We start from the raw sequence: 284184 nt of genomic DNA, 5'->3' as shown, positions 1-284184 counted from the left end.
CCAGTGAGAATGGCTAAGATCAAAAACTCAGGTGACAGCAAATGCTGGCGAGGATGTGGAGAAAGGGGAACACTCCTCCATTGTTGGTGGGATTGCAGACTGGTACAACCATTCTGGAAAACAGTCTGGAGGTTCCTCAGAAAATTGGACATTGAACTGCCTGAGGATCCAGCTATACCTCTCCTGGGCATATACCCAAAAGATGCCCCAACATATAAAAAGACACGTGCTCCACTATGTTCATCGTAGCCTTATTTATAATAGCCAGAAGCTGGAAAGAACCCAGATGCCCTTCAACAGAGGAATGGATACAGAAAATGTGGTACATCTACACAATGGAATATTACTCAGCTATCAAAAAAACAATGACTTTATGAAATTCAGTAGGCAAATGGTGGGAACTGGAAAATATCATCCTGAGTGAGCTAACCCAATCACAGAAAAACACACATGGTATGTACTCATTGATAAGTGGCTATTAGCCCAAATGCTTGAGTTACCCTAGATGCCTAGAACAAATGAAACTCAAGACGGATGATCAAAATGTGAGTGCAGATCGCTCATGAGAGACACAGCCAGAATACAGCAAATACAGAGGCGTATGCCAGCAGGAAACCACTGAACTGAGAACGGGACCCCTGTTGAAGGAATCAGAGAAAGAACTGGAAGAGCTTGAAGGAGCTCGTGACCCCATATGTACAGCAATGCCAACCAACCAGAGCTTCCAGGGACTAAGCCACTACCCAAAGACTATACATGGACTGACCCTGGACTCTGACCTCGTAGGGTGCAATGAATATCCTAGTAAGAGCACCAGTGGAAGGGGAAGCCCTGGGTCCTGCTAAGACTGAACCCCTAGTGAACTAGACTGTTGGGGAGAGGGCAGCAAGGGGGAGGGTTGGGAGGGAACACCCATAAGGAAGGGAGGGGGAGGGGATGTTTGTCCCGAAACCGAAAAGGGAATAACACTAGAAATGTAAATAAGAAATACTCAAGTTAAATGCTGGCTTCTCAGGGGAGGAGACACTGCCATTGCTGGAGCTCCCTATGCCTCTGTAGCACCAAACACCGAGGTGGGCACATGGTAAACTAACAACAGGTTTAATGCGTGAATAGGAGAATAGAAGTGAATTAATGAATTATGTTGGCGTCCTAAACACACATATAAATGTCTATGTTGAATACATTTGACTCTCCCTCTCCCCTTAGCATCCCACATCCCCCATCGCATTTCTCTTGCCCAGTTAGACGCATAAGCTTGTCTTGGCTTTCTAAATTTCCTTGTAAGTTCAGAGCCTTTTGTTACCCAAGAGTGTTTGGTTCTTGTTAAGTATTTCTATATTTCTACTCGGAGCAATTTTTGGAGGGCGAGTGGATGATGACGGTAATGCATGGGCTGTTCATGTGAAAATAAAATTGAAGACATTTCCAAAGTGCAGTTGTATGTGGCAAGACAGGAGAGGGGTAATGAGGCTGTGGCCTGTGTTCCATTATTTGTGACTTAGTAAAATCACACTGTCATTTTCTTCAGGGCAATGTTGCTGTGTCTTCTCTTATAGGAATTTTCTCATTTATTCTTTTATGCTTCATCACATGCTAAATCAATTTCGGGATCTAAAGTGCTATAATTTTTAGAAAGCTCTTTCTATATAGAAGCAATTTGCTCCTTATTTCACCCTTTATCTCTTTCTAATTGGCATGATTAAGTCGAACACCTGAAATCCTCTTTCCTCTTGTGTAACCAACCAATAAAGTAATTCCACCTGATAACAGACATGGGGAGTTTTATAAATATTTAAGTCTAAATGGTCTCATTCTCCGTTAGCGTAGAGTGTGTGCTTTAACAGATTTCCAGCTGCTTTGGCCTCTCAGGAACACAGTTCTAAATCACACTGGGGTTTTGTTAACCAGCCTCATGTCTACCCCTGGGGTGGCGCCCTGTTAATCTTGATCTCCCTCCCTCCGAGCAGCCAAATGATGAATTCGCTCAGGCTTTCCTTTCCAGCCCAGTTCTCTCAACCCACCTAAGCATCTTTCAGCAAATAGTCTGAGTATCTTAATCAGTTTTTCTCCTCTCTCATCACCTCTGCTCTCAGGGCCCTTGGCATTCTGCCCAGTGAAGTAAAAACCCAACATATTTCCACCAAAGCTCATCAGTGGGATTTCCATTATGTTTCTAGGTGCCACCATTGAGAGTTGCAAGAGCTCCCATTGCAGGAGCTGAACAAACTAGGTGTTTGGGGCATTCCTGGCTCACTGGAATGGAAACCATTACTCATTCCTTTATTCCATTTCTCCATTTTTCAGATTGTCTCCCTAGGTTCCAAAGATAGCCTCCTCCATTTTTATTGATTCATCTCTCTCTCTCTCTCTCTCTCTCTCTCTCTCTCTCTCTCTCTCTCTCTCTTTGACCAGTGATCCTCTAAATTAGAATCTCTCTGATCTTCTCCCTTGCATTATTACCCAATCCAGACCATTACCTCCTAAATGTCCTGGGTGCATGCACCCTCCAACCCTGTGATACAAGGGTTAAGGCCTGACCTGTATGCCTGAGTAATTCTCTCCACTGTACAGTACAGTTCTGGATACATTGGAAGAGAAACAGAAAGTGAAAATCATTTCTTCTGAGGGCAAAGAATCACATGACATCACATATTAGCCACAGCAAATGCTTCTTAATTTGCTTCTCTACGACATCAGTTATTCACCTCATCATAGTTTCATAAAAATAAAAATGAATAAAAAATTATTCATTACTTAGACAGTATGCTTCAAATTGTCCTCAAACACAGAGCTATGAAAAGAAATGACAAGGGGAGAGAGGGATGTCAAGGGACATTTTCCAAGCCTTTCTGAAGGCAGTTTAAATCCCAGCCTTATGTTTATAGGCTTTAGATCAGCCCATGTGCTGGGACAGCAGATGGTCCCCCAAGCAACAGGTTGGGTGGGAAGAACAGTGCCTGCCACGTTCGTGTTCCTACAAGCTTTTCCTTGGAAGAGAAATAAAAAGGAAAAGAATTGCATATGGATCAAGTTCACTTAGCTCTGTGTGAGCCTACTGTGAAGATCATGTGATAGAGATCACACAGGATAGTTGTATCTAGCTGTAGAATTTATAAAAGAGGAAGTGAAATACTGATCATGTAAATTAATGTTCTCAGTGGATAGTCTTCCTTCTCACTAGTTCATGACCTTGAAAAGCTTGGTTTGACTCTATTTCTTTCTTTAAACATTAAAAAAAATCTGTGCATTTAATAATCTGTACAAAGGGCCTCAGATACCCTGAATCTGGATGTGCAGGAAACTGTGAGTCACCCAGTATGGGTGCTTGGTAACACTATCACTGTCAGGGTAGGGACAGGTGGCTCTTCAGAGTTCCTTGGCCAGCCAGTGAACCAGGTTCCAGATTCAGTGAGAAGTGAAGGTAGGATTTGTGTAGCCCAAATTCTGCCTTGAGAGAGACTGGAAGCAATGTGCAACCTGGCTCTAACCCTTTCAAGAGTAAGACACAGGATGAAATAAAAATAAATTTAAATGAATAATGGATAAAAAACATTTTACAGAAATTCTACAGGCTTACTGCAATATACTGAAGGGTATATTTTAAATTTTTCTTGTCATTTCTGATGAACACAATTGTACACATCTATGGGATATAATGAGATATTATGAATTCATATCCATCCTAATCATGTATTGATTGAATCAGAGTAATTAGCATATATATTATGAAAAATTTTGTCATTTCTTCCTGAGGCTACAATTCTCAAAATTCTGTCACTTATCTGTCTCAAAATATACATTTATGTACATGAATATATACATATACATTCAAGCAATACATCCTTAATTGTACCAGTCCTGGACATAAACCAGAATAACTTTTGCAACTAAAGGAACAATATGCTCACAGACCAGCATCCCCCAAATCTCACCTCTGTTAACTGCCATTCTTCTCTCTGCTTCTAGAAAATCAACCTTTTAAAAGCCCATATATGTGATAATTGCTCTTTGAAGTTTTAAGATCATAGCAAATCAGAGCTATTAGGAATCTTCTTGATTGTGTAACCTATGGTTTGTTTTATAGACAAAGAACATCACGGCCAAGAAATGACAGATGGAAATTTTCCAAAAATCTCACAGTTGAATCAAAACATGAAATTCTAACCATATGCTTTCATTTGCATGCATAGACCCATTAAAATTAAGCTACAATGGGATGTAGACCTGGAGGAGACCCTTCTGAGCCATGGATAGCTACTAGAAAAAGGAAAGTTTTCTTGAAGTCAACCATATTCCAGTGGAGGGCCACACATTCAAGAATGTATGAACAGAGAAAATTGGACATGATTGGCAGAAAACCAGGGGGACGTGGGGGGAGAGGTCCACAAAACTGGGTCGGGGGAAATCTGGGAGGAGATTTGGGACAAAGGTAAATATGAGTAAAATACATTGTATTTTTCATTTTCAAAGAAATAACTTCTAAAAATGTTAAGTTAGGCTGCAAATGAATAAAAAGGATGTTAATGATATAGAATTATAATTTTATTACTAATTAATGAAATACTCTTGGTATTCACATTAGCTAATTTTTCAGTTTTAATGCTTAGTCTTGCCCTCCTCTTTCTATTCTCCTCTCTTCCTCTCTCTCTCTCTCTCTCTCTCTCTCTCTCTCTCTCTCTCTCTCTCTCTGTCCCATATATATATATATATATATATATATATATATATATATATATATATGAAAGGGGCATATATATGTGTATATGTGTGTACAGAGAGAGAGAGAATTTTTCTTTTAACTTTCTGTGTTATTTCTTTACTGTCTTAAAACTATGTGGCTAAGAAATACCTTAAAATAAGCCACTGATCATGGTATTTTTGCCTTCCCCCAGAGTTTAAATGTAAAACATTTCTTTCTACATCCAGTTGGCTGCTTAGAACAAATTTTCATAGATGTCCTTTGATACACTGAAACAAGATTTCTTTATACTTACAGAACTGTCTCTGTCTTTGAGTATTTCATGATAGATTGTTGTTTAATTTATTTAAATGATGAGCTGTAGACCTCATGAGATACCAACATCTGTTAAACAGCCAATATATTGGATTCCATTGGCACACTTTTTAGCATCAAACAGATCTGAACCTTTTAAATCAATCCAATATGGTTATCACACATTATTGCCCTTTTAGTCTTTGTAGATTTGGTATCAGAATTACTAAATATGGACTAAACAGAGCTGTGAAGTACATCTTAATATCACAACACATTTTCAGAAGTTGTTAACATGGGACTGTTCTTGTTTTATCCTACCCACAGTTTGTGTTTCAGGGTGAGATATTTAAAATACAATCTCAAGTATTAGCCAAATCATTTTACAAGGAAGTATTTGCCGTATGCACCAGTGACACTGACATTTTTAAGATATGCAACAATCTTCCCATTATTATATAAAATGAATTCATGGACATACTTGGATATAAGCGTAATGGTTATTTCATAGTCTTATTTTGAAGAGTATCTCAGATATGTCACTTCACGTTGTTCCGTTCCCTCCAAACCATTCACTAATGAGAACGATACCTTGAATGTGACATTGTCATGGCTTGTCGTAGGGCTGCTTTAACCCTTAGTGAGCGATTCTTTCCTGACTTTCTTTTCTTCATTACAATCGACACATGAGAAACTGAGTCGATGGTTCTTAAATGTCCATTCTGGATTGTGTGAGTTGCTTTCTCATGATGTTAACTCTTTCTAATTGTTGCTTTTCTCAACAATAGAAATTCAGACCTAAAAACACTGAGTTTAAACTGAGCTTTTTAGAGGCTGGAGTGACTGCTCAGCGTTAGGTGCTCTTGGCTCTTGCAGAGGACCCTGAATTCAGTTCCCACTGCCCACAGCTTATAACTCTCTGTAACTGTTTCTGGGGAGACTTGATGTCCTCCTTAGCTCTCCCAGGGCAACAGGCATGCACAGGCTACATGTACACCATGCAGGCAAACACTCATATACATAAAGTATAAATACACAATTCTTAAACTCAGCTTTTCAGACAAGATTTCTCCACATGTGATGCTGTGTGAAGTTCTGATTCTGTTTCACCCCCACTGTAGGTATAAAGTATCTAATTGTGCTAAAAAAAAATCTTAAAACGAATCAATAAACTCAAGTGGTGGTGAAGTATTCCCTCTGTCATGAAGTTCTCCTTTATTGTCTGGTTTTAGCATCCATCCATATTATACGTATTAATCATTTCATTAGGAATTGTAAAACAATGCTTTTCTTTATTCTTTATGATTTTGTTTCTCTCTTTATTATATTTTTTACATCTCAACCACAGTTTTCCCTCCCTCCCTCCCCGAACCCCATCCCATCCCATCACTCCTCCTACATTTCACTTCATTAAAGAGCAGGCCTCACAGCAATATCAACAAAACATGGCACAAAAAATTGAAGTAAGACTTGGCACGTCCCCTCATATTATGGTTGGGTGAGGCAACCCGGTATGAGGAAAAGAGACCCCGAAGCAACTGTGCTCCCACTGTTAGGAGTCCCACAAGAAGTCCACACTACATAATTGTAACACATGCAGAGGACCGAGGGCAGGGTCCCTGGTTGACAGTTCAGTCTCTGTGAGCCCCTATGGACTCCGATTAGTTGATTCTGTGGGTTTTCTTGTGGTACCCTTGACTGCTACAACCCTTCCTCCCCCTCTTTAGTTGGATTGCCCAACTCTTCCTAATGTTTGGTTGTGGGTCTCTGTATCTGTTTCCATCAATTTTTCAATGAAGCCTCTCTGATGACAATTGGGCTAGGCACCTATTCTAGCATATATTGTTAAGCAAGCGCAAATTGTAGATCAAAGGTTTCTGGGTGGGGCTGGAGGTAGGGGCGTGGGGGACAGGATGGGAACAAGAGGGATCATGTCAGAGAGAATGGAGGAAGAGAGTACTGAAAAAAAAACTGGAATTGGGGACACATCACGAACAAGCTAGAAGCCCTGTGCAATGCAAACTTCCAAAAATCTATTATGGTGACCCTACCTAAGGCTCCAAGCAACGATGGATACAGAGCCCGAACTGGCCAAGCCCTGAAACCAGGCAAGACTTCTAGTGGAGAGATTAGGACACCAACTCAACCACAGAACAATGGTTTTCTCATTTTATAATTAAATTTGCATTTATTGCCTAATTTCTTTTTCATAGACCTTTTCCCCACCAACCTGTTAGGTATAGTGTTCATGCAGGAAACAGGATAACTATTTTTCCTTGTTTCTCAATTTTCAAATGTGTGTGTGTGTGTGTGTGTGTGTGTGTGTGTGTGTGTGTGTATTAACTACCAATGACAGTTAATGAGGCCATGTAGGTTTTATTATTCTATTTCCAGCATAACTGAGGACTTGTGCACTGTAATGTGCTTCAGTCACTTTGAATTACTCGTTTTGTCTTTATGTGTCTCAACAAGACCAAAAAAAAAAAAAACAAAAGACAAAAAACAAAAAAAAAACTCCTCTTCATCAAGAGGGTACATTGCTCTCAGAGTTCTTCTATTCATCCTCAGATTACCCTACATCCAATTAATGGCAACTCCTTCATGATTCATGATCCATCCTGTTTGCTTTCTTTTTGTTTGACATTGTTCTCTTCCTCCTCAAAAGCCTCCTCAGATTGGGCTGAGAATGTGGCGTGATGACGAAGTGCTTCCCAGCAGGCAGGTGGACTTGGATTTATCTTCAACACACTTAATAGTTTAAGAATGAAAATGTATTTGTTTTCTAGCACAAGATGTCTTAAGGCAATGGAAACTCTGACTCTATTTCTGGAGTATAAACTGATATTTTGCATGAGATTTTTGCATTTAGGCTCAAAAGTGAGATTGAAGATGTATGTGGAAGAAAAGAAATTCTCTCTCTCTCTCTCTCTCTCTCTCTCTCTCTCTCTCTCTTGGATGGGGGTGGGGGTGTGGTGTCTTCTCATCAAGATTTTACTAACATCACAGAAAATTAAGGAGTCATTCCCCTATTTCTGTCCTCTAAAGTCACATTTACTGAGTGAGATTGCCTTGTCTGTAACTCTTTGCTTACTTGTTATCCTCCTTAGCGTGAGGGTGTCTTGGTCAAAGCATGTATAAACACAGATCCCATGTCTGTAATTATTATTTTACCACCTTCTCAGTAATGATTTAAACAAAGGAAATAATTTTTAATATTTTCCATTGCATTTAAGGTGTTTTCTATTGGGATCGTTGTCTCAGCACATCTGGTACGATATATTGATGTGTGTGTGTGTGTGTGTGTGTGTGTGTGTGTGTGTGTGTGTGTGTGTGTGTGTTTAAGTGGGGAAGAGATATAAGAAAAAGTTCCAGTTACCCTAGAGCCTAACTCTTCATTCCCTTTTATTGCTGACTTGCTGTGGCTTCAAAGTCTGGGTTGTAAAGTCTTTTTCCTCACACAACTTCCCGTGCCATTTCTCTTGCTTTCCATCATGATAGAATTATTTAAGACATGTTTATGGGCTTTCCAACAGAGCTTTAAAATAAAAGATTGGCCACAGTGTGATATCCTGGCTAAATTTTCTCCTTCTCAAAGAAGAGCAGAAATGTATATTTAAAAAACTAAATCTTTTGGAAAATTGCAAAATCTGCATTGTTGGAACACCGCAGTGAGCAACTGCCATTTGATCCAGGGCACGGAGATGGCAGGCTCGTGGTTGCTATTATTTTTTAAGTAGGGTTAAGAAACTTCTCCTGGTAGTTGACTATTCAAATGCGAGTATCACATGCATTCTAAAGCTCTATCACATCAATTTTAAATTGTGACTCTTCAAAGAAACCAAGTCTTCAATACCACATAAAATATGCTGATTAATAAAAATATGAACATTCAAAGTATACAGAATATTCCCTCTATTATTTTATTCTAAAGTGTTAACTGCAAGGGATATATAACCTGTTATTTTTTTTATAATTTTAATTTTAATTCAACATAGATTTCTTTTCAAAAGTATATATTTTAATCATAGTTTCACGATCAATAAAACATCCCTTCAGAAACAATATTATTTATTTTCAATATAAATATCTCTATTATATTTTTAAAGTAATAAAGACCCTAGCATAGGAGTACATAGTCACAATCCCAGCACTTGGAAGGCTCAAGGGCAGCCTGAGCTATAGGAAGAGACCTATTTTAGACCTATTTTAGAGAGAGAGAGAGAGAGAGAAAGAGAGAGAGACAGAGAGAGACAGAGAGAGACAGAGAGAGAGACAGAGAGAGAGACAGAGACAGAGAGAGACAGAGAGACAGAGAGACAGAGAGATAGAGAGAGAAGAAAAGGTAGATGGCAAAGGGTTGCATTTCTGGCCAAGATGAAGTAACAGAGACCAATTTACTCTCATGCTTGAACCTAATGAAAAACAGACAGGCTATGCAAAAGTTTTCACCACACTGGGATACAGCGAGGCTGCCGGACAGATTAGGCAAACCCTAAGATTGCTCTGGCTTACCTCCATGCGTGAAAATACTCGTGGAGTATATAACATGGTTGTTGGGTACAGAAACTGGGCAGAGTCAGCAGGTTCTGTGAACTGTGAAAATGAGCTGTGAACTGGGAAGACCAGTACAAAGTTCACATTTAACACTCACATAGAGAAAACTGGACAAGGAGAGACAAGGCCACCAATGACCCACTTCCGGGAACAAACTATGCATGTAAAAAGGGGGAAAAACAAACAGAAAATCAAACAAAAAACACTCAATGCCAAGAGGATTAGAGAGCAGAAAGCCTGAAACACAGAGCTCAAGGGCCGATGGCTATCTCAACAAGCCAAGCTAACGCTGCAGATCTTCACAGTTTATGGGTCCTTGAGGGTGCTAGGAAAGTGTTCCTCCGTAATGGGGAATCATTAGCTTCCCCCTAAACGTGACGTTGCTCCTGCTTAATAAATCCCCAAACCAATACACAGAAAGATAGAACAGTTTCCAAGTAATTAGAAGTAATCCAGAGCAAGCTTCAGAATGTTTTATATGAATACAAAAGCACCAGTTCTGAACGAGGGAAAACAGACAATGTTTGGCATCCACTCAAAATTTAGCAACATGCAAAGGTGAAACTAGAGACTATTAAAAAGGAAAAATTCAATCAGAACCAGTGGAGAACTGTCATATGTACGAGTCAGCAAACAAGGGTGTTAATTTACATTATTGTATTCTTTCATGAGTTAAAAAGATGAAGCACAAAAATAATTGGTACAAAGAAAAATAATCACATGAAACATCTAAAGATAAATACTGTAACACTGATGATAAGCTTCCTGGGTAGGATAGGATTAGCCACTGCAGAGGAAATATTTTCCAACAAGAAGATATAGAAATGGAAAGGCCCAAAATTAAATATGGAGTGGCAGAATTAAAATGTTTTAAAACAGCGTCTGTTAACTCTGATACAACATCGTAAGACCTAGTAACCATGAGAATTGAGTTCCTGAAGAGGCAAGAAAGGGCAAAGTGCATAAATAAGTAAAGCCAAGAAGTTTTCTAAGTCTGACTAAAACAAAAGGACAGAAACCTTAGTCCACGAATCCCAATAATTTCCAAGTTGCAAGAAACACAAAGGAACCTAAAACAATCCCATCACAATCAGTTTCAAGCTAGTTGGAAAAGATCTTAAGAGCTAGAAAGAATAGCATGTTGTAGATAGAAAAATGAAGTTATATATGAACTCTTACTGAAATCAGCATGTGCAAGAACACAATGGAACAGCACTTTGAAATTTTTCATATGTTCATTACACTAATAATGATATTTTCATTATAACATTTTCATACAGGAAAGCATTACTTTTTCATACTAACCTGCTGTGACTGACTCTTGCTACTTCTGCAGATATCCTTCCTCTTCCCAACTAGAAAGGTCCCCTTTCATGGAGTTTTTATTTGTTTGTGTTTTACTTTTTTTCTGTTTGTGATTCATTAGGGTTCCTTGCAGGATTCTCCGTGAGAGATTATTTACAAGAGCACAGACTTAAACCTTAACCCTAACATACACACTCACATGCAGGCACACATTTACATGCGCGTGCTCACACGCACACACACACACACACACACACACACACACAAGTGCACACACACACACAACACAATACACAACACACACAGACAGACACTAACGTCCCATCCTCTACTTTCAAATCTCATGTTCTTTACAACCTATCCCCTAGCCTCTTTCTTCCACCTTCATGAGTCTCTTTATTTCCTATATACACTCACTCTTACACATACAAAGTACACACATACAAAAATTAGAAGCCATGATCTCCAAGGAAACATATGGCATTTATCATTCTGGTCCTTCTACTCAATATTATATAATATACTATTTCTAGTTGTATCCATTTTTCTGTATATTTTGTAATTTCATTTTTGTTTAATCCCAGGTATGGGCATATGGTGTTACTTTGCAGAAGCTGACTAAGATTAGCCTCATGCTCTAGCAGAAGGGTGATTTTGCCATCTGCCGACAGTTTCTGCTATTATGTGATTTTTGGATTTCTGGGGAGTTTTCAGAGAGTATATAAAAGCAGAGTGTGTCGTTGTTTGCCCTTGGCTGCTTTTGGTCGTGATTTGTTAAGAAGTCACACCTCAAGAAGAAATAACAAGAAGAAATTAGATATCCTGATGGTGTAAATCAAGCTTGTCCCAAGAAACTTGACACCCCTAATGAACAGGAAGTAGTCTAACAATAATGTTGCCCTTTTCTGACCCTTGACTTTATTTGGGGATATCTTCCCTTTCTTCTCTATCCTTTCTTTTCTCTCCTATCTAGTGTGAGAGGGTTAAAAAGATGGAAGAAAAAATGGAGAATGGTAGAAGAAAGAAGAACCCACAAAGCAGCAAAGACCAGCTACAGCTTCCCACAGTGGCTGTGCCAATAAGCTTCTTCCGGCATTGGTGAATGAGAGGTCATTCTTTCCCCAGGCCCACACCAGCCTTTGTTGTCATCATTTTCTTGTAGACAGGCATTCTGAATGGGACCATGGGTAGTCTTGCATTGCATTTCTTGATGTGTAAAGATGGTGACTGCTTGTAAAAATACTTGCTAGACATTTATTTTTGTTCTTTCAAGAACTCCCTACTCAGTTCCTTAGCCCATTCGTATTGGGCTTTTGTTTTTTTGATATTTGTATATTCCAGATCTTTACCTTCTGTCATAGGTATAATTGGCAAAGGTTTTCTCCCTTCCTTTAGGTTGTCTCTTCGCTTGATGAACAGTTTCCTTTGTTGTACAAAAGCTTTGTAATTTTGTGAGGTCCCATTTGTCAATTGTTGGTCTTATTTCCTGAACTACTGGAGACTGATTCAGAGAGCAATTACCTATGCCTACATCTTGAAGTGTAGTCCCTGTGGAACACTAAATTTTAAAGTACCAGGAGAAAAAAAATGTCAGACGAAGTGCCATACCCAGAAGATTATCTTTAATACATGTAGATTGTATAAAACACTTTTCAGATATATTGAAGCTGAAAGAATTAAATAGTAGCACATTCCTACTATAACAAATGTTAAGATAAAATTTTCAAGTGGATTGAAAGTGATACCAGGTAGAGCTATGACACTGTACAATGAAGTATACAGCACTATGAAGTGGGAAATGCATGTATCAATGTAGCATATTTTTATTATGAAATTGTTTGTAAGACAGTCAGTTAAACAAAAATAGTGTAGTGCCTTTACAGCATATGTAAAAAGAATCCTATGAGGTTTCGCATGCTGTCTTCTGAGGCTAGATTGTGATCAATGAAACGTGCTTGCCACAAACACAAATATAGCTTAAAACAACTAAATTACAACAAACCAACAAGACAGGTCGATGAGTTATGAAAAATATGCAGGTGACAGGAAGCATGAAAAGAGAGAAGGATAGCTAAGCAAAATATAAACAAAACAAATAGTGAGATTACAGATTTAACTCTAACCACAATTATATTAAATATAAAGTGTCTACCTGGTGAAGAGACAAAAACTATCAAATTGGGTCAAGAAAGCATGGCTGTTTATAGGAAATACATGCTGAGGGCTGGAGAGCTGCCGCAGGAAGGAAGTTCTTCCAAATGGGAGGACCTGAGGTCACACATCCAAGACCTACACATGCATTGCAGCACATGCACATGTGATTCCTTCCTCACACATGGAAATGCAAGGAGCCCAATGGACTAGCTGGCCCAAAACAGACAAAGTAAAACTAAAGAGAGACACAGTCACAAGGTGAGATGGAAGGGCTAAGGCAGACACCCAAGATTGTTCTCTCATCTCCACAAGCATTCATGCCATGACGCCCTTGCTGTTCTCCCTCATGATACCCACAATCATGCATAGAGAAGTGTTCATCCACAAATGAAGACATAAATACAAGAACAGATTTTAAAAGTATACCAAACCAACATTAATGTTAAGAAAAAGTAGGTCTATAAATATTAGGCAAGATATTAACATGTTTCACTGTGAGGAATATAATCGACAGTAAAAAATGACTGTTTTAGTGATTAAGAAATCAGTTTATTAAAAGGGCATAACGATCTTCTTAAAAGAGCTTCAAAATACCTGACGCAAAGGCAAGCATAGATAAATCCCAGGGTCAGACATGGAAACCCATCTTTGGTCACTGATAGAGTAGCTAGTCAGAAATCCAACAAGGTGTATAAGGCATGAAAAACACAGCCAACTAACTTGACTTAGTCAATACTATACAAAGACAACCACATTCTAGGCCATAAAGCAAGTCTTCATAAATGTAAAAAGATCCAAGTCATACAATGTACATTTTATCATTAGAACAAACTTATTTGAAATGAATTACCAAAAAAGTTCTGCAAAATTCCCAAAAAATATTTAGAAACAAAGTAAGCATTTCTAAGAAGCCGTGGCTCAAACACGAAATAAGAACTCTAAAGTATTCTCATTTAGAGATGTTTACATCCTCCTAGTGGACGGGATGCAAATGAAAAACAGCATCTTAAAAATGCAAGATTCCCCACTCAGAAAAGGCATTCATGGTGCGGAGAGAAGAGGAAAAGTCACAAAGCAATGACCTCATCATCTACTCTTACTTCAGAACTAGAGAGAGCAGATGAGGTCTGCAGCAAGATGAAAGGACAAGTGGTGGGCAGGGCAGGAATTAGGTTCAAGTTAAAAGGAAAAAGAAGAGCAGTAGAAGCCATCAATAAAAGTGAAAGGTAGTTGTTTGGTGGGAAACACAATAAGGTGGAACGTCATCTAACAGGGCCAACAAAGAAAAAGAGAGCAGAGAACAAGTGAAGGACCCTAAGACGACAAGCATCTCTCCATTTAAACTCATCAGCACAACGGAGGTGCACTAAGTCCCAGAAAACCACGACCCGTGAGCACTCAGTCAGGAGGAGGCGGATGACCGGAGCACCACTCTAATGATTAGAGAAAATGAGTTTGTAGTAATTCTGCCAGAAAAGCAATCTCTAGACCCAGATGGTCTCACTGGAATTCTCTACATTTACTGAAAGAATAATAGTGATCGGATGTAGTGTCATCCAGGAGTTAGAGAAGGAGAGAAAATCCCCAAACCCATTTTATGAGGCCAGAGTGAACCTGATATAAAAACCAAAGAGAGTAAGGAAAAAATGCTACAGAACACAACAAATCTTGGCAAAATCTTATTAAAACTGACTGAACACTGTAGAAAAGGGATAAGGCAACCAAGCTCAGTTTATTCTGAAAATGCTGGGATTAATTATTTTTTTACGAAATCTCAGTCAATCTACCGTCTTAACAGTTTAAAGAGAAAAGCCACCCATTGATGTATAAAAGGCATTTAGTAGGATTCAACATTCACAATAAAGTGTCTCAGAAAATTAGGTATAAATGGAACCTTTTTCTGTGAAAGGGAACATACAGAAATTCCATACGGGCAGCAATGCGCTTGGTGTGAAAGACAGAATGCCGCACCCTAACCATGAAAAGGTGAGTATGATTCAGTCTCAGTACTAATTTAAAACTACTATTGAAAGTCCTAGCCAATGCAATAAAGAAGAGAAAAGCAAGTCAACTGGAAAAGAGGAATAAAAGCCATCCCTGTGTGTAGGGTTACAATTAGTAATATTCCTATAGATATCCAAAGAATTTACCAAAAAATTAATGTAAAAATGTGCTGGGAGCTGAAGGGATGGGTGCAGTGGTGAAGGGCACTCGATGGTCTTCCAGAGGATTTGGGTTCGGTTCCCAGTACCCACATCAGGTGGCTCACAACTATCTGTAACTCCAACTCCAGGGGATCCCATACCCTCAGCAGGCACATGCATGCACATGGTACACATACAAGCACACAGACACAGACATCCACATGAACTTTTAAAAATGAATAATCTTTTAAAAGTATAGTTTAAAGCCTCTTAAAAGTTAAAGCCCACTTAATAAGGTTTCAGGACAAAAGCCCTATACACACACACACACACACACACACACACACACACACACACACACACACACACAAAAAAAACAAAAAAACAGTAGATTTGTCCACACTGTGTTAAAACTGAATAAAATTTAAAATTGCTTTAAGAACTACTGTTTCAGAAATAGGGATAGAATGGAGGAAACCAACATAGGGCGAAATCTAGTAAAACTTCTGTATAACGCACATTCTATAAACTATATAAATTGTTGATAAATTGTATCAAGGCAGTTCTTAAATGATTGAGAAAGCATGTCCCATGCATATGCCGGCATACTTAACAGGCAAAGAAAATATCATTTTTCAAATCGATATCTAGATCTTCTGCCATTCCAATCGCAATCCTGGAACATAGGACAAATTCAAAAGTCGAGAACATTAGAACAGTTAGAACAAATATTTGAAGTAAAGTTTACATTACTCCGTATTAAAATTGTATAAAGCTGTAGTCATCACAACACTGTAGTAGTGGAGAGGGACAGAGAGTCCACAAATAGATCCATACAAATATGGCCAAAGTGTCATTCAATAGAAACAAAGTTGTCTTTTCAATAAACACTTAAAAAGAACCTATATATGTCAGAAAACAAAACCACAACATAAAACCTCAGAGCTTATACAAAAATCAAATTGAAATAGGTTATCTATTTATAGGTATAAGACTATTAAATTTTTAATGGAAAACAGAGTGGAAAAATCCTTTTGACCTAGGATTGGGCAGAGTTCTTCAATGTATCAGCGAAAACAGAAGTCATAAAACAAGAGATTAAGGAGTGGTGTTCATCTTAGGAAGAAAGATGAAAATATATTCACTATATAATCAAGAATTCTCCCAGCTGGACAATTAGGCTGTAGAAATAAATACTTAGCTTTGGACAAAAGCATGTACAGAATACCCATAACACCTCTCTTTATAATCATCCCCCCAATTCTCCAAGATGAAAATCACCAACAGAATGAAATGGGCTGGCCCATGTGTACCAAGAGACAAATTACTAACTCGTGCAGTAACTGGCTATCTCAGAGCCATTGTACTAAGTGAAAGGGGGCAGCTCTCAGAGGGCTACCTTTAGCATCAGATAACTCACTCATTTGCATTCTTTGAGAACAAAACTCTAGTATTTCAGAACAGATCTGTGTTTCCAAGAGTTGGGGAAGCAGCCAAAACTCACTATAAAGTCAGAGCATGAGAGAATTTTGGGCGGGATAAAAGAATTCTTCGGTATCCTCAATGTGGAGGTAGCTAAGTGTGTCATATGACCTATATCTGTTAAATGTGCAATAAAATTGGCAACTTATAACCACATCCAGCTCATCTTCCCAAGTCTCCTATCAAATCTCCCTGGTGACTTTCTTTATTCAGTTACAAGTGTACCGTGGCCAGCCTACTGAATAATGCCTTTCTCTTTTCCTTGAAAGGGGAAAGTATACTTTGTGTGCTTGCTGCTCTCTGAATTTTGCTGAGGTTCCTGGAGTTGGTAGGCACATCCCAGGAGACCCATTCTCTCCATCTGATTCCTCAGTGTCTCCTGTTAGCACTTCATCTATCTTACAGCATCCACTTCATTTAGATCAGGAAAGGCACATGGTCTCCTCTCTGAATAACTTAATCGGCCCTTCGGGGACACTCCGACAGCTTCCCTTTTTGTCATTGTTATCCGTTTGTTACGAGTCCATTTTGTGATCTGCCTCCCACCTCCTGCACTTCTTACCTACATTGAATGTCCTGTTTTCTATCCAACTCTTTCCTCATTGTGGCCCCTTATTGCGTGGGACCATAGTGCATCATATTCCTAGCACCCGGAACGTCATGGCTGGTTCTTAAGTACTCACCCTTCAAGCTCTCTGCAGGTACCCTCAGAGGTGGCAGGTCTCTCGTCACTGTACCTACAGTATGTGATGTGGCTGCTGTTTGAGCCACTCTCACGCTGCTCAGTAACTTGCTGCTATTTTTCCCTTCATCCCATACCAAAAGAAAAAAAAAAACAAACCTTGTGGAAAGATTCTTGTCTTCCTCCTTTCTATGGTCTTAGTTCCTATGTCTTAGTCATACACGGAACAGAACAGAACTAATGGCTGTTGAGTGACCATACAGCATCTCACCATCTGCTGTCCTTCTTGTGGTTGGCAACAGCACCGAGTTGTTGAGCAGTGCTAATCATGGCGGCTTCTGGAGGATCCCACTTGTTTTCTAGACTTCAGCGTGTTCTGTGTGTGAGTCCTTTGTATAGGATATGGAATAGGGACAATTTCTTTAATTCCCTTCTCCTTCCTGGAAATCTCTTTAATTAAATTTTCCAAAGCCGTTTGCTATTGACCTACAGGTCCCAGGGGATTATTCCATGTGTAGGAACTAGCCTGGCTTTCAGCCTAAAAATGGTTTATTGCTTCAGAGAGCAAAATTACTTTCTAGACAATTTAAACTGGATTTTCTTTCTGCGTATACTTTAGAAAATAATGGGAAAATAAACATAAATTATGCGGACCCTAAAAAAGAGGGCTTTAAGTGGTTATAGGTCACCTGGCTAGGCATGATCCTTGTAAGAGATTCCAGTAAGAGACCGACTGCCTTCAGCCCTTAGGCTAATTGCTCAGACCTTAAAGAGCTAAGAATTGAACTTGAGATCTGTATTTTCATACTCATTAATAATGAAATAGGTAAATACATGTTGTCTTTTCATTGTCCTATATTGTTTGTCTACTTGCTGACCTAGTCATCTGTCTGTCTGTCTCTCTCTCTCTCTCTCTCTCTCTCTCTCTCTCTCTCTCTCTCTTCTCTCTCTCTCTCTCTCTGGGACTTACATGAATATATTGCTCACTTACCCAGTTACAGGCAGATACCCAGTTAGAGACAAGAACTCTATACTAAGCATTTGGATGGCTGCAGTTTCTTGAAGAGCACACAGGTCAAATGGCTGGGTACACATCAAAGCAAAAGTGACATCCACCTTAAAATAAGTACAGGGATGTGCTTTTAGAGGTCAGAGTAAGAGAAGATCTCGTTTGCCTGAATTTCATTATAAGTAGATGTCAAAGCCAAAATAGTCCTATAAACTGTGGACGAAATCTGCATCTTGTTTTCAATGCAGGCGCAAATATGGTGGTTTCCACGACCTTTTAAAAGAATCCGAACCTTTTAACTGTGTACATATCTTCAGTCCTAAATTTCACATCTTCAGGTTTCCAAAATGAGATTAAGATAAATATATCCTTTAATGGCATTTGTCCTTCGTGTCTTTATCCCACAGGCTAATGGGTAGGGTTTTGGTATTTAATAGTGCTTCTGAGTAAAGAAAAAAAATGTAACTCAACATGAGAACATTTGAGTTACTTATTCAAAGATATGCTAAATTTAACCTCAAAGAAATTATTACTTCACTGGTATCTCTGAATGTCTTCTAAAATAAGATCAATTTCCCTGTGTCTGGGATATTTTAGATATGGTCTGGCCTAATGGTGAGGGAGTGAGCAAGAAGCTGGGCTATTAATGTCCCTTCCATTTCTATAGTCCCTCTGATGGCCTTCTCAGCCAATCAAAGCCCAGACAAGTAGGGCCGTAGAACAGCTGCCCTGTTGAACTCTTGCTGTGAAAAGATCCATACACTGCCCAGTGACACACAGGGAGTGCTCTGGACTAAACTGTGTAGTCAGCAGAGAGACGGGAAAGGCGAGACTCACACAGTCCCCGTGAGAGCAAGCACAGCTTAGCTGAGCAGCAGTGAGCATGTATTACCATAAATCAAGACACAATTTAATAAGTGCCTAATTAAGGTGAAACAACTACCCACGGATAGGTAATTATCCAGAAACGCTCCCCCAGTACTGGTGGCAGTGAAAGTATTCAATAGTGAGCCCCAAAGTCGGGAAAAAAAATCAAAACCCAGGGTGTACATGAGGGGAGGAAACCCTAACTACATTGTCCAGTTTATTATACAGAACTAAAATGATTCATCCCATCACAGCAGACACAAGGGTGCTTTGTACTATTTTTCTGGTGGTGGTTCTTGTTGAATATTATGGTTTGAATCTGAAGTTTTAGGAGGTGGGGCCTCACTAGCAGAACTAGGCCAACAGGGGTGAGCTTTTGAGGGTTATGGCTTTCTCCTCAGTGTTTAGTCACCTACTGTTTCCTGGTCCAGTGTGGAGGCTAAGAAGCAATCAGGGCACACTCCTGCCACAGTGAACTGGGCAGGTCTGCCAGTCTTCACACAGAGAGACTGAAACCCTACCAAATGGTGCAATGAAATCAATTTTTGTTTCATGGGTCTACCTTTCTCAGCAGGGTGACCATGCTGAGGCTGTTTTCTTTCGACTGTAATAGTCCAACATCCACAGCAGGAAACGGGTTGTTTGTTTACAGCTCTATGCAGGTCCTTTAAGGAAGAAAGCATCGATTCTCACTTCGCAGTTGGCTTCTGATCATGGTTCCCAGAAGCCCATCCTAGCAAGCTGAGAGCCTCTTTTGAGACAATCTCACTCAGGCTAGCCCAGAGCTCACAGGATTCCTGCCTCAGCATAAGACATGCCAAGACTGCAGGCATGAGGCACCACCTCCGCTCTCAAAGCTTAAATAACCAGGGAGGCTGGCTTCTCAAAAGCTGGGATGGAGGCTGCCCCAAACACCCATGAATAAGGAGCTCCAAGGTGTCTACTCAGAGAAACAACTCAAGGAATCCTCCCTATGCATCTGGCAAATAGCATTGGAAGGCCACAGTGATCACTATCCTACTTGTGCAAACACATGCATCGCCAATAAGTTTAGTTTCAAAAGGAATGGATGAAAGTGGCAAGGCGCTGAGAAGAATGGAAGAGAAGGTGCATGTGTAAACTGTACAGAAGATAGACGATGCCTTGTACAAGACACAATAAAGATTCAAAATGAGGTAATCCCTTAATGAGGCTTCCCTCTGCTATTTGCAATTTAGGCTGCAGCTCTAATTGGGTGAACCACTGGGTGTTTGTTTTCAACCAGATTTGGGGGTAAAAAAGGTCACCTGAACCAAATGAGGTAGATGAAGTGTTTGGCTTCCTGTGTGACCTAACTGCCTAAGTGTCTCCCCATGCTGCAGTGGTAAGTGTGGCTATACATCTCACCTATGCTATAGTCCCCCAGTGCTCAAGTAGCATATGCCACTGAATCCTGTTGCAGACTTTCAGACACGTCTGTGAATTTGATCACTACCTTCTGGCTATACATGGCTTCTGTAGAACAAGCACTGGCAGATTGCTTTTGTCTCTTAGGGCAGACACTATTTTGACTTGAGCCAGCAAAGAGATGCCACCATTATCTAAGCCATAACATATCTCAGTCAGATCACTGAGGTTTTGTGGGGACATATTCTAGGGCCACCCATTTCTGAACTCCCATGCAATCTCAATGTCATGATTCTCGAAATTACATCTTTAAAGTTTATGTCCTGGGGTCTTAAAGCTGTGGGGTATTTAAGTGAATTTTTATTCAAATGATCTAAACAATTTCAGATGAGTACCTATGGTTTAAATATTGGCAGTTGACTATAAATTATGTTACTAAAGGAGATAGTAAAATAATTTTAAAAAATACTATTTAAGGTGATTCAAGGAAGACTGAGGATAACATTTAGAACTGATCATCTCCTTTTCATTTTTGTTACTAAGTTTGTCTATACTTTACTTATTTCCCTAAGTTATAGCCAGGCATGGTGGCACATGCTTTAATTCCAGCAGTCAGAAACAAAGGCAGGTACAATTCTATGAATTCCAGAGCAATCAGGGCTACATTGTGATACCCAGTCTAAAAAAAGCAAAAGAAAAGAAAAGAAAAGAAAAGGAAAGGAAAGGAAAGGAAGGAAGGAAGGAAGGAAGGAAGGAAGGAAGGAAGGAAGGAAGGAAGGAGAAAGAAGGAAGGACTGACATGTTTGGAGTTGTAACATAGGAATCCCCATAGAATTAGAGTACAACTGAACGAAATGAGTTTAAATGCCGTGCATAGGATTCTTAATGACTTAAGACTAGACTTAGTAATTACCAACAGAGATTACACAGATTCCCTACTTAGATTTGTATTAAGTGGCTGAATCACTAAATATGGACATAGCCAGAATAGTAGGATATACTTCCATTCTTTACCAGTATTTTTTTGTATGTTTGACTCAATGTTTGATTTTTACAACAAGGTGTCACTCTATAGCCCTCTATTACCTGAAACTGGAGGAGATCTGCTCACTTCTGCCTCCCAAGTGCAGGGATTAAAGGTATGCACCAACACACTCAGTTCAAATACACTTTGAGTGGGTGCCTCCATGTATCATTCTAGAGGTAATTCCTGTAGTTTTTGCTGAAAGCAATCTAATGGATTAAGAAAACTGGTAATTTGGCTATTTCATAGTTAACAAAAATATTATAAAATGTGGCTTTTATATGAAAACGAATTATAGAAGTTGCCTTACATATATGCTTTTGAGTTGTACACAGTAAATCAAGTACTGTTCAGAAGAGCAATTGAATTTTTAAAAACTTCAATAATTTGGCACCTCTTGACTAACAACATTTAAGCACAATCCGGCTTGCACTAGAATAACTAACTAGCACTGCCCACATTTTTCTCTTGCCCTCTTAAAATCTCAAGAGATGTTCATGTTCTGACAGGACCCCAGGGCCTACCTTCAAGCTTCAAGGGGTAAGCACAAAGTCTTCTAGATTATAGTTTGCTAAACCTTTTCCGTTAGCTAGAACATTTTATTTATGCTCTTGGCTCTATTGGCTCTCTGCCCTAAAGCAGGGGCGGAGCCTGCTATGCCATTCAAGATGAATAGAGAGATGATGAAATCCACTCAGCGCCCCCTCCCTTCCCATTACTATGTTCCAAAGGTATGGTTTGTGCTTAGTAGCATGCCTCTTCCTTCCCTGTGCTTAGCTGAGGTCTTTGATATCTAATATTTCAAAGTTCTGCTTCACCAGAACTGTCAGGCAATTGGCCACCTTCCTTTGCATCTACCTCGCACCCCCACACACACCAATTGGGGTGATTACGTGAGGGTTACCTTTTGTTTTATACATCTTCCAATCATTCAAGCATGGCAAAGCAATTTTAGATCATTATACAATTTTTCCACAAAATTCAATAGGCTTTTGTAAAATCCGTCATATACCTGGCATTGTACTTGGCATTAAAGACAATATAAAGGTATGTTACATGGTCCCTGAAGCTTACAAGGATTCTCCTGTTTTGCCAAGAAAAAGAGAAAGGGAGAGAGGGGGAGGGAGAGGGAGAAAGAGAAAGGGGGAGAAGGAGAGAGAGGAAGAGAGACAGAAAGGGAGAGGCAGAGAGAGAAAGAGAGAAAGGACAGAGAGAAGGGAGAAAAAGAGATAGGGAAATGGGAGGGAGAGAAAGAAACAGAGGGAGAGAGAAATTAGATAATGAAAAATAGAACACATCATATATCAAAGTTAAACATATTCAAACAGTAGTATCTAAATTAGAAGAGATATATTGTTCAATGTATAAAATGAGTCAATATACTTGATTTGAGGCCTTTTGACTGTATATTTCTTTAATGAGCATAAATAAAAAGCCTCAGTTCTTTTGAATGCCTTCTTTCTTACTCATTCTGATCTTTTGTATGTAATCCGTAAAAGGCCATTGCTCCCTTCATAAATCTTCCTTAATTCAAAGCATAACTCCATAGTTCTGAAACTGAGCAGATTAGCTAGTGCTGCCCCTCACCGAAATGGTCGGGGATAAACATCTCCCTGGAGTCACAACTATAGTCAACGCAAAAGTAAATCAAAAGTCAGTTATGAGTTCCAATGATTTATCAATGAAATTGTTAATGGTGTGTGTCTGAATTATAGCATTATTACAAACCCTACCACCAATTGCTACCCCCATTACTTCATAGCATTTTGAAGCATGTAGTATTTTATGTACATGTATACATATTTATGCGTGCACATACATATATTTGCATCTATAAACTTGGCATTTCATGATGACATATTTTTTGCCACTAGATCAGCTGTATTATTTTTGGAACATTATTCTCTTTGCTTGGAAATCATAACCTCTCAGTCAGTCTGGTTATGACTTCATAACTTTTATAGCTTTCACTCTGTATTTTTGCAAAATCCTTATTGTGATTATAATACAGTTTTCTCAGGTTACAGGGAGAAGGAATAACTTCACACGATTCATCTTTGAAGATGCTAGGGTTCTTTGTTGGTGTATGATGTGTTTGTATGAGCAAAAAGTCTAACAGGGAGACTCTTAAACCAAACTGACTGTTTTGAATCTCGGCTTACTAATTAAATTACAGTTGAATCTCCAAGAACAATGCTTTCAAGGTTCTATGGACCCTGGAAAGAAGATTAAGAGTAATTTAAAATGCAGAACACCATTAATTTTATTCATTAGGCCTAAGTAATTCTCTTACTAATTTATCACTCTCCTTTTGGGGAAAGGAGTTTCTCCATTTCATTTCCATTTTAAAAGACTGACATCTTTTTTCATGTAAAAAAAATCATGTCATTCAAAGTCTCTACTGATTTGATGCTATGTTTTAAAACAATGGCTTCTGTACAGTTTTAGATGCATGGAAATGACCTGAGTGTCTTCTTGACATGTGTATCGTAATCCAGAGCATCTGGGGTGGGACTGAGCATCTGCATTCTTAAGCACCAGTTGATATGTCACAGATCTATCAACAACACTGTGAATGGCATGGCCAAGGCACCAGAACCTATTTTATAACCCTGCTCCAATAGCATTAGTTTTCTGTGGATCACGTCAGCTTCCTGACCTTTATATTTCTGCGTTACATTTTCCTGCCATGTTTAGCATATTTGCCCATTACATTGTTTATATTAAAGGCTAACAATTCAGAGTAATATCACCAAATGATAAGAAACCTTCAGTGAGGACTTTGGAAAAAGTTCTTATATAGAAAACTAACGTATGTTTTGGACACAATGCTTACTCATATCTAAGTGGGTTTCATGGACTCATCCCAAGGTTTCATCCCATCCTGACCACCTGTATAATTCCCATCACAGCATTAAAAGAAACTCTGTACCCTACTATACATTAATAATAAGAATAACCTATCCCATTGTCTTTCAACTGCCCTGGTTATGGGAAACTTCTTCATATTGGCAGACTCCCCTCAAGATGGAATGAAAGTTGTACTAGTCAAAGGGTCAAACGAACTCTTCTGAATGGAGCTTGAAAGAAGCAGGAAGTAAATTCCATCTGTACTGCCAACCCGTACTCCTCAGTACTTCTAACTGGGGCCGGAAATGACTGGGAATACTGAACCTATAGGATTTATGACTTATCTATGTAGATATGAAACAGGATTCTGGATGGGTTTTATGACATTTGCATATATTGAGTCCCCACAGAGATGGTGAGGAAATGTTGCCAAACTGTCCAGATGTATTCACTAGTGGACAAGTGCCAAATAGACTATGTAGCTAGATGTGCAGAATGCTTATAACATGTTCTTTGAGTAAACACCACTCATGCACCAAACCTGTCCTGCCACCTTCTGCTCTCCTACTACACAGGATCAAAATGGACTTCACTAAACACAAATTAGGGAATATATAGGGGCTGGACCATGGCTCTTGGGTGCTCTTATTTGTTGATATATTGAAGTTATAATTCCAGATATAAACACAAACAAGTCCTGCTTGGATGGCTTTAGAGTATTTGGCCCTGTTAGAGGCAAATCTCATAAAACATCCTGTTACTGGAAGAAGCAAAGCGTATGTCCCTCTGGCTCACTATTCCCAAGTCTGTCTTTGCACAGTCATTCAGAGAAAATCGTGGACATCCTCTGAGGTTGTTAAAGACCCCATTCCTTAAGATTTGGAAGAAGTTACAATGGGAATGAGAATCTGTATGTAGGACACTATTTGAGAAACTCCAAAACTTAGAGTTGGAAGCAACACTAGAGGTCTTTAGTCCAAACTGCTATGCAAAACTGGAATCCTATGTCTCATGGCTTGGCTGATGGTCACCAGCTTGTACTTCAACACTTCCAGGAGTGAGAAACGGAGCACTTATTAAGATGATCGATGCTTCAGTGACTGTCCCAAATGTTGAAACACTCTCTCTGTTCCAGAGCCCAAATGCACCTTCCCTAAACTGTTGGTTCTGTGTTCTAGCTCAGCACCTTTGCACTATAAAGTCTTCCTCTATCTCGGCTCCCCTCACGTTTTGTGTGCATCACACCATTGCCCCCATTTCTTACAGCTTTATTTCCAGATCCAACACTATTCATCCACTCAAGTAGGTGGGGAGCAGATTTTCATGTTCCCCAGACCCAAGTGTGGCACTAATACATGACCTAACTGTGGTGAAAGGACAACTATTGTCTGCAGGATATGCAGTGGTTTTACTCATGTGATATATAATTGACATTTTTTTCCACCAGCCAATAAAACCTCTGACTTTTAAGGCATTGTTAGGAAACCAAAAATCTGCAACATTTCCATAGGAACAGTCTTCCCCCTTGCACATTAGGTGATAGTATACTCTTTTCAGACCATGTATAAAGTCAGTAGAATCCCTTTTTAAAAATGATGGACGAATAGACCTTGTATGTCATTGTCATTGGTCAGTTGTTTTGAATCTACTCATCTCAGTTAGGTATCAACTGCAGATGATGTTTTTAACTAAACAAAAGTGCAGACAAGATCAAGTATGGAGTCTCTCATATGCTCCTTTATACTGGCTCTGGTTTACTGACAGAGAGGCCAGCCGATCGGAAATGGTCCTGTAAATGTTGAGTTGGGTAGGTTTTCCTTTGTGTTCCATAGCAGACCACCAAGAATTACCAAAAACTTTTCTCAAAGCAAACGTAATAATCATGGTATCAAAAAGTAGTGCGAGGTAGAGATATCTAGAGCTCAGATTCCAAGATTTTATTCTCATTTTATTTTTAAATTCCAATAGATTTCTGCTACTCACACGATTGTTGTTACAAGGAACCAATGTGAGGTATGGAAAGAAGGCCTGTATCCACTTGAGGGTTAGGGATCATCTTCCTGTTCTGTATCCACTTGAGGGTTAGGGATCATCTTCCTGTTATCTGTGATTCACTATTGCACAAGAAAAATGACTCAAATTGGTTTAATAGAATCTGTCCTTACCAAAGTCATGGCTGATGCTGGTAATCTCAGTTTCTGAATCTTTATAAAAGATACTCCAAACTAATAAGTCTCTATCTAGAGCTATCCGTTCTTTTACCCTGAAGTCTAATTTTAAGGCATTTCTTCATTGAGCTTACTTCTTTCATTCCTTTAAGAAGAAAAAGAAAACCAGATGGTGAGGCTGACAGTTACTATGTATATGAAATTCCTTAAGCAGTGTGGAGGAGAGTGCTTTATTTCACAATGCTGATGGAGTTCATCCTTTGCAGGATTTTTAGTATCTTTGTTCTCCGCTGTGTTGAAATGAATGCTAATCACTTTAGTTATGGAGTAGGCTATCTTCAGATAGCAACAGATGTCTCTCACTCTCTTGTTTCCAATTTGGGGTGTACTTTAGAAACTTTATGCTAAAAAAAATTAAAACTTAGGAAAGAGTAGGATTTTCCTTGTGCTCCCTCTAAACATGCAACATCTCCCACTAGATAGCAGTGTCATAATGAAAATGATGATGGCATTCTATCTGAAGTAGGCACACGGGCCATGTTAAAGATGTAAAGTAACCTAGTTAGACTTTTCAAACTGGCTAGCTTCCTCCTTATTTTGTGTTTAAAGATAGGGCTGCCAATAGTCAGGGATGTTAAGAAGGGGCTGCCTATCAGCTTCCACCATTCTGATCACAATGAAAAACACACAATGAAAATACTCCATTTGTATAGCTTCAGGACTCAAACCTCACGACCAATTTCAATGGCCATGAATTGATTTGCAATACATATTCCCTAATAATCAAGTGCCAACTGTGCATGTGTTTATTTCCACTAAAAAGGACAAATCCCTTCATAAAGGAGACTGTTTCTGCTTCCCTCTGGTGAATTATTGGACTCTGTAAATGCTAATATAAATTATTGGCCTTTCCTAAGGAGTACAATGCATTCACTGCTTACAATGATTACCCTTTCGAACAAGCAGTGTTGTGTTGAACTTCTCTGATGAGATGGAACTGGGGAACCCAAATTGCTTTTAAGAGGCCTAATCAGGATATGCTTAAAGTAGTGATACCCCTCAGACCTGACTGGCAGCTGTTCAGAAAGGTCAAATTAAAGGCACAATTTGAAAAGGAAGCCATGATTTTATAACCAGGTTTATATTAATCCCAGGGATCTAAGCAGAAAACTCAGTTTATTCAAACTACCCCAATTAAGCCCAAAACACTGGCTAGATTCTAAACTTTTCAGTTAACAGTAAAGCAGGAGAGAATTTTCAAATAGTTCTACAAGTTTCAACCAAGTGGCTCATAAAAATTCTAACAGACATGGTCTACAATGCATATGTCCTGGCATAAAGAACAGAGAATTTCTATGGATTCTACAGTGCGCCTGTAGAGGGCCTTGCTGTTTGGGGGGAATGTTAATTGCTGTGCTCCTATCTTTCCACCAACCCAAGAAACTGTTAAAGACTATAAAGTTGAGTGTTTGAGGCAGGTAGGTTATGATAAGTTGTCTAGTGAGGCAATTCTGAAACTTTGTGATGGCTTCGACTTAGAAAGGCATTTGGAGGGGACAATCACAGGGAAAAACACACATTCAGACAGGACAAGACAATTCCCAAGAGACTGAATGTCCAAATCCTCTCTTTTAAGACAGTCTTGTGTTCTATGTGTTTGGGACATGAGCCTATAAGCCCATTTTCATGGGAAAAAAATCAGGCAACTGAGGCAAGTTAGTTATGAGCATCTATTATTTCCAGAAGCCCCAACATACGACTTCTGTTTACTTCTCAACTATGGAAATAAAAATTTAGTTTGGGCAAGCTTGTATTGCTATCCACCATGTGCCAGGAACTATTCTATGCCTATAGCAAAGAACTAGAAAACCTGGTTCCTGGTCTGCTTGAGTAAGAAGACAGGGGAAATGAGAACAGCAAATGTTTGTTACTGATAAAGGTCTAGAAGAACACAAAGTAGGTTCTACATGTAGTGGCACATAGCTGTAATCCCGATCACTTGGAGATTGAAGCACAAGGACTAGAAGTTCAAAACCAGCCTTGTCTAGATAGTAAGTTCAAGACTAGATGAGGCCTTGTCTCAGAACATAAACAAACAGTGATGTGATGTGATGTGATGTGATGTGATGTGATGTGATGTGATGTGATGTGATGTGGCGTGGCGTGGCGTGGCGTGGCGTGGCGTGGCGTGGCGTGACGTGACGTGACGTGACATGATGGTGTACACCCTGGAGACTTTTGTAGATTGGGAAATACCTCAGAAAATTATATGAGATTCTAATCTCCAAATCATTCCTATCTTGAAGAGCGTAGTGTCTGAGGAGTGTGCTTCATTACTGGAATGCTCACTTGAGTAGACTGTGGCCATCAGTGTGACTCACTGTACCTTTACCATCTCCACTAATCTTGTCCTGCATCCTTCCAGTCTGCGGTCATCTCTTCCAGTTCATGACAAGGGCGGAAGTTTCTCGTGCGCATGGTTCTTTTCCATTTGAGTTCACTTCTGGACTCTACAAAGATAAGGAGGGACCTTGCTGTCATTACATGAGAATTAAAATCTAGGGAACTATGGACATGGTAGTCCTAGGTAAAATGGAAGTGAGTTGAAATTTGCAGAAGTCTTTGAGGCCAGAACAGAGAGCAGAGAAGAATATATTTAGATAGCCTGTGATCTTTTACTCATAAATAATTGGGAGAAAATTTGAAGTATTAATAAACCTGGGTAGAGCGAGAATGGGAAGCTCCAAGATCCAACAGAAACAGAATGGGAGCACCATAGGGGATCTGGATTGGTTGAGGACTACTTAAAAGAGATTAGTAGAAAATAAAATCAGGAATGGAGGTTGGTGAAAACTACATAGTAAGTGTAAGTGACTGTAAGTGTTCAGTGGGGGCTTGGGGCCGAACTTGAGAAGTGTGGTTGAGCATCTTACCACTTTAGAACTCCTTCTCACCCATCTGCAGACAGTGTTGCTTCCTCCCTTCCCCAGTGGCATCAACATTTACTGCTGTAACGTTTGGCTTGCCTTCAGCTCTGCATTCTTGTAGCACCCTTGATCCTAAGTTCTTGAGCGTGTGCCACCTTTTTTCTTTCTTACCATCTGTAGATAGACTTCTAACGGTAGTCTACCCTGATTCTCCACTTCCAAGTCTCTGTCCACTGCTCATTTCTTCTCCCCACTGATCTTTTATACTGCCTTTGTCAATCTCCCTTATTTTTTAAAAAATATATTTATTTATTTATTTTATGTGAGTATACTGTCACTGTCTTCAGGCACACCAGAAGAGAGATTTGGATCCATTACAGATGGTTGTAAGCCACCATGTGGTTGCTGGGAATTGAACTCAGGACCTCTGGAAGAGCAGTCAGTGCTCTTAACCACTGAGCCATCCCTCCAGCCCAATCTTCCTTATTTTTGTTCAGCAGATGTTTCAACCTATTTTCCTTTACCTGTTATTTGGTATAATGAGCTTCCCTTTCCTCTTGAAAAAACCCATATTTATTTCCAAGTCTTACCTATTTTTGATTTTATCATTCCTCAGTGAAATTTCTTAGAGACTCTTTTGTAATGGAAAGATGCCTGCTAAAACTACTGGGGAATTGCCATGGTAGATAATACCTGTTATGGCATTAGGAACACAAGAATAATACAGAGAAGCTGATCCACTGTGAGATTGAAACCAGTTCTAAGAGAGATTGCTCATGCTAGAATAACCTCATAGTTGCCCTATAGATTGAAGCCAACAGCTGGGTATTGGATCTGGGCAACTGCCAGTCACTAGCTATAGGCGACCCTCTAGAAGAATTGTAATTCTGGAAAGGGAATAGGCAGTGCTTTCAAGGGATTCCCACTGAGGGGGCACTGTCCATTACAGGGACCTTGCACTATGCATTTCCAAGCTGGACTCTACTTGTACCAGGGTCTTCTGGAAAACCTGCAGCTTAAGTTGCCAACTTCAGTGGCAGCAGTGGCATCTGCTCCTCTGGTCTGGGGGAGCTATAGTCCATCCTCTACTTCATCTACCTCTTTGTGTATACTATATTCAAGTATGTCACATCCTATAAATGTTGTGTCATTAATATCTAGCACATCTATCCATTCTTTCCACTTCCAATGCTAGTCTTTTCATTTGGCTTCTCTGTCACCCAACCCCAGGATCTACCAATGAGACTAACCTTAGTCACTACACTAGCATACTGTATTGCACAACATTTACAATTCTTAACTGCTGTCTCACTGAGTATGGCCAGTTCTAAACTCCTTAGGAGATCACAGAAGTTCTTTGCTGACCTACTTTATGCCACTGCCCTCTCCCTCTCTCCCTAAATTCTCCTTGGATACTTTTCCTTCAGCTAACTGGCTCTGTAGTGTCTGACTTACAGACCACACTCTTCAGAGTACAGAGTGTGACCCCAACACTAAATCACATTCTATATAGAAGTCATTTCTTCTCATCCATAGGCAAAGCCCTTGATCCAGAGCAGTGATAAGGCAGGCATTTTTCTAAATACCAGGATTAATCCCAGGAGATCATATGCCCTTTTGGGCTTCCCAGCTTTGGCAAGAAGACAGCTCGACCCTGTTTGCTAGGCTAATCCCAGACTGAATGTTGCCCCTAAATCCTTACCGAGCAGGACTTATGCACGAGCTGTTAACACTGATACACACTCAGTGCCAAGACCAGGCACCATTCCCCAGGCACTGATACATCCCTGCCTGCTAATCCCCTTGCCTGCTGGAGTGACAAGGAAAGGAGCCAGGTCACCCTGAGTCAGCGGAGTGCAGGCCCAGGCTCTGCCACTGTGAGTGTGCCTGATGGTGGTATGCTGTGCCATGTTTATTCTCACATCAAAGGTGATAACATTAAGTTGTTTTCGCTGGCCTTCTGTTATAGGTAAGCACTCGTTGGTCATTTCTGGACTTGATCATGAAAGGAACAAAGAGGGAGAAGAATGGAGAAAGAAACAGAGAAGGAACAGAAGATAAAAGAAGAGAGGTGTCAGAATTGTTAGTCTTAAATTTTAACTTCTAATGAAAACAGAGTCTTCCCTGAAGAGAACAGCTAGCATTTTGTCTTCAGACCCACAGCGTTGTTGGATCTCTCAGGGGGAACCCAACACCACCAGGACAGCCACCCACAGTCACTGAACTCTGCTTCCTGGTCCCTTGGGTGGTGATGGGGGCATATGCTTTGGTGTTAGCAGGGCTTGAAGGCAGAATGTTAGAACCCCCCTTCCTAGGGTTTCAAGCTTGTCCCTTCCCACCACCCTCTTGGGCTGAGTTCTTCTTGGGCTTGAGAATGTTACCCTAGAGGGGGCTACAGCCCCATAGGCTTCCTCCTGGCCTCCACCATTTGCTGTTGTTGGCTGCAAGTTCCATGCCGGGAGCCAGAGGCTCAGCGAGTGAGGACCCCGTGCTCAGCTTACCCAAACAGCAGGCTGCAGGCAGCCAGCACACGCTGGGCAGCTGTCTTCTGCCCCACTGGTGATGACGCCAGCTCCTGCATCAGATGTGCAGTCGCTTAGAGTGCCAAAGTCCCATCCCCCACCTGCATCTATACAGAGTCGCCTGGTGCAGGTCATGAGTGATTGGCAGTCTCTCTCTCTCCCCGTTTTCCAGTGGATCCATACTGTTTTACAGACAAACATCTTTGAAAGTTCTTTGGTCGTGCATTCCTGAAGTGTCCAATAAAACAGTGCTGTCCTCACAAGCTCCTGATTGCAGTTCCAGCGTCTTTCTTGTTCTGCATTATCAACTGCCACATCCCAGGAGCAGTATAGTCTAAAGAGAAATTATCCCAGGCTTTTATCTTCATTTTGATTTTGTTTTGTTTTGTTTTTTACTGTGGTCACAGAGCAAGGAAGAACAGATTATTTCCTAACAGTCACTTTCCTTGTAAAGCCTTGCTAAGGATGTCCAGTTAGGGAAACATATGGGACAGATAAACACAAGTGGAAAGTGCTATCACAATGCTAATCAATTATCACAGAAACAAGGACTTGTTTCTTTCTCACCAGTCTTGCCACTTTGCGCCCCCAACCTGTGCCTGTCATTTGGAACCTTCTCAAACCGTGTTAGTTTGCATGTTTGTCCCTCATCAAAGAACAGATCATGAGCATTTACATGTTACTTTTATATCATGACATAGTAGGAGGCATGCTTCACCACATGAGTTATATATCCATATCTGATACCTATGCGGTCCATGTTCCAGAAGTCATAATGTGTTATCAATAGTGTCTTCTTGTACATCCTTGAATATTGTGTACATATTTTGAGTGGAATGTAATCTAAATGTTTTGAACCACGACAGGATGGATGTATTCCGTATCAGCACTGTGGCTTCCTAGGTGTTGACAAAGTGACCTGCCCTGTTGTTTGAATCATTATCCATTTGCCCATTCTTCCTTCCACTCATCCAACAGCATCAAGTAGAGTCCTCATCTTGGCAAGCTTATGTCACCAAAACTATCCTAGTAAATTACTGTGGAAATAAAACCAATACTCCATCCCAATGAGCAGTGGATATTATTAAATGTGTGTTTCCCTAATTTGATCTTCACTTTGTTTTTGTTTTGTTTTGTTTTGTTTTTAGTGGAGAGTAGATTACATCCTAGTTTCTCAAAATTGAGCTTTGCTAAATGTGTGTTACATGTAAAAGTATGCAGAACACCTTGATGAGAGACTTAACACATTTACTGTTTCTAGTGATTTCTATTGAGAAACAGTAAAAGAATGAAAGGGTTTTTTACATGTAGAAAATACAAGAAATCTCTTGACTTGATGTCTTTGATTGAGCTACTAATATGCAGCATCCAGTTTAATGTTCCCTTTAAGATCATTCACAGGCTGATATGGTCTACTCGATTAAGTAAAAATTTATGGTAAGCAATTAAAAAAGACATTTTTAGAATATTGGTCAGCCATAAAAAATGTGCTGATTATGATACAACATAGATGGACCCCCAAAACATGCTAAATAAAAGATGAAAGACACTAAGGGCTATGAATGGCTCTATTTATATATTTGATGCCCTGAACAGATAAACCTATGGAAGTATAAGGAATAGGAAGCAGTGGGAATGAGTGAGTGATGGGAATATTCTAGAACTATATGTTGTTGATGATAATTGAGGGTGCACCAACTTATAGTCAAAAATCATCATAAAAACTTATAGTTTTTATAAAAGGAGAAAAGTATCTACTCTCTTCAACCTTCTAACAACTGAATTTCTATGGGGAAATTCAAACCTGTGTGAAGTTCATGAGAGTTGGTAAATATTAGCTTTCAATCACAAGGCAGCTTTAAAACAAGACAGGATCCTTCCCTCTATGGGGATAGAAAGGAAGATCTTTGAAATTCACCATGGACTGGCATGGGAAGGGAAAGAATTCACTCTAGAGAATACAAACAAAGCCGCAGCCTTATGTGTAATGTCGTAAGATGAAGAATGACAGGAGGGCCCTTCAAAGGCTTCCCGAGTTTGGAAAAGGAATCCACTTTTTTTTTCTATAACAGGAGATGCTAAGAAGACAAAAACTTTAAATATGCATGTCCCTGGAGGCCACACATGGAATGGCCTCATCCTCTGGGGGAGCAGCATTGAAAATACAGTTTCTCCACACGGCTGAGCACAAAGTTTGAGCTATGTCACCTGAACAAAGGGGCTGTACTTCAGTTTTTAACTAAGTGCTTGGTGCTGCATGAGTGTGCAGATATCTAAAAGGTGGAAAGATAATAATGCTAACAAATGTTAAGGTGAGATAAAAATTGGAGTGTTGCAGACCCCTGCTTTGGTATGGCTGGAAGATGATGCATGCCATGCTGACACACACCTCCATGGTGAGGAACAGTGAGCTGTAGAAGAGTGGCTGACTTTCACTGTGGTCTGGTTAATAAAAACTTTTCTTCCCTTAATACCTTTGATAGATGCAACTCAAAATATCACGACGTATGTGCGTGTGCATTTGTGTACATACATGGCCACATGTGTGTGGCGGTTAGAGGGTGACATCAAGCATTTTCCTCAATCATTTTACGTGTTAGTTCCTTGACACAGGCTCACTCAATGAACCTGAAGTTCAATTTGACTAGGACAGCTGCCAACATGTTCCAGTGATCTGTCCATCTCCCTGTTGCCAGCCTGGGATTACAGATGGGCCTACCATGCCTCCCTTTTACATGTAACATTTTACACCGGTGCTAGGCATAAAACTCAGGTCCTCGTGCCCACCAGCACTTACTAGCTGAGCTGTAACCCCACCCCCATAAGATACCTTTTGAAGACATAGCTAAAGTCTTATGCTAAAGAACCAATCTATTAGTTTGCTTCACACTTTAAATGAAATGTTCAAAGTAAGTTAGGATGCATAATGAAAGGGTATTCCAGGTTTCTGTCCCCCTATTTCCAAAATGTAAGGAAAGTATGAAAGGGAGAGAGAGCTTGAGAGAAAAGGAGAAGGGAAGGACGGGGAAGAGAGAGAATATATAATTTCCTGTTCTATAAAAATTCAGTTTATTAAGGTCATCAGTATCTCAAGTCCCATCTATACATCATGCAGACTTTCAAAGGAAGAGCCACTGTCTTTTCTAAAGACGAGATACTGGCATTTCAGTCACATGGGTTTGTTTCCCCTCACTACTAAAGAAGGAGGAGGAGAAAGAAGAGGAAGAAGAAGAAGAAGAGGATAGGGGAAGAAAAGGAGAAAGAAAGAAAGAAAGAAAGAAAGAAAGAAAGAAGGAGAAAGAGAGAGAGAAAGTTTAGTTAGTCAAAATCCTGAATCCTCTGTTATCTATGTCATAAACATCTATTCTATGTCTTAGGTATTCTAGAAATTTGTTTCTACAATCTTGTGGTAGAGTTTAACTTCAGTATTTCAAAATGAGTCTAATGACATACTGCAGCTTCTGTGGACCTGACACCTTCTTTTCTCTTTTTCCCTCCCTGTTTCTTCCTTTCTTCCTCCCTTCTTTCCTTTTTTCTTCCTGTCTTTGCTTTTTTTTTTTTTTTTTTTTTTTAGAAAAATGGAGTTAGGGACAGTAATAAAAAGAGCGCCACCTAGTGGCAAGCAGGTCCCCAGGCTGATAGGTGCTGCCCTCCAGGGGAGAATGGGGCTGAGGAAAAAGGCTCCTAGGAACTTAAGTTTCAACTCAGCCTTTGCTACCTCAAGTCACCTCTGTACTGGTTTTAAGAAACAGAAGCAAGGGTTCATCTCCCTCTATGCCACCCCATCCCGAGTTAGGACGGGTGTTAAACTGTGGCTTTACAAGCCTGTGCTCGAAGTTTCTAGCCTTACCAACGCCACTACCATCTGCTTAAGATGAAGCCTCTGGGGCCTGGATATACGTCTTTCCAAATGGCCGGTCGTGCAAGGCTTTGAAGTTCTGGCCTTTGATGTTTTTTATAGGGATAAGGAAACATATATTAAAGTCAGAGCTGCTCTGCACACTAGGCCAAGTAAGTGGGTCAATACTAAAGTTGTAATTTCATCTTCAGTGTGGAGCTTAACTCTTCTAGCTCTCCTGCTGATGACATCATAGGAAGTCACTGATGAGCTGACAGTCTTTTATGATCTAGCTAAGGATACATTACTTTAGTCTCTCTCCTTCAGTGTGTAATGAATACCAGGGCTTATATAAATGTTAAAGAATTATCTGTGAGAGAAAACCGAACCCTCTCAGTGAGCCAGAAGTAGATTAAAAGGCAAAGGCATTGCTGGTCCCAGGGCTTTATCTTTTGTTCTGTGATAAGCCATGGAGGTCAGAGGCCTAGAACTCAGTCAGAATTGGAAGGTAACACAGAGAGAACATTTGAGGAAGATGGAGGATGGAGATTATAGAAGAGAAAATGACTTCATAAATCAGAGCAGGGTGAATCAACGGGATAAATTGTTAATTTGCAGTTCTTTTCAGCATAGATGTGCACTGTTTTTCAACTTCTCTATAAGAAAATGCTGGCAGGTTCTTGGGGCTCAAATCAAGAATTTGGCATGCATGGCTTATACCTCTAACTTGTCAGGGGGAGAAACTACCAACTTGGAGGAGGAAAGCTAGAACATTGTTCTTACCTCTTTCATAAAACAGTACGAGTATGTTTTTGAATATATGACCTATATGCTCCATTAAAAAATGGACTTGGGGCTGGAGAGATGGCCGAGTAGTTAAGCACACTTGTTGCTCTAAGCAGAGGACCTGGGTTCAGTGCCCAGCACACACAAGGTGGTTTAACTAAAGGTCCAAGGCATCCAGAGCCTTTTTCTGGCCTCTACAAGAGACAGTTATGCATGGAGTGCCCTTATATACAGACAGGCAAAACACATTAAACAATGAGTAGATTTTTAAAAAATTATTTGAAATAAATTCTTTTCATTAATGAATGAAATTGTGTAGTGCGAATAAGTAGCTATGAAAGGGAGGTCATTTTGTTTTCTAATGGCAGAGCTGCAGATCATTTTCATATTTAGGCAAGGACAATTGTACCATCCACATCTACACTAGACATGATTTTGTTCCTGTGGAAGTATGTCTAGAAGACATTTTACTTGTGATGTAAAGAGATTAAAGAGAGCTTGCGTGATGATGGGGTGCATTATCATGGTGTGACATAGCCATGAAAATGCCTCCTGGTTTTAGGGACTTCTCAGAAGTTTTAGATTCTTGCTTTGTTTCGTGAGTGAAGAACGGAAAATCACTGAGGACTTTCTAGAGGCCGAGCTCTGTGTGAAGTGCTTCCTAAGCGCCACTTTGAAATTCTCACATTGATCTTGTGAGCTACTTGGAATGGTTCCCTTCTGTAGATGAGGAAAGGAGAGCTCAGAGAGATTTAAAAACTCCTTCAGGTTTGCATACTCGCTAAACAGTGGGGGTGGGGTCTGAAATTACTCTTTCCTGGTTCAAAAATGCATGTCCCGTCAACACTGACTTAGCTGTGAATGAAAGAAAAAGTATGTGTATTGTTCACGTGCAACATTCTATCAGTTTTTATTGTTCTGGATTTTTGCATTAAAGAATAAAAATACCCATCTTGAAGATTTGCCTCAAACAGCTTTGCTGTATTTCACCAGTGTGCCTTCCTCTGTTGTAAAAATGGCTGTCCCTTGAGGACAGACTCATATTGCTTGTCTTACCTTAAATAATTTTCAAGGGAAGAACAGATGCAAGTCATCTGTTTAATAAGTAAACACCAAATAGACAGGACATGGACATTAAGGTAGGAAACTCCTTAGAACTTTTGTACCAGTGCAAAATGGCCATATTCACCCCTGACCTCCTAGCAGTTAAAAAAAAGGATAGAGCCGTCTAGTCAGCAGGAGCTAAGGCTATGAGCACTCACATTGAGCCATGCCCTTCTCTCCATCCCTTACAGGCTGTATTTAATTTGCCTACCATAATCCAGAGAACAGGTACTATGAGTAACATCATCTCCCACATAAAAAGACTAAGTTAGGAAGTTAATGTGGGTTTCCAAAGTCAACTAGAAAGATATCAATCCAGGAATCAACCCAGAGCAGTTCAGCTTTTCAATAGAAGTTCATAAACACCAAGATCCCACATAACAAATGCTGTCTGTGCTATCTGTGCTAGGAGCCAGTCTTTCTTCAGAAGACGAAGGTTGTACTCTGGGCTTGTTCTGACAGGGATGATCAGATTCTTTCCCCACTAACTTAGTGTGGTGGTTTCTAAAATTGTAGTCTTCGCTCCAAAACTGACTGATCTATCATTCCCATGGAAAGGTGTATGTGTGTGTGTGTGTGTGTGTGTTAAATGAATTCCTGGATCAACCTGCAAGTTGTCCTTCAAGATCTCCACATACATGGTGGCACACACATGCTCCCACGTACACATTCATACACACAAATAAAATATGAATAAAAAGTCTGAATTCTTTGGCTTTGCTAATCGAATGCATCAAGACAAATTGGACATTGGCCTTGAAAAGATGAAATCTTAACAGTTCAGTTAAATATAAAATTGTTTGCACTGTGGTGTGTCTTTTTTCCTTACATAGCCAATTGTATTTTATTTGTGTATTTTATTTGTGTATGCATTTGTATGCATGCATATGGGAACCAGAGGTCAATACGGGGTATCTAACTCAATTCCTTTCCATCTCACATTACTATACAATCTCTCTTAATGAGTCTGTAGTTCACCAATTATCTGGACTGGCTAGCCCACCAGCCCCCATGGCTCCTCTGTCTTTGCCTTCCCAGAGTTAGATTTCACACTCAGATCTTCAAGTTTTCACAGCAAGTACTTCACAGACTGAGGCATCTCTCCCACCACACCTTATTATATAAAAATGGCCAAGTAGTAATAAACACCAGCATTTGCTTATTCTATGATTTCAATGTTGTGACATTCCATTTTCTTGAGGAAGAAATAGAGTAAATAAAGCTATTTTACTGTAAATATGAAGTAAGCAGATGATTGACAAAGAAGTATTATTCACGATTCCCGTCTAAACATTTCTAGACATAGGTTGGGGGATGGCTCTCTTGGCATAGTACCAGCTGCAGACGCAGGACAATGTGAAGTCAGATCCCCAGAACCCACACACAGAGGTCATACCTGTAAGTAATCCGAGACTTAGGGTGAGACAGAAACTTGTGGATCCATGAAGCTCATTGGCCACCCCGTCTAGCTGGAGGTTCAGTGACTCTAAAAATCAAGGTAAACAGTGACTAAGAAAATATATCAGACCTTGGGCCTCCAGCTGTGTGTGAACACATATAAGCACACCCACATACGCTAGTGAGTAGATACACATTCCATACACATACATTACACTCAGGACTCACACATAAACACACACACACACACACACACACACACACACACACACACACACAAAGATTTCAACTGTTGCTAGTATTTGATTCTCTGGTGGCATCTGGAATTTTTCTATCGTTTGATTTGAATTTTTTTATTAAATAATCATTAGTTGATTTTTTTTTGCTTGTATTTGTATAGAAAATCCAATATGTTAAAATACATGAATTTCTTGTAAAACAGGAAAAAATTATACCTAATAAATTCAGATTGGGGGCTGGAGAGATGGCTCAGTGGTTAAGAGCACTGACTGCTCACCCAGAGGTCCTGAGTTCAATTCCCAGCAACCACATGGTGGCTCACAGCCATCTGTAATGGGATTCAATGCCCTCTTCTGGTGTGGCTAAGAGAGTGACAGTATAGTCATATGCATTAAGTAGGTAAGTAAGTAAATAAATAAATAAATAAATAAATAAATAAATATTCAGAAAAGTGTACATAGAACAAAAAGAAGCTAATACTAACTATGTATATTTCTATACCAAATATTTACCTAATCCTTACCATAATCATGTAATGTTGACCTATTGCTTCCCACACATTTTTTTTTAAGATGAGGCCTTTTTGTGGTCCAAGCTGACTTTGAACCCACCAATCTTCTGCCTCCACCTCCCCAGTGTTACAATCGCAGACATGTTTGCCGTGACAGGCTGTTCCTTGTTTTATAGAAGGAGCTGGCAGCAGGAAGTTTGGTAGCTGGCTTTCGACCATGTAACCAGGAAGTGACAGAGCCAGGCTTTGATTCCAGAACCGAAGACGTCTTTCCCTACTGCACAGCACATTACCTCAGTTGTTGATCACCTCCTGCGAGAAGGCAGACGTTTAATAAATGCCCAATGGGATAGGGAAGAGAAAAAGCAACGGAGCAATGATCTTTTAGGATTAAAGTTCCAGAAACACTATATGTGGGCTTAAGTCTAAGACGGAAAGTAAATCTCACTTCCAAATTCTCAGTGGGAAGGTATACCCAAGGGGGGTGTTGACATCAATATTAGTCTGGATTTGTGCTGGCACGCATATGTGGTTTGCTCAAAGCATTTTAAAAAGATGAACTAAAATCGCTGTGCTACTCTGGATTTATTTTTCTTTCTTTAAAATGCAAAAATAATCAGGTATGGGTTTTATGGGCAGGATTTAACATCAGTCAAAAGTCTATCAAATTATTAAGAGTATCCATCACAGAGAGTCAACAAGGGAGGGTGCTGAACAGGCAGTTTGGGCTGACATGTTTATTGTACTGTGAATATGCAGGAACCGGACCATATGGAAAGCCAGGTGGGTCCATTCCAAGCCTGGACAGTCTTTGCAAGCCACAGGAGGTACACAGGGCACGTTGGTTCCTGAAGAATGTCCAGTCAGAAAAGCCCGTGGCACATATGTTACGAGAAACAGCTACATCCATGTGTAAACATGCGTTCCCCCACACTGGTTCTTCCCTCTGTCCTTCTAAACCAGAGAAGACTTCCACACTTTGTCTCATAGCAAAATGAAACCTGCCTTTGGACCCTATCCAAAGAAAAAGTTTCACTAAAAGACCTTAAAAAGATGTCCTTGTGAGGTGACATCCTGAATAAGGCAGTCTTGAGTATGAACAGGAAGACAGTTCTGATGAGTGAGGGTTGCTTTCAAGTTTCAAATTGATATGAGCTTTTTTTTTTTTTTAAGCAAAGCTTTCCTTTAGCTGGAGGGGAGGTGAGGCAATCCCAAGAACTGGGCCACACAATGGCTGTGCTGACTGTTTACATATCTTTTTGACTAGTTTGGAACAATGGTAGTAGAGAGTGTTTTGAGCTCTGTTTACCACAAGGAACAAAAAATCAAAATAAATATCCAATTGGCTTCATAATGAAGCAAATATTTTCTGCATTATGTAGTAATGAAAGTCCGTGTACACTGTAAATAAAGTTTGCTCAAGGGCTCTGTGAAAAAAAGCCAAGTGTGAAATGACAGCCAGCATTCTACTACAGAGCAAAGAGAGCTTGGAAATTAGTCACAATCCCCGAGGCTGAGGGTTGGAGAGTGTTTGCTTTGGTGCCTTTTCACTCTGTAGAAAGTGTAAAGTGCTGGTAGGATTGGCTTCGTGCCCTCTGTGTCATTATTCATTGAGATAATGGGGAAAATGAATGTCATACCTATGGGGAGGTTGGGAAGGGGAGACACCACAGACCTCTGTGGGAGAAAAGAGAACCATCAAAAGAAAGAAAAGCAACAACATCCTAGTGTTCCTTAAGAAGTTAACTTGAACGGGGAAGGACTTGACCTCAGACAGGCCTATACAAATCCCTATCAAATGCCCAGGGTTGTTCATTCCTTCTTGAAATGAGACGCCTGACTCTACCCACTGCTCCTCACCTCCCTCTGTATGAATGTTCCCAAGGAGGCCAATGGTGGGAGCTCTGTAGAGAAAGGTGCCTGGACTCAGATGTATAAAAACTTCGGAGGTGCTGAGTGTTTATGCATGGACATGAGAAGTCCTGTTTGGTTTGTCCGTAAGCTTTCAGTCGAAAGCTATGATAGTCCTGGAAACATTTTTAGAACTCCATAAAAACAAAAAATATGTGCCCCCCACCCTTTCTGACCAGCAAACAAGAGAGAACGTAAAATAATTAATAAACAAAAGCCTAGGCCTCAATAAGGAGTCCTTTTGTTAACGTCTGAATCCCCAGTTAGGAATCCCTCCAGGGGTTTGCTCTTTTGTGTTGCTTTTGCTGAGCTACTCAGGGAAAAATGTCAAGGAGCCTTGGAGAGAGAAGTTTGGCACAGAGAAGCAAGGGTCTGCTGCCAGCGGGCCAACGTGGGAAGGACACAGGCCGCTGGATGAGCTAGTCATCCACTTGGTGTCAAGGGAAAATGACTGCTATCGTAATCACAAACTAAGAAGCTTGAAAACTATGATGATATCGGGGCCAAGTGTCACAGCTGCCAGGAACAGAGAGGAAAGTAGAATAAAGGTCATGACCTACCTTTCAAATGTTTCACTTTCAAGCCCCTAAACATTAAGTTAGAAAAATCACCTACCAAAAGCACATTTTGAACGTTGACCTTAAAATTCATCATTGTTGAAATAATGGCAAGAAATAAAGGTTCTGAAGAGTTATAAATATTAACATAATTCTAGATGATTTCTCCCTGACTCTAAATACCACAGCAAGTAAATAATCTTATGGTCCATTTATGCGTATACTAGACATTTGCTCTATCCTAGTCTCTGTGGCCTCCACAGTGCAACCACTTCTCTGACGTGCTGCCCTCTACAAAGCATCGTGTGCCCAAACTGTGACCACTCTATCATATGTCTCTGCAAGAAGGAAATGTGTACATAAAATATATGTCTTCTTACAAGTTCCTGTGCCTATAATCTCTCAGTAGTGAGATTACTTCGATTATTAGTAGTATTAAGCAATATAAATTTTGATTGTTAATATCCTTTCTTGAAAATGTTTCTATGAATATAATATACAGGAACTTTCTTTGTTCTCAAGTACTATGCCCATTTATGGAGAAATACTATTCATTGCCAGAAGGAGAAGCAGTTACTGAAAAATCATATATACATATTTGTATGTGTATATATTTGAAATTTTTATGCTATATATTTTGATTATATTCTTTCCCTTCCTCTAACTATTTCCAGATCTTCTCCACCTCCCTATCCATACAACCTTGTGTGCTTTTAACTTTCATATTTACTCCTATAGATGTTAAGGAATGCTGACTATATAAGAGGGATGAATTGAGGGCTTTCAAGGAGGAATTTTGTGAGAATATAACTCAACTCTTTGAATTCCATTGGAAATGGAAAACAGAAACCACTTATGGATTCAGTATCAAAAATTATCCTGAAAATGCTGTCAATGGCTCAATTATTTAATTTGAATAAAAGATTATGAATAACTTCTCTTATAGAATGATTTGTCCCCATCATAAGGGCCAGTTATCTTTCAGTGTCTGGGATATAGACTATATGCTTTTCCAGTGACTCACAGTGCTGCTTTTCTCTTTGAGACAATGTGTTTGATTTAGTCATAAATAATTAGAAAAAATCAAAGTATAATCAATATTTCTTTGCTGATACAATCCACTTTGATAGATGGTATTACTAACTCTCATGTTGTCAAACTTTGCAAAGGCTTGTGTCCAGAATATGTAAAAGTCTCCTATATCAGTCATATAAAAATTAACAACTCAGCATAAACTGGACAAAACATCAACAGTCAGAAAATAGACATATCTAAAAAACTTGCATGAGAGGATGTTCATATGCACTTTCCAAAATGCATGCTGAGATCACAGTGATATACTACTGCTACATACCTAGTGATGGGACTGGCACTTTAACGTCTAACAGTCCCAACTGCTGGCACGGATGCAAGGAAGCTGGTGCCCTAACACTGTGGTAAGAATGTAAAATGAGAAAGGCACTTTGGAAAACAGCTTAGCAGTTGCTTATGTTAAACATACACTTACCATATAACCCAGAAATCCATTCTGAGATATTTATACAGGGGGATGAAAATGTATCTCCATGCAAATATATGTATAGGAATGTTTATGGCGGCTCTGTTCATAACCACCCCAAACTGGAAGCGTCCCAAATATCCACTAACCATTAAATGAATAAACAAATGTGCTCTGTCCACAGTGGATGGATATTTAGTCACTGAAGTGGGGAGGTTAACAAACGGATACAAAAGCACGGAGTGATGGAGCGATCCTGTATCACGGCTGCTTGGGGAGGTCATGACGGCAACTGTTTGTCAGAGCACATAGACTTATAAGTGGCAGTGGCAGCTTTTAGCTATCTAAATGATACCTCAGTAAACCAGCTACTTAAAAAATACTTTGGAGGTGCAACATGACAGCACTATTGTTTAATTACTATAATATTTGCTATGATTTAGTTTCCATCAGTCAACAAAAAGGCCAGTTTTATTTCTAATTGATATGGGTGAGTAATGAGCTCAAAGAAAATTATCTTTCTTAATGCTAAATAAACTCAACTGTTTTCATACATACATCGATGCATGTGTGCGTGTGTGTGTGTGTGTGTGTGTGTGTGAGAGAGAGAGAGAGAGAGAGAGAGAGAGTCAAAATATTCTATGTCAAAATAATCGAAGAGGAGCAAAAGTTTATTTTGGGCACAGCTTAAGAGTTTTAGTCCACGGTTGATTGGTCCCAATGTTTGGGCTTATGATAACGGAGTGCATCACAACTGTGTCTGTGCCAACCAGTTTCAGAGCTCTGCCCTGTTGACCTAAACTTCTTTACCTCCTAAGGGTTCCACTTGCCACTAGAGGGCTACAAATAACATTTTCATTACAAGGAACTTGGGGGAACACCAAACTTACCAAACTCTTTATTCTCACTTAATGTCCTCAAAAGTGATTTACTTAAAAAAAAAAATCAAGTTGGGAGATTAGAAGAAACAATATGGTTGAATGAAAATAGCTATCAAGGATGATGTCTCTCTTTCTCAGTGGGCTAAACTCAGAATATCCTTATGTAGATCAAAATATCCTCTTTCCAAAGATGAACAGAAGGCTCATGGGTTAAGATCATTCCCTACTCTTCCAGAGGGCCCAAATTGAGATCTTAGCACTTACATTGGTTCTCAGCAGCCATAGAAGAGGGCTCAGAACCATCTCTAATTCCAGCCCTAGGAGACATACACAACACATACACATAACGTAAAAAAATAATAAAAACCAAATCTTTAAAAATAATATATTCTATTTCCAAAGCCATGCTTTTTGTTTTTATTTTCTATGCATAAAACTATATAAAACTAGAGTATAGCAGAATAAAACGTGAGGAATTTCATTCACTCTTAAGACAAGCACTGTCATGTGAGTTCATGGGGTTTTAATCTAAGGAGCCTTCTTTGAAGCTGGTATTTGGAATTGTTCTTTTATTTGGTAACCTGACGTTTTTTTCCGCCCTAGATTTTTCACTTAGGCAAAGTTCAGGTACTTTTGGAAATTCCAAGAAATGTGATTTAGAAATGATTCTGAAGCAGTTGGTTAAACGGTTGCTACTCAAGCATGAGGACTTAAGTTTAATGCCTCAAAGTTCCTATAAAAGTGAGGTCTAGCAACAAAAGCCTGGATTTCCATCTTTGAAAGGCAGAGATAGGAGGATTCCCAGAACCTGCTGGTCAGTATGGCTGGCATGGTAATTCCAGCTTCACTGAGTGACTCTGTATCAGAAAATAGAGAATGATTGAGGAAGGCACTGATTTGACTTGTGGCCTTTACTCATTCATGCATATATAAACACACAAACATACAAACGCATGCATATACATGTGAACACACACACACATACACACACACATGAACACACAAACACACACACAACTGAGACTGGAGGCCATCAGAACATACAAATGTATCCAAATTCTCCTGAAGTTTAGATTTAGGAGAAAGTCCTGAAAATCACCATGTTTGCATGAATGCACGAAAAGCAGAATGCACCCTCATGCACATCTCCCTGTGAGAACTCACTGGAGTGCTGATTTTCATGGTAGGACAACCATACACACTGGTCTTCTGTTGCCATCATCATCATCGTCATCATCACCATCACTGAGCTCATCACCAGTTTAGAGTTCACTTAACATCCACAACACCACCACTTTGTATGTTCCACGGCATAGAAAGCCTTCTATATCGACCTCAGGTCATTTATCTGCACCCTTATTCTGGTCATGTAATAGGATAAAAATCAGGTTTCATTCAAAATACTGCTTGGCATGTTTTCAGAGAAACTATCGCCACTTTCTTCATATTCACGTAATATTGTGTGATTCAAAGGCTCTTGTGGGCAGATATTTATCTGGCTGCTCCAGAAATGAAACTTAACATGCTCAGTTTCACGTGTTTCTAATTAGTGCTATCGAAGCTTGTTGGTTCATTTTGAATCTTCTTGAAGTCTAGAAAGGATGGAGACCAAAGCCTTAATGCAAATGTCTCAAGCATGCCCCAGGAGTGCTCAACGACCTCTGTCACCTACTATCCTGACAACGTGGGCTTGCATTCAATACCTTCAGGGCAGAATTCTAGAGAGCAGAGTTTGGATCTTGCCTTACCTCACTTTTCTTCTGGTTCTCAATTCTCTTAGTAGTTGGTGCTACTCCCTTCCTTTTTGATAATGGAACCAGGAGTAATGAAAATTTGAAGTTTCATTGTACCTTATAAAATAATTCTAGAAGATGAGATTAATGATAAGCAAATAAAAATGACCTCGAGCATGTGTCGAACCAGCCACCATTACTGCATGCGCCATTGAGGGCCATCTTAGGCCTCATAAACAGTGTGTTCTGTTACTGCTTCAAATATCGAGGGGAAACAAAGTGGAATTTTGTGTTTCACCTGTTTCATTAATATAGCACTTTTCTTCCTCCACCCAATTCATGGGGTTGAGTGGGTGTGAATATTATCTACATGCCTAATTAATCATGAGTTTTATTACATCACTTCCTGTGGATCTCCTAAATTTATATTTATTGAAAACTGCTTAATCCATCAAGCTAAATTTACTATTCATTGCAAAGTGAGCTTCAGGTATGGGAGGCTTAATATGGAACCTGATAGCCTCCTACTTATTAACATTATGATTTCTCTCAGTGCTTTACGGCTCACTTATAAATACATTTTTTGTTCAAACAGAATAGTGCATTCATAGTCACGATTGTATACAGGTACAAGTTGTTCGCTTTTCTCAAACATTTGGAAGAAATACAAACAAAACCCATATGTTTTAAATATTCCACAGAATACCTTTTTCCCATGTGCTCATATGCTACAAATGTTTTTAAGCTGGTACCATTCCAAAGGAGTACCACTTACACCCTCATTTTATGACACATATTCCTAAATATATTCATAAATGCATTTCACTTATGTGTATTTTAAAAAACTAGCATTAAAGTCCTAATATACCCTCCTCACTCTCCCCCTCCATCTCTCTCTCCCTCTCTCCCCCTTCCCCCTCTCCCCTCTATCTCCCCTCTCTCCCTCTCTCTCTCCTCCTCCCCCTCTCTCCCCATCTCCCTCTCTCCCCCTCCCCCCTCTTTCTCCTCTCCCTCTCTCCCCCTTCCCCCTCTCCCCTCTCTTCTCCTCTCCCTCTCTCTCCCTTCTCCCTCATCCTCTCTTCCCCTCTCTCCATCTCTCCCTCTTCACCCCTTCCCCTTTCTCTCCCCCTCTCTCTGTCTTTTCATGTCTCCCTCTCTTCCTCTCCCCCTCTCTCCCCTTTCCCTCTCCCCTACCCCTCTCTTCCTCTCCTTCTCTCCCTCCTTCCTCCTTCCCCCCTCTCTCCTCTCTTCTTTGCTATCTCGTTCTCACAAGTCTATGTTTCTAAAACATTTTATAAGAATCTAGAATGACTTGAAATGCTATCTTGTCCCTCTGGTACCTTGTACCAGAAGAAGGTACACTTTGGTTGATCTAAACTGATGAGACTATAAACAAAAAATTGAAGCAATGAATTTTTAAAGGCATGTGTAGCATAGACCTCATATAACAAAAGTTGCCAATTACCTTCCAGGAAAACAAATGCGTATGTATATACACATACATACAAAGACATTTCAGCTGACTTACTAAGAATTGCCAACTCCAGCAGTGTGAAATGGCTCAAAGATCTAAGGTTCATTTCCCCCTGATTAAAAGTTAAAGAAGAAAACTCAAAATGTGTGCTTGGTAAATTCATTGTGTCTTGGATACCTCATAATCCAAAATCCTTATCTCTAACTAAAAGCCCTCCTATTTCAACTTGTTCTCTTCATTGAGGTCATAAAGAACAGTTAGTCACCATTACCTTTCATATTCTCGAAGACCACATTAAGCCCCACCTTGGATGTGTCCTCACCAAGATAAATAATCCAGGCTAAGTAACTCCAGTTTGGCTATACCTTTTCTCAGAGGTCCCATTATTCAATTCTTAATCATCTTGGTTGACTTCCTCTGAACAGCCTTCAAGTTTTCCGTACTCCTCTGAGGTTAGAGATGCTGTAATTATTCCTTGGACTCCAGGAAAGGTCTACAGAAGTACTGTTGATGCTTAATAAGACTTGTTAGCCCCATAGCCTGGGCTCAGCCCTCACTTACATTCTCTCTTTCTGTGCTGTGGTAGACAGCTCCACATTTCATCAGCGGGCTCTCATAGCTCAGCCTACTGGACTTCCCATTTTCCTACACAAAATCTCTTACCCAGGGCACCAAGATTTTGAACAGCGCTACCCAAGGGAAAATTGCAAGGACACTGCTTGCGTGCTGAGCAAGGGTCATTGGACGTAACACCTAATGTATTCAGTTCAGATAAACTTGTACAAATATCTGCAGATGTCTGGACTTCCTTTTTCTTTGCTTAGTAAATGTATTTTTATTTCATTTTCTTTTCAAGTTAGAAAGATGTAAAATAAAGGTTCATTTAATTCTAGTTTTCAAATATACATCCCTTTATCTCTCTGGAAACTGAGGCTACTTTTATTTTTCCATTGAGATCTCCTCCAAATGATTATGGGCCTCAAAGTACACTACAGTGTCCTCTGCACCCTTACACCACCTTGAGACTATGTCAGCTGTCTCTACACCATGTCATTTACAACAATTTGAAATTATCTGTTCCTTTTAATAGTTTTGTTTGTTCCATATCTTTTCCAGAGTACAGTGTAACCACCACAAAACCGGGCATGATATCTCACTGTCCCACTCCTGTAAAATCTAAAACAGTTCTTGGAAATATGCTTGTTCTTTTCATTTGGAAAGAGACTCTTCCTTCTCCTCCTCCACCGATTACAATCTTGTCACCCTACACTTCAAAATCTTTAAATGATGTGTCCTTAGGGAAGCCCTTCAGTATCTATGTACTTTGTGTATATTGTCATTTATCGTACGTTAGAATGCTGTGGACATTTAAATGACTGCTCTTACTGAGTTGAGCTACAAACGTGGGAAATGATTTTGATAAATAAGAGGGAATACTGATATATCAGTTAGTATAAAATGAAAATACAAAAAAAATAGGTATATTAAGTATATACCAAAAATGATCAATTACACACAAAGAAGAGAAGAATTCTACGTGGAGTATTTTCACCTCTGGAGCATCGCTCTGTCCTCAAGAAGTCAGAATGGATTCTGAGAAGCTCTTTAGACAAAAGCACAGGAAGCGAGAGAACAAAGAGGACTAGGAAAAAGCTACTGGGCCTTCCTTTCCCCTCAGGATATAGAAAGAATTCCTCCTCGTAATTTTCTTTGTGCGCATTATGTTTCAATAAAGAAAAAAAGTTTTTTTACGTCGAGAATTCTTCAGCCTGCTTACGTTCTGTCTTAGCTCACGCACAATCACAAGTAGGCATAGTTGACATCCATTCTCCTCCAGGGACACAAGAGAGGATGTGCCTGTGTCTCAACAATCGAATCTACTCCATGCACAGGCTGGGGTCAGGGAGCTGGGCTCCTGGAGTTCTAAGTCACTAGGTGCATGCAGTGCTGCCTCTCACGCCCGTGTAGAAAGAAACCTGTCTGCTCAGATCTTACCCATTTTCTGCTGTCGTGAAAGAAACCCATCAGATCACAGGGTTTTAAAGAAGAAAGATAGGATTTTAAAGCACTTTGGAAAACTCTTTTTTTTAATTGAAATCAATAGTTTGAAAAATACTTTTTGTGTGTATTCACAGGAATAAATAATACAACCTAATGGTGATTTAGTGTATGTATTCTAACAATAAAATACACACACACACACACACACACACACACACACACACACACGCACGCACGCACACATACACGCAGCATTTTACCTGGTAATTACATCATTACTATGTGGGATACACCTGTGTTTCATTAGACATTTTTCTCTTGTTTTTGATACTTGTTATAAAACATGGATTCTCTATTATTGGATTAATTCATGGTTAAACGGCAACTTACTCTCCCTATAGAGGTATGAATACAAGATGTGAGTACTTGAATGTAAAACTTGCAGATTCAATTGTGGAACAGGCTAGCTTCTCTTTGACTTAGTTCATAAGATTTCCAGAACATTCCTTAGAGACAACAGCTTAATCGAGGTTTAATATATGCTGAGTAGGGTTGGGCCAGAAGATGCTGACTGAAGAGGCATTCTGTCCGATGGTAATGGGAAATCTGAGTGACTTGCAAAAGTATGCTTTCCTCATGGGTGAGTTTTTAAGGCCAGGGCAATAAAATCTTGGATCTAGAAAGGACTGGAGCAATTCTTTGATTTTTATGACAAAAATATTTTCCTGCATGTTCTGAGTGCAAAGTCTTGTTCCTGTATCAACAGTATTTCAATAAACAATATTTGCTACTTTGAGAAGATACGTTTTAAACAAAAAGAACCTTTAAAAGTAAAAGTTGTACGCTTTTCTAAAAGTTATCATAATTTCTGAGTTGTAGAGGTCACCCTATTATTTTATAATTCACATATCTGTTTGAGACACTAGTTCTACATCTTCAAGCCATGCATTATTTAAACCTTCACCAAGTAACAACTTAAGAACTTAATATCTACAGCTGACCATGTCATATTTGAATGAGATATACATGTTTTCTATGTCAAAATGATATTATCCAGGAAATAATATATCGTAAACAAAATGTCCTTTGTATCTCCTGTTCCTTGCTGGTATTTTATTGGGTATACTAGATATGCCACTTTGACCCCTGGTTCAATACTAAGGATGTTGGTATTTATATTTCAAGCACACTGCTCTTCTGGGAACCTCATCTCACTTGTTATTTTAAGCATAAGCATTGACTGGGTTCCTTAGAACAGTACTGTGTGGAGTGTTTGGGTTCCAGTGGTGACCGGAAGAAGCTAAGTTTCTACATTTAGAAAATTTATGTGCAAAAGTCTAGAAATCAGCACAATTGCTAATCCAGTTAGTTAGCTAAATCTATCAGGCTTAATCAGATTCTATGGGAAATTATTAAAGTATGTAATTTTATTTTAAAATAAAATCGATCCCTCATTTTCTTAACAGGAAAGGCCAGCAACCTGCAATGTGCACTTAGAACATTATTTTAAAATGAGCGCTCACTAGCCCCTATTGTTAGGAGATTGGGACAGCAATCACAAAGCCAGGTTCCTCTGGTTCAGATTTAACTAAGAGCTGAAAAAAACAGGGAGGGAAGAAAGGGATAAAGGAAGTATGGTGGACATTTGTCTGCAAAGGATGATGCCCTCAGAATGAAGTAAGCAGGTAAAGCGAGTAGACTCCAGAGTCCCGGGCAGATTGCCTGGGCCATGGGTAAGCCTGCTAGAGAGGAAGGCATCTTCCACCGGGGTGCGGTGGGATCCCGCAGAGGCATGGGAGGTGCTGGCATTGCCGTCCAGAGCTGCATTGTTTTGATGCTCTGACTCAAGTCTGAAGCATGACAATTCAGGATCAGCTAAGCCGCTGAGCAACCACACCCTACTCTTGGCAAAAATATAGATCATATTATATTACGAAAGCGAGCACAATGGAAAGTTCTCTTCAAATAATAAATAAACACTGTATCTTATTTATAAATCTTGTCAAGATTCTTCAAGGACTTGCCCAGCTCCCTGACGAAAGCCCTGTTTGTTCGCTGTGAAGGATGCTGCAGGCAGAGGAGCTGTCTGAACAACCTACCCCGCTTCAGGTTCAGCTTCCTCAGCCTTAATACACGGGCTGGCCTTTTAGCGGTAAAAGTAAATGCAGGTTTACAGTTGGAGAGAGGCCAGGGCACTCCAAAGTGAAGCAGACAGTTGTGAAGAATTATTTATGGCAGGTTGTGTGATGCCGGTGTTGTAGTCTGATTTAATAGGGAGAAAATGAAATCTGAGGCAGAGTGAATTCAATTTCCAAATTTTACTGGGTGTACATGCAGGCTTTACCTTGGGGTGCTGTGGCGCTCCCCACCGACCCCCCGACCCAGGCTTCTTCTCATAGCTTTCATATGTTGCAGAAGTAATTTCTTCCTTGAACAGACCCTTGAAGAGTTTGCATGACAACATTCTTTGATATCCACAGAGCAGAAAATTCTCCCATAAACAAAATCCCATTCCAGTGATGAGAAATGTATTACTAAGTATGTATACTTCAGCATCAAATTTTATTATATATTATATTTTCAGTATTTTTTAAATTATGGAGTTGCTGGTAATATTCCATGGATGAATTTTTCTCTTTGGTGAGAAAACTCAATGACTCAACCATAATAGTTGCTTTGGATTTATTGATTATTGGCTTATGGTATAATTTGAATATTTTTAGACATATGTTTTTATTTTCATTAACAAATAAAATGTGCACATCTCGATCATATACAGCATATTTTAAAAATATGTATGACCTTCTGAATGGCTACATCGAGCCAATCAGCACATAGTTAACCTCACATATTACCCCTGCCCTTATGACATTACTAGCAGACAAACACATTATTCTTGTCTACATGTAAGGTAAATTTAGATGAATCGATTTTACCTTTTAATTTAATCTGCCCAACTCTTTCATTAGAAACCCTGTAACCCAGAACAAAAATGTAAAAGAATAGCACCACATTCATTTACAAAGTAGTGCCTTACTTTGACCTGTAGATTGGAAACCTCAGGTATGAAAATATTGAAGTAGAACATGGCAGGAAGTCACAAGAGCGGTCCTTGAGAAGCAGGAAACAGGGAGCAGGCATTTGGCTTCATTGATGAATGGACGAAGACCTTTATAAACATCTATGGATGCTCATACCTGAAGACATATGTGTGCATTTATATGAAGGCTGCATGTTAAAGTGAGCCTAACACGAGTATACCCAATATATGTACATGTTTGCTAAGCCTCTGCTAGATACCGGAAAACCACACTGAAATGATTCCCTCAATCACACAAATAGATACAAATGCAAGTAGACAGACACTTGAAACCATGAGCAGCGTAAGTCCTCTGCAGGAAAGCAATGGCTTTCATGTCCAGGGAGCCCTCCTGGGAGAGTGAGTGGAGATGCCCTGACAGCAGATTGAAACACAGCCTTGGAGACGATACGCTGGGACGTCAGGACCTAGATTCTCTGTGTTCCTCATCTGTCCCCGTGTCGCCTGTTGCAGGAGGTGGAGGAAAAACTTACTCCCCCTAAGTCAGAGATTGGATTGGTGAAAACTGGGCTGTCAGGGTGCGTCAGTTATCTCCGTTCCACTAAGGGGCTGAACTGGATGATGGGGCAATGAAGCCTTTCCATTTGATATCGTTCCCATGAAGTAACTCACAGGGAACAATTGGCTTGTCTAAGGAAACATGTGAGGCTTTGAAAGTTAGTCGCCGTAGGCGACAAAACTCAGATCAGTCACTGCAAGAACAGTGTCTTGGCACCAAGAAATCACTGTGGAGTTTAGCGGTCCCATTAAGTGGGCATCAAGAATCTGCTTCACATCAGAATTTTGTTGTTGTTGTTGTTGTTGTTGTTGTTGTTGTTGTTGTTGTTGTTGCAGTGATGACTATGGCGGCTGCTGCTGCTGCTGCTGCTGCTGCTGCTGCTGCTGCTGCTGCTGCTGCTGCTGCTGCTGGTGGAGGTGGTGGTTATAAAGCACCTTTTCCCAAACAAACTGAACGGTTGTTTGGAGTATACTTGCAATGCAAAACTAAACAAAATGCAAAAACTAAACAACCTACATGGGATATCAAACTGTGCCACTCAGGAGACAAAAGGTGAGAAGAGTTTTTAAACCTAGGAGCTGCGGAAAGTGGGACAGCTGAGCACAGCCACTGTTCTGGGCTTCCTAGTAGTGAAGGAGAGAGAGAAGCCTAGGGACTTCCACAATTCTCGTTTCCCCCCTCCCCTCAAAAATGAAACATACTAACCTGGCAAAGACACAGTCCACATTTGACCATTACCTTCTAAGAATTTGTTCTAAGGGATTTTCATATTATTGAGGAGGACGAACAACATTATCCTAGATACTTTAAGGTCTTGGGACTACTTGGTTTAGGTGTGTCTAAGACAAACATTAGCCACACCGTTCATTCATGGGTCAGCTGAGGTAATTGTGCAAAAGGCCAGTATGAAACGGTCTGGGACTCACTTAGCTCTGCCTGCCTATTTAATTGCTTTCGCATATTCTGCCACTGCTGTTTTAAGCCTGCCTGTATCAGACACTCCTCTTCCTCTCATTGAGGGCTGCAGGAGGGAATCGTACTCCTGGAGAGTGTCCCCGGAATGGAAAGCACCTTAGGATGTAAGGAGGCTGCTCCAGTCTTCACACCATCATTTAAGCCACAAGATCAGGCAGGACAAAGCGGGGAATGGCTCTCTCTCCCTGTGGGCACATTATTTAGAGCTACACTCCATTCCCTCCCTCTATTTCCACTATCTTGGTGAGCATTTGGTCTCATGGGCATGCACAGTCCTCCACACAGTCTGCGTGGCTATGCACACAGACTTTATTACCAAAAAGAAAAGCTATTGGGAGACAGTTAAAATTTTTGTCACAGATATCTTATTTAAAGTAAAATTCCCCCGAAAATGCCCGCTGTGGTTTAAAAATCAAACTGTTGCAAGAGCAACTATGTGGCATTGGTGACAGAAAATATTCTCTCTCACAAGGCCACTCTGAGACAGTCAAGTTTATTTCTTTCTTGGTCCATGTAGTAGAAAATGGCAACAGAGGGAGAGGTGGGACCATACAGGGAAACACTATGACCAACCACTAGGCTATAGAACTGTTTGGTATAGGTATTCATGCTTCTCTCTGTGTGTCTCTCTGTCTCTCTGTCTCTGTTACTGTCTCTCTCTCTTTTAAAAATTATTTATGAGTACACTGTAGCTGTCTTCAGACACACCAGAAGAGGGCATCAGATCCCATTACAGATGGTTGTAAGCCACCATACAGTTGCTGGGATTTGAACTCAGGACCTCTGGAAGAGCAGTCAGTGCTCTTAACCTCTGAGCCATCTCTCCAGCCCTTGCTTCTCTCTTTAAGGAAGAGTTTGAGAAAGCAGTCGCTGGCACTAAGTGGACTTGCACACATTAATTAGCTTGCACCGAGATAATGCACATGCTAATTAGCTTGATTTATCTATTTTACAGTGTATAGTTAATGTTGAACCATTCTGTTGTACATCATAACTCTATATAATTCCTGTCAAATTTAAAAAGCAAATAACTTAGGAAATAAACTACTCGTTTTAGTTAAAATTAAGAAATTTATTGTATCATTCCATTATTTAATAGGTTCTGCTAACTCCTTATTTTGCATAGCCATGTCTCCACCAAGGACCCTCAGACAATGACCTTGTGTCACAGGGCAAGCTTGCTGGCTGCTTCTCTTAAACACAAGAATCCCCAAGGTTGGCACCTGTGTCCTGGCCAGCTGTTTCCAAAAGCTCCTGTGGCTAGCTACCACCCTACAGGGTAAAGGGAATAACTGACTCCTCCCACACTCAAGGTTTCCCAGCACTGCTCAGTCCTCTGCTGGGAAAACAGATTTGGATTCTAATGGGGCGGAAATGGACGTGTAAAAAAGACAAATCTCTGGCTTCCTTTACCTGAGTTTCTCTACCACACCCCATCTTTCCCCCGCACGACACCTGCATCCATGGTGAACGTTTTGTTGTCCTTGGCTTTTATCCAGTTCTCCGAGTTGTAGCCTTAGTTTGCTTTCCCTTTTTATCATACATACAAGTTCCAAATTCCTTCACGAAAGTCTTTGCTAAGAAGGACCACCATAATTTCAAGAAGGAAACAGATTCTAAGTCCTTTCTGGGAAAAAAAAATATATATATATAAAATATATATATGTATATATATATTCAGCACAAAATTAATCCTAAGTATAGAGATGATGCTCATGTTAATTTGCCCGATTTATCTATTTTACAGAATATATTTGTTTTAAAGCATTCTGTTACACATCATAAGCGTATATAATTTCTGTCAAATTTAAAAAGCATTAACTAAAAGACGAAAAGAAAACAAACTAACTCATGTTAGTTTAAATTAAGAATTTTCTTTTGTCCTTTCATTATTGAATAGGTCCTGCTAACTCTTCATCAACGTATTTTATAACTGTCACATGAGATTATCTTAATTTTGCATAGAGACCATTAATATATTTATTAATTTGGAGATACAACTGAATTAGCAAGAAAAAAAGATGAATATATGTTCTGTTTTGGAGGGAAAGTATTCAGTTTTACATGCAATCTATATTTCACATTCAATCTATATTTGTTTCTGAGTCTCAGAGACCATCTTTTCATTTGCAGTGTTCCTGGCTGCTTTTGCTCTGATTCTTTTTTTTTTTTTTTTTTTCTGACTTGCTTTTCTTTGTCCCTCCTATACTCTGTGGACATATGCTAATTTACTCCCAAAAAAGAAGTTTGACAAAATACCTGTCCACATGGGGGAGCAGTGTTGCAGAGGTTCCAGAGAAACACAGTTTGCTACTGAAGCTGGATACACTATTAAAGCTAAAATTGCAATTTAGAAAATAGAAAGATACCACTGCTGGGGAAAGATAACCTTTGAAGCCATATAGTGTCAAAGAATTCAGAAATAATCATAACCAGACTTCTAAAATGTCTACCCTACCAAAAAAAATGGTGAAATAGATCAATAGTGAAAACATTTTCTATCAGAAGAATGTCTCATAGCGGTGATGGCTAAAGAATGTCTACAGACATCTAAAAGCAGTATTCAGCAAGCAAAGGGCCTAAAGCAGAGTCTCAAAGAACAAATGCCTTAGAGCAGTGGCTCTCAACCTACAGGTCACGACCCCCTTAAGGGGCCAAATATCAGACATCTGCACATCAGGTATTTACATTGCGATTGTAGCAAAACTACAGTTATGAAATAGCAACAAGATAATTTTATGGTTGGGGGCCAGAAGAGCATAAGGAACTTGCATTAAAGGGTCGCAGACTTAGGGCAGCATTAGGAAGGTTGAGAACCACTGGCTTAGAGGAAGCCTTCCTGGAGGAGGTGATACCAAACTACACCTTGACCAGCCAGACGGAGCTAGCATGGACGTTGTCTGCATCAGGGACACGGTGAGTAGATACACAGGAGCATAACAGGTCCAGCATAACCAGAGGTCTCCAGCAGGGCTGGAGGATGACTTCCTTTCTTCTTAGACGGACAACAGATCATGGAGGTCCTGGAATGCCGCACAGAGGAATTCAGCTTTTTCATTTTCATCCCGTTCGCTCTGTATTGTCTATAAATGTGTTAACAGTCCTTCACCTTATTGTCTGGCTCTGGAATAATTGTTTTATCTGTGAAGGATGATGTCATGGAAATAGTATCAAACTAAGAATCAGGACCCTTGGATTTATATATTATACTAGGGCTTAATACAAGGATATTACAACCATAATTCAAACCTCAGCAATTACATTGATAAGTCACTCTGTGTCAAAAGGAGCCCAATCAAGGGCTGGAGAGATGGCTCAGTGGTTAAGAGCACTGACTGCTCTTCCAGAGGTCATGAGTTCAATTCCCAGCAACCACATGGTGGCTCACAACCATCTGTAATGAGATCTAGTGCCCTCTTCTGGCCTGCAGCCACATATGCAGGCAGAATGCCTGTACATAAAATAAATAAGTCTTTAAAAAAAAAAAAAAAAAAAAAAAAAAAAGGAGCCCAATCAATCAATCAACAAAACAAAAACTGTTTCACTCTTTCCAGAATCCTTGAGTGTACACACAGTAGGTATGCACTGAGCATTCAGTGACTATCACTCAGTGATAAACCTCTGAGATCCATTACCTAGCTCTGTCCATAGAGAATAATGAAGAGCCCTGGCCTCGAGCTTACAGGTCGGAGACAATTCTGTCTTCTCAGCCCACTCAAGTATTTGCTTCAAAGTTTTGTGGTTTGTAGGGGAGGAGTGGTAAGAGTCTACATTATGACAATTCTTCTACAGAAGTTCGTTAAAACTTTCATACACAGAGAAAACATTAGAGCAGGGAAACAAAGAGAAGGAGCTCATGTATATGTAGATTTTTAATGCCTCCTTGATCTCTTTGTATCAGACTCGGAGCAAGAAATAGTAAACCCTCACCTCACTGCTGTCTATAGCCTTGTGCATGTCTCTCCCAGAACACTCACTCTCTCTCTCTCTCTCTCTCTCTCTCTCTCTCTCTCTCTCTCTCTCTCTCTCTCACACACACACACACACACACACACACACACACACACACACACACACACACACACACACACACACACGCCACCATCCATTTATTTCCTAAAACAAACCTGCTAAGAATAAGGGTAACAACTAGGATTTGAACTCTTTGTCCCCAAATCAGCTATTCTTTTCCCAGAAGTCCCCAGAATTCACTTTTGTTGCTGGCTGGTGTCAGGGATTTTAGCCATGGGTCTACAATATACAGAGCCCAGACATTGGTTTTGTAGACTTGAGGGGAGGTATAAGCTGATGCCCTTGGTCCCTCAAATTAAGAGGCAGAGCAAATTAGATCTTAGTTCCTCTAGAAGTAAGAGGAATTAGAAGGATATTGTGGAACAAGAACTTGAAAGCATGCCCACTAAGTAACCTGGTATGGGTGTGGCAGGGGATTCAAAACATGTTCTCGCCCTCTGCTGTCCTTTTGTTGCTACTTGGATTGCTTTTATTTGATAACAACAAGACTCTGTATACTCTGTATTCACTACCAATCTGGGCTCTCCTTACTAGGCCCTCAGACAAGCTATGACCCTCAGACTCTGAACTTCTATACCCCACATAGATACCTCATAGCTCAGTGGTTGTAAATACAGATTTCAGGGTTCAGAAGGTAGCCTTTCCTCCTTTCTAGGTGTGTGAGCTCACCTGTGCTTTAGGGTGTATGAGCTCACCTTCTGCATAAGGGGATGTGTTGGTTAGCATTCTAATGGAGAACAGAATTTGCTCTTGTCAATTTAAATGAAATGTGATGTTGTAAGGTATTCAATAACATAAAGTTTGAATTTCCAAGGGAAAAGATTGCAATATAAGCTCTCTGAGGGGTCCTAGTCTACTTTGCAGAAACATGTCACCATGGGAACTGCCATGTAAGTTAGCTGGTGACTGCAAAAGCTGTGGAAATGAAAGGGTGACGAGGACTGTGCCCAGTGTCTCTGATGCAGTGGATCAAATGAATGTCCCTTACTTGTCTCTTGATGTGGAAAGTTACTGACTAGTCTGCAACCATATTGCTCCGTGGCCATCTTTATAAACAATGAAAGCAAATCATGATCTCTGCCTCCTAGATATGATAGCAGAGCTTCACAAGGACAAGTCTAGATTGGATACAGCATCATAGCTGCAAAGGAGTCTGGGGAATGGAATTTTGAACTTTGAGGCCTCTGCTGAACAGAAAGGCACTGGCTGGGATGAAGGACGGTTGTTATTTACTCATAAGTGGTATCTATACAGAGCTAATCAATGTGCCTGTCTTTAGGATTGACAAAAGAACTGCAGTAACTAATACACATGAAGTACATGTGGCTGTGCCTGGGGCCTCACTGAAGACTCAGCAAATGTAGCTATTCTTCGCCAGTGGTCTTTGGGAATTACACAACTTTAGAATGCCTATTGATTGCATGAGAGTAGCAGGTCTTCCTCATATTCTATCTCAGGACTTTCTCCAAAGGACGCCTTGAAACTTGCAGTGAGTGTGCTTCAGTGTTAAATGGATCCTGGGTAAACTGGAATCTGTACTCAGATTCCAGTTCTGCTCTCAGGAATGCAGTCTACCTCTGTCTATGTCTTCTGCCATCCCCCTGCCCTCTTTGAATGTCCAGATTATCCACTAATACTAAAGACCTTTCCTATAGATCCATGGGAAAAACAAGGCTGGCTTGCTCTGATACTATGCAGAGATGGCCACCTCTGCCTCCTCAAAGGACAGAATACAGGCCTTACTCAACTCCACAAAGCCCTTCTTCCTGAGACTCTAAAAACTACCCATATCTGTGCCCTACCGTTTCTGCTACTGCATGAGAGCAGAGAGGCCCAACCTCAAGGACCAGACAGGTGGCTCTGGAGTAAAAGCTGTGAGGCGTTTTCCTCAGGGAGTGAAATTCCGAAAGTTTAGCTCACTCTTTCCTGCCATAAAGCACCCTGACTGTTAACAGCTCGCTGCTGTCCAAGCCGGTGTTTTTTAAATTAAGTATTGTTAAATCCATACCATTTGGAATGATGCTTCAGACAGCCCTGACACTGGCTCTCACTGCTGCTTTCATTTCACCTAATATATTGTGCATGGAACCGAGAACCAAGCTGACGGCTGCCACAGCTTCTGGGGGCTGCTGTGCACCGACACTTGCAGACGGCTTTAATTTAGATACCTGAAGAGGAAAAAAGGAACGCGGCCAACGCCCTGCTCAGTGCCATAAGTGGTCTTTCCCCAGCTGCCGTAACTAGGATCCACATTACCTAGGGTTTATGTTATTTTTCCCTTGGCCCTTAAAAGCTCTTCGAAGTGACAAAGTTGGGAGACAGAAGCTGTAGACTAGAACAAGATACTTTCCATTGCCAGGTAAGCTATACGCACAAGAAACCCTGGTCGTCTCCATTTCTCGGCTCCCACAAGCATCCCTGTCCATCACAGCCCCCTCTACCCAATGCCAACGTCTGGATCTGTGTGTGTAAATAAGTAGATACAAATGTGTTTATAATGGAATGAGATGAGTGGATTTGAAGTCAGAAGACCCTGCTTCCAGGGCCGGCTCCAGCTTGTGAGCCCTTTATCAGGTTGCCTCTTTAAACCTCAATTTCACAAGTACTGGGCAGTAGGAGAACTTAAGCAGCTCCACAAAGTACCCCAAAGTATCCAAAGTCACAGAAACTATAGAAATTCTGTTAGCTCATCTTAAAAACTTTCCCCAATGACTCAAACCCATGTTGATTTTGTAGGTTTTTTTTTTTTTAGTGATGCTAGTATGCCACCTCCTTTATACCACATGAACCATCGGCGAGCAATTGCTTTTTCTTGTTTCTCTTGGTACTCGGCATAGAAAAGAAAACGCTGTCAGTCTAGTGACCACACATGAGACACTGACATGGGCACCCTCCACAGGTCTGACTCTCAGTTGAGGTCTTGACTAAACTGCTGCGTTACTCCAGGGCTTCATTGTAGGGACCATCGTGCTGTATGCTGGCATGATGCCAAAACTCTGAAGAGTATTTCCAAAGAGAAGACTCCAGACAAGAACAGGAGCGCTATTTTCTGATCGCGCCAATGTTCTTTCCCTATAAATAGCATCTTGCTGTTCGCAATGCCACACAGTATTCCCTTAATCTCAATAAGTCACAGTACTCCTTCTCCCATACCTGTTCTTCCTTCTAGTTTGACACTGTCTAGTGAGTGAGTGTTTCATGGGGAGAAAAGGGAAGTGGTACCAAGTGAGATGCTCCATTTGGTTGAAGCAGCTACAAGTCTATCTAATGACGCGGGAGTTTGGGAAAACTGTTTAGCAGAAATGTTCCTGTGTGTGTGTTTGTGTGTGTGTGTGTGTGTGTGTGTGTGAGAGAGAGAGAGAGAGAGAGAGAGACAGAGACAGACAGAGAGATGGAGATAGACACACAGAGAGTGAGAGAGCGAGAGAGAGAGCGAGAGCGAGCAAGCAAGAGACAGAGAGACAGAAAGACACACAAAGAGAGAGACAGAGAGACAGAGAGAGAAACAGAGAGACAGAGAGAAAGACACAGAGAGAGAGAGACAGAGACAGAGACACAGAGACAGAGGCAGAGGCAGAGACAGAGAGAGAGACCGAGAAACAGAGAGACAGAGAGAAAGACGGGGAGGGGGGATGAACATGGCCTGGGACCAACTTTACTTCAGTTCGTCTACCTTCCTTCATTGTGGTGAGGATTTCAGATACCTATCCAGTGTAGCTGCATTTACTTGTGAGCGTTGTTTAGCTTCTGTGCATTCAATACTTTTTCAGAGATTTGTAAAACTAATCATTTTCTAAAAGGGAAAAAATTAGGACCTTCTGGGCTTAGAGGTGTACACTATCAACTTTCCAAGTGCGGCATAAACTACTGAGGGCCAAGGTGAATCCTCATGCCCTAGACTTTCATGACAGGCTGAAAGTGGGATTTTTAAAAGCTGCTCTCTGATCGATGCAGCACATGGACGAGTAACCAAAGCCGAGCAACCTGCTTCTCTTCTCCTCTTTGCAAGGCCTCGCAGGTGTGCATGTGGCAGGTCCGCCTGTGTTCGCACGCCTATTACATCGAGGACGGTTTTTAATAACAAAAGTGGGGAACATGCAGTCTAAGTGCCCTGTGCCTCCTCCACTGCGTATTTCTGGGCTGTCAGATCTGCAAGGAAACACTTCTCCTGTGGAATTGGGGCTATGCTTACGGTTTCATTCTCTCCAAACAGAATGAGTTCTTGGTATTAGATACTTAACACTTATCTAATATTGTAATAAAAATCCTCCCAGGCCACTCAGGCCTGCTTGATGTTAATGAAACAAGCTCCCAATTGTCTGACCTTTGCCTGTAGCCCTGTGGTCACTCTGCAGCTCATTCCTACAGCTGGACTGCACCTCAGAGGTCAACCTGTCTGGGGCCCTATTTCCACTGTGAAGACGAAAGAGGTGGTACCCCACTCGAGGTGTTGTTTGTTTATTTGTTTGTTTGTTTGTTTGTTTGTTTTGTTATAGCAGCTCGAAAAAGCCTGAGTCAGGTGTCCATTGAAGAATACTTGGGGTTAAGTGAGGGTTAAATCACACTTTCATGGCTGTCATGGGCTAAATCAGATAATTAGAAGCTGTCAAGGTGTCAAAACCCAGCAGTTGTTTCACAACAAATTTGACATTGTCTTTGTCTTTGTCAAGGGTTTCTTTTAAACTAGGGGCTCTAAATGGGTCTTATTGTACCTTTAAAACTCATAAGTAATAGATGTTTCAAATTGTCACTCCACAAAGAAGGAATCCTTTATTTTTAAACCAAGACCCTAATACAGACAATAACTAAAGCCGTTGTTAAGTTTAGTGAGGACCTTTCCAAACCATCTATAGTATTCTTTTCCAAACTCAGAGGGGAAAATAAAAAGACACTTTATATAAGAGCAAGAGAACGCTAGCACGGAATACACTTAAAGGGCACATTCAGTCCTGACTAGGGCTTGGTCCCTTTATAGCATATGTTCTATATTGACGGGGATTAAGTTTCTCTCCTGAATGGAACAATACACCGTCACAGGGAGCTACTGTACTTTCCAGAGCAACAGACACCAGCCCAGGCAAATGGCAAACAGAATCTCGTCTCACGGAGCACTAACCAGGTTGGTGCAGAGCGCAGCCCTGCTTCCTCTTGGAGCTTTGCGCTTCTGCCTCTGCACATCTCTCCTCTTCTCGGGCTCAGCTCCCTGCTCCCTGGCCTTTCAGTCCCTTTCCCTCTTTTCTGCTTACACTGTTCACTTTCTCTGCGCCCCCCCCCTCCCCACCGCTTTGTTATTCAGCATGTCTGATTAGCAGGAGTCTGATTGGCTGGCTGCCTGCTCTAGAGAGATTCCATTCAGCTTACCCCCCACCCATCCACCCACCCACCCTCGCTCAGGAAATGTGAGCGGGGCTGATGGAAGCTGATAGGCAGGACTGGAGTGGGAGCCACAGCACTGGATGTGACAGCAGCGGGCAGAGGAGCACTTAGCAGCTTATTCAGTGTCCGATTCGGATTCCGGCAAAGATCCAAGTATGGAATGCTGCCGTCGGGCAGCTCCTGGCACACCGCTGCTCTTTCTGGCTTTCCTACTCCTGGTAAATGCTTTTTCATTTCAATACGTTACTATTGCCACTTGGTCTGGGTGCTGTTGGGTGTGTGTGTGTGTGTGTGTGTGTGTGTGTGTGTGTGTGTGTGTGTGTGTGTGTGTGTGTGTGTGTGTGTGTGTGCTTCTGTCTGTCTGTCTGTCTGTGTATGATCTTCGAACTCCAGGTAAAAGAATTTTCATGGTTTACAAAATACAACTCAACTCTTTGAGAACTTTAACCCCAACTTTCCCAGCAAAATCAAATATAAAAGACTTTTTAGAATCAGCGAATAATACTGAGACTCAGACTCGAGCTTCAGGATGTTCTGCTGCAGATAATAGTGCTGAGAGAACTACATAAATATTTGTGAGTTTGCGTGGAATCTGAAGGACGGACGTTCTGAGATCAAACTCACTGTGGTGGCTTGGGTTTTCTGAGGGATAGGCGGTAAGGAGTTTGCTTGGTTCTTGCTCTCCCACTGTCTGGTGTGAATTATTTTCCTCTATACATAAAGACTCTTGAACCAGGTGAAAAGAGGAGCCCTGTTTACAGTCAACCCAGGTTATAGCCCATGATAACTATACTCATTAATGGGTACAAGTTAATGCTAATGATGATGGATTGAAGATCACAGTCTTTGATCTCAGATCTACTTCTGAAGGCAGACAGAGATCCTTGGACTTCCTGTCCTGCCGACTTCTAGCCATAGTGATAACGTTCTTCTCTAGAGCATCCGCACACACTGCATTTTTGACTCGAAGTAAATGTTCCATTGTGACTCATACTTGGTTTTATGGGCAGAAAGTGAACATATACTGTCCAAAAAATCTACACTCAAAATATTAATAGCAATGCACATTTCTTTTAAACCAGAGTGTTCTGGGCAGGCAGTTTAGTAAACCTCATCTGAAGGTCTGATTCCAAAGTTTGCACACTCTGATTCCAAAGAAACGTGACTCTAGTTCTCCCTGTCACGATTATGGCACACCAGAACGTCTTCAGAAGGGAGAGAAAAGGAGACAAAGGTAAAAGTGTAGCCATTTATAAGACACATTGTTTTGCTGATGGGGAAGGAGGATTTTGTTCTGCTTTGAATCTGACAAATTCGATGGACATTGGACTTTTGATGAAGGGAAGGGAACCATTCGTTACAAATCGGAAAGCTCCAGGACGATCAGTGGGGTACAGTGACCAGACACCAGGAACTATGTTTTATTCTGTAATCAGTGGCATCACTGTAGATTTAAACTTGGAATGTGGCTTTGCAATTAGAAATAGTTTCAATTTGCATGAACACTTAAACAGAAAGTGAAGAGTTAGGGAGAGTAGACTAGTCCTAGTTTCGCAGAGGACTGAAATGAGCAGTGTGTGAGGTGTGCTTTATGGCTGTGGAGCAAACAGTTCAAGAGGTGTCTCATTTTTTCCATATGGGATGCGAGACTTGCATAGATCATTAATTCATCTCATCTTTCCTTCTTTGTGATTGTTTTTAAAGCGAATGTTATTCTCCATTAAGTTGCATCATAAAGCAGATTACCAGTTCACATCACTGGCTCTGTTATTCTCACATGGAAATTTGATTTCATTATACCTAAAACAATACCACCATTCAGCAGCTGATTGATTTTCTATTCATTTGGTAAACGCATTACATTCCCTTTTGATATCTTGAATATTCATATAGGTATCTGGGCAATTAATTAGGCTCACCTTGAAAAAAGTGTCTATTTCAAAAGGACTTAATATATGTTTGAATTAGAATGATTATATGATGGAATTAGAGTGAAATCTCACAGCCAGGTGTGTTATATGCATATGCTTTGAAGGCTATGCTAGAAAAAAAAAAAAAAAAGAACCATAATGGCTGTCATTCAGGGTGTGCCTGAAGGTGTCAAACACTAGACTAGTTGTTTGAAAAGCATTAGAGACTCCTCACAATAACCATGTAAGTCAGATAATTTTAAGCCCATTTTACAGATGAAAATATGTACTTTGCTTATATGTACTTTATACTGTGGATGTCAAGTGCTCAAGAATTAAAAACATATTCTTCACTGGAGATATATAAGCTTTATAGATCACAAAGGCCTTTAAAGCTGTGTGTAATAGGACAGACATTCATTATGCTTCGTCATTAAATGCTTGTTTAGCTTTGCAGACAAAATGAATTATTGGTTTAAGAGAAAGCGAACTTTAGCCTGACCTGTAGTTGACTTAGAAACAGAAGTGTGACATCATCAGCTCAACTTTCAGGCTTGATCCAGAAACTGAATTTGAGGATTTGTTATTTCTACCGTTCTTTCACATATTACAAGAGTCTTGTCTAGCATTAGAATTAACTACACACATCCTGTCTGTATAGTAGCAAGCCCAGTTGTTGCCTGATCAAAATAGCCTTCATTTCATTGACAATTAAATAATCTGTGTCCGAAATTGGTTCTTGAATCATGCAAATAAGGCGTGTTATGGAGCCTTAATTGTTGTCAACAGCTCTTTTCTCCGAGAATAGTATTCCTGGGAGAATGAGACCCCTGTGTGACTTGTGTCGATATGAGCTTACTGTCCATACTTTATGGTAGAGTAACCATGTCACCAAAAAATGTTTTACTCAGTGATCAAGAGGTTTCGTCTTGCTATTCTGGTTGTCGTATTAAGACACATTACTCGTCCACAGTCTTCCCACTCTTGTCTCCTTTGTCTCAATTGTTTAGATCAAAAGAAATGAGCCAAAGCCCATGACCGGCCATTGACACTTGTGTCCATCTCCACTTGAATCTCTTCCTGTCAGAGATGCATTTAATCAAGCCTCCGGCTGCTTTGTGCTTCTTTTAAGGGGGTTGTAAGGTGCTTCCCCTGCTATTGTGACAGTTGCAAGATTAACTTTTGGAATTATAACAAAGTACATGTGTTTTTCTGTTGAATTCCTTTTCCATCTCTACACTAATTTATACGTGGAAACTAGTCAAATACAATAGCCCATTCCTTTCGGTTCCTCTGGTGCTCTCCTCTACCGTTATTTAAAGGGTTCTATCCGGGATGGTGAGAAGTGCCATTAGCCTGTGGAATGAATGGTAAATCCCTTATTACGACAGACCATGGCCTGTTCCAGAAGAGAGGGGGAGGGAGGGAGACAGAGAGACAGAGACAGACAGAGAGACAGACATAGAGAATATGCACATGTCCATGTGTGTGCATGTTCAAGCCCTTCTGAATAACTGCTCACTCTCAATTTCACTTTTATTCTCATATCTATACAATCTTAAAATGAAAACTAAGCATTTTCCTTATATGTCCATAGGAATAATGGCCTTTATTATAAAAATTATTTTCCTTATGTGACATTTTTATCTTCTTGGGTTCCCATCTTTAATGATTTTTGATGTCAAGGGCTATCTATGACAGCATCAACTTTTTCCATAAGAAGCAGTGTACTACAACAGCATGTTATCTGAGGGAAGAATGTCCAGTAGTGGTCACCAGTGAACAACAGAAGAAACCTGTTATACTAGGGAAGCTTATCGTTGGAAGAGTCTATGAACAGTACCGACTTTGGAGAAATAGAGGGATTACAAAAATGAGCACATGTCTGTCCCTTTATATGATGATTAATTATTTGGGGGCCTTCTATAAATGCCTGTGAAGAATGTGGGAAACAGTCTTCTGCACCAACAGTGGCACACGTTCATTTGCATCACTGAAGTTCATGTAGGGGTTTGTGCTTACTTTATATGACTGTAAGGTACAGAGGGTGTTTTGGTGGCCGCTATTCAATCTAGCATCTAAACAATTCCCTTTATGCATAGACATGAGATGTACTTGTGAACTTGACTAGAACAAGGACTGATAGGCTCCGTCCAGGGAGGCTCTGAGTCTTGCCATTTCTTTCCTCTGACTTCATGAGCACAGTCCAGTTTCTTTGGTCAAATGACAGTTCTGTTTTCAATTTGTGTATCCCTCAGCTTCCAGCACTGACACGTTCTCGGGTTCAATTATTCCAATTCCATTCTGCCCTTTCCTCGGCAAACATAGATTCTGTTTTCTGAGGTGTCTCTAGTCAAGTGACCTCAGAGTGACCTCTTCTCAGGATGAGGACATGAATCCCATTCTGTCTGAGAGTTGTCCTTGCATCGCCATGAAGAACCTTCCGAGTTATTCATGAATGTACTGAGACGTCAGAGGAGATTGTGTGACTGGAGTCTCAGTCTTGCCATTCTGGCTGGTTTTCTTCAGAAAGCTGCCTTCCAGCTTCGTGTTTTGACCAGAGTGAGACAAACCCATGTCCCTTTCTGTCTACATCATAAAAACTGGACCATGTGGTTGAATTTTGGCTTGATTGGCAGTCCTGGCTCATGAGCGGCTTAGGACTGGCATACCAAGGTGATGTAAGTCTGAAAGGATCCTAATTGAACTAGGCCAGCACAGCTGTGTGGGGAGCCTGCCTGCTAACTGGGTAAGCTGTTGCTATCAACCCTTCTTTCCATGAGCTCAAAAATAAATGACTAAATCTCCCCAATTCCCGAACTTCAAGATTAAAACCCACATCGAATAAAGCTTAACTGTTCTGACTTTGTTTGGACTTTGCTGTCTGAAGCACCCAGCATGGAAGGCAGTTAGTTAGTTAGTTACAACTTTTCTAGCCATGTCAAGAAGCTGCCCAGTGGCTATTCCATAGCCAACAGTGACCTTTGGCTTTTCATTAGTTTTATTTCCAAGAAGCTCAGAAATTATTATGATTGGGTTGACTCTTTCCTATATTCAGTTCTATTTTCTAGTTTGGTCAAAGAAATAGATACTTCAGTAATTAATCATAAAGTTTCTTAGAAGAAACTATATATATATATATATATATATATATATATATAATTATACACACACACACACACGTGAGGAGGGAGGAAGAGAGAGAGAGAGAGAGAGAGAGAGAGAGAGAGAGAGAGAGAGAGAGAGAGAGAGAGCACCAAGTCATAGAGGGCATTAAAATTATGATTCATTGCTTTGTCTAAAATTTGTAAGTATGGCTTTGTAGTTCTTGCTTTACTGTGCATCTATTTCTGTCCTCATGTTTCTTCTAATGACTTGGATTTCTGGATTGTTGTCTGCCCTATAAAAGTGTCGAGGAACATCAGCATGCCTGATGTAGATTCCTCCTTAAAGCATCACAATAAGTAATTGAATGAACAAGTAGGTAAGTAAGAGTGACTCAGCAAGAAATTCTACAAATAGGGGAGAAAGCTGTGCACACTCACTTTCCATATAAAGCATTTCACTCTTTTGGTTTTGAGAAAGCCCAAGTCAAAAGCACTTAATAAATTAAAAAAAAAAGACCTCTATTTTGTGTTTTTGTCTTAGATGTGTATGGGCACACAGTCAATAGTAATTGAACAGTAATTCTTTTTGCTGTTGTCAATTAAAATGAATCATTTTGCATACCTCATGTATATTTTTTATCCATTAAGGTCTTAAGTACATTTCCTTTCACAGACTTGGTCCTTAGGAGAACACAGTATTTACTTTAGCTAGCTTCACAAAATAAAGTATTTATTATAAACTCTCACTTTAGTAGACCCCGCATTACTAATTCACCCATTTCTTCATACTACTGGGCACTGAAATAAACTTTATCTCCCAGACTTCCTTGCAGCTAGACCATGCTATTCTGTTGAGTCGATATGAGTCAATATGGCTAAAAGTGTTAGATGGGTTGGGTCAATATGGTTAAAAGTATCAGATGGAACTTTTGGGTCTGACCGGTCTCAGTTAATCCTCCAAGAACAAAGCACTCTCCTCACCTGCTCACCAAAGGTTCAGGATCCAGCACAGACATTTCAAACTTTTAGGATGGCCAGGCTACCCAGTGGCCTGGGTCTGCAGATGACCCACGCTTACCGCCCTCCTCCACTCTTGGGGACATTCACTGAGAATGTTCATTTGAATATGGGAAATAGCCTTTGTTATGTGAAAATCCTAAAATTTGTGGAAATGTGCTACATGCTCAAAACCTTTATAAATAACATATGCTTCAAATTTAGATTTTATGCATTCTAGTGCATACTTGTAAGTGCTAATACCTCTTTCCATTTATTATATGGAAAAAGAAAAATAAGAAGATGCCACATCATCTTAATGGTGGTTTAATCTTTACAGTTTGTTATTCGCTGCATACTCTGAGTGTATTGAGTAGCTTGGAGGGTGTCTGTGTTCCCCAAAAAGAAAAAGGAAAAGTGGTTCAACTTTTCAATCATAGAATCCATGGCTGCATAGAGGAGTGAGAAAAGCAAGACAGACTTGTAGCCAGTCATCTGAGATCTCTTGCATAGCACAGCACAAGACAACTAAACGACAGCCAAATCCGAAGCAAGGCCAAGGCAATGAAAAAGACACCAAGAAGCAAAATCCAAGACTTAACACTCCAGTTACTCCAGTGACAGAACATTAGGAATGCAAAAACTTAACAACTGACAAAGAGAAAAGCAAACTCCAAAAGGCAAGGAAAGGTTCACAGCAGGAGAAAAAAGAAACAACAAACAAACAAACAATAACAAAAGCAAACAAACCAAAAGAAAACAAAAACCCCCACTTACTGAGTATTCCTGATCTCAAATTATCTTCAATTTTTTTTCTTTTTACTTAGAGCAATATTCACCTCTTTCAATCACCATAGGAAAATACCGGAGGCAGCTAATAGTCGGAAGTTTCTTTAGCTCATAGTTCTGGAGGCTGAAAGTCCAACTGGCATTTCACAGACTCTGTGGAGAGGGTTGCCTCACCTCCTGGCACAGAATTCATGGAGAGAGAAGCTTACATGTGAGAGCGGAAGCAGAGATAGAGTCTGCAGCCCACAGCTTCTCTAGACTACATCCCTACAGTAATCTTGAGGTTTCCCTCTAACTCAGTCTCTTAGAGGTCTGTATTGTTATCTAGTTCTTCCACCTAAAATCCAAGCCTCCAGGCACATCCGACCCTGGGGATAACACAACCTACTGATAACAGCAGCAAGCTGCTATGGAGAAACTCACATATCAGTGTGAAGACTGGGCTCTAACACTGATCCTGCAACACATCCTAAGCCCATCATTACACACCCCTTCTTCCGCTTCTGTCTGGACTCTCAAGCATTGCCACCACACCTAGCTCCCTAGGATGCTGAGAGAGCAAAAGCCACCACCATTTCACGTTTAAGTGTTTTGTTTTGTTTTGTTGTTTTGTTTTTCCTTTTCCTTTATAGACACAAAAGTGCTGTCATATGTCAGGCGATTAAGAATATCCAGACAAAAGTCATTTGCTTTCTGAAATTTACTGAATGTGAAGCCAAAGTCATTAGCAGGAGGGAAAAGTTGGAAGATAGAATAAGACTTAGTACCTGCAATAAATAGCTCAAAAGTCTGTTGGGCATTTTATTATGGGAATATTAATTTTGCTTTTAAAAATCAATGTTTTCATGGACAACATTTCTGAAAAGTGATTTTTTTTCAGCTGGCCTCCAAACTGGTTTGTTTGCAAATATACCACCTATACCAACTTAGATTCATTAAGCCTTAATACCGAGTTGTGAATAAATTATAGCTTCCCTCAGGCTGTGAACATGTTATTTTTATAAATGACATTAATAACTATCTGTCTCCAAACATCAATGATTTTCAAAATTATTGTAGTTAAGAATAGTACTTTGTATAAGAAAATACACTAAAACAGTTTCATAATTAAGATTAGTTCTTTAAGAAAAATCTTATTTCAAAGCAAATCTTTTGCTACACATGGTTGCCTATGATGGTCTAATTGGGAAACTAAGGAGGAAGAATGACAGAGCAAGACCCTGCTCCAAAGCAAACAAACAAACCAAGGGACAAGAGTTGTTATTATTGCAAGCATGATCATTATATATGATCGATGATCAGAAATGTGAACATGTGAGAAGTCAGCATCTGTCCCACTATCCCGGGAGCTCCATGATGCCATGGTACAGCCTTCCATCTTCCCTATATTATACCATAAGGTCAATATGCAAAAATCTATGCAAGACCAAACACACTCCGTTGGAAATTATATATCTGTACATACTATAGTAGCTTGTACCTCCCGTAGTCACCTAAAGTTTCACCTAAAGTCTTCTTAAAATAATTTAATTATCATGAGAGCTAAGTGGGCTTGTGTACCAAAGGAAGATACCTGAAAGAAATGGACAGACAGAAAACCTTTTGTGTGGGGCATATGCCATTCCTAATATAGATTTATTTTAGTTCTGAAGCAAGAAATTGTAGGACTCTAATAGTTTTGCCACCTGTGAGTTATGTGGGTGTACCTCCTAAGCGGGTTCTTTCTTCTGTTAGTTTAAAGAAGTGAGTGATACGCTCGCCAATTCTACACTACATTAATTTTCACAGACTTTCCATCTTCATCTTCATTGCCTTTTCAGATTTTTTTCCAAAGCTTCTGCCATCCTCCTCCTAAGGCTTTGAGTAATTTCCCCCCCCCCCCCCCCCGGGACTTTCTTTATGTTAGTTTGGTTTACTGGTATAAACGTTAGAACAAAGGAGTGTGATAACCCAAGACATCCTGACCTAAATTCCAAGAGCATAAAAGAAATGAGACAGGAAATTGTCAGCAACCTATAAGAATTTCAAACTGTCCAATAAAATAAATATACCTCACTTCATTCTCATAGAAAGCTATGGTTGGGTATCTGATTTCCCAACCCATTTTGTAGGCTATAATCTCAGCCACCATTTGAAGTCTTTACATGTATTGTTTAAATATTGAACTTTGTCAGCAGAACCAGAAATGAAAAGGGTAATGGAAACAATCAGCGTGCCCATTGTGCTGGAGTGAGATTTGGAAGAAATTTCCTGATCTTTCATTAGAATTGTTATAGCCATTGATTATTGAGACCTTAGCTTGCCTGAGATGACAAGTGTGCTTTGAATTCACTGTTACAGAAGTAGCTTGATAGCATGTAGACTGTCAGACTTTGCAGCCTGTAACAGAATGTGACCTCCAATGACGAGGACCCCTTTGGAGGTAAGAATTTGGTGTTGTCATATCCAACACACACACACACACACACACACACACACACACACACACACCCCTACTCCTTGACTGCAGGCAGAATTTTACTTAAATAGGTACTTAAAGTAAGTTTGCTGTGCAAATAAATGAAGCAATGGCCCCTCCATTGCACTTTTGTTTTACAAATAGCCAGATTTAAAATGCAAAAGGTTGACTGGGCAATTTGAATCCCAACTGGCAGTAACACCTCTTACTGTAGAGTCAACAGCAGAATCCAGATCTCCTTCCTTTTGGTCATTCTTTTCATTGAATTCTCTCTAGAAGCCTAGAGTTCTTCTTAATTGGGGGTTGGGGAGCAGGGGTTGACGTACATGACCTCTTAGCCACTGGTGCTGCTGAGCAACAAATCTTGAGTTAAAACTCAAGGATCATTGTAGGTTTACAAGTGTCCAGGTGACAGGCTGTGTCACAGTAGTAAAGTGTCACTTCTCTTGCTTTCAAATCAACAAAGTGTGAGTAATTTGCTGACCTGTATATAAAAGTAACTTCCTAAGGGTCTTGTATATAGTAGGTCTCTAGGAATTGGCTGCCTTCCTTGAATCAATGTGAAATTGTATAATTCCAGGGTCAGCTGTGTCTCAGTACGATGTTTGGTGCTGGGTAGGTTGTGTTAAACAAAGCAGACACGGTGTAAAAAGTGGGTCTTTCTACATGTAATATCAGAAAGGATTTGGGATAGGGGTGGGTGAGACAGGAATTAACTGGCCAGTGCTTTCCATTGGTTTTATGTTGCTGTCATGATATTATTTTCTTTAAACTGTATATTTAACTATTGCTGATGTAAGGGTGTCTCTGCCTAAAGAAATAGACATATTAATTCATTATTTATAGTGATTCAAGAAGGAATGTGCTAGAAAAACTCTGAGTCTCTAAAGATTTATATTTAAGGTCATTTTCTGAGTTTCCTGGTTTTTTCCCCCATGAAGTTCTTCTTTTTTTTAATAGCAATACTGAAACCTAAGATTAACGAGTGTATTATGCTGTCTCTGTGTTTATTTGATACGTAAACACCTGTCTTTCCCATCTTAAGGCTAGGCTAAAGAAATGAAACCTTTAACCTAGCCCCTCATTCCAGCAAACAGAAGGCTAGTCAGAAGAATATGGGATGCCAGTAGCTGTCGTCTTCCCTCAAGACGCTTACTAACTTCAGTTGGTTGAGGCTAAGGCAAGCTACAGGCTGCAGGATCTTTCCCGCAGTGTTGAGGATTGACTCCAGGACTCTCTACATTCAAAGCTGTCACTTTACCACTGAGCCAAAGCCCCAGCCAGCCTATGGAATCTAAAATAAAACAGGAAAGAAAACACGGTATTTTATGCCTTTAACAGTTGTAGTTTACAGGTTGGGGATTTAGCTCAGTGGTAGAGCGCTTGCCTAGCAAGCGCAAGGCCCTGGGTTCAGTCCTCAGCTCTGCCAAAAAAAAACAAAACAAACAAACAAAACAACAACAACAACAACAACAAAAACAAACCAGTTGTAGTTTAAGGAAGGGATATGCAGTGTTTTGCATTTCATAGGCCACTAAAATTTCAAAAACAATTCAGAAACAGTTGCAGGAAGGAAGGGAGTAAAGAAAATGGACACGGTATTTTTTTTATTGTCTACCTAAGCATATTAATAAAATAAATTACATGAAATATTATTGATTTGTTAGACAACGTGGGTTTAATACTAAAGGGTATGGTGGATTCAATGTAAGAAACACCTCATGTGTATTAATGTACCCCCTCCTCATCCCAGTCTTGGGGAGTCACAGGACAACAGGGGAGGTTTTTCAGCTGGGGAAGGTCTGGTACTAGCACATATCAGTTCTAATGCACACAGGGTTCAGTATTGTTCCAACTCTACCAACTTGTTTGTTTGCTTGTTTTTCACTCAGGAAATAAGGTGAAAGTCACTTGAAAAGCCAAAAATTCAGCTGTAATTTTTCAAAAGAAAAACAAACAAAAAAACCATACATATGGTTCCTGACAGAGTAACTTGAGTCCCTATTGTTTTCTCATTATTTTGCATATTCAAATAATGGACTGCAATGGACTGGTCTCCTCCATTCCAGTCTTTTTCCTTGAGTCAAAAGAAGAAAGAAATAGAAAGGATACTGTCATGTACTGTCTGAGGGTCTCAGGTTCTCTCCTAGGTAGGCAGCATCTCCCCTAGTGCCAGGCCAAGGAGAGAGAGGGAAAGGGGGATGCTACAAGGACAAAGCAGAAGATTGAGTTCAGGAGACAGTGAGTGAATCCTGACATAGAGAACAGCCAGGCCACAGTGTGCCTTGCAGGCCATGAGCAGAAACAAGGACCATAGCTTTTGTTTGAGAAAGATAGTTGTGGTGGCCACATGGAATGAAGAAGACAGGAGCCTAGAATTTATACTCATAGACACTAGGAATCCAACAGAAGCAAAAGCAGTAACGTCCAAAAGGAGGCGTCCCCGTAGAAGACTACAGAACTGTTGGGATGAAACCTACCCATGGGATCCTTTATCTTGAAACTCAAAGATCTCTAGAGCTCCTGTTAGGTCCCAGGGCTTAGGTCCCCCTGCTGATATTAGAGCCAGAGCGTGGCACCAGGTAAGTGGCCAGAAAATGCTGGTGGGATGTAAGGTGTGCAAGAGTGACTAATTTTTCTCAAGGTCTCTTTATTAAAGAGTGTGAGCTGAAGTACAAAATTGTCTTTTTAAAACTAGGGAAGCCATTTTAGAGAAACAAATATATCCATACCCTGAAAGAATTAAGAGTGTCTTCCTGCGAAGTGAAAACCATTCTCTCTGAAGAGGTTCCCATAATTTCGGACAGATCCCTCTCCTCTCTGTTGGTAAAATTGTCCAAGGCAGTCTAAGGAAATCACTTTTTGTACTTTCTGCTGATTATTGCAACCTAAGGCTATATTGTTTCTTCCTGTTTGGTCATTAACTTGCCTGTTCCGTCACCAAAAGAGCCTATTAAGCTTTTCAGATCCATGTCCCAGTCATAAATCTTTCCAGGATATCAGCAAGTACCTTTACCCTCCTTCTCACTATCCTCACACCATCTAATTTGGGTTGCACATGTGGGGTTCCCTTGGCAAACAGCTGGATCTCCAATAAAGATGTAGCACTGAGGGTCTACACTTAAGTCACCCGCTATGGTGGATGCCCATTGTGGTCATCAAAAGAGAAACCATTTTCAGTACAAAACTGTAAGTTCAGAAATTTAATTTACTTGAAATGTGATGGAAAAAGTCACAACTTTTAGAAAGAAGCTTGCAATACATGTAATATAAATTGCCTTGTGACTCTGACTAGTAGGGAGTCAGATTGTTAATGAATCAGGCACTGGAGTCCTCGGGTATCGTTCTCCATCTCCTAATTATGAGCAAGCAGTCTCTGTCATACACAAAGCTATTCATACAGCTTTAGCACAAAGCTACGTTAGCCTTGCCTCACAACATAGGCTTTCCTGGCAAGAGCATCAAACAGGTATTTATGTTCAAAATCATATGGTTCCTTTTTCATAATAATTTTGGACATCTACCCCTTTTACTTTCCTCCTTTCTTCCTCAAAACTGACTTCCAAGGCATAAACATCTCTTCAGCTTTAGCAAAGAGGAAAAATGAGATTTTTCATTCTGACCCATGTGCCAACTACTGCCTTGTTTATCTATGCTAGATAGTGCTGGCCCCACCTATTTCACCGATAAGAAAACTGAGTACGAAAACCTAAAGGTGGTGTGAATTCCTGTGTATTCAATTCTTCTTGCAAACAAATCATATTAAAATATGCAGTACAGATTATGTTCCATGTCGTTTGAGCTATGTTTTGGCCTCTTTTGGCAGGCACCTCCCCAACATGCTGAGTGATTTCCACAGTTTCTAAACCAAGTTCATGAGAGTTCACAGCTTGTACCGTATTTCATCGATCCTAAGATACACAGTTTTGTTTTTTTCCCCTCCTGACTTTGGAAACTTGGATGTACTTATAATTGATAGCAGGTCATAGTTGAGTAGGTGGCATTTCTTTTAAAAACTTATAATGTTATATAAAACAATAGTGTGACTACAACCTTTGGCACCTTCCATCTGATGGACTACTATTTCTGGATTTTTCCAATATCTAACTGATAAGAAACAAAGGTTCCAGCAGAGAAATATGATCGTGTAGCCTTCCCATTGCTTCTCTGTACCCTCCTTTGGTGCATATTTTATTTATTAATGAATTTATGTATTTATTTATTGCCCCTCTCTCTTGATCTAGAGCAATGGAAAGTCTCTATTTGGAACTTATGGGGGCCATTCTCAAAGCCCTCTAACTATCTTACAGTATCTGTGTGCCTCAGTTTTCCCATCTGCAAGCTAGTATAGTGCAGTGGCTGCTGTTTCTCCACTTCCAAATCTCCCAGGAACTTGCTGCACTTAAGAATACCTTGGTCAGGTTGATTTGTAAGTGAGCCATGTGACCCCCAAATACACCAACTCTGACAGCTCTTGACAAAACATCTGGAGCTAGACTGGCTGATTTGGAACCACTGTGATAACTTGCCTACAATATTCTGCATCCCAGTGTCCTTGACCATTACATAGGTGTTAATATCGTCCACATCCAAAATCATAATGATGTCAAATAAAATGACTCACAAAACAGCTAGCACAGGATCTTACATGGGTAGCAAGCACCAAGGAAACATCAGTAGTTGTTATTTTCCCACCTTAGAGGCTGAAACGTGTCCACCTCATTCTCAGAACTACCCTTGATTCCAAACAGCCAACAGCTTTGGTTACTAACAGTTTTCCTGTCAACCTTAGAGAGTAGGGATGAGAGAAATAATGTTTATTCTTTTACTTGGAGGTGGGGTTCTGGGGTTCACTGAGACCAAGAAGCATAAGACAGAAGAAAAATGAAGGATAGCCCAAGAAAGTTATCCTTTGAATCTGCTTCTAAATGCCTGCCTCATTCAAGGTTTTCAACTCTCTCCTTCCTTAAAGCACCTTGAAAACTCTGGATTGAACATGTCTGTCCATCTGCTGTCACCCCCACCCCCACCTCAACCAAGAACTTCAGTTCCTATTGATCTGAGGACAAGCTCAGATAGAGATCCCAAGTAATTCAGATGTGTAGCCAGACTTAAAAACAAAACAAAACAAAAACAAAACAAAACAAAACAAAGCAAAACCCACCACCAACAAATTGCTCTAAAGAAAATTGAAAAGATGTACAACGCCTTCCCCTCCTAGAAGAATAGTTTCAACATTGAGAAATCTTTATAGTATCCTCTCTTTAACTCTAAAAGTCCATGAGTCTCATGGCCTACGACAGTGGTCATGCGCTGGTTCCAGTAGCTCATCTGGTAGACAGGAATGGACTGTGTCTGTGAATGTTGGGATTGCACGTCAGACAGAAGGGCAGTCCATAGTGTAAAGATGACTATCTTCAATGTAGCAGTGTGCACAGACAGCATCAGAACTTGCCCACTTATGAAATCTGTAGTATAATAACAAAACTTCTCATTTGAATTGGTAAATGTTTTATTAAAAATAAATAAGAGACTGTGGACAGAAGAAAACATTTGGTACAAGATAGAAATCAGCGCCTTCCTCAGTATTACTTAAGAAACAAATAAAGCAGGCACTCCGATGCCTCCGGTCTTCTGAATATACTTGTCATTTAAACCTTTTGTTTTCCTTTTTCCTCAATGGCCACTGTGTCAGATTCAATATTTTGGATGTTTCACTGCTGTCCTCTGGCAGCTGAGCTTAATTCCAGTCTGGATGACTAACTCTTACCGAGCCGTATCTCATTTAATCAGACAGGGAGGCTAAGCTGCTCTTATCTGTTATTGAAGTAGTTGTAAGATTAATTCCTCACTTATTCCTTGGCAGCAACTTCCTCTCCTCTTCTTTTTCCCAAATGTCCATATACTTTTAGTGCCCATAGGGGTACTGTGAGCTTCAAATGAATAGTAAAAGTACCTGAACACTGTGAAACCCAAACGCATCATGCTCCACACAAATGCTTTCACTGGCTCTGGCTGTGACTCACTCTAGGCTCAATACTTCAGCTGGAACTCAAGGCTCTATCAGACACCATCGCCCCCTCACCCACAGCTTTCTTCCTTAGAGTATCTGGGCACACATAGCCACACTGCAGAGGCACTGACCCGGCCAAGGTCATGAGCAGTCTGGAAAACCGGCTGTGCGTCATGTCAACAGTAAAAGGAGCACTTTTGGGGTATGAACTGGAAGAGTGGGAGGTGGGTGGCAGAAAGGAGGCACCCTGCTAAGGAGAACACACGGCAGAATGGGATGTGTGAGTGTGAATACATGTGTCTACGCTATGGACAGATGAAGGAGACTTGGGGAAAGAGACATGTTTTATACTGATGTTAGGGAGCAGGGCTACAAAGGGATTGGAGCCCCAGATATTTTTTTTTTTTTTGGAATCTGGAAATGTTAAGTGAAAGTGTTGACAAGGCTTTCATTTGAATGAGTGGAATGGTGTCCTAGAGATTGGTAAAGCTGTCCCTTTGTAAATCACCAGCAAACACAAGACAGTGCTGGAGGAAGGGAAAAGGTCAAGAGGAGCATCAGACCACAGGGTGGGGGTTAGGAGGTGCGGGAGGAGGCAATACTGGGAAAACCCTTCAGAGATTCCAGCACTTACCAGTAAGGATGAGTAAGTAAAAACAGAGGGAGGGACAGGCAAGCTGTGGCTGCCAGCGAGCACATAGCACAGCAAGATGTGAGGAAGGTCAGAGGATGTGGGGAATGACAGGGGCCAGATGAGTGGCAGGGGAGCCTAGTCAGTCAGAAGTGGGCAAAGCTGGATTGCACCACAGGACGGAAATTCAGGGGTGCTGAGGAAGTGGGTACAGGGGTGTGGATTAGCCTTTCCAAAAGCCTTGAAGTGAAAGACCTGCAGGCAAGAGTCAGCAGGCTACTAACACTAAGGACGTGGAAAGGCATGACCAGACCAGACCAGAAGGCAAAGTGCGAGCAGGAACAGGGAGGTAAAAATGAACTTGGTTTTAATAAAAAGAGGAGGACGTGCTTTCGTCTTAATAGCTCGAAGAATACTGATAGCAGCCATGTGTGAAATTGATTTCTGAGCCTAGCACCAGAGATGGTAGGACTGTGAGGCCATGCAGTAGTAAACCATGATTTAACGCCTTCACTCTCTCTGCTTATTACAAAGCAGGCTTTTAAAACGATGCCTGGGGTGAACCCCAGAAACCTTGATATTGTCTGTGGCTAGCATCCATTTTAATATATTTCTGAGGCAGTTCCGTGACTATAATATGACTTCACACATTAATCTATTAACATGTCCTGTTTCTAAGTGTTCTGTTCGATGCACATAAATATTATCACTCTATTAAATAATATCAAATGATGCTTGAAGGACTTATGCATCTTGCTGGAAATATAAAGGTGATAGGCTCCAAATGCTTCTATGTTGAGAGCAAAATACCAGCTGTATAAAGTCTCAGAGCATCTGCTCCAGGTTGTCAAACACTGAGGAACCTTATGAGAATCGCAAATAGAACACCCTATTGTATTTCACACATGAATAAACATTTGACAAATGTTTTACCTAATAGCTCCTTGGTATTGTTATTGAATTTACAAACAATAGAAGATTGTCTCACCTCCCATATGCACAATACTAAATAAAAGTTTCAGTTATGATTTTTTTTTCAAAAAAATTGCCAACAATACTTGGAATTTAGCCAACTCAAAAAGTAGGGAAAACTTCTATTGACCCTGACTGGAAAGACATGAGGGAAAAGTGCTGTATTTGTCACTAACTGTTGTTAGTGTTTCCTCACTCAGTCTAAGTAGACACGTGCTGTTTATTATGGTGACGGCGAGTTATAATGGGCTAAGAAAAATTCATCCATTTAGAGAAACAAATTACATTTGACAAATTTAAAAGTTGTAGAGTTAACACACTCTGTTCCACGTGAGAAAGAGAAGGAAAATGGCAAGGTGTTATTCTGCTGCATTTCCTTAACTAGAGAATGCACGGTGACATTGCCGTGGTTCTCACAAAGCATCATCTAGCAGCAGTGTCCAAGCTCTCAGGATAAATGGCTTAATATGAGAGGAATATATCTGTAAAACTAACACATAATTAAAAAATTACTTCTGAGGTCACACAGCAGAAAATGACAATAGCAGCTTCTATACTGATATAAAAAAACATTAATTCGTGAATATTGTTGAGACTCCGTGTAATAGAAAGATCCACAAGACAACATTGTTCTCTAACACTTCGATTAGAATGAGGTCAATTGGAAACGGCAAACCGGAAAGCAAATCTGACTTCTATACATTCATCTGGATGGCCTTGCTCGCAAGTGCTTATTGGTGTTCAAAGAATTAAATTGGAAACATTTATTAATTAAATCTATGTAGTATAATTATGCACTTATTTTATGTTTTAGAAGTTATTTTAATGTCTTCCATAGGTTCTGGGTAAAGAAAATGCATAAAGAAAAGAATCCCAATAGAAACTAAGTTTCAAGAATCACATTGTTAAAAAACTTAAGAATGGAGCCATAAGGCCATCCATCTCTTAAATTTCACTTAGCAATTATACCACCCAATATTCATTGATATATTACTGCTTTATCTTTAAAGCAGTCTTTATAGCAACTCTGTGAGTTAAACCAAGGAAATGTTTGAGTCCCGTTTTGTAGGTCAGAAAAAAATGATTTGTAAACATGCATAAGTACAATAATCTAATTTAGAATCCCAGGCATCTTAGAAATTATCTGACTCCAAACTGAGGCACACTGTACTGTTATTTAAAATGTAATGGTGGCTATGTCAAGGTGGACAAATGCACCACAGTGACTGACTGTGACCTGATGCCCAGCCTTGCTTAAAAGTTTGCCCCACCAGTGTTATCCATGTACACCTTCTGAAATGCTTTAAAGTTCATACGTGAATAAAACACACACACACAACAACACACACACACAGAGACAGAGACACAGAGAGAGAGAGAGAGAGAGAGAGAGAGAGAGAGAGAGGCAAACATACAGACTCACACACAATGTCTCTTTGTCTTTGTGTCTCTGTTTCTGTCTCCTCTGTCTCTGTCCCTCTGTATCTCTGTCTGTCTGTCTCACACAGACACACACACACACACACACACAGACACACACACACACACAGACACACACACACACACACACACACACACACACGCACACACACATACACACACACCAGTGAAACACCGATCGTTGGACTTGGTGCCAAGCCCTGGTCAGACACCAGTGTGGAGACTGAATGCTGTGTAGCTCCCATCTACCGGAGGTTTTCAACGATATCTTGCCTCTGAATATCTTCACCTCAGAACTCCAGCATTTGAATGTTTAGATGTCATATTACATAGAATCCACGGTTCCCAATCTAGAACCCTTCGTTGGGTCAAGTTTACATTATTTTTTCCTGATTAGTTATGACTTATTTAGTATTCTAAATATTCTGTACTGCACTCATTAGTGTGCTTTCTTTAAAACACCGTTTAGCTTTTTATTGCTTGCAGCCTTTGCCTTTGATTAACCCAGGACGCATCTGTAGCCCACCAGTCCCAGCACTCTGACCTCCTGAGAGTGAACTTCCCAGGCGGAGCAGAACGAGGCCTGTTACTGACTGGGAGGTGACTTGGCATGTACTCACTTGGGACATGGATTAGCCTACATTAAGGAAAAATACCGTTAGTTGTCATTCGTCTTCAAATGTTTTAGGTAAATTCAGCATCAGTGTAAAGAGATGTGAAGAAGCAGACGTGTGGTTGCCTTACTCCCCTGCGGGTCAGGTTTATTCGCATTTTCTCCCATTGCCTTGCTCACCTGAAGCTTGCATTCGTTTTCTATCTTTAGAGAAACAGTGGACATATGAACAAGAGAGAAAACTGACAGGCATTATGCATTAGGACCTCAACCACAACTTGCCCCAGCCTGCCTTAGACTCTAGGAATATTTACTGACACTGGGCAGATTTTTAGAGTCCCCCAAGGCACTGGAGGACAACACATTTATCTTTATCCTGGCCTCACAAAGCACAGTTTCTATCAGCAAAGACGTGCAATGTGGAGGATCCCAAAGGCTAAGCCAGCTGCAGCATCAGGTCCTAGCACTGGGCCCCAAACCTGCAGGAGCAGCAGAGACTGCTTCTATCTGGAGAATAAGAAGTTCACTGGATAAGGGCATGGTAGCCGCGTGGTAAAGCAAGAACAGGAAGACACACATCAAGGGAAATTAAAGCAGGTGTGAAGAAGATGAAAATCAAAGCATCAAGCTAAATGGGCACACCATTAAAGGGTCTGGCAGCACCTCGTGTGACCAAGAAGGGCGATGTGTGGTCGGGAGCAGCAGGAATGAATCCAGAACATTTAGGGTCAAGTTAGACAAAGATTTTGTATTCCACTTTTGGTAATTTGGACTTTATCCTATTCCCAGTGATTCTTAACCTTTTTTTTCCCCCTTGAGAACCTGACGAAAGCTATGAATCTTTTTTCCAGAAGTATCATAATAACACACACATGCCCAAAATGTTGCATAGGGTTTTTGAGCATTCACAGCCCACCTGGAATCCATTATTGGATCCCACCAGCTCTACCTGCTGGCTCTACAGAAAGTCTCTTAGCAAGAAGTGAACAGTTCATCTGTTTTCTACCAAGATAGCTGGCAACGGTATGGAGGGCAGACAGGTGGGAGTAAAAAAAAAACAAAAACAAAAACAAAATCAGATGGCAGGGTTGGTGCAGAACACAAGGTGCTGAGGGTAAGACCCAAGCTAAGGGTTTGAAAGAGGTGAGGGTAAAAGACAAAAAGAAAAGGAAAAGAAAAGAAAAGAAAAGAAAGAAAGAAAAAGCATCACTGAACTGGAATAGGTAACCCTGAGTGAATATGAAGGACACTGAACGATTTGTGGTTACTTGTTGTTATTCTCCCCATTAAATTACAGATCCCCTTAAAAATGTTGCTGCCCCAGCCTGGACTCACAGAAGCAAGGGAAAATGGAAGCTAAGCATCCAGGATTTGAACTCCATGTTCATGCAGAAGCCTCGAGTCTATCCAAATACCCAGACTGCAGAGGGCTGGGGAGTAGTGAGTTCCGAGGCTGAGGGATAGCTGCAGGTAGACATGGAAAGGGATAAAGCACTATGGCAGACACTAGCTCAGGAGAGGAAGCAGCCATAGGCATCCCACAACCTGCTGGTGTCTATCTCGTCCTTTCCTGGGGCTTCCCGGCTTCAGATTTGGAATCACTGAGGAAGGTGGTCGGTTTGTTTTCCATTTAGGATGAGGAAATCCTACTAACACCATGAAGGAGATACTCTGAAGGATTTATGGCCCAAACTGTCAAACTTGCAAACCTGTTTCTACCACCACTCTTCCCCTGCAACCTGCTTAGAGGCACAGCCACAAGGTAAACAGAGAGTAAAATGCTGTCTATGGAAGGGACAAAGATACAGCGATTAAGAGGACCGATGCTTTTTAAAATTCATTCTTCTGAGCTGTAGGTGCTGAATTTCACTGGATTTATCTTCCAGCATGGGGGATGAAAAAGATGGTGCCTCCTTGAACCAGAGAATTGAAGATGGTCCTTAAACTTCAGAATACCCAGAAATCTTGGTACTAGATCTTTCTTATACACCTTCCCTTGTTGCCTTCTTCCTGTGCTCATTCTGTAGTCTCCATACACTTTTCAGAGACAAATGTAAAATAAATAATTGAAGATGTCAAATAAAGCAAAAATCCAGAGGATTTCCCCATCTATTAAATACATTTTCTGACAACAATAATAATTTAAATTATTACTGTAGGTAATTAAAAACATATCATAGCCTTGCCTTCAAGAGGTTTGGTAGTTCATTTTGGAAGATAATTGCCATATAGAATGATAATCTGGAAGACTAATCAGGCCTGATTTCGTAAATCCTACATTAGCTGCAAATTGGCAGTCTGTTGATAGGACATGGAGTACTTGCAAAGTAAGCAGAATTTTAAAATTTATTATAATAGAAAGAAAGAAAAGGAAGAAAGAAAGAAACAACAGAGAAAGAAAGAGTGAAAGGAAGGAAGTCCTCTAATATTGAAATGGGCACTAGAGACCTTATCTAATGTGAATATTGGAATGGACCTAAATTACACCCAGAACCCTGTGAAGCTTCACTTAAAATCATTTCACTAGAACTCCTCTGGACTCCAATGGCACAGTGGGCCGTTGAACAAGAGTTGACCAAGTTCTCCTGAGACAACTTGCTTGACAGTGACGTGGTAACTAGTCATCTCTTCCCGTTTCTCTAGTGTCAATTCTAATTTGGGCTTTTGTCCATCAAGTCCTGAGCCATATTAATTTCTTAACTTTCCAGTTCCCTCACCGAATCAAAAAATTATTTTTTTCCCTTCATCAGGAATGCTTTCTCCATGATTCCAACCCCAACATGTGCTTTCCAGAGCCTCAGATGTTTCCTTAGCACTACAGATGTTTTGTAAATTCATTTCAGCAAAAGTTGCCAGTGCTGCAGAAAATATCTGTGGCTGATTGGACTCACAGTGTGGACAGAGCTTGACTTAGATTAGATGGAAATGGAAACTGAAACTTCTTGCTGGCTCACCAGGAGCTCAAGAATTCGCAAAAAAAGGAGCAGTGAAGGAATTTCCTTGGAGGGGGAGTTTCCAATGGGCCTGTTTTGGGGAGTGGGGGTGTCGTGGAAGCCCCTGAATGTAACTCTTCACTGTTTATCTTGGTGTTGTGCCTACGTACTCTTGTCCCTGGAGACTGCCTTCCTTTTCTCAGACTAGGAAGAAACAATTAGTGGTAACAGCAACAACAAGAAAGAATAGCTTTGCTTTAGAACTCCTGGTAAATTCGCTATTGTTTCCCACCTGAGACGAAATAGCTCCAAGACCTCCAAATAGCCGATGAGCCATAAAGATGATGCGTATGATCACAAACATGGGAGTGATGGGTTTTAAAAATAAGCTGGTGACCCTACAGCATACCTTTGCTCTCTATGTCTTTGTGAAAGCAATGAAATGGCTGTGTTCAGTCTTGTACTTGAGCAGTGAGTAGATTCAGTACTTGAGCTATTACTGTAATGATAATCCAAATTATTATAGTGGACAAAGAAGACCAGGCAAGCATTTTATATATATATATATAAAATATATATATATATGAGCTGATACATATAATGATATATTTTTATATTTATATTTGTATCTCTATAGCTAGCTAGCTATGATCTAGATATTACATGAGATACATAATATATATGCTTATATATTTATCCACACCTGGCTTGTAATCTCTATCAGAAAATGCATAATGATTTTAGAAATATTCTACTGGTTCCTCGGTGGAGTGTTTGGAATGTCTCCATTAACTAAGTTTGTGCTTTTAAAGTAACAGAATCTGAGAGGAATAAAATATTTGGAAGTATGCCCTCCCTTGAGACAAGCTTACTCAAAGCACTGCATGACCAGTTGCAAACCCCTTGAATGTTGAGCTGTGTTCATATCAGCAATTATTGATTTTTCATCAGCCGCCTATGAGATTGTGTTCTGGTAGGGCTTTGCAGCGGTTCTCAGCTAGAAGAGTTGTAATCCAGGCTTGTCCTTGGATAGAATACAAAAACATCAGTTTACTATAGTTCTGAAATGCAAATCTTACTGAAGCATTTGACATCGAGCAGACTCGGGGTTTTGTTTCCTAAAACGAAATGAAACCGTCTCGATCCTGTCTCCAAGTCGTTGTTCCAAGAGTGGGAAAGAAGCTCAGGACAACTTAATTTTGGAAAAGTAGGAACAACAGCACAAGTTCTTGTCACTTTAGAATGAACTCGTATATGAGTAGACTCTGTTCAAAGGGGAGTGGGAAACTGGCAGTGTGGCTGACGTCTGTTATCCTAGCACTCAGAAGCTAAGGCAGGAGACTGCCAGCAATGAAAGGCAATCTGGGTTGCATAGTAAGTTCAAGGATACCATGTGTTCCAGTGCTGTGACATACAATCTCTCAAAAGTGAGGAAGGGGCCAGAAGGACGAATGGCTTGGAGAGGATAAGGTGCCTTTAGCCTCAGAGGCCATCAGTGCACGCATGTACACATCCACGTACAAACACAACCACACGTGATCAAAACTAACACAATCTTAAAAAGAGAGATCAAAATGTAAAGTCATTCAGCAATTAAAACAAGGCTATACGTGAATATAAAGCCTGCCTCCCCAAGTACATGTGGGGCAGTGCATGAGAAAATGACCAGCACATTCCGGAGCTACAGATCAATGCTCCCACTTTGCAGGTGGAAAGATGAAAGCATTTCTGTCTCAAAGACATGACCCCAAGCCCAAGTCAAGCTGACTTATATCTAGCTAGTGAAGTTGCTGTCCTCCAGGCTGCCACTCTTCTTCTTGTGCATGATACAAGGTATTCAACCTCTATTTTCTTATTTGTAAAATGAGTCATTTTACACAATGACCTGGCTCCCTGTGAGGACTAAATACAATACTCTAGGAAAATCTTGGTGTTCTTCAGACCTACTTAATACTTCCACTAGCCCTCCAGGCTTGAGTATAAGATGTCCTACTAGCTTGTGAAAAGGATGAACTTGAATGTGTGCAAAGGCCTACTGAAAGATATGTAGACTGATACCCAAACATTCCATTGTCCTGGATACCATTTGCACCCTATCATAGAATTGATCTCTCTCCTCAGTAGCAAGGGACAGGCTTCGTGCAGTGGCCTTCCTAAGACTATGCACTCTGTCACTGGCAGTTCATCATATCCCCCAGTAGTGCAGCTGTGATAAGAACCAGATTCTAATTCCCAAAGCAAGGCCAACAGCAAGTGCTGTCTGTGAAGGCACATGCCTTAGTGTCCATATACCCTGCTCCTTAAGAAGAACATGCAAACGCTAATGGACTGTTACAAGAACCCAGCTACTGCTTAATGTCTCCAAGCTCCAAGGGCTAGGAGATCACAACCCCTACCACGTACCATTGGCAAGGGAACCTGTATTTCATGTTGTCGAAGAAGCCAAGGATTAGATAGGATTTATAGAGACTGGATTGATGTGTGTAGAAAAGTTAGAAATGCACTCTGCAGATTGCTGTCCCCAAACTAGGTTCACACAGGGATAACATGTTTCTGTGGATGGTTTCTCCACTATGTGTGAGCACACCGAGGGAAACTGGTTCTCTCGTCATTGGAGGAGCTGTCCCTCTTAGAATTTTACCATGCATGACTTCAGTTTGTGCAGCCGCATGTATACCTCCACATGGCTTACCCTACATGCTATGTCTGTCTGAAAGGAGAAGAAAGCCTGGGACTCGGATACCTTCCTGCCGATACCACAATCAGTGTTCTTTCCTTCGGTCTGTAACTCGTTGTGTTGCGTTGGAGACCCTTCTGATGTCTAGAAACCACGTTGCTTCAGCTGTTATATTACTTCCACCTTACCAATAGCCATGAACCATTTCATCAGCAACTACTCTCATTTTTCATTTGGTTCCATAAAGTTCAACGTTTGGGAAAAACAGTTTCCAAATACTCTGTCTATGCCTGCCTCTGAACCATTGGAACTTTAGAGATTTCCCTTGCTAATTTGAGCCTCATTTGCCAATACTATAAATCTGGTAACTTATCCAGGTTCCAGTGAATTTGGTCTCCAGATAAATTGTGACATAGATCACTCTAAGGTTAAGTTTCTACTGGACAATGAAATGCAGGGAAACTCTTACCTGATTTGATCCAAGTACTTAACTGTTATAGCTGTTCACCTGAGATTTTGTTGGCATAATTGGTTCTAGAATTTACTATAGAATCATAAGATGGAAACCATGCTTAGATAAGCCAGTAGTGGCAGGAAATGACGTCATTTGAATGTAGGGAAGTTCTGATATTCGTAACAGGTATATAATGATCTTCCACCACAGTCTGTATTCCACTTGCTTGGTGTTATTTTATGCTTTAGACTTGTTGACTGGCCTGGAGCAATGGATCAATGCTGTTGGATGATTGATTGCTGAGTTTTCCACCAAAAAGTAAACATTGCTTCATAAAACATTTCATTTAAAAGTCAGTGCATGGTACCAAAAACCTAGGAACGGAATTTTTCTAATGAGAAATTTTATAAATATACTCACATTTTATACTTTCATAGAACCATGATTTGTGCCTTCCTTCTCTTATTTGCTTGATTTGTCTAATACTGGCAAAAAACAAAACAAAACAAAACAAAACAAAACAGATGTCCACTGATCATTTGTATTCATCTAATAACCAAAATAAAATAAATACTCCAATGGAAAATGAACTATTCCCTCTACTCAATAGTCATTGGCTTAAAAATTGTTCTTTCAAAATTTTGTGAATGCATATGATGTATTAAAACAAACTCCATCTTTTCCTCTACTACCCACCCTTCTCAGACACCTCTCCCAACTTCATCTTCTTTCAATAGCCACCAAGTCCTATTAGTGCTACTCATGTGCACAAACATGCTGGACAGCATCCGCTGGAGCATTGGTTGTATGCAACCCGTCATCCTGAGGGGGGAAAGTGAGTCTCCCACTTTCAGTAGGCATCAACTGTCGCTATCTCCTCGGCTAGTGAGCCGCATCCCACTTCGTGATGCATTAGTTGCTGGCTTCATTTTGTGAAGGTCTCAAGCTGGGACTCTACCTACCCTAAGTTTATGAGGGCAGAGGCCCTGTCATGCCCAGAAAGCATTATTTTCCAGCAATCTTCCCCAACCTGTGGCTCTAAAATCTCTCTGCTTTTTCTTCCATGGGGGTTCCCGAGTCTTGGTGTGGAGGGTTGGCGATAACAGATATCCCATCATTTATGGCTGAGCACTCCACTTTGATCAGATCTCTCTACTTACCACTATCAGATGTACAAAAAAAGCTTATCGGATGGGGGATGAGAATTGCACTAGTTTAGTGATACGGCGAACCCTTTGACTGGTTGTGATAATTTTCCTACTGGTGAAACATTGACCTAAAGGCAATTTCATAGTTGTTACTTAGACCTGTTGCTGGTGTTACTAGTAAAGGTCATGGCCCAATCTGCCTCTGTTACTGAAATGTGTGTCCTGTTTTCAGGGCCAGTCTAGTGACCACTGTGTTTAATGGTGAGCTTGACTCTCTGAAACACTGAAATGAAAACTTTGCACGTGTGTGGTTAGAGCTGAAGTGCAGCCCGTGGGCTGTATTGAAGTCTAGACTTTTGGTTTCAAATGGAGCCAGTATTGCTTTCAGCGGCCCATCACCTCCCATCATTTTTTTCAGCAAGCTTCAGTTTTCCATAAATATATAACTCAAATTTTATACATCAAAAACAATACAGCTTGAGTGGGCAACTCAGGGTGAGTCACAGAACAAGAGATTACACTAGAAAAGGGGGTGCCTTTCATGAAAAGATGAAGCCCTGTAGCTGGATCTACAGCTGAGCCCATAGTAAAATAAAAATTCTTCTCTGAGGCACAATCTATAACCATCTCCTCCATCCTCTCAATATTCTGGTCTCAGCAGGGAGAAATCCCTTGTTCTGCATATCCATCTGAACCAAACGGAACCAGAAAAGCTAGCCAGCAGGCCCTTTGCCAACAGCACAGTTACTCCAAAGTCAGGCAGAGATTTTAGAATTTTGCCATTTGGATCGCTGTGGTGGTTCAAATGCTCTTAAGCCAGTTTAGAACCATGGTTCTTCATCTTAGACTTTTAATTATGCGCTCGGGGGTTAATAGTTGTATACAGATCCATGTCGGCGTGCATTTATGAGAGTGTTTATATGTTGTCTGTATATGGTTCCATTTTTGTGTGTTACATAATAATTTAATCAACCTAAAACACTAGGCTAAAAAAGAATATGCTGGCAACAAGTGACAAGGGCTGCAAATTTAAGAGAGAAATAAACAAAAGTTGAATCAGGCCAGACCCAAAAGCTGCTTATGTTGAAGACTGTCTTAAAGACAGCAATAAGCAAATATTTTGGATTTTAAATGGTCTGGAAGGAATTGCTCAAATGCTGTTTCTGAAAAAGGAGGAAAATCACTTTCTCTAACATTAAACACAAACGCAGTTGAAATGAACTGTGTTTATCCTACGTACTAAATGAGAACTTGGAATTCCTCCTTTGAGAAGGAGATCTGGGCCTTCCTTCTAAAGCAACGCATGATCTCTGAGAGAGAAATGTGGGCATTTACTATGTGTAACTGTGATAATGCTCGTAACTCAAAATGTGGTGAGAATATAGTCAGGGAAGCATCATTGTAGACTTTTAACTGCTGCCTTTGAGAAGACACTTGAAACAGCAGTGGTGGAGCTCAAAGGGATCCAATTATAGCAGTGATTCTCAACCTGTGGGTCACGACCCCTCCAGCAAACCTCTATCTCCAAAGCTATGATTCACAGCAGTAGCAAAATTACAGCTAGGAAGTAGCAACAGAAATAATTTTATTTATGGCTGGGATCACCATAGCATGAGGCACTGTATTAAAGAGTCACAACATTAGGATGGGTTGAGAGTCAATGATTTACAGCAAAACACACCATCGTTCTCTCAGTGTTCAGAGAGGGACACCGCACTGAGTGGCTAAGCCTCACCACACATGGAAACAGCTCACATTCAATTGCTACAAGTTGGATAATTACATTTTTTTTGCCCTTTTACTTTCATATTTGGATCTCATCAAAGTTGACTCACTTCAGTTACTTCGTGAACCACAGCACGTGTGAGACTTCTTCCACTTCAGTCACAGTGTATTTGAGTAAGATATGGAAAACTACTTTGTAAAAATGTATATTTGTTACAGAAGTAGTTCTTCAGGAACCCACTCTATCTTTCTCTCCAGCCCCCCACCCAGGAACTAGAGATGGAAGCTAGCACCTTGAACATGCTAGCACGTGTTATGCAAGTACCTTGCCTCTGTAGAACTGTATTCATAGCCCTCGGTTTACTCTGCTTAAAGACAAAGGCTTACCCTGTCACTCGGGGCAGCTTTGAACTCCCTGTAACCCATGCAGTGCTTGACCTTCTGGTCTACTAACCTTGGGCTCCTAAAAACCTGGGGTTCCAGGCCTATGCAGTCAAGACCAGCTCAATAAGCCTATCATCCACTCACAGAGGACAAATACAATTGTGTCACAAAATATGTGGATTTTTTGTTTGTTTGTTTGTTTTTGGTTTTTGTTTTTTTGCAAAGTTAAGGAAATACTTCAGGAGCATGAGTCTGTGAACTCCTCTCTCATTAGCTAATCTAGTGACTCTGAGTGTCCCTATTGCACTCACCGGACATTGAAATTCAATTCTTCAGGAAGTAAACAGACTGTGAGGTTACTGATGGGGTTCTGTCACCCATGCTGTATGACTCCAAGTTCTGGCAGAAACCAAAGAAATGCAGTGATGCAGGTGGTTTCAGGACACTATTGTGAGAAGCCAGGGATTGCAGGGAAATAATGCCAGCAGAGTACAGTGCCTCAGCTACACTCAACAGAAACAATTCTGCCAACCTTACATGCATATTTCCTGTACCTTACGATGCCCAACAGTGTGGAGAAACGGTGTGAATATGAAGCAAATAACGTTAAATAAAACTAGGAACAAGGCTTAAATGAGTTTTTTTATTTAGGCCCTAAGTGTCTTTTAATATATACTTGTTGCAAAAATGTTCTTAAAATTGACCATTTTAACCACTTTTAAGTGCACACAATTTGGTGGCATCAAGAATATTCACATTATTAATGCAACAAACATCACCATCCATCTGTAGAACACTTTCACCTTTCTGAATGGAAATTCTATACCTACTAAAAACATCAACTCTAAGGGTCCTCTGTCCCAGTCCTTAATAACTACTCTTCTATTATCTGTGTCTAGAATATGGCCACCTACAGTACCTTGTGTGATTGGAATCACTCAGTGTATGTCCTGCTGTCCCTAGCTTGTTCACATAGAATAATGTCTTCAAGACTCACCCATGTTGTTCCATGCATGACAGTTTCTTTTGAAGGCTGACTGCAACATCCCGTTGCATGCTTCTTTTACATTGTGTGAGCATCCATCTTTGCATGGGAATGGGGTTGTTCCTACTTTGGTTTCCTTTTGCCCATGAATTAGCTTTTAATCCTCTCGGTGATTCATTAATATAAGCTATTTTTAGTATTCACTTTTTTAGGATAAGAAAACAGCCATAAAGAATCTATGTAGAAGTTTCTGGAGGCAGGAGGACCAGGAACTAGGATATCCTCCCACTATGTGCTAAATAGATCATATTTTTGGCTTACAACCCTGGACATCCTAGCTCCCCTTTCAATGATTTAGGACTGGAAGTTAAGCATGTGCCAGTTATAACCCTATTTACATTGCTGCAGAAAACAAAATGAATATTTTACGCCAGCACTAATCTTAAGTTGAAACCATTCAGCTAATCACCTAGATAGGGTATTGGTGTGTGTGTGTGTGTGTGTGTGTGTGTGTGTGTGTGTGTGTGTGTGTGTGTGTGTGTGTGTGTGTGTGTGGTGGCCTGACTATAATGTTATCCCTATTTGGTAAAGAAGGAAATTAAGGAAGGCACTTATGATTTATAAGTTATTTGATTAAAGGCAGTAGGGCATAGAATCCATACCCAAACTCTGACTTTCTAGTGCTGAAGCTTTTGCTAGAAACTACAGGACAAACATTTGTAAGGACTGTGAGGTACAACACGAAGACTGGAATATGACAGCAGTTGCCTTTACAGCAGATGTTCTTCCTCCTGAGAAGCTCAGAGCAAACCAATCCATTTGTTCCAATTAATGTATTGGCAACCTGAGAATGAAATCATCTCATAAAAGAAGTCAGTTGTGTATGCTGTGGTTGGGTTTGGGAAGCTGTGCTGGTGTGTCCATGTCTAACCTCAAGGAGCATCAGTACCTGTGTAGGATAGAGAGTACATAAATGCCAAGCAAGGTGACCTCAGTGCACTCTGTCTCCCTCTCACTTAGATATCTCTTCTTTCAACTTTATTTTCCAATTGGTCTATGAGTGTGATCATTTACCTTAGGTCATTGCCCAGTGGCCATAAAACTCAAATACCCATCTAATCAAATAGACATGTACTATTAAAGTGAGAAGAAGAATCAGACATAGACTTTCCTTTTGAGTGTGACTGTCATGGAGAGACAGGCACCCAAGGTTAGGATGAATGTGTAAGGGGAGGAAGGGGACATGATGCTGATCAGTCATCTTCTCATTTCTTGCAGAGTTCCAGGACTGCACGCTCAGAGGAAGACCGTGAAGGCCTCTGGGATGCCTGGGGCCCTTGGAGTGAGTGTTCCCGCACCTGTGGCGGAGGTGCCTCCTATTCCCTGAGACGCTGCCTGAGCAGCAAGTAAGTCCTGTCCCCATTGGGGACTTTAAGAGTCAGAGATACCTAGATTGAATCAAGGATTTGTGAATGGGATTATGCAAAACATCGCGTTGTTCATAAAGAAAATGACGGAAGGGAAAGGAAAGGAAGACACAATAAATTCCATTTTAGAGGCTTTGAGTCATTATGACTGTCTCTAGGTATTTAGATACTGTTATATAACCAACAAACAAATATAATGTCTCAAGAAAATTCCATTGTTTTTATGTAAGGTCTGGAAGAACAAGTTATTATTTGAAATGGTTCTAGACTCACTAGTTAAGATATGGAACTCCTTGTAGAATGTGTGAGTTATGGAGATAATAATAACCTCAACATTCCAGTTACCAGACAGTTTGCCAATGAGTGATATGTTGGCTTTGCTGTTATAGGCTTTCTAGTAGAAGATAGTTCTTAAGGCTGTTGAGTTCAGTAAATGACGGATTTTAATATAAGAAGGTTTAGAAAGATAGAAACATCAGCAGAAACTGTGGCATGACTATGGAGAGAGATAACCCAGAGACAGAGGTTGCCAATGGCTTCTAGGCAGACTGGAAAAAGCCTGGGGCCTTAGAATGGAAAGTTTTTTTTACTAAGAGTAATAAGAACTCAAAGCTGCTTTCTGAGCTGTGTGGTCTTATGACTAGACTTGTCTCCAAACTATAAAATATAAAGTACCACAGCAGTGTTTTTTAATGAAAGATTTTATTTGACAATGAAAAGTGTTAAAGGCAGGACGAAGAAGGAACGTTTGGTCAACGTCACCGAGCAACAGAGAGTGGGGCAGAAGAACGCATATGTACAAGGATTCTCCTAGACATTTTTAGGTTTTAACTTAAAAAGGCTTCATGCAAGTATCCATTGTGTGCTGAGCACATTCTCTGCATAGCACCCCACTGTCCTTTTTGGCCCTTTACTCTCGTAAGTGCCCTTTCTACCTTAGACAGTTTACTCCTACTTTCTCATTTTATGTACACAGATAGGTTTGTGCATCTGCATAAACCATGGGAATAACGGTGAAATTAAAATATACCATAGTTGTCTTTCTAAGACAAATGGGATTAAGCCCAGTTGCATACATTTTCCTGAAAAAAGACCTAACTATTCCTTTTGACTGCAAACATTGCATTATACGTGTTCTTTATCTGTTCCTCCATTGTTGGGCACTGAAGTTTGTTTCACAACTTAGTGGCTGGTGCTCCAGTAAGCTTTGATGTGCACCTGTCTCTGATATATTGACTTGAACACTTTAGGTAAATACTCAGGAGTGCTCTAGCTTTATTTTCTCTTTTTGTCTTATCCCCATGGCCGAGACTTTAAGTATGACGTTTTATACCAGTGGAGAAAGACTTGTCTTGTCTTGTCTTGTTTGTGAGTTGAGTGGCAATGCTTGAGTTTTTACCTATTAAGTTTAGTGTTAGGATTTATATAGAACCTTTCCTGTCTTGAGGTAAATTTCTTATAGTTTCATGAAGGGAAACTGAGTTATGTCAGAAGCCTTTTCTATATAGCTTGAGAGAATGTGATATCCATTTACACACATTTGTATGATATAATTTAATGACATACAGGTTGTGTAATCCCTGCATCTCTAGATAAAGCCAACTTGATCTGACTGAATAATCTTTTTAATATGATCATAGATTCTCTTTGCAAATATTTTATTAAGAACTTTTTCATACATGTTTATCGGGGAGTTTATCCTGTAATTTTATTTCTGCTGTAGCTTTTATGGTTTTTTATCTGGACAATATTGGCTTCATAAAGCAAGAGATTGATACAATTCCTTCCTTTTCTGTTCTATGAAGTAACTTAATAAGCATTTGTGTTAGTTCTTGTCTTAATTGTTTATTTCTTTTTAAATAACAACCATATAATAAGTTGCCAAGCATCTCTACTCCCAATACTCCAAAACTTCCCTGTATCTTTCTCTACCCAGTTACAACACTCTACAGATATTTTATCTCCTATGCCAATAAACACTTTTCTATCTGTAGTGTAATCATTTCTTAATTATGCTTACAATTTTACAATATTTTCATTAGTTAAGTTGATTGTTCTTTTAATTGTCTTTATTTTGTTCTAGGTCTTCTTATTTCTCCAATGATATTAGAAATAGTTTTAAAAATGTAACTTATTTTACAATACCATCTCTTACTCCTAGGTATTTAATATACTTCTCATTAATAAATTTTTGGTTTGTTTTCTTCACTAGTGATCAAACCTTGGTCCCACATGCCAGGCAAGTGCTCTACCAACTGGGATAAATCCCAAATCTAATGCCTATTGATCTCTGACAGTCTGTCCATTCACTAAGAAAATAGATGAACTAGAACATCACTGGAAGCTCAGTGGATGGGTAGGCTTGTTGCCAAATGGGCTTCTAAAGTAGAATTATATTTGGGGTGAGAGATGTTGTCTAACTCTAGCTGGCCTTTCTGTGATTGACAAATTCACCTCCAAACTTTGCTATCTTTTCAGGAATAAATGTTCAATATTCTTTCAAAGAAAGAAAGAAAGAAAGAAAGAAAGAAAGAAAGAAAAAAGAAAGAAAGAAAGAAAGAAAGAAAGAAAGAAAGAAAGAAAGAAGAGAGGGAGGGAGGGAGGGAGGGAGGAAGAAAGAAAGAAAGAAAGAAAGAAAGAAAGAAAGGAAGGAAGGAAGGAAGGAAGGAAGGAAGGAAGGAAGGAAGAAGGAAGAAAGAAAGAAAGAAAAAAAGAAAGAAAGAAAGAAAGAAAGAAAGAAAGAAAGAAAGAAAGAAAGAAAGAAAGAAAGAAAGGGAGAAAGGGAAAGAGAGAGAAAATTCTTAAGACCTGCCTTTGTGTGTGTGACAGTGTTTCTTTTTCCCTTACAGCTTTCAGCATGCATTTTTTTGTTTGGAGAGTGTTTTAGCTATAACATGCTGAAGGCAGGCTGGAGGGGGGCTTTTCTGCTCTCATATCTTTGGTGTGTTAAACACCCCCTGAACCTCAATGAGAATCTCTTTCTCTAAAATTGGGATTTAAGACCCTCTAAATCAACTTAGCAAATTTTATCTGAACTCACAGAAACTGAGCCAGTATGCACAGGGCTTGCATAGGGTTGTACAGGGTCTTCTGTCTATATTATATTATATCATATCATATCATATCATATCATATTATGGCTTGTAGTTTAGTATCTTTATGGGATTCCTAAGTGTGTAAACAAGTGGGTCTTGATCCTCATGCCTTCTCTTGGACTCTTTTCTTTCTGTTGGTCTGTCTTGTCCAACTTTTATATGATAGTTTTGTTTTATCGTACTATATATTATTTTATGTGTTATTGTTATCTCTTAGAAGCCTGTTGTTTTCTAAGGAGAGACAGAAAGAGAGTGGAGGAAGTAGGGTGGACCTGGAAGGGGCAGAGGAGAGAGGGGAGGGAAACTATAATTAGAATACATTATATATGAAAATGATCTCTTTTCAGTAAGGTGGAGAGATATAAAATGTTTTCTATGTCTTCAGACAGAAATTCCTCTCTTGTGTCCATGCTCTATAGATTTGACTTTTCATAGTGTTCTATAGGTCTTGTGAGTTCTATTGCACATTTAAATACATCTGTCTTTACCAGTGTCTTGGAGTTTCCCAGTTCCCCCACCGTGCCCTTATGCACTGATATTCTTTCGTCTCCTTGACCTTTGCTGTTGGCCAGACTTCCGATGGTGCCTTTTGTTTGGTGTGTTGAGTTTTCCATTTTCAGTGTATTTTTCTTCGTATTTCACATTACTCAATTTCAGTCTCATGTCCTGTATTGACCTCCTTATTTTACACAGATGTTTGTGCTCTTTGAGAGTTTGTGTTCTCTTTGATTTTTCCTAACATTCTTTTGAATTTTTTTTGTGCTTTCCCCCCACTAGTTTACTCCCACTGGAGCCATTAATGTGAGGTTAGTGATGTTTTGGGGGTATCATGTTACCATGGTTCTTCATGTTTCTTGTGAGTTTTGCATTGAGTCTTATATGTGTGGGGTTAGGCTATCAGTTCAAATCCTTTTCTTCAATTATTTTTAGTTCTCATCAGGAGTGTCAGCAATGTTCAAGAGGGATGAGGTTATAGCAGGGTTGAGATGTTTCCTCTGCTAGACTGGTATTCAGGGTACCAGGTTTTGTTCCCCAGATCTCCCTAGAGAATAGAATACTTCTGTAAAACTAGTCATTATTAAAGAGTAGATTTACTATGTATGTACACTAATAGCCAAATAAAAAATAATAATCCTTAAAACATCAATGATTTTAATAAATAAATAAACAAGGATAGTCCTATGCACAGTAAAATATTAGTTGGCATGTGTAAGAACAGAAGAAAAACTCAGCAGACCAAGATAAGTGATTTGTATTAGGTATATAAGAACAAAAGAAGAGAACGGAAATGTACATAGATGTGAGAATAGAAGGGATGGGGAGGGCATAGTGCCTTTTGGGTAAAGATTGAAAAGAGATGGAAAGACATGAGATCAGATAAGTTAATACAGTTAAACAATCTACGCTCCCAGGAGGCTGAGACACAGAAGTTAGGCCGTGTGGCTTAGGAAAGCCTATGCAAGGGAAATAGAAGAAGGAAAGAGTGAGGGGTAGGGAAAGACCCAGAGAGAGAACAAGCACAGAGAAGGACAGAGCTGGCCTGGCCAATTCCTATTGGGTACAAAGTAAAGGAGGAATAAATGCGAGAAGGGCTAGGTGGGGGATAGGTGTGGATGCTGTCTGCCTACTTTCTGCTTCCAGTCTCTGGGTATTCCCTCCTGGGATGATGCTAGGTGTATGTGTCATACCTCTTTGCCTCCCGTTGGTTTGTCTATGATGCAATTCATGCCTCTGTGTAGTACTCATTCATATTGTCAACTGGGCTGACCTCTGGAAGATCAGACTACAGATATCAAGCCTTCAGAAATAAGAGTCAAAAGTGCTAGTTACAATTCTTAGTGGTCCTTCAGGAGACCACTTGCAAATTCTGGACTTACCCCCCAGGTATCTCTATTATAGTTCGGGTCATATATACTCATCTAGTCTTCATTGGCTGGGTTGCAAATGTTGACCTAGTCCCTGTGCCAGCCTTCTTTACGTCCCTCAGACCAAGTAAACCTTCAGCTCATGTTCCTGTTGACTCCAGCTCTTTTAAGACTTCTACTCTGCTGAGTACTGCACACTGCTGAGAGTTTCTTCCTCAGTAACTAGAGCTGTTCTGCTGGCTAGCCTTTCAGTGTGCAGTCCTGTGAAACTTCTTTGGAGTTTTCTGGGAGTGTGGTTTACAGAGGGTCTCAGACCACCAAGTGGCTGACTTAACAGGGGTCTATTTTAAATGGCATCCAGGGCTGCTCTAGCCAAATGCCAAGTACCAAAGAGGGTTTCCCTAGTGTCTCTCCTCCCTGCCAGTGGTGCTGGGTATCTTTTGTTTGGCTCTCTTCTCTTTTTCTGCCCTTTGAAATATTACTGAAACACAGCACTGATTTTTCTGAGCCCCTCTGCTCCTTCTCCCTCAGAGCAGGGAGCGCTCCAAAACTGAGCCAATTCTCCAGTCATAACAGACATTCCCTCTGTATAGCTCCCTTTTGTACATGCTATCGTAGTTGGATATATTCAGTGTTTTCTGACAGCTGTCAGCAGATGTTCCTCAGTTTTTCCCTGGGTGCCTAGCTGGTTATGTCTGCATGTTGCCAGCATCTTATGACTCCTGCCTTTCATACTTTTATATTTCATAAACATACAGTGAAAGTATGAGATGCAAGTTGGAGAAAGTATCAGATATATATCATCATATGTATATGATCTCATATATATATATATAGGATCTCATATATATCTTGAGATCAGGGGTGTGAGTGCTATTCATCCCTTTCTCACATGGGTCTTCATAATTGTAAGAGAGAAACTAGGAGAAACTAGGCAAAAGAACCCTAATTTGGCACCTGGATTTTGCTAGATCTTGAGATCAGACCCCATAAAAATGCCAACCAAACAGACCAACAAATGGAACCCAACTTTTGGCTCTAATGGGTTTTTCATAGAACCCCAGTGCCTATTGTTGGGAGGAACACCCATAAGGAAAAACACAACCGAAATGTATAAAAATACTCAAGACATACTTTGCCAGACACAAAACCAGTCCTGTCATTTGTCCACTGTTGTAATTGACTGGGTTCATCAGATCATCTCCACTGACAAGTTTCTCTTCTTTTGATCCTAGCTGCTGTCAACCAGAACATAGAAAGGACAGAAAAGACTTTTTTTTTCCAACTTGTGATTCACCTGTTTTCTTAATCTTAAACATAAAGCTCACTAAATTTACAATACATGATGCTACATGCTGATAACATAACTGATAATAATCTGACATCAGTGCCAGCAAAATGTGCAAATTTGGAATGTGCCTGTTATCTAGGTGTTTTTCTTTCTAGGGTAAATTAGCATCTTTGACTATTCGATGAGAATGAGCCAAAACATGGTACTCAGAGAACTAAGAAGGGGTGAGAATTTTCCTATTGCTCCAGTGATATGTTATTGGAAACTTTAAATGAGTGAGACCAAAAGGAAGTGGAGGGAAAACTTTTAAATCACAAGTCAGATTCTGTTATTCAGCAAATAGTCGAGTAAGGAAGGCATGTGAAACTCAGTCATGCATGTTTACCGGTGTTATGAGGATACATTTATGCTAAACTATTCAGATATTGCACCTCTTGAGATAAGCAACATAGCGGTTGGCTCAGTGATTCCATCTGTGATTAAAGATGGATTCCTGAGAAGAGAACCCCACAACGGAACCTTAATTAGCCTAGTATGGCCTGGTGGCATAAATTGGCCAACTATAGATTTTTACGAAGAGGGAAACTGAGATTGAATTATCTCTTAGGGTAAATTGTTTCTGTGGGACCTACATATCCAAGGCAATTTAAAGATACAAAGTGGCTCTGAAAATACTCTCATATTATGACATAGTGTATCATCCCACTGAAGCCCTGTTTAGTGTATCATGTATCCAGTGCCACAATAATGCTCTGTAACAACCACTATATTTCAGTGAAATCATGAGATAAAGACGAAGCTTGGTGAGATGGGTCTAAGGACTTTGGATGTGCTTGACTACCTACTTGGGAAGATAGGTGCTCACTAATCTACACTGACTTAATCTGTTTCTATGTAAGCAATGCACTTCTGCTCCACATTTTCCTAATTCTCCAACAAACTATACTAGATGTATTTCCCTGAACATATATCTCTCTCTGTTTTCTCTCTCCTCTCTCTTTCTGTGGGGGGAGGTATGTGATCAATATGTCCCAGCCTGCTTCTCAAACCTTTATTTGCTAGTCTCCCGTTATCCAAACTAAGAGTCTTTGGGAGAGAAAGATGGAGCAGGAAAAGCATGAGGTGTTTAGAAGACAAGGAACTAAGACTGTAATCATAGTCTCTCATAAGTGGACATCTGACTTTTTTATTTGTTTTTAAAATGACAAAGTAATTATCGAGTCCTCTCTCAACTCTCCCTTCCAAATTTAAGCATCTTGATTCAGCTCACTCACCTTTCAATGTGAAAAGACGAGACGTTTTAAGTGTATCTCTCCTTAGAGGACAGTGAGTGAGACATGGGCAGTGTTCAAAGTCAGGCCAAATAAATCCAAGTAAGTCACCTTGTGAATTACATATTTTAACCCTAGCCATATGATCTCTTAGGTCACCTCCAAGTGGGAATTTTCTATGACTATCAGTAATAATTATTCTACTTCCAGCATGATAAATTATAAATGGAGGTAGATTTTCCAGATTTTATGGAATAGATGGCAAACTCTAAGTTTTTGGAGTTAATAGTGCCCTCCAGCAGGTTGAACGCTTGGTAAAAGCCTTCTTCAACCTGTGTGGAGAATATTCCAAGTGTTCACTTGATGATTACATGGAAAGGGAAATCAGCACAGGCCAAGCCAAAAATAAAGTCTTCAGCCAACAATCAGAGCTTAATGCTGAAAAAGCCAGGCACTGGAAGATGCTGGCCGAATACAAACCTTTCCTGGCTTCTTCCTGTTACCTTCTAGATGGACTGGATTTGCTTAGTATGAGGTATTGGAGTAGTCAGAGTTACTTTTTCTTGGGACCTTTGTTTGACCCTATGACCTTTACTGATTTCTGTATGATTAGATACAGTTTCACTGAGTGATTCCGATAATGTAGCTACTGCTTATCTTATATCACCAAGTGAAACATAATATTTGTTGTTATTTTTCTCTTGTACTTGGTGGTGGTACTTTATTTTACTTCCAGTAAATTAAGCAATGATCCAACTACCTTGGAAACCTTCTTTTCTCTCCAGTTCTTTACCCTTCTCACAAACTATGATGAAATGTTTATAGTGAATTCATCTTCCTGCTTTTCCTTTAAATTGGATAGTACATATCCATCTCTGAGAACTCCAGATTTATCTTCATTTAGGTCACTTAATTTTGCCCACAAGGAGTCCCAGATGCCTATGGCATTTAATACTATGAGTCACATCATCGGTACCACTGGGTTAGGTCCACACCAAGTCCGAGGTAAAGAGGGAACCTGCACCTCATTGGAGATGGCAGTAGGTCAAATCAAATAGTTGTATGTTCTTAAGAACAAAGAAAACCTTTGGACAGTTAGTTTAAAAAGATGTAAACATCTTTTGAGAGTTTTTTTTAAATTTTCTGAAATACCAAATTAACCCAATAAATTGATTAATCTATGGATGAATAGGTCAATTCTACATATCAGTTGTCACAATGAGAGTATATTTACTAAATCCTGATTGGATAATGGACTTGAGTGATATATTGGATAGACGATGAATAGATGATAGATGATAGATAGGTAGATGAAGATAGACAATAGGAATATATCTACTTATAAAGAGTTACAATACTTTTCAAAAGTTAAGACATTTTCAATTGAATGTTTGAGTTGGACAAAATTATCAGATGAACAAGAGATAAAAATCATCACCACATTATGGGGAGTGCCTAAAAATGATAAGATTATTGTATTATTCCAAAGAGATGTGCTGCCAGAATGATGTCAGCATAAACACAGAAAAATTAAGATAAATAGCTCCAAGGAGTCTTGTTCCATAGGAATGGGGAAGATTATTTTAAACCTATTTTATGGTAATTATGCTAGGGAAAATAAGCTGGATTCTTTGAATTTATGAAACACAGATTTTTTTTAAAAGATCCTTTTATTTTTTTTATTTATTTATTTATTTATTTATTTATTTTTCTGGAGCTGGGAACCCAGGCCAGGATTGCGCTTTGCTCTACCACAAAACTAAATGTAAACACAGATTTTCTACCATGAAAATATTGATACTTACATAAATTTAGAATTTAAGTTGGTAACCAGTTTTTCTTTTACCATACATACAGTAGTAAATACCAAAAGAAAAAATTTCAACAATAAGAATTGGCTTTTTAAATGCATACTCTTGGCTTGTTTGTTTTTAAATGGCATCATCTTCATCATGATGTCCAGTTAAGGCTCCTGGGACTCATTTTAAGATTTTAAAGTCCGCAGCTCCCATGAACTCTGAAGCAAGATCTATCTGCTATTCTTCATCTAATGTTGTACGTGGTTATCTTGTTTTCCTTCAAAAATGTTTTAGTCTTTTTTTTAAAAGAAAGACACACACATTCAGAGTACCACGTGCTATTTGTATAAGGTGGTCTTTTCAGTCTATGAGCAGAGATTGCTCATTTGAGGACATATGTTTAAGAGGTTTGAGGCTGGCTTCCTCTCACTTTTTTGGGTTGATGCCTACTCTAAACATATTACCAGGACTTCTAATATTCCAGGCCATATATCTTGAGTACATTGTTCCAAGATCTGATCTCCTTTCAGGAGGCATGCACAAAGGATAATGACTGAATGTTTAGGGCCAATTTATGGTCTGGTTTATCCCATAAACCAGTTTGTTGGAATAAAAGGTAGTTGAGAAATATGCTTGGTCTAAACCTTTACTTGTTGTATTTGGAAATCTCTAACTCTTAGTTTTGCATTTCCTCCCCCAGTGTATGTGAGAATTCCTTATTTGGTTTGTTCAATAGACCTTATAAATTTTTTATTTCCTCTCAATTTTAATTCATACATCCAATAAATATTTATTGTGCTCTATGTGTCAGGTAAATTAGGAGGTATAAGTAGAGCTAGAACCCCCGAAGGGAAAGAAACCCTTAGAAATAAACCAGTTAAGATTTTATCAGTTTGTACTGATTGTAGTTGGAAATAAGATAATTCCTCCTAATTTCAAGAATAGCAAAATTAAGTAATTTGTTTTTATATGTGTCGTCTTTTTATCCTGTAAAGCATACTTTTCTACACTTTCTGCATTTAACTAGGGAATCTTCTTAGTTTCCTAATTAAATTATGAGCAGAATTCTCCCTTTACCTTTGTTAGTGTTTAACACATAGGATATACTTAGATGTTTCATGGTTTGCTTTTAATCTAGTACATAGTATTAAAATGTATATTCATTTCCTATACTTCCTTATATATTGAGAATCTTCACTGTAGAATGTGGTAGGTTCTTTGGTCACACTGTGAACCTCCCTGTTATTTAATTGTAGTGTGGCTCAGCCTTAGCACACACCCTTAATCCAAGAGCTTTCCATGGGAAACAGGATTAAATAAAGTCAACCATAGGTCAAGAAGCAGAGCAAGCAACCAGTTGACAGGAAATGAACATAGGATTATTAAGAAAAAAGCATAAAGAGTAAGACAGAATCAGGAGGATGGATAGGGAGATACACAGGAAGTAGGAGGGAGGGGCATTGAGTTTGGTGAAAGTTGTTTGAGAAAGGAACATTCCTGGTGCTAAGGAGGAAGGTCAGCTGGTGGCTTTCTCTTCCTCTCTGAGCTAGCAGGCTTTCACCCTGGCATCTGGCTCCCAAGTGTTCACTGATAAAATAGGACAATTAAAATTTTTATTTAATACAAAAGCAGATATCTAGAACTTATGGATATTGCCCTACCCAAACTGGACACATTGAATGGTAACTTTCCTTCTCTCTGTTTTGTGCTAATGGAAAATTTTAGTTCTGTTTCTATTAAACTATTCTACATACCTCACATCATTGAAATCATGCAGTATCTATCCTTTATGACTAGTTTACTGCATTTAACATAGTGTCCTCATAGTTCATCTATGTTACCATTCACAAGATGCCCTTCATTTAAAGGCAGACTAATATTCTGTTGTATGAAACTACCATATTTTATCAGTCCTTTGGTCATAAGTGAACCCTTAGGTTGTTTCTACATATTAGCTATTATAAACAATGTTGCAGTGAATCTGACAGTACAGATATATCACTGTGATCTTGATTCCACTACTGAGCGATGAGTGTCTACATACAAAATTGTCAGTGTAGTATGTATTTTTTTTTAAGTTGAGGGATGTACTTGCTGTTCTTCATGTGGGGTATCATCTTATACTCTTAGCAGCAGTATGCATGCATTCTCTTCTCAAGAACACCTATGTGTTCTTGCACCATTGGTGGGAATGCAAATTTGTATAGTCACATTGGGAAATGGGATGGAGGTTCCATTTTGCTCAGTTTACCACTCCTGGGCATGTATCCAACAGCAGTGAAGTCATGTAAAAGCTATGCCTGAACACCATGTTTATCACAACTTAATTCATCGCAGCAGTAACAGAATCAGTCTAGGTGCCTCTCAACAGATGAATAAAAGAAATTATATATGTATGTGTATATGTATATAATTTTATCCATATGTGAATGCATGCAATATATGCAATGGAGTTTTATATAGTCATAAAGAAGAATGAAATAATATCCCTTATGAGAAAATGGATACAACTGGTTATGTTCAGAACAGAAAAAGCAGACAAACAGATAGGTGTCATATAACGTGGATATTTTTCTCAAATTAAGATTGGGAAAGGCTCTGAAAGCAGAAGACAGACTATTGGAGAGGGTGAAAGGGACTAAAATGAGGTCAAAAGAGTGAACAAGGATAGAGGAGTTGGTAAATTAGTGAAACTCACTAATTTGTATAACGGGTATAAGTTAAATTTTGTTAGAAAGTATTCTCCATTATCACCATATGTATCTTTTTCATTTTGGAAAATATTCTATCAAGAATGAAATGATACCCACAGTAGCTTTGATTATTTTTTCTATATGTGTCGAGTATGCATGCATGTTTGTGTGTGTGTATGTCGAGTATGCATGCATGTTTGTGTGTGTGTATGCAGATAGGTGGTGGTGGGGATTACGTGTGTATATGAAGGTCCAAGGTTGATGTTGGGAGTCTTCCTCAATCATGAATTTATTGAGGCTAGGTCTTTCAGTTGAGCCCAAGCTCACTAACCTGACTAGTCTAGCTATTCAGCTGCTCTGAAAATCTCCTGTTTCTGCCTTCCAAGTGCTGGCATTACAGGCAGACTACCCATGCCCAATGGCATGTATGTAGGTTTTGGGGATCCAAATTCCAATCCTCATGTCTGCTGCTCTTCTGGCAGATGCTTTAACCACTGAGCCAGCTCCTCGGCACCAGGTAGCTTTGATGACAAGGTACATGACAATGAGAATGTTTCACGTCTTTCCATATGTCTTTTGGACATTTTATGTTTTCTTTTGAGAAATATCTATTCAAAAAATGCGCTTTTAATCAGGTTGCTTTTTGCTGCTGAATCGAGGGACATCATACATGTTTTGGGTACTAATCACTCATTAGATGTGGTTTACAAATGATGCTGCCTGCTCTCCTTGCCTTTGGTGTATGCTGTGAAGAATTTCTAGTGGTAGCACCATTTGTCTGTTCCTCACTCCAGTTCTCTATGGTTTGGGTGCAATTCCAAGAAATGGTTCCTAAAAACTGATTTATATAGTTTTCCCTCTGTATTATCTTGGTGGGGGCTTATAATCCCAGGTATCATGTACAAGTCTTTAACATACTTTCAGATTTATTATTACATATGGTGTAAGATGATTCCAATTTTATTCTTTAGTATGAGTATGTGAATATCATTTCATATACTCGTACTAAAGCCATTTGATGAAGAGTCCATCCTTTTCCCATTGTATATTTTTAGTACCCTTGTTAAAGAGCAGGCAGCCCTAAATATATAAGCTTAGTTCTTGATGACCTGTTGCTTTGGACTGGTCTACAAGGCTTTACACTAGTGTCATACTGTTTTAATTACTTCAGTTTTAAACCTGGGACCCAGGAAGTGTGACACCTTCAGCTTTGTTATTTCTCAGCATTGTTTTCACTTTCAGATTCTTTTCTGTTCCAAATGGACTTCAGACTTATTTTTATTACTCTTTATGTAAAACAAAATGATGCTTAAAGCTTGAGAGGGGTTGAATTGAACCTATTAAGTGGTTTTTCTCATCTTCGCAGTAGCAGGTCTCCTTCCATATGAATGTTCTTGGGCTTCTTTTTTTCATCTTTAATTCATTTCATCAGTGTTTTATTCCTTTTAAATCTCTCACCAAATTAATTATCTTATTTTTGCATTCTATTGTAAATATGACCTTTGGCCTTTCTACATAGTCTATTGCCTTTGTATAATATCACAATCGACTTCATATTTGGTTTGTTTCTTGTAACTTTGCTGAAATTTCAAATTAGTTGTAAAATATTTTTGTGGCATTCTTTAGGGTATTTTACATCAAAGATCATGCTACACCCAAAGGCTATTTTTTTCCTCCATTCTGATTTGGGTACTTTTTATTTCTTTTCTGGCCCCTTTGTTCTGCTAAGACTCTTGGACAATTTGAATAGAAATGGGGTTGAATCTTGATTCCTGATTCTAAAGGAAATGTCAGAATGTGATTTTAACTTTTGGAAAGTAGGTTATTTTATCTTGAGGTAATTTCCTCATCTTCCTAGCTTTTTTGGGAGATTTGTCAGGAAAGACACTGAATTTTTCCAAATGGTGTTTCTGTAAATTGATATGACATGTGTGGTTTATCTCTTCTTTTGTTATGGAAGTAGTTTTTACTCTTAGCTGGACTTTAAAATGACATAGAAAACTTTGGAAACTGCAAACTTTAAGCATCAAAGAGACCAATTAAATAAAAAAATTATGGGGATCAGGATTTTTTAAAAAGCTCTTTAAGTAATTTTGATGTGTATCTAGGTTAAAACTCTGTAGCTGCTTAATAAAAACATGAATTTTCTATCTTTAAAATAAGATAATGAAGAAAAGAAGGAATGCTCTTGGAATGACACTGTCCACCATGTAGCAGGGGCATGGATCAAGATATGAATGTGGTGAATGTCTTGGATCACTGTGAACCCCATGGATAACTTTTCTGAGTAGTTTTATAGTCAAGGTCAGCTGTGCCCAAGTGGTAAATGTACAAGGTGATATTGGAGACATTATTTCAGCACATTAATTAAGCTTACCCTACGGTCCATTGGGCCTCTAGGTCATCGGTCATGGTACTCCTTATTTACTCCTTAGTACTCACAAGGGGGATCAGGAATTCAAGATAATACTTTGCTGCACAGCTAACTCAAGACTAGCCTAGATTACATGAGCCCCTGTCTTAAAACAGAAAAACACCAAAAAAGCTTCCAAAGTTGTTGGTGATTGATTGGATCAGTGTCTCAGGGGTTGTATGGTTTTTATAAACCATCTAAGAAAAGTCTCTCCAAAATATATCATTTAACTTCTTAGGGAAGATAAAGAAGGTAAACCCTCCTACTTATACTTTAATGGACTCTCACCAATTTAATTGCTTGCATTAGAGTACAGAAAGCCACACTGTCCACATCCCAGCATGGATAGAGGAGGGGCACACAAGATACCACCCCTAGTTGAAGAGATATTGTGAGAAAGCAAATCAGTTTTCTTGAGGAATAAGCTCCGATAGGTTGTCTGTGCCCAAGTAGTCAGCCCTGTACCATATACACCAGATATAGCAATACTAATTGAACTCAGTAGGATATATACAGTATATATCGCAATAATAGTTAAAGAGGAATCAAGCATAAATTTAAGAGGATTTAGGGAACATTGGAGGAGTTGAGGACATGGAGGATAGATAGCATGAAAATACATTGTAGTCATGTATTAAATCCTCAAAAGAAACATTTTTTAAAAATAGAAGAGCTACATAATGGAATTCCATAGTTTTAGTCACTGAGACAAATGACAGGTAGGTGGCTAGGTAGAAGATGAATAGGGGAGGGCTTGGATATTAAAAGAAAAATAGAAATATCAGAATAAATTATACTAGGTGATAAGTGCTTTACCTAGGAACAGGAAAGATAACTAGAACCATGGGTGACAGTAGATCCACTCACGGTCATCACACTGTTTGCTGTTTCCTTGCTACAAATCAAGTCTCCAATTGCAGCTGGGTTGAGCTCTCAATTTTGGTGAAGCCTAGAAAAGGTGAGAAGACGCCTATGCTGTGGGTGTCAGAGTTCCCAAGCGTGGGCGTTCATCCTGCTTTGTGAAAGATCTTGTAAATGAACTAGGACTTCAAATCTTGGTTCCTCTGTTTTCTCCCTGTGTGACACTAGACAGGGTTGAACGTGCTCACTGAAGTCAAGCACTCCCTGCCTAGAAGAGTGTGTTGAAAGAATGTCAAAGAGGCCCTTCATCTTTAAGAATCAGAATGTGTGACTTTCATTCCAGATGTATAGTTACAGCCTTTTTTGTTGCTAGGTAGAGAAAGGGACACAAACTCAGTTGTTCTTAATATAACAGCTAGGACCTGGTGCATGCTGGGAAAGTGCTCTAGTAGTGAGCTGCATTCACCATCCCAGTAGAAAATGATTGAAGGGAAACTGTTGTGATTGTTCAGGACCCCACTTTATAGTAAACATCTGGGGAACATGTAAAGAAAGCCTAGGGAACTTTTTCTCTGGCCAAGATAATTAATAAATTCTCAGCACAAGTATTGTATCTTGTGAGTCTATCAGGGAGAGGACTAGCTTGTCATAATAAACATTTTCCTCATGGGGAGGATGGACACCTTGGACGTGTGTTGCCTAAACACATTGTCTCTTTTGGCTACCAAGCAGAGATAAGAACATCTGTAAACCTTAGGGCATGTGAATGCATCTTGAAGACATAGGGTAAACATCCATGCTACAGGTGGATGACAAGCCAAAGGCAGCACTCCACCCCCACCCTCCCCTCCCTCAACACCATCTCTCAAAGGCAAGGAATGCATTGGGTGAGGAAGCCATCCAGATGTTCTGGTGTCAAGACAGGCAGCCACAGAGGAGAATGAAAGGTGCTATCCTTGGGTAACCACTTAGTTCATTTTGAACTTTTATCTCTAGCTGTTGTGGAAAGATTTTTTTTTTTATTAACTTGAGTATTTCTTATTTACATTTCGAGTGTTATTCCCTTTCCCAGTTTCCGGGCCAACATCCCCCTAACCCCTCCCCCTCCCCTTCTTATGGGTGTTCCCCTCCCCCCCCCCCCCCCTTCCCCCCCTCCCCCCCACCAATCCCCTTCACTCGGGGTTCAGTCTTTGCAGGACCCAGGGCTTCCCCTTCCACTGGTGCTCTTACTAGGATATTCATTGCTACCTATGAGGTCAGAATCCAGGGTCAGTCCATGTATAGTCTTCAGGTAGTGGCTTAGTCCCCGGAAGCTCTGGTTGCTTGGCATTGTTGTACATATGGGGTCTCGAGCTCCTTCAAGCTTTCCAGTTCTTTCTCTGATTGTTGTGGAAAGATTTTAAACAAGATCTGGGAGTTAAAAAATTAGGACAAATGTGATGTTGAAAGTTCTGCCTGGCTTGAAATTATCTTTATGGCATTTCCTTCTACCTATTCCTTCCTTCTCCCTTTAGCCAATAGTTCTTCCTCCCTTCCCTCCTTCCCTCCTTCCCTCCTTCCTCCTTACTCCCTCCCTCTATTCCTCTCTTCCTTCCTCCTTCCCTTCCTCTTCCTTCTCTCCTTCCTCCTTCTCTCCTCTTCCTTCTCTCCATTCCTCCTTCCCTCCTTTCCTCACTCCCTCCCTCCTTCCTTTGCTGATTTCAAGAAATGCTTATAGAATGTTAAGAGTATACCAGGCATCTTGCTTAGCACTGTGGCTCGCTCCTAAAGCAAGCACATAGATCACCAAGAGACAATAGGGTTTTCTAAAGCTGAGCAACCACCTGGGCAGCTACAGAGCCATTTTCTGGTGCTATGAAATTATGGTCACTAGGCCTCCTGTCGTGATGTGAGGTCCAGGACACCTACAGTTCCCTCCCTACCATGGTCTCTAATCAGATTCCTCAATGTTACTTAAAGCCATCTCCAGCTGTAGCCCTCAACATTGGGCTATGTTTGTTACCACCTCCACAGAGTCTGGACTTGTTATAGTTCCTTTTATGACAGCATCCACTCTAGAATATTGGTGCTGTGGTCTATGATTTTATCATGTCTGAACTTGTACATAATAGATACTCAGCAATATTGGATGCAGTTACCAAGCTGCATAGAAGGGCATAGACATTTGGAATGTGGGGGCAGGGGAGGGAGGGCTTGTTCTTCAATTTTCCTCTCTGGTTACATTCTTGAGACCCTTCACAGAGCATGGCACCTAAGGCATCTCTACTAAGGTTATTTCTCTGCTCCTTTTCAAACTCCTGTAGTTAATATCTAAACTGTCCCTTTCATCATTTCTGCAGTCTAGTGTTGTATGTAATATTCTAATTAATGTCTATTTGCTTCAGCTAATTAATAACTTTGCTGAGAGTCAAGGGACTTCATCATTTTTGTATCTTCCATAATGTCTTCCTTCCTGCTGGCTTATAGCCAGTGTTCAGTAAAGGAGTTAAATGACTATAAACCAGGAAGCATTATACAAAAGCTTGTTAACCAGGGAGCACTATCTAAGGACTCATTATCACTGTAGGAGTGTTCACTGTATTTGGTTTCCTTCGATGATCTCAGCAGTGCACACCGAGCAGTGCTGGGCTTTGCTCAGGGTGGACATCATCCTCATGGTTTACCATGCTAGGTCTTGCTGTGTTGCTCTTCTCTTCTCTTTCTTTGATCACACATGTGTACTCCTTGCTTTTTCCCCCTGACCCACGTTGGTGAATACTCGCTGGCTTGTTGCAGCACATCTTTGCTTAAAGAGAAGGACATATTTGGAACATCAAGTTAGGGGTCGGGGGTGGGCAACAACTTGGTAGTGATTTTTCTAGTTGTGATTTAGAACATACCAAACACAATAGCAAATGAAACAACTGGAACCTCATGAGACAAACTTGGAACTCCAGTGTAAAGGAGTGTCACGCATCTCAGTTTAGATTTTGCAGGGAGGGCTGCAGCCCCCTAACTGTGCCTCAGGAATCTGCCGACAAATCCAGAAACCTTCCTTAATTGTCTGGGGTTGAAAGAAGATCACACAGCCACAAGCAATTGACTTATATTGCAATTTACAATGCTTTCCCTGAACCTACAGAATCCCCATTTCTATCTGAGATAGCCTCCACATTAATTGTTAATCTCTCTGTCTCTCTCTCTCTCCCCCTCTCTTTCTCCCTCTCCCCTTCCCGTCTTCCTCTCCCTCTCTCCCTCCCTCCATCCGGCTCTGTATACAAAAGTCAGGGTCCCCAAGTTGGCAGTGCAGTTACTGTTCTTATAATGAGAAGTTGTTATAGAGCAGACGTGTTGAAATATAAAACCGAGGTTACAAAAATATGTAACTCTAATGCTTGTAACTCCAGTTCCTAATTTATGCTCCCACCAGCCCCTCAGTCAGTTTAAATTTGCTTTGAGAAGGCAGACTTAAGGTGAAATATATATATATATATATATATATATATATATATATACTTTTTTTTCTTGGCTCATTAGGCTACTTTGAAGCTTATGGCATATTGTGATACCTTGGTGTGACCTAGAACTGTCTGTCCCCAGCCAACTCATCTCCTGAAAGTTGGCATCAGGCAGAATGCGTCCTTGAATTCCTACTAGGGATGTATTGTTTGCTGAATTTGAGTGGCTTTGTTAAATGAATGAAGTTTGACCTCAATGGTGTGGAGCAGAGTTGTGGGGGTCAGGGGAGGGGGGAGGGGAGAGGAGTAGCAACATTAATTGTAGCTACAAAGATTAAGGATACCTTTCACTAAAATTGGGTTTCCATAGGAAGATGTTATCAAATTACATTTACAAATTCTGGAGAATTTTGTAAACCGATTCCTTAATATTTGAAGTAGGTGATTCTAGAAATGCATGGTAGGGAGAGTAAGGCTCATGATCAGGGTTCAGAGCTACATACATTCACTTACTGTTTGTTAAAGGAAATTTAGATCTACTGATATTAATAAAGTACTCACTAGACAGTCACACTTGAATTATTTCCAATTATTTCAAACATAGAATATACTAGATAGATAGTGTAATCATGAGTATGTGAAGAGACTTTGAAAGAGACAGTACTTAATTGGTCCTTGTTGGAACAAGCCCTCCCTGAACATATTTTACTATAAACAAGATTCATTTTGCCTGTTGTTTAGGAAACTACACTACAGATTACTATTAACTCTTTTAAGTATGGAGTAGAGGATAGAGCTTGAAGGGCTGACTCTCTAAAATGCAAACATGAAATGGAGCCTAAGGGAAAGGTTCGACTCTGAGACTACCACATCATAAACATACATGGCCTGTACCTCCTGTATATTTTTACCCTGTGTGGTAAGACCAGATGCCCTCGATGTACATGTGGGCACCAGTGCCAGGCCAAATTTTCAGCATCTACTTTGAACCTAGATTAAGACCGTGGACAGCTGGAGGTAGATTTACAGGCATCTAGAAGTTCCAAAGGCTGTCTCTTCAAAGACTGAGGGGATTGGGGTCTCATGGAGTCTCCTGAAAGGACTTGTTCCCTGTATAGTTCACTTATAGGTTCCCAAAGGTGGTCCTTCTGCAGCTCTCGGGTGGACTAAGCTGGCTAAAATGTGTGAATCAACCCCTGCTAGAGATGCCACTCTCCTGTCTTTTTAATGTCTTCTTGGGTGGCAGAACTGTGATCGTTGAAATTAAGACAATAGCACACACCAGTATCCAGAGGACTCTGAGGGTTTCTTATATGAAGAGAAAAAATCACCCAGCGTCTACACTAATAGCGTTATAAGAGAATTAAAGACTGATTAACTCATAAAGAATAGTTTGTGATTGGGGTATTTTCCATTCTTTGAGAGAGGAGTTTGAGTTTGAGTTAAGTGGCTGGCTAAGCGTGAGGTGCTGAAGTGGATGAGCATGGGACTTTCTAGTCTGTGTAATATATTCCAATGTTTGTATTGATTTGTATCAGCACAGTCCTCTAAGTGTTTCAGTTTGTGCTGGGAGAGCAGGTTGTAAACCCTGCTCCACTTTAACATTTCTCGGAAATTATTTGTATCGAAAGTTCTGTTGGTTTCATCTCCAGGGATGAAATTATACATTGCCTAAATATGAAGGAGCCCACTCAGATGTTGAATAAACTTGAATAAAAAGGAAGGGAAGAAGGTACTTAATTTTCAGGTGAGATGTCGTATCTAGGCAAATGCCTGAGGTGGAGAAATGTATGCTCAACAGTAATTAAATCTTGTGGTGAAAGAGTCACTTTGCTACTTAGGGGGAGAAAGTCTATATTTAAATATAATAATAAATTTGATTGTTTAAAAATGACCTCCTGGGGCTGGGGATTTAGCTCAGTGGTAGAGCGCTTACCTAGGAAGCGCAAGGCCCTGGGTTCGGTCCCCAGCTCCGAAAAAAAGAACCAAAAAAAAAAAAAAAATGACCTCCTCTGCACTGAAATCCTACACATGGTATGTTACTGATGAACACGCTTCTTTGCAAGATGCCCCAGTGTGTGTAGGTTTGCATTATGGGAAGATTTATCAGACTTGAGAGGCAGCACATAGATTGATATGATGCGAGTCATCTCTAACGTTAGTATCCCACACATCCTTCTCACATCTTGTTCCTTTTCTTGTGTTGGTTAGTCAGGCCAGGGTTCCAAATTCCCGGGTCTCTTCTTTGTGTATTAATCTGTAAGCCTGATCAACACTCTTGGCCTCAGTTTCCTCATTTGTGAAGTAAGAATAACACAACTTTGTATTTTGTGAAAAGTTAAAGATAATATGCCAACAAAGGGCCAGAGTGTTTTTATTATAATCTATCATTCACATATTATATCTTTCAATAGTGAGTCATTGTCAAGGCTGAAGATAATGCTCAGTAGTAGAACATTTGCTAGTACATGCAAGATCCTAAGTTCAATTGCCAATAATAATAGTATTAATAATGATAGTAATAATAATAAATGATAATAAACAATAATAATAAACAATTGATTTGCCAAACTTGAACACTGTCACCATATGGAATACTATATTGAATACCATGTTTTTGACAAATTAAATGGACAATCAATTAAATTATAATTTAACATGGAAAAAGAAGTTGTTTTGGAGCATAAGTAATTTATAAATCAATATTAAATGATAGATATTAAGAGTTATCTTTTAGAAGATATAAAAAGCATTTCTTGTTTTTGTTATTTCTTTGTTTGCCTTAATCAAAATTATTTCAAACTGTCTTTAAACTGTACGCTATCACTTCTATTTCCAAAGATTATTCTGGTAAATTCTGCATAGGTAGTTATAGGTTAAAATCTCTAAAAGAAAGCTTATCTAGATTATTCAAGCAGGTGGATTCAAGTTGCTTTCTTTGTCTTGTTTTGTGTGATGCACTGTAATAGCCCCTGTTGTTCAAACAGAGCTTTATGGTGAAGCCATTTGATGTGAGACCAAACTAAAACTCTAAATAAGGGTCAAAGGCTGACCTAAGTTAAAGAAAAAAAAGCAAAATCAAGATTCTGATCTTCAAACTCCTGATTCCAAAGTGTTTCCATTACTACATTTAAGGCATAAAAACAAAAAGATGGAAAAAGACATTATTGCCTCTAAGATTACAGAGTTCAGTTCTTTCAAGTAAAGTTGAGTTTTTCTAATTTAGAGTTCTACGTTTTCTGTTCTAAAGTAACGTGAGGTCCCCCTTGCCTATTCAAGAACGGATCATCATACTTATGCCAACAGAGCCAATACTCTCCCTCTCGAGAGTTATTAGAGTTAGGCCATTCTTGGAAAAACTCTTAGCCAACATGGCATTCGATGAGGGATGCTCCTCATCCGAGCTGAACATTCAGTGTTGCCATCTATTGAGGCAGCAACAGCAGCCTGGCCAAGGGCCAATTTCAAGTTCATTGAGTCTAGAGCACTGCTTGTCTCATTGACCCCCATGCATCTCCACTAAGTCTCCCTTTTCTATGATTCAGATGTCTTCCTTCACTAATTCTAATTTTAATGTATATCAAAGCATATTAACTTGACTGAAGTCAAATCTTTATGCCTAAAACAGCTTGTGTGTAATTGTGTTTTTGGATGCCATTTTTGTTCTCGTTAGCATCTTTAAGACCTAACACAATCACTATTTTTATGCATAATTATATAACCAAGTCGTATTCCATACTTAGCATTGTACAAAGTCATTTCATTCATAGCCTGTAACAGTAGCTCCAAAATGTTTCCTGAATTGAAAGATTGGGAAGCATTAGGAGCATTGCAAAGTCTTATCATACATCTAAGTCCTGAAACCAAGTGGTCTGTGTCAGTATCACGCCACCACCTAGCACTTGTGGGGTTTCAACAACCCTCTGTTAGCATCATCTCATCTGTAAAGTGAATGCGATGATGATACCTTATCACTCCACTAATTCAGGAGAGCTAATGAACATATGACAAATTTAAAATTGTATCTGGAACTCCATGACTGATAACTACTTGCATGATAACTCTCTGAAAATTTCATAACATCATTTTCCTTGCTTTCTGAAAAGTGTGGGTTTGCTTGAAAAGGGTAGAGTACTATTGTTCCCCCATTGTCATCGCTGAATGTTTTAGCAAAAATCAATTATTTTTATTCATGAGAATTTAGTAAAATGGAAACTCCCATGTAGTGTTGGTAGGACTATGTAATAGCACACCCTTTATGGAATGCAATTTGGCAATAATTTGCAAGTGCCTGACCAAAGTTTCTTTATTTTAGTTTGGTAATTCTGCTTCTAGAAATTTATCTGTTTTAAAGATACAGTTGGATAAAACGTGTTCATGGAGATGGTTTGTTATACCCTCATTTATTGAATCCTTTGAAATTACTTGAAATGACAAAGGATGGATGTGGGTATATCAAGTGTATCATTTGATAAAATAGTATATACCTGTCAAAGCAGTGTTTTTAAAGTATACTTAATAGTATCTTCAAAGATATTTAAGTAGGGCCAGAAAAGTCCGTAGGTGAAGATATTTGCCGACAATCCTAATAACCTACTTAGAAGAAAAATGAAAACTTGTTATTCATATTAAGAATAAATTGTGAGAGGAAATTAGTTCAATCTTTGAGACTTTCATAGATAATAATGAAAATTTCTAATTCTTTCTTTTTTGTGACGTAGGAGCTGCGAAGGAAGAAATATTCGATACAGAACATGCAGTAATGTGGTAAGCATGAGCTCCTTTGCTTTGAGATTGTAATATTTCAGCCCTGGGATATGTTAAGAAGTTTTATGGATCTAAGTGGGAAGCCAATCAATTAGTAGTTCACAAACAGTTATTTATTGCATTCTATACTGATTACCCAATCATTTCTAATGCTCCTCCTCCGTATAAACTTTTAATCGCTCAACCAGATTAAAACTAAGTAGACTGTTTCAAAACAAACTGCATTTCTTCCTGCTCTGTCTTTTCACATATAGTTCTCAGGAGAAATGAGGCAGGCAATGATTAAAAAAAAGGGAAAACACTTGGAGTATCATGAAATAAATATTAGTTAATCAGAGTCAGGTTTGCTGAATGCCTTCATCTGTCCAGCAAACATTTAATGCTGGCTACGTGTGAGGCACTGTGCTAGCACAGGGATAAATAACACGCAGTCACTGCTTTCAACATCTGCTACAGAGTCTGGGGTGGGGGGAGAGAGAGAGAGAGAGAGAGAGAGAGAGAGAGAGAGAGAGAGAGAGAGAGAGAGAGAGAGAGAGAGAGAGGAGAGAGAGAGATAAAGTTGTTTGGGATGACAACAGAGGATTTCGAAGGGTATTAAGGAAAAAGTGGAGTGAGATCGAGCCTGGAGGGGTACAACTGGCCCATGCTGTGTGTGAGGAGATGACAGTTACTCCAACGGAGTGAACCCTGTGGGCCTCTTTGGAGGCAGAAGAATTAAAGGGCGTACTGCGCAATCATGTTAGTAATATGTGCCTGCCAACATGCAGGAAAGAGTTGAAAGATAGTTTAAGGTCATATCACTGAAAAGCTTTGAATGTTAGCTTCCAACTTCATGGGCTTAGTAGACACGGGAGCAAAGGGGAGTCTGAATTGCAGATATGGTGCAGTTTCACCATCAGAAAGTAAGTTCTGTCGCAACAGCAGGGTTGCACTGGATCAGAAATATATGGGAAAGACAATGTACGAAGGCTTAGCCCCAGAGGAAATTCATCCTAGAGGAATACAAGCTAAGGGTACTGTGCATGAAGCACCTGAAGTTGGGGGTGTACCCAGAGTAAAAGAAGCAAAGAGCACATTGTGAGAACTTTGTACCCCCTAACCCCTCTGTTCAGGAAGCTCTTCCTCATTGTTTCCTTGATTGGCACCTTCGTGTTTAGATTCAGTTGATATGTCCTTTCCTCAGAGTGGCCTTCTAGACAGTCTTTCCTAATGTGACTGTCCTACGACTCAGCTCCACTCAGTATGTGGACAGGGTCTCACTCTCTATAGCCCTGGCTGGCCTGGAACTGTATATGAGTATTCAGAATGCTAGACGAAGGGTGAGAACAGGTATCAGAAATAAGACAGTTGTGGGGAGGTGGAGGGCAGAAAAATACTCAGTGGTTGTTACAAGCACTGGTTGCCCTTCTAGAGGACCTGAATTGAGTTTCCAGGACCCACAAGGTAGTTCATTACCATCTGACACTCTAATCTCAGGGGATACAATATCCTCTTCTGGTCTCTGCAGGTACTAGACACGAATATACAGATATATGTGCAGGAAAGCATTTATGCACATAAAATAAATTTTTATGTTTTATTTATTTTACATCTTAATCACAGCCCCTTCCTTCCTCTCTTCCCAGTCTCACTCTCACAAATCCATAGTTTATCAGAATAAAAGAAAACTGGGACAGAATAAAGAAGAAACTAATGAAGAAATGGTGTGGATGGGTATGGGCTATTTATATGGCTCTGTTTTGTGCACAGAGGACCATGGGCTGGGCAGTTTATAAACATCACAGGTTTATTTGGGACCTGGTGCTGAAGACTTGGAAATTCAGGAACTGGGTCCCAGCATCTGGCAAGAGCAGTTTGGGACGTCAGGACAAATGGGCTGAGCTGAACTAATCCTTTTTGACAGGAACACAATTCCTCTTAGTACTGTAACAATGGAAATTAAATTTCAATATGGCTTTTAGAGGATTTTCAAATACCAGCATAAGTTTTATAAAATGTATAAAAGAAATATCTCCTTGTAGATTCAAGGGAATCTTGTTTGTTTGTACCAAATATGGGACATCTGAGGGGTCTTACTCATAGGTAGACGCAACTTAGCAAACATGTGTAAGGTTCTGGGTTCAGTTCCCAGCACCACACATACACATAAAAAATGACAAAGCTGAGTTTAAAATGAATGATAAATGGTGATGTGAGGAGGTGAGAATGCCCTGGATGCCATACCATACTTCTTCATAGAGGGGACAGATGACAAATCAAGTCATGTTGACAAATGGAAAGGCAACATACTTCACTCATTGAAGAGAGACACAAATTGAAAATGAGGAAGTGAGTGTAAAGTCCTACATTGGCCAGAGTAGAGATGAGCACTCAGGAGACAAATGGTGGGCAGCAATGGGGGCTGCTCCTACAGAGATGATGATTGACAGACTTGAAGACTTGTAGAAATACTGAGAAATGAGGAAGCACAAACATTGCATTTGACTGAAGGCTACAACAGAGATGACAGAGTAAAACCATTGGATAGTGCTCCATCAGGTTTTAATGCCCAAGGAGAACATACAGGAAACCAGGTGTGACCATGGGGAGCAAGTGTAATTATTCGATGGAAATTTTTGGGTAGCTAGATCCTTGTTTCTACTTAGGATAGATGTCAGATAATATAGTGTCCATCATTATCACTTGTACCTTCCTCCTCACCTACAAATGTCAGTCAATTGTTTGCTGTTTAAAACAAATGGAGACAGATTCTACATTCTTTAAAAGAGATTGATGGCATCTGTTCAATAAATGGTATGAAAAAAGTTGAAAAGATGGATGTTTCACCCTTGTAAAAAGCTAGGTTTGCAACCAAAACCTCTTGAAATGGTATGAAAAGATGTCATGGTGGAAATGTGCATAAGCTTATCGGCTTTATCTAGTCCCCCATTCTTGGTAGTAGTAGCTTAGATAACAGGGTTGGTTTTTGTTTGTTTGTTTAGGTTTTTTTTTTTAAAGTGCTGTGACTCAATTCTCCTTATCTTCCTTCTTGCCTTTTGAGTGTGTAGGCTAGCTGTAATGGCCTAGGCTGTATTCTGTAGGTGAACTGTCAGCATCTTAAGCAGTAGACTATCTGTCCTGTCCTTAAAACACTTTAGAAATTTTCATAACTTCCTTAGTATTGTTTTTAGCAATATCCTGGGCCAATGTAGGCTCACTCTGACCTCAAATCACTTTCAACTTACAGTATTACATGAGCCCAATTTTTACAGCTTGGAGAAATCAAACTGATACTGATTGTTTTATGAGCATGGAGAGTCTTCAAAATAATTGAAGGATTTTTCTTCCTGGATTTTGGCTGTGACAGAAACAACATTGTCATTAAATAAATAAATGAATGAATAAATCTCTGAAGAATGGCTCTTTTCCATACTCACACTCCTATTTTTCAACTTGAGATGTTTAGGAGAATTCAGCTGAGTTTGGCAACCTGAGAGTCCCTCAGCTTAGCTCTCAGGGATACACCTTTTCCCTAGACAGCTTTCTGGGACACTTTTGAACCACTGTGTCTTCAAAAATTCAACTCATGACTATTTTTCTTTGTAGAGCTGTTAAATACTATATTTCTTTAAAACCTAGTTCTCCAAAGCAAGATGAAGAGCAGAAAGCGTTTTCCAATTTTTGTGATTTTTTTTCTGAGAAAAAAAAATCAGCTCCAAGACTTTAAGAAATTTATTGCCAGGACCCAGAGAGCTGGCTCAGCATTTAAGAGCACTTGCTGCTCTTGCAGCAAGGCCCAGTGCCCATGTCAAGTGTCTCAAAAACCTGTACCTCCAGGTCAAGAGGATCTGATGCCCCTATTTGTCCTTGTAGACACCTTACACAGGTGCACATACATATGCACAGATATTCAAGTACCTGTAAGTCAACACAGAAATGAATGATGAAATGTATCAACACAAGCATCAAACTCCTCACAATTTTTCCAGAGTTCTCAGTCTTGGCTCTAACTGCCCAAAGTCTTTTCATGCCTGTGGTGGTTTAAATGATAAATGTTCCTCCTGGCTCAGGTATTTGAAGACTTGGTCAATAGTTGGTGGTACTATTTGGAGAATGTGATAGAACCCTTGAGAGATGTAGCTTCCTGGAAGTAGCATCAGGAGCTGAGTTTGAGAACTTATAGCCCCACCTCACTTCACTCTTGTTACCTGGTGTTTAATGCTAGAGATGAGATCTCTCTGCTACTTGGGCCTTCTGCCACGCATTCTGCTTATGCCATGCTGGATTCCATGACAGACTCATTCCTTAGGAGCTATGAGCCAAAGTAAATGAGTTCTTCTGTAAGGTTTTTCTTAGTTGGAAGCAGCTAGATCGTGCAAGGCACTACCAGGTGCTTATATTTTCATACAAAGTGTCTGGAAAAACTTAAGCAGGGGAGAACAGAATTGAACTTGTAGTTCAATGAGTCGGACTCTGCTTCAGCTCACTCTTGAGAATGGTGGGAGAGTAGAAGACTGGGAGATTTTACAACAGTTTGAGTAAGCATCTGTGATTGCTTGGACTAGCATCACACTGGTGGGAGGGTTTGGAATATATTTTAGAGATGGACTTCTAGCTGTTTTGCCTCATCCTCCATTTAACACAATTCTCTTCTGGGGTCTCCAGCACTGTTGCTCTGGACTATCTTTTTTTTTTCATCTTTATTAACTTGAGTAATTCTTATTTATATTTCAATTGTTATTCTCCTTCCTGGTTTCACGGCCAACATCCCCCTAACTCCTCCCCCTCCCCTTCTGTATGGGTGTTCCCCTCCCCATCCTCCCCCCACTACCACCCTCCCCCCCCCCAAACCTCTGGACTATCTTATGGACAGAATTTTTCTTTAATCAGGAGACAAAGGTGTCAGCTATCATGGCCAGAGAGAACACAGTGAACCTGGCAAGCTTATAACTTCCCCTGAGCTTCTGCTTTGACATCCAAAATAATGTGAAAGTTGAACCAAGAAACCCCATGCATCCTTCCAGCTTAAACTTTGGAGTTCTTGTAAAGCATATGTAAGCTGAACTGGATTTGGATATGAATATAGATCAATAAAGATATCAGTGGTAGCACACAGTCAATAATACCACAGTGGAAGCCTTTATAGCTAGTAATAGAATTGAAGGAAGGAGAGCCAACGTGGAGTGGAGTTCTCAACTTGCAGCAGTTTGACCATTTATTTAACTAGTAGTTCTCATATTTGAGTCTGTGAAAGGTCATAAAATGCACAGGATTGTTAACGGCATGATTCCTGCTTGGTCCATATGACCATTTTTCTTGGGCAGCTCTTACATAGTATAAAGTCACATCATGCTTGCTGCTTTATATCCAAGGCCAAATATAAAACCTTCAGGCATGACAACTCTGATACAGGCCCTCCTTGTTCAGATTTTGAAACCAACTTTTGGAGTTCATATTTGGATGATTAAAAAGTGGCATACTCCTGCAGTCTGGACAGAGGTAGTGAAATCGTCTGTGGGAGTCTATCGGAGTCTGTGCATTGGGTCATTCCATCCAAGGTGCGCCAAGGTGTGGGATATGGTAACATTCTCCCTATCTTGTTGCAGTCCTTTATGGTTTTTGTCATCCTTGTTCTGAAAGGCAGGAGTGATGTGTTGTTACTTGATAGAGTTATGGGTTTGCTTGCTTGTTCTCACTCGCTCCTTCCTGTTTAATCATACATGTCACCAACATCTGTTCACTTTCCGGCTCGGATTCTGCATGACAGATTCTAGGAGCTGCTGCTATCAGGACAAAGGCAGGACACCTATGCTGGAGGAAATAAACGTCTATTATGTCAGGCAAAGTCAAAAACACACACCCTAGTAAAGTGCGATGTGCATTGTCCATGTGGAGGTGGGCAGAGGAAGCTAAAGTATCCCATCAGGATGACATCTGATCGTCTCACCATATATACATGTGGTGCCCAGTACCGCAGGAGGAACCAGGAAACTCAGAACTGCCTTAGGACATCTTCAACATGAAAAGAAAACACAGCACTTCCCAGCACCCACTGAACAATATACAAACCGCAATATACAAACAATATACAAACTCTTCTCTCTACTGTACCTTTACTTTTAATGGAGCACAGGCTTTCTTAACAAGAGTGGCCAGTGCTTGGAGAGTAACAGTGGCACAGTCTGCCTTAATTAGGGTTACTAGTGCTGTGATGAAACACCCTGACGAAAGCAACTTGGAGAGGAAAGGGATTATTTGTTTCAAATTCCCAATATTGTTGTTCATCATCAAAGGAACTCAGGACAGGAACCTAAACAGGGCAAGAACCCAGAGGCAGGATCTGATGCAGAGACCATGAAGGAGTACTGCTTACTAGCTTGCTCAGCATTGCTTGCTCAACCTACTTTCTTATAGATCCAGGCTATCCCACTCTCCCAGGAATATCCCACTCACAATAGGCTGGGGCCTCCCACATCAAACACTAATTAAGAAAATGCTCTTATAGGCTTGATTCCAATCTTCTGGAAACATTTTCTCTCTGTCAGGGTGTCCTCCTCTCAGATGACCCTAGCCTGTGTCAAGTTGACCTAAAACTATCCAGCACACTGCCTGATGTGATTCATGCTTAGAAAAGCTGTATAGTCCCCAACAGACAATTACATCCATTGGTAAGGAAAGAGGAATTAGGGGTGAAACAATACTTTTTTGGAGTTATATGTCTTGCTCTTTCAAATTGCCACTGAATGACTAGGACACCAATACTTAACAAGGTGCTTGGACATACCTACTTATAAATGAAACTAGTGTGCCTTTCTTTTGCCCTATGGGTATCCTTAAAAAAAAATGTAATAGGGCATCAGTAGTCCTATGAACAAAATTTGCATAGATAATGAATGTATGACATCCTCAGTAAAATGCTATTTGAGTGGATCCTTGAAAGTTGAGAGGAAATAGGTTTCGAGCTACAATGAGATCTTGAGAAATGAGATGGGAGTCACTTAACAAATCCAACTGAGGCTTACCATGCTGCAGACACACTGTCTAGGCACTGGATATGCTAATGACAGAGAAAGATGCAGTCCAGACTCTCACAAAGTTCAAAGTCAGCTGGAGAAGGCAGAGAGTAAACATCTACACAAGGACAGAAGACAATTTTACATAATAGAGGCTGTGAAAAAAAGTAAAGCAGGGTGGTGTGGTGCAGAGGGACATGAGGAGGCTGCTGTGCATGGGTGGTCAGGAAGTTCTCTCTGAGGTGACATTGGAGACTAGTTAGTATGTGTGAAGGGCAAGGCATGAAGGGGCCTAGATTGCTTCAGACCCTGGTGTGTGGTTTTATGAGGTGCAGCACAGGGCCTATTGTGGGGAAAGAGGTGAGATATTTATCTGAGCTAAAATCTGGACTCACCCAGCATGTTATTTATAGGGGCATTCCTAGCCGTTCACTCAGGGTGATGGGCTCTGTTGGGAAGAGGAGACTGACAAGAAACTCGCTGCTCTAGCCACCCACTCTGTGTTTCTCCTCCCCAGGCTACAAGCCAGCCCCTCTCTGGCAAAATATATAGAAGGCATGGAGGGATTTCTTAACCTCAAGTACAAAGTCTCTTAAGTGGGAAGGAAATTCTGAGGGAAAGAATGTTGGTTTCTTCCTAATAAATGTTCAAGATCCCCACCTACCAGAGGGGCTTCCAAGGTTACCCTCAGCATCCTGGCTGCTTCTCCTTGTGGCTGATTCACTGCCTCCAGCATGGACGAAAGAAATGTGCTTCTCACAAGACCCATCTTTTCTTCATCCCTTGTCCCAGGCAGTTGAAAATAAGAAATTCTCTTGTGCTGATATCATCTCTGAGATCAGTATAGGATGGCCAGGACTTGTCTTTTTCTGGTAGGTTTAGGGAGCAGTCCTCAACCTGGGGGTCACGATCCCTTTGGGGTTACATATCAGATGTTTGCATTACAATGGGTAACAGTAAATATAATTATAGTTATGAAGTAGCAACAAAATAATTTTATGGTTAGGGGTTATCATAACACAGGGAACTATATTAAAGGTCACAGCATTAGAAAAATTGACAGTCACTGGTTTAGAGGAAATTTGGGATCAAGGTCTCCTTTCCTCTAGATTCTACATGTACGTTGTACTTGGAGAGTCTCTGAGAAGGCTTAGGTATATGGATCAAAGAAGTACTGGGGGAACGTAAAGATCTCATCTTCACTGTTGTATTCCAGAGACACTGAAGTCTGACAGCCACACTGGCTCACTGAAAGAGTGGGGCTTTTCTGAATTGGAGTATTGTCACTACAATTTATATGCTTGAAACAAATGTATTAACTTTCTCTAATCTCCATCTACCATCTGCCAAAATACCTTGTTCAGAAATATGCAAGGAAGAGCATGAATAGAATGTTTGTGGTAGTTTAAAAGTGGAAGTAAATAGAAGAGAATCAGCTAGGTAAACTATGATGCACCAATGCCGGAAAGCTATATGATTATTTTAAAGAATAAGGAAGTGCTATATGCACAAAGCTATAAAGTCCTTTCAGGTTCTCCCTAAGTTTGAAAAGTTAGAATACTGTGTGTGTGTGTGTGTGTGTGTGTGTGTGTGTGTGTGTGTGTGTCTGTAGTTGTAGTATAAAGTATATATATGTTATATTTATATATATATACATATATGTATTATATATATATGGTATAAGTATACAGTAACAGATATAGTGATCTTGCTTTAGGGTTCCCTAAGGTGGACTGAGCATGGGTATGTGATACAACTACAGGCCTTGAAGGATATCTATCAAACTGATGGCAGAGATTATGTAATGTCAGACAAAGAGGGACTGAATGAGGGAAGAGGAGTCACATTTCTCTTTCTTTATAGGGTTTCTGTGTCTTTAGAAAGAAAAATGTACATTTTCTATTGGTAGTATAATTTTAATAAGAAAATATTGAAGATAAAGAGATTTGATGGAAGTATTTTAAGTTACTCAATGAATTTTATATTTGTTCTTGAAACATTAAAAACCATCCCGAACCATGGTCATTTTGAGGAACACTGATGCAATACTGATAATGTGGTAACCGTCTCAACAGTGCTGCTTCTGCACCTCTTCCCACCTGGGGTGACGTCACTTGTATCCTCTCATTTGCATGAAGTCCTAGCAGTCCAGTACGTCAGAATATAAGCATATGAGATCTTTATAGGGACAGTTAAGCTACATAAACATTAGGTTGGGTTCCAATATATGTGACCAGTAAGGAGATTAGGATGAACAAAGACACACATAAACAAAGGGAGAGAGAAAGTACAAAGAGTAGGGTGAAGAAGAGAAGAAAGAGGAACAAGAGGAAGAGAAAGGGAAAGATAAAAAGAGGGAGGGAGGAGGAGGAAGAGAGAGATAGAACACAACCATCCCAAACCTAGAAGAGAGATATCCAAGGTAACCAGGACTTCAGGCACCTTAAACTTGGACTCCCAGTCTCCAGAGTTACATATGAATAAATATCCATAAATATCAAATATTTAGCCCACTTTGCTGCAGCCTACCATTCTTCAAAGTCGTTCCATCTTACAAAATGCTCCAAGTCTAGTTTTTGAGCTTCAGACAGCCTTTCATATAACCCAGGCTCTCCAACTTTCTATGTAACCAAGGAAGACTTTGAATTCTTGATCCTCCTATTTTTATCTCCCGGGTGTTGGGATTACAGGCAGGTGCCAAGATGCCCAGATTATGTCCTTCTACAGATCAGCCCAGGTCCTCTCATTCCTACATGCTAGATAAGCATTCTAATAGCTCGAACCCCAAGGGAGACATTATTTTTAAAAGGTAAATTTATTAGGTCATTTTGAACCTCTGAAGATCAGCATTACTCTGGCAGCATGGGAGAATTTTTCATTGTTTTGCTCATGACAGGGGCCAGGTTTCTACATTAAGAACACCAGACCTCGTCTTTGGCTGAGGTGCAGACTTACAAAGCTCCTTCCTTTTTAATACAGTTTCTGTCCCTTAGGTTAGGCAGTTAGGTGTTTGCTAGTTATAATGGTTGGCTGTTCTTAGTCAGAAAAATACTGGGTTAGAATTGGTACATAGACTCACAATCATATCTCAAGGGTTAATCAGTATATACCATATGAATTCTAACTTATCACAAAGCCAGGGTCCATCTGATACGGCAACTAAAGGTCTTTGGCTTTCTGTGCCTTTCTCTTACTAGGCTCTGGGAAGAAAACAACGCTCTTGAGGGAGAATATTTTCAACAGTGTTCTCTTTCCCTGGGTTGGATACATGACATTGATGATGATGATGATGATGATGATGATGATGATGATGGTGATGGTGATGGTGATGATGATGAAGAAGAATATTATTATTATTATTATTATTACTGTATTAATATTATTTACAATAGAATCAGATAACAGAGGTAAATGCTTTTTCACAAGAACGCAATGATGAGTGACTTTTGTATTTTGGAAGAGAGAGCTCCTGTCCAACCTGTGATAGCATCAGTACTAAGTAAGCTTTGAAGGTCTTGAGAGTAAATTAATCTCCAACGGTATGTACACAGCATGCTGTGTGACAACTGGAGGTTGATTTTGGTTCAAAACACATCATTGCTTTTATACTAGTTAAACACTGAGCATTTAGAATAATGGCTGAAAATATTCACAGCAATTACTCTGGGAAAACAACCGTTGCATTTTACGACTGTTTTATCATTTGTGGCATAAAGAAATAAACAATTTTTAATGGTTCACAGATTCCTTCCTGTGACTATAGGTCTCTGCTGTGCTCGTGGCTGGGCAGCTAGCCAAGGGAACTGGGTGCCCCCCATGCTCATGGGCTGCGCCTTCTGCTTTTCTTCTTCCCTCAGCCTTCTCCTGACTGCTCCCCACATTGCCTTTCTTTCTTAATGCTTTTTTGACATATCTTTATTGGACTCCTAATTCTCCACTTTTCCTTTCTCCTTCATGTGTTCTCAATTTTGTATCCTTTGCCTCAAACCTGACCTCTCCCAGGAGAGGTCTGGTGTAAACACTGCTCTGTTGAAAGACCTCAGACTTGGTACAGATTCTGTGTTTGGGGTAAAATCTTTCTAACGTTTTGTAGCCTCAGTTTCCTAAATCATAATGCAAGAATAACAGCTCTGCTAATGTTGTAATGCTCCTCTACAGAGAGTGCAGGGGTGCAAATATGTGTGTGAGTGGTGCTTAGTAAATTTTGGTTCTTTTTTTGTCATTTGCTTGGCAAAGATAAAGTAAGTGGCAATCTTAGAGAGGGTGGGAACCAGGGAAACAGAAACCAAGAGAATCCCATCAGCATCAACATTCATAAAAAGTGAACATTTTGATCCAGAAAAACTGAATCCCCCAGCTAAGGATGACTGCATTCCTACACTTAACTCAAGGTCTGTATAGAACTCCAAAGGATTGCAGAAGATATAAAAGAGAATATTGAAGTGCAAACACAAGCTCCTTCTTCGGGCCCAGAGTGCCAGTCTCAGGGCCCTTGCTCTGGTCATGATCCTGGGGATATCCCTAGGAGGTACTCCTTGTCACCCATACTTCCTTTGATCTGTGTCTCTTGGTCACTGTCCCTGTGAGCCTGGCACCAAATGTTGTATTTTGTAAAAAGATAAAGAGGGGGACATATGTTAGGTGGATATATAGTCAGGTATGGGGAAGGGGGTGCCTCTGAGGGCTCATGCTGAGGCATTCCTTACCCACTGAGGGACCAGCCACACAATGGTATGGTATAGAATAGAGTTTATTCAGAGCATGGGGAGAGGAGTTGAGAGGGTAGTAGAGACAGAAAAAGGGAAAGTCGGCGGGGGTGGGAGGAGAGAGTGGAGAGGAGAGGAGAGGAGAGGAGAGGAGAGGAGAGGAGAAGGGGAGGAGAAGGGGAGAGGAAAAGAAGAGGAGAAGAGGAAAAGAGGAGAAGAGGAGAAGAGGAGGAGAGGAGAAGAAGAGCCATGAGCACTTGGAGAGAGCAGGGGGAGAGGAATGAAGAGAGAGAGGGAAGGGATGAGAGGACAGAGCTAGAGCAAGAAGGCAAGAGAGAGAGAAAGAGAGAGGGGGGAGAGAAGAGGGGTCGAGCAGCCCCTTTTATAGTGAGTCAGGTAACTGTGGGGCATAGCTTAGACAAAATGCAAACAAAGTGATACAATTGGCTTCTGCATGATGGCATCTTTCTGGTATATTTTCTCTTAAATTGATCACACTTGATTTTTACTAAGCATCTTCTCAGGGACTGTCAAAGAAATGTTGATGATGGTTGAGGATGACTTTGGAACGACATGAGCTGACATTTCTAGACCATAGAGCTGGGTCTACCTCTCACTCCCATGATGCTGGCCAAGAGGAAATGAAAGTGCTTCCTTCCATGTGAATGGACAGCTCATGTCAAGCATCTACTGTCAACCCCAGGGTTTGCTTCCTTTACTGTTGTCACATTGGAATACCCTAGGTGAATGTTCAGATAGACCTGTTGTTGCAGACGTGCCTCTCATTAGTAATAGTACCATGTTAGCTGAAGGACTTTTGCACACTGAAATATTTATCAGTTAAGCTTTCAACTGATAAGTAGAATTTGAGGATGAATCCATCATTCTACAGACTTAGAATATATATCATATTGGGGGAAGCATATATGAGTTCCATCTGCCAGAGAGTTCCATAGTCTTACACAAACAGCAATAGCTTCTCACTTGATCTTAGCCAAAGGCCAAGAAGCAAAGGTGCCACACACCTCTTCCCTGAAGTGACAGATAAAGCTAATCGTGTAATCCAGAGTCAAAATTATAGACATAAAATACCAGCAGAAGAAAGGAACCCAGACATTTTTCATATCTGTCATATGCCAGTCATGGGGTCTAATGGCTTTCACCCCCTAGCTCATTTAGTTCTTACAACTTCTGAGAAAAAAATGGGTTGTGCCTTAATTTTACTGATAGAGAAGTTGAAGCATTTAAAGAAAAATAGCTTAACATGACCCTGCCAGATTCATAAATATCAAATCCTGTGCTCCAAACTATGTAAGACAGGCATAAGATGGTCTAGGCTATGAACAAAACTGAAATAGAAGAGGCTTTTAAAGGCCAAGCATTTTTAAAAACAGCATGCGCTTTTTTAAAAGAAAAGAGATATTCAAGTTTATCGTGGCAATTTACAATCCCACTGGGTTAAAAGCATTTGAACTGCTGAGAACTTTAAATGTGCAAATTAAATACAGGAGGAAGAACAAATCCAAGCACCCAAACTGAAAACACCCCCAAATCCTCACTGCTACCCTCACCCTGCCCCTGTTCCTTTTCCTAGGAGCCTCTCTGCCTGTCAAGAAGATATAAATGTGTAAGTCAGTCCTCTTCAAAATCGCCTTTCACAGACCCCAGTTTCTGGATTCCATAGGCTGTGTACTGGCCTCTGGTGAACCAAATAGCAGCTTGAAGCAGGGTCTTGACAGTGATTTAGAGAGAAATGACTACTGCTGTTCATCCCTTGGCAGAGCGCCCTGTGGAATGAAACCAAACAAGCTGCCATGCATAGGCTGCTAACTTGCAGATACTTGCTTGTGCTCAGCCTGGATTCCATGAGTTAAAAAATGATAAGCAACATCAAATCTTCTGATTAACCCAAAGAGATGTTGAAGGTCAAGTAACAGCAGCGCTGGGGGCTGGGGGCTGGAACTTTCTGTGAGATCTCCTATAGGCTATTGAGTTAAGTATTGTGAGTGGAGCCATTGTTTACTTAACAAGATAGCTTTTACACCATGTTGTGATTCTTTATTCCGGGAATTTAGCCTTCTGTGTGCTCTTTTTGCATTTTAAATATCCTCTTTCTTTATTGAGGAAGTTATGACCTTTAAGAGAGGTTATCTTTAAGGTTCACTACATTTTCCTTATAATCTTGCTATAAAAAGTACCCAATGTGGCTTTCAGAGAGTATATGGTTCAAGTTCCCAGTGAAGTTCAGGGTTTTGAGTGAAGCATGGTCCTGAGAGAAGAAAGGGTGAAAAAGCATGGTTACATTTCTTTTTCTTTGATTCTTCATTGTGAATAGCCTTCAGAACTCAGCCCCACTTACGTCCTGCGTTTTTCCAGGCTCCTTTTCTTCAGCAGTATACTTATAATAAAATTTCTACTTACCCAAACAGAAATTTTAAAATAATTTACCAGTCTATTTCAAAGTATATCACTTAAGACTTTATTTTCTTTTCCTTAAAATTAGTGGTTGAAGCAATGTTCTTTGAACTACTATAGGTTTGAAGATACCTCACATACACCTCTCAGTATAGGAGGACTGGGCCATCATGACCGCATGAGCCCCAGATAGCCACTCTCTTGATATGCAACCTTGTTCTTCCCACACAGCTATGCATTTACCTGCTTTAGTTATGAGCATCCCATCTAAGGCTTCTGATGAGGCAGAGTTCTGTATCACACGGCATTCCAAAGAGCCTGCATTCTGATAGGCAAGCTCAAAGGCCACTGAGCTTCCCCAAGACCTGTAAGGGAGAAAGTTCTCTGTCTTGTGTATAATTTGTACAGTTCTAATGGTCAAGAAGGCATTTCTTTCAAAGACCTGATGCATGCTTTCTTCCCTACCACTCTTAAATAATTCAATTGACATGAATTTAATTCAATAGACCTTATCAACTATGTGCAATGCATTGCCCTAGGAGAAAATGAAAATACCAAAGGTTGTATAGGATTTTTTTTTCTCCTCTCAAAAGTTTTGAAATTGGAGGAAGGATGAGAAGAAAGATAAAAAATATTCTAGTAACCCAATGCGGGATGAGATAAGCTATATAAAAATACCAAAATGAAAGCAAAAAAACAAAAAAACAAAAACAAACAAACAAACAAACAAAAAAACCAAAAACCTGAGTTCTTTTACTTCTTCCACCTTGGAACAGGTAACAATATCAAACTTGCATAAAATAATAAAAGTCAATAGAGTATCCCAGCCAGTTTCAAGAACTGGATAAAAATTCCATAGACCACAAATGGATCATAAACAAAAGTTGGTGATCTGTGCTGACTGTACAGCTGCAAGCTCTAAGTCTAGGAGTGTGCAAAGATCAGCAGCATCCTCGCCCCCTGAGGACAAACTTACTTCACAGGAGGGCAGGATGCAGTCTAGGTGGGGAACTTGATGTCAGAAACTTGGATAGGACTCTCTGTTAGAAAAAGGGCATTGCTTAGGATGAAGGCATTGTCTGAAGTTACAGGTCTAAGGAAAGCTAGTTGGAAAATGTAGGTATTATCATCAACTGAATCATGTCAAGCCACTCTGTGACTCTAGGGCTGGACTTAAAATGTCCTTATTATGGCACAAAGCCCCAAATTCCGGGATAGTATCTGATTCTGGATTGGGAGTTGTGAGAACCACATGGAGATAATCATGAAACTATTAGAATAAGGGAAAGACCATTCTGAGTCTACAATAAAAGTCCCAAAGCACATGACAGAAACACAACACCAAGAGCGGCAACGAAATTAATATTTACTCCAGATAAAAGTATGTGAAACTGTTTGACAAAGACATCAAAATTGATTTATTCATGAGTGCAGGTCATTGTGAATTTGCCTACTTGCTAAAATGTGTTTGCAATCCCCACGTAAGTATTTGTGGTGTGCTTCTGTGGTCATTCGCAGACTAGGGAAGGGCAGAGAAAAAAATCTGTGCTTGTGTTCCCAGCTGGGGTCGAACAAGGTGACATTGTCTACTTGAGTCAGCTCTTAACTATTAAAGTATGGCTTTTTTTGTTTATCTACTTAGTAGCATATTTTCCCCATTTATTTCTGTGTTTCTGTCTGAGTGGTTTTGCTATTTAAAATGGCCCACAAGCATAACAATGAAGTGTTGTCTGTTGTTTCTAAGCTCAAAAAGGGTTATAATGTGCCTTCTAGAGGACACGGTTGTTAGATAAGGTTCCTTGAGTCATGGAACTGTAGTGCTTTTACGAAGGAGTTCAATGTTAATGAGCCAACAATGTCTATTAAATATGGTATCCTCAAATAGAAAAATAAATAAAACGAGGTTATCTTTTGATAAGTTGACTTAAAGTATGATGATCAGAGACTCAAGGACTAAATTCTCCTGGGAGCAATGAATTTTGTATTTGCCAGTTTAGTGTTGGCAAGGGTAACTATGTAAGATTTTTACTGCCACAAATAGAACAACTGATCAAGTAACAACTAAGAAAAAGATTCTGAGAAAGGTATAAATGAAGTAAGACACACAGATAAGGAAATGAAAGTATTAGAAATTTACAATAGAAGACTATAGCAATCAAAATTAAAATTTTCATAGACAGAGGCAAAACTAGAAAATAAAGAAAATCTTACCAATTAATAGGAGCTGGAAAAGGGGGAGCATCAGGTGATAAACAAAAAACACAGACCAAGATCCAGATGTTAAATAAAGACAAAAATTGATTGTAACAATTAAAAACTTGACTCAAAAATGTAATAAAATATTGCAGAAATTTTAATTTTGAGAACCCTTTAAGAGATATTTTAAAAAGCAAGTAAGTCCCAACATCTAATAAGAGTTTCCAAAGAAAGTATAGGAAATGACAAAATATTCCAGACAAAAAAGAGAAAAGTCTTCTGACTAGAAGTGCACTATGCATTAAACCAGAGAGACGATGGAGGATTCTCTACATTTTTAGAATCAACTAACACAGCCTGACAGCCACAGTCCACATGAATGAGCTCTCAAAGATGCTGAAGCCTTGGGCCATGGGACCTGTTGTTGGATACTGCATTATTTGTCAAAGAAGACGTTTCTAATTCAATGAAGATAATAAACCTTAGGACATGCAGGTCAAGGTAAAACAGTCAAACAAACAAGCACACACTTCCACTGGCTAGAGTCAGAACAACTGTCGGAAAAGGACCAAAGACTCAAAGCTCAAAGAAGACCCATACACTATTTCTAGCTCTAACATATAAGAACCAGAGAAGCTTGTAAAGCTGCCATGCCCACCCACATGTGCATAGCAATGAAAGAGGGACTTCTGTCTTTCGACATCAAAGAACTGAGCTTGATTGACAACCTAGCTAAATTTAGGATTGGACTCCTTGCTAGAGCCTCCTAAGAACAGCTTTGCCCCCCCAATACCTTGGCTTTGTGTAAACAAATGGGCCTTTGAGCTCCAGTGTTGCTCCCCCTCTCTAGAATGACAAAATAGTCCATTTATTTTGTTTTAAGCTCCTATGTTCATGACAGCTTGTCATGACAGCAAAAGAAAACCAATACAGTTAGTACAGCAACTGATGATGATGATAATTGTATTTATTATTCTACATTAAATTTAAATTTTTACATTGACTTTTATAAAGATGTATTACAATAATGGAAAGTAGTAGAGGCAAAACTAGAAAATAAAGAACATTTTGCCAATTTGATAAGAGCTAGAAAAGGGAAAGCATCAGGTGATAAACAAAAACCACAGACCAAGTTCATGCTTGTTCAAACCCTCGATGATAATAGGGTTTACTAAAGTACTTCACACCCCTTACACTGCTAGAATCATGCATGCTCTCTTTGTTAACATGTTTGCCAATGATTGATGGTATAAGACCTTTGCACTTCTGTCTAGTGTCATGGCTGCATTTCTGAAACACACATCCACCTTCTTACCATGATTTTGTCTCTTTAGCTGATTTGGTTTTAAATTTTATTTTATGTATATGGATGCTTTGCCTGCAAGTATGTCTGTGCACCCTGTGCATGCAGTGCCTGCTGAGGGGAGAAGAAACACAAGATCCCTTAGAACCCGAGTTACAGATGGTTGTGGGGCACCACATGGGTTCTGGGAATTGAACCCAGGTCCTCCGGAAGAGCAGTCAGTGCTCTTACCTTCTGAGCCACCACTCCAGCCTGTTCCTAATATTTTTTGCTTGGTACCTTTGATTAATTCCTGACTTGCTTTCTTCCCCCTATGACCCTAATCTGCTTTGGTGGGATGCATTGGGAAATGTCCTCTTTCTCTAGTTTTTCAGACTATTGGAAAAATGGCTTGGGGTTTTCTGTCACTTCAGGTTTAGCACAGCTTGCTTTTAAACTCCACAAGCTACTCATTGAATCTGTTTAAAGGATAAGGAGGAGCATGGTGTAAGTGAGAGAATGAGGTTGGCAGCCACACTGTGATTCAACCACCCAGTTCCTTGTTTTCTCCTCTGTGCGGTGGACTCATGGCTGTTACAGTGTCAACCAACCAGAGCTTCCAGGGACTAAGCCACTACCCAAAGACTATACATGGACTGGCCCTGGGCTCCATCTGCATAGGTAGCAATGAATAGCCTAATAAGAGCACCAGTGGAAGGGGAAGCTCTTGGTCCTGCCAAGACTGAACCCCCAGTGAACATGATTGTTTGGGGTAGGGCGGTAATGGGGGAGGATGGGGAGGGAAACACCCATATAGAAGTGGAGTGGGAGTTGTTAGGGGGATGTTGGCCCGGATACCGGGAAAGGGAATAACAATCAAAATGTAAATAAGAAATACCCAAGTTAATAAAGATGAAAAAAAAAATTGCATCAACCTGCAGGTGCAGAGACAGAGGGCAGCACCCAGCTCATGATGCCTCTCCATGAGCGTCTACCCCTACTATTTCTCTTACTTCTCAAAATTCTTTTGTCCCTCATTTGTCTGACTCCTTTCAAATACATCAGTTTGAAGAGGGTCACATTTTCTCACAGTAATCTTAAACTCTGCCTGTGTCCTCTCTATTGCAACTCTAACCATGTTCCTTCCCACCTCTTTTTTGTTCATACTATGATTGAATAAAGCTCTTTCAGAAGTCTGTTGTCTTAGTCTTTGCAAATAGCAGCCTTTGACTTACAGAAACTCCAGCTTTCAGCTTTTGGCTGATGAGAACTTTTCTTCTTCCATCTACTTCCTGCTTGTTTACTTTTTAATTTTTCATAGGTCTCATGAATAGCACTTTGATTGTCTCTCATCGTGCTGTGAGGGATATTGGTGCTGTCATTCGATCTCAAATATTTTTAAATTCTATCTTTTGCACAGGGTATAGATTATAGATTTTGTACAGGCTCTAGAGTGGCTGGTCAGCTAGTCTTGCCAAATGCTTGAGCACCAGGTTCAATGAAAGAGCCTATCTCAAAAAATACGGCAGAGAGCAACTGAAGAAGACACTAGTCACTGACCTCTGGTCTCTGCGTATGCATGTATACCTGTAAACATACATAGGCATGCATACACCACACATACACACCCAATAAAAACAATAAATATTTTGGATGTAATTTCAGCTTTTGTTTCTTCAGGGTTTTTTTTTTTTTCACTTATCAAGGGGATGATTTTTAAACTCTTTCATATGGGTGAATTTGCTAAATTCATGGTGGTCTATGTAGACTATTTTGTATCCAAATTATTTAAAATGATAAGTGATAAAGTTTGTTTTTCTCCTTTTTGTTTGGCTCTTGACAGTTTTATCCTATGCCTCAGTGTAACCTTAAACTCACACCTAACTTAAAACTCATTCTGTCTTCCTAAGAAACTGATCCTTTCCCATAATTTAGTAACTACCTCCATCATCTTTCCCAGTAGCTGCAATACTTTGCCCTAAAGTCTGTGTTATCTCATGTGGGTATATGTGGCGGTTTAACTTTCATTTGATTAGATTCTCCAGTTACATCACTTCTGTTCCTTCATATCCAACCTCCCGCTAGAGCTGCTCTAAGCATCTAATAGGGAAGCTGCTGCTCTCCTTTCCCCAGAGGATATCTGCTTTCTTTGTGTTTGGTAATTATTGGAAGATTTATTTCAACAAACTTTTATCAGTTGTCCATTTTTCATTTCCTTTCATGCTTCCTTTGTACTTTGGATGCTCTTCTAATCTGATTGATCTAATCTTAATTTCTTCCTCTTCTGATTGAAAAATTGTGTATATATATAGAGATAGATAGATAGATAGATAGATAGATATATCTACATATATCTTTTACATATAAAAATATATACATCTACTTCCTAAGTAGCTACCCTAAATTTAGCATGTATAATTAGAGAATAAGGTTAAGTAGTGCTTTACCTGCCTATCCAATGATTATCTTTTCTCAGAATCTTTTAACTCTCTTTTGTGATATTGCTGTTAGTATGTAGCTCTATTTTTACTAGAATTAGACACTCAAGTTAGATAACCATCCACTAAAAGTTTATCCACTAAAAGATTAGCATAGTTATCAGCTCATGTTTATTAACTCCAGATTAGAGACTTTTTGCTGTCAAGGTTGATTTAGACCTGCTTCAAGATAGTAGACTTTTTTTGATCCTATTCTTTCTTAGTTCATAACTCTTCCCAGATCATCACTGGTGTGTGTGTGTGTGTGTGTGTGTGTGTGTGTGTGTGTGTGTGTGTGTGTGTGTGTGTGAGAGAGAGAGATTTGCATGTGTGTGTGGAGGTAAGCTCCTGTGCACATGCCTGGAGGCCAGAGGAGAACAGCCAATGCCCTAATCCATCATCTCCACTTCATTCCTTTGAGACAGGCCTCCCTGTTGATCTGCCAAGGATGGCAACTAGCAAATCCCCAGCAAACCTCCTGTCCCTGCCCTCAGTGTCTCTGAGGACAAGGCACAGTTCTGGTCTTTGTACACAAATGCTTAGATTAAGACTCAGGTCATCATTCTTGTGCAGTGGGCATCCTTAGCTACTGAGCCATTTCTCCAGCCTTTAAAACAGTTTTGTTCTGCACTGTGTATCTATATTTTAGAATATCTTTTAACAACAGTTTATTGGTAGTAATTGTTCTTATTTTAGGGGGTTTGATTTTGCATATAGTAATGGTGCATTTTCTTTTCCTTAAAGTTTTGCCATAGAATGAAATCTGTTAACAGTTATCCTTGCCCAGTGCTATAAAGATGTTTGTCCACCGATTCCACCAATTAACAAGTCCACCAATTAACTTGTTATTGGGAAATAGGTCTTTATTGGTCTTGTGCTTTTCTTTTCTTTTTCTTCTTTGTTTCTTTGACTCCTCATTGGGATCTTGTAGTAAACTTTGATCTATGTATCTTTGTATGTATGTTATTTATTTATTTGATTTGAGTAGCAATGCTAAGACTGAAATTTTCTGTCTTTAAGTATTTCCAAAAACAATTGGCAAGAATCATTCTTTCCACATAATCCACATTTACAGTTCTGTTTGTATTTTTTTTAAAAAACTTCATCCCTCTGACTTGAATTTTATGTGACTTTTTAGATACTTTCTTCCATTAAACAATTTGTCTTATGTTTCTATTTGCTATTCTATCTACTGATGTTTTTACATTTGTTTTATTTTCATAAACTAAGTTCTGCTTGACCTTTCCATTGCTATTGTTAACCCAACACCATTTTGAATTAAATCATCAATATCTATAATGAATTAATTATGTCGTGAATACTCAGGAGTGCCGCCGTTAGGAAGTTTGAAGGACAACTGGTCAGAATCAATAAACAAGGTGGTTTCATAATGCTCAAGATAATAACCCATCCAAAGCTCATTGTAATTCTAAATGTATATACACATGTGGGTACTCATAACTTTGTAAAACAAATAATTACAGAAATAAAGCCAGAGTTTAAGCCCAAAAAATAGTAGCAGGCAACTTCAATGACAAAATAAACAGAATGAAACACATATAAATTAATGCTATCATATATCAAAGAAATTACTAAATAATGAAATTAAAAGTAAAATATTTAAAATATTAAATCATTGTTCAAATAGATTTAATAGACATCTATAGAAAATTCTATCCAAGCATTGCAAACCATACATTTTTCTCAGCATGCCACTTGTTTTCTCTAAAATACCTCATATATTAGGATGTAAAACAAATACTAAGAAATATATTAATATTGAAATGATTCCTCCTATTCTGTCAGATAATGACTAAAATCACATGTCAACACAAGAAACTATAGAACATGTATGAACTCAAAAATATTAAATAAGACACTATTGAATGAATAATGAATGGGTCATCAAAAAATTAATAAAGAAACCAAGAATTTCTCAGAAACAAATGAAAATACAATAGACCCAAACCTATGAGCTACAATGAAATACAATGAGATACAGTTTAAAAGTCTAAGTGCCTACAAGAAAAAAGTTCACAAAGATTCCTAATAAATAACTTAATTATATACTATAGGGCCTTGAACAAGTAGGAACAGGGTAAACCAAAAATCAGTACATAGAAGGGAATAATTAAACAGTCGGAGGGCAGATGAGGAGGGAGATAACCACTGGACTGTAAAAAGAAGATTAAAGAAAAAAACAAAATAAATTAAAGAAATGGGACAATATAAAAAGAAGATTGAACATTGATTGAACAAATAGTTCAAGGTTGGCAAACCCTTATCCAAAAATAAAAGTGAGATGGAAGATGAAAGGGGAGTTAATAAGATGATACTCAGGAAACTCAAAAACTCAGAGGACGGACCTTAAAAACACATAGTCTACTAAAATTTAAACCTAAAAGAAACAGATGGGTGTCTAGGTGTGTGTGGCATACAAAAGTTAAACCCAGATGAGATAAATAATCTTATAATAATCTGGCCTCTGACAAGCAACAAGAATAAAAATAGTAATGGTTATTTAAAAAGAAAAAAAAAACAACTTCTGCTCAACAAGAATTCTAAGACAATATGAATTCACTGTTGAATTCTACCAGATTCTGGGAAAAGCAAAACCAATGTTTCTCACATCATTCTATATAATTCTATATAAAGGGAGGAAAGATACTAAACTCTCTTTGCAAACTGAAAACCAGATAAAGACACAACCATAAAAGAAAATTCTAAACCAATCTCTCTGATAAACATAGGTGAGAGAATTCTTAGCAAAATACTTGCAAATAAAATTTAAAAAAAAACATTTTTAAAAAAAGCATTCATTTTGATTGCATAGCCTTTATTCCACAGATGCAAGGATGGTTCGATATGCCTATGTCAATAAGTGATATAAATTAAGTGGACTCATGGACAGAAACCCCGTGGTCATTCTGCATCAAGTGCCCTACCACTGAGCTAAATCCTTCTTACATGTTCATTTTGATAGATGCAGAAACAGAAAAGTTAAATTTTACGAAGTCCAACATCCCTTCCTAACAAAATTGAAGAAACTTGAAAGAAAGGGAATAGAACATACTGAAAGTTGCATATGGCAAACCTATAGCCACTATTAGGTGGAAAAATTAGTGTTTCTGGCAAAATCAGACATAAGACAAGGATGACCACCCTTTCCTCTTTGTTTTTATTGGAGAGTTTATGTATTTACATTTCAAATGTTATCTTCTTTCCCAATTTCCCCCCTAGAACCTCCTTAGCCCATTCTTCCCCTGCTTCTATGAGGGTGCTCCCCTCCCAGCCACCCACTCCCACCTCACCACCCTGGCATTCCCCTACACCGAGGAGTCAAGACTTCTCATGACCAAAGGTCTCTCCTCCCATTGATGTCAGACGAGGCCATCCTCTGCTACATATGTGGCTAGAGGCATGGGTGCCTCCATGTGTACTCTTTGGTTGGTGGTTTAGTCCCTGGGAGCTCTGGGGGTTCTGGTTGGCTGACTTTATTGGTCTTTGTACGGGATGCAAACTCCTTCAGTTCCTTGAGTGCTTTCTCTAACTCCTCCAATGGGGACCCTGTGCTCAGTCCAATGGTTGGCTGTGAGCATCCATCTCTGTGTTTGTCAAGCTCTGGAAGGGCCTCTTAGGAGACAGCTGTCGCAGACTCCTTCAGCAAACACTTCTTGGCATCCCCAATAGTGTCTGGGTTTGGTATTTGTATATGGGATGGATCCCCAGGTGGAGTAGTCTCTAAATAGCCTTTCCTTCATTCTCTGCCCCACACTTTGTACCTGTATTTCCTTTAGACAGGAGCCATTCTGGGTTAAAAATTGGAGATGAGCAGGTGGCCCCATCCTCCAACCACTGTCTTGTCTCACCTTTCAGTATTGTCTCTACAGGTTCTCCCTTCCCTTTGTTGGGTATTTTAACTAATCTCATCCCTGTTGGGTCCTGGGAGCCTCTTGTTTTCCTGGCATCTGGAACTTGCTGGTGGCTATTACCAGTTCCCGATCCCCTATTGCTACACACCTCTGTTTAATTTCCTGGCCCTCTGTATATCATCCCTATCTCCTCCCATACCTGATCCTGCTCCCCCCCCCATTTCCCCTTTCCCTCTTCTCTTCCTCCCAAGCCCCTCCCACCCTCTACCTCCTGCGAGTATTTTGTTCTCCCTTCTAAGAAGGACTAAAGCATCCACATTTTGGTCTTCCTTCTTCTTGAGCTTCATATGGTCTATGAATTGTATCTTGGGTATTCTGAGCTTTTGGGCTAATATCCACTTAACAGTGAGTGCATACCAAGTGTGTTCTTTTGTGACTGGGTTACCTCACTCAGGATGGTATTTTCTAGTTCCATCCATTTGCTTAAGGATTTCATGAAGTCATTGTTTTTAATAGCTGAGTAGTATTCCACTGTGTAGATGTATCACATTTTCTGTATCTATTCCTCTGTTGAAGGGCATCCGGGTCCTTTCCAGCTTCTGGCTATTATAAATAAGGCTGCTATGAACATAGTGGAGCATGTGTCTTTATTATATGTTGGGGCATCTTTTGGGTATATGCCCAGGAGTAGTGTAGCTGGGTCCTCAGGTAGTACTATGTCCAATTTTCTGAGAAACAGCCAGACTGATTTCCAGAGTGGTTGTACCAGCTTGCAATCTCACCAACAATGGAGGAGTGTTCCTCTTTCTTCACATCCTCAACAGCATCTGTTGTCACCTGAGATTTTTTTATCTCAGCCATTCTGACTGGTGTGAGATAGAATCTCAGAATTGTTTTGTTTTGCATTTCCCTGATGACTAAGGATGTTGAACATTTCTTTAGTTGCTTCTTGGCCATTCGATATTCCTCAGTTGAAAATTATTTGTTTAGCTCTGTACCCCATTTTAATAGGGAGCCCAACTTCTTGATATACATATATAGATATAGATATAGATATATATTGATACATATATATTGGATATTAGCCCTCTCTGTACCATGCTAGAAGCCTTAGAGCAGTGAGAAAGAAGCAGAGAAAGGTGTATAAATAACGATAGGAGAAATCATAGTATCCTGATTTACAGATACTATGATTCTATATATGAGACCTTAAAGACTACTTCCACAAAACCTCTTAGAACTAATTAATACTTTAGGAAAAGTGGCAGTATAAAAAGAAAACAAAACAAAAAAATTCTGTATTCTTCCTATGTACCAATTACAGCACCCAAGGAGAAAACTACATAAACAATTACATTCAAAAGGGCTGCAGAAATACAGTAGGCTTAACCTAACCAAAGGAGTGAATGATGATTAATAGAAACTTAAAAGCCCTCAAGAGACAAATTGAAGAAGGTACTAGAAGGTGGGAATACCTTCCTCTCCCAGTGCTCATGGACTGAAAGGAGGAATACTGTGAAAATGGCTATCTTAGCAAAAATATTTTCTAGATTCAATGCAATCCCCTTTAAAACATACCTTAAAATTCAGTGGGCAGCATGAAAGTATTGGGTTTGCCAAGCAACCCTGAGCAAGAAGAATAATGCTGGAGGTGTTATCATATCTGACTTCTACTTGTACAGAGCCAAAGTAATAAAGGCAGGCACAACCTCCAGAGCTGTAGCCACCTGATTGTTGACTGACATAAATTCATGTTGGAGCATAGCCAGGCTCTTTAAATAATGGTGCTGGGAATCCACAGGTAGAAGGATAAGACTGTTTCCCATCTCTCACCTTGCTCAAAAATTAATTCCAAATTTATCAAAGACCTTGGGACAAGATCCAAATCTCTGAACATTGCTAGAGGAAAGACTAGGGAAGAGTATGACTCCAGACCCTCAGGAAATCAGGCCAATTGTCAAATGGGACCTCATGAAATTTGAAAGCTTTTGTACAGTAACAGAAGCAGTTAACCAAGTGAAGAGGCATCATACACACTGGGAAAATCTTTACCATCTATACAGCTAACAGGGGATTAATATATGTACTATACCAAGAGCTAAAAATATAAACAAGAAACAATAATTCAATAAACAATATGGATTAAGGAGCTGAACAGAGAAATCTCAACAGAAGAAATATAAATGGCCATTAAATATTTTTAGAGTATTCAATATCCTTAGCCATCGTGGAAAAGCAAATTAAAGTCACTCTGAGATTCCTATCTCAGCCCTGTCAAAATGGATTTCATTGAGAAAACAAATGATAACAAATTCTGGAAGGAGCATGGGGAAGTGAAACCCATTCCGTGTTGGTAGTGTATATGCATCCATAACCATTGTGGAAATTAGTGTGGAGAGTTCTTAAAATGCTAAAAATAGATCTTCCATGTGACCATGCTACACCACAGCTGGGTCTACACCCTTGCTCATCTATGTTTATGGCTGCTCTGTTCATAGAAGAGTAGACCTAGATGCCAATGAAAGAATATTGGACATGTAGGACATGTGTGCAGTGGAATTTTATTCTGCTGCAAAGAAAAGACAAGTATGCTGCTCTCAGGAAAGTAAATAGAGCTGAAAATGTTAAGTGAGGTAGTCCAGGCCCAGAAAGACAAACACTGCCTGCTTTCTCTCATATACAGATCTCGGCTTCTATCTTTTGTATACGCAAAGCTGCATGGGAGTGAGAGGGAGACTGTTCCTTTCAGCAGAAAATTACTCCCTAAATCTCTGTGAATGTCATCTGCACTATAGTGAAGACTAACAAAGCCATGATTGGATTCTAGCATCTGAAATTTACTGTAGCTGCATCTCTTTGTCTACTTAGTGATGTTCCAGGAAATGCTGAACATCATGCTTTGTACATTTTTATACATTTCATCATTTCCTATCAGCTTTACATTTACGTTGATGCCTTTCAACTTTTGCTAGGTATCCTTATGGAAACTGAGATCATCTAATGAAAATAATATATGAAATGAAAAGAGATATTGTAAAGGGCACATCTCTCCCCATCCTTCACTCATGCCAAGCTGAGACAGACCAATTCTCTTTCATTCCATAGCTGAGAGTTGGTTTCATTGGCTAGTTTGTATCAGTGTGTGTGTGTGTGTGTGTGTGTGTGTGTGTGTGTGTGTGTGTGTGTGTGTTAAAACATAAAGTCTCTCAAATGCTAAGTAGGCAAGCAGTCTATCTCAGCCTATGTACTTTAATAACAATCACAGCAACATATCACTTAAGGTTCTTAAAGCTGTAATTTGAGCACCAATCAGTAGCCATTTCCAGATATGCATTTACTACCATGCATAGCTTCCTAACTGTCTGATTGCCACACTGAAGTCGCACAATCAGTAATGATGTTCCCATAGCTGATGATCTTAAATCGATGCATCCTTACCACCCGAAGGCATAGCTGATCTTAGATTTCACCTTCATGTTGACAATTTGTCACAATGACTCTGTTAGCCATTTTACTGTCTTTCAGGATTCACTTCTCGGAAAGCCTTCTATTCATGGGAGATCCAACTCCTTATGGACAACTTCCCAACGCCCTGGCAGACTCTGACCATTTTACTGTGCTCAGAGTTTCAAGTTAAGCCTTTAAGAGGAGCTAAGTGTCTCTGCCTTCCCTAGCTTAATACTTCCCTAGAAGTTCTGCCTTAGGACTCTGCATTATGAGGTCCTTATTCTTTTCTATAACTTGTAGTTCATAGACCTATCCCCTGTTCTTTAATTCTATGGGATGTTAAAGGACACAGGTCTAAACTTCCAGAAACCAGAAGTTTCATTAGAATGAATATCCTTCAACTTCCTGTCATCATTTGTTTATTTAACAACTATTTAAATTTAGGTCTACTATTTTTAGGTTGTGTATAGTCAGAAGCTTCTTTGGAGTTACTAGTCTGACACTCTGACACAAATGAAGTCCCCGGCACTGTTAACTAGTATTCATTTTGAACCAAGATTATATATTCTAGGAAAACCGTGGGATGTGGCATTGTTTTTTTGTGGTTTCATTATTTTGGGAGAGACAGAAAGCCCAATGTGCCTTCTGGGTTAATGATAAAATACAAAGCAGGTGCCACAGGACCTCTTCCATGGGCTGCTGGCATGGAGTTGTCGGAGAAGACTGAACAGTGACAGTTTCACATTGAAGGAGTCAAGCAGAGAAGACATCTTGAATCATGTCTGCCTGATAAGCAAAGTATCAAGGAAAGGGCAAATGTCCCAGCAAAAGTGTTGGCTGGCTGGTGACAAGAAAGAAGAAAAGCAGAAAAGAAGCAAATGTAGGTCAGCTCCAGACAGAAACTTCTTGAGGTGTCTGTTGCCTTGGATACCATGTAAGAAAGAAGAAAGCAGAGAGGCAGCTTAAGGCTCAGGCTCTGGAAGTATCAGGGATGGCTTACAGAATGGGAGAGTTTGAACATTTATTTTCCTTTGTTAGATGCAGCCCGACGAGGAACTGAATAGGAAGGGCAGTTGTTTGTACTCTAAAATGACCTACCAACTTTGAGGTTGTCTCCTACCTTGCCTGAAATTCTATAGTTAAAATGAAAACCATGACATTATTGGTCTCAGTCTTTGCCTTCCTACTTGTGATGGTTTGTATATGTTTGGCCCAGGGATAGGCACTATTAGGATGTGTGGCCTTGTTGGAGTAGGTGTGGACTTGTTGCAGTAGGTGTCACTGGGGATGTGGGCATTAAGACTTTCATCCTAGTTGCCTGGAAGCCAGTCTTCTCCTAGTGGATTTCAGATGGAGAGGTAGAACTCTCCCCTCTTCCATCCCCACATCTGGCTGGATGTTGCCATGATCCCACCTTGATGATAATGGACTAAACCTCTGAACCTGTAAGCCAGCCCAAATTAAATGTTATCCTTTCCAAGAATTGCCTTGGTCATGATGCCTGTTACAGCATTAAAACCCCAACTAAAACACTAATCTGTGAACCTCATAAAGTCAAGGAGTGCCATTGACTGGTTACTATACCCTGTCACTTCTGGTACTTACTAAACATCTAGGTGGGGTTTGAACATATGCAAGCTATTAATAATTGAGGAGCATGATTAAGCAGAAAGCCTGACTACGGCAAACCTCACTCCAGATATGATTAATCAGCTTGCTTTCCTCTTTACCTTTTCCCAAACCCAGCGTAGAGAAGGAAATGGTTCTTTCATAGGGAGAGGAAAGAAAATGAACCGTGGAGCAGAATGCTCCAAGATGAGCTAGCCCTTAAGGCCTGTGCCTTAAGCTTCAAAGAACAACCTAGAAATGTCAGGGTTTCAATGTCAGGAAATATATTTTTCTGATCCTACTTAGTTTCTTAAAACATGTCCATGCTCCAAGATCAACAAACTGAGAACCATGAGCACATAGGAACAAAATTGAGTGTCATCCATTAAACTTATAACCCAGTCAATTTGGCACTTAGTATTGTTTGATTATATTCATATGTTAAGACATCCATATAAGTCACTTTAATTAAATGTATATTTAAACAACAAAAAAAAAGTCATCTTAGAGGCAGCAAGGTACAGGTTCTGAATTTTCATTTGGAAAGTATTGTCCTCATGTCTACAATGGTGTTTCCAGAAACAACTTCTACAAAATTATTTTATGTGCCATTAACCATGTACACATTAAGCATGTACACATGCTTGTGTGTACAGTAGGAATCCTGACCTACTTGAGAGTTAGAGATTAGGGAAGGAACAGAGAGAAGTGTCATGCAACTTTCTTTGAGTTGGTTGACAGTAACTTCATCAAGCGGGCCTCATCCCAACGTCTGTAAGAAAAACTCAGCTATTCTCTACTGGTATCCTGTAGCCATCTGAGAGTCCTGTTTCTTCTCTTTAGAAAACACAACACAATCAAGTGTTCTCAACTCTTCCACACAGGATGCATGTTAGCATAAACCCTAGATGAGAAGAGACTCTTTCCCATTCTTAGGTTAAAGAATCAATATCTTTATGGTCTTTTAGCCTTCTCACAACAAAGGAGACCCTCCAGTCCTAGCATTCTTCTTCAGTAAATTGATTCAGTAGTAACAGTGATTCACACTGAAGTCTTATGTGAGTTTGCAGACACTTACCCAGGTTAACACAAAATTAGATGCTGTATAAATGTCACCATAGGAGTGCCCAATGCCATTTCAACTCATTTCATGATATATCACGTTTCATACCTCAAAAAAAAGAAAAGAAAAGAAAAGAAAGAAAAGAAAGCAGTGGAGATTAGACACCATGCCATGCCAGAAAACAGACTGCACTGTTAGGATTCTGGGAGAGTCAAAAAGAAGTAAAGCCCTCAGGCACAGTCAGGTAGCTTGTTGATAGTTGGGAAGGAGAGAAGGCCATATGAGGTGGCAGGGGTCTTCTCCAACTTGTTTTCATGGCATTTATCCTTGATTTTAATTTTGTTCTGTTTTTATTTCAAATAATTTCATTTATTTGTTCCTTTTTTAAGTCTACAATTTTGTATTTTAAAAGTAACAACAGGGGAAAAAAAGGATAAATTAAACCTAGGTATCTGCCCCCAGAGTCTGTCTTTGGACTAAGATTAACCATGTCTTTTCCTCTTTTATTTTAAATGGCTGGCTTACAAAACGTTGTTCCAAGGCAGCTTTATTCCTTATGTTTGCACCTTTGTCATCCATCCAACTCATCCCTTCCCATTTTGCAAATAAGCATGAAGAGCATCAGACACTTACTTAATTGTTAGCAAACCTGTCTCCTTGTGCTAGCTTTCCCCAACCTGCGTCTACATCCATAGCTATTTTGTTTAACACAGTCTGAGAACATCACATTGTATGGCCCTGTGCTTATAAAATAAAATGGTGTGCCCTATTACAAAATGTCTTACAAATTACCTCGCCAAATATGCTAATTTGGGGAGATGAAGTGGGGAACATTTATTTCAGACTGTAGTAAAAAATAATAAAAAGTCAGAAATGCTGATTTAAGGAAAGATACTGCTAAATTGGAGGAGATTCAAAGAAAGGAAACTAAAAATAATAAAAAAAAGCCTCAAGGAACGAATATTTTCAAAATTGAGAGAATTTAAGAGTCTAACATGACAAACTATAACCAGTCCTACAAATACCTCTAGGGAATTGGATTCCAAATGTCTGCATTGTTCAAAGAAGAAAAAACAAAGGCGCTGAAATAAAAACTATCCAAAAGAGAGGGAAAGTGAACTTTTAAAACTAAATGTTTTCAATATTTTTACTTAGATCAGCTCATAGAGGCCTGGAGACATTAAAAAAAAAAAAAAAAAAAAAAAAAAAAAAACAAACTAGCCAGGCCAACCATTTGTTTCCAGATAACACAGTGTAACAGAGCAAGTGGGTAGCACTGAGTCTCCATGCACACATTCTGCATGTACAGTGTGTACACACAAATGAACTTGCATTAAAGCTCCTCCATATACCATGCCTGGCCTCCCCGAGACTGAGCGCAGTAGGGTACACCCAAAGCTGGGATAAATTAGAGTACTCCATTACTTTTCACGATCACACGATTGCAACGATTTTTAACTGAGCGTGAACCTGAGTCATAGCTAGGCAATAAAATGGTTAATGATTCATTTCTCAAGAGCACTCCCTTCCCTGGAGTCTGCCATTTCCTAAAAGTGTTGAAAGTGGAGGGAGACGTGAAAAAGACATCCATAAACCTTTTGTACCAGGAGAAAAAGAACAAAAACAAGTGCCTTTGAACCATATCTGATACATTAAAAACATGGTGTCCAAAACCTTTAGCTCTGACTTAGAAAACAGTCTGTTGGCTATTGTAGACAGAGGGACAATGAGTCACAAATGGTCTTTGCCTCCTATGACACCTCCAAGCACAACCCTGTCTTCTGTTCTTTGCACCCTTGCTGATATGTTAGAAATTTAAATATTGTGCTCTTGAAATATAATAGAATTGTATCTGTACAGACTGTCTAGACAGGGCAGAGACTGTGTCTGTTTAACTTCACGTTACATTGCAGGGAACAGCCTTGCACAAATAAATCCCCTTGATGATGATATTGATGTTAGTATAAGCAGGTGGCCAAAATTGGGGTGAGAAAGCTTGTTACCTCAACATTAGCACTTTATGATGCATGCATGTAACACTTAAGTGTTTAATAAAATTTATAAATGGCTGGCTATTTTTTAAATAATAAATGATTTCAGCACATTTCAAGTTTCTCAATATTGGCCTATTAAATTTGTTTACATGGGGGAAGAAATATCAATCTGCCTATTCAGAAAGTAGGCCGGACTCCCTATTCAACTTTCCTAGTGTCTAAAATTTGAAAGCATAAATGGCTTTATTTTTTTATAAAAAAAAAGGAATAATAAACATTCTGACAATAAGGGAACTGAGATTTAAATTCCTGAAAATTTTAAGAAATAGGATTGCAGTCTCTGTGGTAAAAAAAGGATGGCATTTCTTCCATTTTTCAATGTTTTGAGTCTTTCAACAAATAGTCACGCGCCCCTCTCCTTCTAGAGAGTAGACTTTAGTAGATGGGAATAGAGGATGAACAAACAAGCAAAATAAGTGAATCAAATGGCACAGTCAAAGAGGACTGCATGGTGTAGAAAATATGAAAACTGAGTAGGACTAAGTGGAATCAGAGTCGGGGTAGGGGTGGGGTATGATCTTATGTAGTGGGCAGAGTGGGCCTCATTGAGAAGAAGGTGGTATTTGAGTGAAAATTTGTTGAGGTGAAGTCCTTGCGATGTAGACCAAAGGAATTGTAAATGGTAGAAGCATCACATGTGTCCTGAGGTAAGAGGGTTCTCAATTCAGGAATCCAGTGGGGCCAGATGCAAGAGAGCAAGGGCTGCAGGAATTCTCAGGCCAAAGAGACAGAGGAGAGCTTTCCTCCGGAGACAGATCTCAGATCCTCCTTTGATCTGAGTAGGGAACTTAAATCCCAGCCCCCCAGATCCTCCTTTGAGCTGAAGCTCCTGAGAGATAGATAGCATGATCTATCTGCTTAATGCTTAAATAAAATCATTCTGTTTCACTGACCAACGTGTCCAGATGAGCAGAGAAAGGGGAATCCATTGCTAGATTCACGTGAGACATGCTGGCTTGGCCTCAGTTGTAGACAGATTCGGGGCCCTTGTGAACTGGAATCAATTCTTCTTTAGTTTTTACATGTAGACTACCAAGAGCAGCAGCATCAGTGTCACCGGGAACTTTCTCCAGTGCAAATTCCCAACCCCTCACTGAGATGTACCGAGTCAGACACTCTAGAGGGAAGTGCTTTCACCATTCTGTTTAATAAGCCCTCCCAGTGATTTTAATACATGCTTAAGCTTGAGAGCCATCGCTCTGAGGTATTGGGGCCTGGAAAGGATGGTACTGGATGGAGAAGGCTGTGGTGGTGGAGGGTCAGATGTAGTGCGATCTAGAGCTCTTACAGGTTTACAGTACAGTGAGTGAGTTGTGATGTCTTAGACACCCACGTGATAATAAGCAGTTGTATGTGTATGGAATCGGAGGGAAGGGGCCCGACTTGGAGATGGGAACTGAACTATGGATTATCCTGCTAAGAACTAAATATCACAGCAGACTGGATCGTGTCAATGGATACTGACCAGTCAATTATTTCTTCCTAACTTTCAGTACAGAAAACAGAAAGCCAAGTCACTGAAAGACACAGTGCATGGCAGGAGAGAGGGGCTTCTACGCAGCACACCAAGGCACTGAGCACTTCAGAGTGTATTACAGGTCCTCCACCGAGTCATTTGTGATGAATCTTTGGTGGCTCTCTTCTGACTTCACATCAATGTCAGGGCTCCTAATATTTGAAGGAGAAAAGTTAGAACTGATAACGTTTTCTACAGTTGTCTAGGAACTGATAGATGTCTCTATTTCTCTCTTTAAGAGGCAATCCTGTATTGAAAAATAGAGTATGCACCTCACTCAACAATTCTAATTTGCTTTTCCTTCTTGGTAACTTTGGCGGAGGATAAGTGATCAGGACCACACGGGATTCCGAAGAACAGTAGTAACCGAGGAGATGAAATGAGATAGAGGCTTTTACCAGTGACTGTAGTATATGATCATAGGAATGTAACTTCCAGGCTTTTCATGATCCTATCAAGTATTAACCTTGGCTTAAAATAAAGCATAGTGCTAGGGACTGGAGAGATGGCTCAGCAGTTAAGAACACCGTCTGTTCTTCTAGAGGACCAGGGTTTGATTCCCAGAACCCACATAGTGGCTCTCAGCTGTGCATAACTGCACCTCCAGGGGACCTAATACCCTCTTCTGGATTCCACAGGCACAAGACATGCATGTGTTGGGCATACATGTGGGCAAAGCATCTATACACTGAAATAAAAATCCCTTTAAAAAAACACGGTGACAGAACATTTATACCATTGCATTATATAGTAAGTTAAATGAATAAGCCGACCAGTAAATACTTAGGAGCAGAGTTAAAGCAGATGAATGGCCATCAGGAAGCAAATGCCTTCTTTAAAAAGAGTGAAAGTAAAAGCCAGGCATGGTGATGCACACCTGTAATCCCAGCACATGGGAGTTGGCAGCAGGAGGATCTAGAGTTCAAGGTCATCATCAGTTACAAATAATAAATTTGAGGCCAGCTAGGACTACGTGATACCCTGTCGAAAATTTGGTGGTTAAATAAATAAATTGAAAATTAAAAAGTAATATTTCTTCTGATCACATCTCTGTGTATTTTTTTAAAAATCCGTTTTAAGGCCATTCACATGTGTCATCTTAGCTGCTGAGATACAATCAGTGAGTTAGCTCTGAAAGGCTTGACCCTCTTCTGTCCTACGGTGTAACCTGATCCATGAATCAATATCAGAAGACATCTGGGATCCATCGTGTCTTTCCCACAGACTAGTTGATTAACTAGAGAATGTTTTGAATTGGCTCCATATATAGCAGAACCCCACAGACTGTATGAATTATTATTGGGAGCAAATAAAAGGTCAGATTGTATTTTTGTGTTCTTAAAGAACACAGCTCTGACATGGTTAGGATTAAGTGCTTAAACACTGGAGAGAGAAAGGTATTATAATAAATGGCTAACTACAGTAATTTGCAGGATGATCTATTGCAAAATTTAAAAATATTTTCATAGATGCAAGAAGTTGGAACCTGATGCAGGGCCTCCAGTGTACAGGTGTGTTAAGATTTCAGGTTGCAATGAAATTTTCTTCTTTCTCTAGTTCTTTCCCTTGTTTCATTGCTACTTGATGGTACTTCCGGAGCCAAAGTGGAACTGGAAGGTCAGGATTTGTTATCCACTTCCTCCTTCCGGTTGTTTGTTTGTTTGTTGGTAAAGAGTAAGATGCATTTGGTACAGTCACTATCTTTGTGGTTTTTGTCTTCTATGCAGAAATATGTAAACCATCATTTGTTTTTGCTTCTATTTTAAATATCTCATTGAAAGACTATTCTTTCTACCATTAATGTTTTATGAGAGCTATATAGGTTCTGTATCTTCTGCATTCCTTATATCCAAAGGGAAATGACCTTCTGTCTCAGAACTGTGGCTTGTGTGCTAAAGAGTATCCCCCAAAAGCTGGTATTTCAAAGGTGACATCCAAGTAAAGGGTCACAAGTGGTAAAGAACAATTAGGACATTTGTTTCGAAATCTAACTTGGAAGAGGCTTGGGAAATATACTTGTTAAAGCACTCAAGTATAATTCAAAACTAAATCTCTGAGGACGATCACTCTCTACAGTATAACAGTTATTATTACTATGTTATGAATGTTGATGATGACCATGATGTTTATTAGGATATTGTGAGACAGGAGGCTACAGGGACTTTTTCTGAGCTTCCTCTATGGGTTCAATGAATGACTTAAATGTCACTTAGGAAGGTTTTTGCTTTGTTTTGGTCTGGTTTGGTGGGAGTTTTTTTGTTTGTTTGTTTGTTTTTGTTTTTGTTTTTTTGATCAAAGAGTCTTTTGCCAAGTCCTCTGCCCTCTATTTTTAAGTATGTGTACTTCAACAGAAATTTGATTCATATGTTTCTGAATCATCTACACTGAAATCATCAGCATGTTATTTTGTAAGAGCTACTAGGTCTAAGGAGCTTGTTGGACCTGTTTTATAGTGCAAGCACAGATAAATTCAATATTCAAAAGACTCAAGTTCAGTTTCCCACTCTGAACTCCAGGTCAAATGATCCATGATTTCACAAAATATTATCCTCGCAGCGCTACAAAACTTTGATTTGTGATAGAAGTGTGTTGAAGTATTCATATGCATTATTACTCTCAGGGGTGCATTTACAGCTGTAGAAAGAATCATAAATGTATCAGGGGTATTCATGGAGCCATAGCGTGCAGGGGAAGATCTGTTTGCATCTTGATTCTCTATAGTATGTCTGAATATGGTCACTAGTTTTATCACAGAAAACATTTAAACTTTGATTTAAACTTCATTTAAATGTTTTTCACTAATATTTCTTTCTACCACTTTGAGACTCAAACATTTTAAGAAACACATGAACATAGCTCGTTAAGCAGATGGAACTGAAGAATCTGCAGGAGTTTCATGTCTTTACTGAGATGATGTGCCACTTAAAATGTAATTAACACTATTTTTTGGAGTTGGAAAAAATGCAGAAAATTACCTCTGGATAATACTAGAACATCTCTTAATTATTTGTAAATCTTTTTACCTGGCAAAGATGATTAATTCTGACATTAAAAATCCCTTCTAAGCTTATTCACTTATGTTCATAGAATAGAAGCAAAGGCAGTTAGGACAGGTGTTTGGGACTATTTGAAGCAATTCCCTTAATGTTCTGTGTCAAAGAGGCTTCTTCAGTATTTCTATTCTGCAGAGTAAGCAAGTGTATCTGAGATGACACGTGTCTTGTAAAATATTTGATTTAAATGTTATTAATTAGATGATCAATTTAGGTAGCTTTTCTTATCAATGGCCCCAAAGGAACTTGTGGACCCTGTAGAGGTTGTTGATCCAACCTGTTGACATGGGAAAGTAGCAGCCTGAGAGAGACTCTAAGATGTGTAACAGGGAGATTTAGAGAAGCAAACGTGAGGCACTTGGATGGAAGTTAGTGTAAAGGTTCTTTCAGGGTAAAAGTTAGCAAGTGGGGTCTAAGAAAATGTTGGCAGAACTTCTAAACTAGGCAAAGGTAATGTTACCTTTAGAACATGGGTCTGCATAAAGCCTGTGTTAAAGCAGCTGATCTGCACTTTTGGAGCATAGGATCTGAAATGAGCTGGCGTTAGAAACGATGGTGTGTAGTACCTGAATTTTTGCAGAGTGTGCAATTTGGATTTCTTACAATAAAAAATAAGTTTTGTATAGAATATGCACATACACCATGCATTCATTTATTTATGATCATTCCAAAGATTATACTGTACCCCAGAACTTCTGAAGATAACCAGCACCAGTCATGGTGGCCCATGACTGCAAATGGTGTGAATTTGGATACTTATGCATACATTGTATTTTATATAAATTATATTTTCTCTTTCTACTGTATTTCATTCTCAATAAACATAAAACTAATAAAGAAAATATATTTTAAGAGTTTACATTATAGCTTGAGCCATCTCATGTTCATACCAAATAAATGTTTAATTATATATATCTTAACCTGCCTAGTAAAAATTTACACTCCCACATGTATCAAAACCTTATGTGCTGCTTAGTAGAACCATTAAAGTAATAGAAGAGTCCAGAAGGCATTTTATATTTAAAAAAGAAAAAGCAATAGTGTTCTCTAATGCTTCTATGAATATAATAAGATTATCAGGGAAAGAACTGAAAAAAAAACTTTCCGACTGATAGCATAGTGAGACAGAATTGCTGACAATGTATGGATCATTTAAGATAAAAGAGTGTAGGGAAAGCCTCTCCATGGATGCATAGTCCAGGATTTTTATAGAGAATCTTACTCTAAAATCAATGAAGAAAATTGACCTGTCTGTGCTAGTTAGTTTTTATTGTCAACGTGACACAATTTAGAGTCACCTGACAAGAGAAAACCTCCATTAAAGAATTGCCCAACTCAACTTGGTCTGTGGCCAAGACTGTAACAGACTGTCTTGATTGATGATTAATATAGAGAGGCTCAGCCAACTGTGGGCAACACCATCTCTAGGCATGTGGATCTGTGTTATATAAGAAGACCATCTAAGCCCAGGCCACAGAGCAAGCCAGTAAGCATCATTCTCCCACGGGTCCTGTTTCAGTTCTAGTCCTGACTTCCCTCAATGATGGATTAGGACCTAGAATTGCAAGCTAAATAAACCATTACTCTTCAAGTTGTTTGGGTCTACCTCTCTTAGTACAGCAAAAGAAAATCAAATTAATACACTATCAAAAAAACCAGTCTAAAGTAAAAATATGATTCCCCTTTGTGGTTTAGTATTTAGAGTTTTAATTCAAATATATCATTTCCTCCCTTCTCTTTCTTCCCTCCAGTCTCTCCCATATCCTGTCTCTTCAGTCCCTCCCATGTTGCCCATAACTCCCCTCAAATTCATGACCTCTTCATCTCATCATCATTGTTTGTATGTAAATATCTAAATAATGTTTGCTGAGTCACCTTAGTGTTGATTGTGTGTATATGATTTCTGGGCTGACCACTTGGTATTAGATAACCATTTAAGGGGTACATCTCTGGGAAAGACGAATCCTCCCTCTTTCAGCAGTCCTTAGCAATTCTTTGTTTATGGGTGGGGTCTTTTGAGATTTCCCCTTCCACCTTAGCAACACCAAATGGTGTTGTCCTTATTCAGATCTCATTTAGGAAGCCATATAGTTGAGATATCTTAGATATAACTTCCCTGTAATTTCTGAGAGATCCAATCTTGCAGCAGACTTCCTGGTTCTCTAGCTCTAACAACCTATCTGATGGTGGTGTTCCCTGAGCCTTAGATGCAGGATTTGTGTTGTAACTGTCTCTACAGGAGTGATGGGACCCCACTATAGTTGATCTCTAGATTTTGACTAATTTTTCTGTGATGGTCTCCATCTGCTACAAAGATAAGTTTCCTGTTTGAGGAGTGAAAGGGCTAAACTTGCCTGTGTGTGTATGAGTAGGCTTAGAATGCAGCTAGGAATTATACTGATCTGATAAAGTCAAGGGTGTAAGTTCTCTTCTGAGATCTACAAGTCCATGATTAAGAGGACTTAAGTCTACTTAGATTAGACAGCTGTTGGTTACCACCAAGACATAAGTACCACTATTGTACCTTTAGAAAGATCTTGGCATGCTGGTCATTGATAGAAATCACAGTTGAGTGGTGCTATTGATTCCTTCCCTCCTTTATCAATTTGTTTAACACTTCTGGTACTATGAAAGCTAAACTTCAGAAGGGAGGCATTCAAGGTTAGAATCGACTTAAATCTTCTGACTTCTGTGTCAGAGGTGTGTGATGTCTTCAGCAATAGGGACTTATCTTCTACCTTTGGGAGGCAACCCAGGTCAATAGCAATAGTAATAGCCTACATTGTTTTGTGAGTATCTTGACCTACCCTAACCAACAACTCAAAAGGAGGTTTCTCATGCCTGGTACTGGGGTTTTTATTGGATAGTCATGGCTCATGGGATGATCATTGTCATCTCAAGGGTTATAATATCCTTTCAAATACATATATAAATATATGTCTATGTATACATTCATAAATATGTACATGTACACATTCATATTTATGTAATTTCCAGTAAATATAAAATAATATGGTTCATTGAGGCCTTTTCAAACAGAGTTATTTGTTCTTTATTTCTCTCCTGTATTGATCTCCCTTCCCTCCCTCCTGATTAAAGCCTTCACCCACCGGTTTTCCCTATATCTCCTGTTTTTAAAGTTTGATTGTATTTGCTCTCTCCTACTTTTATCATCCATTAGACAATAACCATTGTTAATTACAGTTTTATATTTTAAGTTTCCCTTATGAAATATACATTTAGAGAATTTTATTTTTCATCTGTCTCAGTGAGCATTATTTAAAATTTAAATTAATAGAATGTCCTAATTCTCTGGGGATTTTTTGTCAATCACTTCATTAAATACTCAAAGTGATTGCTGCTGGATATCTTCCTTGTGTTGGTCGATGGCTGACCTATGTTCATGACCTTCTCATATGACCTTGTGAGCTGAGTGGCCTTATTGCCTCTGGACAGAGTCCAGGAAGCCAGGTGTAAGAAGCTTCACTGTCACTCATCCATCTGTGGAGAACATCCATGTCCTTTCTTTCTGCTTCACTGCTGATCCTAAAGCAATTCACATAGAAATGATGGTCTATCTTCTTTGTTCCTCATATTAATTTTAGAAGCTATAATTCCTAAGTTCTAGGAAACAGCTCACAAATGGCCCCACATATTTTTTAAATAAAATTATCATAACTCTTTTTCTACTAGCTACTGAAATAAAGACTTGTCATAGGTCTAGGTAGGTGTGAAGGCTCATGTCCATAATCTCAATACTCAAGAGGCTGAGGCAGATAGGTCACTAGCTTCAGATCAGCTTGGGCTACAAAGTAAAAAGCAAGGCCTGCCCTGCCAATCAATCAATAAACAAATAAATAAACTTTAAAAGTCTAGGTGAGGTTTGAGACATAGCTACGTGGTTAAAAGCTCTGTCTACTCTTCCAGAGGACCTGGGTTCAATTTCTAGCACCTACATGTCAGCTCTCAACCATGTGAAATTCCAATTCCAAGAGATCTAACGCCCTCTTCTGGCCTCTGCAGGCATCGGGCATACATGGGGTGCACAATCATGCATGTAAGAAAAATTACCCATATTCATAAAATATTATTCTTTTTTAAAAATGTAAGGATCTAGGGATACAGCTCAACAACAAAACTCTTCTCTCTTGCCTAGAGTACATGAAGTCATCACTTTAATCCCCAATATGACAAAAACCAAATGAACCATTATCATATCTCTCTTTTTCATGATGGAAGGAGGCAAAAACACTATCGGCTATCTAAAATTAGAAGGAATTGAAATGTCACAATGTTAACGAGTTTGTGGATGAGCAGACATCATTTAGAAAGTATTTCAAGATGTCTATTTTGCCCTCATGTCAACCCAAAGATTTATTTCAATCTAGTTACATTTTAATTTGACTTTAATGAGAAAAATCTATCAAAGTTATTTCTCAGATCTTTATATTTTAAGGGCCTAAATAATCATGTAACCTTTAAAGAGACACAGTGAAGTCCATCTGTGATGATTAGGATATTCACTTTGTTTTCTACAAGTGTCACAGACCACACAGCTCTTCCAACTTTCTAATTGTTTTTTTTCTCATAATATCTACTTGTGCCCTTTTCTCCTCTCCTCCAGGACTGCCCACCAGAAGCAGGTGACTTCCGAGCTCAACAGTGTTCTGCTCATAATGACGTCAAGTACCATGGCCAGTTTTATGAATGGCTTCCTGTATCTAATGACCCTGACAATCCATGTTCACTCAAGTGCCAAGCAAAAGGAACCAGCCTGGTTGTTGAACTAGCACCGAAGGTCTTAGATGGTACTCGATGCTATACAGAATCACTGGACATGTGCATCAGCGGCCTATGCCAAGTAAGTGCTGATCTCTTCCCATGTAACGTGTCCAGAGGTGTCATGCCTGCACAGAGATAAGATTCTGAAAGCTACTCAGTTTGCCTGCAAGGAAATAAGTTTCTGAGAGTTCCTCAGTTACCTCCTGGAGTTTATAAAGAGTAGCAGATTTCAAGACTGTAATTTCAGAAAATGGTTTGCATTGGTGTTATGGAAATGCAGACCACAGGTGGGCTTTGTTTGTTAGTTTGTTTTCTTCCTTCCTTGAATGATACTTGAATGACAGAGGATAAAAATTCTTGACTATTGTACTTTAATGATGAAGTTTGAAATTACCTATAGCTTGAATGTTCCTGATACTTGGAAAGGGGTGGATGGAGGAAGGGCATAGGGAAGAAGAGATGTGTGTGTGTGTGTGTGTGTGTGTGTGTGTGTGTGTGTGTGTGTGTGTGTGTGTGTGTTTTCAGACATTTATTTTCCTGCATATAGAATTTCAGACTCAGGGAGGTGAATGCAGCTCCTTGCTGCCTGAAACTATGTTGAAAACTCATACAAGTTGAAGCAAAAGGCCAGGCCTGACATTTAACAACTAGGCTGAGTTTCAGAATAGGGATTGGTTTCTGGTATTAGTTCGTCAGAGCGTCCTTGAAGACTCAGCAAGGCAACAAAGTGCTATGTTAGTCCATTTGCCATGAACCTGTCTTCCTCACTTTCAGGCTCACAATTTAGCATGTGATGAGCAATTTACATTTTAGAGTGATCAGGTTCTCCAAGTGCTATTCTTCACTATATTCTTTTAAGTGTCACAGTACAGACATTTTAAGACTGTTTGCCTCAAGTGGGAGGACATTGAGTCTGAATCCGTGGCATAGCATCTTCAAATACGATTTAAGAAAAATGAAATGTGTGATTTGTTTTAAATTTACATTTATTTAAAACTTAAATCTACATATTGATTTACAACGAAAACGCCGTTTAAATTGTTATGAGACATGAGCTGTGAGATAAGGTTTTATGCATGAGGGAGGAAAGCAGATGCAGTCAGTCTTGTGTGGGTTAGGACAGTGGTGGAGGAGGGAGCATGCAGGGTTTTTCCTAGAGGAAAAGGGAGAGATTCATATAGCAGACATTTCTTTGTATATGAGATAAATTCCAAGTGTAAATGTGAATGTGGGGTTTTATTCTTCTCAAGATTGCAAGGGTCTTAGAGAATAGCCGCATACCTTTAAAAGCTATGTGGGTAGAACATTATTTGTGTTATTTTATAACTGTTTGCAAAATTATTTGTGATTATTTATAAATAGCCCTACCCAGGCTGGAAAGATGGCTGACTCGGTGGTTAAAAGTATGTCCTTCTTTGCAGAGGACCTGAGCACCATGTTAGGAGATTTACAACCACCTGTAACTTACCTCCAGTGGTTCCAATACCCTCTTCTGGCCTCCACAGATACCGGCATATGCACATGGCATAACTCATACAGATACACACAAAAATAAAACAAAAATTAAAAATACCGCCATTAAGGGTTCTTGATTTTTTTTTAGAGTGGAATTAGGAAATATGTATAAATGCCAGCAATAGTAAAGAATCATAAAGCTATAGGCATGGAAAAGACTGTACTGCAAGGGATGGAAGTTAGGGTCCCTCCTCCGTGTCCTCTGCGTGACTGTCTTGTAAATAAAAATCCAAGGGCTAGCAAATGTGCACAATCTTGTGACAATTACATCATGTCAGAAATGGGACTACGTTCCAGATCTTCTAATATCCATGTCAGTGTTGTTTCTACAATCCTGCATTTGCAAATGAACCAAAGTCAACAAGACAGGTCAGCAAATTAGGTTTCGATTGTTTCTGCTGCAGGACAGCTCAGTCTGGCAAGTTTCCCCACTGGGCTCTTCCTGCCAGCTGGCCTCATGTACCTTGGTCACTAAAAGAAAATTCTATCTCAGCAGCTGAAAAAAAAAAAAAGACGGATAAATATGGAGAGATAGTGCTCTGCTGTGAATTATAAGGGCGTCTCTTTAACTTAGATTCACACAATTCTGATTTGCTTGATTTGGAAGGAAATGTAAATTGTTTAAAGCAGTGCCTCTCAACCTTTCTGACGCTGCAGCCCTTTAACACCGTTCCTCATGATATGGTGACCCCACCCCGCAGCCATAAAATTACTTTTGTTGCTACTCCAAAACTATAATTTTGCTACTGTTATGAATCATAATGTAAATATTTGTGTTTTCCAAAGTCCTTAGGCAACCCTTATGAAAGGATTGCTCAATGCCAACCCGAAAAGGTTCACAACCCACAGGTTGAGAACCACAGATTTAAGATAAATGTGATCAGTACATAGAGATTACTACCGAATATTACTGATTTATTTCTCAGGTAAGGGGTGATGCCATGGTGAGGTAGGAAATCTCAGATTTCCTTGGAACACTAAAAAGTAGCATGATTTGACCAGGGAGAGATTGGATCACAGGCTGAAAGTGAGCACAAAGTGATAGTTTTATAAATAATCATGGAAGCATGCATGGCAGATAGGACTTCAATAAACAGTAAATGCCAAGAGAGACTTTTAGTCATGGAAACACAAACTCCAAATTCTTCTTTAGAAAGATCATTACAGCCTCAGTTATAAGAAGCCTGAAGTAGACAGCCCTGGAGCCATGGAGACCAGTTCTAATGGAGGGTCCTGTACCATCCAAGGCACTGCACCAGTCCTTTCCTGGGTAAAAACAGCAGGAACAGAAAAGGAATGAAACCTGGAATGAAGGAGAGGGAAGCTTTAAATCAAATTAATCCCACGTCAAAAACTGAAAGCTAATGTGGATTCATTAAGGGTGTAAGCTCCTGTGTGCTTCAGTCAAGCCAACCTGAGGACAGGGGAGGCAGAGGTGATTGGTGGATGAACAGAGATGAGCTGAGGCCACTGAGGTAATGGAGAAATAGAGATTACATTGTGTACACTCTTGGGAGGACAAGCGAAAGTAATCAACAAAAGAAAAGCGGAAAATTTCCTCTCTGCTGAGCTAAAATACACAAATTCCATCCTCGTCACAAAGCAATCATTTAGCTGGGTTTGCTTCAGTGGTTTGTATTTTCATCTTAGTAGAAAATGTCTTACCTTAAAACACACTTGGGAATCAGTAGCTTAAATGTGAAGTTATACAAACCAGTTCTCCTAGTCCCCTGAAAAACACACTTTTGGCCTCATTTCCCCTTTCTCTTTCCTGCCCCATGTGTCGAAGATATTTGGCCTTTTGTCCAACTTTTTGGTTTCAAAGTTTTCAAAATCAGCTTTAGTATATACAAGACCAGCAATACGAGTCACGAACTATGAAGAATAACTTTGCGAATTAAGAATGGCCTTGATAGAAGTTGATACATGCTACAGTGGCTTCTCATTCGCAAGCACCCGTTTATTTCCAGTCTGTATGTCTAATCCCTCTCCATGAGCCATTTCCTCAAAACTATTTGGTTCTTCATCTCGATAACGAAAGCATGGAGGCCCAGGGTAGTACTAATAAGAAGAGAACTCCAGCAAAGGAGGGCACTGTCCTCTTCTGGAAACTGGGAGTCTGGGCTAATAAGTGGATCAGCTCTATATGCTGTAAATTTGCATCAGGAAAATCTTAGAAATGTTACTATTTATGCCACACACCTCCTCCTCTTGATCCTCTTCCTCCTCCTTCATAATAGCCGAGCAGCACAAAGGGAGGCAATATGTTCATTCATCTGACTGTAGTAGCAGTGATCAGTGTGTGTGTGTGTGTGTGTGTGTGTGTGTGTGTGTAGACAGACATCCAGTGTTTATGACTGCTGTGGGTGTAAGCTTGTTTGTATGATAATACACATATTTTACATTCTTCCTTCAAGGAATGCCCTCCCTGTTAATGTTAATGACTCTGTGATAATCAGAGACAGCACAAGTCCAGGAGGTGAAGGTGTAGCTAATGTCTCAGCAAAATGGTAAATGCTGGGACCTTTAGGACAGCCCTTAAGGCTGTGGGAAAGAACTCTAAAAACATGGGTTCAAAAATATATAATTTCTCAAAAATAAGGATGCACTATGAATTATATGAGGGGCTTCACCAATCTAAAGGAACAACACCAGCTAGGCAGTGAGACAACTTCTCAGAAAGATACTAAGGAAGTGGATGAAGAGATTTAGGGAGCAGGGATCAAATGAGATCCTACCAAGCTAAGTTTTTTTGTTTACGCTTACAAAGAAAGATTTGTGAATTCAGGGTCAACCTAGGACAGAACAAGTTAAGCCCAGGTGTGGTAGAAATAGTAATTTCCAGACAGGTTCCCACCCAGCTAGTTTATACTCTGAACTTAACAGAAACAGAGACATCTCTGAATTCTCCTGCAATATTAAAATAAAATATGTGCTTGCTGTCTCCTAAGAATTAATGGGCTGGGTCACAGGATATGTATTCATAGGATAACAAAAAGGAAACCTGGAGTAAATGACTGGATTGATAAGTAAAATAAAAGAATTGACTTATGATCTGCAAGAGATAAGCTATCCAGAGAATTTTTTAGACTAAAAAAAGAACTGCTTAGATTGCTGTCTTGAGCAGAAAAGAGAGAGAAAAGGAGAGAGAGAGAGAGAGAGAGAGAGAGAGAGAGAGAGAGAGAGAGAGAGAGAGAGAGAGCGCTGCTGTCTGGTGTTCTCCAGAAGAGCAGAACAGGGAAAAGGCAATCTGGAAAACTGTCTCAAGCAGAACATAGCTTGACCCATCATCATCAGCTTGGACCCACAATTTGACTTTGAGTCATTTGTTTCACTCCTGCCAGACACCCCTTTCTCAGATCCCTTCTCCAAGCCAACACTTGTTCTTGGCAGGATTATATGACTTACTCAGGGTTACCCAACTCTACCTGGTTCCCAGGAGCCAATCCCTTCTGCCACAATTAGGTGCACCAAGACAAGGATCACTTGGTAATAGTCCCCCAGTTTGACTGCATACAAGAATCACCTGGAAAGCACTTATGAGACATAGCCCTTAAGACCCAGACACCCAGACATCCAAATTTTTGAGTTCTGTCTTTAAAACTATGATTCTGTGGCAAAGTCAAATTCATGAACTATTTATAGATAGGACAGCAGGTAGGATTTAAAGATAAAGGACAGGAGGTAGAATCTGACCCTTCTTTAACCAACTCTATGGTTTTGGTCAAGGTATGCTGTCTCCTAAAACTGTTTTAATCTAAATGAGAATGCATCACCAACCAGAGTACAGAGTAAGTGAAGTCCTTGCTGTGCAGCTGTAGACAGCTGTGGAAATGTGGAAGACCCTGAAGATTCTAGTTAGATGGCACTGGAATACTGATTTCCAGGAAGATGAGGAAAGGAGGAGGGAAGGAGGAAGGAAAAAGGAGCAAGATGAAGGGAGGATAGCATAGGGGTAGGATGCTTACCTAGCATTCCCTAGGTACAAGCTTCCCTCCCCAGAACTGTACACCAGAACCGAAACAAGAATGTCTACAACTACTCTCAATACCATCGCTTCTCAGCTGGAATGTTAGTAACTAGATGGGGATTAGGACCCAGCTCTACACCGAAGCTCTTTGCATGGAATCTAGAATCCCTTGTGAGATAATCACCTCCCTGTACTTTCCCCTTTCTTACCAAACACTGCAACTGTCTCCAGCAGGACTTTCAGAAAGTGTTTTTGGAAAACACTCCCTTGAAAATGATCTAGTCCACCCTTAAGACAGGGCTGAACTGAGCTGCGAGCTTCTCCCAGGGCTTCACAGTTAGTTAACAGCCCACGAAGGTCAGGGAGTGGCTGTGTTTATCAACATTCTGAAAATATGTTCTCAGTGTTACTGCTTCAGCACATCCCACGGGCTAAGATTTTTGTCCAGCTTCATTCTGTCATCAATATTATGAAAGTGACTATACCTTTCAAACTACCCTCCCATTCCCTCCCGCCCTCCCCATAATCCTCCCCTGGGGCTCACTATGGGTGTGTATTCTCACCTTAGGTTGAAAAACACTGACATGTTTAGTTGCTTATTTTTGCATTAGATGTAGATAGGAGGCAAGGCAAGAACAGGAAAGCAAGTTTGAATACTTAAGGCCAGAGGCTCTGAAGTCAGCACTGCATGAGCAGCACCCTAAGCGTCATCATTTGTTGGTCTATCACTTGGAGCAAAATTATAGGCCCCAGCGGAAAGCAAGGCACCATTGTTAAAAATAACACATACACAACTCACTGAACACAGAGCCTATCTAGACCCTTCATTTCTACTGGCTAAGAAGACTTCCTTGTTGAAAACTAATTTTTCATTCATAAGTGCTTATCAACAGGAGATAGTTTCTGAACTATGAATGGTAGCATGTGCCTGCTTCTTTCAGTTGTAGGACCTATCTGGTGCAGACCCTTGAAGGCCCTGAATATGCTGCCCCAGTCTCTGTGTGTTTCACTGGTGGTGTTGTGCCTAGAAGGCCTGGTTTCCTTAATGTCCTTGATCTCTGGTTCTTTCTACTTCCTCTCCCATGGGTTTTCTGAGTCTTGAAGAGAGGGATTTGATGGGAACATTCTGTTTAGGGCTGAGTGTTCCAAGGTCTCTCATCGTCTGCATGTGTCTAGCTATACATCTCTGTATTTGTTTCCACCTGCTTCAGGAGAAAGCTGCTTTGATGATGGACAAAGATGACACTAACTTATGAATATAGGAGAATGTCATTAAGAGTTCCTTTTGTAGAACAGTAGTATTTGATTTTCCCCTAAGTCCCTGGGCTATCTAGACTCAAGTTCTTGGCCACCCAAGCAGAGCTGAAAATGGGTTCCATCTCATGAGGTAGTCCTTAAATTAAATCAGGTAATGATTGGTTACTCCCACAAGCTTTGTGTGAACATTACACTAGTATATCTCACAGATATGACACCACTGTAGGTCAAGGATTTGTAGCTGGATTAGTGTTTATGTTTCTTTGGTTTCTTGCAGAGTACTTTCTAGCACTGAGCACTAGCAACGGGGTGAAGGCTCTATGTAGCCACCAGCTTGACTTCCCCATGTTCAATTAGTTGTGTGGATGTTTTCTTCAACAATGGGGTCTTACTGTCAGTTTACAGAGAGCAACTTATAGTCTCAACAACAGACTGGGGCCTTTGGGATTTTCATGGGACCTCTTTGACCAACAACTCAATTATATATAACCCAATCCCAATATGAAAGCTTCATTTGGTGACAAGAGATGGCCATTTGGAACTGTTTGCCCCATTATTTGGCAATTTCATTTAGAACTTCTTCATATATGTATATATTTTAGAAAGTTTCTATTATATTAGGTTTCCATACTACCCCTAAATTGTTCCCTAATTTTCTAATCCTCTCCATATTCCTTCCCTCGTCCCCTTCCTGCCCCCCTCCACTTGATCCTCCTATTCCAATCTCCAATATCCCTCATCCATCCATAACTATCTATTCTATTTCTCTTTCTTACAGAGAGAGCAATCTGTCTCCCCAAGTCCTTTATTCTATACCTAACCACAGTGGTTCTAGGGATTATAGGTAAGTTATCGTTGATTTAAAAGCTAATATCCACATACAAGTGAATATACACTATTTTGTCTCTCTTAGTCTGGGTTACCTCATTCAGTATGATTACTTTCTAGTTTCATCCACTTATTTGCAAAATTCGTGCTTTTATTTTTTAATGCTTGAGTAATACTCCATTATGTAAATGCACCGCACTTTTTTATCCATTCTTCTGTTGAAGTTGTTTCCAATTTCTAACTCTTCTAAATAAAGCAGCAATGAACATTGTTAAACGAGTGTCTCTGGTAGAATGAAGAGTCTTTTGGGTATATGCCCAAGAGTGGTATAGCTGTTCCATACTTTGCATACACATACAATAAGGGATGAGTGTTCTTATTCCACATCCTCACCAGCATGAGCTGCCACTTGATTTATTTATCTGAGCCATTCTGACAGATGAATCTCCAAGTAGTTTTGATTTGCATTTCCCTGATGACTAACATTTCTTAAGTGATTCTCAGCCCTTCGAGTTTCCTCTTCACTTGATCTTAGCCAAAAGGCAGAGAAGTGATCGAGTTTCCTCTGTTTACATTTGTATCCCATTTCTTAATTACCTTATTTGTTTAATTTATACCCACTTTTTGGGTTCTTTATATATGTGGGATATTAGTCCTCTATTGGATATGTAGTTGTGAAAATCTTTTCCAATTTGGTTGACTGCCTTTTTGTCTGAGGTGTTCCTTGCCATACAGAAGCTTTTCAGCTTCATGAGTCCCATTTATTGTTGATATTTGTGCTTGTGCTAATGGTGTTTGGTACAGATAGTCTTTTCCTGTGCAAATAAGTTCCAGGCTATCCCACACTTTCTCAACTCTCAGATTTTGGGTTGAGTTATTTGATCAGCTTGTAGTTCAGTTTGGAAAATCATGATCAGTACTAATCTATTTGCATTCTTCTACATGCAGCTGTCCAGTTTGACATACGCCATTTGTTGAAAATGTTGTCTCTTTGTCTTTAATGTGTATTTCTAGCTTCTTTATTTATTTTATTAGCTGTCCATAAGTGTGTGGATTTATGTCTGAGTTTTCAATTTGATTTCATTGATCAACATGTCTGTTTTCTCCCAATATCATGATGTTTTTATTGCTATAGTTCTGCAATACAACTTTATAGCAGGACTTCACAGACCCATCAGCTATATGCATAATGACACAGAGGCTTACTAATGTCCTAAAGCTTAGGCCTTAGCTTGGCAATCTCCTGACTAATTCTGACTAATTCTGGCCAAGTCTCCCTTTCTGTTCTGCTTTGGTCCATCCATCCACCTCTTGTATCCACTGACAAATCTTCTGCCTCTCAATTCTTCTCCCAGAGTCCCTCTCTCTGCCCAGAAGTTCCACCTTCCACTTCTGGCCCAGCTATTGGCCATTATATCTTTATTAAAACCAATCAGATAAAAGTCTAGATGGCCTTAAGCAGGCAAGGAAGGAACAAGTATTTGCAATATATGAGAGTGATGATGAGCCATTAGTTTCATAAAACACATTGGGCAATGCTCCTTCTGTTTCAATTTTATGTAATAGTTTGAAAAGCATTGGCATTAAGTCTTCTTTGACAGTTCTGTGCTGGAATTTTCTGATCTTAATTATTGCTTCTGCTTCACTAGGGATTATAGGTATGTTCAACTTGTTTATCTGATCTTGATTTAAATTTAATAAGTGGTATGTGTGAGAAAATTATCTATTCCTTTTAGTTTCTGATTTGAAAAAGTACAGGTAAAGTTAACAGTCTTTGGAAAAGGGTTTGTCAATTTTATTGATAGTCTCAAAGAACCAACTCTATTTCACTAGTCTTTTGTATTGTTGTTATTGTTATTTCTATTTTTATTGATTTCAATCCTGAGTTTGATTATTTCTTGCTGTCTGTTCCTTTGGTTGTGATAGCTTCTTTTTGTTCAAGAGCTTTCAGTTGTGCTGACAAGGTATAAGTATGAAATCTCTACACTTTTTTAATATAGGCACTAGTATTATGTACTTCCTCTTAGAACATCCCCCATTGTGGTCCATAAGTTTGGGTATGCTTGTATTCATTTCATTGCATTCAAGAAAAACTTTAATTTCTTTATTTCTGTCCTTGCCTCATTTTTTATTAGGTGGTGAGTTGTACAGTCTTCATGAGTTCTTTATGGTGTTTCTTTTCTTTTAATATCCAGTTTTAATCTGTAGTAATCAGATAAGACTCATTTTGTGTCTGAATATGTAATAAATTTGGAGAAAGTTTCATGAGATGCTAAGAAGAAAGTGTGTGTGTGTGTGTGTGTGTGTGTGTGTGTGTGTGTGTGTGTGTGTCAGACATAAATATCTGGAATGTCTATTTGGTTTATATATCAATTATCTCCAGCATGTCTCTGTTTAGTTTTGGTCTGGATGACATGTCTATTGATGAGAGTAGAGTACTGAAGTCTTCCACTATCAGTATGTGAGGGTCAGTATGTGATCTAAACTATAGTAATGTTTCTTTTATGAACTGTGTGCCCTTGTGATTGGTGCATAAATGTTAAGAACTGCATTGTCCTCTTGTTGAATTTTTTCTTTGATAAGTATGCAGTATCCCTACCTATCTCTTGTAATTGAGATTTTGGTTTGATGTCTATTTCACCAGATATTTAAATGGCTATACCAGCTTACCTTTTATCCATTTTCTTGGAATATATCTTTCCATCCTTTTACCCTGAGGTGATGTCTTGATGTTAAGGTGAGTTTCTTGGAGTTTTCAGAAGCATGGATCCTATTTTTCCCATCCGTTCTGTTAGTCTGTGCCATTTTATTGGGGAATAGAGATCATTGACTTTGAGCTTTATCAATGAGCAGTGTTTGTTGATTCCTGTAACTTAGGGTAGTGACTATGGTGTGTGTGTGTGTGTGTGTGTGTGTGTGTGTGTGTGTGTGTGTGTGTGTGTGTGTTTCCTTTCTCTTGATCTCTTGATTTGCTGCACTGCTATTATTTATTTTCTGTTTTCTTAGGTATGGTGAATCTCTTTAGGTTTGTGTTTTCCTTCTAGTAAATTCTATATGTATGGGTTTATTGTTAGATGGTGTTTAAGTTTGTTTTTATCAGATTTTCCCCATTTATGGTGATTGAAAGCTTTGCTGAGTAAAGTAGTGTGAGCTGGTCTCTGTGGTGTCTTAGAGTCTACGGCACATCTATCCAAGTTCATCTGGCTCTTAGAGCCTCCATTGAGAAGTCAGGTATAAGTAATAGTTACACCTTTAAATGTAACTTGGTCTTTTTCTCTTGCAGCTCTTAATATTCTTTCTTTGTTGTATATAGTTAGTGTTTTAATTATTTGCTGAAGGAAATTTCTTTTCTGCCCTAGTCTGTTTGATGTTCTGTATGATTCTTTTACCTTGATAGCCATCTCCTTAAAAATTAAGGAAAATTTCTTTTATAATTTTGTTGAAAATATTTTCTGTGCCTTTGACCTGGATTTTTTTCTCCTTCCTTTATTCCAATTATTCTTAGATCTAGGTATTCCAGATTTCCTAGATATTTTATGCCAAGAGGTTTTTTTTTTAAGATTTAACACTTTCTTTGCCCAAGGTATTAATTTCTGCCATCATGTCTTCAATGCCCGAGGTTCTTCTTCCATCATTTGTATTCTGTTGGTGAGGCTTGCCCCCGGGATTTCTGTTCAAGTTCCTAGATTTTTCCTTTCCAGATATTCCTTAATGTAGGTTTTCTTTATTGATTCTACTTCCACTTGCAGGTCTTAAGCTGTTTTATTCATTTCCTTCCACTGTTCATGTTCTCGCAGATTTCCTTAAGGATTTGATTCATTTCCTTTTTAAGGACCTCTATCATTCATAGAGGCTGTTGTATGCTCTTAATCTGGTGCTTTAGCTATGTTTCAATACTCAGGGCCTATTGTAGCTGGGTTGCTGGGCTCTAGTAGAGAAATACCACCCTGGCTAGTGTTGATTGTATTTTTACACTGGTATGTAGGTATCTGGGTTTAGGAAGATTGTAATTCTAAGTGTTGGTAACCAGTCTTGTCTTTGTTGTGTGGGTGTTTTCTTCCTCAGTTTCTTTTGCCCTCTAGGGTTATTAGGAGGGTATGGTGTCTGTGTATTTCCTGGTAGGAGATTCTTCTGAGTTCCTAATAGGTGGGGTACGGGAGTTTCACATAAAATGTGTTTCTAGGTATTGGGAGCTGGCACTTGGGGATGGGAGCTGAGAGGATCCATTGGAGGGAGAAGGCAGGGTATACTAAGTCCTCTAGGGATGGGGACAGAGAATGAGGAGAGAATAGAAAGGAGATGAGAGGAGAAGAGAGGAGAAGAGAGGAGAGGAGAGGAGATATCTGAAGCTCACTCACTTGCTTTCCTGGCCTACTTGCTTCCCAGAAAAAAGCTGCTGGAGTTGGGGGCTGGGATAACCACATGAGTAGGGAAGAAGGTTGGAGTTGAAGATCTACATGATCCACTGTAGATGGGGGAAAGGGGAGAAGGAGGCCACAACAGGAGCTCTGGTACAGAGATGAGGGTGATACTGGGAAATGGGATTGGAGGAGAGGAGTAAGAGGTGAAGATCTGTGGTTAAACAACTTTCCTCCCTGGCCAGAATATGCTATACATTCCCAATGAGTATCTGCTGGTGTTGGGGCTGACTTTGAACAATCAGTAGAGGGAAGAGAGTTTGCAGGGGAACATCTATGTGATCCTCTGGAGACAGAAGCAGGGAGACCACAGAGCTGGAGATGGGACTGGGGAGTTTGATTTGGAGGAGAGAGGGGAGAGGCGAAGATCTGCAGTTAGCCGTCCTGCTTCCCTATCAAAAGTGGGCTGTGGGTTTCCAGGGAGTGCCTAGTAGAGTTTATTTTCAATAAAAGAAAAAATATTAGCCTCAGTTTCCTCTCTGCAGTATGAGAATAATTGTCACTGATAAGATGGCTGTGGAGATTAACTGACCAACTGTGTGTATAGTGCTTATACTGGGCTTAGTAAATAACAGCTGTTAGTACTACCAGTCCCCAAGCTCCTTCTTGTCTTTGTCTTTTCCTTCCGTGTGGCTGTGTGGAATGCACAATTCCATATGTTTATGCATATCTCAGGGGACACTGGCTCCCTGAGTGAACAAACTTGCCCTATTTGCTTTCCTAGGCATCTTTAACTAACAGTTCCATGTTATCCCATTATCCGCTCCAGCTCCAGGGCAGTGAATTGTGTCCTGTGTAAAGCTAATGAACCATCACAAACAGGACCAGCTCTATTAGTACTGTGGCAAGTCACTGATTTTCATTATCCAAATGCCCACCTTTAAATATGTTACAAAGCACAAAGCCAGGTTGTGTTTTAAGAAACAGCATAGATTTGCAGATAGAACGTGTGCTGCCATTTAAAATAATTTTGAGGTTATTTTCAAAGAAAGTAGAGAAAAATCAGTTTTAGTTTTATAGTTAAAACTAAAACTAGGATTCACCAGCTGATACGTACTATAGATATATAGAAAGTAAAGTAGGACTGTATATAACTGCAGACAAATTTTTCTATCAAATCCACATATTTATAGCATTTCCTGATGCTGTTTTAGAAAACAAAGCATTCCAAAAATGAAAAGGAGAATTCCTTTCAAGTCATGCCTTTGATAATGTTTTTAAATGAGTGGTACAGTAGAGAAGCAAACGATACATGAAATCAGGGAGTCTTTATGTCTACTGCTCTTTGGCTGCATTAAAATGAACCATAGTTATACCAAAGGAGTTCTTTTCATATTTAATAATTCCTGGGGCGAGCGGTTTGAAATGAATTAAATGGAATGATTATTTCTCCATCTCTGTCTGTGACCTGAGTCACTAGTATCAAATGTCTTCCAGTTAGTCCAAAGGCGGTGATGTCAGAAGTGATGAGCTGGCCATTTCTCCCCATGTTTTATAACTGAATTCCGAGTGGAAGCATCATGTTGCATAGTCTGTTTTTCTCCCCTTTGCCTGAGACATTAAAGATAAAGAAAACTGCTACTAACTGGTTGGACGCAGCTGCTGTGAGCCTGGACTTCCTGCTTCCTGCAAGGCTCTGCTATATGTTGGCTAACGAGAAGGCAAAGCTGAACTGCATCTTCTCTCAGGGATGATGCATTTGTAGACTCAATGATTTGACTTTTATTTATTCACTTATCAAATTTTTACTTGGTTTTTAATGATGTGATGGGTACTGAAAGTATTTAAATGGACAGGAAGTAAAGAGCAGTCCGGCTGTCCCAGAATTTGTACACTGCAGGGGAAGGGGGTTTAACTGTCCCTGTTTACCCTGTAAGTCAGGTCCTCTTTCTAAGAATGGGTTTGACTTTATTTCTCATCTCCTTCAACCATTTGGCTGCCCCCTTCAACTTACTCTTCAGTCAGAGTCTATCCCAATTTCTTTTCTGTTCATGAGTATGTTTGGTTATTAACTTAGAATACCATTAGTACGTTATTAACTTAGTCCTAATCTGTAAGAATTTGGGGTATCTTAGGTTGTTTTGTTCACACATGCTACCACTGCCGTGTGAGTCACATGACCTGATCTTACAGACAGACCAAATTTCTTTGCATTGTGTCCTTCTTGACTATGTGGCTTAAAACAAGAAAAATTATTCTCTCATATTTTTGGAAACTAGAAATCTGAAATCAAAGTGCTATGGGGCCATATTTTCCCAAGGCTCTGGGTAGAACCTAGTACATAGAGAGGAATCTTCACATGTTACCTGAGGTCACTTGCACTCAAAGAAAGAGATGATTGAAAAGTCAAAATAGTGTCTAGAATTGTTAAGAATCGAAAAGGCAGAAGACAAAATAGATTGTTAGGACTTTACATATATACATGAAATGTGGGGGATTGTTGTATTGAAGGTGACACAGTGGTATTAATTAATTTGAGTGGAAAGAAGACAGAATAATGTAAGCCCCTTAGCAAGAGTCTTCTGAGTGAGTCAGTGGGTGGGAATAAGACAAAGACAGTGAAAAGAAAAGAAGAGAAAAGAAAAGAAAAGGTTTCTGAGAACAAATCAGGAGGCTTGATGAATAGTTAAAGGTAATACAAGAGAGAAAAAGAGAGATTTGAAGATGAAGCCAAGTATGCTACCATTATGTTGAGATAGAAGAGAGGACTAACCATTCACATGTGACCATGAGAGAGGATGATGAAGTAATGATGTTTGGTGACAGTCTGCTACTCTTTACTCAGTGAATTCGCATCTTGTCTTCTATCTTAACTCTTTTTCCAATGAAAGTTTATCTTCCTCAAGCTAACACAATCATCAGTCTATTTATATATGGCAAAAAAGGGTTAGATTAGACAGTTCTGTGTCTGTGTTAAGTAACAAATCAGTCCATACTGATCCAAATCAGTCCAAATCAGTCCATAGGAAACAATAGAGTCAGAATGGTATAGAGTGTTTTGAAGGGCACTGAGGTATCTTTGGTTTTTGCAAGTTAAAGCATAGAGAGAGCATTCCAGAGACTCGGCCATCTTTTAGTATTCCTTGATTATTCAAATGTCATTACTGTTTCTGGAAAAGATTTCTTCGTTTCATCAGAAATATTTTTTTACATCTTATTACTCAGTTTGTGGTGTGCAGAGTACCTAAAGCTTTGTGGAAAAAGTTTTTTGTTGTTCATTACTAGGGATCTAGTGTGTCTCATATGCTGAACAAGCGTGCTACCACTGGGCCGTATGCCCAGCCTCTTTGTCCAGGTTGGCCTTAAACTTGCTCTGTAACACAGACAAGCCCTGAACTTGCTTCTACCGCCCAAGTAACCAGAGATACACACTTACACCATCGAGCTCAGCTTTTTAAAAATAGAGTCTTACTACATATGTCAGCTGTCCTGGAACTATGTAGTACAGGCTGGCCTTGAACTCGGGTCCTCTTGCCTTAGGCACGCAGGTGGTGGGATTATGGGCATGTACCATCCCCAACATAAAAATGTGAAAAACATATCTATTTAGTTTATTTTTTCAATTTAAACATAGGCTAAGAAAATCTTGATTTTTCTATTGATTTTGTTTGACCAAAAACAGTGAAACACTTAAGAAAGATTAAATCTAACTTACAGAATCCACAATTCAATTGTATCATTTTAATGCTAACCACATCTTAGAGTTTGGTCATGCTTATCGCCTTGTGCTCTGGTTCCTATACTGTGGCAGAATTTTATTTCCAGTTTACAGATGATGGGATTTATTTCACAGGGGTATACAACTAGAAAAGGGCTGTGCTAAAGTCAGACTCTGTTCCTTCTGTTGCAAGGCCTCCTCTCCTTGAGGGGACAGGTATTAATAATGAAACAGCTGATAGGGGTAGGGATATATTCTCTCAAGTGGGGGGCGTTAGGACCTAAGAATTCTGTGTTCTATTAATACATTTTTCCTTGATCAGGCAGTTTTCTTAGTTCATTTTTTGATGCTTTGTTTGATTGATGACTCTTTGGATTATTTGAAACACTAAATATATCAAATGCTCCCTGATCACCTTTAAGAGTTTTAGCATTGTTAGTGACAACACCAACTCCAATTTGGCCATCCCTACGATGTTCACTCTGACACCATTGCTGATTAAATAGGTCCCTGGGTCTGTGTTCAGCCTTGATAAATCACTAGACATGCAAACAGAACACAGAAAGTTGTGACGCTTGTGGTTGTAGTTTGTTACAAGGCCTCTTCCCTGACCAGCCAAGGAAAGGGATGCATAGAACAGTGTCAGGGAGAAACTCAAAGACCACCGTGCCTTTTCACAGTAGGACAGTGCAAGTAACACTTCTCTCAGTAACAGAGCACGACGGTATTCATGGAATATTGACTTTCAGAAAAATGTACCACAACGCAGCTCTGGGTGTGCATAGCTTTTGCTGAGGCTCGGTGCCAGTGACACAGTGACCACCTGTGTAGCAGACCTTGGTTTTCAGCACTTCCAAAGGTCAACTTGATAGCCCAACATTCCCACAAATTATATTGTGAGAATAAAATCCCCAGACAAAGACATTCTTACTGGCCTGATGTTACAAAAGCTTGAGGATTACCTCCCAACGCCTGAGGGCAAAGAGCAGACCTCTTCTAGAATAAAGTCAATTATTTACTATCTGGCCACAGTTTTTGTAGCTATTCCTCCATTCAAAAAGTTTCCAGAGAATACAAATGATCCTAGGCTGTGTGCTAAGAATACAGCAGTCAGGAGCACTTAGACCTTTCCCCCAAGGATCCCATCCCTACAGCTTCCAAAGCTAATGGGAGTTTTCTCCCCTCCCTGTTTACTATTTACATTGAAATCACTTCATTGGTGAGAGGATTCCAGAAGAAAGGGCTCTGAGAACGTGCTGCAGAGTAGTGCGACTGCTCTGAAAGCAAGTCTGGCAGCTCCCTAAAAGGTGACACACATCTTACAACACAGCAAATCTACTCCTAGATATAAACCCAAAAGAATAAAAGCATACATTTATACAGGCAGCCTATTCTCAAATGTTTATAACAGCAGCATTCAAGAGTAAGTGAGGCAACATCCTGAAGGCACATCACCTGCTAAATGGAAAAATAAATCTAATATCTTGTATGCTAATTTAAAAATGAAAAAAATTAACATAAATTTCAAAGTATTATATGAGGAGCCAGTAACAAAAGGCCATTTCCTTTCTCTCTCTCTCTCTCTCTCTCTCTCTCTCTCTCTCTCTCTCTCTCTCTCTCCTGTGTGGTGGTGTTGTTGTTGCTATTGCTGCTATTATTACAAAATACTTCACATCTGATAATTTATAGGACTAGAGAAAGCCTAAGAAGTTGGGATAGTGTTGGGATCTCTTCCGTGAACACATGGCAGAGGATAGCCACATAGTGAGACAGAGAAAATACGTTAGTTCAGGTTCTTCCTTCCTTTTTGCAAGCTACTAATGAAGTCACAGGACCCTACCTGTATAAACTCATTTAATACTAATTATCTCCCAAAGTTCCACCTCCCAATATCACCAATATCTTGAATTTGGGATTCTTCTCTCAACACATGAATCCACAGAAGTCATGCTTCTGTCATTTCCTGTGTGTGTGAAATGTCTAGCACAGGCAACTCTGGGGAGATGAACGTCAGTTTGAGGTGTCTGTGCCAGAAAGCTGGAAGGGAACAGGGAGTGATTAATAGTAAGTATCGAGCTATTTGGGGGTGGGGGTGACAAAAGTCTTATAAAGAAATTTTGGTAGTGGCACTGTGCTTTGTGGACATTTTATATGTTGTTGCCTTTAACTTAATCCTCAAAGGACCTTAACAGAGGCAATGTTGTTACTATTTGACAGAAGGGGAAAATGACAGATCAGGTACTGCGGATTTATTCATTCATCATCTATTACGCACCTACTAATACAACATCTTCTCTTAAAATCTTAGGAAAGCAACTGTTAGTGCAGAAGCTCATGGAAAGCAACTAGAGAAGCAAGGGTCACTGAAACTCAGTTAGAGGAGGTGGGGAAGGCATCGCCATCCTGTCTAAGATCACACCCTTCCCTCTATGCTCCTTCATTCAGAGTCACCCAGGAATGAGCATTCATGTCTACTCTTGACAACCATTTCCCCCTGCATGCTTCGTCTTATTATTTTTCATGGCCATCTGCACAGTTAAGCTGAGGTCTTGTGACTTGACAGTGAACATAGCTTACCCACATTGATCTGATTGTGTTGCTCAATTCCTGCATGGACCAGAGAATCAATGAACCTCTCTGTTGGCTAATTTTGTCCCGTGATGACCAAGTCCTTTCTAATTCATATGAATTATTCATCTGAATTTTTTTAATCTTTTAATATATTTGGGGCTGTTCTCACTTCCTGTAGGCTTCGAAACAGCCTACCTACATTTAGTGAACTCAGACGTAGTTGTCATGGACTAAGTTCAAAGTAATCTTGAAGCTGAGGGCTCCTGCCATCCACATCATAGCTTGAGAGATCATTAAAGGGATCACACGAGTCTCTCTGCCAGGAGAACTGTTTAGTTAATGTGTATGCCATCCGGATCTCTGGATGATCCTTTATTGATGAAGCAACTAGATCTTTCTTAAGATGGACTATGCAAAATGCCCAGGTTCCTAAGGCCATAAAGATCACTCAACACCCCAGGCAGATAGAATTTTTGTGTATCGTGTATTAGAGGACAGATGTAACAAGTGTTGTACCTAGTGAGTGTTCCATGACAAAATTAGATGATCTTCAGTCTTTCATTTTAATCAGTTCAGCTCTAATTTAATATGGTTATCAAGATTTTATCATCAAATCAGATGTTTGAAGGGCAGTTTACATATGTGAGAAACTGACCCAATCTGACACTCTGTCCCTGGCTTTGAAGAAAAGAAGTTAAATTAAAACTAGTCAAAATAGACGTGAGGAAAACATTGCAAGACTGAGTGTCATGACACTCCATGTAATTGTTTTCAAATGTTAAAAATCAAATGTGAAAAGCAATTAGTAATTATTCTTGGGTTAATTGGCATGTTTCCAAGGAAACATCACATTAGATAAACGGATGATTTTTCTTGAATGTTGTAGCTACTTTAATTGTCAATATTCTTAATAAGAACAATTTAGAGCATCGAGGACCTTCCAGATTCTGAGCCATGAATATAATTTTACCCAAGTTTTAGCACATCCAAGTTGCCAAAAAACGTCCTGGAACAATCCTAGAAGGGCTTTTTGCCAGTCAGGAAAATCCACACAGCACCTAAACTTAGTTTAATAAGCCCCACCTGTCCTTCAACTGCCTTTTTGTTTCGACTGCCCTGAGGAGTTCAAATCAAGAGGGAACAAAGTGTCTTAGCTTCGGGCTGACCTACTTATGATCCAAGAGAATACCTCAGAATCAGAAATCAGGAGAGTGCAGCCAGGAATGCTCCGTGTGGTTGGCAGAACAGAGACGCCAGCACAAATTTCTAGGGCCTTCTGGGATGTTTTGCATCTCGGAAAAGCTAATCATAAACAGAAAGGGACCTTGGGGAGATCACCAGCCGAGTCTCCTCATCTCATGGACCAAGAGTTGAAAGACTGGAGCTGGAATGTGACTTGCTCAAGGTCTCTCAATTAGCAAATGACAAAACCAAGAAGACTCAAACACGGGTTTTCCTGGCCTGGATTAAGTGAGGATGGCTCCGGGTGTATGTGTGTGGAGACCCTTTGGGTGAGTAGTTTCAGGTGTTTGCCTTTAACAGATTCATTGGCCTCTTTCATCGTTGCTAAGTGAATTTCAGCCCCTGACTTACGGCCAGATTATCACGGGAACATTCCATTCATTTAAAAATGGTTGTATTATAAAAGAAAATCCAAGCGGCAAACCTTGCCAACAAGGCGAAACTCTGAAAACCATCTACTCGACATTTCCACTCTTGCAGAAAAGCAGGCACGAAGCTGCCACACGTGCGTGAGGTGGCACCTCCCAGCAGCCAGGGCCGTGCGATTGGCTGCCATGTACACCTGGGCGGATGCCTGCACTTTAGTACACATTTAATTTCCTTGCCAGCAGAATTAATTGAGATTGAAAGGAAGAAACAGATACTTCAGGAAAGGGAGCAGAGGTGGGGAGGGGAGGGAGGTTTGGGAAGAAGTGGCAAGCATCCAGTCCATTTCCTCAAGTCAGCTGGACTTGACTGTTGTCCTTGCTGCTCCCAGAGCTTCAAGAGTGGAGAAAGTTACCTCTTAGCATCTCAGCGTGGCTGTCAAATCCTTAGCCAGAAATAATGGCAGTGTTTGTACTTACGTGCTATTATTAATCTGTTCGATCTCTGAGCGGTTTTATTGAACAACACAGATCACAACTGAGCAGCCACTTCTGTTCTCTACTTTGTAGCTGTGTGATATGAATAAAGGCCACAGGGCCTTTCTTTGTTGAGGCAGGAGGGCCTGATGAACTCAGGGTAGCCTTGAACTCAGTACTCTAGGCCAGCTGGCCTGTTACTCAAAGTCAAGCTCCTCCCACCTCTGCCATCTGAATGCTGGCATTATGGGTGTTTGTCACTGGCCTAACCAGAGTTTTTCTTTTATTTACTTTTTTTCCTTTTTGTTATTGAATCCATGTTGTTTCTTTCAATTTCTTACATTAGTTTATTTAATGTGCATATGTGTGCATGCGTGATACTTCCTGGAGAGGTGAAGGGGGCAGATCAGAGGACAACATACAGGTGTTGCTTCTCTCCTACCACCACGTGGGTCCTGGGAGCTGAACACAAGTCATCAGGTTTGATGGCAAGGTCTTCTTCCTTCTGTCCTTCCTTCCTTCCTTCTTTCCTTCCCTCCTGCCTGCCTTTCTTCATTCTATCCTTCATTTTTCTTCCTTCCTTTCTTCCATCCATCTATCCTTATTTATTTACTTTCTTACTTTCTGACCACACATAGCAAGGATTTACTTTGCTGGAGAGAAGAATATAGTTTGTGTAGTTGAGGTGGCGAAGTCCACCCAGTGTCAGGACCTCTGGAGCCCCCCGCCTGTCTGTTCTCAGGAAGGTGCCTGGGTCGGGAAGGGCTTCATCAGATTCATCCACAGCTTAGAGCATGGGTGCTCAGAGGCACATGGTCCTGCCAGGATAAAGGACCCCCGAGTTCCTTCATGCGCAGCCTTTTTCTTTTCCTAATTCTGAGCAATGCTGGCATGCTCACGTGAAGCTCGTTGGCAGTGTGTCAGCTGAATGGTTTTTGTCAAGGTTATTCAGGTTCAGACTCCTATTTCCCAGAGGAACCTCTTCAAGAGTCTCTCCACACTTCAAAGTGGAGCTTGTTAATCTTCTCCCACAGATGATTTTCACATCTTTAAAGAGAAACTGCAAACTAGCAACAGTCCATCCAGATAGAACCTCCGGGCGACTTGCGTAACACACAGAGGTAGGTACACAGAGGAAATCTGAGAGCTGCAGACTTTAAGTGTAATAGTTCCAACAAAACACGGAAAATATATCCTTTAAAACCCTCAGGTCAGGTCATCTTCTGCACTCCGAACTGGTGCACTTAAGTGACAGACAGAGTGAAGAACTGCAGCCTGGAAATAGTGCCCACCCCCCGGAAGCTCCTTTGCAAACCTATATAGCACCCGTGACTATTTGCATGTCCGCCCTTCCTTATAGGATGTGTAGTCTAGGTGCAGCTAATGGGAAGGTGAAAGAACTACCGTGTCGTCATTACTGTAGTATGTGATTAATAAGACTGTCCTCCCAGGTATTGCGTGTGACAGTTGTGTGTGACATTGTTGAAGCCTCGCAGAAGATCCATGTCTAGCTCAACTGGCACTTTGTTTGCTTGAGTCTGCAGAGCTGGTGTCTAGATAGTAAGTACCTCCCAGTCTGTTCGCCCTTAAAGCCCATGTTTTTGCCTGGCCATGCTAACTCTTGAGTCGTTCTTTTTTCTCCCTGAGTTTCAGGCTGTGAGACTCTCTGGCTGTGCTTTGGGATCCTATTAGCCTTGGGTTTCCCCCTTTCTTTCTCCCTTTTTGAAGATTATTTTTATTCTTATTAAATGTGTGTACAAATGTCTGCCGCTACATGCATGCCGTATCTCTGGAAGCCAGAGGAGGGCATCCGTCTCCCTGGAACTGGAGGTATGGGTGGCTGTGGGTACCACACAGGTGCTGGGAACGGAACCAAGGTTCTTTAGAACATCAGCCAGTGCTCCAATCCAGTAAGCCACATTCCAACTGAGGGTTTTCCCCCTGCTGTCAAGGAGATGAACAGGCGAGGGGTCGGCGTTTGCTTGTGAAGCTCCCCAGCTCTTACCCTCCAGTTAGGAACAACGCTGGATATAGGTACATATGGCATGGGCAGAGGGGGTTACTGTGAGAGTGGGTTCTACTAAGTCAACTAGAAGTCATTTTAAAGGCTTCAAGAAGAGCATTTGAATATACAGTAAACTGCAATCTACTTAGCCTGGGAACAGAAACCCTAAACTGTTGAAAGGTTAGAGGTCCATGACAGGAACACAAATGACTCATCCCAATGCATACTTATGGGTGACCAGAGTCTCACAGACAGGCCTGGCCTCGAATAACTGTGGGATCCCCAGCTACATGGTCATATTCATTCTCATTCATTCTCAGTCATCCAGATTGACTAATATTGTCTTCCCCTGCCCCAAGAGTATCTGCCCTAGTTAGTGTTCCAGGATTGAGTTGTTCACTAGCCATAACCACTGGGTATTTCACGGGTGATCAAGTCATGACCTGCCTTTTTTTAAATAAATGTTTTAAAATAAGGACTCTGGTCTGTTTAAATGTGTCCAACCTTTGGATACCACTGCATGATATTTTCACCTATATTCTACAAACTTTTTGTTGTCTAAGAGCCATGAAAGCAAGATACAAGACCAAACAAACAAACAACAAAAAATACCCCAACAAAACCTCATACTAGGGGTTGGGGATTTAGCTCAGTGGTAGAGCGCTTGCCTAGGGCAAGGCCCTGGGTTCGGTCCCCAGCTCCAAAAAAAAAAAAAAAAAAAAAAAACAAAAAAAAAAAACCTCATACTATTTTGATTAAGTTTATGATTTTGCGTTGGACTGCACCTACTGTTGGCCTACATCCCATGTGGTGTACAGACCATGGTTGGACATGCCTGAAGAGCGAATTTTATTGTGTGTATTTCACATAATAGCTAATGTTTACAGAAAGAAACATTTAAGGCTTCTGAAATGTAGTAAAATTATCAGACAAAGGTTCTGACAGTTTAAAAAAAAAACCAACTAAAATAGTGGTTAGAGACGGAGTCTGAATAGCACCTCATATCTTTCCTGTGAGGGGAAATGGTTGCAGTATGGTCATTTCGCAAGTCACATTAAAGCTCTGCCGTCTCCATGGTGGCTAGTACTTGTCACAGGATGATATAGCACAGTCTTATACATGAAAATGTCTCCTACTTTGCAAATGGATATGGGCTTGCTACTGTCTCCTGCTGTGACTGAGCAGATACACCTTGAGTCTCCCTTCTCCCTGGACAGGGACTTAACATCTTCCATCCTTTGGTGGATAAATGGAAGAGCCTGGAACCACTCAGATGTTAATGGTGATAAACAAGCCATGGAAAACCCCTGTCTTGGTTCATAGTAGAATCTTTTTGTACTAGGACAGGATGAGCCTTCTGCAAGCAAAGAGAGTCTCCTCTCTTCTCCAGCCAAAAGTTCACCAGGGCTCAAACAAGTTCTTAATGGATTCCAGCAAGACTCTGTGAAGCTCTAGGAAAGAAGTCTCTGTTTCGAAGCCTAGAGGAATGTGCCTAGCTCAGTACCACACTGAAATCAGGACCCACCTGCACTCAAGCCCCAGGCCCAGCTTCCAGTCTGGTTCCGATTTGGAAGGGGAGGGGGACCTTGGCCGCCTGCCTGTATTGTTTTAAAGCATTGCTGCCATTCTGTAATTCACAGCTCACAGCTCACCTCTTCCATCAGCTCTTTCCAGGCTGTTGAGAAATCAGCCCCATCTGTATCCCAAACACAGCACATAAGACCTTTTCATTCTGCTCCTCAAGTCTGTGAGACCCCAGCGATTCTCAGTGGTCCATACCGATAAAGGAATGAGTTCCTAGAGATAACCTGTCATTATGCCCACGTAGCCTGTGGAGCTTTTCCACCCTCATAGAAAGGTACTGGACCTGGGAAGATAAATCTGCCGCACACAGAGAAGGGGTACATTTGAAAGGCCCTCCCGGGCCCAGTTTATTTATAATGGTGAATTTTCTCTGAATGTTTGATCTGTAATCGCTCAATTTTCTTGTCCATCTTGGAGCTGTGTGTATGTTCTAAGAGGACAAATTAAATCATATGAATAGTGAATAATAATCTCATACATGAAATGAGAGCTCGGTTATTTTTTCACCCCTATATTTGAGATTATTTTTATTTTTTTAAGTTAACATTTAAAGTAATGGGTGTCACCATGGCATTACTAAATATCTGCATCATATTTTTTCCTTTTCTGCCATTTTTTAAAATTTATTGATTTCTTTTTAAATTGTGTTTGAGTTTTTTGTTTAAAAAAATGAGTATTGGGTATAGTTGAGTCTTCCAAGTTTTGGGCTTTTGAAGACTATCACAGAGCAGATTTTTAACACACTTTAGTATTCTTTCCTTTGTGTCTTCTCCTCCCTTAGCTAATGTGTTGCTACTGTTTTTATTATAATTAATAGCCATTGTAGCTGGTCCCATCCTTAAACTTTAAGAGCTTTGCTTTCTTGCATGGAGTCTTCATCTTTTAGAGGGGTGGTTGCTACACTTTGCAGGAACCAAGGAACAAAGAGATGAGGTGACGTGGGCAGAGCCTCATAGCTGATAAGTGACAAGACTTGAATTTCTATTTGTATCTTCTAATTCCAAAGTGCACCGTGCTCTGAGATCTCTTGATACTATACCAGACTATAGACGTCACATAGCTGTGTCCATATCGATCTGGCTCTGCAGAAGAATGGCAAAGGCAAACATCCAGGCTTCTCTCTTTCTGTATCTACACAAAGAAGCCATGAGACGGAGGAGGGCAGAATAAGGACATCATTACAGAGTTGCACCAAAAGCAAACAGTGTCACATGTTTCTTCGCATGCAGGCATTTAATTGCACTGTTCCATTTGTGTGTTCCTGGTGTTGATTGTTTGTGTGTGTGTGTGTGTGTGTGTGTGTGTGTGTGTGAATTTCTCTTTTTTCATTGTAGTAAAACAGATGTAACATACAATTTACCATTTTAACCTCTTTTAAGTATGTCGGTCCTGTGGTGTTGAGCTCATTAACATTGGTATCACCCACCACCTCTAAAACTTGCTCATCTTCCAAATGAAGTGCCACACTTATTAATGTTAATTAATTAATTAATTATTAACTCCACATTCTCCCCTCCCTTGAGCTCCTGGTAGCCACCATTCTACTGCCTTTGAATCTATATGACTGCTCCTGTGAGTGGAATCATACAAAATTGATTTTTCTGTCCAATATGAGCCCTACCACCACCACTTAGGAAATATAAAATGTCTAAAGTTTATCCATGTTGCCCAGAAATTATTATTTAGATTATTTAAATTAGATCAGAACTCCCATTCTTTTATGGCAATATTTCTTATAGATGAAATTTTCTTTACCCATTCACCTGGATGGACATTTTCTGCTTCCAGCAGTAGTGGAGAACACTGCTATTAAACACCCAAACATCTATTCATGCCTGTGGTTTCAGTTATTTTGAGTCTGTACAGAGAAGTCAGTTGCTGAATCACATGGTAATTCTATGCCTATAATCCCAAGGGACTTCCATGGTGTTTTTCCCAGTGCTACACCATTTTAAATTCCCAGCACTTCACCTCCCAGTTCTATACCCACAATTCCCCTGGATTCAGGCTGATAACACACTCTAAAGCACAGCTGTGACCTTTAAGTCGCTAGTCCTCCCACAGCTAGTACAATGCTGCTCCCAGTTTGCTGACAGAGACTTGCTTTTTGTGATGGAGATCATGATGCCAACACTTCTGGGAATTCCCCTCCCCAGTGCTCTTTGCCTCTTTTTTGCCCCTCTGCTTTTCCCAAACTCAGAAAAGAGCCATGAAAATAGTGACATGCATGTCTGCAGGGGAAAACAAAAACAAAACCAAGAGTGTAGCTGTGCCTCTTTGCATTCTAATGAGATGGTTCTGAGAATGGCAGCTTCCCTGCCACATGTTGATTTATGGTTGTACACACAAGTTAGGCCAGCTGAAGCCACATCTGCAATTTAAATGACTGCTTACAAAACGGAGTCCTTAATATCTAGTTAGACTCCATGGCTGGCATGGCAATGAAGAAAGCTGTTAGTTATAACGCAGTTTCTAACTAGGCATTAAACTGTCATCCAAGAAGGAATGCAAGCATGGTATGTCTGAAGGTAACAACATGTTTGTAGAAACCAGTGGATTTTGCATTTCACTTTGAAAACCATAGATTCAAACCATTGATTCTGCCCTTTGGGTATTTGCTTGTTTGTTTTGAATGTTGCTTTTACTCTGGATCAGAAGTCAGAGCTGCAATGTAGACATGGCTGGAGGGGAACCTACTGATGCTAGTAACCGTTCTGAACCTTGGGGAAAATGGGTGGCATACAAAGGCTGCTCACATAACTCTCCCTCATCCTCATACTCTGGAGGATAGGAGTCAGGTTTTCTCCTTTTGTGCAATGTAGAAACTTTTCCTAGTAGAACATTCCCTTGATGGGAGCATGCCTTATTCTTATGCTCCAGTGTTCATATGTTACAGTCGACTGAGGAAGAGCTGAGGTGATGACTTGAAGTGGCACATGGTCTGCCTGCCACAGGCTGTAAGATCTGACCTCTATACCACTGTGGAAACCAGAGGTTCCAAATTGACTTTTCTCTGCAGGGTTAGGTGGCTCAGAAGTGTCTGGGTTGAGTTTTGTTTTTTTTCTATTCCCTGGACCCTCATCCTCCCTTGTCATCATTAGCTTCTCCTTTGGGATGTTATCACCTCTCTGCCAGGTAATAACCTAGTCACTGATGAAAGCTAAGCTATGGATAAGAATCAAAACACATTCTCAATGGAGGTGGTTCTCACACAGAAGGAGAAAAGCCTTGGTATATGCTGGGGAGGGGGATATTTGTCTCTTGAATAACTTTTCTTCGGATACATCTTTTCCCACGTACTTCTGAGTTGATGCTAAGCAACCAGGTCAGCCTTAGCGAGAAGTTGCTAGTGGGCTAGACTTTGAAACAGGATGTCAAAAACATTCCTCAGAAGCCTCTGCAATAAACAGTGTGTTCTCAATTGAGCAGCTGGTTAGTGCCAGCTCTTTCGATAAACGCACTGTTGGCTTACACACCTCCAGTGGCTAGGGTGACAGAGGATGATAGGAAGCCCATGTAAAAGGCCAGAATCCCAACTGTCATATTCTAGGCATGTGACTTAGAAAGTTGATTGGCTAAGTCTTATGTATAGTCATAAAGCTGATTATGATTTACTGTCCAGTCTACATAAAGTCTATAAAGGACAAACCAGGCCCAGTACACAGAATATGCTTCAGAAACACTACCATTCCTTTCCCAGCCAGCCCTACTCATTTCTTCATTCTTTCTATATCACTGGGCTCATTGCCCTCACTTACAATTTTCTAGTACAGTTTTCTGCTCTACAAGTTTCTTTTACACTACCCTTTTGTTTGCTTAGACACTACAATTATCCCCTGGCCAAATTAAAGAACCACTTTTAGTTCAAAAGAAAAACCAGCTAACAATTAGCAATCTATTTTCTCTTGATGTATTCATTGGAAATAATTAAAATACTGAAGACAGATAATTACCTGACAACTTAATATCCAACTTCTCTGGGCAACATACTATTCATAACTATTCTCACCTAATACTAACAAATATATTCTCCTACTCTGGGATGTATATTTCACTAAGTGGTTCTTTGCAACTTTACTGTATCTACAAGGAAAATACCTTAAAATAATAGAATTATGATATTAAAAACTGCATGAGGGGCTGGAGAGATGGCTCAGAGGTTAAGAGCACTGACTACTTTTCCCAAGGTCCTGAGTTCAATCCCCAGCAACTCATGGTGGCTCACAACCATCTGTAATAGCATCCAGTGTCCTCTTGTGCTGTGTCTAAAGAAAGCATCAGCGTACTCACATAAATAAAAATAAATAAATAATAAGTCTTTTTAAAAAGTTGCATGAGGATTATGTCAATACCATGTTCAAACTTAATTTGAAATAACCCTGAAAAAACTTAAAATTGGTGATCAGGTCATTTTTTTTCTATCAAATATATTTGATTGTATTACAGGGTGTGCACCAGAGATGATCACTCAGACAGTTTATAACCAACTGAAAGTCTTTATTCCAGCAAGTTGAGACAACACTCAGATATAGATAGTCAGGACCCAAGTTTAGCATCAAGAGTTTAGAGTAAGGGATTTTTGAAGGCAAAAAACACACCCTAGTATCTCAGCAGCTGCAGGGTGGAGATTTCATGCAAGCAAGCAGTTTAACAGAAGCTGACCTTACTTGAGTAGAGTTCTGCACAAGCAGACAACTGAAGCTAAGCTAGTTAGGAGCTCTTAACCTGGAGTTCCTAGGATAGAACTAAGTACTTTCCCTCAAGGCTTCCCATGAAGGATACCAAGTTCTTGTCAAACCTAAAATGACCTCAATAAAAATACAAGTTGGATGAACCTCTGTGCTGTCCTGCCCTGTCACAATAGACCCATCTTTATAAAACTTGAGGACTTTTCAATTCAGAGTTTTACAGCTATTATGAAAATGATACATTTCTTCTATAATAGTAGCTGTTTCTACTATTATAAAAGTGCAAATAAGAGAGAATTATCTCAACTTGTATACATTTTAAAAGATGTATTTAAGATAAACACTACAAGGCACAATGTAGACAACTTATTGTTTTGCAGGAAGCATATATCCCATCTCTTATTTGCCTGTGGTCCATCAGAAATCCTTAAGTATAGGGGACAAAGGTAGGAATTTTGGATACTTTCAGAGTGATTAGAATGCTTTCTGTGTTACTATCTATGCTTTCTGTGTTAAAATAAGACTTTTCAGATAGTTTGAATTTGACTAGAAACAAGTACAACTACTGTAAAAAACTTAAAAATATTTGAAAATACTTCTAAATTTAAATATTCCCATTATATTGTGAATCTTTTGAACTCTTAAGTTAAAGATGTCCTGAATGTTTTATTGTCAGATTGGAAACACAATTTCATCTGAATTTAAAGTAGGATCACAGTAGGATAGAACAAAGGTTTGTTTCTCTGTAGGAATGTGAGTTCTCATTGTTTTTTTTTTTCTTAATCTTTCTGAATGGGAAAGAAAATACATGCAGTCATTTCTTTGACTGAACTTATTATGTCAAACATGAAAGAAGAAACAGCTCATTGGCCATTGTTATACTAGTGCAGTGATTCAGCAAAATGAGCTTGGTTGGCTATACCCACTCCCACCCTACCCTTACCCCCAATCACACAGGGAAAGGATGGCTGCATTGTCTCTGCCTGGCTTGCCCAGCCAGTCTAATCACTGCTGCTAGTAGTTAACCTTTTATCTGGCTCACTAATGTGGGCACTCATTAAAATCAGCCAGTTCATTTTCTTTTCTGTGATTTGAGACTTATGTTCGCTCATTGTCAGCTTTGATTAATATATAAATCAAATTCTCAGCTTTAGGGATGCTACTTTCCTTAAAAAAAAAAAAAAGAGCAAATAACTTTTAACTCATCCTTAAAATTCAGTGACTCTTTCCCACTAAAATAAATGCATGCTGAACATTCTCAAGCACAGATGAACTGCAGACTATCTGTTTTCTGTCAATATCCCTAGTTCACAATCTGAATAGATTCTGGTAGAGAAAAACAGAGCTCTTGTCCCAGCTCCTTAAAATTTGACTATCCCAGAATCTCATGACTTAAAAAAAATGTATTTGAGACAGCTTCATTTTGTATTGAAAAGGAGACTTAGTGATTATTGTTTACATGGATATATGTTAATGGGGTTCCTGAATTAACACTGGATCAGTGGTCTGGAGTCGGAAATTTGAGAGCTTCCAGAGCTCTCAGCATTCCTTTATGACTTGAGTGACTTTTAGAAGAAATGATTTGCCACTCCACAGCAATGCTGGGGATTTTTTTTTTACTTTATTCTAAAATATTCCACTGAACTTCCTATAAGTAGTTTCTCTATGAGCTAACACAGCTTGGTGCTGGCTATTACATTAGGCTACTTTAAGTAGATAAGGGTTATGAGGGTAGAGCTTAAAAGCCATTTTCTGTGGGAATTCTATCCACTCTAAATTCTAGCATAGAGTCTCTTTCCTCTGTAGAGTAGAACTGTGATCTTACTTCACATCTGCCATGGTCAAATCTAGGGAAGCTAAAAAGCCTTTGCAAACTCAACTGTATGTCCAGAGTTATGAGACAACCAGTCTAAAAGACCTAGATCACTAAGGAACAAAATAACTACATACCCTTCACAATATAATTAACACTTATAGTTTGACAGTTATGTGGACTATGAGATGGAAAATTTGAAAACAGAATCATCTCAGGGCTTCTGAAATATATACTTGGAAATTTTTTGTTCTATGTGCAATGTCCTAGATCTTTATATAAGTTATATCAAGTAATTCAAGATCCATAAAGCAGATTATTTTCTTTTTATAATTCGCTGGATTTCATATAAATAATCTGACATACTCAAATAGATGGCAATAAGAAAGTACATCCACGTGGAGTCATGTGTTATGCTATAATGTCATCCTGTATCATTCATGGTAGAATCTGCTATTTAAAAAAACCAGATTTTTAGGAACATACGATATACAGATTCTTGGTAAAAATAATGATTTCCCAAGCTAAGAAGTAGAAAATGCAGTGAATTTGTTGATAGCATGCTGTTATACAGTATACAGTTATACAGTATACTGTGTTATACAGTCCTTGTAAAAGCACAGTATATCTATAGCAATAACTCTAAGGATCATAATAAAACCGATTCACAATATGGCACTGTTTCTTAGGGGTCAGAGTAAAAGCCTACTCTGTTCAGTAGGGAAGAGCCTCACTATCCCGTTCAAATTCTTAATAGTATAGCTTATTTCTTTAGGAAAACTTATATTAACAACCTTGACTTCTCAAGTTGATCTAAAACAAAGTTGCTGTCTTGTGCATGCTTTTGAGACATGTGGACAAAGGTTTGGAGTTATTATTCTACTGATGCAATTTTGAGATAAACTCTGGTTTTGGCCAATTTTCTTTGGTGTTTACCTAAAAGAGATTCAGTTCGTATGGATAGAAATGGTCATAGATAGAGATGAGTGGCCTGGAGTTGAGATCATTCAAGTCTATCAATCGGGCATGAGTTTGACAGACGTTGAAGAAGAATACACATAATTTCATCCAAGAAGCTTGAAAGTGATAAACAGTAATGTCTAGGGAGGTGAGGAGGCCCGGAAGTGATAGCAAAGAGTTAGGGGAAACCTCTTCCCCTAGGGATCTGAAAGAGGCTAGCAGGACACTTAGGTCACCACTGCATCTCCTCACCTCTTTTTTTTTTTTTTTTTTTTGTCTTCTCAGCCTTGACACATAAACTGGCACACTTGTCTAACTTCAGATAATTACTGACTCTTAAATGAAAATTTTAATGAGAGAAAAAAATTTTTTGAATTATGACCTATATCCAGAATCTTGAACTCTTTCGATCAAAATGTCAATAAAATTATCCAGAGCTACATATGTAAGCAAGGGCCAGCCCTGACAGCAGAATGGCTGCTCTGTGGTAGCTTATTGAACAGGCACATTCTACCAAAGCAGAAGACCAGCTGCTATCCTTTCTTCTCAACAAAGGGCTCCTGTGTTTGAACAAAAACTATGTGCTGTATGCCCAGCAGCAGAAGGGCGTCTGAGCAGTGATGTCAAAGTATACCATGATGTCACCACAATTCACAAAGAATTACAGTTAATGCCATGTGAAGTGGGGCCAAATCCAACACGTTCCCTCTTGGGTACTTCACAGTCTGAGAGACAGAAGCAAGGCCAGAGGTCAGGTCTTTGTATAATTTTGTTTCGCATTCTCCAGACACCCTAATTTTGGAAGCAGGGAAGAGAGAAGACAGCCTGTTAAAGAAAGGTCCCTGGCCATCTGCAGAGAATGAATTCTAGTATCTGTAAGCACCGGTGTCTATACTAGAGTAATTCTTAAGCTCTCTGCTGGAGACTACTAGATAAACAAATTTTACTAAAAACAATATGCAAAGGAAAAAATCCAGATGTGTTTAGCAATAAATTTACACAAGAATGTGGCCTGAACCCTGGAATAAACAAGGAAGGAGAAATATAAATCAGATCGGGAGCACCTGAGAGAGAATACATGCTGGAAATCAGACCTCCTCGTATGCTTTTTCCCTTCCAGAATATTTTTTCAACTATCATTGGGATGTAAGATTCCTGATCCCCAGAAAGGCAGAGCAGGATAAGTTCTTTAAAATTTTTTCAACCTGAAAAAATTAATTCCTCTTCTTGGTATCTCATAATGCTAGCCTTGGTAACATAAAAAGATAAAAATTTGGGAGCTGAGGATATAACACAGTTTATGGAAAATGCTTGCATTAGGAGCTGAGTTCAATTCCCAACCATAACACAAGAAGCTAGACGTGTCACAGGAACAGGAAAAGCCGGTGCTTACTAACTAGTCAATTAGTAAGCTCTAGAGCGAGGGAAAGACTCACACTCTCTCCAAAAAGAAAGGTCAAATATGGGCAAGAAATGATTGAAGAAGATACCCAACATGAGCCTCAAACCTCCACATGCACATGCACATGCACACATGTCACTGTTGACACACATGAACACATACAAAGTAAGACCAATAGAACCAACATGGGTGGCCTGTGTTCTCTAGAATGTGTAGTGAGCATCCTACTGGGTTTATTATACAGAGAACAAGATTACCCCCAATATGCAAAACCACCAGCATGGGGTGAAAATTCTCATTCCTGTAAAACCAGGCTGTAGAATTTAAACACGAAGGTTGTCGAGGTCCCATTCCTCTGGGGAGGTAGGAGCAGATAAACTGCAGGTGGAAGAACTATGGCCATGTAGCTCACACAGTCTGGTGAGGAGTTACCCAAGTGCAAGTCCATGAGGAAGAGCCAAGAATCAAGTCAAAGAGCAATCTTAGGATGAATCTCCAGCTGTAAATTTCTGGGAATGCCAGGGCAAAGACACAAAGCCAAGAAACCAAGCCTAGGGAAAGAGGTCAGAGGGACCTGCCCTTGGGAGAAGTGAGCATCCTTACCCTAAGACAGTTCTGGAATACTGAGTAATGGGCCAGAGATAGGGAAGAAACGTGAGAAGTGAGGGTTACGTTCTCCTACAGTGCTGTGTTAAAAGATGTTTCTCCCCATCATTCTTCCTTCTTTAGAATTAATAGGATAGGATATAAATTGTAATGGCTATGGTATTGTAGTAGTTTGGGGAAAAGAGGAAAATTCTTTGAATTCACAATGTATCCCTGTCTTCTGTGTCACTGCTTATAAACTGAATTCATTTGTTCATGCAATACTTATTATCTGTGTGCTGACACTATTCTCAGAGGACAGGGAATAAGATAACTGCCTCTGTCCCTGTGGTGTTACATTCTAGAAGATAAAAAGGAAATACTGTTTATTGTATTATATGAAATTAGTTCTTTGAAATAAGACAAGCAATCTAGACCAAAGGACTAGAGACTGGGAAGAGATATATCTCATCTGCTGAGGTCTTATTGACACAGCAGATGTTTTCTCAAGCACATTCTTAAAAGAGACAAGAAGACCACTGTAAAAATGTCTAGGAAAGAGCATTCCAGCCACAGCCAACATCTGGGGCTGTCCTAAGAGGAGGATACATTTTGTTTGTTTGAAAAACTATGAGGAAAGTGAGTTAGAGAGAGATGGAGTCAGAAGGGGGACTCAGGCGTTGGTGGATGCACGGGAAGACACTTTATAACTGAGTGGCACGCTCCAGGGGGACACAGTACCATGTGTAGGGAGGATTCTCCTGGAAAAATTCTGTCTTCAGAAAAGGGAGTGAATATTTTCACATAAACTTATATTATCTAGTTATATAGTAGAATGTGGGAGAGCTACACTTGACCTCCTATCAGCATCTCCTGCTGTGTAGTGTGTGTGTGTGTGTGTGTGTGTGTGTGTGTGTGTGTGTGTCTGTGTCTGTGTCTGTGTCTGTGTCTGTGTCTGTAACTGTGTGTTTGTGTACTGGATCCTGGCTACCTCAGAGTTGCAGACAAGTATTGCTCTGGGCAACACAGTGTGATTGACAGAACCATGAGCATCCTCTTTCTTCCCATCTCTTGTAATTCTGATCTCCCAGACAGGCTATGTCATAGTCTGGAGGGACTGCCCTGCAGTGATATTTGTTACTCTTCCTGTACTTTAGCTGTGACAATACTATGTCCTAGGAATGTGATCTCAGGAAGTACTTTGTAACCTTTTAGAAGAAACTAAGAATTTTTTTTAATTTGGCCATGAGTTTAGTTAGTTTTCAGGGTTATTGAAGAAATGATGTAAGAAGACATAATTACCTAAGTATGGGGACTGTTTGGCAAATGCTAGTTCATTTTACCCAAGCCTTTCTCTTTGTCTGTGCCTTTTACCTTCAGTCTTCATGATCTTACTTCCCTTCTGCTCTCACTTGTTTCTAGAAAATGGTCACAAACATCCTGCACACCCTTGATGGAGACCATGCCTACAGTCTATCAGATTTCTCCATAGCACCATATCAGCCAGCATAACACTTAGATTCACTTGATGTGGTTTAATTTGGGTATAATCAACAGCTTCATGTGTCACTTCTCCCAAGGATATCTGCACAACAAAGGTCTACATGAGTGGTTTTAATACAAAAGTGTCCTGTATTATTTTTTTCCTATGTGGACCCTGTGTTTTAGAAGTTTCCATCAACTCATAACACTGCATGTTCTAGGTAATACTTTGTTTTCCAATTTTATGACTTAAAGACCAGAGTTTGCAATTAATAAATGCATAGAGCAAAGACCAGCATTTGGCTCATTTGTATAATTGAGGTAGTTAGTGTTTGGGTTACCGTATGGTTTTATTGCAGATAACCATATTTCCATTATGGTTTTGAAAATAGTAAACAGTTCACAGGCCACTGTGGGTACCTTTGTGAATTATGGGGATCCTTGTTTTTTCACACTGGAAACTTTAGTTAGAAGCCCCACAAACACTCAAAAACACTTAGCGCCCATAGGAAACTGTAAGACAGGGAGTGTGTGTGTGTCTGTATGTGTGTGTGTCTGTGTGTGCGTGTGTGTGCATGTGTGTGTGTGTGTGTGTGTGTGTGTGTGTGTGTGTGTGTGTGTGTGTGTGTATGTGTGTGGTGTGTGGTGTGTGTGTGTGTGTGTGTTGTGTGTGATGTGTGTATATGTGTGTGGGGTGTGTGTGTGTGTGTGTGTATTGTTCCTGTTGCTGCTGCTGCTGGGACACAGGTTTAGATTGGGGGCAACACCTCATTCATTTCCCAAATGTACTTCCAAGTCACAAAGTGCACACGAAACCATCCCTTCATCCTTTCACCCCTGTGCCTGGATTTTGCTCGGGTCGTGGTGATCCACATGAGAATTTTCAACCTAGTCGTTATCATTGCCGTATAAATATTTCACGGTATACCTCTGTGCGGTTCACGGCAGTCTACAAGGCGGAATCTTGAGGTTGTTGCTTTCCGGCTATTCGATGGTGGGGAAGTTATCTTCTCAGCATCAGTGTTATAATCTGTGCTCAAAATCATTCAAATATAAAAAAAATAATACTTGTGGAAAAATAAGACTTGTGGAGAATTGAAAAGAGAGGCAGCCAGTTCATTTCACTGACTCTGGAATGGTAAATTGGTTTAGTCTTCTCATATAACAACCATAGACGATTGGATTTGGTGCCTAGAGCATAATGGCTGCAAGCATCCAGGGCCACGAGAAAGCTCAGTGGCAAAGAATGCTGCAGTTGCTCAGCAATGTCTGCTATGGGTCTGGGCGGGGAAGTAGCTGCATGCGTGCCATCTTTTTGCCTGGCCCCAAGTGTCCGGTGTTCACCCTGGGATTAGGGTGGACAGTTCCAGCACTTTGCACCTAGATGACTTGTTTGTGTTTCTTAAAATGCCTTGTATCCAATATTCTCTAACCGTTATGCTTCATTTTCTTGGGAAAATATGCATCTGGCATTTGGGTCCTTTGAGGTTTTCCTGAACCTGTATTTTTTTAATCCATCCATTACACAGACACTAGTTATGCCTACTAGAACGAACACATCCCGTTTTGAAACAATCCAATAGGTTTCTTCTTTTACACAGTTGCTCTCCTTTCTTCTATTCTGAAAAGCTTGAATACAGACACAGCACGTAACCCCACTTACCATGCAGCAAAGCTATGTAAGTTCGTGGTACACAACACGCATAGCCTCCTCATGTCTGGACTTAGTCTTCCCAACCTGGGTTTTTCTTTTGGCTTTATTTACCGGTTTTAACTTTTTTTTTCATTATATTACATCAGAAATATGTGCTATACATCTTATTGCAAAGATCTTAATCTTTGAAGAATCTGATTGGATGTTTTATACCCCCCCTACTTCTAAGCATAATTAGGAAATGAGGTATAATATATGTAAGAGCATGCTGTCTCCCATATAATTCTGTCTGGATTAAATAATTCAGAGGTGCTCTGATCAGATTTGCACTTTTGTGTTCCATATTTGTCTTCCCCAGTGCTGAAAATAGAAGGGTTTAACAGTGTCTTACCTCATGGGTTGGATCACGAAAAGCTTGACATCATTGGACCAGTATTTGATGTTTGCAGTTGAGGTCTTTATGGGGAGCCATTTGAAACAGGGCCAGCATGAACCACCTCAGATCATTTATCTAGGGTATAGCATCTGCTTAGGGATTACATTTATTCGTGTTATAAAAATGACTGCTTTGTTGAATTGGTTTTCTTCCGTGACTTCTGGTCAAGATGTTTTTACGTATTACAGCACCTAGGGAATTCCAGTCTTGTGTCTCACCTAGTCTGTTGCTATCAGCTGTGGAAAGTGAAGGAAGAAAGACCTTTCAGCATGCACTGAAGTCCTGCTGCCTAAAATCTGCAAAAATGTGTTGAAAGTCAGTGAGCCAACTGGGATGGCTGACTTGGTAGCAGTTTTTGTTTAAGGAGCCCCTTCCCTACTGACTTTAGCAAGTATTGAGAAAAGAAGGCGCATCTGCAGTATTGTATTCATATTTTCTCGTCAGAAAGAAAGAAAGGGGTCGTATGTCTGTGTGCATGGATTTTTATATCAGAGTGCACACAAAACATCATGTGTCTAAAATGTTAAAGTCAAGCGTGGTGGTCTATTAACTGTATGTAAACATCCAAAAGACCGTTATTAATACTCGTCAGTCTTGGGATTTTATTGGTGATATTTTGCTTGTCTGCACATCGTTTTTAGCATGTCTTATTCTTCATAGCGTTTGAAATAAGCGTTTGGTAATCTTAGCTATATTGTGCAATCATTCTGATGGGGATGAGGCTAGATCCCTGCTCCATCTGGTATATGGTAGCAGAATATGAAAAAGCTACATATGACCAAAATACTCAGCTCGATTTCCGTCCTTATCCAGAAGATTTCCCGCAGTTGCCAGAACGATGAGTGGACTTTATCTCACTTTAGCATCTTGTCCAGAATGGGGTGGATCTGGGAACTCAGTGACCTGAACATATCCTTCCATGACATATTAATAATGAGTGTAGGTGCACTTGGGAAATAGTCTCTAATAAGTTGCCCTCTACAGTAATTCCTCTGTGTCAGGACAGAGGCTTAAATGTGGCTTCTTGTCCTTTGTGCCATGTCCTTTCTATTTTTAGACACAGGTACAAACACACACACACACACACACACATGCACACCCACATGCACACGTACACATGCACACACACACACACTGCTCGTGGAGTGAGCTTTAAATCCAATCAAAAATGGCTGATTACCCCCATATGAACAATAATGCCAAGCAACCAGAGCTTCCAGGGACTAAGCCACTACCTAAAGACTATACATGGACTGACCCTGGACTCTGACCTCATAGGTAGCAATGAATATCCTAGTAAGAGCACCAGTGGAAGGGGAAGCCCTGGGTCCTGCCAAGACTGAACCCCCAGTGAACTAGATTGTTGGGGGGAGGATGGGGAGGGGAACACCCATAAAGAATGGGAGGGGTTAGGGGGATGTTGGCCCAGAAACCGGGAAAGGGAATAACACTCGAAATGTAAATAAGAAATACTCAAGTTAATAAATAAAAATAAAATAAAATAAATGGCTGATTACTCCAATAACAGCTGTGCCACCATTGTGCCAGTGGGCATATCTTGCCAGAGTGGTTATTATTGTAGCTTGCAGTATTCACTTCTGGGTAATATTACTGGAGACTTTGCTCCCTCCCAGTAGCATACATAGACTCTTCCAGCACTATGAAAGCTGGGCAATGGGAATGATACTCCCAGGTCAGTACAAACTTAATGTGTCCATGACTCCGGCATGTGGTGTCTTCGGCAATAGGATTTTAACCATTATGTTCCATAGGATAGGCAAGAACAATGGCAACTGGCTGAAATGACTGAGATGGGCCCTGTAGGACCCTACTAGCGATTCACTGGGTCTTTTAATTGATAACCTCTGGTGTCTGGGAAATTTATTTTCTGGGTGTTGAGAGGGAACCACAGTTTGATATCCAGGCAGATATGTTCATCAATCAAGCCCCATATCAGTTCTGTAACCATGTGAGTTGGGTGTGTGTAAAAGAAATACCAAAATAATAGTGACCTAAACTAATAGAGACACATTCTCTTGCAAAAAGAAGCTAAGATATAATCAGCCCCAGTGTGGTACAGGAACTAGTTCTGTCCTCTGTGCTGCTCCATCCTTAGCATGGTCTTTTAATTCTCAAGGTTGTCTCCTTTTTAAGGTAGGGGCCATCAGATAGGAAGGCAGGCAGAGGGTAGTACAGGCCCTTTCCTAAGTTAAATCAGATTCATTCGTCTGCCCAGGACACATTATATTGCCATTTATATTTCAACAATTATAATGTAGATATATGGCCAAAGAGAAATGCCTTTTTTAACTTAAAATATTACTACCCCAGTAAAATTAGAGCCTGTGTTATAGAGAAAATCCTGAGGCATACTAGGTGTGACCCTTAGTCTGCTATCCATAAAGAAAAGGGTGAAAAAGCATAGAGATATAGGGAAGTTAACTCCAGATTCTGGAAAAGTCTTTCTTTGCACAAAGGATTCTTAATTTAGAGTTTGAAGGATCAGTAGGAATCCACCAAGTAAAGGGGTTGATTGAGAGAGTTCCATAAAATATAAAATGCTCAAAGTAACATCAAGTGCTGGCATCATACTTACCATTTCAGACCATTTCTGCATTCCTGGTTACTTTCTTTTCTGTTAATAATAGATCTGAAAGTAAGAGTTTAAATTCTAATTAATCTAATAGTTATTCATAATCAACAGATTAAAATATGTCAGGAGTGATCATCCTGATTGAATTGCAAACAATTTTCTACTGGGAACAAAATAAGAATGTTTTATCTGATGATAAAATATTCCACATTTTAGAAATAATTGAGTTAGAATATTTTGGCATTTTAAAAGGGAATTGATACAAAGAAAAAGAAAAGTTAAAAAATAAAAGGCAATTGTGTCAGAGAGGTCTGTGTTTAAGCGCTGACATTAAGCTGCATTCAGAATTGGCTCGGTTCATATCCTAGGGTCTCCAAACCCACCCTGAGAGCACTGAGTTAGGCTCTGGCCAAGTTACTCAGAAGGAATGTCACCTCGTATTTAGCAATCCCTAATATGACTGTCCCTTTGGATCTAAGAAAGCTAAATTCTTCTTTTCTAAACATGGTTTTGGAGTCATAAGAAGTCTTTAGGATTATGGAAGGATTTTTATGATTATCTCCTCTGGTGCATTAGAGACATGAAAACCCATTAAAATTTTTCCAGAGAAACTTAAACCTTTTAAGAAACCTGAAAGTTCTACAGTTTAAGAAGGGAATCCAGTTTGATGCTCAAGATGTGGGCACAGATTCTCATGCCCACTGCCCATCTTGTCTGTCCTTCTATATAAGTGAAAATCCTATGAACATAAACCTGTCTTTCTTCACCTGAGCAACAGAGCCCTGAGCCTGTGACCCTGGAGTGGGGTGACTTAGGTCGCCATGCATTCCTGTGAGCCAGTTTCACTAAAGAATCTAGTTTTGTGACCATTTTCACCTCTTCGTTCTAATTAGTGTCTAATGTAGCACTTCTAAAGAATATGGTATACATATAGCCATGTGTACCCCCTTTCAGCCTTGTGTACTCCTGCAGCCACATGTACCCCTGCAGCCACATGTACCCCTGCAGCCACATGTACCCCTGCAGCCACATGTACCCCTGCAGCCACGTGTACCCTGTAGACACGTGTACCCCTGCAGCCACGTGTACCCCTGCAGCCAATGTACCCCTGCAGCCAATGTACCCTGTAGACACGTGTACCCCTGCAGCCACGTGTACCCCTGCAGTCATGTGTACCCCTGCAGCCATGTGTACCCCTGCAGCCACGTGTACCCCTGCAGTGCTAACTCTACTACTCTATCCCTTTTTAAGCTAAGAAGATTCCTCCTCAGGCAGATCCTCTCTGGCTTCTCTCATCAAAGTCACTATGTTGTCGGCTCTCAGAGTACTGCGTGTCTGTATTTGTGGGTTTTCTCACAATTGTCTTCTTACTTTTATGGCTCATAATGATTTATACATCATCTTCCTCCCAGCTAGACCATAAGTCTCCTGCAGGTGGGCCCATACACGTTTAACTTTAACACTGAACTGTGCCCCTAATTTAGCACCTGGCCCTTAGTAGGCCCTCGAGAAAACGTTATTTGAATGGTTATTTTTTTATTGAGTATTTCTTATTTACATTTCAAATGTTATTCCCTTTCCCAGTTTCCTGTCCATAAGCCCCCTAACTCCACCCCCTCCCCTTCTATAAGGCTCTTCCCCTCACTATTCATCCCCTCTTACCACCACCCCCCGACAATCACCTATACTGGGGATCCAACCTAGGCAGGACCAAGGGCTTCTCCTTCCACTGGTGCCCAGCAGGCCATCCTTTGCTACATATGCAGCTGGAGCCATGGGTCAGTCCATGCATAGTCTTTGGGTAGTGGTTTATCTCTGGAAGCTCTGATTGGTTGACATTTTTGCTCTTATGGACTTGCAAGCCCCTTCAGCTCTTTCAATCCTTCCTCTAATTCCTCCAATGGGGGTTCCATTCTCAGTTCAGTGTTATGCTGCCAGCATTCACCTCTGTAATCGACATGTTCTGGCTGTGTCTCTCAGGAGAGAATCTATATCCGGTTCCTGTCACATGCACTTCTTAGCTTCATCCATCTTATCTAGTTTTGGTAGCTGTATATGTATGGGCCACATGTGGGGCAGGCTCTGAATGGCCATTCCTTCAGTCTCTGCTCTAAACTTTGCCTCCCTAGCCCCTCCTATGAATATTTTTGTTCCCCTCCATTTCACCATGTTCTTAAAGTCCAGGAGTGAATAAACACTTGGTATTCATGTTGAAGCCCATCTACAAATTTTGTCAAGAACTCTTCTACAGCTCCACAGACACCCATCAAAGGGTTTGTAATGTCTGGTGATGAACCTCTTGAAATGTCACTCTATTTCTTACTTTATTTCTTCAAAATCAATAAATGAAATCATTTGGGAACATGGCAAGGCTTTGGTATTGGGTGAATATAAAATTCCAAGGTATGCAACCGAGTGCAATATGGATCTGGCTTTTTTTCTAACTTAAACAGAAGAGAGAAAACATGATACAAAGAAGCTTGCCTGTCTACTTGGTAAAGGTTTATGGTTCCAGTAACCTTGATTTTGACCAACCATGAATGTTTTGATGAGTTTACTTAGAAAATGGCTGCCTGTCATCCAAGTAGACTTGGGTATAACACACAGTTTCAACTATAAAATAGAGATATCTTGAGTGACAATTTTGAAAGGTAATGATATGTTAGTTTTGCTTTATACAGGAAAAAGCCAGATAGAGCCATTCCTTCACTACAGACATATGCATGCTTGGACATGTGCACGTGCGCGTGCCTGCACACACACACACACACACACACACACACACAACTGTGTTAGTGTTACTGGGGAAAAAAAGCTAATGTCACAGCATTAAAGAAATGTTAACCTGCAGTTGAAGTACTCTTCTGATTTCTTAAAATATATTAATGAATCTAATGTACAAAATTCTTATGCAGTTTGTGTTCTAGGTAGCATTCAGAGCTTGGAGATTATTGATAATGTCTTTCCAGATGTGGGTCTTCACAGCTACGTATTTTATAATTTTAGTGAGACATCAATATTAACACTGAGAAGTACATTTGCATTAAGGTTCTAGAACATCAGAAGTTTAGAATCTATTTTTACTTTCTCGCCATTCTTCCGGTCCCCATTCTCTGTCTTCTATAATCTTCTGCCTTATATACTTGAACTCTAAAGATATTTTTACCCCTAATACATATTTCCCCCTTAGCCTGTTTCAAATTCTGTTACCTCTGTCCCTTGGAAATGAGGTACAGCTTGTGTCTCTCAGAGACAAGGGGTGTGCTCATCCTTCATAGCCATTGGCCTTACCAGAGATCCCTGCACTGGGAGGCGCCTCACCGAATTATCCATTTCTCTTTCCTGCTAGATCGTTGGCTGTGATCACCAGCTGGGAAGCACCGTCAAGAAGGATAACTGTGGAGTCTGCAGTGGAGATGGCTCGACCTGCCGGCTGGTTCGAGGGCAGTATAAATCTCAGCTCTCTGCAAGTAAATGTAAGACACTACAGAGATGGGCAGTCCTGTACTTGTTGACTTGTTCCTTAACCCTTACCTAGCAGTGGTTCCCCTATGCACCTGTTGGATAAAACATCTACCAAAGCAGAGAAGAATCTGAAAATTGAGGTGAATCCATTCCTGCTTTATGGACTCATGTGGGACAAATTGGGCCACCAGTTGCAACCTGAAGGAGAAGCTTTTTTTCTTCTGGGGCACAGTAGGGACAAATTAGATATGTGTCTAAAGATGCATGAGCTTTTCTGCTCAATGGAGGTGCATGCAGACTGCATCTTAACTCCTGCAGTCTGAGATGACTGGTAAAATTATCACAGGGAGATTAAGAAAAATCAGTACAAATTCACCCCTACTACTGCAGAATCACAGGGCCCTCATGTACAAGGTGGCTTGCCTGCTGTCAGTGCTGACAATAGGTTCTTTCAGAATTAATGGGCCAAAGTTTTGTGAAGCCATTTAATGATGTTTGTGTCCTGATCTTCCTTAGATCAATAAACAACAAATACTTCCTGTATATGAATGTGCTTTGAACTCCACACTAGCACCTCACATAGTCTGTATAGAAACCTAGTTAGCAAGGTAGTTTTAGTTGTCATGGTATAGAGGACATGAATGAGACATTCCCAGATAGTATGATACTATGGTGTCACACAAAGAGCTAATATTTTCGTCCAGAGTCTGATCCCAGTACCTAAACACTTACCCATTCCTCTTCTGTCCTGTCATGCTACTTACTAATTCTGGAGTTGAATAAAACAGATGGGTAGATCTGCTCAGAAGACCAAGGATACCTTCCAGGTTGAGTCTTGTGAGAATAGAAGTCATAAACGCCATGGCATCTGAAAGCATGGAGTTGCATGTGATTAATTATCATAGTTTCCTCTGTGAAGACCACTGCACAGAAAGAAGCATGGTCCTTCTACTTAAGGGCATGGAGTTTTAGAGCTATGTTGACCCTGGCCTAATGTTTTCATTATCTACTACCCTTCAGAATGTCATTTTCCAATATCAATTTTCATATGTCTCCCCAAGCCTGGGAAGTGAGAGTAAAATTTTGAGTGTGTTGTTCTCTGTTGACTAGTTAGAGGGGAACAAGTGGTGTGCAGCCGATGTACGTCTGTAAATGGGCCTGTGGGTCAGGAGGAGAACAGGTGAAGCTGTTCTGGAAAGCACTCGGGAACTCTTCTGTGAAGCCCTGAAAAGGCACCTTGACAGGGGGGAAGGGCCAACTGGGAAAAGAGGCAGGGAGAATGGCCAGGGACAGTTGAGCATGTGAAGCATTAGAGATGTCCACTGAGGACACTCACCACGTTTTGACTACCCTGGAGGCATGGGAAAATGAGACTCTTCTAGAAGTAAAACTTCTAAAATATCTGGCAGCTAAAATAAAGGGTGGTATGACTCCGACATTGATATAGCACATGCAGGAAAGCATTTTCTTTGGTCCTATATGTTGCTCACATGTGCTCAGAGCTTCTTTTATATGTCGAAGAACTAAGGAAGTCAGAAGATGGAAACCAGAACTGGATAGAGGCAGAACTCTTTTTTAAGTCTCTGAAATTCGGGTTGGCTACATTTTTTTATTTTAAAAATGCATTTAAAAGGTCACTCTTAATGGAATTCTCTGAGGAATGCTGAAGAATTAAAATCTTTCTAATTATCGCTTACATAATTGAATTGGTGCCCACAATCTGGGAATGCAGGACTTGCCAGTAAGCACAAAAATTAGGCATGTGTGCTACAACTACGCTCTGGTTACTATGAAAGCCTGTTGTAGTAGGGAGTCTTCCCTTCCCCTCATGCCTCCTCCACCTTCCTGATAGCACAGTACAGCCAGAACAGTATTCTTGTAGGTATTCCTCTTGCCCTCCTACTGGGGGCAGTTGGTCACACACAGACACACACACACACACACACACACACACACACACACACACACACATGCATGCACACATGCACACGAGCACACACACACTGCCGCCATTCCCAGGCCATGAGTCACTGTGGAAAAGGGAGAAAAGCTCTAAAAGAACAAACTGAGGTAAGTTGGGAGCCTTATGTCATCCCCAGTTCTGCAAATATATACTTCAGCGAAAGGGACTCCATTCAAGACTGACAGTGGGTAAATTATATTAATACACAACCTGATGATTATACGTAACGACAAAATGCAATTGATTCGTTTACCTTAGCCCTGACGATGTCTCATGACAAAATGATTTATATCAATAAAGCGCGGCATGTGCATGCCCCTCACCACAATCCATAGCAGATGCTGAACGAGTCCACCCCAGAAGAGTCTCCCTCCCTGTACTTACAGACTTCAAGGCAGCTCACAAGCAAGGGTGATTAGCTGCTCAACTGGCAGTGTGCTGGCCAGGTGAGCAGGCTCCGCCCCTGAGGCGCAGGAGGAGTGCTGCCAGGTCTCTCCCAATGTCTTGCCAAAAGAAGCCGTAAGCCAGCCACATGCTCCCTTCCAACTCCTAGCACTCGGGCTCCCCACACTGAACTCATTTTCTTTCTAAATTTATATCCAAGTTTTTTTTTTCTTATGTTATCAAAACTCAAGGGAACAAAGGCAAAACAGAAGAGTGGAGAAAGACTATTGCAGAAAGTGCCAGAACAAAACAAGAAAAATAGGAGTAACTTATCAAATGGCTGCTGCTGAGTGAGAGGGAGCCACCATTTTATCAAGAGACGCCATAATTGCCCCTTCCTTTTGCACTGGAAAAAACTCCAGTGATAACGGTCAAGCCTCCTTCTCCTACTCAATTCTTGGCTTCCTTAGAACAATGTGAAAAAAGAATTCGCTAACTACCTCGCTTTTGTTTCTTGAAATGGAAAGACTCATTTTGAAACGTAAAGGCATACAAGTCTTTTTGACAAGTGTGGTAATATGTATCTTCTTAGACCCTTAGACCCGATCCAGCCAGTCTGCAATGAATTTGCATCTGGTCTGCAGAACTTTCTAATGTAGCTGTAGGCTTTGAAACCACAAGGACATTCATAAGGGCTTTTGCCACACTCCTTGAGTGGCAAGGGTCAGATAAGCTAATTTGATATCAAGATAAAATGAAGCTCCTAATTCAAAGGACTCTCAGACTATGACTCATGCTGATTTATAATGCCTGTGGATTGAGATATTCCTGGGCCTTCATTCTGGGTCAAAAAAATTGAGGTGAAGTGTGTTTATAATAAAACATAGGACCTTCTGAGTATAAAGAAGAAAAGTGGTAATAAAAGTTGTGCCTCATACATGGCTGCTTCATGCTATACTCACGATCCTCTCAAAGATGCCTAGCTATTCATTCAACAGCAGGCATTTATAAGACACTGCAAAACTGTTCTCAGTGCTGGAAACACAGCAAAGGGCAAAACAGACAGAAACTCATTTCTCCGAGGGACTTACATACTCGTGTGATGAGCCCTCAGACAGATAAACAGACAAAATGCATAGGTCCCACTGGGTCTTTTGGTGCCATTGGAGAGATGGGAAACGTTAATCAAGGAAGGAGAAGAACACGGGATGTGGGTGAGCTGCCAGCCAGGGCTGGAGATGAATTGCAATTTTTAAAAGGTTGGTAAGAAAAGGGCTTACTGGTAAGAAACTTGATGCTTGATAGATGCGAAAGGGGGTCATGATGCAAAAGTCGGATATCTGGCATCATGACAGGGAAGAGTTTCAAGGCTGAAAGAAAGACAAATACAGTGGTTTTAAAGTATGTACACTTGTGACAAATTCTGTGGGGGACAATGAAAACGTTTCCAAAAGCCCAGAGAAAGCTTGAAGGCAGGAAGGCAGTGAGGTGAAGAATCTCATGGGCATGTGGAGTGTTAAAGGAGTTTGGATCTTAGTCTAAATGAATTAAGGAACCACGGGGAACTTTGAGCAGAAGAGCTTGATTTGGATTAAAGGATCGCTCTACATCTGGGAGCAGAGCACGGAGTTGGGATGACTGTGGAAGTAGGAGATACAGTCTGGAGGCTACTGCAGGGAGCTTGGCCAGGGGAGATCAAGCCTTAGGCAGTAGCTGTGGATAGCCCAGGAAAGGTCTAGTTCTAGATGGACTCTCTTTCTAAGGCTCTACGACGCCATCGATTGAGAAATGTTCCAGATTTCATGTGCCACAGGAAGAACGAAGCTGTCATTTAAACTCGCATTAGGACACGATACCTTTCTGATCACTCAGGGTTTCTACTTCGTACTTCATTCGCCTTAGAAAGCTCGGTTTCACATCTAGACATGTTTAATCATAATAATACTTTTAGAAACATGAAAAAGATAAAATACAACGCGAGTAAATTGCTAAGTAAAACTAAAACAAAATTTTTCTCAGAATGATGCTCTTTTTCACATTTCCTTTGAAACTTTTAAAAATTTTTGAGATTTTCATGCATGAGTATTATATTTATACTTCCATTCCACCAACTCTCCCTTCGAATTTCTCCCACACCAAATTTATGACCTCCTCTTCTTCTTTAATTATTACTGTTTCACACACACACACACACACACACACACACACACACACACACACACACACACACACACACCATGCTGAATCCACCTGCCTCTACACCACCACGATGCCTCATCAGCCTTTATTGTGCTACTTCTGCAGTAAATCTCAAAACAAGGTAACGTGATCCTTAGAGCTTGTAATTATTCTTCATTTAAAAGTAATTTTGACTCTCCTATCTGGTTCTTTGCCTGTCCAGGTGAATTTAGTCTTCTTGTTCATATCTATAAAAGTTGTCCCCAGGACTTTGAGTAGAAGTAGGTGAGTTCTTTGGATTGATTTGGTTAGAGCAGAGTTCTTGGCAACTTTAGTGTATTAAGTCATTTGACCTGTCAGAACCTTGTGTTTCTTTGCTAATCAGGTCTTTTTTAATGTCTTCATCAGTCTTTACTAATTCCCAGTACACATATCCTCGACTTTGGGATTTAAGCCTTTTGTAGTTTTTCATCAATTACAAATGGTACTAGGGTTTTCTTGTTGTTGTTGTTGTTGGGTTTTTTTTTGTTTTTGTTTTTGTTTTTTCCTTTTTTCGGAGCTGGGGACCGAACCCAGGGCCTTGAGCTTGCTAGGCAAGCGCTCTACCACTGAGCTAAATCCCCAACCCCTTGAGTTTTTTTTTTTTAATTTACCTCTCCAGTTATATATTAGAGTTATACGAATGTGATTGGTTATGTGGTATATGTCTGCCATGTATTTTAATTCACTTACTAGCCCTTTGAGTTTTGGTAAATGCTGGAATTTCTACGTAAATAATCATCTTGTTTACAGATAAAGATTATTTTTCTTCTTCAGTTTCAATTTTTAGGGTCCTTCTTTTGGCCAGGGCCTGACGCAGGGATAGGAAATGAGTGGCATCCATTCTTCTTACTCCATTCTTAAGGAGAAAGCAGTCTACTTCTCACAACCAAGTATGACATTAGCTGAAGGTCTTTTACAAGAGCTCACTCACTCTTCTCTCTCTCTCTCTCTCTCTCTCTCTCTCACACACACACACACACACACACACACACACAGAGAGAGAGAGAGAGAGAGAGAGAGAGACTTCAAGAGTTATTATCATAAATGGACATCAAATTTGATCAAATTCCCTTTATGTCTCACATGATATGATCATGTAGCTTTCCTTGGCCTTATTAACAAGCTGAGATAAACTAATCCAAACATAAACTTCACTTAGTCATAGCCATTCTTTTTATGCATTGGTAATTGATTTACCAATCAATTAAGAGTTTTTACACCTATTTTATGAAACACAGTAGTCTGTATTTTCAGATGAGGTGCTGTCTGTGATTGGCTTGGAGATCCCTCTAATCCTGGCCTCATATAGTGAGTTTGGAAATATTCCCTTATATGCTATTTTCTGGAAAAAATAATATATGAGATTGATTTTATTATTAATATTTACTATTTCTATTTCTTCTTTAAATGCATGGTAGCATTCACCAGTGAAATCTTATGAGGCTAAAGACCTTTTTCAGTACTTAACTTTCTGAACATATGGAATACAGTTATACTGACTATTTTAATGTCCATTCTGTGTTTTGATTGATGGATTTTTCACTTCAGTTGGGCTATATTTTTGGGTTCTTTACATGTCTGGTAATTTTGACTAGATGCCAGTCATTGCAGATTCTACTTTGTTGGGTATGAGATATTTTTGTATTCCTATAAATATACTTAAGCTTTGTTCTGGGAGCACTTAAGTTACTTGAACTCAGTGTGATCTTTTTGAGTCTTACAATTTGGTAGGTGGGAGCAAAGCCGTGCTTGGCCTAGAGTTCATTGTACCCTTCTACAAGGGAAGGCCCTTCTAAATACTCAATGTTCCATGAATTATGATGTCTTCAATTCTGGCTGGTGGGACAAGACATTCTTTTCAGCCCTGCGTGACTACAATCTATTCATAATTCTTTGTGTTGTCCTTTTCCCAAGCTAAGTCAGTGTCCTTACTTTGATGCATTGATATATATGCTTCAAGACTACCTTAGCGCTCTCTCTCTCTCTCTCTCTCTCTCTCTCTCTCTCTCTCTCTCTCTCCCTCCCTCACTCCCTCCCCCTCAATAGCTCTCCTCTTTCTTTTTTTTTTTTTTTCCGAGAAACTCTAACTGCTTCCACTTCCACTGGAATTCTCAGGTTTGTCTCCTCACCACAGAGTTCCCACTGACAAAGCCACAGCCAGGAACCCCATTCAAGAAAATTAGACAATGAAATACTAAGCTATACCTGCTTTGCTTCCTGAATCTTGGGAATCACTGTCCTTCTCAACCTGAGATCCAATGCCTTGAACAATATGGTTTCATAATATTTTATCTGATTGTTTTGGTTATTTAGGCATGATATTAAAACGACTCCCTAATTCCTCTTGGCTGAAAGTAGAAGTCTTGGTACTGGGTTCTTCTTTCACCTTTGCAAATATGCAGAACCAAATAGCTTTGACTCCCTTTATAGGTTGTTGCGTGGCCCTTCCACATCTCATTACCTGACAGTCTCTGTAATTATTTCCAGGGATCAATGAGTGTGTTCTACTGTTGTAGTGGAATTTTCTTTAACGTTCTGACACTCATTTTACAAGTATACCAGCTATACTTAATATGATTATATACATAATTATATATAGTTTAATATAATATTCTATATTTTTGAGAATTTTATACAGCCATACAATGCAATTATGATGTTAGTGTCTATACAGCAAAAGAGGGTTGAGGTAGGATCACTGTCTGCATAACAAAACTTAAGACACTATTGTGCAATGTATCCTAATATAAAATATGAGTGTGTCCCTCTTAGAATCAATGAAATGGAATATTTTGCCAATAGAGCTTATTTTGATTAAATGTAATTTTGGAGAGCACTACAGTTTTTGGCCTAGACTCCTAAAAAGATAACATTCTCAAGTTGATAATGGAGAGAGCATTGCTTGGCCTGCTGAGCATATATCTTTCATTATGCAATTACTGACAAACTTGGGTGGGATGGATGGTTGAAAAGCTTGAACATTAAACTTCTCCTCTTTTATTGGATATGTTTTTAGAGCACTAAAACTGATAATCTTTAAGGTACATCTTCAAAATCTTCTCAATATTGGCAGACGTTTTGTGTTAGCACCAATCACCATTTCATTTTAAAAAATAAGATTAAGTTTTACCCCTAGAGAAGATTGTTTTAAAATGTAAACTTGCCAGAAGATCTAAAACCTAAGAAAAACTCAGATATCAGAATAAGAAACCTGTATTTTCAAAGTATTGGCTTTCTCGGCTTTCTTTGATTCATCAAGTCAGGGCACTGATAGAATTTAAAACTTTATTGAAATTTCTCTATATAGAAAAGTGAAGAAAGCATCTGCCACATGATAAAATGTTCAAAGAAATCTTTTAAGTACATTCCTTGGTAACAATTTGCTTATGAAATGTCAGTTACAACCCAGGTATGGGAAATGACAGAATTCATGATTCCCAGAAGAGCTTGTCCATTTAGCACAGAAATATGTTATCTAATCTCTCTTAAAATGTTGATTGGAAACCTAGAAGTATGTCCCAAAGATTGGCCTCATGGTTCTGTCAACAAGGCCAGACTAGATTAGGCCAAATGCAGTAGATTATGAACAGTGTGCCTTTGTAGAAGAGGACATTCAGCGGAGCGTGTGGCATGGTGAGAGATGGGCCAGCTTCCCCACTAAACCACATCAACTGCACTGGCTGCTGAAAGCAAGAGTCACAATGGCCCTTATCTTGGAACCTCTTAAACGCCTCTGTGTATAACAGTGGTTCCAACTAGAAGAATCCTCTAACCCGCCCCTAATCAATGAGAATTTATTGATAAACGCAGTAATGTTTTCTAGCTCAAAGAGCAGCTTTTTCTATCAGCATGAAGAAAGGAAATTTAATTTTTCCCATTCTTTTTATATTTTAGTAGTTTAGAAGTTCATGCATGAGTAAAACTACTCATATCTTTTCACCCCTTCCTTTCCCACCTCCAGCTCCTCCCATGTTCTTCCCAGCATCCCCTCTCAAGTTCAATGACATCTTCTTCTACAGTTGTAGAATTATTATAGACTATGTGTACAGCCCACTGAGTCCAGTTAGCATCGCCTGTATAGACTTGTGTTTAGGGCTGACCACTTAGGATTGTCACATCAGGAGCCCATTCCCTACTTTATGTTCTAACATTTATCAGATGCTATTAATAATTCCTATGATACGCATGTTGGATATACCCTGAGTTAAACAGAATGAAATGGTTTCTGTGATTCAGCGTAGCTAAGGAACTAATGGAAACTAGTGAAAAGGCTTTGACGATTTCCACAAGTAGGGTATAGTCAATAGGATTTTCTAATTTTCCCTAAGGACCTGTTTTTCAGGAACCATATGTGGTGATTTGAATAAATGTGGCCCTTGTAGCTCCATAGGGATGGTACTATTAAGAGTTATAGCCTTGTTGGAGTAGGTGAGGCTTTGTTGGAGGAGGTTTGTCATTAGGGAGTGTACTCTGAGATCTGGCTTAAGCCAGGCTTAAAGGCTTCCTGCTGCCTGCAGATCCAGATGTAGAACTCTCAGTTCCTTCTCTAGCACCATGTCTGCCTGCATGCTGCCATGCTTCCTGCAATGACGATAATGACTGTACCTCTGAACTGTAAGCCAGCCTCAATTAAATGTTTTCCTTTATAAGAGTTGCTGTGGTCATGGTGTCTGTTCACAGCAAAAGAAACCCTAAGACACCATCATTGAGGCTAATAAATAATTTATTTGATTCCTTTGTCTCTCACGTAAACGATGACTTTAAAGGACTCTTAAAGAACTTTGTAGGACAAAGTAATGAATTGGTTGGCTCCTGGTGACTGACGGGTTTATCTGCTCACAACAGAAGATCTATAATCTGTACAGCATCTCCAACCTCTGTGTGGAGTTCTGCCCATTACTTTAGTACCTGTGTTAAAGCATTTTCCTCTTTGACTAAGAACATGCAAAAGGGTGTCAAAAGATATTTCTTCCCTCTTGTTTGGTGGGCTTTCTTCATCCTGCCTCACACCCTCTGCAGCCTTTCCAGTTCCTCTCTCCTCTCCCTGCTGGAGCATACAAACTTTAGCACATCAGCCAAAAGGCAATGTTACTGGCTCAGCATGTGGAATGTGAGTTACTTCTAACAAAGCCAGAGCTGGGCCCATGGGCTGTGTGGGGGTCAGAAGACTGCAGCTGAGCACAGCAGTGCCAAGCAGAAAGCTTCCCTTTCACTTGGACTTCATTTGACCTATGGCTAAACAAAGACTTGCTATTTCTAGAAATCCCATTGTTTTAACTTCTTTGAATTTCTTTTGCAAACTTCAAAATGCACGTGTTTATGGAACTTAAAGTTCTGCAGGCTCCTCTCAATGTCCCTGTGTTCCTCTCCTGTTTTTCTCTTACTCCGTTTGTTTTATGTGCCACAAAGTCCTAGCTCTTGGAATTGTAGCCTTTTACTCAACAAGGCATGGCATTAAAAACAGCAATAAAGTTATCATGTGGGTAGAATATTCAACAGCCTCAGTAGATGTAACCTGTTCAGAGCAGGCATGAAAACCAGTAACTCACCCTCCTCAACCAGCAGGTTACGTCCTAGAGAACGCACAGTGTTTAACTGTACATAAAATAAAAGTCTTTCAGCCCTACGCATGCCTAGTACCTGTGGAGGGCAGAAAATATTGAAAACTGGAGTTAATGACAGTTAGGAGCTGTCATGTGGGTACTGGGTACCAAACCCAGGGCCTCTGGAAAAGCAGCCAGTGCTCTTAACCACAGAGCCATCTCTCTGACCCCATTCTTATGGAATCTTGGACTAAAGGGGGGAAGTAAATGTATTCAAGACCTACTGTATCCCAAGCAACATAGTTGTATGCATATCTGTTATTAATATCTGGGCATAGCATCTCCCATAGCATATTCAATGTTACCTAATTTTATAAGCACAACTTAGCGATACTCATTAGATAACTTCAGTGGCTCACTATCTGAGCTAACCCTCACTGGGAATCATTTATTTAAACCTAATTATCCAGGTACCATGATGGTGTCCAATGTTGGAAATATAAGTAAGAATAAAGTCACACATAATTCCTGGATGTAATTGTTCTTAAATGTTCTCTTAATAATAGAACTTACCTTTTGTCATTCATTTGTTTCTTGACTGCTTTTCTACCCACTTGGTCTTGTTTTTGTCTCCATGCTTCTGGAGATTCCAGTTCTTCATCATAAAACCCTCTTTGTGTCACCAGCCATGGGTGAAGCAGTCTAAGTGAACGTGGTCTGCAGCAAACATTATCACAGGTGTAGTTTCAAGTGATAATGTCTGTGATGCCATCAGCGTGGGTGATATCCACCTCTGATTAATTTTTAAGGTTTATTTTTATTCTGAACTATGTGTAGTTGTATGTGCATGCATGTGGGTATGTGCTTGTGAGTGTGGGTACCTAAGAAGGCCAGAGGCATCGGATTCCCTGAAGCTGGAGGTACAGATGGTTGTGAGTCACCTTTTGTTGGTGCTGGGAACTGAACTCAGGTCCTCTGGAATGGCAGTAAGAGCTCTAAAGCACTGAGCCATCTTTCCAGTCTCTGTGTCTGTAAATGTTTGCATCTCATGAATATAGCCTCGATTTTTAGGTAAGGAGATCTATACTAAAATAGTCTTTGATTCAGTCAGAGTTTTAAAAGTATTTCAAAACAGAGATGGTAGAGGTAGAGCAATATTTGAAATCATGTACCAGGCTTCGCAATATTTCATTAAGAATGAAAGTAGTCTATAGCCAAGAACAGGAAGGAAGGAGCTTGAGGGTTCAGAGCATACAAACTTCTCCTTCTTAGTCCACCCTATAAGCCAAGACGCTCTGACAGAGAGAGGTGCAGATTCTAATATAGTACACTGTCCCTTGAACACTAGGTCTTATTTTTTTCGTTTTAATCCAGTATAAATGTTGTTATCCAGGAGAATTTGATGGCAATCTAAAGTCAAAGAATTCCTTGTAAACCCATTTTTAAATCAAAATCCACGTGGATGGGGCTAAAAAGATGAGTGTGTGGTTAAAGCACATACTGTAGCTTTGCAGAACACTCAGGTTTTAGCAGCCATGTCAAGTGGCCCACAGTGTCCTGCAACTCCTGCTCTGTGAGCTCTACCGCCCTCTTCTGGTCTCCTTGTGCAACTCACTCTATGTGTACATACTCCCACCTGTATGCAGATGGACAGACAGATACACAAACTCATTTAAAAACAAAACATTTTTTCAAAAAAAATCACGTTTATTCTTTTTTTTTTTTTATTAACTTGAGTATTTCTTATATACATTTGAGTGTTATTCCTTTCCTGTTTCCGGCAAACATCCCCTCCCTCCGCTTCTTTATGGATGTTCCCTCCCCATCCTCCCCCCTTGCTGCCCCTCCCTCCAACAATCTAGTTCACTGGGGGTTCAGTCTTAGCAGGACCCAGGGCTTCCCTTCCACTGGTGCTCTTACTAGGATATTCATTGCTACCTATGAGGTCAGAGTCCAGGGTCAGTCCATGTATAGTCTTTAGGTAGTGGCTTAGTCCCTGGAAGCTCTGGTTGCTTGGCATTGTTGTACATATGGGGGTCTCGAGCCCCTTCAAGCTCTTCCAGTTCTTTCTCTGATTCCTTCAACGGGGGTCCTATTCTCAATTCAGTGGTTTGCTGCTGGCATACACCTCTGTGTTTGCTGTATTCTGGCTGTGTCTCTCGGGAGAGATCTACATCCAGCTCCTGTCTGCCTGCACTTCTTTGCTTCATCCATCTTGTCTAATTGGATGGCTGTATATGCATGGGCCACATGTGGGGTAGGCTCTGAATGGGTGTTCCTTCTGTCTCTGTTTTGATCTTTGCCTCTTTATTCCCTGCCAAGGGTATTCTTGTTCCCCTTTTAAAGTAGGAGTGAAGCATTCACATTTTGATCATCCGTTTTGAGTTTCATTTGTTCTAGGCATCTAGGTAATTCAAGCATTTGGGCTAATAGCCACTTATCAATGAGTGCATACCATGTGTGTTTTTCTGTGATTGGGTTAGCTCACTCAGGATGATATTTTCCAGTTCACCATTGGCCTCAATGAATTTCATAAAGTCATTGTTTTGATAGCTGAGTAATATTCCATTGTGTAGATGTACCACATTTTCTGTATCCATTCTCTGTTGAAGGGCATCTGGGTTCTTTAAAAGCCCAGTTTCCCCTAAACTAAGCAGCGTAGCTCCATTGGCACGTTTTATTTTGGACAAAGTAGACATTTTAATTCTAAACCATTGCCTTTCACATTTCAAACACTAGGAAGAAACACTTAAATCTATTGTTCCTGCCTTTGTATGGGATGCTGTCAGTAATTCTCTTGTCAGATTATATGCCTTTACAGCTTTGTTCTTTTTCTTTCTAGCGGATGACACCGTGGTCGCCATTCCGTATGGCAGCAGACACATCCGCCTTGTCTTAAAGGGGCCAGATCATTTGTGTAAGTAGGGCGACTGTTTTCCTTCGGGGGGGGGGGGCTGGAAGTTTTAGCCGTTACTATTAACTTTCATTCCCAGAAGGGATTAAAGCTCAAGAGAGCCGACACCACCAATGCCACCGCCATCCCATCCCAGTCCTGTGATATGGTAGCTTGAACGGCTTCTGTATGTATTTGGCTGTGTGATGAGAAGGAGGAAGCCTTTGCAGTCATCCTTAAGCAGTCATCCAGGGTGGCATTGTGTTGTTCACAGCTAAGCACATGACCAAGACACCAAACCTTCATGACTATTACCTCGGTTCTGTTGTCTTTCTGTATAGTCGCTCTCACTGTTTTCTTTTCTCACCTCCCTGTTCCTTTTCCTCCTTCTAAAGTTCATTTCTTCTCTGCTCTTCCTTTCCTTACATATTTTAAATCTTTACTTCATCAGTCCTCAAATACATAGAAGTAACAAACTGTGGCGTTTCACGCAAACTGATGCAGGGTATTCAACTCTGTGAATTAATTCACAGCCCTCACATCTTGAAGACAAATGGTAGGATTTGGGATGAAGAGGTAACAAAACCTCAAAGATAAATACTAGCTTTCTCCATGCAGGTTTTGTCTAAGCTAGTGGTCATCAACCTTCCCAATGCTGCAACCCTTTAATAGAGTTCCTCAGGTTGTGGTGACCCCCAACCATAAAATTATTTTGTTGCTACTTCATAACTGTGATTTTGCTTCTGTTGGAAATCATAATATAAATATCTGATATGGGATACTACCCCCCAAAAAGGGTCTGTCCCACAAGTTAAGAAGCACTGATCTTCAGTCATGCCAAGGCGGTGATACACGGCCACATCTTATTCCTTATGGTTCAGTGCTATTTAGATAGAGATCTGTAAATTACAACCAGAAGTTGTGGTCACTAAACAAAGACAGAGGGGCGATATGAGAACATTTCCTGTGACTCTCACTTTCTCTTCAGTTCTTCCTGTAGCACTTCTGCCACTTTAAGTAGCAAGGATTATTTCCTGGCAATTAATCAGACTATCATTATAATCAGACAAATAAGAGGGAAATAGAGCAGAGCCTGGAGAAGTTACTATATCCTACTAAGTCTTTCTAAAAACAAAAACAAACACATTTAATCAGAGGTGAGCTTTGAACAGTCATGTGAAGTAAGGGGGAAGTGAGGTACAGTTTAGACATTGATAAGATATCCGTTGATGAACCCAAGTTCTTCTCTAATCCTGAACAGCGCCAGAAAGTCCAGCATTCACATGTCAAAAGATGATGCATGTGGTACACTTTATACCATCCAAATGGCTTGTTTATCCCCTTGAGAACAGGACATGGATAACTGCTATTGATCAACCACACTCCAAAATGGAATTTTTTGTGTGCAGTGCTGGAGACTGAAATAAAATAGCCAGGCTGAGATCATCCTCATGACACAGGAAAATGACTGGACAACGATGAAGAAATACTTAAAACAAAATCTGATATTTAGAAATAGGCTAATCTCCTGTCTTTTCCTAGTTTTATGAGTGCTAAGGAACTGAAGAACAGGGAGTCTAGGAAGATGGCTCAGTTAGTATGGGGCTTGGTATGCAAGTATAAGAGCCTGAGTTCAGATCTTCCAACACCCGTGTAAAAAGCTGGGTAAGAAAGCAGTGTGGGGACTAAAGAGATGGAACAACAGATACAAGCCCTAGCTGTTCTTTCAGAGGACACAGGATCAATTCCCCGCATTCACATGGCAGATTGTAGCTGTCTGTAACTCCAGTTCTTTGGAATCCAGCACCCTCATACAAATATACATGCAGTCAAAACACCAATGTACAGGAAGATTAGATAGATAGATAGATAGATAGATAGATAGATAGATAGATAGATAGATAGATAGATGGATAGAAAGATAGAGACAGAGATACATTAAAATTTGAAAAGAAAAAGAACAGTATGTATCTATAATCCCAGCACTGGAGGCAGAGGCAGGCTGGTTCTTTAGAGCTCACTAGCCAGCCAATGTAGCCCAATACCGGACTCCCAGGTCCAGTGAGAGACCCTGTCTTAAGAAAATCAGATGCAGAGTGATTGAAGAAGCCACCTAGCACCAGCACCAACATTGTCTCTCTCACACACACCTCACACAGAGACACAGAAAAGCTCAAAAAACAAAAACAAAAAACAAAAAAAACCAAAAGAGGGACAAAAACATGTATTTTGTTGAATTGTTCTAAAGAATGGCTGGGTGAGCTGCAATTCATGAAAGGTCTCCTTTTCCCCAGCAAGTACACTGCTTACCCTGTGTAAGTAGGAAATACCAAGTGGTCAGCCCTGAATTCACAATCACAAGGAACATTATACGGACTGAGCAGGGCATAGGACATAAATATGTATAATAACAATTAAAGAAATAGAGGCCATGATTTTGAGATCAAGAAGGAAGGGTTGGAGGGAAGAACAGAAAGGGAGAAGTTAGGTAATTATATTTTAACTTCCAGAGCTAGTTTTAAAGAATTTGTTTCATTTCTGTTTTTTAACTTTCAGTTATTTCAACACAATGATGGGAGTGGGGGATAAATGATGTCCCGTTTCTCCTGTGGATGTTTTCCCGTCACTAGCCCACAATGGGACCAGTTAAATATTTAAATTCCGAAATATTCCTGTTGGATAAAGCAGCTTCACGCCAGCCTCCGCACTCTCTCTCTTCTTCCTTCCTCTCTACCTCCCTCACCACCACCACCCTGCCCCCACCCTCTTTCTGTCTCTCTGTACAGGATTTCTCCATGTAGCCCTTGTTCTCCTGGAACTTGCTCTGTAGAGCAGAATGGGCTCAAACTCAGAGATCTTAGTGGTGGGATAAAAGATGTCGTCTACCACTACGACCTGGCTACACCAGCTCAAGTTTAGTCAGATGCATCTTGAGGACAGCAGGGAAGCCTCTCAGTACAACCGCGTCTGGTGCTCAGGACTATGGTACACACCCAGGCTTCTCGCATCTCCAGAAACTTTAATATTGGTTTCAACCCAAAAGCCCACTCTATAAAATAGAAGAGAGGGGCAATGACTAAAGCTGAGGTGAGGGACACAGAACCTCTTCCCACTGAAGAACTTCTGTCAGAAGCAATAATCCTTGTGCAATTTTTTATAGAAACCATCTGCCTAAGTCCCTCTGTCTTTCCTCTTATAGGTCACAATTAATCTAAATAACTTCTCAATCACAGCTGTGTGCTCTCTATGATATCACAATATATATTATCAATATATATTCAATAACCAATGTTCTTCCATGGCCCTCCTCCCCCACTTTCAATAGCTCTGTTTCTGTACCCAAATCATCCTGCTTGTGCTTATATGAGATAATTCATATGTAATCAATATATGTTGTGACATATTAATATATATCAATATATAATCACAATATTTGCATTTGTAATCATTTATAAAATCATGATCATCGTAAGCTTCCTCTAATTTCCTACAACAAAGATGCCTCATAGACTGTGCCATTGAACAAATTCTGACTTGAATGCTCTAGGATTCATTTCTTTCTGCTTAAGCATTTATAAAATATCATACATGAACAAAACTGATTATCAAAAGTTGTTGTGAAAAGAGGGGAAGTCAATAGATAGCACCTGCCCTTAATCCTCTATGGTTTTTTAGTTAAGCAACAACATATGTACAGTAAGTAACAAAGTATAAATGGGATAGGTCCGTGCACGAAGAAGAAGTTGTACAGATACTGATACAAAGCATGGATCCACCTGGACCTACTTCAATGAGTAAAAGAAAGCTGGGGGGGTGGGGTGGATATTTCTGGGCTGAAGGCAACCAGAATAGAAGTCAATTAGATATGTATGAGACGTTGGTTAACCTAAGGAATTGGGTTACAGTAAAGTGGGATGCTCAAATGAGGTCATTGGAAAGTCAAAGGGTATTTTGACAGGGAACCATGGATGCTTGGATAGTGAGTTTTAAAATAATTTCATTTGTAACATAATCTTCTGTATGACATAGACATGTTTATATACCTTATTTATATTACAATTTCAATAGTATCGGCTATCTAAAGAATAATGCCCCTTTCTTAAGTAGCTCGAGTTTTAATTCATAAAATGTGTTTGAATGTGCTCTGTGGTAGCCCCAGGCATACCTGCCTCTCCTCTTCTTGCATTTGATTATACAGATCTGGAAACCAAGACGCTCCAGGGGACTAAAGGTGAAAACAGTCTGAGCTCTACAGGCACTTTCCTTGTGGACAATTCTACAGTGGACTTCCAGAAACTTCCAGACAAAGAGATACTGAGGATGGCTGGGCCACTGACAGCAGATTTCATCGTCAAGGTAAAGCCTGTTTGGTTCCTTCATACTAAGTCATGTCAAAACAGATGGCACTTGTAATTACTAAAAAAAAAAAAAAAAAAAAAAAAAAAAGATAGAGGATAGATATTACATCTGTAGATAGGTAGGTAGATAGATAAATAGATAGAGATAGATAGATGATGATAGGTGAGAGATGATAGATTGATAAATATAACAATAGATAGATCACAGATAGATAATTGAAGGATAAATAGATAGATGACAGATAGATATACATATAGACACATAATAGATGATCGATAATGCAGATACAAAGAGAAATAGATAAATAATAGATTATATAATAGTTGGGTTGATAGATGATAGATAAATGATATATGTATGTGTATGTATATAAAACCATGCTTTACCCAGAAAGTATTTAATTCAAAAGTATTGTTAGCTACATGTTCAACATCATATGAACATATGATGTTTTCAAGGGGGCTCTTTGAATATATTATTAATCAAATGACCTCACATACACAGGATAGCTATCATTAGTTGGAGGACATAAATCATTTCTGAATAATTAGAGTACAGTTGTTGACTAATATAAGGTATCCTCATGAAGAGAGAAATTCAAACTGATAACCTGTACACCTAGCCAACCAGTCATACTTCCTATGGCAAGTTCGATTTTCTGTTTTGCTGGCAAGAAAGTTGACCGGCTTCCTTGTATCAGAGCTGCCCTGCCCTTAAAGGTAATATGAAACACATTGCTGGAAGCAATAGGACATTCTATTGAAAAAATGCACACACTGGGAGAACACTTGGGAATCACAATAAAATAAAACATTTTTTTTTCTTTAGGAGGTCAGGAGGACCTGAAGGGTTTCAGCTGTAAAGCTGTAAAACTTGTAATGTGTCCAGGACTCCATAAATTTTTTCATCATGAGACCTGGAGCCAGAGGACATTTGATTTAAGCAAAGATTTGGTGACCCCATGGCAGCTGGAAGTAAGAACACATAGAGGAAAATGTGATAGGCGGTGAGGTTGTATGGAAGAAGGGTTCCAGAACGCTGTCCTCTATCTCCATCTGTACAGTTGCTCTTTTTAATCTAGGCCAGATGCTGGCCACATGAATATGAACAAGAAGCTACAAACTACTCGAGATAGCATACAACAGCACATCTAGTAAAAATCATATTAATTCTTTGAAACTCAGGGAGTACTGCTGAATAGACCATTTATAGAGTAGTCATTTCCCTGGTGACCTTACAACAGTTAATATGCATGATGGATGTATAAATTCCAATAAGACTATGCATCCAAAGTAGCATCTAACACCTTCTATCCATCTCGTTACTTTCAGCCCATCACCCTTTACTCTTCGTACAGTGAAGAGAGCATATTCAAGGTTGAACTTCAGTAAACTCAGAAACCCACAATGTCATATTTTTCTTTATCTTTTCCATCTTTTTTAAATGTTTTTTTTATTAATTGTGTTTAGTTAGCATTCAGGTTTTACTTAGACATGTGTCATTGTGGCTTGTTCATACTTGCTGACCATTGTTCTTCCCAGCCTTCCTGCTCCACTTTTGATGGTCCCCTTCTTCCAGTCAAGTCATCCTGCTTGTGCTTATATGACATAATACATATGTGACTACATGTGCATGTGTATATTTAAATCTAGATTCCACACAAATAAAATGATATTTTTTCTCAATCCCCTTCCATGGGATAGTATTGCCTAGCAAATCAGAAACCTTTGAATCACCTGGTTTCTCTTCTTTACACAATAAACTTTGTTTCCTTACCTTTCTTCTAGTCCCTCTCCACTGTGGCTGCCTTTGCTTTAGTTTAGACCTTTGTAGTTCTATAAGCTAATACTGTAGAAACAGACAGTTTTGCTGCTCAGATCCCTTATCTATTTGGATTATGAATTAGTTGTCTAGAATTATTTGTCCCCTTCTCAGAATCCTTCAGAATTCTTCTACTTTGAGACTAAAACCTAAATGCACATCACAGCACCTACTGTTTCGGTATTCAGGGTCCTTGATGTCTTTCTTCCTTACTTTTAACTTGACCCCTTTGTGTTTAGGCTGAGAGACCAGCAAGTCTCCACCACCGTCAGAACTCATGGTCTTGGAGAAACATGGTCTCTACCTAAAATGTTCCTCTCTTTCCCTCTGGCATCTTCTTCACAAATCCCTGTCTCTCCTTTGCCATTTCTTCCGTCATCCCAAATTCGCTTTTTTTCCTCATTGTCTCTAGAGGAAGGGGCTGTCTTATATTTGTCTTCATGAGGAAGGGGCTGTCTTATATTTGTCTTCATATCTCAATAAAAGCAAACCATGAGGCATGAGTAAATTCCAAAAGAATAAGGAATTCCAGTTCTCATAGAGCAGCGCTGTAAGACACGCCCCTTAATAACAGGTGATGGATAACAAGCCCACTTTATCAGTCATGAAGCTCAGCTTCAGGACTCATCCAAGGTCATACCCATGGTAATCTTGGACTAAAAGTCACATTTCTTTTCTTCCATCCCAAAACTCTTTTCCATTTTCTATGTTCCTTCTAAGAATGTATTTTCCCCCTAAGCTCTCATTGGAAAACATCTGGAATTAAATGAATGTAAAGTTATTCTAAATTAGATTATGTAGAAATTTTAATGTATTCATACAAACTTGAAAGTGAGCCAGATAGTTTAAGAATTAGAGAAAAATAAAATTAGAAAAATCACCCTTTCACCAGAGATTCGTGATGAAATAAATTTCTATGTTTTTTAATAAAGGAAAGGATGTAAAAGTAAAAGAAAAATATCATTTTATAATTTTTCAGATTTAGCTGTTAAAATTCACCTCAACTTGTAGATTCAGGTTGATTGACAGCAGTATTGACTGTGAACGATGTGGGGATGGGCACAAGAGTACAGATGTCTCGTCAGCATGCCCACTTTATGACCTTTGATTATACACACCCAGATGGGAATTGTTGCATTTTATGGTACTTCTATGGTGCTTCTATGTTTACAACTTTTTGAGGAATTCTTTTTCAGTTGGTTGAACTAATTTATATTGCCACACTAAGTAGAAAGTCTCCCTTCTCTCTGCATTCCTGCCAACCTTAGCTCTCCTCAGTTCAATAACAGCCATTCTGGCAGGTACGGGCTAAGGGATGACCACAGGTTTCTTTGCATTTCCATCATGATTAGTGAAGCTGGGTGTCTGTTGACTCTTTGCACTGTCTGTTTTAAGAAGATCATTGGCCTCTTTTAACCAAGTCATTTCTTTTCTTGATATTCAGTTGTGTTTCTAGTGTATTTTTCATATTAACAATGTATCGTTTACAAACGATCTCTCCCATTTTATGAAATGTTCTCTTTATTCTGTTGATTGGTTCTTTTCCTGTGTACAATATTTTTTAATTTAATATAATATCACTTTTCCCTTTGCTTTTGTTGCTTTTTTTAGGTTATATACCATTCCCCAAAACCATTGTTAAGACCAATGAGTGTCATCAAACTATTCCCACTGTTTCTTCTAGTATGTCTATAGTTGTAGGATCTACATGTCAAGTCTTGATCTTTGTGCATGAAAAAGTCTGAGCTGATTTGTGTGTATGGTTAGGGATAAAGATCTGATTTATTCTTCTGTCCTGCCACATTCAGATGCCCAGACGCCATTTATTAAAAAGAATATTTTTTCCTTATTCTGTATTCTTTGGAGCTTTGTCCAAACTAAATTGGCCATAAACACCTGGGTTCATTTGAAGACTCTCTATTCTGTGGTCCACTGCTTCATGTTTCTGTGTTCATACCAGCGATTTGCTGTTTTGATTGTGTAGTAGACTTTGAAATCAGGTAGTGTGATGCTTCTAGCTTTGTTGTTTTTACTCAAGATTGCTTTGTCTACTCAAAAATATTCTGTTCTATGTGAATTTTTGAAATCATTTTATATTTCCATGAATAATGTCTTTGGAATTTTAATAAAGATGGCATTAAATTTATAGATCACATAGAATGAGGCAGACATTTTAACATTATTCTTCCAATACAGAATATATATTTTATATTTTCCATTGACTTGTGTCTTATTCCATTTCTTTTTTTTTTTTTTTCAGAGCTGGGGACCAAACCCACGGCCTTGCGCTTGCTAGGCAAGTGCTCTACCGCTGAGCTAAATCCCCAACCCCTCTTATTCCATTTCTTAAAACAATATTTTACATTTTTTTAGTGATAGACTTTTCATTCACTTAGTTACATTTATCATCTTGCTCTCTAAAGAAGTATTTGTTCCAAAAAATTTAAACTCCAAACATTGGTTATACAAGAAAATTGGGCAATGCTAGTGTGCTATAATGGGTAAGCATTCTAGTATTTAGTATGTCCCACTGTTTACTGGCTGTGTGACCTTTCATATAATGTTTTATCTACTTGAACCTGCTTACTCCTTCATAAAATAGTAATAAAATAGGACCCTCCCAATGGGGCATTTAATGAAATAATTGGTATGAACATGGATAGAATTAAATTACTTCCTTCCTGTCTTTGAAGTGCTTTAACAGCCAGTTACCCAATCACAGTGCACACTCTACACAATGGCAAAATGTTTCTTCTCCGAATATGGTCACAGGCTGATCAATTTACAACTGGTATCCGAGCAACAATTTGGCAGGTATGACCAATAAAAATCAATAGATGGAAAAGTGGGCTGCCCATGTCATCTGCAATTTGTGATTCACTGGGGTAACTAACTGGGTTGTCAACCCTTCCTCCTGTGCCTTCTGTGTCTGCTCTGAAGCTGCAGACTTGGCAAATGAGAATCACCTTACCTGACAGGGGAGCTCACCCTTCCTCAGAATCTCTGATTTACTCTAATTTTGAAAGTACTTGATGTATGTTCAGATGCGTCTGGGTTTGCCCATTTGAATAGTTTATGTAGGAATCCAGAGTAGATGGAGATAAATATGATGACCACTGAGCTATAGATGTAGTTGGGAGCACACAGCCAGAGTGCAAAGGGTGGGCAAACGCAGAGCTGAAAACCTGACTCAGAGTTTATGTGCTGGTCAGTGGAGAGCAGGCATTTCCTATGGAGGACACAGACTCTTGGGCATTGGAATGAGTATGCTAATTTGAGCATGCTACATTTCTTGTTGAATTTCATATATTGTTAGACAGCGGGGCTTCAGACAAAGTTCCAGGAAACAACCCTTCGCTTGTGCTGCTGAGCATGCTGCTGTGCTATCCTGTCCTTCCCAGCTCTCCTGAACTCTAGGATGGTCTTCCCAGCCTCAGGTCTGCTCTTCCATTTAGCATTTCCTTCTCCGTTCATCTTTTAGCCATTTTCTTCCTTGATGCATGGCCTCAGTTGCTCCCAGAAAGGCATTCTATTCTACTGACCAGAGTCATAGCAGCATTAACTAGAGCCATATCCCATGCCACCTGGAGGCAAAATTATGTATCTTCCATGTTAAGGTCTACATTTCTCAGTTCTGTAAGTTCTGTAAAGTGCATAGAAGCAAAATTGATGCTAACAAAATTTAAGTAGTTAATCTTAAAATTTCCAAATGCTAAAATCATTGAGTATTCTTGACATTAAGAAGATTGAATTCATGTGTTTTTCTACGCTACCCTGCCCCTGAAGACAGAGGTGTTTGTTTTATTTGTTTGTTTGTATTTTATCAATATTATTACTTGTGTATGTTTGTGTGTATGCTCACATGTGCCACAGCACATGTGTGGAGGTCAAAAACAGCTTCCAAAAGCTACTTCTGTCCTTGCACTTTGGGTTTCAGAGATCAAATAGGACTATCAGGTTTGTCTAGAAAGTGCTTTTGCCTTTGCAGCCATATTGTCAGCTCAAGAGGTAGCCTTGGAAGGAGGGTAGAGAATGGTCTTGGACTGAGATTGCTTTTTAACATTCTGCTTTGCTTTATGAGATGTGTCATTGCTGAAGAGATAAACAATGTCTCTAGAATAATTGTCAAGTGTCTTTAAAATTCAACAGAGATCCTAAGATTTTATCAAAGTAAAATTTTGTTCCAAACATACTCAAAAGGAAACATGATCTATATGTAAATCATTTGTTCACTAATACATTGATTTATTTAGCAACTGTTTGGTGGCCTACAATATGGCAAACTTTGGAGACAATGCCAAAGAAAGAGTGATGATCAAGAGGATCATGAGATGACAAACTATGGAAGGGGACAGTGAAGAAACAATGATGTCCCCATTTAATTCACAGAGACCTGGTGATGTAAAGATTGGATCACTGTTCCACATCTTTGAAAACTCAAACGAGCGTTTAAACTTTCTTTTTTCTCACACACTTGAGGAAGTAGTATTCTGCCAATTGCTACGTTAGCCTAAAGTTGAATACAGTAGACCAAGACATTTAGGAAGTAGGTACCTTGGCTTTATTTCATTTTCCCCTTGCCCTATAAAGTAAGTTAATTTATTCCCACATTCTCCAAGCCCTCCCAAGTCACAAGGGGAACAAAGTAAAATGAGGGGAACTGGTGAAAGAACACTGTAGCCCTATCAGTTTCCACTGTGGCTCCCTTTTATACACCCAGAGTAGAAGTTTCTCTACTACATGGTGGGTGAGGGAATTCCTGACTACCAGCAACAACACCTTCCGGTCTGTGGCAGAGATTCTGGCATCAGTGAGGAGAAGACATTTAGTGGGGTAACATAGGAAAGCTCACAAGTCACAAGAGGGGTGCTTTCAGAGCTATTACTGAGGACCGCTGTGGTCTTGAAACTGTCTTTATGTGCTTATGCTATTTCCTTTGTTCCTTGAGCTGGACACTGACTTGGAGATCAACATCTCCCCTCTACATACACACACACACACACACACACACACACACACACACACACACACACACACGTGCACGTGTTGCCCTCCAACTCCATTTTTAAGGTGCTGGCAACTGTGAGCCTTCTCATTCACTTTCAGTGTGAGAAGTCCTTAAGCTAAATTAGAAAAACTGAGATGTTGCAAATATAGGAAGAAGAGCTTAGTCCACAACATTTTTTATTCTTATTGGCATATGGAGGTCAAAATTACATATGCCAGATGTGTTCAGCCCCTGCACTAACATTCTAAGGTGTCAAACTGAAGCTTTTCAAATACTCTTGAGGACCAACACATGATGTGTGAGGATTTAGGATTTGTGGGATAGCAGATTTAAGGCTAACAAGGACTGAGCAGTCCTGAATGAAGAAAAACAGAACACACACTTCGGCTGGCCTGTCTCCATGAGCAACTGTTAGACCACCAAAGATACACGTCATGTCGGCTTTATCTTTATTTTAAGCACTTGTCTCTACTTTAAAATGAAAATGGAAGGAGACATTGTGATGGGAGCGAGGATATGAAAAGGGTAAACGTCACACTTCATCATGGCACCACTGTGGATACTGGTGGTGCCATGAGAAGAATAGCAGCTTTAGAGCTACATAGACCTAAACTCAAATCCTGCCAGCCTCTTTCTTAGCTAGACAGCTTGAACAAGCCACTGACTCTCTCCATGTAATTCAAACGTGGAAAACCCACACAGTCTTAAGATTCAATTTAATATAAATAAAACATACCTCAACCTTGGTAAGAACGTGGTATGCGCTGACCATCACTGTCCTTGTCTTGGAGAACAGGACGATGGAGAAAGGAAATGTTAGCATGTGACAAGCGGGATTATGAAGCAGGAGGTCTTCATTTTCATGACCCATTTGATGCATTTAAAAGGGCCCCTTTCATTTGTGATCTCTCCAAATATAAGCTCTCAGCCTCAGAACCTATATGTATTCTTTAGAATCTCTGTGGGAGTCACATAGGACAACTCTCTGCTGTAGCTTCCCCTCCTCCTTCCTTCACCATGATCTGACAAAAGGCCTTCTTGTTATCCATTCCCTCCTCGGAGGCTATGAAGAGTTTTCTTGGTAGCTTCTAATGAGCCTATAAAGGGCCTTGCTCCATTTTTTTTCCCTTTACCAGATCTGAAGGCAAATGGACACCATGTATACATTCTAGGGCAAGGCCTCCTCTTTTAACCATAGTTAGTTATGACCTCCCCCCACCCCAACCCCATTGTGGGCCCAAGTTTCCAGCAAAAAGGATCCAGCAAAATAGGTGGTAGGTAGGGTGCTGGCTGTCATGGACCCCTCATCTGCCACAACTGAAACTCTACTAAGGGCAGAAGAGTAAAATAGAGCCCTGGGAGTTATTACTGTGCGTCTTTGAGCTGTTCCCACAGTGTCCTCCATCTTGGTGCTACTGCCCAAGCTTTCAGAGCTGCAAATGCCCTCACAGAAACACACCATATACCTTATATATCATATATGGGGGGAGAATAAAATACAAAATACAAAACAGGTCTCAATTTTTTTCTTCTCATTTTCAAAGATATTGGGTATTTGGCTTTCCTGCATGATAACCACATCTCTGAAAGGATGCTGGACTTAAAGCAATCAGACAAAGCTCACCAAATAATGAAACGAATGCCGGATCCCTAACCAGCAGTTGGTACTGCGTGTCTGATACATGGGACTGTGCATCCCTCTGGTAGAGACACTACCGCACCAGCTGGTTTTGTTTGAAAGATGGGTTTACCACCATTTGCTCCAATTCATAAAGGCCCCAAAGGTCCGTTAATGAGAGTCCTGGCATGAAATGAGACCATCTTTATGTTTCTGATCTCTCTCTCTTCCTAATCTCTGGCTTTCCCAGACTTTCTGGAGGAACATTTCCATCTACTCATATAAACTCTAAAGTCAGCCTAGAGTTTGGCACTTGCAGGTTTTCTAACGCCTTCTTATGCACTGTTCTTATATCTCCTGTGTCCTGGGTGTTGAGGGGACTTAACGAGATCAGCAGCAGAGTAGGAGGGCTGTCTTTAAAATAATCTGAAGGCTGTCTCCATCCGTTTACCCTAAAGAAAGAGCAGCACTTGGGATGTATGGAGACTTAAGGACATTTGACAAAGGCTTAGGCCATGCTATTCAACTGGACCCTGATATTTCTCCAATTGTCACAAGTAGAGCTGGAGTAAGAAGTAATTCTGTCATTATTCCAAGAACCTCTCTTAATATAACAAACAGCCCAAGCCTAGCCCAGCATTGATTGTCACATCATTCCGTCCTCCTGAAGTTCATTGTTCTGTTCATTGGGCACTTTTTCTTCTCTTGTAGTTTAAGTATGTTTGCTCAACCTTGTAATTTTAGGAACCATTAAAAATTTACTGTCTCATATTCCCTCTTTTAAAAACAAGTTTTAATTTCCATAAGCACCAGTTTTATTTGAAAGTAGTTGCTTTTATAACTTGGTATCTTGACATTTGGTATTCTGGATTATCTACATTAGAATTGCCTAGATCTCTGGGCTTGGGCCCAAGAATTTGCAGCTTCCAACTGGTGACTTAGCACATCCAGATTTATGAATCACTGCACTGACTGGAAGACCCAGGGATGTCCCTAAATGGGAAAAGCATCTTAATCCTTGACATTTTTTTCTTTCTCAACTACAGATAGTATCTTTTATTTTCTGTATTGAATGGCATTTATGACTTCCTTAAAATAAATTCTTTCTTATTTTTGAAACTGGGTCTCTCTACATAGCCCTGGCTATCCAAGAACTCAATATATGGACCAGATTGGCCTTGAACTCACAGAAATCCTCTTCTCTCTGTCTCCTGAGCATTGCGATTGAACGTATACACCACCATGCCTTACTACATTGTCTATTTCTGAATATGCATTTCAAAGGCTACACAATTCTGTAGAAATAAGGGTTGGAAGGCCACTGTGATGGAGTCACAAATGAAGATCTCATCATGCTCTAAGCCATCAGCTCTGTAGAGGTAAAGATAACAAAAGTACTGTGAGAACCATTCTCTGAGACATAGTAGGGTGAATGCCACGCCTTCCCATTTGATGCCCTTATAAGCCCTACGTAGCCAAGACTGCCATACACTATGAGTTCTCAGCCAAGGTTACCAAAGACCCCGAAGCCATCCCTCTTTCTATCACACACCAACTTTCCTGTTTTGTTCCCACAGATCCATGACTCGGGACCTGCAGACAGCACGGTCCAGTTCATCTTCTACCAGCCTATCATCCACCGATGGAGGGAAACAGACTTCTTTCCTTGCTCAGCAACCTGTGGTGGAGGTAACAGTGTTCACTTATCCTACCTAGCCTAGGCCTCTGTGAGGAAAAATTTTAAGAGTGGACTAATTTCAGTATGGAAGATGCCTTCTCTGGAATGGAGCCAATTCCTGAACCTACCTGTGAGGTGTTCTGGGAAGCTTTTTCTTTGTGAATGCTCATAGCAAACATCTCTTTCCTCTTGGCATCTTCTTTCCTGGGAGTAGTAGCATCCCATCCAACAGCAGCTTTCCCATGTAGTGCTTCCTTTCACCTGAGCCTATACTTGTCTGGCAGAAGTGATGTCACTTCTTCAAGAAGCAAGTGAAGATGTTTGTCAGACTCACTCCATTAGAGAAAGTTCTATTACCAGAAAAAAAAATCACTTCATTGTTGACTTAATCTAGGTAATTTTTTGCCTATACCCATCAACATACACTGAAAGACATGACATGCATTCAGTCCATACATTCTTTGTGGTGTGTCTCTCCTGAAAAGTCACAAACAGAATTCCTGTCCCTACACTGTCACATCCACATCACACTCAGCATCTTGGGTTACTAGAAAAGACTTCTTCCTATTTTCTGTTTTTTATAATTATAGTAAGTATATCATATTCCTGTGATATTTTTTAGTCATTTCCTTGTAGGAGATCACTTGGTTCTTTTAAATGTTATACCATTGTAATAAATAACATAATGTTTAAATGATTTTATCTGTTCACAAATTTCCCTGGGATGAATACTCAGCAGTATGGTTACTAAATAAAGGAGTTTGAGTTTTTTTTTTTGTGGATGCCTGTATTACCAAAATCTTTCCAGAAAATTAAGTGTGTGAATATTTTAAGTTGTCAAAATTTATAGGTTATCTTTTGTTTTCCAACTTAATAGGTCTAAAAGTATACATATATGCCTTTGAAAATTGGTTTATCTAACTTAACTTTTCCTCTAGTTTTGTGGAAGCTGGTTGATTGACTAACTTTAAATTGTTCACCCACATTGGAATTATTTACAGTAGTTAAAGTCATGGTACTTCAAAATTGGGGCAAATGATTTAAAACATAAGAATCTATGACATAACTCACCAATAGCTATGTTATCTCTATCTATATAATACGAACAAATCACTAATTGTGCTTCTAAAAGCAGTATTGTATTTTGTCTTAGGATTTTTATTGCTGCAATAAAACACCATGACCAAAATCAACTTGAGGAGGAAAAAAAATTTCTTTGGTTTATACATTCTGATTATCCCGCACCATGAAGAGAAGTCAGGGCAGGAATTCAAGGCAGGAAACTGAAGGTAGAAATGAAAACAAAAATCATGTAGAAACATTGCTCACTGGCTTATGGCCCATGACTCATTCAGCCTGCTTTTTTATACCATTCGGGACAACTTGCCCAGGGTGGTACTACCCACAATGCACTGGGCCCTTTCCTATCCATCATTAATCAAGAAAGTATACCACATAAAATTGCCTACAGGCAAATCTGATGGCTGTGTTTTCTCATTTGAGGTTCCCTCTTCTTAATTGGCCCTAACGTATGTCAACTTGACAAAAAACCTAATCAACACAGGTTTGTTTGTTTTTTAACTTAAAAATAATGAGTCAAATGCCATCAAGTATGCTGGCATTTCAGTACAATAGTATGTCTATTGTGGATCTAGGTGACCTTGAGTAAAATTACCTTTTTACAAAACAAACCACCAGGCTGAAGAGACGGCTCAGCAGTCAAGAGTTTGCCATGAAAGCAAGAAAACCAGAGTTTAGATGCCCAGGATGTAGCTAAATACTGTGTAGATATAGTAGAGTCAGGGTAATCCTTAGAGCAAACTGGCTATCTAGACTGGCAGAGCACCAAACTCTGGGTTTGATTGAAATCTCGTGAAGGATGTGATAAAGGAGCAATTGAATGCTAGGTATCAGTATGGAGGATCCACATGCACACATGCACACACACACACACACACACACACACACACACACATACACATACACACACACACACACACACACACACATGAGAAAGAGAGAAAGGGAAGGAAGAAGAGAGAGACAGAGATGTGGGAAAAGGAAGGAAAGCTCCCAATTATGATGTTGTTTTATGAGAATAAATGTCTATACATTCATAGAGAAAACAAAACAAACTTCAATGAATGGTTATCTAATGCAATATTTTTTTCTTTTTAAATGTAAACCATGCCTTTCATAAAACAGCAATTCAATTGCATGCATCCTATATGATTTTCACACAGAATTGCTGTGACAGTAGACTTTCAGTAACCTTGACAATGACTTACTATTCAATAAAGCAGTTCGTGTTACATTCATCTGTTTCCAACCATGCTGGGTCTCACTTTACTCATACTTAAGAGTAGAGCTATCCGTGGTTTTCCAGGGTTAAGCCTCTGTTCCTAGGAAAGCTTATCAGGAAGCCCGAGGGTCAGCAAAAGTTCCCTTGTGATGTGTGAGGGGTGTAGAGCCTTCCTTTCACTTCATGGACCACTCTTACAATCTCTGAGAAATAAGCTGTGGCTCCCCATGTGTGCTCCTGCTGTCAGCTGCAAGTGGCTGACCACTTCACGGTGTGTGTAAAGAATGCTCCACAGGCAAGCCTCAGAGCACAGTCATCGGACCACATTGGTTCTTTGCTTTCACTCCATGACTTTACTTCATAGTATGTGAGAGCTTCCAAGCAGAAGGTTTGGGTTGGGGGATGATGATTTTCAAACACCATACCCTCAGCTTAATAATCTGCTATTTCTTCCCACATTTTACTACCGGATAAATTCCGTTCTTGCAGAGAAATTATTCTCTGCAAAACTCCAAAGTGTTTGTCTTGTAAAATTGCTGCTTTGGAGGACGAGAGAGACAAAAAGGAAAAGTGTGTTGACTTCTCTGAAACGTCATTTTGCTACTTAGCTTCTCGACAAAGCCAGACGTTAGCTGGATGTGCATTCCTGCCCACTGCTTTCGCTTCTCTCTGTGCTTTCATCTTCCCAGTAGAGTTTTTAAAGCTCTTTTTTTAGGTCTTTAATGAACAATTAACTTTTCGTGGGTGGTCTGAGAACATAACCTCAAGCCAGGAAATCTGGCTTCAAAAACCTCCTTCTGACTTCCTAAACCCTCTGCACGCCTCCCAGTGATTTCAATCTTGTTTCCGAATACATATTTAGTAATAACTCATCTACCTGCCAGGAAGAACTTGGGGGGTTGGGGAGGGTCTGGACTAGAAGGATGCCGACCTACTTATTTTTCACTCCAAGAGTCTAAGTCTCCATCACTACTCTCTATAACATCACCAAACAGATGAGAAAGATCAAACACATTATGAATGAAATTAAATATCACTCGACAACTTTTTGGAAAGGGTTTTATCAAAGCGGTGGGCAAAGGAAGCCTACAAAGTATGAGCCCGATACTTAATCTGAGGAGGAATGACACGTATTTTGGAAAAAGTAAAAGTTAAATACTAGGAGGCTTGGGAGGATTTTTCCTTTTTTTTTTTCTAATTTTCATCTCTTTTGGCATGTTTGATTTTATTATTTTCATTGGGTGAAGAATGCAGAACCAGTTATTATGGGGACTTTAACTGTACCTTGACTCAGTTCAACTCATTCAGGTTGAATTTAAGCAGCTGGGTGCAACCTGACTCAGGTAGGACCTGATTCATAAATCTCCACTGTGCCAAGAAGGGACATGGAGACTTAGTTTTATTTTATTTATTCGCGTGTTGCTTACTTTATTAATGAATTGTGAGTTGATTCTTCTCGGCGGCCCCAGAGACACAGAGGCAATTTAGCATTCTTTTATTACAAGCTTGGTTAAGAAAAATACTAATAGTGTGTTTCTTTTTGCATTATATTAAACAAATAAGCATTATTTCTTGCCAGAGTTTTATAATCTGTGTTCTTGTATAACTCAAGCAACTGTAATATAATTGAATAATTAAAATGAGCAGATTACTTGAGAAGAAAATATAGAATGTGAGTCCTACAACATCAAGGACCCTTCCAATTATATATTTGCTTTTTCTTGGCTATCAGGCATAGTTTCCTTAACAGGAAATGGCCCGAAATCATACAGAAGCCCATTGTGCTGACACGTGCTTTAAGCAGCCTGGTTGTGTGGGTATTTACAGGTTACCAGCTGACATCTGCTGAGTGCTATGACCTTCGGAGTAGCCGTGTGGTGGCCGACCAGTACTGTCACTACTACCCTGAGAACATCAAGCCCAAACCCAAGCTTCAGGAGTGCAACCTGGATCCTTGTCCAGCCAGGTCAGTCCAGTTTACCTGCTTGTTTATCATAAACCAGGTTCCCAGTTAGCTTCTTAGATAAAAGTGGATGTTTTACTTAAAAACAAAGGACACGGTCCTGTCCAGCATCCCCACCGTTAGTGGCACCCATGCTCCTGGCTCCTGCTATCGTGTGATGCGACCGTGGGTTTTCTTTCTATAAATGGTCTTCAAAATGAAGTCTCCTCTCTCTCTCTCTCTCTCTCTCTCTCTCTCTCTCTCTCTCTCTCTCTCTCTCTCTCTCTCTCTCTCTCTCTCTCTCTCTCTCTGATTGCACCACATCCTGACATCTTGTTTCTCCCCTGACAAAGTCCAGTGAACATCCTGGTGTCTTAGCCAGTGTGATGGCTTACTGTCTCACAATGCTTCCCTTTCTCTTCCCTGTCTCCCATCAGGGGTGCAATCACAGAAGACTGCGTGTCAGGACCATAGCCAATCCATTCTAGCATAATCAATCCACACAATTAATTAGGGTCAGAGTGGGCCTCAGAAGAGTTTTGCTACCGTTGACAAAACCTGAGCCTTTGCTCCATAAGGAGCTAGGGCTTATTTCCAAGTCGAATTTTCTTGAGGATCTTTGTAATTAGAAGCCCTAAAGATTTAAACCTTTAACACCTTCACACACTAGTGTTTGTTTTAGAGAAGCCATAATTGGGCCCCAGTTATTTGCAGGATCAGGAATCAAGTGCCTAGATGCTGAGTAACTGCTGACTGCGGGTGGAGAATCTGCCCATGGAGGGCAGCGGCTTGGCTTAGGGCTTCAAACACTGGTGAGTGATTCTCGCCAGTTGCAGTTTACACATTCACAGCTTCCTAGAGAGTATCTAGGACAACCTTTCTCCACAAAAGCAAGCACTAGTCACAAATACCGGTGGCCAAAACATCCTTTCTTTTTAATGATTCCTATGTCATATTTAAAAGCAGAGCTTGCTAATTATATATACATGAAAGAAAAGTTTCGAAGAACTAGGCTGCTACATGGGTGGGGTCGGTGGAGAGCATTCTATTGTACATTGTGAGAGAGGCAACTTTCGTATTCAGTTGCTGGCTTTTTAAAGTATGTATTCTTATGCTCTTTCCACCTTAAGCCATGAATTCTAAATGATATGTGATTTGAACTTACTATTAATAATTAATGTTTAGAAACCATAAACATGCCTCATAAAAGTAAATTCACTAAAGAAACAAAAAGTATTAGCTACTTTATAGCTTGCCATTCTAGTTTAATTTAGTTTTGTGTTTACAGCAGAATATTGGATATTACACGTTGGGTGTGATATAAAAGTAAATAAGGTGTTAAAATTTTTCTTGGCTTTGCTTTAGAAATATTGAGCAGTTGAAATATTTTAACTATGATTGAACCTTATTTTTAAAATGATTCTATTTGTACATTTATATCTATCCCTATAACAGGATATTTATCCCAATTCAAATGAGCATTCATTAGTCCCAGCTCAGTTACAGAGAGACTTAAAGTCTTCCATAGCCATGTGAAATTTTATATGTGCATTTCTAGGAGAGATAGGTTCATATCCCCACAGTTCCATTGAGCTTTCCCTCACTTGGGAAAGCTCGCCTTCAGTGAAGAAGTGGCCCATGGAATAGGGTTTGAAATGAAAGCACCGTTGTTAAAATTTGAAGAAAATGTTTGTAATGAGAAAAATTTATCCTTTGTTTCTAGTTTCTGATCTTTACCCACTCTTCTCTGTGGGAGTAACATTTTTGGTCCATTTCTTATTATCCAAAAACAAAAGTTAAAAAAAAAAGGGTACACTGAAAGGTCGCCTGTTCAGTCTATAGTCTGTGTCATTTTAAAATATCTAATATAGCACAGGCATAAATGTTAGGACAGGTGACTATTAAAAATGAAGAGAGAGAGAGAGAGAGAGAGAGAGAGAGAGAGAGAGAGAGAGAGAAAGCTGAAGTTGGAAGCTAATATCAAAAGCTACTTTTTTATTGAAGATAGATTAGACAAGGCTGTAAAAATCAAGACGTAGCAGTAGGAGATGCTCGAGGAAAGCTGCTTAAGGAGTTGTGTGCAGCTCAGCTTAAGGCGCTCCAGGAATCCTGCGGGGTTCACGGAGCTATTTTGTGTGCAGTTCTTCTGAATTCCAAGAGAAAATAAGAAGGGGTGGGCTCAAAGCGGACAGGAGAGACTTTCTAAGATGGGTCTCTCTCATTGGACAGTGGAACCAATCCATTGAGCAACTGTTTTCTAACTACTACAGATTTAAGGGTGCTCTATTAAGTCAAAGGGAGTACAATGGCATTAAAACTACAAATTAGAAATCCTCAAAGGGAAAACAAGGGCATTCTTAGAACAAAGATCACACATTATTTTTTCACATTTTGAATATGCTTTATTATGTCCATAAGCAAATGTAATTTTTTTAAAAATCACCCGTTTTTAATTCCTATGTTGTTGCATAAAATATCATTATATATAGTTACTGAAATCTATTTTCCCTGTAAATCCTGAGATCTGAGGTTTATTACACTAAGTAGAAGCAAACTCACATTCAGATAATGAGTGTGAGTCTGTTCCCTTTCAAGATAGAGATATCCCAGGAACACCGAAAATGACACTGCATAGGGGCCAGAGAGATGACTCGAGTAGGTCACAGAGCTTGTGGCATAAGTATGAATCCCTGGCATCCACATGCAAGGCTGAGCATGACCACATGTGCCTGTAACCCCAGAGCTTGCATGGTGGAAACAACAGGATCCCTGAGGCTTGTCGGCCTCTAGCCCCGCTCCAGATTCAGTGAGAAACTCTGCCTTAAAGGACTAAGGTAGGGAGTGATAGAGCAGGACACCCAATGTAGTCCTTCGACCTTCCCTCCTATAACAGCACCTGGACACACACACACACACACACATTTAGCAATGCCACTAAATAATTGTTCAACTTAGTAAATAACTTCCAAGTCTTGATATTTCCCCTTAGAAATGTCCCACTCCTTACTGCTTGCCCAGTAGCATGAGTCCTCTCTTCTTTTCTTGTCTGCCTTTCCATCTCCTGTTTTGGCTTCCCCCCACACCCTTCCCTTGTTTCCTGTTCTTTGGCCTTTTCTTCATAACATCACATCAGCCAGCTGCCGTGGCTACAGATGATGCTGGACCGACAGTGAACATCTGGCCTATTCTCTTCAAAGGATTTCTATGTTTTTATCACTTTCTCTGCTTCTAGATGTTAATTTTTAAAACGTCGATAAGCTAAACGGCTGTAATGAAAATAGTAAAGCCATGCTCCCCAGGGCCTGAGATTTGCAGTTACTGCATTTGCTGTTTCTTTTTGGTCTTGTCAACTGTACGTAACACAGATGGGATTCTACTTCACAGAGCAGACACCTGGAAGTCAATGGTCCCTCATCCTTTGTTTCCTCTTCTAAAAGCAAGCCTCAGCACCCATGTCATGTAGCACTGATGTGCTGCAGAGGCAAAAATGCTGACGGCTGCTCTGTCTGTCCATTGGAAGAACTTAACCGGCTTCCCAGCTGTTCCTCTCACCAGAGCTTTGTTGATCTCTGTGCATATCACATAGGCAGGCATTTTTACGAAGTAACTAAATATTTAGTTTCCTAGCAAGAAGTGGCCCCCCAAAGGGGCGCCAACACTTAAGACTAAGGAAAGGGAAAGAGAGGTCTAAAGGTTTGATGACTCTTTGCTAAAATTAGTACTATTTTTCCCATTGGCAATGGAGAGCCATGATGTCACAGGTTGATCACATGTTCTTACAGACTCTGCTCTATGGGTGCCACAATAGTCCAACTTGTGCATTTACAGAAGTCCAAAGACACTCTACTCCTGCCTACCAGGAATCTACTATGTTCCTTAGTTCTTTACTCCATGTCTCTATTAGTTACAAGCCTTCTCCTATGTAACAGAAATCCAGGATCTGTTCACATGTCAAACCTGTCATGTGTCTGCCTTGCCTGATTGTCACTTCTCCCTTACACCAGGGGAAGCTTTGCTGAGATTTGTGTAGAAGATCATTTCACTTTTGTTGCTTGAGTAGAAGGCCACATTTTTTTAATGTGGCCAGGGAACCACAAAGTCTTTGCTTATGGTTAGAAAGCAAGTAAAAAGGAGTCATTCACTCATCTAATGAGCATGCAACCTTTGACTGTTCAGGGTTGGTTGGTTGGTTTATATTTTTTGGTTTTGTTTCTCTAGCTCTTTATTAGTTTGAACACACACACACATACACACACATATACATATAATATATTCTAAATTATACAAATTATCTAAATCTAAATCATATAAATTATCACTGGCTAGAGAACAAATTTTTAAAATTGGGTCTCAGATTAGAATCCTAATGTAACTATTAAGGACAGCGCATGTGGGAGGCATAAGAAAACTGGATTTTCATGCTTACTAGGTAGGTGCCCAACAACAGAGCGTGGTGGAGGAGTGAGAACTGTGGAGTGACACAGCTTGGCTGGCTACAGAGCTATCACATACAAGTTGAACAGCCTTTGGCAAACTATTTATTCTCACTAAGCCTCAGATTTTCATCCTGTGAAGTGACAATAATAGCAGTTCTTACCTCGTTAAAGTTGTCATAAGAGATAAACGCTACCATACATTTAAAGAGCTTAGTGGAGGGTCTAATACACAAAGAAGCACTCAACAAACATTAGTTACTCCAGCTATGACTAAGACCGAGGCTGTACTAATAGTATTGATGTTGCCTAGAGAAACTGCTCTCCAGTTGCATTTTTTTGTCCATGAAAAGGAAAAATGGAATTCTAAAATTCTCTAAGTCCAAAAAGCAGTTCTCTGTGAGTTGTTCTGGGTGGTCTAGAAGACAGTTCCTAGGAGAACATCACCTTGAAGCTAAATGACATTTATTGGGTTTTTTAGATATAGATTATGCTGTGCAGATTAACTCCTGAAGTTTCATCTCACAAGTATGAAGGAAGGACAATCTTCATTTAACCAGCAGTGAGTTATTGCCATTCAACCCTTAAGAGGTTGTGCCGCTTATGATTCCTAAAAGGAAAATTATATTTAAGGACTAGAAAATGGTTGAGTTAGTGAACAAGCAAAAAGAAAGTGTTAGTGTCCTAAATCATGTACATCTTAAAGTACACCATTTTATTGGAACACATGATTTAGAAAGGTAACACCTCAATTGAACCAACATCATTTATATAAGTGGTAAAAATTAATAAAATCTCAGGTCTCCTTTTGTGGATTTATATGGGATAGCAAAGTAGAGTTGTGTTTCATTTCAGAACGGGTGAGCAATCCTGAAAATTATAGAACCAACACCTGCAGACACACCACTCATTACCCGACAGCGAAATAACTGACTATCCTATAACTTAATTATCAAACAATTCATTTCTGCTATCAAGCCAGTTCATACACACAGTAAGCTTACCACATACATCACCTTTCAGGCTTTTAAAACATGCAATTATTTGCATAATTCCTTTAATTACCTCATGAGTTACTAGGAAAGGCAATTCCATCATCCTCATTTTAACTTACGTAGTCGTAACTGTGTAAGACATTTCATTACTTAACATCTTTAGTTTCCCATCTGTAAAATAACATTTCTGCCAGGTACTATGAGGATTCTGTGACGTAAACGTGGAAACCTCCTAGGAAGATGCTAAGTGCTCAACAAATCACAGCGATTGTCAGTAAATGGAGACTCAAACAACTGAATTGACCAAAGTCTCCATTACAAGTTTTCTAAGCTGCTTCTGTATCCATCACATCAGTTTAGGTTTATATTCCCTGCAGAGTTAACAGACCAGAAAGGATAGGCAGCAATCTCAAGTAAAGCTCTCTCAAAGCAAGCTGGCCATGGATCTAAATACTTCCAGCTCCACAGTGTCTCTCACCCTACAGAAACACAGCCCTGATACCATCAACACCCCAGTAGCCCTGTCCTGCATGTTGCCTTCAGCAGCCTGGGAGGTCTGCTTCCATGCAACTTAGAACCATTTCAATACAAGTTTGGATGTTTGACAAAGTGAGCAGAAACCCAGATGAAACAAGCATCATCCATGTATTGATGTCCACTAAAGTCATTTTCTGGAGTACACAACAGAAGAGGAAAATAAATTTTAATAAAATGATAGTCCTACTTTCTTAAAAGTAGTACAGAAATGGCCAAAAAATTAATGTCAAAAAAGAAAATGCCAGAAATAAAAGTTGCATAGTTTCTATCATCTAATCTAAGATGTTAAAACTCTTCAGTGGTTAGTTTTATAGTAGAAAATGGATTTTTGTCTGAGAAAAAATTGCACATCATGCCACTGAATCAGGATTTTTGACTCTGGCCCCCTTGCAACCCAAATATCATTAATTGATACAGATTACACAGTAATTTGGCATTAGTGCAGTTTTAAAGGAAATCAGGGCTACTAGGTAAGACATTTTCTCAGTTGGTTCCAATTTGACTTTATGTTAAGGGCACTTATTGTTTCAGAATGTTGATGGGAGGTCGAGGAGGAAGAATTTATATCATCTTAGTGGTTATCAAGCTTGGAACTAGCAGACATCAGCCAGGAAAAGCTAATATAAAGTCTTCAGAACGGGTTTCTTGCCTTCTCCCTTTATCTTAAAGTCCAGGACTTGTCCACCACTAGTATTTTCATAAGACAGAAGCAAAGGTTCAGATGCCCAGCACTCAAGGTTGTATACACAGAAAGGATGAAGCAAGAAGAACCCTGACGGTCAACCTCACAGCTCCGCGTGTGGTCCTTCCTTCCCTGGACCCTGGTCCTCTGTGCTCTGCCTCTCAAGGGAAAGCCAAATGCTTGAGCCTTGTTGTACATTTCCTTAAATCTCTGCAGTGTTGTTTAGGAAGAAGGTGACTTCGATTACTGCCTGGAAATCATCTAGAAAGGATGGAACCTCATAGTCAGAATGCTGTAGCACCTCTAACTTCATTCTCGGGGGAAACAAAACAAAATAAAACAAAACACTGTCATTTCCTAGTCATTGAGGCTTAATGTTTGGTACCATGGGGAAGGTGAAGAAGAGTAAGCTAAACTTTGGGACCCAAATCTGCCCAAGATGTGTTGAGTTCCACAATTACAAAGCAATACGATGCCTGAAACATACATGAGAGAGAAAATAAAGAAATTTCCCTGAAGCTTCCATAGTTACTTCAGGGAGTGGAAAGATGCCAAGTTATACAAGCAGGCCAGCAGCACTGTTTTACTATAAGGTAGCCATAAAGGGCGTGGCAAAGAGAAGAAGCCAAAAGGTGGCTGGGTGAGTGAACGGCAGTGCTTTGATCAGGGACAGCAGTCACAAGAGAAGCAGCTTGCAAGAGAAGATGCTGGCTTATGTGGGACTCACTGCTCTCAAAGAGCGGACCATGCAAGCGTCAGCAGCCAGAAAGAGGATGTGCAATGAGAAGAGGCAAGAGGTCCCGAGACATTCCCTGAGATGCACCCCCATGGCTCACCTCCACAGAGTGAATTACATTTGGATTGTTCTTGTCAAGAGAGACCTATCGCAATACATGAATTCCACACTGCGTAGAGTGACCCTGATTCAGGCTTGGCTTTTAAGGTCATGGCTATTGTCCAGAAGTTGCAACTTAGATCATTCCTGCACAAAGACTAATGATATTTAGGCAACGAATGGAATTGGAGGCGATAACTTCATTTAACTTAATTCCAAATGCTCCCCCTCATCTTATACTTTTTTTTAATTTAAATTTTACCGCATTTCAGTACTCTAATTGTTGAGCATGTGGGAGGCAATGTGTTATTTTAGAACTTGCAAAACAGGAAGATTTTATTTTACAGCAAGAAAAAAATCCAACCCCCAGGACCCCACCAGGATTTAAGGTATTTCCCTACTATACATGCAAGAGTCTACATACATATATCTGTATAGACACAAGTGTCCTTATATGTGTCCATGTGCATACCTGGGAGCTGAAAATTATATTATCGATGAAATGTGAGCATATCAATTTTCTAATGTGAGATTAATAATATATTGTATTTTATACTTATTTTTCAGGTATATTATTAAAATAGCTCAGAGTGTTTTATATCTTATATTCTGTGTAATATTTCATTATAAGAACTTCATCAGACAGTTGAGTAAATCGTATGTTTTGGTTAAATTAGGTGGGAAGTGAGTTTCACTTTATTGTCCCTGGCCTCTGCTCTCAACACCCCTTACAGTTAGTTTTAGATGGAGTAGTGTCACTGCCGCTGTGAAAATACACAAGTGGTCGGGGTTATTGGAGCTCTGGAGAATCAGTAGTTTGCGCTTCCATTTTTCCTTTGTTATGATTTTGTAGATCACGCTCACTTCCCTCCCTCCTATTCACATATTCGGGGGCATGTGTAAATGTCAGTACACAAGCGCACACACACCTAGACTCTAACCTGGCAAGAGTGTCGTCAGATCCCTTAGTAGTTTGCCTTTCTACCACCCTTCATGATGTTCACTTTATCTGAGAACAAATGCAATGTGTCTTCAAGGTGAGCAATGAGCTGAGCATCTTAGGCAAGGTTGCCTTCCCCTCCATCACAGTGCAGGCAAAAATCAGGGCTGTGGCCAGAGCTCCGGGAGGGAGCAGAGCCAAGGCTCAGAAAGATGCATTTGGAGGCTGGACAGAGCGCCATTGTTTGGCTATCGTTCTGTTTTCACAGGTGCCATGGAGTCATTTCGAGTCTTCACCATGACCCATGCCACAGAAAGGCAAACAGACCTATAGTTTTGCTGGAGCCAGGTTTAAAGCGTCTTGTTAAAACACAAACATGACTCCTAAATCAGCCCAAAGCAGAGCCCAACATCCTGGCGTCTCTGTGCTCCCACACGTATCCCCTCTCTTCAGTTCAACTCATCTTGTTCAATATTACTGTCTCCATTTCAAATATCATCAGCTGATAAATCAGTTGACAGAGACCTGCAACAGCTCTTTCTCTTATTGAAGACGACAAATTATAGCCATAAATTTTTCCAAGCGGACAAGGCAGTGGTATGCCTTTCTGCATTTAGAAATTTATATAGAAATGAATAGATACAAGGGTTAGGTAAAACCTAACTTCAGACTATTTGATTTATAGCCTAATTTGCTTCTATTAAATGGTAGTATATGTCCAAAGCTTTAAAAGAATTTTGAGACCTTGACATTCTTTAAAATATTGTCATTTTAAAAGAAAAAGTTCTCTTGATTATTAGATGTAAAAAAATTTTTTTAAAAGGGATAGTTCCTAACAAAAAGGAAAAAAAACAGGAACAAGCTTTTATCAGAGGTAGAAAAGAATGGGATATTGAACTCCAAAAGCCAGAACCAAGCAACATTAGTATGATAATCATTTCCTTGGTGTGTTAAGGATTCATGCAATTCTGAGCATTCCCATGGCAGCATCACTCTCACGAGCACCGTGAGGCAAAGGCACACAGATGTGCTCACTCATTTACATAGCATGAAAATTTTATCAGAAAAATGAATTCAAAAAGTCAAATAAACACAGAAAATGCCCCTCTGTGGAATAAATAAGCAAATAAACACTTCATCCTAGGGAATCTGTCTTTACAGCCTTGTCTCTCTTTTCTCTGAAACACATCTAAATACTCCCATGCATCTCCTTCTATTTTACTTGGGGTTTTAAGGCCTCCCAGTCAGTCCTCTCTTTCTTTCTTCCTTTTCATGAATTTCAGTCAGTGTTTTGTTTTGTTCTGCTTTTGCTATCTGATCCGTACTAAGCCCAGCTCAATCTTTCTACTCAAAAGCTTAGATGTGCTAGCCATTTCCCTAAGGGTATAATACCATCCCATGTCAAGTGAAGGGGTCAAAGTGAAAATCTATTTATTTAGATTTAAGTATAAACATACTGAATATATGTTAACGATTATGTAGATGTGTAAATATATACACATGCATCCCAGAAATACAACCAGAATGTACAGATCTCCTTGATGTTCAAGAGAGGGGCTCCCTAGCACTTGTCACATGGAAATAAGCCATCTTTTGTTTGTGCCCTTCCGTGTTTCTTCATCTGCACTGAGCACTCTTCCTATTCCACTCTTGATGGAGACTCGGCTGCCCTTGCCCTCTTCTTCAATAGCCTAAGTAATAAGACATGTTTCACCATCAGGGGTTGTAGTCTTCAGCAAGAAGCCAGTCTTACCAATGGGAGGTATTGAAATCAAGAAATTTGGAAACATAGTAGGAGACCTGAAGACCTTCAGCATTGCCCGAGCTGTCTTTTCTTGTGCATTCTTCAGCCACACAGCATATAATGTGTCCTTTCTTGTAGCTCTTTAGCCATTACTCTGTCTCCGAACCACACAGGTTTCCCAGTGTATTAATGGTAGCCGCAACAGTTATAAGCATCATGAAAAGCCATTAACACTGTATAACATTTTATAGACAAAACCACTTTCATGTTTGTAAACAGTTTCGTTACTTCGTTTTGGTAGGGAGTTTGCTCCCGCTAAGTATTGCTTATAACATTTGGTAGTTCCTCCCTCCCCTTTATGAAACATCCAAGTGGCTACTTTCCAGGTATTAGTAAACCTTTAGATCTGCCAGAAGTAGAAGCCTATTTGCTGATGTTATGTTATAGTCTTGTCAGTTCTGTGGTTCATAACCTCCTGCTTACATAGCTTTCTCTTTCATCAAAAGTGAGACAGTAACTGTAATTGCTCCATGGGCATCTGGAAGTAACATTTATAATGATGATAATAATAATGACCTCATAGGATGGATAATTTGGGGGATTAAAGAACATTTATGAGCTTATTGTGCCATAGCTAATGGTGAGGTGCCAAAGTTTCTCACCATCTCCCTTTCTAGTCATATTTCCTGCTTGGATCAGAGGACTAATTATAGAAAATAGTGTCTTCAAAGACCTTCCCCTAGCCTACTGCTAGCATAAATATCGAACTGTTTCAGCGTTGTTTCCAGACATGATTTATGTATGTTGTTTTGCAATTGTATAGAAATGTATATGATGTAATCATTTAGTGTTTATTTTATTGTGTGTACCTTCTACTCAGAGGGTTGGCATTATTGTTCCTAACAGTGACGGATACAAGCAGATCATGCCTTATGACCTCTACCATCCCCTTCCTCGGTACGTAAATCAATCATCCTGATGTTAGAATTAGCAGATCAGTCTTCTGATGCTTCAGTGTGTATATGTGAAAATGTAGAGCCATAGATTCTGTGTTTTTCTATGAGTAAGATAGAAGATGGTAGACTTTGCAAATCCATTCTGAGCGCTCCTCTTGAATAATGCTGGCCTGCTCAGACTGTAAGCTTGTCATTCAGAAACCATTATCATAGAATGATATTTCATTGGAGTGGGCACAGTAACTCAGTCTAATTAGCTGCAATATGTCTGCTTCTGCTGTGTCTTCCCTTCACTCCCTCTTTAACTCCCGCTCTGGCTCCTCTTGGTAGAAGCCTGGTCATTATAAAGCCATTGCTAACTTAAACAAACACTGCCTGAAGTGTAATCACAACACGAGGAGTATAAAATTCCAGATACGTGGCTATTCTAATAGGGGCTTCATGTGCCCTTCTTTATTTTGGACGAATTATAATAAAAGGATATTTCATAGCCTTATTGCTCAGAACATTTTACAAAGTAAAGTTTTTAAACACATAAAGGTCAATTGCTACATCGTTTTGTTAAAGTATAATTTTAAAGATTAGGGAAAAAAGGGTATTCAGATACTTCAGAAGGACATTTCTATCTTTACATTTGTGAGAAAACTGGAGTTGCTGAGAAAAGCTAAGAAATAATTGTCATTCGTATTGCTTGCCATATCGGAAATAGCTCTGCAGGTAACAGAAATTGGAATTAGTTTTAAATGGCTTTGCTATTTTCTTTACTAATTTGGCACCCAGGGAATCAGCTGCTGCTTAGAGTCCTGGGTTTCTATGACACCAGGAACAGTTAACATAATTTACATCAGTTTGCTAAATCCTAAACTAAAACATGCAGGAAAAATAACTGTGTTTTGAACAGCAAAATTCAGCAAATGTAACTGATAGTCTCTGAGTTCCTGATGTATTAGAATCTAATTGGATGCTAATTCCACTCTCCAGTGAGACCTCAGTCTCTTAGTCCTAGCTCAGCAAACACACCCACCACCTAGAGAAGTAACCATGCATGTTCACACAAATATGCATGTACAGATGCATATGCAGGTATTTAAATGTTGTCCAGTGTCCAATGAATATTTTCGAGTGACTGACAGGAGCCTGTCTGGTCACTGGTCTCGGAGCCGTGTGCAAAGGGAGACTGATTGACACTAGATATCATCAGTACAAAATGTGTCACTAAATGGCTACCTCACTGCTTCCTGACTCCCACTATGCTGTAACTGTACTGATAAGGACAATGAGTGACCTCTTTTCCAGAAGTCTTCCCCTCCACAATGGACAGAAAGAAATCAAAAGATAGATATAATTGAGCCAAGATTTTCCTTGATTTCTGTTTGTCTGTAGAATCAATATTCCATCGGTGTGTGCCTTGTTTGTATGGAGGAAAGCCATGTATTTTAAAACAATGGCAAAGTTTGGTGTTGATGTGAAGAACACTGAGTTTATGTTTCTCCTCTCAGGAAATTCTAGATTCCTGTCATATTCTACGATTTTTTTCTTTTAACCCCTTGTGCAAGTAAACCTTTCATATGAGTCTTGACTTCTTACAGCATAAAACTTCCCTTGAGTGTCTGCCTCAAATGTTCACAGTCCCACTTGCTGGGTTTTTTTGTTTTGTTTTGTTTTGTTTTGTTTTGTTGCACCATGTCCTGTGTATTTATTTAATGTGTTTGTGCATTTCTGCAGAAAAGGACAAGACAGTTAGCAAACAGGCTGTGTTTGTTGCCCCTCAGACATCTGTTTTCCAGTAGTTCTGAAGATACAAAGTCGACTTCACTAGCAAATTTCTAGTAAATGGCCGTTATTTCTATAAGTAGGTTCTCATTCAACAGAACCAAAGTTCACATAGTTCTCAAATAGCAACACCTTGACAGTTGAGGTAGAAAGCCCCACTATTTAAAACATTCAAATAGATTCCAGACCAGTATAGATAAGGTACCCAATTAATACATTCTATGTTGTTCTTTCTTGTCCTCTGCCTTTAAGACTTAGCATAAAGCTCCATGTAACAATGTATCATGATGAACTTAATCTTGACTGACAACGAACTCATATCTTTTTAATTCTGAAAAACTCTTAAACTAGTGTGGATTTAAGGTAATTAAAATCCATGTATGCATAATTATATGGCATGCCAATTTATTTAATGGTCTTTTAAGACAAGATTCTTGGATTTATCTTTCTTTATTCATAATATTCATCCTGGTCCCTGTTTTAATATCTCTTGACAAAAGAATGCCATTTCTCTTGCTAGATTTAACATACCTAAATACACTGTGCTTTAAAACTCCCCACAGCCCCTTTGTGACATGAGGTATCACATGATACTATTCACATAAGCTCAAGCCATGCTATGAATCTGCAAACTCGTGCTATCCTCATGTCTCTCTGTGATCAGTGACAGGAAAAAGAGCACAGACGCTCATTAGGGAAGCCTCACGGTCGAGGCAAGTGTTGAGACAGAAATTAATCACTCTCCCTTTCATAGGAGACACAACTTCAAGGTCTTAGAGTGCCAGTTAGAAAAAGCTTTCCCGTATAGAATTCCAACCATCTAGGTGATTAAATAGCCATCAAAATATTGCCTTTTCCCTGTCAGATTAAATGTAGCATGAGTATATAGTTATGTATCGGGCCCATCTTCACTCTGACAGAGGCCTGTTCTCCACCTCTGACAGGAAGTCATGCAGAGATTTACCTGAAGAATAGAGCTGCCTGATCCTTTTGCAAGGAGAGCTCTGCAAAGGCTCATCATTCCCTTGACATAACTTTTATTCAGTCTCTTAAGGGTCGGAGAGCCTCAGCTTCCCCCAGAGTAACATTTAGTGTGTGTTCTGGGAGGAAATTCTGAATCTGGCAGCATCGCTGGCTGTCGGCAGTGGAGACAAAGATGCACACCTAAGCCTGAGCAGTGCAGACAGAATGTAGCGTAAATGCCTCTAACATGGGAGCATGTTATTATACCAGCTCCTTCAGAAGAGAAATCAAGTCCACGACATACGTGCAACTTACTTACAGAGTAATTACAGTCTCCACAGGCTGCCTGCTGCCTGTGTGATACTTTAACATGTAGTTAATAAATTGTGTCAACTCAGGGCTGTTTGGGTTCTCTTTCATTAAAATTAGATCTCTTGTCATTCTTTAAGATCTCTTAAGCTGGCCTAGCAATTCTAACTATCGAAGTCCATGTAAGAAACAAGCAGAGCTCACACAGCCCACCCCATGATGCTGTGAACAGGAGTTCCGTGTGTCTAAATCTAGTCCCAATTGCTACAAAACTGAAAGAGAGGAAGGAAGGAAGGAAGGAAGGAAGGAAGGAAGGAAGGAAGGAAGATAGATGATAGACAGATAGATAGATAGATAGATAGATAGATAGATAGATAGATAGATAGATAGATAGATGATAGACAAATAGATGATAGATAGATGATAGACAGATAGATAGATAGATAGATGATAGACAGATAGATGATAGATAGATAGATAGATAGATAGATAGATAGATAGATAGATAGATAGATAGATAGATAGTGTCATTGGCAATCTTGTTTTTTCCTGCCTTAGCAGTATATCTCTGTGCAATTGCCATGAGCTTTTCAACAGAAACCAAGCTTATTTACAAGTCAAGGCATTCCACGCTGGGGGACATCTGTAGGTCTGTCACCAGCTAAGCAATTACACAGTTATTGACACTCAGCTTACAGATGCACAGTCTGAGTAACTAGCTTGTGCCGAGTGTGTGGAATCCCGGAGCTGACAGTTTCAGAAAAGAGGGAGAAGAAGCTTTTTGTGTAGGGAGATTGCGTATGAGTTTTTACTATTTAAAAAAAAAAATCCAGAAGTGATATTAGTTCCTTATTTTCTGTTTTAGTCTTCACAGAAATACTTGATGAGATTTAGTTCAAAACAATTACACTTTAACACATACATAAGTACATTCACATGTATGTATGTACGTTATATATACATAGTATACATGTACACAGAAACCACAGAAAGAGGACTGCAGATTGAACCCCCATTGTTGATAGGTTATAGATAGTCCAGACATCCTGTGGGTTGCTCCCCAGACTGTGCAGAGATTCGAGGTTTATGAAACATTCTTGCCAAGGTCGAAGCTTTCCCTCTTAATGAAATTTCAGCCAATAGAGAGTTTTGATTCTCTGGAGAACCCGTGATCGACCCAGGGCATGGGGTTGGTGTGACAGGTCACTAAGGAGGTTTGGCAATTTGCATGTCCACCCTGATGACTCCCCTTGCTTTCTGTAGGTGGGAGGCCACCCCGTGGACCGCATGCTCCTCCTCCTGTGGGGGGGGCATCCAGAGCCGGGCAGTTTCCTGTGTGGAGGAGGACATCCAGGGGCATGTCACTTCAGTGGAAGAGTGGAAATGCATGTACACCCCAAAGATGCCAGTCGTGCAGCCCTGCAACATTTTTGACTGCCCTAAATGGCTGGCACAGGAGTGGTCTCCGGTAACTGCGCCCTCTTTCTTTGTTTCTTAGGAGAGTAAGTGCACTCTTACCTCTCGGCCTTGTGAGCCACCAATCACCCTGTACAGTACCAGCCTTCTGTACCTGAGGTGTCTCAAAACCTGTCCTCTTAGTTCCTGGAGGAGGAATGACCCAATCCCACATGACCAAATATTTGTTACTCTTCCTTTAAGTTACTTTAGCCTGGCTTCTGCTCTTCCCTTTTGGGAAACAAATCCCTTCTAAGAGTTAGGGATGTCGAATGACCCTTAATCTGTGAGAGGTGCCTCTACAAGATAGCTCAGTTGACTGCATTTTTTTATTATACTTTGTCTTATGTAAAATGGGTGGGAATAGTAAAAACAAAAGAGTGCAACTATGTACACATTCCCTGAAAAGAAAAAGTATGAAGTGAAAACAGCACAATAGTTAAAAGTGGATAGGAAGTACAATTATTGAAACCAAAATTGCTACCTTCATTAGTTTTCATCATTGCTACAATTAAGCTGAAAAGATTATTCTTAGCTGGGCATGTGCCTCAAGCCTGTAACTCCAGTGCTGTAAGAGAGTTACTCAAGAAGATTACAAGTTCAAGGTCTGCTTGGGCTGTGTAGGTAAACTCTTATGTCAAAATCAAAAGCAGACTTTTAAAAAGTGGTAAGACGATATGACTCAGTAGTAGAGTGCAGGCCTAGTGTGTCTAAGGCCCCAGGTTCAGGTTCAGTCCCCAGTGTTGTTCACACACAGAGAGAGAGAGAGAGAGAGAGAGAGAGAGAGAGAGAGAGAGAGAGAGAGAGAGAGGGCTATTCTGGTTTCCTGCTCACATAGTTAAAAAAAAAAAAAAAACGGAGAAAGAGATAAAAAGATGTGGAAGCAAAGCACTGTGTCCTTACCCACAGAATCAGTAACAAACATGACCACACCCTGCCCAGTGACTGTGAGGACAGATTCAGGAGCCTGGCATTGCCTACATCAGACCTGCCCCAGGCTGGTAGAATTCCCCCAAATTCTCTCTCCCTCTGCCCATTGACTGGGCTCCTTTGACCCCCCCCCCATTTCAATATAATTAGTTGCATTTTCAATCCTGTATTATAAAGCAGTCTGTGGTGGTTTTTTAACATCTCTAAATATCCTTGTAGGAGTAATTGTTTCTCATAGTTTGGACAGATAGGCACAAAGTAACTGAATAAAGTTGTATGAGTAATTGAACTTGAGCATACTATAGCTTTATGTCTCCTTTGTGGTAGTGTATTTGAGTCTTTACACACAGTCCAACTAACTAATCACTAGTTAATCATATCCTAAAAGATCTAAAGGAATGAGTTAATTTTCAACTGACTCTACCTCTGAAACCCAAAAAGAACAAAGATCTAATAACTGGTAAGAAGTGGTTTAAATCCACCAGAGAAACTCAAATAGAGATATAGATGATAGAGATAGATAGAGATGAATATATATATATTTTTTTATATTCATATATATGAAATGTATGTATGAACTTTTACTTTTTAAGAAATATAAAAGTCTTAGGTGGAGAGTTAAATATATAAATCAGGCTTTGCCTATGAGTCTCTCTCTCTCTCTCTCTCTCTCTCTCTCTCTCTCTCTCTCTCTCTCTCTCTCTCACCATCTCTTCCCAGTGCACAGTAACCTGTGGCCAGGGCCTCAGATACCGTGTGGTGCTCTGCATTGACCACCGTGGAATGCACACAGGAGGCTGCAGTGTGAAAACAAAGCCCCACATAAAAGAAGAATGCATCATTCCCACACCCTGCTACAAGCCCAGAGGTAACGGGACAGGGGACCTTCACCCTTCCTCAGTGACAATGGATAGTCAGGAAACTCAAGTTTTCTTGGATTATTTTAAAATATCTCAAAAGTTCTAAGAAACTTTATAACTTAGACTATATTAAGAAGACTTGATTATTTCTTTTCATATTTTCAAATGGTTTTTGTTTTATTTTACAATATTTTTATTTTTTATGTAAAATAATGTTTTTCATTATTTCATTCATATATATTATTCATATGTTTTCAAATATACACTCAAGTGTGTGTGTGTATAATATATATATATATGTACATATATGTGTGTAATTTGCTATCCACATTTCTTGCTATTAAAGACAAGGAATCCAAATGTTTCTACTTTACTGAGCCTGACATATGGTGGGAAGTCACAGACCTCAAACAGAGGAAGCAAAAACCTGCTTTCTGTATTGAAAATGTAATGAGACTGCATTGCAGAAGTGTAATGAAAATAGAACTGTGACATTTATTTGAATTTAATAGATGTCGAAAATGATTCCATTTTTAAAATCTTTAGAAAAAAATCCCCTTAAGCAAGAGGCATTATACTTATACTGGGCCGTTCAGATAAGTGTGAATATTGATCTGATTTCTGTGTTAGTGTGTTAGTGTGCCAATGAAACAGGAAAACTCAGAATCACAAACCATTTGGATGTTCGGAATTCTCTACGATGTGTTCTTATATCCTTGAATGCCAAGCACAGTAGTCATTTCTTTCTTCGTATCACTTCTTTGAGACATTACATTTCTAGGAAAATCAGCCATGCAGTAGCTCTACGATTTACTCATCATTGGAATGAGTAGCATCGTGAGCTTTTAATAATCTAATCTAAAAGGAAAACAAAAGGAAATATCAGAAATCCTAATTATTCTTAATAATATCTAAGTCTAAGTTTACTCATCTGTAAGATGTGGAAAATACTAGAATGTATGTGAAGACCATGAAAGGGTTACAAGAGCTATTGTATAATAGGGTTCTTAACCTGCTCCCTGCCACATGTAAGGTTTTCTCCAGATTTAAGTGGACTTTCATTAATGTTTTCAAATATCACATGAGATGGCCACAGGCACTCATGGGTGCAAGACAGTAGCAGAGTATTACAAGCCTACTGTTGGTGCCAAGCTGGCCACTGGCTGTCCTGTCACTAGGGTGAATGGTGGAGTTATAGAATGCTGCATGTGCAGGTGTCCCACACCTGTGAGCCAATCATGCATGCATTTCTTAATATACTTCTAGGTGATGGCTGCAAATAGAAGACAGGTAGTGAAAACCCAACTAGAAATAGCCTATGACCTATTAGCTCTATCTTTACCAAACAGCTTTAGAGGGAAGAAAATTCAGTCTACAGTTAACAATCAAGAATGAAGTCTGGATTTTTCACAGCTAAGTGGTGATCCTGACTCTCTAAGCATTGTTAAAATACCACATTAGTCCATGGTGCATGCATATGTGGACATATTTCTTTCATCTTTGCAATTATACGTTATAAAATGGTGACGGAGCTTCGCTGGCTCATACTATAAAGGCAAACATGCCCAGAAATGACCTTAATAAATATGTCAAAGATGAGAATCTTGGCAGTTAGTTCTATAAGAACAGTTAGAACCTCGCTAGTTCTTTTGCTCCTCCACATTTTCCCCAGGAAGCACTTAAGAAGCTTGTTTGAGTCATTTGCCCAAAGCTAGATGAATAGGTACAACACATCAAATCACAGTTTATGGACCTTCAGTTGTATAAACTTCCATTGCTACTGAACCTTAGGAGTAATATTGAATAAGTCAGAACTTTAAAATGATGGTTTACAAATTTCAACATGGTAGTTTGTTTGATTTTGATATAATGCAACATTTAGCTACAAGGCAAAACAATTATAACACACCACACTATCATCTATTGTGTTTTATGTTTAAAAGGTGTCAAAGGAGCTTTGTTGATTCTCTGTGTAGTTGTCAGTGCTTCAAACAGGGACATTCACAGAAAAGGGGACTTTGCAGTTCAACATAGAGGAGAGAAGCATATGCATAGACACTAGTGTTAGGAAATCTTTAAATCCACTGGCAAGTCTTCTTGATACAGCCATCCTCAGAAATAACTACTTGCCCCAACAGTAATCATTGGCAGTTATTAGCACGACTTTTACATATGTAGCAAAACTAGAAAGTACTGAGAATGAAGAACTGCCCTGAACCCTCAGGTACTTTCTAATCTCTTCCCTTCCCACTGTACTTTTTCTCAGAGAAACTTCCAATAGAGGCCAAACTGCCATGGTTCAAGCAAGCCCAGGAGCTAGAAGAAGGAGCTGCCGTGTCTGAAGAGCCTTCGTAAGTTCAGTATGGGGAATCCCCTGAATGGAATTAGTGGGGTTTCACTGTTGTGGCTTTTTGGATTCTAATCTATGTCCCAAAGGGACGTGAGCCCTCTGGGATTCTCAATGAGAGATGGATCTGTTGCCAAATGTTCGTCAAAATGTTGATTGCATCCAATTGCATCCAAATGAGATTTACAAGTTTCTCACATTCTCGTAGGAATAGAAGTGTGTTTCAGTTTTGCCTGACAGGGAGATACAAATGAGGTGCTTCTTTAAATTCTTTACCTTTGGCAAGGAGCCAGAGGTGAAAAATCCCAGACTGATGATATAACAAGAGGTTGGATGGGCTGGAGATGTGTCTCAGTGGTAGAGCACTTGCTTGCCTGGTATATGCAAGGCTCTGGGTTTAATCCCCAGTACAATTATGTATGTATGTATGTATGTATGGATGGATGGATGGATGGATGGATGCATGGATGGATGCATGGATGCATGGATGCATGGATGGATGGATACGTGGATGATATGTGAATGGATGGAAGGAAGGAAAGACAGACAGATTGATTTGATATGAAAGTGTGGGCAGTATTCCACTCTCCTTATCCCTGAACTTTATAGTACAGCTATTCACAAAATGTTAGGAGGAAATAAAATATATGTAAAGGTAAAAGGCATGTAATAGCTTTACCTCGTCATTGGAAAGATTGTGGTTCTTCCCCAGTTACTTAGGGTCCCCTATGGGTTCTGTTTGTACACCATGAAATCTTAACCAATAGGTACAGATTGACCAGACTTCAGAAAAGTAACACAGAAGAGAAAGAGAAAACAGATTGAATGGTGGATCCGTATACACTGATTCCACCAGAGAACACTGACAGGCACATTTTCTGTACTGTTTCTGCACAAGGAAGAATACTTTACTGATCCATTCCATACATGGCAAAGTCATTCCACAGCTCAAAGCCTTTCTCAGTTACTTTAATGTAGATACTAGGACACATATGGATGTATAAGACATGTGACCCAGTCTTCAGAATTTTCGGGAGAGCATACAGCACATCATAGACTTTTCAAATTCAAGTCAAAGTGTAAATTTTACTAGTGGTATAAATGAAGATATTCAAACACAGTTTTCTCCAAATTATCCTGCTTGAATCTAAAGCTGATAAGATTTTCTAAGATGTAAAATTGTGCTCCTGAGTTTCAAGAAATCTCAGGAATTCAATGGTCACTTGCAAATTAATTATACCACAGTACTTGATTTTCCAGAAGTCAAAAAAAATAAAAACTAAAAAAAAGTACATAATTGGATACTGTTTTTTACTTAAGAGAACAATTAAGTTAAACATAAAGTACTTGTTTACCTTAAAGTTACTACAGTAAAAAAAATAATAAAGTAACAGAAGGTGGGAGAACTGTGGGAGAGAGACGGTGGCTGATGGTCACAACGCTAACCAAATAGATGAAGACATTCCTGTCCTTCTCCTGCCAGGCTGTAATTCCCCAGGCAGGACCTAGTTTGGCAGATCTCATTGCTGAGGAAGATGTCAGGGTCATTAACTCTGCATCTACTAAGGCTCTATCTGAGACATAGGAAAGTGCCACGTCACCAGCCCTGGTTAATCCTCATGTGTACTCTATGGTTAAACATGTTTCCAACCAACCGTGTATTTTTTATATAAATAATCTGCTCTCCTTACACACTAGGTTCTGCCATCTGGTGTAAGGCATATCTGTCTGGAACACTGCATTGTGACTAATGTCAAATAATGGAACAAAGTTGAAACTAAATAAAAGCATATTGCATCCATAATTATACTTCTTTCTGATTAGTCGATACTGCTCCAGTGAAACCTGAAAGTGGAATTAAATGCTTATGCAGAAGCATTTCATAGACCATGATCGTGCATATTTTATGATATGTATTTTCCATGAATGTTCCAATTAAGGTGCATTATGCTTAATTTTAATAAAACCCCTAAAGCAGCTAAACACACTTTCGGCCATTGAAATTATAGCCATATAAAATTAAGCCATTAAATTTCACCCTTCATGTAATGGAATTGCCATCTTGGTGTGATTAATCTGAATTGAAGTAGATTATAATTGGAGTGCCAATTTAATGCAAAGGAAATGTATACAGTTATGTTCAGGACAACAATTACATTAATACGAAAATGAAATAAATGACAGCTGTAGAATTAGGTAATGAAAGCTGTATGTTTTTCATATTTTAATACATTTTACATGTTTAATGTGCTGAGCCCTCAGAAAGGTCTTAAGTGTCACATTTTTTAATTGATTTTGAATTTTAAAAACATAATTCTGCATGGTCTTAATTTCTTCTTTAAAAAAGAAAACACATAGACAAGCTTCCAAATATGCGTAACAACCATAATTACTCTCCGAAGCGCAATGAAAAAAAAAATGATGTACTGTCAGCAAACCATTTCTTCCCCCCACCGAAGAGAGTCACATTGGTTAAATTAAACGGTAATGTGTAGAAGCTGTGGCTGTCAGTTCTGAACGGCTGCTCTGGGGCTAGAGGGAACAGAGAGCCAGAGCTGTTATCTTCTGCACCAGCTCCAGCAGGCTCGGGAGAAGCAAAGCAGCAAATGTCACCAGCGTTCCCATATGGAAAGAGAAAATATTATCAACAGCCTGTCTCGTTAAATAAATACAGGGAAATCACTGCACTTAATCCTTTAGCATATGAAATGTCCTTACTTAGTGTTAGATACTCTCAATAGCCCCGAAATGTAAGGGAAAGTTGCTTAGCACCAGCCAGAAGTATGTTGGAAGTGAGTATCTCTATGTTTAGAGAAAATCGATGATAAAAGACCAATAACTGAATTGCCAAGAAAGAAGTAAAATATTGAACACAAGAATGTTCTCACATCGTGGATCTTCTAACCTAAACGTTGCATGGACTATGTGAACGCAATTCTATCTCCCAGAGGGCTAGAGTTTGCAGCTCACTGATAGAGACCTGGCCTACTATGTACCACTTCCACCTTCAGAAGCAAAACATAAACATTCTTGAGATATCAGGGGTTTTTCCTAAACCGTGGAAGATCTATCTTAGGCAGAGGGACTGTGGCAAACGCATATCTTTATATCCAGAAATGGAACTGTGAACCCACTTACGGGAATCCATGCCTCTATGGTAGACTATTTTCCCCCAGACATATTTTAACCAATTATCCTGGCTACAAAGAGCCAAATCTTACTTATATGTATGAGTATTTTATCTATATGTATGTCTGTGTATTATGTGCCCCTTGTCCTTAGAGGTGAGAAAGGGAACCAGACTCCCTGGACCTGGAGTTAACCAGAGTTATGAACCACCACTTGGGTGTTATGAGCCAAGCCTGGGTCTTCTGGTAGAGCGGAAAGTGATCTTGCCTGTTATGCCTTCTCCCTAGTCCAGTTTTAGAAAATTATTTCAAGTATGCGGGGTGGTGTGAGAGCAGGTATCCTCAGAGACCATCAGATAGAAGCCATGCCCGGTAAGACACTTGATGAAAATCTTCTGGTATGGATTCTGGGAGCCACGCTTGGATCCTCTGGAAGAACAGGAAGCCCTCTACACCCTGAGCATCTGCCCAGTCCCAGTAAGAATCTTTTAACCAGGTATCTCTCTCTATCCCATTGAAATGCAATGCAAATACAGTCCAAGCATCAAACCAAAACGTAAGCCTAGTGGGGGTTTTCATGAATGAAACCCATCCTAGAAAGTCATGAAAATAAAAACAGTAAAACAAACCTGTCTCCAAGGTTGTGAGCTGAAGAATGAGAAGAAATATTTGTTCTCAAGGATGCAGCTGAATCACCCCCTCCAAATCTCAGAGAGCACAGAGGACAAGGGGATAGAAAGATTATAGGAGCCGGAGGGTGCTGAGGTATGTAGACAGGACACAGCCATTGCACCCATGAACTCACTATAGGTGTGATTGGCTTCAGGAGACTGAAACATGGCTGGGCCAATCAACATTCCATCATGATAGGGGAGAGAGCTATGCAGCCCCACTACTCCTTGAAAGACTGGTGGCTGTTAACAGTGGCTGTTAACATTTTCTTCAGTGATGTAACCATTGATCACTGGCCCTTGCTTGGATACATAACCTCCCATCCACACTATTAAAAAAAAATAAAACAAACCTCTAATTAAACTCTGTAGATCTCCTTAACCTCCTTCAAGCAGTAAAGCACCGCTGAATGTCCTAGAGGGGAATTGTCAAAGGAGATATATATATATATATATATATATATATATATATTGGTTCTTTTTTTCGGAGCTGGGGACCGAACCCAGGGCCTTGCGCTTCCTAGGTAAGCGCTCTACCACTGAGCTAAATCCCCAGCCCCAAAGAAGATATATTTACAACAGACAAAAGCATGACACAGGTGCACAAGGCACTCTGGCTTTGTCATTTAGACTTTGAAGTGTCTAAAGGAAGGCATTTCACATAGAGAAAAAGCAAGGACTAATACTCAGTTCTTCCCATGTACGTTTCGGTTCCTGGTAGTTTTTCCTTGGTAGTTCAAAGCAAGCAATGGTGAACAATGACCTTTCAATGTAGCCCATATATTAATATAAATATTAATAATAATATGAATCAAGCATCCCCTCATTAAGTAGCTGGCATTCACCAGGTGGAAAGCCAGATACAGTAAAATCAGGTAGCACTTCTCCCTCTATCTTGGATTATAAAATTCTTGAGTTTTATCTTCGTAGATTTTCAGTCAATTCTTTTGGTTAGCAAGCCATTTGGAAGCTTCATTGTAATAACCAGGCCTTAAATGTATTATCAGAAGTAAACCTGACATGAGCCAGAAGGGAAAAAAAAGGAAGTCAAGCAGTCAGAAAGCAGCAATGATATCTGGATGCCAGATGGCATCAGGTTAACCATGGGGCCGATTGCATAAGAAACAAAGGGAAATTCTTGTCATGCAGCTGTGTGAATAGAACCCACAGGATTTAGGTATAAACAGAAGGACCAGGGAGAGTCCCCATGATGATTCTACAGTCCTTATGTGCCTTGTTTATCTTGTGGGAAACAGCATTTCAGTATGTATAGGACTATATTTCTATATAGTTAGTTAATATTTATACTCTATGAAGTTGTTAGATAATGGAAATTTCTTAGCACTTAAGAAGGTATACTTTTTTAAAAAAAATGGCTAGAAATCTCAGCTATGTGGCATGAATTCTTATATTTCCTCAAAGTATATATAGAGAATCAAACATCAGTGAAGGGCTTGACAGCAATATTGTTTATATTCTCAACGCAAAGTACTTGAGTTATGTTCTTTTTATAAGGCTCAGGCCATGGAAAGTAACAAGGAGGCTCTGCTCTTGTCTTTTTGATTATGAGCCTTAATCTTTAATGACTAAGCCATCTCTCATGCCACCGACTATCTTCTCTATGAATAGAAATAGACATACGTTAAAAATCAAGACTCATGTTATATAATATCAAGAAATTAAGTAGTACATTATAGAGTAGAAGTCAACATAAAGGATGCTGGAGCAACAGCAGGTTGAGCATTAGAAGCATGGGGTGAGAAAGCATGAATCCAGCATTCAGTTCCAGGAATTGGTGTGTAGTCAGCAAATGTTTTACCCTGAGCAGACATTGTTAAGTTCCCATATCTTATCCTCTCTTCAGCTCCTCCCTTTCTGGCCTCATCCTCATCTACCAAAATTATCCCTACCCTGCATATTTCCTGGAGTAGCAGACCACTGATGCACATTGTCTAATAATGCGTTTCACAATCACTTTGGAAGAGCATACAGCACCTGCTCACTGCTCATGCCTCCAATAGCAGGACCTAAAACTGACCCATGAGCCACCAGCTCAGCATAGTGACTTTCTGGTAAATGCAGATATTTCAAAAGTTACCTAACAGTGCTTTACTCTCAAGAAGACTCGGGGTTGGAGTTGGAGAGATGGCTCAGTGGTTAAGAACCCTGGCTGCTCTTCCAGAGGCCCCAAGCTCCCGCATGACAGCTCACAATTGTCTGTAACTCCAGTCCCAGGGAATCAGAGGCCCTCTTTTGGCTTCAACGGGCACCAGGGACACACGTGTAGTGCACAGATGTACATGCAGACAAAACACCCATACATGTAAGAAATAGCAATAAGTGTTTTAAAAGAAAGAACCATCTGACTACTGTCGTCACAGAAGCAATAAAATTATGACTCAAATTTGAATATTGGCTGAGTATCCACAGATTAAATAAATGGGTTCTACATGATTTAAGAATTTCCATTGGGGCTCAGCAATTAAGAGCACTTGTTCCTCTTCCAGAGGACTTAGATTTGATTCCCCATACCCAGAGGATCTGATCCTCTTTTCTGACCTTTGTGACCACCAGACACACATGTGGTACACATACATGCATGCAAATGAAACTCTCATACATAAATAAATCAAAAATCATAAACAAAAAAAAGCAATGTTACTTGATGTTTTCGGTATGTGTGCAGTATGATTGATATTAGAACTCCAGTTCTGTACTCTCTATGTTAGAATTATATCTACCTTTGATCTAAAATACCAGAATAATTAAGCTCATATGTCTTAGTACACAAATAATAGAAATGGATAGATTAAATTAATATATACACTGTGAGGGTTAGAAGGAAATGTTCTTATGAACCAGTAGTTGGAAGTTTCTGATAGATTTTATTTGAATCTGGCATTAATGTCAAAATTATTGCTTTGGAAAGGAAGATATGATCACACATTTCTGTCACCCTTTGTTTCTCAATGAGGAAAACCTGTGTGTTGAAACCAGACTAAAAAATTCATGGTTTCCTAAAGAATTCTCAAGCGCATCCAGCTGCCATGTATGAGTTGCTAAGGAGTGGAACTATGTATTCAGATGCCCTAGCATGGATGTAGCCCTGTTTGGACCAAGGATTAAAAACCATCTAACCATCTCTCCACACAGACCAACAGGGCACAGTACTTAAGTGTAGGATGCATCTGGGGTCTCAGCAATGACTGAGCAAAGCACTGAATCCTACAAACCTCCATTTCCTCATTTGTAAATTGTGGTCTCTACAGCATACAGGTTATGAGGATTAACATATTACCTGTTGCCATAACTAAACCTGTCCTCAAACCATTTGTCTTCCCAGAGAACCTTCAAGAAAGTTAAAAAATATATTATTATCACCCATTATAAATATATCTTGCTCTGAAGACATTTAGGAACCACAGGGTTTAACCTGAACCTCAGGTTACGGTTCCCACGGTACACCATCTTCCTGCCTCTCCTCTGTACTTTGGAAGTCCTTTAAAGACTCACGGGCACCATACTTTTACTTCAGTCCAGAGTCTGTTCTAACATACAGAGGGTAGTTACTTCTGTTTAACTAAAGAAATGTATGGAAAATTGTAAAACACAGCAAAGAGGATCTGAAAACTGCTCTCGTGGAAGAGCAGCCTCCGTCTACCCTGAGTTAATACACACAATCCCCGCGGATTGCTCCCAGCATGCACAGAGACAGCGAAATCATCAATGAAGCCAAAAGCACAGACAGAGCCATTTTATGTGGTCAGTAAGGGCCTTCATTGCAATCCAAGAAGTCCTGTATCCATCAGCCACTCCACCGTCACCACTGTTGCTGCCTTCAGAAAGCTAACTCTGAGCTCTTGCTCAGCTGAGCCCTAGAGAATGACAAAGATAAATTAATAGGGTCCTTGTGTGCCAAAATAAAGTATGGACCCTGTCACCACCAATATATGTTAAGTCCATTAAGGTCATTTTTTAATGAACTGAACTTTTCATTGGAAAGCTTTGCCAAACTTGTTGAATGAGAGGAAAGCTTTACAGAAACTCAAGATAAATGCATCCCCCTCCATTGGAAGAAGTGGTTCACTCAGAGTATTCTAAGTTTACAGTGCTTTAGATTTTTATCAGAGGTTGGTGTGGATTTAAATTTTCATTGTGGTGTTAAGCTGAGAGCCACAGATGCACCGATAGCTGTCAGCCACATGGCATCTCTAGTCCCTTTGGGATATAGATAGGCAGATGACCCCACAGAGAAAGCAAGCCTTCAAATCAGGCTTCATTCCTGCACACCAAAAAAGCACAGGAAGGTGGCCTAAGCAGCACCACGCCTTTCTCTGTCATCTGTGAGGAGAGTAACTTGGCCTTGTTCCTATCTGCTATGTGCAGTTAATGGCGTATCACTTTCTCCCACTAAGACTTTGTATGTGCTGAGGTTTTTTTTTAAAGTAAATTTAAACTAACAATAAAGGCTCTCCATGAGTCCCTGTAAACTTGGATGAGTTCCAGAATGCTCCAAGGCCTTCTCTATTGAGTACGTAGATGGAAGATAAGGCAATGTTTGACCAAAAAGTCGTGTATAAATTATGATGTCAGCATTTGTCTTAAAATCCTTTCTTCTATAAAGCAGTTTTTCCAATGAGGTTTTAGAGAAGTGTAGTTGGCAAAGAGTTTAAATTTGCCTCAAGCTCCTTGGTTACCCAAAAATCCACCAATATAAACCAAACCCTGTAGTTATGAAAGATAGGCTATGACCATCATAAAATGAAACACAGTGCTGTGCATGACCACTCTCACACTATACTCCAGCACTTGGGAGGCTGAGACAGGAAGGTTACCACAAGTTGAAGCCAGTCTTGACTGTGACAACATAGTGTACTCTAAGTCACTCTGTGTACTTAAGGAAGGAACGGAGGAAAAGAAGAAGGGAAGAAAGGGGCAAGAAAGAAGAAGAGAAAAGAAGAAAAAAGGGGAGGGGGATAGCTCGGTCAATCAAGTGCTTGTCATAAAAGCATCATTTGTTCTCCAGAACCCACACTAAAAAGCTCACGTTTGCAATCCACACATTAGAGAGTCAGATTCCTGGAGCTCACTGGCCAGACAGTCTAACCTCATTGGTAAATCCAACACTGTGACCCTGGTGATCTCTTTGCCTCAATCTAGACATTGGTATGAAGATAAACACCATGAAAATATGATTTTTAAGAATATCATGGAACACATGTGAACACGATGTGAATATATCAAACAAAATTCTTTATTAATGAATTATTCAGGAAGTTCATCAATCCAAATAGAGAGTTGGACCTAAAAAGGTTCCTTTCCAGAAAACAAAACCATTAACACTGACAGGAAAAATTTGCATAATTATGGACAAGAAACATCTGTGTCATCACCAACCCTTTTTAAGGAAATGTCTACCTCTATGGAGTTACAAAATAACTATCTAAAGACATTCCAAGAGTTAGACCATCCCTAGACAAGGTGCTGGATGATGCCAGTGCTCCATTGAAAAGATACTGTAATCTCTTTTACCCACTTTACAACATATCCAACAATCCCCATCTCTCAGGGTTTTGGTGAACTATGTACATGAAATACACATGACAATAACTGTTGTATAATATTTAATGCTTGATGATGACAGGGAAAATGAGAGTGGGGGGAGTTAAAGAAGGTAAACTAGTTTTTCAGGGCATATGGATAGGAGTAGCCTGTCAGTTGGAATTAAGGATTTAAGAAAATTGAGAAGTCAGGTTTAACTCATGAATACTTTTTAACAAGTGGTTAGTGGAAATGTTTGTTGTGATAAAGATTAGAAGCAGCATACATTGCTAAGGGCAGAAATCAAGAATTCCGTTTGGGGGAGCTGAGAAAATGGCTCATTGGGTAAGAGCACTTGCTCTTCAAGCATGAGGACTTGAGTTCAAATCCCCAGGCCCCAAGTGAGAAGGTAGGTAAGGCTGTCAGTGTCTATAATCCCATCAGAGAGGACAGAGACAAGTGGATTCTAAGAGTCCATTGGTCAGCCTAGCCAAAATGGCAAGCTTTCAGGGCATAGACCTTGGCAGCAAGCACTTGCTGAGCCATCAATTATTTATTTAATTTAACTATTTAATTTACTACTACAGTGTATTATATAATATATTAATTTATAAATCAATAATTTAATTTTAATTAAAATAATTAAATTAATATTTATTCTTTTAAAAGAAAAAGTTATAAGATTAAATACTTAGAAATTTCCTGTCAATGATAATCAGGAGTCATTAGTGAATGCATTGGAAGCTACAAATATGAGCTCGGAGGCATAGCAGTCCTTAGGGTCTGGGAACAGAAGAACCTAGGAAAGATGACTGGGAAGGTGGCAACCAGGGAGGCAAACCAGGCTTGTGTCATTAACTCTAGAAAGTGCTTTAGTAGGAAGCTGTCTTCCTTTCTTTACCTGTCCCTGACAAATGCCCTGACAATAGGGACCCGGGCAGGGATGGGAATCTCAGCTCCCGGTTCTGTGGCTCCTCCTATGAGATTTTCTCCTGGCTCCTAATGCACTCAAATTCTCTTTCACTTCAAGCACTAAGAATTTTCTACAAAAAAGCTGTTGAAATATTCTTAGAGAAATCAGCCCTCTCCCTCTCCCTCTCCTCCTTCCCCCTCCCCAACCCCACCCCCAAAGATCCCCAAATGAATTCCATCACTGGCCTCAAAAGGAGAACCATCCCATGTTGCCTGTGTATTTGGGAATGGGTCGCATTAGTATGGGTTAACAGCATGCAGCACAGGTAGCCACAGATTTTCTTCCCCTGTCTTTTCAAATGGTTGTATTGGTGGCGCTACCAAATTTTCATTTGTTTAGATTCTAGGATCCATCCTTCTGTTCTGTTTTGCTACTGAGACACACAGTAGTGTTCATGATACTCACTCACCAGGAGGCATGATGCTTAGGGATTTAAGAAGCTATAGGATGTGGTGCTACCAGAGGCTCTGTGGAGGAATGCCCTGGGAGACGTTTTCCCTGGAGACCTCAGTATGAGCTGCATCACTAAGGTTCAGCTCCAGAGACTGTGAACTGGGAGAACCCTGTCATGATTCCACATTCAGACCCAGAGTCCTCAGCTACAGACTTTGCATCCTTAAAGGAGACTCTCATTTATTGACATGACGTAGGCTCTGAGGAAATTTAGATACTGTGGGTAGATACTGTCCACAAACTTTACTTCTTCTCGGTAATCCCGTTTAAACTTGTGAAATTTATTTTTTATCCTTTGACAGTCTCATACAAATATATGATAAAGTTTAATCCTTCTCACCTCGTCTTACCCGGTCTCACCCCCAGCCCTCCCACTGAAACTCTTCTCAGCAATCATGCACCTTTTGCTGCCCTAATTTTGACAAAGATGGCAAACATATGCCTTGGTGAACATTTTTAAAGTTCCTGTACACTGATTTATTATGATTAATTATGCAGTTAATTTGAAAATCCCTAAGATGATTCCATTGAAGAGTTGACTCCACTTCGTAGTTTTCTGTATTGATCTGCTTGTTTTGTGAAGCTTTTAAACCACCACCCCCATTTCATTTAGAGACATTAGGAGTTTTATGAGAGCCTTGCTGATGTCATGGAGAGGTGGAACTGGAGAACAGAAACAGAGAGGAGGCTGCTCCTCCCTCGTCTCCTTTCTCACTCAGCTGCTGTCTTTTTCTCCTGCATTGATCGACATTTTTCTTCAGATGCACAAATACCCACCTTACATTTAAGCAACTGTTCTGGCCCAAAAGCTTTTACTCTGTTACTCTTTCAAGGATTAGCCAGAAGCAAAAGAACCAACTTTTCAAACATAAATAGAATAAGAAGAAAGGCAGCTGGGGTTAAGCGTCAGATGAAGCTGGGCACATCATTAGCCCTCAAGCCTGGGACCTTTGCCCCAGTGATATACTTCTGCAAAGACCTTCCTAGTTAATTTGGGGCAGACTTTCTTATAATTTATCTTTCCAACATAATGTTTTCTAGATGCATCTACACTTAGTATTGGGGTTAATAATGGTTTTGGACTGGAGAGATGGCTCAGAAGGTAAAAATACTCAAGGATCTTGAAAAGGAACCAAATTTAGTTACCACATAGCACCTACATGGTAGATTGCAATCACCTATAATTCCAGGCCATGGAATCAGACCCCTCCTCTGGCCTCCACAGACACTCGAAATACACATGGTGCACATACATACATCGAAACAAACATGCATTCCCAGTGAACAAACAAATAAGTAAGTAAAACGTATTGGTGTTCTTTCTAAAAGTTAATAACGTTTTTAAAAGAAATCTCATGGTTTGGGTATAAATATAAAGTACACATTTGTCAAAATTGGCATTTATGGTATTTCCCCATTCACAAATACACTCCAAAACTCCTGAACAGGACCATAACTACAAATAATACTGAATTCTATAGACACTGTATTTTGCTATTTGTCTATACCTATGATAAAGTTTAATTTGAAATCATGCACAATAAGATTAACAATAACAAAGTAAAGTGACGATAGCAGTATAGATTTTTTAAAAGTCGTTAAAACTGTGGATTATTTCTCTAGCCTTTCCCCCAACATTCTTGGAGCGTGGTTGATCGTGGCTCATGGAAACCATGGAAAATGAGTCCTTGACTGAACTACTGCAGCTCATTAATAAGGGAACTCAAGTAAAGAGGGAGCCAGTAACACGCTATAACCTTTTCAAAGGCATTTAAAGAGCCATACATATTTAAGTAAATATGAATAAAAGGAATTTGCAAATAGATGCGAAATTAGCATATACACAAGACAGTGAAGCACTGCATTCCACAAGATAATTGTTCTCCCCACCCCACCCCACCCTTTTTTTTTTTAAAGGAAATTCATTTGCATTGTCAGTTTTCTGCAACTGATAGAAGGGTACAATAACTGAGAGTCCGGGAAACTAAAGCAGTCAGGAAAGATATTTAGCATGGTATTCTTTTTCCTCTGTTGTCCACCTTAATGCATTTTTTTCCTCTCTCTCTCTCTCTCTCTCTCTCTCTCTCTCTCTCTCTCTCTCTCTCTCTCTCTCACTATTCTGCCATGCCACAAATTCCATACATAAATGCATACCAGAAGAAAAAGAGGAAGCCACAGCTCCTATAGACTCATAGCTGGGAAGTGAACCAAACTGAAAACTACCAAAATTAGATGCTTGTAATGTGACTCCCTGAAACTTCTAGTATGAATTTTGAAACCAGAGTTTGAGACTAACAACAGCATGAAAATAGCCTTCCTGCAGGCTGGAGAGGGGCTCCTGCAGAGGACCCCAGTTCAGTTTACAGCAACCTGTAACTCCAGTTCCAGGAACCCAATGCCTTTGCAAGTACCAGGCACAAACATATTTGTAGGCAAACACTCATACATAAAAATACATCTTTTTTTTTTTAAATGGCACAACTATAAAGTTATTCGGACATTGACTAATCCTGATGCATTTTTTAATTTTTATTACTATGAGTGCCTGCATGTGTGCACATGTGCGTGTCTCTATGTGTCTGTGTATGTGTGTGTGCATGAATGCATCCACACACATGTATAGATCAGAGGACAGTTTTGAGAGCTGGTTCCCTTATCACAGCATTCTGGGAATCAAACTCGTGTCCTCAGGCTGGACCAGGCTAGCTCAGCGAGCACTTTTTACCTCTAGGCCTCTTGCTGGCCCTAATAACAGTGAGTTTTGAAATAGGCTTGTGTTTACGGGAGAGGTGGGAGAGAAAGGTAGAAGTGAGAACTGGGACAGGAGGAGAGGGAGACAGTGAGAGAGAGAGAGAGAGAGAGAGAGAGAGAGAGAGAGAGAGAGAGAGAGAGAGAAAGAGAGAGAGAACTCTGAAAGCAGTGGAGGAAAGGGGCAAGTTAAATAGAAAAGTTACAGATCGTATCCATAAAACCCCGGCCTCACTTTGGCTGGTGTCTATAGTGATATATGGCTAATCAATCAAGAGTATATTATTTTTGTTTGGCAGTTTATTAATAAAATGGTTGTTTTTACTACTTTAGGGCATGCCCCTAACTTTATAATAGACGGTAATAAACTAAACCACTTAGGGATCTTATAAGTGACTGTGATTCTCACCACTTTCTGTGTCATAAAAAGGACTCTGGTAATAAGCCTAAATCAGAAGCTCTTTGTTAGTTAGAACAGTTAAGCTTGCAATAAAAGACCAGACCAAAGCCCCACTTCATTCGTTTACCAAGTGGTGTGTAGGGGGTGTGTGTGTGTGTGTGTGTGTGTGTGTGTGTGTGTGTGTGTCTTAGAAATGAAAAATCTAAATGTGGGGATCACATCACCACTTCTGAAGCTCACGCCTGTCTTTTGAAGCCTTCTTTGGAGCAGCCACTCTTCCTCTGTCATCCAGCAGTGCTACATTAACACAAGGAACTCTTGAAACACCCAAGCCACAGCTCAGTAAGAACAGGGACGATTAATACAGCGACGCAGAGGGAATATTAATACAGTGACACGCTGTAAAGATTCTAGCTCTACAAGGGACATTCAGGATGAGACTTTAAAACACTGCATTTAAACCTCCTCGATTGCTGCCCTCTCTGTGACCTTGCTTCCTCCCACTTGTGGCCACGAAACTGAAGACAGCAAATGCAGCCTTAGAAGATGTAAGGCTGTGGAGAAATGCTTCAGAAGAAGAGCAGCCCTTCATGTAGCCATTTGTGCAATCAGATAGTTTTCTTTGAAATACAATCTCCTGACGTTAACAAGAGGAGAATGTGTTGTATCATACAGTGTGTGCAGGAGAGAAATTAAAATGACTGCCAAGAGACAGCACCATTTCCAAATGAAATTGTTTTGAATTGGTCTGAACCTGATGATGTTCCAAAGATAGCAGGTTGGGAACTATGCCAGCAAGGCTGTTTTGCACTTAATAAAACTCTCATTTGGGGTAAAGTAGATGTTTATTTGCCTTTTTTTTTTTATGAGGCAGGGGGTATTTTATTGCTATCCACTCTACCATCCATATAGTCAAAAGTTCTCTGACATATATATGTGCATATTTACATATTCTTTATCATTTAAAAACCCTACTTTAAAAAAAAAAAAACAACTCTTGGCTACTGTAGGTTCCCTGGGCTTTTGTATGTTTGGGGATAACATTAGTCAGAGTCTAAAGACACTAAATGCAAATGCAGTCATTCACCTTATAGGCAAAGAGAACTGAGGAGACTCTGTGTGTGTGTGTAGTTTATTTGTATAATATATAGACACACAGAGAGAGGGGGAGGGAAAGAAAGTAAGTTTGGGAACCGTCTATGAATCTCAAAGTGTTTGGCCTTTCTAGCAAATATTCCGTTCTTATAGTAGGGATTGAAAATAGCGTATAGGCCAGATCCAGATCCTTTCATAAGCATCCCCCCACCACTACCCATACCCAGTTTCTGCAGCTAAAGTTTCATTGGAACATAGTCCCACTCATCCACTGACTCATTCCTTCCAATGATGGCAGACATGAGTGGCTGTAGCAGAGTCTGCAAAGCATGCAAACTCTAAATGATTTTCTCACTTAGCTCTTTACAGAAAAAGCTTGCCGACTCTGCTCCACTGCCTTAGTCACAGAAGAAGTCTATTATCGGTAGCACAAGAATAGTCCTTACTGTATAGTCCATAGGGCACAGTTTGAGTTCTTGCCGTCTCTCTTACTCTAGAACAAAATAAGGTGCTGCGTTTTTTCAAGGAAACATTACCCATTACTCTGCCATCAAGTGCTTTCTTATATGCAAAGTGACTTGATACGCATCTCCCATTACGCCAGCACCATGGCCGTAAAATCCAGGGCTGTGTCTTTATCGTCATTGTTATGCCAGGAGCCAGGCAGGTGTACCTGAATGTGCAATCAGAGAATTAAAGTGATTCTGACACTAGATTTCAGTTTTATATTTCAAAAACGTTCATGCGGGTGGCATTATTTAAAGGAGGAAGACATTGAGATCTTTTGGGAATACTATTTGCCCCTGTGTCTCTACATCCGATGACAAAGATAAAACAAGGAGGTATGATGTTGGTGTGAAAGTTTCTTGCGGTTCATCCTGAGTGGTCATTCCATCTATGTTTACTCTTCTGATGGGTGTTCTGGTGACATTTGCACTCTCCAAGTAGATGAATGGGTCTTCCAAGATAACGGGAGTGAGTCTCTTTTGGAAGGGTCTTTTTACCATGCTTCCAAATAGTGTGTGTGCTTTGGGTAGGACTGTCCTCCAGGGCAGAATGACCAAGTCTGTCCCTCAGGAGGCCAATCTCAGACGCAGGGAGCATCAGTGACTGGTTTGCTGCTAGAGTGTCAGTTTCCCTGAACTAGCTGTGAACCATCTGCGCTTGCTGAGGTTTAATGCCGTAAGTTTTTTTTACCAAGTTCTTTATTTTCAGGCCAAAGACATAGTTAAGAAGCCAGGTCCGCCTGCCTCTTCAGCATGCCTCCCTGTGAGGAAGCAGAAGGATCATGTGTGTGTGTGTGTGTGTGTGTGTGTGTGTGTGTGATTATCCCAAAGTTCTTTCTCCAAATTATTATACTAACTTTTAAGAAAATGTTAATGGCTCCCTCTGGGCATTTTCCCTAAGACCTCTCAAGGCCACTGAAGTTACAGCCATGGTTGATTAATGAGGAGCAAAAGCTTTTTTGGGAATTCGGATATTTTCATACATTCTAGAGAAAGTCAAGAAAGGAAAAAAAAAAAAAAAAAGAACCCAAGTTCTTCCTAGTGTAGCTCCTTTCCAGGGGGTGGGGGGCGGAGGACGTGGAACAAACGTGTATGGCTGCAGAAGCTCTTGTTTACTGAAACGTGCCTGTGGCTTTCAGTTTGAGTGGCTTTCTGTGATATAAAAAGACATGAGTTCAGACCGATTCAAAGAATGTGTGAGGGAAAAGGCAGAGCCGCGCTTGGAAACTAAAAAAAAAAAAAAAAAAAAAAAAAAACTCCTTATGCATAAAAATAAATCCTGGGAAGCATCCTGAACACAAGCAAAGAAAAGTTACAAATATGAGCTCCAAACTAAGAGAAAACTCTTCCCAAATATCTGCGAGGGCTTGTTTTCGTTGTCGTTTTTAGCATCAGTGTTAGTCTGGTGTAAGAAAAGCCAGCATCCTACAAGAGGCACAAGTGCTGGGATTTAGAGCGAGGAGGAGACCCACCAATGTCCCGCTGCCTCTGAGGGTGCAGAGCAGTGAGCGAGCAGGTGGTCTGCGGCTGGAATGTCTTGCAGCTGGGAGTTCACATGACACTCTCGAAACACGCACTCCAGAATCAGTGGCCAATGAGCTCATGAACTAAAGTGAAGCAGCCAGCGCAGGACTGGGTGGAGGATCCCCGAGCACATCCGGGTACAGCTCTGGGCCCCAGAGTCAGGTGCGATGCAGTCCCTCACAGCACCCCTGGCTTCCTGCCTGGGGCTTCTCATCCTGTCCTCTTGCTTGCTTACCAACTGCAGGTTCATCCCAGAAGCTTGGTCTGCCTGTACTGTCACCTGTGGCGTGGGAACCCAGGCGCGAACAATAAGATGCCAGGTGCTCCTGCCTTTCTCTCAGTCTGTGGCTGACCTGCCTGCGGATGAATGCGAAGGGCCCAAGCCAGCATCGCAACGTGCCTGTTATGCGGGACCGTGCAACGGGGAAACTCCCGAATTTAACCCAGATAATGGAGACGGACTCTTGGGTGGCCTGCAGGACCTGGACGAGCTGTATGACTGGGAATATGAGGGCTTCACCAAGTGCTCTGAGTCATGTGGAGGAGGTAAGGAGGGGAGTCTAGATGAGAGCCTGCCATCTTCCCCGGCTTCTTCTGTCCCTGCATGCAACTCTATCAGGTAACTGTGAAAAAAGGAGAGGCAGCCATTCCAAATGTAAAACATCCAGAATGAAACCCCGATGGATTTCTTTCGTCCCGAGAGGCTCTCACAGTCAGCCCTGAGCAGCCAGCACAACTGATGACATGGCTTGCAGCTGTCATTCCAATGTCTTGTTCTCAACGTTCAGTTTTGTTTGTCCCTTTTTGGAGGTGCTTTTGGGGCGAAAGGAAACCCCGCTGCAGCACATTCTACTGTTCTCAAGAACATAATAGAGCCCCTAAGATTTATTCAGCTAGTTTTCCAACTAAAGGAGGGTGTTTAAAGTCTACAAACACCATGCATAACAGGAGCGCTCACGAGAGAGAGAGAGAGAGAGACAGAGAGAGAGAGAGAGAGAGAGAGAGAGAGAGAGAGAGAGAGACAGAGACACAGAGACACAGAGACACAGAGAGAGACACACAGAGAGACAGAGACAGAGAGAGAAACACAGAGAGACAGGGACAGAGACAGAGACACAGAGAGACACACAGAGAGACAGAGACAGAGAGAGAAACACAGAGAGAAGAAACACAGAGAGACAGAGAGAGAGAGAGAGAGAGAGAGAGAGAGAGAGAGAGAGAGAGAGAGCAGTGACCAAGGCAGATCTGCTCATTCTGTAAGAGGAAAATCAGGGTGCAGAGAAGCAGGGGGACTTTTCCATCTCTCACAGCTAGTAATGATAGCACTGGGCCCCAGCCAAGGCTTCTGTTTTCTGTCGTCATTCAGTCTTTCTATCATACAATACCTTGTCTAGGCTCATACGGAATCCCTGAAGCTTTCTTATTATGAACATTATTTAGTAGCAAATGTTTACATATATTTTCACCTCATTCCCTTGGGCGTATTCCATGATACTCTAGAAATAACTTCAGCAATGTTGACATTAATGTATCAATGATGACCAATAACTGCATAAATTTATGGAGTAGTGAATGATTTTGATGTACATGTTGAAGGAAGATTATAACCAAGCTAATTAATCCCTGCAGTGGTTCTTGAGGGAGGCCTCGGAAGTGTGTGTGGTTGCACTAATCTGTATGGGCATGGATAGAGAAACCAGGAGGTGATGTCAGGAGTCTTCCTGAATTACTTCTCCACCGTGTGTTTGAGCCAGTCTCTCCCAGAACCAGGAGCAGGCTGCTTCAGCTAGACTGGCTAGCTCTGGGATCCACTGTCTCTGCACCCCAGTGTTGTAGCCACCGGCACGTGCTTCCGAGTTCAATCTTGTAGTGTGTGCTGTCGATCTGAACTTGGATGCTCATGCTTACGCTGGGTCATCTGCCCCACTCCTTCAGTGATCACTTAGAATGTTATGTTATAAAATGGAGTGTGCTAGGGAAATCAGTTAATCCCATGCCTCCCCATTGTGAACAAATACATTATTAGACTAATATTCCAACTCTTGGACACATCAGTCCCGAGAGAGGTTTTGACAGGTGACAGAGTACAGATCGATTCTCCACTAAAATCTTAGTGAGCGGTGAGGTTCCACATGACCAGCAAAGATTTTACTCAACCAGTGTGGGGGTGGAGGGTGAGATGGGGGACAGTCAAATAGTTTCCCCAAACTGTTTTCAAAAGCATGACATTTGGGGAACTCTTTTAAAAGCATCTTTTGTTCTGGTGGAGAATGTAAGACTAAATGTGCCCACATTGTCCATTCACACGGGCTTGAAAGGGAATGACTGCTGCTATCAAAGAATGTACTTTCCTCTAGCAGCTCTTTTTAAACATTTAATGGTTCTGACCTCAGGGTTCTTGTTTGTTTGCACATCTTCCAATTTCAAGCCCTGGATCGTTGGAGTGTTTTAATGGAGAGCCCTGGTATTTTAAAATCGAAATTCTTCCAAATGACTCTAGGAGAGAGCTTCCTGGAACTCAGCTAATGTGCCTATTCACTTGGGGTGGTTCCCTGTCTCTGACGGTGCCCTCTCTTCTCATGCCTAGTGAGGGAGACGTGTTAAATACACTTTGCGGCTCTCTGAGCTCCTATAGGAGCTAAGAGGTCAGGGGAAAGTCTGCATGTAGTTGGTAGTTGTTGTTCTTTTATTTTGTGCTTTGCTTTTAAGACAGGGTATCACCATCTAACCCAGGCTGTCCTTGAACTTGTGTAAACTCAACCCTAGCTTCCTGAGTGCTGGTATCACAGCCTACAGCATGATACCCAAGTGCTTTGTCAGAAACAAGGAATGACTCACAGTTCCAATGGTTGTGTTTGTATCTCCAAACTCCATGATCACCTGAATTGAATGTTTCATTCATATATATACATGGCATGATGATATATATTTTTTCAAATCACCATTTGGCAGTAACATTTTATTGTATTATCAACTTTGATCTTCTACCAAGGTAAAACTCACAAGACTATATATATTTTTAATCACTCTTGCTGAAATCAATTTAAGATGTGCAGTATTAATAAACAGATTTTTAAATCAGTTGGCGTTCTAGAGCCAGCCAGGCTAATTTTATTGTTTCTACAATCTGAAGAGATGAAATCAGAAAGAACAAAGGTAATCTTTCACCTAGCAGGAGGAGGAACTAGTTAAGTGCTTTCAATCTGTAGCTGGTGACTCAGGCTTACAGAGCTGTCATATATATGTACATATGTGTGTGTATGTTTGTATATATATATATGTGTGTGTGTATATGTATGTATATATGTGTATATGTATGTATATGTGCATACATATATACGTATATATGTATATGTATATATATGAGAAACCATGGTGTGTTTCAAGGGACATTTGTTTTTGAATATATATTATATATTATATACTGTGGTTTCTCGATTATGGTTCTCAGTTATAAATCAAGCCTGGAATTTTTGAGAAGGTAGAAAAATAGATTCAGTAATAGGATACATAAATAGCCAGATACCTTTATCTCTAAGAATCTAACTCTTCTACTGACAAACCAGGAGTTTAAAAATGAATTTTGAGAGTATATGTGGAAAAGATTAATTTCAAGAATATACAGCAGAAACAATTGAGAAATAAGATTTAGATGTTTGATATACAATTGATCTCTACCTATAGAAACCGAAAGGTTTTGTATAACATAAATTGTTCTTCATTTATACCCAAGAGAGGACAGAGTTCCTAAAATGTCCTAGGTTTTTAACTGTCGACAACTGAGCGCAATGTGCCAAGGTAATATATTTACACCTAAAATGTTAGAGTTGGAAATTCCAAAGTGGTGAAAATATGCTTGGGTTATGTGTTCCATATGATGCCCATATGCACTAACAAATCACTTCACTATATGGGGCATGTATACTTTCAAATCACCGCTTGGCAGTGACACTTCATTGTATTATCAACTTTGATCTTCCACCAAAATAAAACTCACAAGATTACATATATTTTTAATCACTCTTGCTGAAACCAACTTACAGTGCACAGTATTATTAACAAACAGATTTTAAATCAGGTGGAGTTCTAGAGCCAGCCAGGCTAATTTTATTGTTTCTACAATCTGAAGAGATGAAATTGGATAGAACAAAGGTAATCTTTCACCTAGCAGAAGGAGGAACCAGAGGAACTAGTTAAGTGACTCGGACTCACAGAGCTGTCATCAAATATCATGCAACAATCATACAATTCTGGGAGATATAACCACAGAAAAGTTCACCTGCTCGAAGATGAAAGCCCTCAAACCTGTGAATGGTGTCCTACCACCCCCTACACATTGTGCTGTAATCTCCTATGAGTAGATTGATGGATGTGGTTCAGAAAGGCCATTCTGAATCTAAGCAGCACTCAAGTATTAACTTCCTAGATGTCAAAGCAACTTGGAAGTCTAGCTTAGGAAAAAATGGGCAACTGGCTTCAGCAGACTTTAGGGTGACATTTTGGACTGGTTGCTACTTTTCCTTCTCACTCCTCTCTTTTCCTTTTGGGGAGAACTCCTCTGTTGGTATTTACTGTGATTGAACACAGGTTCTCCATTACGTTTGCAATATTAGTTTCAGGGGACCCTTGAGGCTGCTCAGTGGGTAAGAGGGCTTGCTATGCAAGCATGAGGGCCCGAGTTCAGATCACTGAGTTCATATGGAAGCTCAGTGTGTTTGAGTAACTGCTGGTCTGTAATCTCAGAACTGTGCAGTGAGGGGACAGTATTGCTGACTGACAGCCCAGCTACAGGCTCAGTGAGAGTGAGGCATTCCCTGTCTCAGAGAAATGGGGCAGGGAATAATAGAGCAGAACACCCAACATCCTCATCTGGTATCTGCATATGTACTAGCAAATCCAAGTGTACATACCACACACATACACTACACTCTCACACATACATGAACATACATGATATTTATGGGTCCAAGACTCTGTTAGCCCTTCTCCAAGGAGCAGGAACTTAGGACAGAGAATAGTACTACATTTTTGCCTTCCTCCCAGTGCCAGCAGTACTGGGAGCACAGTGTCCTTTCCCATTCTTTCCACACCACCCATTTCAGGGCAGCACCTCCCTCCGTGGTCCTCTCCTCCTGCATCCCATCCCTCCCCTTTCAGTCTGCTTCCCTCTCTGTTAGACTGCCCTGCCCATTAGTTTAGTCATCCTAGGAAAATGAACTATGTTAATCACGGGGTTTGCCCACCTAAGAATATCCCGGCAACTTGACGCTATGGCAAAAGAGACTTAATACACAGTGTTGCAGAGTCTAGTGCATTGTTTTATAATTCCTTAGATTAAAACTTAGTAGCTCTGGAGTGCCAGCCTGTGGTTTCCCTATAGGTGCTTTTGATCTGCCGTGATTAGTGCTCTGCAGAAGTAATAGTTGGGCTTTTTTTAATTGGATATTTTTATTTACATTTCAAATGTTATTCCCTTTCCCAGTTTCCCATCCATAAACCCCCATCCCATCCCCCGCTCTGAGGGAGATTGTAGGGTTATGGGGTCCTACATTTGCTCTGCCACAGGGTATGGCCACTCAGGAAGACAGGACAAAGGAAGTTTACCATGCTTACATGCTTACCCCGCCCTGTGGCTCCGGGGGTGGGAAGCACAGTCCGAGGTGCAGGATAGCCAGAGCTGGCTCGTGAGTCCCCAGGCCTGCAGTGAGGCCAAGGCTATCTGGTTCTCAGGCTTGCAGGCATTCAGGTACCTCTAGAAGCCACAGAAGAGCTGGATCCAGCCCGGAACCAGGGGGTGGAAGAAAGAGGGGAAGCTCCAGCTGGTCTGCAGGGGAGACCTTAGCTGGACAGCAGCAGCAGCAGCAGCAGCAGCAGCAGCAGCAGCAGCAGCAGCAGCAGCAGCAGCAGCAGCAGCAGCAGCCTGCAGGCCTGGCTTGGAGGGCTTAGCATGGCAGCGGCTGTGGCTGGGAGCACAGGAGAGGCCTTCTACAGGAGATTAGATGGCAGCTTTGTAGGTGAAGGCCTTCTCCATGGCTCCCCACGGCGGATCCTGATGAAAAGAGACAGTCTATGGTTTTGAGGCATTTATTGTCATTGCAGAAAGTGGATATGTAAAACCATATCCCAGTTCTCAGGGTAGGCCTAAGGTTAAATACCTTTTGCAGGGTGGGGTGTCTGGGGAGGAAGACTTATTGGCTAGCCCTCCAAGCCTTTAGGTACCTCATTAAAATGGAAATCTGTCTTGAACCTACACGACCTGTGGTCATGTCCTCTACACATGGAGGCCCTTGGAGCATTGCCCTTACGTGACTGATGTCCACAAATCTGTGGATGGCTGCAGCTAGTGACAGGGGCCTGGAGCACTGGAATCAGGTGAAGCGCTTACTATCCCTGCTGGGTTTCCGGGGTTTCTAGCCTTAGCTCAACCAGGAACCAGGCTGCCCTTCACAGTCCCACAGGAGATTACCGATGTCCTGCAGAAACCTTGCCTTTTGTACCCCACTCCTTGCCATCTTGGAAGGGCTCATGTTCTATAAACAGAGTTCTCCAAGTAGAAACAAGTTCCAGCCCTCACACACCTAAAGCAGGTACTTTCATGTAGGGCACATGACAAGGTCTCTGGTCACTCGCTGCCTCGGGGTTCTTGGAGATCACCCCAGTTTCATAAAGCTCCAATATGTTTTCTAGAATCTCTAAAATGCTATCAAGTAGACACGTTAGCAGAAAGTGTCTTGTTTATTATCAAGTTAGCATACACGTATTGGATTTCATCATGGTGTCCATACACATGCCATTCTCCTCTACTCTCAATCGCTCCTGTCCCCTCCCCATCTTTTCCCCATCCCTCATCTTCCAGCCAGCTCCCTTTCTTCCTCCAGCTAGCCCCCCTTCTGTTTTCATATGTGTAACCAAGTACTCTCCTTCCCACCCCTCTGAAAAACTATTCCTCCCCTTCCTCAATTTGTAACATACAAATATATAGATACACACATGCATATATGCACACACACATGTGTGAGAAAATACATGATATCTGTCTTTTGGAGAGTGGCTTGTTTTGTTTAACATAGTGATTTCCAGTTATATCCATTGTCCCACAAATGTGATGATTTTATGTTTTTATGACTGTCTAATATTCCACTGTGTATATGCACACATTTTCTTAGCTGTTTGTTGATTAATATCTATCCCAGTTTCACTTCCTGGCTATTATGAATAGGGCAGCTATAAACACAATATGCAAGTCTCTCAATGGCGTGCCTGGGTACAGCCTCTGGTTATGTACCCAAGAATGGCACAGCTAGACGATGTTTTTGTTTTCGGTGTTTTAAGGAACTTCTACACTACTTTCCGTAGTGGCTGCACAAGTTTTCATTCCCACCAGAAGTGAATAAAGGTTCTTCCTTCTCCACATACTTATCAGCATTCATTGCCATTTGGCTTTTGGTGAAAGATATTCTGATTGGAGTAAAATAGAACCTTAAAGCAGTTCTAATTTACATTTCTGATGACTAAGGGTATTTAACATTGTTCATGCATTTATTGGCGCTACCTCCTCCTCCTCATTCTCTTCCTCCTCCTCCCTCTCTTCCTTCTCCTTCTTTCTTCCTCTTTCTTCCTTCCTCCTTCCTCCTCCTCCTCTTTACTCATCTGTCTTCTCATCCTTTTTAGTTGTATGTGATATGAGTGGATGTGTATGGATGCTTGAATGCTGTGTGCTCATTGATGCACATAAGTACTGTGATGTGCACTCCGATGTCAGAAGATGAGTTTGGGAGTTGTTTTTACCCTCTATCCTGTTTCTGCCACTTTGCCATGCAATCCAACTGTCTCGCAAGCTTGCAGCAATTCTCCTCTCCACTCATCTCAATATAGGAACACTGGGATTACAGATGCATGCTGCCGCCTCTGGCTTTTTCCATGGCCCCCAGGAACCTTGAACTTGAGTCGTTAGACCTTCGTGGCAAGCACCTCTAAGCACTGAGCTCTCTCTCCAGCCATATATTTCTTCTGGAGAGGACACCCATTCATTTCATTGGCTCATTTGTTGATAGCAGTTTAGTTGTGTGTATGTTTAATTTTTGCCACTCTCTGTCTATCTTTAATATTAATCCCTGTCTGGTATACAGTTTTCAAGGATTTGTTTCATTTTCTGTGCTATTGGAAATCTATTCAGAAGTTCTTGCATATACCTATATCTTGAAGTACTTCACCTGTAAACTTTCTAACCCTACATTAAGGTCTTTGATCTATTTTGAATGATTTTTCTCTACCATGATTATCGAGTTTTTCTCAACACATTTAAGACACTGTCTTTTCTCCAATGGATCGTTGTTATACCTTTGTCAAAAAAATCAAGTTTCTATAACCTTGTGGCCTTATTTCTGGGTCCTCTGTTCTGTTCTACTGGAATGCTGGTCTGGTTCTGTGACAGTGTAAAGCTGCCTTTATTGGTGTGTAATTTGAGATGGGGCACTGTGACACCTTCAGTGTTCTTTCTACTAAGGAATATTTTAGTGATTAGGGCCTCTGGTGGTTGCATATGAAACCTAGGATTGTGTTTTACATTTCTATGGATATTGTCACTTGAATTTTCATGAGAATTGGATTGAATCTGTAAACCACATTAATACAGCTATTTTTACAATTTTAAATATTGATCTATAGAGGTATGAACTCTTTGCCTCTTCTAAGGATTTTACTGTGGAGGGGTTGCTCACCCATTTTGTTAGATGTATTCCTAGATGTTTTACTCCTTGTAAAAGCTGTTGTGTGTGTGATGGTTAGAGCATCATTTCTAGCATAACACAGCTCTAGATTCTTCATGTAACGGTAAGCATGGCTGTTAGTGTTTCCATCCCTATGACATTTTCAAAGGAGAACAGTTTTACTTTGGCTCACGGTTTAAGGGATTCAGTCTGGAGTTAGCATCTTGTCATTTGCCTGTAGTGAGGTGGGGTGTCATGGCAACAGGACCAGGAGGCATAGAAAATGTATTCTTAGCATCCTCAGGGTGGGGAAAGGCTGATGTATCTTTGCAGGGCGTACTCCCACTGACCCACTTTTTCCCCTACACCTGGCCATCATCTATGATTCTATCAAGGTACTCAGTGATTAGGCCCAGAAAGTGTGTTGTTTTTTAGGCTTTTGATTCTTACTTTTTTGAGACAGGGCCTCACTCTGTTAACCATGCTGGCCAAGAACTCATGGTGAGCATATGTAGCTGTCTGGCCTCATACTAGCAGCAATCTGCCTACCTTACTTTCCTGTGTTCTGGGTCTATAGTCATGAGCTATGGCACCCAGCAAGGTCATAGATAATTTGTTTGGTCTGGTTGCCTACTGTGCCATGCAGCACTCCCTATGCGTTAAATTATCACATTTTGGCACTAGTGTCTCTAGGCTTGATGGCATTTTAAAAGTATTTTAACAGCATTGGTAGCAGCCTCAGGATTCAATACTGTTCCCTTCAGCTGGCAACCAAAGCCCCAGTTCATGAGCCTTCGGGGGATAAAACCATAACAGTAAGTTGCATGCAGTAGCTTGTCATCACGGCTTTAAGAATCCTATACCATCCCCTTGGGAAATCACAGATGGAAGCAACAATATCGTGTGATCTGTTTAGCTATGTCGTCATACCATGAATTTGCAGATTTGGAGACCTGCCCACAGTTGGCATTACATACCATGACAGAATGATTTGAATATCCATAAATCTTAACTGTTTCACATGGATCTGGCCATCACAAATTAAAGAAAATTTGAAAGCCATAAAAGCTTAGGGGCAAAAGAGTAAAATGCTGAAACGGCCATGTCCTAGGCATGACAAACACCACAATCTATGAAGGACAAAAATAAAATCTTAGATGGAAGGAAACCAATTTGGATTCTGGTTTTACAGTGCCGCTTATTAAAAATGCCCTTGCTTGGTGACCTGGATCAATGTAACATTGAGTTGGGAAGCATTCTCTTGTCTGAGAGACTCAGAGAAATCAAGGGTAGATAGGAGAAAACTAACAAGCAGTAGGTATTTATATTCTCTTAGGTATCATTTTGTGAAATAATATGAGAGAGAGACAGGGGAGAGAAAATGGATTTCCATATATAAGTTATAACTATATACAACGTTCTAAGAATAGATCTATATACTTAGATATGGGTATCTTTGCATACATAACTGTATAAGGCTCAAAGCAAATTAGCAGGAATGTCTTGTCTCGCCACTTCCCTTAAACTGCATGCTGCTGAAATGAATCCAGACAGGTGTCTAGGTTATTTGTGAAGAGGTCTAGGGAGGCAGATATGACAGACTCTTGGTATTTTTAGTGTTAATGCTGTCAGTGAGTTCTTAGAGCCTCAGACATACTTCACCATTCAGCAACCACGTGACCTCGGGAAAGTCTTTTCATGCTTCTAAGCCTTAGTTTCCATTTCTGTAACTAGGATTTAAATAATGTTTGCCTCATAGACTTGTAGAGAGAATGAATGATGTATGCTAAGTGCTACAGTATCTGGACCATAGTGAACACTGTACATGTTAGATGTTACAACTCCAGGCAATAGAATAAAATGTCTGTTCAGTGGACTCTTTGAATGGCTTATGCTCCATGAAAGTCTCCACAGGGTACTCTGTGGACCATCTTGAGTTATCTACCCAGTAACCTTTATCAGTCATTGCTCAAAACACTATGCTAATGCCATCTAAGTTGTTCAGGTGTCTATGGGGATATTGTTTTCTATGGTTATAGTCACTATGCACTCTATGTATTGTTTCAACTTCCAAAGTTGCCCTAAGTCAATGAAGAAATTAAACAGAATCAAAACAAAGCCAGCAGGAACAGAGCCATTGATGTAAAGACACAGGAACAGAGCAGCATATAGAATGCTGCACACTGAAATGTGATATCATACCTCTCTTTCATTAAAATATCTCTCCTTCACTAAAATACAATGTTTGGTATTGGATCTCTGAGGATCTCTTTTCATTTGTTGGTTTGTTACCCTCTTGCTCTGTTCTGCTCCTTCTACACTAAATTATCAGTGGCTATATAGTCTGGTAGCATTTTCTTAATTTTTTGACATTAAAATATAAGTACACCATATACCCTTCCTTCTCTTCAACTTTTCTCATGCACCTTCCCTTGATCTGTCTCAAATTCATGGTCTCTATTTCTTTAACATATACTACTTACACACAAAATATGTATGTGTTTATGCGTATGTCTATTCCTAAATATATAAATACAACCTGCTCAGTTTTTATAAAGTTACCATATTTTATGATTTCAGGGCTGAATACCACTTGGTATTAATTCATTGGGGTCTTTTCTCTAGGAAAAGACCAGTTCTCTTGTTCTTAGTTACCTGTAGTTCTTTGTCTAGGGTTGAAAACCTATTAGATTTCCTCCTTATGTTAGCATGTCTATCGGTGTTGGTTTTATTTGGGTAAAATTTAGGCATGTTGATAAGACATTTTGTTTTTAGGTTCTCTGATATTTCTGGGAGACAATATCTCAAACTTCTGTTCTTCTGGGCTTTACAATCTTTTCGTCCCCTCTTCACTATGATTCCTGAGCCTTACGGCAAGTGATGTGTTTTGGATGTATCAATCAGGGACTGGGCACCACACATTTTGATTGGTTGTGATTTTCTGCGATGATCTCCATCTGTTGCAAGGAGACATTTCTTTGATAAGGGGAGAGACCTATACCTATCTGTGGGTAGAAGGATAAATATTTAGAACATAGTTAGGAATTAATGTGACACTAATAGGTTCTCTACCAAATTCATGATTTCACTAACTCCCATTTCTAGTATTGGGCATGACTTTACTGTTGGTGAGGAGGTCTTCAGTCCAGTTAGAGCTCTTGGTTACCACCATTATTGTACTCCTAGAGTTACCATGCTCATGCTGATCATTGTTTTAGTTTATGGGCATCATGGTGGAGTAGCATTAGCTATTACTTCCCTCCCTTGAAAGCTTGCACACCACCTTCTGTTTCCATGAAAACTAGTTGTCAGGGAGGAGGTCTTCAGAACAGAAGCAGCGGAGATCATCTCAGCTATGAGTCCAAAGAACATATTTATTTCAATGTCTAGGAAGCAAACAAGAACAATAGTAAGAGCCTATGTTTGGAGAGTCTCTTGGACAACCCTGACCAACAATTTTAAATGGGGTTTCTCATGCCTAGTGTTTGGATTTTCGTAAATATTCTGTGGATACTGAGGGAAGCATTGTCAGTCCAGATGAGAAATTTTCATTTAAACTATTATGTAATTTTTGGTAGATATTAATAATTCATTGACCTTTTCAGACATCATTATTATTTTACACTCCCTCCTTTTTCTGTATTAATCTCCCCGCTTACTAATTAAATCCCCCCATTTTTCATGTCCTCTTTAAATTAGTTGTACCGGTTGTGCCCCCTCCTATCTCTCCCCCATTTCCCTGCGCTGGCAGCAGTTCCTGCCCTGGTCCAACAGTTACTCCAAGTTATATACTCACATTTGAAGGTTTGAAAGTACGGACTTCAGATGCGAGAGAACATGGTTGTTTCTAGGTCTAGGTTACTTCCATCAATGTGATCTTCTCTAGTTCTAGCCCTTTGCCTGCAAAATCCGTGATATTCTTTTCAACCGAATAGCATTCCATTCTGTAGGCATACCACATTGTCATTAGTCATTCATCAGTTAAGGACATTTAGGTTGTTTCCATTTCCTAGGTGTCGTGAATGAAGGAGCAATGAGGACAGCTGAGCCAGCAAATGTCTGGGATGGACTGGGAGGTTGAGTCCTTCTGGCATATGCTAAGGAGTGGTATAGCTGGGTCATGTGGTAGATTTATTTTTTTAACATTTTCAACACTAACTTCATGAGTTGCTGGACTGCCTGATAGCATTGTTAAAGCATTGTTTTCAGAAGGTTACCTTCCTCGAGAGGTATACAGAGAGAGGTCAGAGGCTCATAAATTCCTCCTTTCCGGTGGAATAATTACTTTTAAAGAGTTGTGATGCCACCTATGGTCACTTGATTTTTGACAAAGGAGCCAAAACCATCCAATGGAAAAAAGATAGCATTTTCAGCAAAT

The 284184-nt window shown here is 40.0% G+C and overlaps 1 protein-coding gene across 1 annotated transcript; it reads left to right on the top strand.

Moving 5' to 3' along the window:
- Positions 1-92712: 92712 nt before the first annotated feature.
- LOC116893691 (ADAMTS-like protein 1) lies at positions 92713-272021 on the top strand. Its single transcript, XM_032895441.1, has 14 exons — positions 92713-92817; positions 94498-94625; positions 118093-118138; positions 159444-159680; positions 202454-202580; positions 215522-215596; positions 219771-219928; positions 229956-230067; positions 234186-234324; positions 249731-249935; positions 251573-251720; positions 253979-254063; positions 271343-271644; positions 271909-272021. The coding sequence occupies exons 1-14, from the start codon at positions 92713-92715 to the stop codon at positions 272019-272021; spliced, it is 1980 nt and encodes a 659-aa protein (XP_032751332.1).
- Positions 272022-284184: the final 12163 nt, after the last annotated feature.

The sequence above is a fragment of the Rattus rattus genome, chromosome 1 (assembly GCF_011064425.1).
Source record: "Rattus rattus isolate New Zealand chromosome 1, Rrattus_CSIRO_v1, whole genome shotgun sequence".
Classification (NCBI taxonomy): domain Eukaryota; kingdom Metazoa; phylum Chordata; class Mammalia; order Rodentia; family Muridae; genus Rattus; species Rattus rattus.
The sequence above is the reverse complement of the archived record's forward strand: the minus strand, read 5'-3'. Positions and strand labels throughout refer to the sequence as shown.

What these genes read in the sequence shown, in the direction of transcription:
- LOC116893691 (XM_032895441.1), top strand. Translation starts at nt 92,713, where the DNA reads ATGCCAGCAGAGTACAGTGCCTCAGCTACACTCAACAGAAACAATTCT. An exon ending in CCCAACAGTGTGGAGAAACG is followed by an intron (nt 92,818 to 94,497) that starts GTGTGAATATGA and finishes CATTTCTTGCAG; the next exon opens with AGTTCCAGGACTGCACGCTC. An exon ending in CAGCAGATTTCATCGTCAAG is followed by an intron (nt 219,929 to 229,955) that starts GTAAAGCCTGTT and finishes TTGTTCCCACAG; the next exon opens with ATCCATGACTCGGGACCTGC.